Source organism: Dermochelys coriacea, chromosome 1 (assembly GCF_009764565.3).
Source record: "Dermochelys coriacea isolate rDerCor1 chromosome 1, rDerCor1.pri.v4, whole genome shotgun sequence".
NCBI classification, from domain to species: Eukaryota; Metazoa; Chordata; order Testudines; family Dermochelyidae; genus Dermochelys; species Dermochelys coriacea.
The window spans coordinates 247,516,709-247,798,679 of NC_050068.2; the positions used below are offsets into that span (position 1 = coordinate 247,516,709).

Genomic DNA, 281,971 nt, shown 5'->3' on the forward strand with positions numbered 1-281,971 from the left:
CTAGGTCCCAAACATTGGACTGCTCATTTACAAATGTACGTATCATGGCCCCCAAAGTTCCATTAAACTTCTCCACCAGGCCATTTGTTTGATGGTGGTAAGGAGTGGCAACCAAGTGATTTACCCCATGAGTTTCCCAAAGGCTTTCCATAGTTCCTGTCAGGAAATTAGTTCCTGCATCTGTGAGGATGTTGGAGGGCCAACCTACCCTGGCAAAAATGTCTGCTAGTGCCTGGCACACACTTTTAGCCCTGGTGTTGCTTAGAGCTACTGTTTCCGGCCATCAGGTGGCAAAATCCATGAAAGTCAGTATGTACTGCTTTCCTCTGGGTGTCTTTTTCAGAAAAGAACCCAGAATATCCACAGCTACTCACTGAAATGGAACTTCAATGATGGGGAGTGGCTGGAGAGGGGGCTTTGACCTGGTCTTGGGGTTTTCCCACTTTTTGGCATACCTCACAAGACCAGACCATAGGTAGAAACATCATTGCCCTTCCCTCCCAGTGGAGTGACCTCCCCAACCAGTCTTTGGTCCTGTTCACCCCAGCATGGCCACTAGGATGATCGTGGGCTAAGCTCAAGAGCTTGACCCGGTACTTAGTTGGAACTACCAACTGTCTCTGAGGATGCCAGTCTTCCTGTTGTCCACCAGAAAGAGTTTCCTTGTATAAAAGTCCTCTTTCTACAACAAACCTGGATCGATTAGAAGAGATGAAAGGCAATGGGTTGCTCTATGCCGCCATCCAAGCTCTCTAGAGGCTTTCATCTACTTCCTGTTCAGTCTGGAACTGTCCCCTTGATGCTGGAGACATCAGTTCCTCATTGGATTGTGGACCTATGCTTGGTCCCTCTGGAAGCGATGTAGGGGATGGGGCTGTTTCTGTGACTGTGAACCGCTCTCCACTGGTGCACTATGTTGGGGTTCAGTCTCCAGCTGAGCCTCTTGTGTAGGGTTATCGGCTGCTGCTGGTTCAGATTTGGTAGGGCCCTCTGAGGTTGTGGTTGCAAGTACTGGATTCAGTGCTGGCAATGGGTCTGGTGCTGGTTGTTCCACCGGTTCCGGTTTCTGGGACTGGCTCTGTCTGGGTCTCTGGGGCTGGATCCACTACTGCTGTTGCAGACATTGGCCTGGTGTCTGGGTCCATCACCTCTGACTGGGTCCTGGTAGAAGTTTCCGGAACAGAGCTAGGCATGACGACTTGTTTAGCCTGGCTGCAGGTGACCATTCCCACCCTCTTGGCTTGCTTCACATGCTTGGCCAAGTCTTCCCCCAACAGCATGGGGATGGGATAATCTCATAGGCTGCAAAGTCCACGTTCTTGACCAGTCCTTTTGTCTCTACTCTGGCCCCAAAGCAGAGAAAAAAAATCCTGACTGCTTTCAGTTTAACCTGCTTTCAGCAGCCCAAGGGGAAAAAAATTCCCTTTTAAAATTTGTGTTTCTGGTTCAAAAAATCTCAAATTGATCTCAAAATGATTTCAAGTTAATCCCAACCACTCTGCCACCATGTCAAAGTACCTTCCCCACTCTGAACTCTAGGGTACAGATGTGGGGACCTGCATGAAAACCTCCTAAGCTACTTTTACCAGCTTAAGTAAAACTCCCCCAAGGTACAAACTATTTTACCTTTTGCCCTTGGACTTTCGCTACCACCACCAAACGTCTAACTGGGTTTTTTATTAGGAAAGAGCCGTTTGGAAACATCTTTCCCCCCAAAAATCTCACCAAAACCCTGCACCCCCCTTCCTGGGGAAGGTTTGGTAAAAAACCTCACCAATTGCATAGGTGACCATAGACCCAAACCCTTGGATCTTAAGAACATGAAAAAGCATTCAGTTTTCTTAAAAGAAGAATTTTAATAGAAGAAAAGTAAAAAGAATCACCTCTGTAAAATCAGGATGGTAAATACCTTAGAGGGTAATTAGATTCAAAACATAGAGACTCTCTCTAGGTAAAACTTTAAGTTTCAAAAAGACACAAAAACAGGAATATCTATTCTATTCAGCACAGCTTATTTTCTCAGCCATTTAAAGAAATCATAATCTAATGCATATCTCGCTAGATTACTTACTAAGTTCTAAGACTCCATTCCTGTTCTGTCCCTGACAAAAGCATCACCCAGACAGACCCAGACCCTTTGTTTCTCTCCCCCCAGCTTTGAAAGTATCTTGTCTCCTCATTGATCATTGTGGTCAGGTGCCAGCGAGGTTATCCTAGCTTCTTAATTCTTTACAGGTGAAAGGGTTTTTCCTCTGGCCAGAAGGGATTTTAAAGGTGTTTACACTTCCCTTTATATTTATGACACCTTCTCTCAAGCATCAAGTATTGAGTACTGCTGGAGACAGTTCACAAAGTTGATGGCCAAAGGTCAGATTCCATGTGGCACAACATAAAACATAAAAAGTGCAGGGGGAAAGTACTTTTAAATATATCTGCAGTAGAAGAGAGATGCATGGAAATTAATAAAAAGTTGTTTAAATAAAAATTGAAAATCCCTTAAGCAGCGTTCACAACTAATTTTTCATAAGCATTTGTGAAAATGATTTGCTTTGGTTTTTCATTTCACTATATTCCCAGAAAGGGAGAAATTCTCACACATATTTGTGCAAATATGTGTTTGGACAGAGGTTCATGCCGGACATGTTCAGGCAGCTATCCTGAGTTCTCTTTGATTTCTCTTTGCCTCTTGTACAAAAGTTGTGATCATTGGGGGTAGAAAACAGTACTATGTGACTCTGGTGGACCAGTCACAAAGTCATAATCAAACAAACGGTTTGCAATCAACCCACATGCTAACCCTGATCCTCCAAGATGTGGCACATGTGCAGATCCCTGGGCCTACATGGAGCCCCCAACATCGTAATCAATGGACAGGTATAGAGGTCTGTTTGCATGGAACAACTTGCATGTTTAAGGCCAAAATATTCATTAAGGGCCTGATCCTTCTGCCATTTAATGTAGGGTGACCAGATGTCCCGATTTTATAGGGACAGTTCCAATTTTGGGACTTTTTCTTATATAGGCACCTATTACCCCCCACTCCCATCCCATTACACTTGCTGTCTGGTCACCCTATTTAATGGTGACATTTCATTAACTTTTGAGGTCATTGTCAGGCCTCAGAAATGATCAAATTCCTAAAATTGTCTGTTCACAGATAATTTGTGGACAGAGAGAGGCTACATTTTTGGAACAGTTTTTTCTTTTTCATCTAATCTATTTCAGGCAGTGATATAGCACACTGTAACCCTGGCATTTATTCTTTATGCATAGTTCACTTTGCAATACATCGCCTAAGTACTTATCCAAATTTGTGTTAACTGTCCCTAAAATGATGGCTGTGATCACAGTAAGTGAAAAATATTGTTATAAGGAGCAGATCATCAATTTTTGGGCAACAAAAGAATACTAGAGGAAGAAAAGGCTAAAACCACAGAGAAAGAGGTTTGGAGTTTTCATAAAGTATTTTAGCTTTGATCATAGGTATCAGAGTGTTCTACTTGATATCTGGGAAGAGTTTGAAATATGTATTTTAAATTTAATTGCTGTGGGTATTTAATTTGTTGTAACTTGTACTTGCAAGATATTTTGGGGGGAAACATAGTCAATACTAGTTGAAGATATCCCCTTTAATTAAACATGCTATATCTGCTTAGGTACACAGTGGAAGAAAATTAGAACAATTTTAAATATTTAAGAGGGTGGAATATAAATCAGAGAAATTATTATTATGAGCCCAGAAGGGATGCAGAGAGAATAGTTAAACAGAGATTAGCCACACAATATATATATAGAGAGAGATCCAACATGAGTCTCATAATTTCATAAACTATATACAGTGCTTTTGGGGATGGATTCTTTGCTAGCTTCTTGGCATAGTAAATAGGCGGGTCTGCCAAGGTGCTAGTTATGTGTCTCTGATGCTGAGGCCAGGTTTGTGCCAACTCCAGTCCTACCCAGGGTATGACACTATCGGCACTCAGGAAAATCCAACTAGCACAGATCTTTGCAACACGTGTCCTCAGCAACATGGTTATCGGAGCACATCAAACCTGTCCTCTGCATTCTCCAATGGCTTTTGATAGAATGTTGAGTCAAGTTCAAGGGCTTGGTTCTATCATCAAGATGTTCAATGTATTGGACTCAGGATATGTAAATGGCCACTAAAGCAATAGGATGAGGACCATGGGGAACCATTTTGCTCCTGTGGTACAATGGAACATTCTATAACAAGGGTAAAGGTTGCTGGTGCAGGAGACAGCATTCTCAGGGGCCAGTCTCAGATTGTGGAACGAACTGCTACTGGAACGAAGGCCCATTACGAACCTTACTACCTTTCACTCCAAGTACGAAGTGCAATTTTCCAACCTGTCTTCTCTAACACATAGCCACATACACATAAAAACCAAAGATGATGTTGAACATTCTTCTACCAATTGGGGAGAGGATGAAAGGAAAAAAAAACTACTCATGACAGATGTTAGTCACTTAAATTGCTTAATGCACTACTGGAAGGTGCTCTGATACTATGGTGAGAAGGGCAATACAAGGATCTTGCGTAGAATAGAAAAGAAGTTGATGTAAGTTCTGCCAACTAGTAATGCTCTCCAAAGGACCACCTACTTGCTGGGAATAACTGGAGCACAGCACACGCTGGCTATGCTCTGTCCCTGGCCCTCCTATCCTGGAGACACCCATTGCACAGAAGGCTGCAGGGGATGTGGCATAGTAGCAATTACGCTCTCAACACTTGCTGGGAACTCCCATGCACATGGTGGAGTCACCAGCAAGGAGATGAGGTCTGTCTCCATTCTCGTTATGCTGCAGGATCAGGGCAAAAGGAGCAGAGTGGGTGGTGGGTGGCCACCTCCTCTGGCACAGTGAAATCTCAACAGTAAGACTAAAGCTCATCTGTGCAGAGACAAAACTTTCTCTGGGGGCAGTTCAAGACTGTGGAATGAACTCACCCAACAACTAAGGACCATGGCAAAGCTCACCACTTTCTGCTCCAAGTACAATGCACATTTCTTTGACCATCTCTAATATAATCACATAGCCACAGTTATATTTATTTATTTATTTTAAAAAAGACATACCCTACAAAACAAGACACTCCACTGCACACACTTCTCCCTTGGAGAGAGGATGTGAGAACAAATAACATATGACAGATGTGTAGTTACGCTGCTTAATGCATTACTGGAAGGTGTTCTGATATAGAAAACCTGAATAGAATAGAACAGAATAGATTAGAATGAGGAAGAGGTTGTGATGGCAACAGGTAGGGGATAAGGATGAAAACTCTGGAAAGATTATAGTGTTTTCTGTAAATACAGGATGGTTCTGATTTAGTTGGTAGATAATTTACTACCCCTCTCCTGTTCAGATCACCCTAGTCACTGGAGCTATTCAAAAGAAATGTTTAAGTACTAGCAGTAACCTTGTTAGCCAAATGCTTTTATCTTTCCATTTTTATTTAGGGTTACATTGTGCCCTTAGACACAGCCTGGAGTGAGGGTTGATATGCTGGTGCACCAACCCTGGGGAAACATTGTGCCCCTGAGCGGTGTCTGTGAAGCACAATTCATCCCTGAGGATGAAGATGTGCACAGGTCCCACATGCCCACACAAGATGTGAGGAAATCTCACTCCTCCTTACTCCCCTTATGCAATTGTGTTGGAGCACAATCTAGCCATGAGGTAGGCAAAGTAAGGCTGTTGCAGCAGAGCTGCTGTCTTTTTGTTTGTTTCGGAGTATTGCCACAACTAACATGGCAAACAAATGGTGCTGTGTCTCAGTTTAGACTGTAAATCCTTCAAGACAAAGACTGCCTTTGAATATGTGTGTACGGTGCTCAGCACAATACAGGTTTGATCCTGATTGTGGCCCTTGGGTGCTACTGTAATGCAAATAATCAATAATAATAATGCAACCAGAAAAGAGCAGTGGACAGTCAAGTGACCCCAGAACCAACCAAACAGTGACTGTACATGGGCTATTATCATTATTCATTCCTACACAGTGCTCCTTGCTCATGAGACTGCAAAGGAATCCAGACTCTGTTGGAATCCTTTCCTTCTTCCCTGTGACAAAGACTAATGAGAGTGCAGGATCCTATCTCTTGAAGCACAAAGTAAAAGTGAGTCTGTCAAGAAGAGACCAGTAGTTGCATAGGCACAACCCAAAAGAAGTGCAGGTTTAGCCTATCCTGTCTGGAATGAAAGGATGGGGCAACAAAATATACAAGTGGAAGTAAGGAATAATAATACTTTTCCTCTCAGTGAGGCTCTGAGGATTTATTTAATACATGTAAATATCCTTATCTGAAGGCCTATAGAAATGCAGGTATGGGAAGGGGTTGTCTAAGATCCTCCCTCATTTCTCCACACTTAGACCCTGTCTAGATTGAAGACTTGTCCTGATTACAGCCATCAAGGTAGGAGCATCAGTGCAATCGTTAGTACAAACAGGCAAAGCTCCTATTTGCACTGGTTAAATGTTCATTTGTTTCAAGCAGGTGTAAGTTCAACTAGTGCAAATAGCAGCTTTGCCTCATCTGGAAAAGAGAAGACTGAGATGGGACATGATAACAGTTTACAAGTACATAAAAGATTGTTACAAGGAAGAGGGAGAATAACTGTTTTTCTTAACCTCTGAGGATAGGACAAGAAGCAATGGGCTTAAATTGCAGTAAGGTTGGTTTAGGTTGGACATGAGGAAAAACTTTCTAACTGTCAGGGTGGTTAAGCACTGGAATAAATTGCCTAGGGAGGTGTGGAATCTCCATCATGGGAGATTTTTAAGAGCAACTTAGACAAATACCTGTCAGGGATGGTCTAGATCAGTGGTTCCCAAACTTGTTCCTCCCCTTGTGCAGGGAAAGCCCCGGCGGGCCGGGCCGGGCCGATTTGTTTACCTGCTGCTTCTGCAGGTTTGGCTGATCGCGGCTGCAGAACCTGTGGACACAGCAGCTAAGCAAACCGGCCTGCTAGGGGCTTTCCCTGCACAAGCGGCAGAACCAGTTTGAGAACCACTGGTCTAGATGATATTTGGTCCTGCCATGAGTCCCTGGGACTGGGCTAGATGACCTCTCGAGGTCCCTTCCAGTCCTATGATTCTATGCTAGGGGATTAAACTGGTGTAGCTCCACTAGTATAATCAGGGTACATCCCCATTATACACATGGTCTTTTACCACCTTCAAAAGTCCCACATCAGGCTATTGTATCCTTTCTGGCCAAGGAGGACTGAATACTATTCCTTCCCTAAATTGGTCAGACCTAGAAGAAGTAGAGCATCCTGTGAGAAGTGGATGTAAAAGCTACCATTTTGATTTGGGACTTCATGCAAATAGTGGCCTTTTGCCTTTGCCACATCCTTTGGGCCTGATTCTCCACTGCCTTGCCTCTTGGGTTGCCATTTACACCTGTGTATCTGTGAGTGGACAATTCTGATTTGGGCATCCAATCTGCCCATGTGTAAATGGTGACATAAAAGCTCAGGCCTCGTGTGCATAGGATTCAAATCCCTGGCCTCTTCTGAACAACAGAAAGCTCCCACTGCACCCAGTCAAAGGATATGAAGGAAACAGGGTTGAAACCCACAGTTTCCACTCCACACCATGGGGATAATTTCTGCAGGGGCAAACGAGGCCCATAGATTTCACCGTATTCGGTTAATTGCTCTGATAGTTTGAAAGGAGAACCGTGCATACTTTAGATGTGGTCAAACTCTGCTACTTCTTGCTCATTGCTTTCAATGAGCTGCTCATCCCTTGCTTTTGACAGGCACAGGCCTCTTTAAAACTGGTGGGCATTTCTGGTTATTGTAAGGTTGTTAATGTTTCTGCTAATCAGTTAAGAAGCATCCAGCTGTTAAAAGCCTTTAACTGGTGAGTTTGCACTTTTGCAGCCACTGGGAGGTAGATAAAATAAATAATCTCAACTTTCAGAAGTACCAAAAGTGAGACGCTGTAGATCTCATTGAAGTCGAGGGGAAAAATAGATAATGGTGAGTTCTCCCAGTTCAAGGCTGTTCAGACCATGAGCTCTGCAAAGCTACACTGGAACACATGAGATCTTCAATAACGCAGCCAACAGTCAGGCCTATCAATCGCTACTTGGGATTCAGCCATCCATGGCCAGTAACTGCTGTCGCTGCACCAATGCATAGACAAGGAAAACTTTGATTTGTACCCATTGAAACCAGTGTAACCTCCTACAATACATGTCATGACTTTCCTTGTCTACAGTTGAGGTGTGCACCTATGCAGTTAAACTGGTTGCTGGCCACCAATGGCTTCATCTGAGTTAATCCTAAATTTAAACAAGGCTTTAATCCCTCAAATCATTCTCCAGCCGTGACTAATACATAAAGCCTTATGTACTCTGTGGCAAGATAGATCTAAATTCTGTCCCATGGTACCTGGATTTCATAGCACATTGGTGCAACAAACTGGAAATTCTGTAGCAGCTTCATCTGGAATAGACAATGGAGGATTTTATTGTCTTAAATTTGAAAATTAATAATGCAGTCAGCCCAATAGCTCCTGTGTTATTTGGTTTGAATTTAAATCTAATGCTTTTCCATTATCTAACATTTTTACTCTGCTGCAAATGTTTTGATTGACAATACTTAACTGCATTGAGAGGCTGTCTGGGAAAGCCAAATGCTTGGCAGGGAGAAATCGGGGTTTTGTCCTGGGAGAAGATGTGGGAAGCAGTTTGGGATTATGGAATAAGCATGTTAGTTGGATGTTTCTGAAAGATGTGTGACTAAATCCCCTGCACTCCTTTGAAAATGTCAGCCTTAACCTCTGTGCCACATGTTCTCTACCTGTATAATGGAGACACAACCTATCCCAAGGGGTTATTAGAAGGCATAAATGATTCATGTGTGTCAAAATGCTTTGAGATCCTTGAATGAAAGGTGATGTATAAGTGTAATGTATTGTTGTGTTGTTTTTTCTCAATGGCTTTCGTATCAAAATTGTTCAGTTTACAAATCAAAACATAGTTTTATTAACTGCCACTCTGCAAACTGAACCTGGACTTGGAAAATGAAATGTATTTCTTCTACATCACCAGTAACAAAAGTTCAGCATTCAGAACTGAGCTGGCACATTTATTAATGATATGTTAAGCAAAATAGCATCCAGCTCAGTTTTCCATAGCAGTGTTGACTCTGCAGAGCTAACAGTAATAAAAACAGCATTTCATTTTGCCACTAAAGGGAACAGATGTGATTCAAAGATACATAGAGGGAGCCAATATGTTGGCAACGGCACCATTTTTACACAGTTGCTTTTCTTGCTACAATAACATTTTAAGGAACAGTTTGTGCCTGTGTTTAATTGTTTTGTTATTTATGTAGAAATAAAATATAATTTGATCGTGTTGCCTTCCATGAAGTGTGAAGCTGCATTTCTAATAGTCTTAGAAGAAGGAAAAGGCAATCTGAAATGGCTGAACAATAACTATACAGAGTCATACACTGGAAAAGGAATTTAACATGCTGGGAGGAGGGAGAAACTTCTAAATGGTTGATTTTAATCTTGAAAAAGCATTTAGCCACAGGGAAGCTATAAGGTTAAATGAAAAAGGAGGAAGCTCTTTGAGTTGTACTAAGTACAGAGTGGTCTGCACATCCCGGTAATTGGCTGCTGTTCACACATTTGAGCTTGCACTAAAGAACGTGCCACAGAAGAAATGTGCTGCATCCCAGTAAAATTGCAGCCATGTATTATTGTACAATACATGGTGTGTTTGCCCTTCTCTCTTTATGATGGTGGACATGGGACTACATCTGTAAAGGGAAACTTCATGGATTTGTCCTCCACCACTAATCTCCTCAGAGATTTTTATTTGGAAGAGAGAGTTATCTGAACACAGAGGAGTAGAAATTGGGAGGCTGGGGACCTTAATCCTATAAAAGCAGAGCCTAACCTATTTGGCAGTGAGGGAATTGTAGGGAATGATCTAAACTCAAACTTCACCCTGACAGAGAGCAGTATTTTAATTGTTAGATCATCTCTTCCAATCTATGAGAGATTTTTTTGCATTTTGACAGTTTAAGGGGAGCACACTATATAGTATTATTTGGGGCCAAATTCCATCCACAGATAAATGTTAAACCATGGTCTGTTGCACTTATATAGTATTTTCCATCCCAGGATAAAAGCTGAGCAACTTAAATGGTACTCTATGAGTGTATCTGGGGTGAAATTCTGGCCCTACTGAAATCATAGGAGTTTTGCCATTGACATCAGTAGGGCCTGGATTTCATCCCGATGAGAAATGAGAAATTATTAGACAACCCCTTTGTCTATATTTTCTAATATGGCTTTTCCCAACATCATTCCATGTGCTGGAATGGGGTTTCTTTTAACTGTATATACGCTGGAAAGGCTAATGTTTAGGCCCCCAAATCCCAAGCTCTTCTACAGTACTCTCCAAATCTGTCTTTTTATTTATTCATGAATGGGCCAAATTGTGCTCATCATACTTTGGCAAATAGTCCCTTAGTCAGATGACCAGGATTTCACCCAACGAGGACTTCGGAATGGTAAAGGTCTAAGTGCCATTATTGTTCTTTAGTTTCATAATCAATTTTTGTTTATGTTTAATCATCTTTTTGAGCTTAAAGTGGCCGATCTGATGCTTATATTATGGGAGCAGCAGCATGAAGCATCTTGGAAGCAAATACAACTGAAAATCCACCCTATCTTTTAATTAGTTTTTACTGTTATTATTATTATTATTAGTGTAGACTGAGGTAGTAACTATCGTTTCCAAAAGAGGAGGACTGTCCTGCCAAGGACAGGGTATTATATTAAGCATTTGCCAGTGGATGGAGTGTGTGTGGGTGCAGTAGGTTGGGGCAGGTCATGGAGTTTCTAAGGGCTTGTCTACACTGCCCTGCAGTTCAGACTACAGGGGTGTGAACAGCAGTGTGCACCAAAGTGCTGCACTGTAACTCCCCCATGTGGACACAGTGGACAAGAACTAAAAAGTTCCTACTTCGCATTAATGCAGACATGTTTGAAAAGGACTCTGTTAATGCAAACTAGGAACCTTTTACTTCACTCCTGCAGCCTCCTTTCAGGGGAGATACAGTGCAGCACTTTGTTGCGCACTGCTATTCACACACTTCTAGTCTGAATGGCCGGGCAGTGTAAACATACCCTAAATCATTTGCTGCATTTTTATCTAAAGTACTGGAAATGTGCAAAAAAAAATAGCATGTGAACACGCTGTCATCATCAGACTGCTATAGTCTAAGTCAAGTGTCCATTGCTAGTGAAATTCTCTTTACTCTTTGCACAACAACAATAGGAATATGAAGAAACCATATGGGCTCAGCCTGAGAGTCAGGGCGTCATCAAAATCCTGTCTGGCTTCGCTGGAGTTTTGTCAAAATCAACATGGTCCTGTAAATTTTTTCTGTTTTGATGAATTAGTATTTTCTAAAGGAGAAACATTCAATTGAGAAATTTCTATTTAAAAGGTCTAGCTATGTATATACACCAATCCCAAGGAGCAGTGGCCCTATCTAATGGTTTTCTCAGAATATATTCTCTAAGAATTTACGAATTAGTGCAGTGTATGGTTTCACGCGCATGCATGCACAAAAGAGCACTTGAAGGGCAGTGGAAGGAGGAAAGTGATTGGCTTAAAGAATAAAATGAGCTGCTTGGGGATTGCAAATGTCAGGGGATTGGAAATAAGATAAATAGCTTTTCGTTCTAGAGTCCTGGTTCATACCTAAATCCAAGTCCAAAGCTGTTACTTTCTGGCACCTACACTGTGTGAACTTATCTCAGCCCAGTTTCTAGTAAACAAGGGTCCACATCACAAAAGCCATCACATCAACTGGCATTAATTGGCACACTAGCTAGCAATCTCAGCAGACAGGTCAAGGACTGAAAGGCTCAGAAAAGTGTAGGGTTGTCAGCAATCCGCTCTCCAGTTGTTGTATCCGACCCAAGATTTAGACAGATCCTATGTGGTAATTGTGTAACACAAGCAGTGGTCCTTTCTCTGCAAACTGGAGAGCCAGGGAAAGCTGGTGTTTGTGTTTACTGAGCAAACAATGCCCGTAGAGAATCCCCTTCGTGTTTAGTGCACCTGAGTCCTGGCTCGTCTGCTTCATGAGGGACACTATATAAGATTGACTGACCCTTTTCCCCTTCACTACTGCTACATTTTAAACCAACCAACCACAAAATTCTAAAATGTGTAAGCGCTGGGGAGGGTCCCAAAGGGATATGCTGCAAGGACATTGATATAATTAACCTCTCTGGCCACCGAATGCTTCTGATGTCCCCCTGGAATACAGCAGAACTAAATTGTAACAAACTAGCCTCTTGAAGAAGGAAAGAAAGTACAATGATATTCTTTTGGGGGGGGGGAGTAATATCTCATTTAAGGCCAAACAGTCTCCACTGGAGGATGGGACAAAAACTCAGTGGACCTTCGGCTGGGAAGTGAGGAAAGAGAGGGAAGTGCTGCCCCATAATACCATTCTCTCCTTGCTCCAGACCCCACAGAAGTCCCTCAGCAGGGGTATATGGAGAGGTGAGGGCTGGGAAGCGAGCACGCTTTCAGGAGGCTGGGGAAGGAAACGTGTCCTCAATAGCACCACAGGGACTCTGCACAGGTGTTAATATTGGCTGTGTTTGAGCTTAGAGCTAATCAACAACCAGACCTGGGAAAATCCAATAGTTTGACATTTATTTTAGTCTCAAATCACAACAAAAATTAAAATACCAAACTTTTTGAGAATGAAAAGCTGCAAAAAATTGCAATTTGGAAATGTTTAATTTCATTTCAGGCCAGAGGTGAAAGCAAGCCAGTATGGTCCGGTACAGCATACTGGCAAGAGCTGATATGCCGTGCTGGATTGGACCGGCTTCCCCAGGCTGGTGATTTAAAGGGCCCGAGGCGAGCTGCAGCAGCTGGAGCCGCAGGCCCTTTAAATCATCTCCCAAGCCCTGCTGCTGGAGCCCTGGGGTAGCAGCGGCAGGGCTCCATTGGCGATTTAAAGGGCCCGCTCCGCTGCGGTAGTGACGGCCAGAGCCCTGGGGCCTTTAAATCACTCCTGAACCCCGGCGCTCCCAGCAACCTCTGCAGCTGGTAGTTCTGGGGGTGATTTAAAGGCCCCGGGGCTCCTAGCCACAACCAGAGTCCCGGAGCCTTTAAATCTTGATTTAAAGGCCCTGCCTCTTCCGGTTGAGGCCACACCCCTGCTCAGGACTCTGGCATACCGGTAAGTCCTTTACGTTACTTTCACCCCTGTTTCAGGCTGACATTAATCTGTGTCTGCCTGAGACACCACAGTGCCTCATGACGGTCGTAGTTCTGGGTCTTTCATACTTGTATTCTCCTCTATATACCCTTTGCCATGGATGGAATATATCTCCCATGATACACACCAGCCTCTCTATGATGAATCCCACGATGCATCATAGCAGCTCAGCTACAGGATCAACAAAATGTTTCAAGTAGATTTTCTTGATGGAAAATTCAGCCAAAATCAATCTTTTCCCATGAAACATTTTGATGTTGATGAAACCCCATTTTCTGACTGAACAATGTTTCATTAGAAATTTTTCAACCAGTCCTACTTTAAGCCCTTTCATACCCATTCATTCAGATTGAGTAAAATCAGAATCTAGCTTGGAACCATATATGTAGAAGATGGAAATACCTTTAGAAAATATAGTGTTCTTTCTGCATGTAGTATTGCCCCTTAGAATAGGCAGACCCAATAACTGTCTATACCTACAATACAGGAGAGTGTGTAAAGTATACTTTGTAGCTTGGCTCCCAAATGGCAATATATAATTTGTGACCTCCAGTGACACAGTGTTTGGATCAGCAGGGGTTGCTGTTCAATAGTTTGCTCATTCATATGGTATTTAATGTTTATACTTTCTTGTTCATAAAATATATCGCTCCATTTCACTATCATAAACAGTTATGACTTGTGCATCGGTGGCAAAGTTTTACTGACGCACTGATGTTTCTCCAAAACCTGCCTCTTCTTGCCAGTTTCCTGTTCATTCAGGATTATTTTGAAGTGTGCTGATTTGGTGGTGCCAGAAGCTGTATATGAATACCAGACATGGAGAAGCTAGCCAAAAGATCTACTGTTACTGCCAGTAGGCACATGGCTACAACTAATTAAACTTTAGAAAAGTACATACCTGATTTTTCAACTGATATGTGTATGTAATTTTACTCACACAAGTAGCTCCATTGACTTCAATGCAACTACTCTCATAAGGGTCAAGTTACTCATGTACATTAGTCTTTGCAGGACTAGTCCCCATATTAGTCTCTGATTTTGTTTAAGTTGATTGAAGTGTGGGTTGAAAACTGCCATCTAAAGGACTCTGAAGATTTTAGTGCCTGTAATCGTGGGATTTTTAAGGGAGAACCACTGACAATGGTTTCCCCGCACACATGTATATTGAGAGATACAGTCCTGTGTTTTATTTATTTTTACTCCACCTCCTCCTCACAGAGACAAAGAACTGCCCATCCCCAGCAGTCACACCCTGACTTAATATCATTTCACAAACAACCCCAACACCATATAAAAAACAAAAGTATCACAATCAACTTGTCTCCCCAGTCTAAAATAAACAGATACCGGCAGATAACATAACTCCCCAGACAAACCGTAACTTCCCCTCACCCTGCCTAGAAGACAAGCATGAGGGTTAACAGAACTAGGCTCTGGCAAACTGGGTTGCCAGATGGATGGGGAAGAAGAGGGTTTCCAAAGCTGAGGATCCCTTGTGGAGAATATCTTACTGAAAGTCCCTCTCATACCAAATTCACTGCCGTGAAAAACACATCATGAACTGTGAAATCTGCCTATTATAGGGGAGAGGAAGGGCTGCAGGTGCCCCAAAAAGGGGATTTTACTGTGGGCCAGTCTCCAGCTACCAGTCCTGGCTCAGGCTGGGGAGGGATGGGACTTCCTCTTCCCCTGCAGGGGCCATTCCCAGAGAGGGATCTGACCCATCTCCAGGAAGCAACCCCAGCTGCAGAAATCTCTGTGGCTGCTGGATGGGAGGCTGCCAGAAAAACCCAGAGGCATAGTAACTCCCACTCTTCTGCACAGCCCATTTGTGGCACTGGCTTTAGAGCTTTGAAACCTGCTTGGCAGTCAGTGCAGATCCCAGAACATTTATGTATCAATATACTCCTGATGTGAAACTATTTAATAATCAGGCTATCACATTCTGCCCTACCTTTGGTTTCATTGTTAGTCACATCAAGGAAGCACTATGTAAATATAATTTCAAGGCAACAAAGGAATGGATAATTGTGACAAGGTCTCTGCATCAGAGAAAAAAGTTTGCCTTCTCTTCACCATTTTTAGATGGAAAAAGCTATTCACCCAGCTGCTAACTGGGCATCCAGGAATAGCCCAGGAACCAACACCACACTGAAATTGGGCACCTGTGTAACAAATTGTGGTCAGACACCATTAGTTAGGGATATCAATGTAAATTCTTTCATTTCTTCCACCTGCTTCCCACATACCATTAACATTCTCTCTATCTTACCAGGAAAAAGTCTCCTCCGGCCAGCCCTTATGAAAGCTCTAACCTCTTCTAGATCCTGGGGGTATTTATTCCATTGCACTACCGAAGAACAACAGCATGCTTTACTAGGGTGGATAAATATTATCCCTTTTATTTTGCACATGGAGAAACTGAGAAAGTGAATAACAGTCTAGAATATTATATATTGACTGGTTTCAGAGTAGCAGCTGTGTTAGTCTGTATTCACAAAAAGAAAAGGAGTACTTGTGGTACCTTAGAGACTAACAAATTTATTTGAGCAATAGCTTTCGTGAGCTACAGCTCACTTCATCGGATGCATTCGGTGGAAAATACAGTGGGGAGATTTATATATACACACAGAGAACATGAAACAATGGGTTTTATCATACACACTGCAAGGAGAGTGATCATTTAAGATGAGCCATCACCAGCAAGGGGGGGGGGTGGAAGGAGAAAAACCTTTCATGGTGACAAGCAAGGTGGGCCATTTCCAGCAGTTAACAAGAATTTCTGAGGAACAGTGGGGGGTGGAGTGGGGGGAGAAATAACATGGGGAAATAGTTTTACTTTGTGTAATGACTCATCCACTCCCAGTCTCTATTCAAGCTTAAGTTAATTGTATCCAGTTTGCAAATTAATTCCAATTCAGCAGTCTCTCACTGGAGGCTGTTTTTGAAATTTTTTTGTTGAAGGATAGCCACTCTCAGGTCTGTAATCAAGTGACCGGAGAGATTGAAGTGTTCTCTGACTGGTTTTTGAATGTTATAATTCTTGATGTCTGATTTGTGTCCATTTATTCTTTTACGTAGAGACTGTCCAGTTTGACCAATGTACATGGCAGAGGGGCATTGCTGGCACACGATGGCATATATCACATTGGTAGATGTGCAGGTGAACGAGCCTCTGATAGTGTGGCTGATGTGATTAGGCCCTATGATGGTGTCCCCTGAATAGATATGTGGACAGAGTTGTCAACGGGCTTGACACTGTAGTGTCCAGAAAGTGGATCTCTTGTGTTACCCTCTGATCCCACTGAGGGTTACCAAAATAAACTACAGCATTTGCTCAAGAAACTTCCTGAAAAAGCACAAGAACAAATCCACACAGACACACCCCTGGAACTCTGACCTGGGGTATTCTATCTGCTACCCAAGATCCATAAACCTGGAAATCCTGGACGCCCCATCATCTCAGGCATTGGCACCCTGACAGCAGGATTGTCTGGCTATGTAGACTCTCTCTTCAGGCCCTATGTTACCAGCACTCCCAGCTATCTTCAAGACACCACTGACTTCCTGAGGAAACTACAATCTATCGGTGATCTTCCTAAAAACACCATCCTAGCCACTATGGATGTAGAAGCCCTCTACACCAACATTCCACACAAAGATGGACTACAAGCCGTCAGGAACAGTATCCCCGATAATGTCACGGCTAACCTGGTGGCTGAACTTTGTGGAAAGATCCACTTTCTGGACACTACGGTGCTAATAAGCGATGGTCACATAAACACCACCCTATATCGGAAACCTACTGACCGCTATTCCTACCTACATGCCTCTAGCTTTCATCCAGATCACACCACACGATCCATTGTCTACAGCCAAGCTCTACGATATAACCACATTTGCTCCAACCCCTCAAACAGAGACAAACACCTACAAGATCTCTATCATGCATTCTTATAACTACAATACCCACCTGATGAAGTGAAGAAACAGATTGACAGAGCCAGAAGAGTACCAGAAGTCACCTACTACAGGACAGGCCCAACAAAGAAAATAACAGAACGCCACTAGCCATCACCTTCAGCCCCCAACTAAAACCTCTCCAATGCATCATCAAGGATCTACAACCTATCCTGAAGGATGACCCATCACTCTCACAGATCTTGGGAGACGGGCCAGTCCTTGCTTACAGACAGCCCCCCAACCTGAAGCAAATACTCAGCAGGAACCACACACCACACAACAGAACCACAAACCCAGGAACCTATCCTTGCAACAAAGCCCGTTGACAACATATCTATTCAGGGACACCATCATAGGGCCTAATCACATCAGCCACACTATCAGAGGCTCGTTCACCTGCACATCTACCAATGTGATATATGCCATCGTGTGCCAGCAATGCCCCTCTGCCATGTACATTGGTCAAACTGGACAGTCTCTACGTAAAAGAATAAATGGACACAAATCTGACGTCAAGAATTATAACATTCAAAAACCAGTCGGAGAACACTTCAATCTCTCCGGTCACTCGATTACAGACCTGAGAGTGGCTATCCTTCAACAAAAAAATTTCAAAAACAGCCTGCAGTGAGAAACTGCTGAATTGGAATTAATTTGCAAACTGGATACAATTAACTTAGGCTTGAATAGAGACTGGGAGTGGATGAGTCATTACACAAAGTAAAACTATTTCCCCATGTTATTTCTCCCCCCACTCCACCCCCCACTGTTCCTCAGACATTCTTATTAACTGCTGGAAATGGCCCACCTTGCTTGTCACCATGAAAGGTTTTCCTCCTTCCCCACCCCCTGCTGGTGATGGCTCATCTTAAGTGATCACTCTCCTTACAGTGTGTATGATAAAACCCATTGTTTCATGTTCTCTGTGTGTGTATATAAATCTCCCCACTGTATTTTCCACCGAATGCATCCGATGAAGTGAGCTGTAGCTCACGAAAGCTTATGCTCAAATAAATTTGTTAGTCTCTAAGGTGCCACAAGTACTCCTTTTCTTTTTATATATTGACTAAAATAGGTGTGTATTTGGCCTCAGTGAATGATATGGTGATAGCTCTGAAATGAGATAGATTAAAGATAGGCAGGTTGTGGTGAAAAATTATGCCCCATCCCCGAATTAAAGGGCAAGAAATTCTTAAATTGACTTCCTAGGTTTCCCCTTTATGGATTCTGGGCATAGTAGAAGTGTCTTGGATCCACAACCAGCAGGTCTTTAAAGGGAGTGGGGTTGGGCAAAATAATCTGCAGAGCAAAGCGGTAATAGTGAGTTTGTTTTAATGAGAGAGAGAGAGAGAGAGAGAGAGAGTACATGTGTGTGGCATCAGAACAGCCCTGCATGGGGGATTAACTGTGATCTTCCTTTTATATGAATAAATTACATTCATAAGCTTTTATTTTAGATATGCAACAAATCCTAAATCTTTAAATCAAAATTGTTTCATTAGTGTGTACTAAGGCCTAAAGAAATGTGCAGTGATGCACAACTGTTCACTGACATTTTTTCTGCACTCGGTTAAATTATCTACCAACCTACCAGAAGTGATGAAAATATCTAAAGTCTGCTATGAATTCAGCCCTCAGGGCTGTCCAAGGCCTACCCCTTATGGAAAGATATTTTTCTTCTTGTGACCCTACGCACCCTTTTATTCACACCCTATATACTACTGCAATAATAGCTCTACAAAATAGGTCTTGTAAAGTAGCATATGAAAGTTAACAACACACTGGTTATTAATATCATTGTAAAATGCATGTGAGAACATTTTATGTGGAGTTATGATTTCCCGCTGCATGATGTTAGTAGAACATATATAAGATCAGACAGTCTAGCCTAGGAAAAGGTTATAAATAGGTCTGTCATATACAAGGGAATGTGGATTTTCCTCAATTTACATATTAGCAGTAAACAAAACTATTAAGCTAAACTTGTAGGAGTTATCCTCATCTTGAGAGAAAAAATTAACATGGGTCCTGCACCCTAGAGAGACAGAGGAGACTGAATCCCCAGGAGACCTTCCTAACTTGTAAAACAAAGACATCCCTTGGGGGATATAAGGAATAGAGACATTCCATCTTTATCCTTCACCTTAGAAGACAAAGAAACCAAGCCATTTGGTCTCTTTGATGGGTCCTGGCCAGGCTGGACAGTAAAAAGCTGGACAGGAGACTGTAGGTGAGAGAAACCCATCTTGAACAAAGATTGTATGATGCTCGATTCAGTTTTAGTCTTTTTTTTCCTACTTTTTTTCACTGCATGTTTTCACTTTTATTTGCTTGTTACCATCTCTACCTTTCTCTCTTTTACTTGGTATCACTTAATCCATGCTCTTTTCTAATAAACTTGTTTCGCTTTCATTATAAATCATCAGTGCTGTGTAAGTTCAGTGAAGTGTGGGCTTCTAGAAAGCTAACAGGTTGGAGTGTTTAACTGTCTCTAAAGCAAACCCAAAACTTTCTCTGTGAGGGCCCAGTGAGAGGGATTGGTCCCTGCAGCAGGATGATTTGGGGGTTTACTTCAGGCCTGGAAGTGCACTAAGGTCAGCCCACAAGGAATAGCCAGGTTAAGCAAAGCCAGGGTCAGGTTTGTGGGCTGGTGGCAGACTGTTGGGGTCAGAGCTCTGGACTAAAGCTGCACAGCCACAAGTAACCCAGGATAACAAGGCAGACAGTGACCAAAACCCTTACTGACCTGGGTGAACCCCAAAGTCTCACACTTCTTCTTTCATGGATATGTTTCCTAGGTTCTTGTTCCCAATGGAGTATTTCTGCTTACTTTGGGCTATCTCATTATCTCTAGGAGACAGTCCACTCTGGGCATGTGTGACAGAGTGGTCCATTCACTGCTAGGATGGCATCTCCTCCTGATCACTCTGGGGAATAGCTCACCAGGTCAACACCCCTTCCTGCAGTTGCATGCCATGACTTCCTCTCTCTTCTAGTCTGCAGCCCTTTCCATGCTCCACGGCCCGCTGCTGCCTCTTCATGAGTCAACCCTCCAGCTAAGTCACTATTGTGGTTTCCCCTTCCAGAGGTTGGAAAGTCACTTCTCACATACAGGTTCAGGCAATCTTCCCATTCACTTCCCTACTGGTACCACTTCTCCAGTAGCTGGCAGGGGAACCCAGGCCCGCCCTCTACTCCAGGCTCCACCTCAAGGACCCTCTAGTCAGCAGTCAAGGCCTGTTCCACCCTGTACCTTACTGCATTTCCTTGAGCCCTTTCCTAATCTTCTAGCGCTCCCTTCCTTCTCTAGGTCTGTCAGCTTCACCACTCCCTCCTCCCAGGGAGCAACTGCAGGCTGCATGTCTCTGCAGCCTCTATACACTCCTCCCAGGGAGTGACTGAAGCCTTTCCCCATCTCTGTTGTCAGCTTACCTACTTATATAGGCTCTACCTGTTCCTGCAGTTGAGTTTCTTCGAATTAAGGCTTCCCTCTCAGTTTTAATTCTCTCCAACTTTCTGCCTAATAGGTTAATTGCCCCCTTCTTGGACTGCTTTAACCCTGTCAGGGAAAGTGTGGGGACGACACCAGTCTGACACCTGGCGTTTCAGTATAATGACTTTGTGCAGGTAACCGTTTTCATTTGCTTTTCATTTGAAGGTGTATCTTGTATCAAGTAATCTCCTGTGGTATGATGAGTGGAACTGGAGAAAGAGGTTTCGGTTTCAAGAGGGACTGAGACTGGTGAGGGCCGAGGAGCTCAGAATTGTAAGCTTGGGGACTAGCTGCTGGGAACCTCAGCAAGTAATACTGGCCTCTCAACATATTTAATACGTCTCTGATTTCTACAACTTTACTTGCTTGTAGCATCATTTATTGTTAATCAAACAATCCTCCACAAAAAAGGACCTTTCAATTGTGTCCATTTTCAATAATCTCCCCCACCCCTGTGGCTGATGGGAAAGGATTTTGTTATTACTTAGAAATGAATTTTAGCATTTCTACGTGATTATAGATAGACAGGACTGGAGACTGAAATTCTCTGTTTATACTTCCCCGTGGCATTCGGCCCAGCCAATGTCCTTCACTGTGGACAGATTACCACAGAACTTTGTTTTGGAAGAACCACCTCTGGGGATGAGACGAATGGTTCACATTCTATGTCTATGCCATTCAGTGTTTGTTATAGCTTATGAGACTGCCCTCAAAAGAATACATCTGTGATCACCTCTGAACTGACCTGGGAGCAGCAAATCATTTCACACAAACTAACAAACAGCTTTTGGTCAGCCAAAATGTGTAGCTGTTTCCAGTTTGGGCTTGTCAAGGTTCCTTCCCCACTCTGAACTCTAGGATACAGATGTGGGAACCTGCATGAAAGACCCCCTAAGCTTATTCTTACCAGCTTAGGTTAAAAACTTCCCCAAGGTACAAACTTTGCCTTGTCATTGAACCGTATGCTGCCACCACCAAGCGTCTTACACAAAGACCAGGAAAAGAGCCTGCTTGGAGATGTCTTCCCCCAAAATATCCCCCCAAGCCCTACACCCCCTTTCCTGGGGAAGGCTTGATAAAAATCTTCACCAATTTGTACAGGTGAACACAGACCCAAACCCTTGGATATTAAGAACAATGAAAAATCAATCAGGTTCTTAAAAGAAGAATTTTAATTAAAGAAAAGGTAAAAGAATCACTTCTGTAAAATCAGGATGGTAAATACCTTACAGGGTAATCAGATTCAAAATATAGAGAATCCCTCTAGGCAAAACCTTAAGTTACAAAAAGACACAAAATCAGGAATATACATTCCATCCAGCACAGCTTATTTTACCAGCCATTAAACAAAAGGAAATCTAACGCATTTCTAGCTAGGTTACTTACTAACTTAACAGAAGTTCTGAGGCTGCCTTCCTGATCTGTTCCCAGCAAAAGCATCACACAGACAGACAAACCCTTTGTTTCCCCCCCCTCCAGATTTGAAAGAATCTTGTCTCCTCATTGGTCATTTTGGTCAGGTGCCAGCGAGGTTATCTTAGCTTCTTAACCCTTTACAGGTGAAAAGGTTTTGCCTCTGGCCAGGAGGGATTTTATAGCACTGTGTACAGAAAGGTGCTTACCCTTCCCTTTATATTTATGACAAGACTATTGTATACTGAACAGGAGGTAACATGTTCCATATCCCATTAGCCTCTCTTGATATATCCTGTCCTTCTAAAGGACCACTTCTTTTCTGGATCTGTACAAGAAACTAAACTAGATATTGAGATCTTGTGGCTAGAGAGCAAAATCTCCCCCAATCCTCCTCCTGTCATCCCTATATCAAATATAAAACCTACATCTTCTTTCTTTTAGTTTCATGCCTCCCATTGGATTTAATGAGTTTTAGCCATTGAGGGAGAGAGCTAACAACATGCATTGAAACTATCTAATAATTTTTGAACGGATTGTGCAGAAAACATCTGTTTTCTGCCCAGCTTCACTTGTTTGTATACACTCATGGCTTCAAATGATTCAAAGCTGGAGGAAAATACAACAAAAGTCAGCAGATCCGCCTTACTTGTTGGCTTTCTGAGATATGCTCATCCCAATTTGGGCAGTAACTCTCTGTACATCAAAAAGAGACGTCGACCCAGTGAACTAAGCAAAGTAACGGAATTAAGGCTGGTTTTGTACTTTTACCCAAGATTTCTTGCCAATTTCTGCATTCAGATTAGTAAACCTCTTTTGTTTCCAGCCATGCCTGTACAGCTTTACCCTCTTTCATTAATTCCATTATAAGGTTTTGGCAATGCTTTCTTTACTGTGTATCTATCAAAATATAACTATCTAATTAAATAAACATATGTAGTAGATAATAAAAGGAGCAGGACTGGCATTATTGAAATGTATAGTAAGCCTGGAATTTGGAATGTCAAAAGTGTTCATTCCTTTTTACATGGGCTTCTAGTTCTTTTTTCCCCTTTACTATTTCTAATTCCCTCTTCGAAGCATGAAGATAACATTTCTTTGACCAGTGATTTGTCCTTTTCTACTTGGCAATCATGTCACCGTCAAAACAAACCACATAACATTAAATTTCTTTGCTCTTTTCAGTTTGCCTACTTTCCTTCATTATTAGATTCCCTTTCCCCCATTGTAGGACACACACACACCCCTTAGACTGAGAACCTTCCTGGTGATGGTGGGAAAGCTCTCTGGATCTGAAATCCAGGTGCTATGCAATAGCGAATTCAGATTGAATGTATTCTACTTTTTTTCCCCTTTGCATATAACAAATTTATATACAGGACTTATGTGTTGTGACCTCACTATGGGCCAGTTTTTAGTCCCCGTACTTGCACTGAATACTACCATATTCTGTTTGGAGTCCCATTGAGGTTTATGTCACTACTTGTGCAGTAAGGAGCTACTCAACATGACGGTGATTATTATGATGTGCTTTTACAGCAGTACCTAGAGGACCCAACCAAGATCATAGCCCCATGGTGCTAGGCACTGTACAAAACACATAGTAAGCAATAGTCCTGCCTTGAAGCTCTTACAGTCTAAATAGACAAGATGGACAGTGTGAGGCAGGAAAGAAAGGCACAGAGAGGTGCAGAGACTTGTCCAATGGCACACAGAGAGTTAGCGACAGAGCTGGAAATTGAACCGTGCCCTCCTAACTCCCAGCCCAGCACCCTAGCCACAGAAGCATACGTAGGGCTTTATAAATACTCAATCTCTTTTTATAAATATGATTTATAAGTTACTCAAAAATTAACTGGCCCCAAGAGTTAGAAGCTACTGTCATGCATTGAGTACGAGTCCCATAATATGGCCCAATAGCATCTCTCCAAAAGGGCCGAACTCATCTCCCTTAAAACCACCAGTAGAGCTGTGCCTCATCCTCACCATAATGTCCCATTGTTACTAAATCTCCATCACGCTTTCTGTAACGGTGCTGAAAACCATCCTGTGACCTGCCCTCTCAACTAAGCTGTTCAGGGGGATTCGTTATTGACCATTACTGTCAGCAATGGCTCAGTAAACTACTGTGGCTGGCGTTTGTGTCTCTGTTGAGATACATAGCAAGTGTGCTGTCCCTGAATGCTCAAAGGGTGAGAAACCAAGCCTGAGATTCAAGCTTTGTTTACAGCGAATATGACTAAGAGTGCCTCTAAATCAGTGGCTTACAATGTTTTCCATAGTGCAATACCTTCCTGCCCCAACCTCCCTGAATCGCTGTGATCTAGCCAGGAACCTTCTCTCATTTCGCAATATGAGAAGAACAGGGTGCGTGCCACTCTCTGGCACCTGTCAGTGAACCCCAGTTTGAGAACACATGCTCCAGGTTACTGAGTTGGCTCCTCGTTTGAGGCTGATCTCTTTGTCAGGTAAGGCAGCAGGAGAAGCAGCACTCGTACTCCTAGTTATAACTATCCCAGTTCTTTTCATTATGGCCAAATACTTTTTGGTCTCTAAAGTGTGGTTTCTGTGCAGCTCCCCATTGTCTGTTCATTTCTTTGATCTTTTATTTAACTTTCCTTCTTTCCGGCAAACACAGATCTCCAAGCAACACAAATGTATCTAACAATAGGGGCAGAGTGTTGTGTACTCTGGAACACTCCCAGGACCATTCATTGTTCAGCTAATAGGGCTCTGTGCCTAGCTGATCCAAGATTCTCCAACTCAGAAGGAGCTCGTTCCTGATGCTGCCATGCACTTGTCCCTAACGGCCCTATAAGCCCACATTCTGTGCATTTGACTCTGCCCCTGCTCCTATACAGATCACCCTTCCTTCCACTTGCTTCCTGGCCTATTTACTCCCATCTGGACTTTGAGGGGCCAGGCCCCTGGCTGATGTAAATCAGCATAGCTCCACTGACATCAATCAATGCCTCAAGGCCAATGGAGCTGTGTTCACTTACACCCATTAAGGATCTGACCCTGAAAGCAGTTCCTGATTGTGATGTGCTGTTCACATGGAAATGGAGTGTCTAGTGAATCTGATCATTTATGTTGGCAATGTGTTAACCTTAACAGCTCTTCAGTGGATGCACAACAAAGAGCTCCTGGAGCTGGTGCTGTCTTTGTTCACAAAGGAAAGAGTTGCCTGATCCCAGGATGATGACAGTAGGTTGAACCGAAAAGAGAAACAATCTTTCTGAGGAAATTCTCCTCCATTATTTTTCAAAATATTTTTCCTTTTTAAAAGAGTTCTATCATGGTCCCTATGGCTCCTGGAGGGAAGTGATATTAAACAGCATGACTTCTTCTTTGGATCAAATACTAAACAGGAAGGGAAAAGCAGTTTTAAAACTCCAAGAGGAGGAAAAAAAAGATGTCTGATTGCACCATCCTGCAACTCTGGCATCAATGTTCATATCCTATGACTTGTCAGCTGGAGAGGGGGAGTATATTCATGTTCACTGTTGGTTTAGCCAATGTTTGCTTTTATAATATGATCTTTCTTTTTTTCTTTTAACAGTTGTTTCTCCTCCTCAAGTCAAAGGCAGCAGGCCAGCCCCCAGGAGCAACCCTACAATAACAAATAAGCCTGCAGAGTACCGCATTGCTGTGAAACCAAACAGTAACAAACCAGCGTGTGAGCAACACAGGGTAAAAAAAAGGGTTCAGGAAGAAGACTGATTTAACTCTCCTGATTGCACAGCTGTTATAAGCAGTGATGTTTTTCAAACATCATGAAAAACATTATTTAAACTTCAAAGAAAGTGCCACTTAGTTGAGGGGTTCCCTTCTAAGCCACTCATTTCAATTAGTGTTTGGGTTGGACATGCTCTTCTTTTTGTTTGCTTCTGAACTCACTGAATTCATTTTGCCAGTTTTCTTTCTTACATAACTTGCCACCGTTTTCTCTTCCAAAGTATGGACATTACTTCAGAGTACTTGCATCACAACACGGCTTCCGGGCTTTTTTCCTCAAGTAGATCTTCCACTGGTTTGCCTGATTCTGAGATTCTGATGCAACAATTCTTATTCCAGTTGTGTCACAGTGAGGATAATACTATTCTGCCATTGGACAGGGCAGTCATCTACTTTGGTCATGGGCATAAACAATTTGGCTTTGTCAGCTTTTCCATTTAGGAACTGGATTAGTGCCCATAAAATAGTGCCATGTTGGCACTTTCACTTCATTATAACACTCAGCCATTTTCAAAAAGCTGCCACTTTCAGGTAACACTGTAATAATAATCCCTAGTTTTTATATCATACTTATCATCCATAAATCTCAAAGCCCATTACACAAGAGGTAAGCCCCATTATCTCCATTTTACAGATGGTGAAACTGATGCACAGGTCAGTGATGTGGCCTGCACAGCAATCCAGTGGCAGAGTTCAAATAGAAACCAGTTCTTTTGAATCCTAGTTGAGTGCTCTGTCCACTAGGTCATGCTGCTTCCCTGTAGAATTACAGGCTCAAATCTAGAGATCAGTGAACTGAGCTTAAAATAAGAAACAACTAAAACCTTCATCTCTCTATTGAACAAAGCTGTTATGAAGGGTGGGAAAAGTTTTGTTGGGGTCAATCCCTTCTTGTCTCTATCTCTCCCTTTTCCGTGATGGCATTGTGGACCCCAACACTTCATTGTCCCAGCTGCAGTGTAACCAAAATCTCACCTCCTTTGGACATGATGGAACAGGGCTCCAGACTATGCTACATTTGAATTAATCTGCAGTAGGACTCAAGGGGAAGAGCAATTGCTATAGGTGCTTGGCTCTTCTGCAACTGCTGCAAAAGAGGGTAAATCCCCAGAAGAGAGGGAGCCAGGTCTGCTGGTTGGCGGTGGATGGTCACTATGAGGAAGTCATTAAAGGTTTGAATAATATGGGTCAGATTTGGAATGTTTGGGTATTTATCTGAACGGAACCGTTTGAAACTTGACCTTCATGTGTCTGGTCCACAAAGCTCATTTTAGAACACAGCTTATACACAAACCTCTCAGTAAGATCACATAATTTGCATACCAATACTACTACCATGATACAACTGCTGAAATGGAAATGCCTTCTGGGCATTAGCATGCAAATCAGTGACACCAAATGCCCAGCTTCCCTTCAGAGAGTCTTCTACCCACTAGAACCACATAGCTAGATTCACAAAGAAACTGACGTTGACTCTTACGCCTAACTTTTAGGTACTTCAAAAAATCACTGGTATTTGCAAAGCCTGAGTATGGTGCCTTGCCTAAACTAGCCAATGGGACATGCCAAGCTCCTCTCGGAGATAGATGCCCACGTCTGGGATGCAGGACAGTGCCGTCCTCTGCTTGGGATTGTCAGCTGACAAGCCGTTCTCGGTGTCAGGCACCCATGTTGTTTTGGAAAGGAAGAGGAATTCTCTCATAACTTTTAGCCAAGTGTTAGGGTACTCACCTGGGTTGTTGGAGAGTCCCTGGTTCAAGTCCTCCTTCCACCTGAGGGGGAGAAAGGATTGGAATTGGGATCTGCTACCTTTTGGCTTCTCTGAACTGCCACACAGTTTGGATTATAGGAATGTGAATAGTAGTGTGCATCAAAGTGTTGTGCTGTAACTCCTCCATATGGATGCTGCAGATGGGAACTAAAAGGTTCCTAGTTTGCATTAATGTAATCCTGTAGTCCTGCCATCATCATCATGGCAAATCCTAAACAGAGGACATAGCCTCCTTGCAGATCAAGCACAACCTGGTACAATCTCAAGCTAGGTCCTTAAGACCATCTGTCTGGATGTTCACTCTGTGTGACCATATTGCACCACTGAAGCTTTGGCAACAATGGGAGTGTTGGCAGTGTAGTGGCATTCCTTAGTAAACACACTTTGTAGTGTATTGCTCTTCCATCTTAATAATATGCCTGTACCAAGAAAGGTCATTAGTGAATGAACGTTGTTACCTTCAAATATAGGGTAAGGTTTTTCGTAGGGGTGGGTGGGTGAGATTCTGTGGCCTGCGCTGTGCAGGAGGTCGGACTGGATGATCAGAATGGTCCCTTCTGACCTTAGTATCTATGAAATATCTGCACAGTGGCCTAAGGACCTCCTTGGAGACTCAAGCCGGTTCTCAGTGGAAAGGCACAAACTTCAAAACCACCACTGTCACTAACATGCCTAGCAGCTTTGTTAAAGAGTCCAAGGATGGAACTACAATGGAAATTGATCTATCTTTTCACCTCTACAGCTGATCCATCTGGGTCAGGATAAAACAGTGGTCCCCAAACTGTGAGGCATGCTCCCTAGCGGGGTAATGGAGGAACGTTCAGGGGGGCCAGAGGTGGGGCCTGGGCCATTCCCCACAGAGGGCAGGGAGGGAGGGCCATGCTTCCAGCCCTGCTTCACCCCCAGACCAGCTCCATCCCCAGCCTCGCTCCTCCCCCAAGCCTGTTCAGCCTCCAGTCCTGCTCTGTCTCCATGCCCAGGAAAACCTCATGGTGGGCAGGGAGCAAGTGCCATGCTTCCAGCCCCATGCTGCCCTGCCCCCCTGCCCCCAGATGAGCTCCACCCTAAAACCCATTCAGCTCCAAGTCCTACTCTGCCCCCAGGCCCACCTCTGTCCCCAGACCCACTCCACCACCAACTCTGCTCTGCCCCCAGCCAGGTTCTGTCCTCATTCCCTCTCTGCTCCCAGACCAGCTCTGCCTGTAGCCTCAGCTCCACCTTCAGCCCAAGCTCCTCTGCTGAGGAAGCCTTTGTTGTGCAGTAATGAAGGGACGGACGCACACAGATTCCATTAGTGGTAAGGGGGGGGCACGACTGGAAAAGTTTGTGCACCACTGGGGTAGAAAGTGGAATATAGCACCTTTCACAACTTCTGATTTTACATGAAAAATTCAAACAAAACAGATCCTGTGTTCACCCTATTCATGTCTATCATCCTGATGTGGCAATTTAGCCTCGTGTAAGTACAGTATAGACTCATCCTTGGGAACTGGTTTTGTTCACTTGCATTCATTCTATTAAGAACCAAAATGATCTTTCAGTCCTGAGTGTTTCCCATGGGAGCAGAAGCCTTAGGTCAGGCTCAAGTTCCTGGATGTTGTGTAAGCAGATGAATGTGCTTTGGAAAAGGGGACAATGGAAAAGGAAGGTTACTTTTGGGCTTCAGGCATTAGACTGGGACTAAGGAGAGGTGCATTCAATTCCTGGCTCTGCCAAAGATATCCTGAGTGACCTTGGGCAAGGCACCCCAGGCCTCCAAGTCCCTTAGAAAACTGCAGTTTTACTCTCTCCAGGCCTCAGTTCCCCATCTGTAAAACTGGAATAACAATAATCCTTTCTCCAACCTTGTGTCTGCCTTACATTATAAACTGTTTGGGGCAAGGACTGTCTATTACTATATACAATACCTATACAATGGTCCCAACCTTGGATGGCGCCTGTAAGTGCAATCAGGGGCATGCACAGGAGTTTAAATTTCATGGCTTTTGGAGGGGCATGTTCTGTACCCCTGCTGGGACCCTGGGCTGGAGGAGCTGTCAACTCTTGCCGCAGCCTCGGGGCTGGAGGAGCTCGCTCTCCCTGCTGCTGCCCCAGGGCCAGAGGAGTTCTGTGTCCCTGCAGATTATTGGGGGCACCCATGCCCCTGCTTGCCCTCCTTGAGCATGCCCCTGAGTGCAACCATAATACAAATTATAAGAACAAGTTTCCCTACTGGTGTCCTCCCTGTTTTTTTCATGTATCATTCTGCTTCTACTCTTGAGGAAAAGAAAAGAAAAAAATATGCCCAGTTTTTAAATTAAATTCCTTTTTCTTCCCCTCCTCCCCCCAAGCTGGGGAATACAGAATGCGAAGAAATGTTTCCAGCAGGGTAATAGACATTAGATAAGGATCTTTCACTCTGTTTTTTTTTAATTGGCAGATGAGATCTCCTGGTTTGACTCTAATAGTGCGTTTACATCCCAACTACATGATATGTAGAGATGTCAAGTTTAGGATGTCAAGAGGCTTTCCCGTTTAATAGCATGGCAGGGAGAGGAAAAGGATGCACTTGCAGGATGAACGTAATTATTACTCTCAAGATGCTTCAGTTAAAAGCAGCTTGAAGAGTGTCCATCATTATGCATGGAAGAATTACTTGAGGAGAAAAGGGTATCTTCTTAAAACTCTGAGCCTTCAGGTAATGTTTTTCAGGGATCACCAATCAGTTAAAAAGAGTCCAATCCCAGGGAAGCACATGAAATACACTTCTCTATAGTCCACTGAAGCTTTTCATCTGTAGCTATTGACAGCAACACATTTCATCTGAGCTTTCCTTCTGCCCTCACCGCTGAAACACTTGCTTATGCTTTGATTTTCTCTCTCACCTTGACTACTTCTCTCTGGCCTACTAAACTCCCACAAGTGACGGGAAAGATTCACATTTGCAACACATCTAGGTCTCATGAAGTCCTTAGAACACCCTGGGTGTGTTAGAAGGTGGGGTGTGTGTCAGCTCAGCTCTCTATTTCCTTCTTAGCTCTACAGTGGTGTAGAAGCAGACAGGGAATAGTTAAGGGACATAAAACACATCCAGTTGGGCTTGGTAACCTATCAGGGCTCAGGTGCTGGGTATAAAAAGCATAGGAAGCACGCAGTCAGAGTTAGGTGGGGGAGACCAGCCTCCGGAAGGCAGTGCTCTTCTTTTACTCTCTGACTATGAGAACTTTTATTTGAAAGCCCTAGAATGAGCAGGGGATTTGCCTGGATTGTTATTTCCTGTGAAGGAGAAGAACACTCGCCATTGGACTGCTTGTCATGCTGAGAGTTTGTTTGAATGTAGGGAGATCGCAGGCTGTCTAACTGCCCTCTAGTCTATTCAGACAGGGGCCGTTAAAATAATCTTGTTCAAATTATATCCCCCTCCATAAATCCCTTCACTGCTTCCTTCTAGTATTAGTATCTAGAATCAAATTCATTCGTTTTGTCCTCACTTTCAGCTCTCTTCATATAAGCCCTGCTTAAATCTCTACTCTGCTTTTTCATTGTACTGGTTCTTGATCCTTCACTCCTCCAAGGAACCCGGCCTCACTGGCATTCATTCAGTTTCCTTACCCTACTGTAGTTTCTGTGCCTTCCTCCATGTTGTCCCATACACCTTGAACGTTCTCCCTGTCTCTCTACCCCACATATACACCTTCTCCTCATTCAGATCCCTCCTGAAGTCTGACTACTTCTAAGAGGCAGACAAATGCTAAACCTTGTCATTAGGTAAGGTAGAGAGAGGTAGGGGAGTGCATCACAAATTGTTGAATGGCCATTTAGTGACTAGACCTGTACCACTGAAGCCAATGAAAGTTCTGGATATGAATTCAATGGGTGCAGGATTGGAGGTGTCTGCAAGCTCATTGGCATGAGAATTATCTTTTCCTGTAGGTCTTCATGTACAGTCCTGAGCACATAGTTTGCATTTAACACATTTTTAATAATAATTAACAACAAATAAGCCTGCACACACATAAGGTGATAGAGGTATAGACAGAGGCTAAGCAAGGGATGGATTAGGAAAACACAGAATTAGCAAATTGGGAATTGATTGAAGATTGGACTCCAGCGCCTCTGTAGAATCAAACACTTAATTTGTCCATATTTTATTTGAGAAATAGATAAACGCTGAGGAAAATAAACTAATCTGAGAGTGCCATTTATTTTCAGAAACTGCTGATTGAGTGTGAGTCAACATGGATATAAAAATCGCTAATTAAAAAAGATCCAGTTGTAATTTATATTATTTGAGATACTGATGTGATATAAAATCCTAACTTCACCTTTAATGAGCTTTAAGAGATTAACACAATCATATAGTCTTGCACATTATGTTTCTGGTTCATGTTAGCTCACATTCTCTTTCAGAACATGATCCTTTGTATTCTTAGAGTCATAGCTATTAAGTCTGTGCCTTGCTCTATAACAGCCTGGAATGGAATACCTTGGTTTTAACTCTTTATATTTCTCTTCTCTAATACTGTATTATGAAGGAGTGTACTTAGAGCATTCATGGCTGGATGTGTAAAATGTTTGCTGTAAATACAGCTCTTAAAAACTATGTTCTTTAATTGAAAACACAGATTTGATTTGATTAATGGTACAAGTACATGATCAAGGCAAAATAACCAAAAGTCTTTTTGCAGGAGGAAAGTCTGTAGACATCAGGCACCTGTGAGATACAAATTCTATCAAGAAATGATTAACCTAACAGATCCTGACATTAGAACTGGGGTTGATCAGAAATACCAATTTTAATACAGTAAACTGGATACAAAGCAAACTTTACATTTCAAGCCATCAACACTTTTTCCCCACCTTCTCTTTTCAAAACAGCATTATGTTAAAGATACTTTGATATTGTTCTCTTTTGGAAAAATTCTAGACTAAAGGTTCCAATTAAAACATGGCTTAAAGATACAATAAAATGTTTGGGAGGAATCTGTGTATATGATGTGTAACATTTATATGCTGTAGTTAATTTGAATTTATTTGTTGAGGGGCAGAGTCTGTAACTTGGAATGGGTTCAGTGAAGTGTGGGTTTTATGGCATGGTAAAGATAGATCCCTTAATTGAACATTTCCTTATTTTTAAGGGTTTGCATGGATATGATGGATTTGATGTAGTACTTAAATGACCCTAACTGTGTTTCAGTGAAGTACTGATGGTGGGATAGGAAGGTAAATTTAGAGATCATGCAAATGAAAGATTGGATTCATAGATTAAAAACCAGAAAGGACCATTGTGATCATCTCATCTTCCCTCCTGCATAACACAGGTTATACGACTTGCCTCAATTAATTCCTGTTTGAACTAGAGCATTTCTTCTAGAAAAAAGTCTATTTTGATTTTAAAATTTCCAGTGATGGAGAATCCACCACAATCATTAGTAACTTGTTCCAGTTAATTACCCTCCCTGTTAAAAACATAAGCCTTATTTCCAGTCTGAATCTGTCTAGAGGGCTCAAACCAGGAAAAGTTCAGGTAGCCATTGTGCAAACTTCCCTAGCACAACTTTGCAATACACCTAAATCTTGAACAGCCACCAGCCTCTGATACTTAAGGCCTCTGTCCACACAAATCTTCCATTTCTCTGTAATGCTGAACAGAGTCAAATAATCATGAAAAAATGTGCTGGAATGTGTGATGGATTTCTGGTATGAAAAAGTCCACTAGTAACTAGAATAAAACCATCAACCATTTCACTTACTGTCTAAGCCTGAATTTGAACATAGGTTTTCATAGGTGAAATAATTTGATTCACCCAATGCAGCACAAAATCACTTTGCAAAGGTTGAATAATCAGATTGGTATACTATCTGTCTCCTAACACCATACCATCTGAAAATGTGGTAATGGACAATGATTTGGATAAGAAAAAATCAAGTTAAATTTTGTGGGGAAAATCCCTTAGATAATGTGGGGTGGGAGGTTTGCAAAAAAATTATTTTAAAAAATGCTCTTCTGCCAAAATCTTTTCTTGCAAAAAACTTTAACCAGTTCTAAAGAACATGTTGGGCACAGACCTTATTGCTCTCACACTGTCCCTCGCCTTGCACAATTTCCTATTGGTCAGTTCCTCCACCAGAGGGAAACTTTTCTGCATGCTGCTTATTTTTGTATTTCTCTTCTGTTTCCTTCCCTTTCTTGTTCCTGTGGGGAATGTGGTACTGAGCTAGTCAGGGCAGCTGTAAGTCCCCCTGAGGTTTGTAATGATCCGTGTTATCACTAAATAAAGCCTTCTTTTTCCATTGGATTCCTGTAGTGCCTTTCAAGAAGGCTCTAAGGCTGGGAAGCTTAGAATATAACTGTCCTGTAGATTGTAGAATTCCCTGTGAATGTTCTACAAACTGGTAAATTCCCAGCACCTAAATGATACTTTGCATATCACAATATGGAATTTGTTTCTCCCTTCACTTATCTCAATGCACTCAGGATCGTCATTGTGGATTACCTTGAGCATTTGACTTTATAATACATTTCTAGAAACAGCATTGCATACCTGAAGTTTCCATTAATTTTGTGTGGCAGATGCTAGGTGACTTGAGCCGATTACATTTTCGGGGATGAGCTAAGGTCATGCCGTGTTGACTGATCCCTTGTATTTAGTCAGGTAGCAGTCCCCTGCCTACCTTTCCAATGTAAATTTTACAAGCAACGCTAAGTGTAATGGAAAGTCATGGCTGCAAACAGAAACTTACTTAGAGATTTGTGAAATAATAGAGACAGGTAATCTGTTTAGTGAAACCTGCATTGGCCAAGGCTACTCATATGGCTGTAATTTTGAGCCTTCCAAAGGTCACAAGATTAAAATATAATGGGCCAGCTCTTCAGCTGGTGTAAATCGTTTTAAGTGAATAGATCTAAGCCAATTGAAATCAGCTGATGATCTGAGCCATTGTATTTTAATCTTATAAATTGCAGGCACACAGTTTTCATCTCAGATCCAGGGTTCTAAAAATAATGAATCCATCCCCAGTAGAAAGCTTGATCTTTGGAAGACAAAAGTTTACTGTGTAAGTAGCTTCAGTATAAGTAGCCTTTTTTTTAAATCCAAAATTTGGAGTTTCATGTTAGACCCATGAAAACAGGAAACCCAAAGCAAACCTGGCAATAATTTCTACCAGCAGTTGGCAGACAAATGCAATCAGGGCTGGATTAAGGCAGGGGCTTTAGAGGCTGCAGCACAGGGCCCTGGCTCAAAGGGGTCCCTGCAAAAATAAATCACAGGCAGCGATCTCCGGGCTGCTAAAAGGGGTACTCAGGGAGGTTGCCTGCCTCCCAAAAGTGGCTGGCTGCTGGCACGTCTCTGTGGCCCCTGGTGAGAGGTCAGGGAGGCGGCTCTGCATGCTCCCCCCACCCCCAGCACTGTCCCTGGAGCTATGGGGGCAGCTCTTGCGGGCGCAGGCAGTGTATAGGACCTGCTGCCTCTCTCTCCCCAAGGGGCACATAGAGACATGCTAGCAGCCAGCCACTTCTGGGAGAGGTGTGGGGCTACGGCAGACAGGCAGGCAGCCTGAGCCTTGCTGCGCTGCCGGCCGGGAGCCGCTTATAGCAAGCACCTCCCAACCAGAGCCTGCACCTTGCACCCCCTCCTCCATCCCACTCCCCTGCCCCAGATCAGAATCCCCTCCTGCACCCAAATTCTCTCCCAGACCCCACACCACCTCCTGCACCCCAATCTGCTGCCCCAGCCCCCTCCTGCACCAAACTCCCATCCAGGAAAAAGACTTGTATACAGGAGCCCCACAAAATCTAATAGCCCTGGGCTCACAGGAGTGTTAATCCGACCCTGAATGCAATGGACTTGTTAACAAAGTGATTTTTTTAACCCATCTGTTAATTAATCTGGTAGATATTGTAAAATGCTAAAGTGAACCATTTATCTGGCACATAGATGGATACTCAGAGTATGTTGTCTTTGTGTTTTGTGATCATCTTGTGTCTGTACATCATACCAATGTTCGCATGCTGACATTCCAAGAGTCCAGTGCTGTGGGAAGATAGGATAATTGAATGAGCTTCTGCATTATTTGAAACTGATTTGTTTATGATTATCTTTCCACCAATCACTCCACTAGCCTCCACAAAGAATGGTGGTGTTGTTTTTCCCATTCTCTCATTACTGACACTAGTATCTTTTCATGAATTAGCCAGTGGGGGAGGAATCTTTAATAGGAGAAAGACTGTGCTGAAGGCATTGTTTGTCATATGTTTTCTATTCTGTCTCTGTTTGTATGCCCCTGGCCTGAAGCATTGGCATCAGATGACGAAGAAGTGGGATGCTGGCTACTTTGAAGTCTAGCAGTGGTGTAAACAGCAGAGAAGAAAAATCAGAAGTGATGATGATCTTACATTTAGCCGACAGCTCCTTCCATGCAGAAAGATCCCAACATGCTTTAGAGATTGTACTCATGGTTGTGGTCCACTGCATACAGTCTTGAGAACCGCAAGTATAAACCTTGGTCTACTTGGGTGGCTCTTAGACATGAGCTCAGTTCTCCTAAACCTGTATCACCTTGTATCTTCTCCCCTATCACTAACTTGTAGTTCTCCCTTTCTCATTGCCCTTCCTCACTCATCCCCTTCCCAACTCACCAGCTCTTTCCAGTTTCTTGTACTTCACCTGCCCTCTATATTCATCTGTCCCCACATTTTCCCCCCCTTTATTTTATAGTACTCTTCCCCGGCTCCTTTTCCCTTTCTGCTCCCCACAGATACAGGGTCCAATTTAAAGGGCTGGTGTTAATTTCCAAGGCATTCTCTGGAACTGACCCAAGACTCCTCAGAGATTGCTCCTCTCTTCACAACAACTTCCCCTGACCATTTGTAGCTTTGTTTCTCACATACTAGATTGCAGTTATTCAACCAAAAACAAGGTAGTTTTAGATAGAAATGGAAGTATTTACCCCAATAACCTTGCTCATCAGTGAGGGAACACAAATAAAATGACTCATCCAATCAAAATTAACCAGTAAATCTCAAATGTCATCCATTTGCAAACTGCTCATAAGCAATTTCCAGTCTAAGAATTATTCACTGGAAGTATTCAACAACAAATTAAATGGAAAAATCGTAAGCAGCTTGCAGACAATTGGTGAACAGAAAAGAAGTTTAAATTCATTATACCCCTGTATTATGTATTGTAAATTATTCACTCAGCTTTATTTGATATTATGTTCCAGATTGAACACCAAAACAACAGTGTTTACCTAAACTTAATTCCATGAACCAGCAAAAGTGGAGTTCATTTTCCAAAAAATGACATGATAATTATGATTTAAAGAGATGCATTTAAAAATATGCTTTCAAACTGGGGACAGTGGAAGTGGAAGGATCATCTCTGGTTGAAACACCGGACTGGGAAACAAGAAACTGGTCTCATTTTCCAGCTTTGCCACCGACTTTTTATGTAATCTTGGACAAGTCACTCACCATCTCTTTGCCTCAGTTCCTTATCCATTAAATGGTGATAATAAGACTTATTTTACCCACTGTGAGGGGGTGCACAAACCCCACACTGGGCCCAAAGGGATTAAAGGAAAAACTGGCCCTGGTAGCCCCACCCTTCCAGGCCTGTAGATAATGCTCCACCTGGAAAGGAAGCTTAACGTGGCAACTCAGCTCAGAAGGAGAAGGCTGAGGAGGAAGATAGATGTACTCTGAGGGCTCATGAACAAGGGTGCCTGTAGAGCCCAGCTGGGGCTGAAAGTTTAGTTGTCTTTTTTCCCCCTTGCGATCTTATATTGGACTTGGACACGCTGGGGGAGATGGATGATAGGCAGTGATTGTGGGAGGCAGATCTGGGGCACTCCAGAATGCTGGACACTGTTCTCTCATAGGGCCAGTAGTGGGGCGGTCACCCCGCTCTGGCACTGAAGGGGTTAAAACCAGCCCTGGGAAAGGGCTGCCCCGGGGAACCAATAGGAAAAGGCTGGGAGCCAGCCAATCAGGGCCTGGCTGGGCCATATAAAACAGCTCCTGGGCCAGAAGGTAGGGAAGACACGAGAGAGAAGGACCAAGCTGCCTGAAGGAGCAGGGGTACCTGAGGCTAGCAGTACTGGGGAAGGGCAAAGGAGCTGGGGAGTTCCAGCCTGGCAACTCCCCAGGCTGAGGCCTTGGTTAAATCCAGCAATGAGCTGCCAAAATCTTAACAACTGGTTCCCTATAAAAAGTTCTGGTTTAAAGGATGTGCCACAGTATGTATTTTTTGTACCAGTAGGGTTACCATACGTCCGTATTTTCCAGACGGCGATTTAAGAATCAAAAAGCCTGACCTGTCGGGAAAATACGGGTGTGTGTTAATCCTGCCTAAAGTTCTTTTTTAAAAAGATGGGCCTGAACTAGAAATGAGATCCCTTTCACAGGTGTGGGTCCCTGCCACTCCCTGGGGGTGTGCTAGGGTGACCAGATGTCCCGATTTTATAGGGACAGTCCCAATTTTGGGGTCTTTTTCTTATATAGGCTCCTATTACCCCCCACCCCCATCCTGATTTTTCACACTTGCTGTCTGGTCACCCTAAGGGGTGCACATGTGTGGGTCCCAGCTGCTCCCTGCCCCCCTCATTGAAGCAGATGTGCAAGGTTACTGTCCTGGGAACTGCAGGGCACCAGTGGACGTGGGGCCAGCTGCAGACAGGGGCGTGGGGCAGGGCTAGCTGGAGGCAGGTGGTGCGGAGCTGGCTACGGGCAGGGTAGGGGGTGCGGGGTTGGCTGGAGACAGGAGGGTGTGGGCTGGCTGGAGACAGAGCAGGGGGTGTGTACGGCAGGGGCTGGCTGAGGGCAGGGCAGGGCAGGGGGTGCGGCAGGGTCTGGCTGCAGGCAGGGGGTGCAGGGGTGGCTGGAGACAGAGGCTGGTGCAGGCAGGGCAGGGGGTGCGGGGGTGGCTGGAGACAGGGGCTGGCTGCAGGTAGGGGGTGCAGGGGTGGCTGGAGACGGGGCTGGCTGCGGGCAGGGGGTGCAGGGGTGGCTGGAGACAGAGGCTGGTGCAGGCAGGGCAGAGGGTGCGGCAGGGACTGGCTGCGGGCAGGGCAGGGGGTGCGTGCAGCAGGGGCTGGCTGCGGGCAGGGGTTGCGGGGCTGGCTGAAGACAGGGCAGGGGTGCGGTGGGGCTGGCTGCAGGCAGGGGGTGCGGAGGTGGCTGGAGACGGGGGCTGGCTGCGGGCAGGGTGGTGGGTGCTCAGGGAGAACAGCAGGACGCAGCCCAGGCCCAGCAGAGCAGCCGAGGACACACCAGGCAGCATCGGGAGCCCCAGGGCCAGGGGAGGAGCAGCAGCAGGGCTCGTGCCCAGGTCCAGGCGGCAGCCCACATGGCTCCCGCAGCGCAGCGCCCCCGGCGGCCGGAGGGGGAATTACATCACTTCCCAGCTGGAGCCCATCAAAGCCTCAGCTCCCCCTGCAGGGAAACGGGTTAACAACTGGATCTAAAACTGCTTCAAAATTTAACAACCGGTTCGCGATTGTGATAGGCAGAGGCATCTGGTCCAACCCCCTTGCCAGTGATGAGTGGCCATTACGGCCTGCAGTCTGCCCCTTGAGAAAGGGGCTAGATGACGACTGGCAGTAGCCACTGAGGCAAGGTGGGTGTAGAGGGCTGGGGTTTTTTCTGGGAAGGAGACCCAGTGTGTGGCGGTACTGTGGTGGGCACAACCCCAAGGTAAAGGGCACCGGGGTCCAAGAGGGACAAGGGGGCCAGTGGCAGGCGAAACACCGGCCTGCAGAGGGCACTTCGTATGCTGGAGAGCTAATTCCCGAAACGACCAGCAGGAAGTGCCGCACTGGTGAGTCTTTGCTTCGCTACACGAGGTGGAGAATGGAGGCATAAATGGTCACCCAGATACAAGGGGAAGGACAAGGACAGTGGGACTATTGCCTGGATCAAAGAGTTGAGACACTGAAGGTGGAGAAAAATGGCAATGAACTATTATTGGAGAGCCTGTGTGGCCCAGCTTGCCGAGCAGCAGGTGGGACTGCTTCAGCTGCTACGGGGGAGGGCACTTGGACCTCACTGCGGGCCAGGCACCTGGGGCTGGAGGCTGGTGCCGGGGCCTAAAAATTGTTTTGCCTGTGGGCAACCAGGACACTATAAACAGGAGTGCCCCTACCAGCTAATCAGTGCTGGGGAAGGGCAAAAGAGCTGGGGAGCTCCAGCCTGGCAACTTCCCAGGCTGAGGCCTTGGTTATGGGCTAAGGAGGTACTGGGGCTGCAGGCGTGCAGCCTGGTGATAGTCAGAGGCAGCTGGTCCAAGCCCCTTGCCGATGAGTGATGAGTGGCCATTACGGGCTGCAGTCTGCCCCTTGAGAAGGATGACGATTGGCAGTAGCCACTGAAGCAAGGTGGGTGTAGAGGATTGGGGGTTCCCCTGAGAAGGGAGACCCAGTGTGTGGGGGTACTATGGTGGGCAGAACCCTGACGTAAAGGGCACCGGGGTCCAGGAGGGACATGGGGAGCCAGCGGCAGGTCAGACACCGGCCTGCAGAAGGCACTCCGTACGCTAGAGAACTAATTCCCAAGATGACCAGCAGCAGGTGCCGCACCGGTGAGTCTTAGCTTTGCTACAGGGCCTACGTGGAGCCTGGTGGGGTGGGTGGGCCTGGGCTTCCCTAGCAACTGTGCTTGTTGCAGGGCAGGCATAAACCTTGTTCCCACTCCACCCCCTTCTAATAAGGAGAAGATAAGGATTTTGAAAACTCTGAGGTGAAGATAAGCCACATACAAGGATTAGGAAATGGACTGCAGGCCCTTCCCGCTGGGAGGCTGGAGACTGCAAGGTGGGTGTGCTAACCAGTAAGCCACCTGGCTCTCTGAGGACTCTGTTATGTCCACCTTTGTCTGTCTTGTCTAGTTTGACTATAAACTTTTCAGGGCGGGAACTTTCTCTCATTATGTATATGTATAATGCCTAGTACAATTGGGGCCTGAGCTCAGTTGGGGCCTCTAGATGTTACTGTCATACAAATCAGTAATAATAAATAATAATCATAATTAATAATATAATAAGTAATAAATAATAGGATTGCCAACAATTTGGCATACTTTTTATATACCTATATGTTTCCCTTGATGGAAACCTTTCCGAAGAATTATTGCGGGGTGGGTTGAGGTAAGAGGTAATAATTTCCCCACAGAAAGATTATCAGAAGTGTATTTAGGCACAGGCAGTGTTAACTTTTTTTCTTTCTTGTTAGTTCAATTTGCTACCCTTAGGACTCAACATATGCAAAAACATCTATTGAACCCTCCATAGTGAATGTCTACTAATCAATAGATAATTCTGCTCTCGCTGAATCAAAAGGAAAATGATCCAGAAGAAAATAAAACACGATAGGTTAAATCCCAAAGTCCTTAGTAAGTTGTTCTCATCTTTACTGAGACAACTCTAAATAAAGCCAGGAGGGGTTTTGCCAATTCAATGGCTAAGTAAAAATCTGTATCAGAACATCAGGATTTGGCTTACTAAATTTCTATCATTATTCATTTTATCTTGGATACATTGCTCCTCTTTCTTACTTGGGACTGGTGGAAGCTGTTGTTCCCATCTCATGGACCATCTAATTTAAAAAGAGATCAGCAATATGAGAAAGTTTGCAAACCATTGTCCTAAGCCAGCAACATGGGTGAATGGTCTTTGGTGTTCGTAGAATGCAAAAAACAAACAAATGTTCAGCATAACTCTAGCATTTCTGGAATCAAAGCTCCTATATTTTAAATAAAATTACATAGCCAACTGTTAATTTGGGAGGGAAGAGGCAGTATTGAAATGCAGAGGAGTTCTATGCTGACCAGCCAGGAATTTAGAAGGAAGGGTCATACTTTGCTGTACGCCTATCCACCCTGTCCATGAAATCTCAAACTTAGAAGTAGCAAGCCCGTGTTTTTCATAAGCTTCCCTTTTGCTCCTCTTAAACTGAGAAAGCTTTCTACAAAACATGAAGGGTTTGAAAGCCTTTTAGTTGGGGATTGAGTTGACAATAAGAACACTTCTTAAGTCTCTTTGCGCAGAAACTCTACCAGGAAGAACAGTTCTTCAGAGTTTAGAAGTTTTATTGCAGTATTTCTGCTGAGCTCCCTCTGCGGCTGGCTCAAAAGGATTTAAAATCTCTGTCTTTGTTTCCACCAGCAGTAGCCAGCAAGTCCATTAAAGTTTGAGCCACACAGGATTCCTGTCATTTTGTTATGACAGGTGAGGATTTTTGGGGAGACAAAGAGGCGCTTAAAGGAAGACATGGGTAGGATGGACTTCAATTTCACCATGGACTGAGGCCCTGCATGCTGGCACTACTGGCTTAGATGCCAGAGAGAGACATGGATGTTCTTAAGCTATTAAAGGAAAAAATATATGGGAGTTATATGCAAAAGGCCTGTCTGGACCTTTAAGTCTTTGGAGTCATTGCAGAGATGCATCATTCCTATGGAAACTCCAAGACTCCCTGTGCTTCAGGCAGGCAATGTACAAATCCCCCACCCTCTGCCTGCTGTCTACACAATAGAAATATTCTGAAGAAGAGAGGGTGGGGCCATAGCAAAGGCTAGCCCTTTGAATAGGTCAGTGCCACTGTGGGTGCTAGCTTCAAGTCATCCTGTGCTGAGGAGACCACAAAGACTGCTACTATGCCTGGTCCTTACATGTAGGCACAAAGAGAGATGTCTCCTTGATTTCTAACCATTCTTTCCAATCCCACATGCCTGCGCATGGCTGAAATCCAAAATGTTTGACAGCAAAAGGCCCAAATTGCAAATATAGGTATTTAAATAAAACCTCTTAATCTATACTGAAGCTGGCACCTAGGGAAATTATGGTTATAGATTCATCTAAGTGCAGCATATGGATGGATGCCTATTAAAACATCTGTATTTAAAATTAGTAAAATTCTCATTATAATAAGGACAATGAAAATTCAGGCTAGGAGTTGTGTATGTGTTTGTGGTTTCCTATCTATCTGCAAATGTCTTTGTTAATTAACAGTTATAGCAAGGAAAATTGTGACAATTGCAAGCTAGAAACACAGTTCTGTACTTTGATATATTTGTCTCTGTTTTGTATTTCTCAGTGTGAAATTCCTGCTTTATGGGAAGTTTTATAATGCAGCAAAAGCTGTGCTGATCTTCTGTTCTGAATTACTTTCCTTTTACAAAATCATGGAAGTGGTTAGTCAGAGTCCTAATTTCAGAGGGTGAGGACTTTACAGATTCAAAAGATTCCAGCATTACAAAACAACTTACTACATCTTCCTTATAATACATGTTAAATCTTACCATTGCCACATGTAAATCTCTCTATCCCATCCAACAAGCCTTGTAGCTCAAATTTTTCATCCACTTACAAGTTCTTGGGTTAGGCTCTGTAGGCTCAGTATGTATAGCACAGTGACAAATGTAAACACCTCTGAAGAAGTAGCGATCTCTGAATGCTGCTGCTGCATCCTGTAATATTTTGGCAAACTAACTCAACCATTACAGCAATTTTACTCATCCTGTTTTTTATGCACTAACAAACTCTTTAGCCCTTGCTAGTGATTAGGATAATTAACGCAGTTGTATGGGAGGAATCCTATAAATCATGATAAATAAAGTACTTTGTTAGTTTCACTTTTATAGTCCAGTGCAGTCATGGACTTTTTAAGTTCTGTTTTTCTTGCAGAGACATTAACGGGGGGGGAAGGGGGGGAACCCACATGTGGTAATTATGTATTTGCATTCCTCCTACAATTTACATGGGGATTGGTGTATAAGGGTGAAAAAAACCTAAAATACTTTCCCAAATGAAGCAGACCCACCTAGCTCGTATGGTGTGAACAATTTTACCTTGCTAACTAAAGTTTAGGTTTGTCTTAAATAATCATCTCAGTCCCTTACCCAAACCCCTGGCCCTGTAGGGGTGTGATCATGGCAGACAGGGAAATAGTTGCATTTGGTGAGGGGAGTGAGGGGGTGAAACTGTCGTGCAGACTTGGCCTAAAAAATGGTATGGCCGCTCTAAGTCGGCACATATACCAGTGATGAACAATTAGTACAAAATTGAGCTGTTGAGAACAAAATTAATCAAGGAATCAAAGGATATGAAGAGAAGATATTTTTAATTGCCTATACACATATACTAGGAGCCTGGACAACAAATAAGAATTGGAATTGATCATTTATGAGCATACATTCAGTCTAGATTTATTACTAAAACCTGATGGGATAATTTGCACTGTTGGAATGATCAAATCAATGGTTATAACCTATTTAAGGAGGGACTGAGTGGGCAAAAGGGGATGGGGAGTGGCACTCTGTTAAAAAATGGGATTACCTGTTTATGAGTCACTGATGACTCGGAAGAAAATGATATTGAATGCTTATGGGTCAGTGTCCTTATAGATAAACCACAAGATGGGATATAGTTGGTGCCTGCTACAGACTACCAAATCACACTGGGGAACAAGATAACTGCCTCTTTGTGCACCTATCTATAATGTGTAAGGGGCAGGGGAAGCTGTGTCATCCAGGGAGAATTTCAAATTGAATGACACATCCTGGAGATCTCATGCTGCCAGTACTAAATCATCCTTGGTATTTCTAAACATTATAAATGACAATTTCCTAACAAAATGTGTTGCAGCACATTCTGCTTGTATATTGTACAAGTGATCAAGTCATGATCACTTGGACCTAAGCTACCATTAAATTTTAGTTCTGTCATCAGTTCTTCCTTATTTGTTAAGACAAAGTCTAATAAAGTCCAGACAAGTTATATAAATACTTGGTACATTAAAGGGCACAGTTTCACAAAGCTGAAAATAATTGAACTAAATCAGCTGGGAGGAAGAATTTTATAAGAAAAATGTGAATGATAATAAGAAAATTTTTAAGAACACATTATGAGATGACCCAAAGCCACAATTGACGAAGAAGACCATATTGGTTAAAAATACTGACCTAGTTTAGAGAGGAAGTTTATATATATATATAAACACACACACACACAAACAAGTGGAAAAATGGAAGTTAAAAGTAATACAGATAAATCAATACAAAACAGAAGTGGGGAACTGTCAAAAATTGATAAGGGAAGCAAAGGGACACAATGAGAAATCTATGGTCAGCAGAGATAAGGACAATAAGGAGTTTTTAAAATATATTAGGAACAAAAATAATCTAGACAATGGCATTACTTCATTTGGTAGAATTATTAATAATAATGCAGAAAAGGGAGAATGGTTCAATAAATATTTCTTTTCTGTTCAGGAAAAAACAGATGATATAGTCTCATCATATGGTGAAGATAACATTCTTTCCTTTCCACTAGTATCTCTAGAGGATGTTAACCAGCAGCTACTACAGTTAGACATTTAAAATCAGCAGGTCAGGATAATTTGCATCCAAGAGTTTCAAAAAAGCTGGCTCAGGAGTTTGCTGGACCATTAATGTTGATTTTCAATAAGTCTTGAAGCACAGTAGAAGTTACAGAAAACTGGAAGAAAGTTAAAGTTTTGCCAATTTTTAAAAAGGGTAAACAGGATTGTCAAGGTTCCTTCCCCACTCTGAACTCTAGGGTCTTGTCTCCTCATTGGTCATTGTGGTCAGGTGCCAGCGAGGTTATCCTAGCTTCTTAACCCTTTACAGGTGAAAGAGTTTTTCTTCTGGCCAGGAGGGATTTTAAAGGTGTTTACCCTTCCCTTTATATTTATGACAAGGATGATCCACGTAATTATAAGTCTATCAGTCTGACATCTATCCGGGGCAAGTTAATGGAGCAACTGATAAGGGACTTGATTAATAAAGAAAAAGAAGAGTAATGTAATTAATGCAAATAAACATGGGTTTATGGAAAATAGATCATGTCAAGCTAACTTGATATTTTATTACAAGTTTTACAAGATTATAAGTTTGGTGAATACAGGTAATAATGTTGATGTAATACACTTAGATTTTTGTAAGGCATTTAATACTGGATAACATTTCAATTAAAAAAATAGAATGATATAAAATTAACATGGATTAAATGGATTAAAAACTGGCTAACTGATAGGTCTTAAAAGGTAATTGTAAATGGGAAATCATCATAGAATGGGTGTGTGTCCGTAGGATCATGCCGTGTTTGGATCTTGACCCTCTGCTATTTAACATTTTTTAACAATGAGCTGGAAGAAAACATAAAAGCATCATTGATACAGTTTGCAAATGACAAAAATTGTGGGGGGAATGCTAAATAATGAAGAGGACAGGTCACTGATTCAGAGTGATATGGATCACTTGCTAAACTGGATACAAACAAACAATATGCATTTTTAATATGACTAAATGCATACATCTAGGAACAAACTAGATAGGCTATACTTACAGGGTGGGGGATTCTATCCTAGGAAACAGTAACTGAAAAAGATCTGGGGATTATGGTGGATAATCAGCTGAACATGAGCTCCTAGTACGATGCCATGGCCAAAACACCGAATGCGATCCTGGGATGCATAAATGGGTATCTCAAGTAGGGATAGAGAGGTTATTTCACCTCTGTCTTTGTCACTGGTGTGACCATTGATGAAATACTGTACCTGGTGTCAACAATTCATGGAGGATGTCAATAAACTGGAGACAATTCAGAGAAGAGTCACAAGAATGATTAAAGGATTAGAAAACATGTCTTAGAATGATAGACTCAAGGAGCTCAAAGAGTGATTTAATTACAGCCTATGAGTATCTACATGGGGAACAAATATTTAATAATGGTCTCTTCAATCTACAAGAGAAACCTATAACACGGTCTAATGGGTTGAAGTTGCAGATAGACACATTCAGACTGGAAATAAGGAGTACCTTTTTAACAGTAAGACTAATTCACCATTGGAACTTCATCACTGACAATTTTTAAATCAAGATTGGATTTTTTTTTAAGGATCTCCTCTAGGAATTGTTTTGGGGAAGTTGTATGGCCAGTGCTATACAGGAGGTCAGATTAGATGATCAGTATGGTCTTTTTTGGCATTGGAATCTATGATGAGGAACTTCTATAAGGACTCAATCCCTGTTGATTTCATTGTGCATTGGCTTAGACCTTAAATGGCATGAAGTTTTGTTGGAATCCCAGATAATGTATTTGGAGGGTGAAAGGGGTGAGGGGGACAAGATTAGCTAAGTGCAATGTGGCTTTGTAACAGATTTTGGTTATTATAAACCACTATGCTCATTGAGTGACACATTTTCTCTCTACCACTACCCATTTTCTCTCCTGTTTTCATTCCCCACCTTCTTTCCCTGATGTCATCTATTTTTATTTCCCAGGGGAGGTGGTTTTTGATTTTGGTAACATTTTTCACTCTAATTTTCCATTTCCAAAGCGACTTTTGCAAAGAATGCTGTCGGCGAGGTGATATATTTAAAACTAGCTAAACAATGTCCAGGTCTGTCTGGAACTCAATTAATCTGTAAGCCATTAAGTAAATGAAATCTAAAAATGTTTCCTTGTTCCTCTGAAGTATCAATACATTAGTGCAGTCTGCCCAGGCTCCAAGCCATTAAAATAATAGAGTTAGATTGCCCACACAGTCATCATTTTCAGGGAACTCAGCCTCATCCCCTGCCCTTCTCATTAGCAGGAAGGCAGATCATTTTCATCTTTTTTTCTTGTTCCTCTTTCTGGAAGCTTTCCCAGAGCAGATACCATCCTCCACCTGTCCTGCTCAGAAACTGAACCCCACTGTTAAGTTACTTATGTTGGAATTAGAGGAGGTAGAGCTCCAAGGGCAGCCTGGCAGATCCTGAAATGCTGATTTCCCCCATACACCCTCTCAAGCTGGGGATAAAGCTGATCCATTAAAAGTGAATATAAACAACAATCTGTCTCTCTTAATCTGGCAAGGAACAGATAATTAGGTCACATCTGCTTTTAGTTTTGTTTCTTATCAAAAGTAGACGTATAAGGAAATCAGGGGCAATTTTAAGGTTTGGGGAATTTGCCAGTGCAACCCTTGATTTTTGCAAAATCCTTAAATTAAAAAGTTCTGGCTTCATCAGGAACAGAGACATTGGCTTGTCAGGATCTTAGGTATTACACAGCTGCCCTTATCATCAGAGCTGAGTGTCACAATTTTTAATGTATTTATCCCCGCAACACCTCTTAAAATGCATTCAGAAGAGCAGCTGCAAGTACACTTTATTATTACATTTTATAATTATTATTATTATAGTGTATGAATTTTACTGCCATAATACAAATTAGTAATCATCACCATTCTGGAATCAATTTTGATAATCTTATTGTGTCACCTCTTAGAAAAAGATGGAATTCTAGTATTCCCTCTGTCCTACCTGCAGTACGGTTCCTTTTACGTCACTAAAAGATGCTTCTGGTCTGATGGGCTAAAACATGAGGAACATACAGGAAAAAAAAGAGTTTGGAATATTTGGGTTCATTGAATCTGATCCCTTCATATTTCAACTGCAGATCAACACTTAAAGCTAAAATCTGCAATTATCCAGTTCAGACCTAGAGGGGACCTTGCATCTCATTAAAAGAAGCTGTACAACCTCTGGAGATCTAGATTTAAATGGCGACAGCTCTAGGAGCTTGTCACCCACATGTGGCCTTGTGCATGCTTTGCGGTAGGCCAGCTTCTTATCGCCTCTCTTCCAGGTGTTTGTATTCCCTTGTGTAAGCGGGGGAATAGTCCCGCTATTGTGGGGAACTTTCCTGGCTTCTGCACTACCCCAGTGAAGTGGGCTAACGAAAGGATCTGAGTCCTCACTCCCACTTCCTTTACCCAGTGGCTCCCTGCCCTTGAGGACTCCTCTTCCACTCTCCTGTCTGGCAGAGTCCTTGTGACCCCAACAAGGCTGGGCCCAGGATTCCTGGGGGGCTCAACCCCCAACCCTGCTGTGGTAACCTAGGACGGGGGCTAGGGTGTACTCTGGGATGTACTCTCTGCACTGGGCACTTCTCTGACCCATTGACCATTACATACAAGTTAAAGCAAATGCAAGTTATTTAATCAACAATTAAATTTTAAAAAGAATAAGGAAAAATGGGAAAGGTTAAAGGAAACACATCACCCCGCTCTGTGGCAGGGAACATCACAAACAGTGTCTCTTGGATGTCAGGGCAGTTCACAGTCTGCTCCTTGTAAGTCCCAGGCCTTCTTCTCAGGCCCTGGCTGTGCTGCAGGGATGCTGTGGGTTGGACACTTGCTCTGGTGGTGGCCAAACACTCTCAGGCTCTAAGTGGTAGGATCCTTCTTCCCAGTGTCACCCCTGCCCTGTCAGGGTTACAATCCAAGCCTGGCCTGCAGAGTCTCTTGGCTGAGGCGTCTCCCTGTGCTGGGCCTGCTGCCTCACTCTCCCCAGCTGCTCACCGCACCCAGCTCTGGACTGCTCCAGCCCCAGCTGCATCACTCTGTCTCTGCACTGCTGCTGCTCTGCCTCCAGCTCCCTGGGCTGCTTCTTTGACCCCTCTGCCTCTGGTTGCTGCAGCTCTGCTCCCAGGACAGGTCTCCTCTGCAGGCTGCTTCTGTGACTCTGCTCCCAGCACTGACCTGCTTCGTGGGCTGCTTTTCTGCCCCCTCTGGCTCTGGTAGCTGCAGCTCTCCTCTCAGGGCAAGTCAGCTCTCTCTGGGCTGTGCCTCTGGCTTTGGGGCTGCAACTCTCCTCCCAGGACAGGGGCTGCTCTCTCTGGATCTGGCCCAGCTCTGCTCCCCAGCTCAGCTCGGCCCCTGCTTTCTCCCTAGCTCAGCCCCACGCTGTCTGACCCAGGCAATTCCAGCTCACATGGAGGACAAGACCTCCCTGGCCTCCTGACTCCCTGATTAGCCTGCCCTCCCTGCCATTCAGGCTGACCTGGAGCACTGGCCTCTCCCCATTGTTCCTGGGGTTTGTCAGTCTCGGGGTCCTGATTCCCCATCGACCCTACCCTCTTTTTAGTACAGGGAGCTAGCAACTAAAACACTCCTAATGAATGTTAGTAAGGGGGCAACAGTCCCCTTACACGTGTTCCACCTTACAAAAATAATTTACATTATTTACATAATTTACATCCTACAGTAATGACCCAAAGCCCTACATCTTATAGAAGTGAGACTGCAGGGTTTGGGTGACTATTCCTGTAGAATACCATAGCATTTTATTTTATATTCTTTTTAAGGAATGAGGAGCATTACAACTCTATCCCATCTGAAGCCTTTGTGTTCAGGTCTGACTGAATAGTACCTCCCCCACTGGGCCAGATTCTGCTCTCACACCATTGTAAATACAGAGTAATGCCACCCTTGAAGACAATGGAGTTATATCAATGTAAATCAGGAATAAAGGAGAGTAGAATTTGGCTCATTGGTGTTACTTGCTAAATAAAATGCTATTTAATGTGAGTAAATATGGAAAAATTGGCCCAAAAGTGTGTAACGCCCATTGATAACTATGGGAGTTTACCTGTGTAGTCAAGGGAAGTTTTGGTCTAGGCACAATCTTGCCTGTATGGAATATACAGCATATGGGTGAATTGGTGACTTTTTTTTTTTTTAATACTGACACTTACAACTGTTTCACCCAGCCTTGCTTTATAATAAGGCAAAAAGAGGTAAAAACAAGAACTGCGACATCACTACAAAAGTAATCTCTGTCTCTTTTGTTCTTGTTAAGCTGAAGACAAGTTCACATGACAACATCCAGGTTCTGCTGCACAATATGAAACTGCACTGATCTTCCCATTCCTGCCTTTGAAATGAGCAGAAACAGAGCATATGTCAGCAACAGCTAAACAAAGGCTCTGCAAATCCCCTTTTTTTTTCATTTGCTTTCAGTAAAATCCTAGAACCCATTCTTATATCTCATTAGAGTCCTTTAAAGCACATTATACCTACCTTGAGCTTTTCAGTTCATTTCTACAGTTGAAAAGCAAATTGGAACTTTAATTTGCCCTCTCATGTTACCTTAATTTAACGTTAAATTTAAAATTGCTTTGAATTACAAATCAGTTCAGAGATTTCAAGTCAATGAGCTTGCCTTTTTTTCCCCCAGACACTTTGCTTCCTGTAACAGAAGGTGTTTGAAGAATAAGCTTTGGAACACCTTCCCGCCCTCAGATCACATTGGTTCGTTTGTTATCTGTCCTAGGGTGAATTTAGTGCTGGTAAAGGTGGTGATTCACAGCACAGAACACTAAAATTTGCTGTTTATCAATCAAATGCATACAACAATGTGGGCAGTTGCAGCTCAAGTTTCTCCTTGCTATCCCACATCATGTGCATCAAACCTGATTGGTCAGACCATCTCTTGTGTGGTGGGGGAGTCCAGTTTCTATGTCTGTTGAGTCATTACCCTCTCATAAGGATTCCAGGAAAAATACCGTCCATGGTTATATCTCTGTCAGAAGTCGCCAGTTGGAGCTATTTCAGATGATCGGTTAGTTCTGTTTCTCTGACTGTCTGAGGAGTTAGCTCTTTGGAAAATGCTTATTGTGGGAGGGTGTGCAGTCTATATAGAAGCTATGCATATAGGGCCAGATCCAGATCTCACTGAAGTCAATGGAAAGGTTCCCGTTGATTGCAGTGGACTTTCGACTGGATCAAGCCCATAACCTGTAGCGACTTTTTTCCCCTTAATCTCTCTGTGACCAAAATAATTTCCTTAGGGGCAGAGCTGGCTGCTGCTGACAGGTTATACCCATACAAGCAAAACATTACATGGTGCCAAATTATTACTGTGATGTGTTATTCAAAGTGGACACCTGCACACTAGAAACTGGATTGCAACCAATGACTAATTCCTCAATTCAGCTCAATTCAATAAGACTTAATTGGCATGACAAGCTATACAAGTGTAGCCAAAGCATAAAAAAAAGAGACAGCTCCTTCAGGTATCTGTCAGAGGTAATTACAATCCACCTAGGATGGGGCTATACATTCTGACTGGGGTTTGATCCTTTATATCCTTTTGTGATTACTATCCCTGATCTGGTGGCAGGTAATACATAGCTCTCTGTCACCCAGGGCCAGATTAAGACCTTTAGAGGCCCTAAGAACTGGAAAGATTATGGTGCCCCCCATATGTAATTCAAAATAAAAACAATACTATACCGTAAAATAAAATTTTATTTTTCGAAATAATACAAAACGTACATGTATGCTGAAATTAAAATAGCTTCTTTCTAGATTTTCTGATTGCAAAATCCCGGATAAATTCATCGAAGCTGACTCAACGAAGCATGTCCGCTTCCATACACAATAGGGAAAGTGAATCAAGTCTGTCCTGACACATTGTTGTTCTCTGAGGGTTTTTTATTTTTTTCAGCTGAGAAAAAGAGCATTCTGCAGAGCAGTTAGTAATCATCAATGTTAAAAAAATATGTAGTGCGATCTCTACATTTGGAAATACACATTATATTCCATCTTTCAATATTGTGTCATGAAGATCAATGTGACTGAATTTCGTTTTTCCTATTTCATTAAACTTTGCATGCATATAACAGTGGAACTGCCATACTTCTCCACAGAGATTCATGTTCAAGTCAACAGGGTATGAGTCAACTAGCTTTTGGGAACCTTGTGAATATTGTTCGTCAGATAAGACCATATCGTTTAGAAAAGAAAAATGTCCTTGATACTTCTTTGTGCACTTCACCTCTCCTCTTCATATGAGCTTCAAGTGTATCAATTATAGCATAGTAAGTAGATACGCGAAATTTGTCTCTAGGATTCAATGCTGTTTCTGTTGCACTGCTATCATTTGCTTGTTTTTTCCTGATTCACTTGTGGGACTGGGATTCTTTGTAGTTAGTATGAGGCAAGATATCTTTTGATATGTCTTCAGATCTTTTGAAATCATTCCTCAAAGTGTGTAAGTAGTCTGCTAATGATTGACAGAGGTCTGAACATGTTTTCAAATCCAATTCTTTTTCTTGGAGTGCATGACTTGTGTGGTAAAAGTGCTGTAAAATTTCATTCCACATGGTCAACATGAATACAAACTCTAGTTTTTGCATCTTGTTTGCAATATTTTCTGCCTTTCATATAGTTTCTCTCTTTTGTGATTGGTCTTCAGCTATACTTTCTAATGCATCCACAATCTTTGAGTAGGACTCCGGAATTGCACTTGTTGCCACTGCATGTGCCTCTCAGCGAGTATTAGAAAGAGATTTCAACACATGATCATTGTCCAAATGTGTTTTAAGAATTGCCCATCGGTGTGTTGAAGCAGAGAAAAATGTATAAAGTACCTGGACTATTGAGAAAAAACTTACTGCCACCAGACAACAATCAACAGCACTGAGGCCAACAAGACTGAGAGAGTGTGCAGCACATGGTATGAATATGGCATATTTGCTCTGTTCTAAAAAGCTTCTTCTGCATTCCTTGATAATGCCCTGACATGTTGGCAGCGTTGTCATAAGACTAACCTCTGCACTTTGAGAAATCTAGTTTGCAAACTTGGCACAGATAATGCAGTACTTGATATGAAGCAGGAAAGGTGGGCTCTTACTTTAGGTTGCTTTGGAAATCGGAGGAATTTTCAAAACTAGCTGTAGTGTTCTGAAAATCTGGCTGCATCTTTGGGCTCTCAAGATGGCCTGGCACGCTGGCCCCAGTTGAGTGCCCCGTCCTTGGGACTTTCAGAAGGTAACTGTCACATAAATCTATGGTACCCATCCCGTGTTAGCCTTGGAGGGTAGATATCTTCCTCAGATTCCTCATGGGCCCAGTGCTGCAGCACACGCTCCTTCTTCTCATTCCCTGAGGACACAAGGGATGAGATCTCTTTGGGTGAATTTCCACTTATGGAATATTGTGGGCATTTTCAGTTCATTCTGGCCAGCATGATTAAAGGTTGCCTGGACCCAGAAAGTTCCAGTCATCCTGCACCATAACCACTGAACAGCACACTGCCTTCTCTACATCAGGATAGGCAGGGCAACAGAGCCACCCTGGATCTCAGAGGGCCAGTATGCATTGCCATATTATCAGGCATAAGTAGCCTTCTAAGAAGGCACCTGCTGACCTAGCACCAAAGAAGAAGGGGGAAAAGGGAGAGAGAGAAAAGATAATGGCCTGCAGGTGCAGTCATCATCTCATTCCCTCTCTCCTCACATCTTTTTTTGAACACATTTTGTTCATGCACTCAGGCAGGCTAATTTTGCTTTGGCCATAGGCCCCATGCTCTAATAAAAAAGCATGTTCATTAAGTGTGACTATTATTAACTTAAAGGATGCTTCATTTTATACTCACCTTCAAACTGCTGGCAATCAACCTATCCCAGATGTCTGTGGATGGGCCACAGGCCAAACAAATTGCCCCTTTGTATTCCCCAGGATCACCGTCTTTCTCCAGACCTATGACACCTAGCTGATCCTTAGCACCCTCTACTCTCCTTTCATCTTCATCCTCACTGACTTCAGGCATGACTGAGGGAGGATATGCTAACGTTCTGGATATCAAACTTTAGGAAAGAAGTGGACAAATTGGAGAGAGTCCAGAGGAGAGCAACAAAAATGCCCAGTTCTTTTAATCTGAGGGGTAAGCTGATAACAGTTTTCAAATATGTTAAGGGCTGTTCTAAAAAGGACTATGATCAATTGTTCTCCATGTCCATTGATGGTAGGACAAGAAATAAATTGGTTAGTTTCCAGCAAGGGAGATTTAGGTTGGATATTAGGAAAAATGTCCAAACTATAAGGATAGTTCAGCACAGGAACAGGTTACCTAGGGAAGTTGTGGAATCCCCATTACTGAAACAGGGCACAGGAACACCCATCAGGAATGGTTTAGATATACTTAATCCTGCCTCAATGCTGGACTAGATGACCTGTTGAGGACCCTTTATATTTCTATGAGCTGGGATGTATGTGAGCCCCTTATGGCAAAGACATTCAAAATCGAGGCTTGGCAGAGCTTGATTTTTTTTATCATTTCAATGGATAATACGGTTCTTTATTTTACATCTCTTTTTTTTAGATTTTTATTAATTTAAATTTTCACAGTTTCATGAAATTATGGGCAGGAATCAGACAATAATTATTTAATGACAATAGATACTGAGATTCAAAAAGTTAAAGATTTACAACAATTCAAACACAAATTGTCAATAGCACATGTCAAAATATACAAAGTAAATATCCTTAAATCAAACTCTGTATTCTCAAGCAGCATTTTTCTGACTTTACCTCTCTAAATTTTGAGTATTATCAGTGGAAATATTCTTTTCATCAGTTTGTGTGTATAGGGTGAAATCGTTGTTGACCGACATCTACCAATGAAATTCAAATCTTTCCAAGCCTATTCATAGCCAATGACAATGTTGAACAGCAAACAAGATATTTGCAACACCCTGTTTACTTTTCCAGGTACATAAATAATTTATGCAAAGAGTTTCATGCAGGCATCTGAATCTCATTTTGATAAGGTCTAGTGTCTTTTCTGTGGCTATTCTAGTGGATCTAAGGACAGTGCTTTGTTTGCTGTGCCCTTGACTGAGGATTTATAATGGGGGTGAGGAACAGGTTTTCAAAGCGTGTCCTCTGTATTTTAAGAGAAGAAAACACCTAAGATTTATTAGGTGTTTGTTCTGTCTCACTGTGCTGAGTATGACAGCTGTGTTATAAGTTTGTAGGGTGTTGATATAATATATTATTTTCTGCTCATCCAGAAATAATGCATATTTAATGGCTCCACTATCAAATGGTGAAGGGAGGAATGACTTGCTGTGGATGTAGAAGTCACAGGAGGAACTCATTACCATAGCTGTAAACTGCTATTTGGAGTAACAGAAACACATCATGTACATAGAGCAAGTATGCTTCCTGTTCATAGATTCATAGATATTAAGGTCAGAGGGACCATTATGATCATCTAGTCCGACTTCCTTCAAAACGCAGGCCACAGAATCTCACCCACCAACTCCTGCGAAAAACCTCTCATCTATGTCTGAGTATTGAAGTCCTCAAATCGTGGTTTAAAGACTTCAAGGAGCAGAGAAGCCTCCACCAAGTAACCCGTGCCCCATGCTACAGAGGAAGGCAAAAAACCTCCAGGGCCTCTTCCAATCTGCCTGGAGAAAAATTCCTTCCCGACCCCAAATATGGCGGTCAGCTAAACCCTGAGCATATGGGCAAGATTCACCAGCCAGATACCCAGGAAAGAATTTTCTGTAATAACTCAGATCCCACCCCATCTAACATCCCATCACAGGCCATTGGGCCTATTTACCATGAATATTTAAAGATCAATTAATTGCCAAAATCATGTTATCCCATCATACCATCTCCTCCATAAACTTATTGAGTCTAATTCCTACTGCAATATTCATCACTGTTCACTGAAGAATCCTCCAGAGAATGTGTCCCATATCTACCATGCCTAGTACTGAAGGAAAGCAGGCTGAGCACACTGGGCCTCTGAGGGTACGCGGCCCACGGCAGCCAGACTCCCAGCCCTCATAGACAGACTTGGGCTCATGGTACCACACTAAATATAGTTGTGTAGACATTGTATCTTGGGCTAAATCTTGGACTCTGAAGCCTGGAGTGGGGTGGGGTTAGGGGGAGGACGAATGGTGGGCCTCAGAGCCTGAGCTGCAACTTCAAAGTGCTGTCTACACAGCTATTTTTAATGCAGTAGAGCAAGCCCCATAAGCCCAAGTCTATCTGGCTGGGAGGCTCAATTTCGTGGGCTGTGTAGTCATACCCTGAATGTTTTTGAAGAAAACCAGTGGAGTGGCCAGACCCTGCCCTGTCCTCTGAGAGTGCTAATCACATCCCAACTCCCACAGAATGCTGTGGAGACCTGGGTATGACTAACAAACTTCTCTGAGAAACTCATCAGCACTCAAATGCGTACACATCCTCATTTGGATCTCAAGTTACCAGAGAACCTTAAGTGTGTACTAGCAAGGCCTACCAAGGCCGGTTAGTGCACAACACCTTGGAGAGCTTTAGAAGTCACAGCCCTCTAGTGTGCATTGCTGCACCATATAGAGAAACCCAAAGACACAGACAATACAAATAGAGTGAATAATGTGACAGCAACAATGTCATGTTGATTCCATGACTTGTGGGGGGAGGGGTGGGCATAGGATGGTTGCATAATGTATATAGCTAACTGATCAATGCTTCACCGTGGGAGAGAGAGATTTCTTCCTGACCCCATCTAGCGGTTATGTTGTGCCTTAAAATATGAAACTTGATAGACTTTGTCACCTTCTTTCTAGTGACTGTAAATATCTATTCCTTTAAAAAATCTTGCTAAATTCCTTGCCTCTGTAGCCTATGGAAGTGAATGCTACAGTTTAAGTATCTGTTGTGTGAACGTAGTATTTCCATTTACCCATTTTAAATTTGTTGCCTTTTGGTTTAATTGACTTTCCCCTTTGTTTTTATATTATGAGGGAAGATAAATAGGAACCTCCAAATATCTATTTCTATACCACTCATTAATTCATATATTTCTTCAGTCTACTCTTGCTTTTCCCATTACCATATGAAACTATCCTAGTTTTTTCAACCTCCCCTAGTAAGGAGTCCCCTGCAAACATGTCCCCCTTCTTCCCCATTGATCCGTCCCAAGTACTCAATAATTATATTGCTCTCTTGGGTCCTTTTCTATTTTTACTCCATACCACTCTTCTCTGATATGACAATTCCTAAAGGGTGCGTATCCTCCAAAGCCACAAAAAGCCAACTGGAGGAATATTGCAATGGCCATTGGCCTGTCAGACTGAATAACATTTAGGGCTGAATGCATATTTATCGTGATTAATTGCACAATAAAAATAATTAGTTGCAATTAATTCTATTGTTAAACAATAGAATACCATTTATTTTAAAAATATTGTTTTAATCGTGATTAATTTTTTTGAGTTAATCTCATGAGTTAACTGTGATTAATCGAGAGCCCTAATTTTTATTAATCATGGAGGACACATTACAAAATCAAAGCCTCTATTAAAAGCCTATCAAAGCCTGCCCACCTGACCACCCCAACTCAGAAAGGGTCCAAGAATGATCCAACGAAGTCAATGAATCATCTCCAGCTTCTGGAACTCATGACGTCTCAGTGTCGTGGTGGGTCTATGAAAAGCATAGCTTAAGAAGGCAGAAAAAATGTGGTTTCTAATTTTGCAACAATATCCATAAAAAGCAAACATTCAACCATAGCAATGCAATTAAAGGGTAGGAAGAGAGATAAACAAAGGCTGCGTCCTTAACTATCTATAGTCCTTTTTAGCTCTTTGGAGTGATTAGCTCCTATTTACTTCCTCTTCTTGCAGCGAAGTTGCTGTACTATGCCACTAGAAAAATATGTCTCTTAAATGATCACTCCAAGCTTTGTGCTAGCAAAGCCCTGTGTCCTGGATTGAAATCAATGTTAATGGATTTTGAGACTCAAATACTTTTTGAAAAATTGATGTTCACCATCCTCATTTTCAATATATTCACAAACGAATTGATGACCCACAGATCTGATCAATTATTTTGCTCCTTTTGTGATAATTAAATGTAATAGTGCTTTGCTGGCACAGTTTAATTACTGGCACAAATGTCTGAACTTTATGGATAACAGCTGAGCTACCATGCCAGAAAACAGGTGGCCTTGTGGCTGTTAGGATCCAATTGGCATGACAAACTAATGCAACATAAGCTACTGGATGGACTCATTACTACAATTTTGCTGATTCAACCTCTTCCTTATCCATTCAGAGGCCCAGATGGGGCTCAGGTCTCCCTCCTCCCCAAGACGGACCGGACTGAGGGGTCCTGTTACCAGTGCCTACAAGCTCTGTTTTAGACCGTGTTCCTGTTGTCTAATAAACCTTCTGTTTTACTGGCTGGCTGAGAGTCACATCTGACTGCAGAATTGGGGTGCAGGGCCCTCTGGCTTCCCCAGGAGCCCTGCCCGGGCGGACTCGATGGGGGAAGCATACGGTGTGGAAGGGGATGCTGAATGCTCTGAGGTCAGACCAAGGAAGGTGGAAGCTGGGGAAGCTTCTTGCCCTGGAGACAGTCTGCTCACAGAGAGGAGGCTCCCACAGAGTCCTGACTGGCTTCATATGGAGTAGTTCCAGAGCATCGCCCGGTGACTCCGTGACAACCTCACAATATTTTGATTAAAAAACTAGAATGCTATAAAATTAATGTGACACACATTATATGGATTAAAAACTGGATAACTGATAGGTCTCAAAATGTAATTGTAAATGGGAATTGTCATCAAGCAGGTATGTTTCCAGTGGGGTCTCACAAGGATCAGTTCTTGGCCTTGCACTATTTAAAGATCTTCATCAATGAGCTGGAAGAAAAAATAATCACTGATAGTTTGCAGATTATACAAAAATTGAGTGAGTGGTAAATGATGAAGAGTAGTAAATAATTGATTCAGAATGATCTGGGTCGCTTGGTAAATAGGCTGCAAGCAAACAATATGTGTTTTAATATGGCTAAATGTAAGTGTATACATCTAGGAGCAAAAAATGTAGGGCATACTTACAGGATGGGGGACTCTATCCTGGGAAGAAGTGACTATGAAAAAGATTTGGGGGTTGTGGTGAATAATCAGCTGAACATGAGCTCCCAGAATGATGCTGTGGCCAAAAGAGCTAATGCGATCCTGGAATGCATAAATGGGAATCTCAAGTAGGAGTAGAGAAGTTATTTTACCCTTGTATTTGACACTGGTGTGACTACTGCAGGGATACTGTGTCCAGTTCTGATGTCTACAATTATGAAAGGATGTTGATAAATTGGAGAGGTTTTGTAGAAGAGCCACAAGAATGATTAAAGGATTAGAAAACATGTCTTAGATTGATAGATTCAAGGAGCTCAATCTATTTAGTTTAACAAAGAGAAGGTTAAGGGGTGACTTGATTACAGTCTATAAGTACCTATGTGGCAAACAAATTTTTAATAATGGCATCTTCAATCTAGCAAAGAAAGGCATAACATGATCCAATGGCTAAAAGCTGAAGCTAGACAAAATCAGACTGGAAATAAGGTGTACATTTTTAACAATAATTAGTTATGAACAATTTACCAGGGGTTGTTTTGGATCTCCATCACTGACAATTTTTAAATCAAGATTGGATGCTTTTCAAAAATATTTGCTCTAGGAATTATTTTGGGGAAGATCTGTGGCCTGTGCTATTCAGAATGTCAAACTAGATGATCACAATGTTCCCTTCAGGCATTAAAATCTATGAAATGCTTAATAATATGTCTGAAAATAATGTTTGTTTGGCAGCTTGTTCTCAGGCAGTTCCTTGCAAATGTTTGGAATCTGAAATTCAAGGAGGTTTGACTGGACACACAGCTTACATTTCATGTTTCAGTTCTCTGACTGTACAAGTATAACTGAGAATCAGTCTTCTAGTGTGAATCTGAATTCAGAATTCACTCCCTGGAAATATTCTGCAGTATTTGTTTAAACTGCTCTATTTTGGCAAGCATTCCTGCCAATAAACTCATTTTAATTCCATTCATAAAAGTGAGACAAGACGGGTGAGGCAGTATCTTTTATTAGACCAACTTTTTTTGGTGAAAAAGACAAGCTTTCCATCTTACACAGAGCTCTTCTTCAGATTGGTCCAATAAAAGATATGACCTCACCCACCATGTCTTTCCAATATCCTGGGACCAACACAGCTACGACAATCACGTCAAACTTCCATTGATAAAATCAATCTAGCATTTAAAAATTCCTTTTTGCACTTATGTATAATTAGTGGTTCCCCCTGAGCTGTCAATTTGTCTAGAAACTTTCCAGCTTGTAAGGCTTTCTGTCCTATGGATGCTGCTGTGTGTGTTCAGGTCACCAAACGTGTTTTGTTTACTTATCTATTTATTTATTTATTTGTAGCTGAATGTGATGGACCCAAGATGAAAGCTGAGGGCATTATATAGAGCTACCCTAATTACAGCAGACCACAGAACTTATGCACTAGCTGTTGAGAGTTCTGGCACAGAGCTATACACACAAAGTCATAAAGCAGAGAGGAAAAATAGATCTATATGTCTTGACTCCCCTCCACTGCCAGCCCGCTTAAATCCTAAATTTATCCTCATAGTTCATATTGATAGAGACTTGGAAACAAACTTCCAGGTTAGAAGAGAATAACTTAATTCTGGGTCCATTGGGGAAAAACCTAATGTACAAGTTATTGTTTGGGGAATAATATTAGTAATAATAAAAAAATTCAGTTACTGATATGCATTTCATGAAAATTCATCCCATGGGTTAAACAGGGGATGGTGGGTAGGGGGAGTTGAAATTCTAATCTAGTCTAAATTCTTGTACTGTGTATGTCACTGTGGTGTCTGAGGGCCTATATTTCAATGAAAGTATCTTGCCAGTGAAGTAAAAGTAGAACTAGCTGACAAATAGTGCATATTTACTTCCACACACTCACACAGCACACACTCTTTTTTCTAAAATGTTCATGGATTTTTTTTTTCTTGAAAACGATTATGTTTTGGTTTTCAGTTATTTGGATTCCCCCCTTCCCTTTTTCTCCATTTCTTCCCTCAACCACCCTTTTTGTTCCTTTTTATGTTTTGCCACTGGAGAGGGGGAAAAATGGAGGGAAGGGAAAAAAACCAAACTTTTGGTTTTCAAAATATTCCAGATTTTGATTTTACAACAACAACAAAAATTCAACAGCAATGAAAAATTCACTCAAATTTAATTTAGTAAAAAAACCCAATTTTATTGTGGGGAAAAAACTGATGAAAAGTTTTCAACCAGCTCTATCTAAAGGTATGGTTTTGCTTTAAAGGCCTCTAGGATTCTGCACACAGATTAACGTCTCTTCCAACCCTGAAAGGCATCCATTGGCCTGGCTGGCACCCTTCCCTTCATGATGGGTGATGATAGTGTTGCTACTGAGAGCCATGAAAAAGTATTCAACTCAGAGAACTTACACAACAGACCTTGGTTCAAGCTTGACTTGCACTTCACCCCTTAAAATAGTTTGAGAGAGAATTTGTAATGAATAATTTATTCAATTAATTTAGCCACTTTTTTTGGCTAGAGAATTGTCTATGAACCAACTGTGTCTTTTTAAAATATTTTATTTACTATTTATAATTATTCAAAAAATGCTCTGTGCAAACAAATTTGAACTTAGTTTTCTTTCAAAATTTGTTTGCTGCAATTGCTCATTGCCAGCTACACAAAATCTAGCAGAAAGTATTTGGTTGAATTCACTGGTCTCCATTTTATGTCATTCTATCACCCACCATTCACCATAGCCATTAAGAGTATTTATGGTTTATGTGAAGGATGTTTTTGTCTATCTTTTCCCCTCTTTTATCTGATTAATTGCCAGGCCTTAGACCTGAAGGATTTAAGGAACTGTTGAGGATTTTTAAATGTCCCCTCCGTAACCCATACTGTATTCAGCTTTATTTCACAAAGGTGCTAAATCTGTAATTGAATTCCCTGGTTTCCATTATCTACCACGGTACCATCAGTGTCAGTCATACACACAATTTAGTAATAGCATGTTTGTACTTGGTCCCAGCTGCAAAGGGAGTAGGGTTGCCAATTCTGGTTCGACGTATTCCTGGAGGTTTCACTACATGACATACTATCTAATTCAAGATTAATCTTTAATTCCTGGAGACTCCCGGACAATCCTGGAGGGCTGGCAACCCTAAAAGGGAGCAATGTTCCTGTCCATCTCATTTGATTAACTGCATTTGAGATTGGAGCACACAACTCCTGTCAGGGTGATGGACCTGTTTTGGTGGTTCACTCTCATAAACTAAGGGAACTTGAGTGTTTTCAGAGGATTTTTTGCTGGGAGAATACTGACATACACTCAAGTTGATGGTTTAGTCAAATTTCACAATACTCCTTTATCTTCCACCATCCATGACGTAGTCCCAAGGTGCTCTCTTTTCAGGCTCCATGATGGTCACACCTTTGTTTACATGTGACATGACCTAAGAGCCCTTTAATGCCAACTGGCAAGAGTGTGTTATAGGAATGTCCTGATTCTGGTAAGTACATTCTGGTTCACCAAGGAATGTCATGTGAGGTCTTAAATGAAAGCCGGTGTTGAAATATATATGTATGTGTGTGTGTGTGTGTGTATATATGCATATATACACATTGTGATTCATATGTCCATGTAATATGTTATAGGACATTGAGGCCTGGTATGAATGATGCATGCTTGACATCAATGCGTGCATTGCAAGTTAGCAACCGAAGCAAGAACTTAGGGTCAAGGGCTATTAGAACTCTTTGTGCAAAAACAATCTTATGTTCTAAGAAAAATATGGAAAATAATCAGAAAAGGAAATAATACCAGCTGGACTGATATACAGTTGTATAATAATTGGAGGAAATGGCACGCCTTGGATCATGGTGTCCTGCCCAGGATTGTCTCTTTGGAACTGTGTGGGTAAAAGGCCTAGTAAACAACGGCAAAGAACCGATGACGCGATGGACTAATTTGCTCCTTTGTCTAAATTTCTATGAATAATTTTGAGGTGGCTGTTCTCAGAATGTGAAATTTACCCGATATGCAGAGGGCTAGGAAAAGACCTATGTGCCACATAAGTTTTGGTTAAACCCTTTTTGAAGCTTTAAATGGCCACTAAGTGATGCCTAAGGGTTTTCCTGGCCCTTTGCACCGGGATGATTTTAACACAGATGAGAAGTTTTAGCTAAATTGTCTCATCAGAATGCAAAAAATCAGCACAAATCAATTTGATCTTAGCTTCTGATTAACTATGAGATAGTGGACAACGCTTGAATTCCTAATTCCATCAGTTAGCGAAAACCAGCTGTTCTGAAGCACAGAACATGATGTGCGCTATCCTTGAAGACCTCTGGGAAGCTACAGCTGGTGCAGAATGTGACTGCTTGTCTGCTCTGGTGGTATTACGACTGGAAACATATTAGACCTGTTTTCTCACAGCTGCACTGGTTCTCTATTTTCTTGAAGAGTCAGATGTAATTCAAAGTGTTCCTGTAAAGTCCCAAATGATTTCAGGATTTGCTATTGAAGATACATCATATCTCAGTCGCCTTGGCACCTGAGTTCAGATGTGATGCTGGGCTGCCAGTGTATAGATATAACCCCCTTGGAGCTGGCAGCCAAGAATTCTCCGTTGTAGGGGAGGGGTTTTCATCTCTGCAATTTGCTTTGCCCCTCATCCCCTCAGTGTGCCAGAGCCCAAGTTAATTAACATTTAGAACAGTGCAAGAATCATTGTTATTGCCAGGATTTTACCTGGAAGTGTTTATTTCGGAGGGTGTCTTCTCTTCTGATGCATTAATAATGCATTATTGTTATAATGTTAATGTTATGTTAATAATGCATTACATGTATTCATGTCCCCTGAGATCCAGGGCTGGACACATTTTAGAAGTTAAAAAAAAAAAGTGAATGCAATTACCATTATCATCTTACCAGGGAAACATTCCCTGACTCATTCCTGATGCGTGTGTATATGCACATACCTGCAAAAATTTCCCACACATACCTAAACCTGGATCAGAGTCAAGGCCTGAGTATCAGTTTTTCTAACTCTGACAGGCAGTAGCCTAGGCCACCACATTGTTATTCTTAATTCTCTTCATTAATAGGAGATCGACTAGGTTATTACTTAGTCTCATGATTTTTGAGGTCATTTGGTAAAGTTTACACTGGGGGCAAATAATTGCCCCCAAAATAGTGTCCTGTAAATAAATAAATAAATCCATAGACACAGATCGGGAAAGTAGACGTTGCAATCTCTTCAAAAATTCCATTTTACAGGACCCTAACAGAAAACCCACAAAGGCTTTCAGCAAAATCATTTGAAAAATAAACCCCCAGCAATTGCAATTTCACACTCTCAGCATCAAATCTCTTTACACCTAGATTTTCCCACAGAACAGCCTTTGAAAACAAAGATGAATCAGGCAGTAGTACTTCTATGCAGAACACATGCATGCTGGGCACAAAACTAAGTCCAATGCCACTAAAATTCAGTTCCCTAGCCTTTCCTGTATTTTGCTGTAGAGTATATTTATGTGTTTCCTTGATCAATACTTGAATTCATCTTTGCATGGGAGGCAGAGGAGAGACTACAGCTGGAGAAATTTATTGAAAATAATTGGTGTTGGGTTTTTTGTTTTTTTAATGGAAATCAGGGAAATTCAGTGAGTGGTTTTTCAACAAAATTCTTAACTTTTATTAGAAGAAAAAGTTGTCACCATTGATCAAGATCAAAGACTTGATCCAAAGCTCACTGACTTTAGTGGAAAGCCTCCTATTGACTTCACTTGGTTTTGGATGGGGTCCCAAATAAGCAATATGACAAGTTCAAAAGCCAGCCCACTTCAACACTTATCTTCTCAGGCAAATCTGTTCTCTTCTCAGCAGCTCTGAAGTTGATCTTCTGCACAGCTCTGCCTCCAGATTAAACACAGGTGCAAAATAGAATGTTAGGATGTGGGCTAGAATGGTCTGTCATCGGGCTCTTTTAGCAAATAGGACAATAGCAGTTCACATGAACTCAAACTTAGCCTAAATGCACATGCCATGCAATAAATAACACTATAGATACTGAATTAAAATGCTGTTCAATGTTGATATGTAACAATTCCACCAGTATTTAAACAAAAACAAAACAAAGGGGCATGAGCCATATTATTTTTTAAAAAGGGGGGAGGGGAGCCAGGGCAGGCTTGGTGCATGAAAATGCACTTCTGGAGGATATAAACACTCTCAGCTTTCTGAACATGTAAAACCAAGCATTTGTGTGTGTAAATGACACTCCTGCATACCAGTTGGACTGGCACACATTTACATTGACTGCACCAGGTTGCAGATCCGTTTCCTGCTCCTCCAGAACCGTCTCCTCAGGTTCTGGCTGCATTTTTCCCCACACCTCCTGATTTTTGCACATGGTCCCATGAAGGCGCGAGACCGCCTCATCAACCTCCTCCAGACATTGGCCAGTGTGGCCATTCACTATAGCAAGAGAAGGATGCTGTATGGGGAGGTGGGGCCTATTTCTGCTCCTTCCTGAAATCATGTCTCTGGGCAGAGGTCCTCTGGGCCACGTCTATTGGCTACCTGGACATGTTGGAGCAGCAGTGGGCACTGTCTGCGGTTCTCTGCTCAGTGTCCCTCTCTGGATAACTGTTTTTGACCCTGCAACTCCCACTTCTGCTCCTGTTTTTTCATTTGTTGTTCCCTGAACTTACTTGAGCCCTGGGTCCAGTAGCTTCTCCCCCTTAGGCTGGGGGAGGGGCCCTTCGTTGTGGGCTGGCTTGCGCCCACCCATTCCCCCGCAGGAACTCAATCGGTGCACACTAGTTCTATGGCTAGGCATTTATCTGATTTGTGGGTACAAGTGTAATTTGCACATCCAAGTATAGACCTTTGCATGCTAAAATAATTGTGTGCATAAAATTGCCAGTGCAAATTTGGAGGCCATAAAAGAAAAATTTGCCCTGTAGGTCATGGATTCTTCAAGAACCCAAAATGTTTGGTGGAAGCTGTAGACAGTTTAATGCCTGAGGAAGTTGCCAGGCAGCATAGAGTAGAAAGAGGCAGCTTCTGGCAGCCCTAGCAGCAGTGCAAAGTAGCCTTTAATGACTAACAGTGAGAACCGTAGATACATTTGTTTTTCTTTCAGTCCTACCTATCTCAAACAAATAGAAGAACCCACGATAGATGTCACTTAGTACTTGTTTGCAAATATGAAATTCCAGTTAAGGCATCAGGGGAAATTATGTGGTTGCTCTGTTTCTATGGTACTCTAAGTTAGTTTGATTTAAAAATAAGCCTTCCCCTTGCTTCCTATGTTTCTTAGCAGCGTGCAGAATGCTGCTCACCCTCTCATATGTATGGTACTACATCACATCCATTTTCCGAGGAATCCCCTGGCCTCCCAGTCATTTCAGGAGCTAGCTTAGAAATGCCTTCCTTGTTTGTATAACTCCAGACCTGGCACTCACTTCGCTGCCTCTCCCTCCACTCATTTAACACCAGCTTCCTCTCTGTCCCTCTGCATAATCTCTTGCCATCTGGAACAGCCTTCCAGTATCTGTCTACCTCATCAGCACTCCATCTCTTTTCAAATCTCATCTAATAACATCTCTTCATTCCCCTGCCTACACCTCTTAATTTCTTTCTCTCTCTCTCAGGAGCTATCTGGGTTTAATATATTCTACATACAGCATCTTTTTGCCACTGTTTTCTCATAATCTATACAATATAATATCCACTGTCTTGTACTATTTAAATTTGTAAAAGATTTTGGGATGGAGTTAGTATGAAGGAGGCTATGAAAAATAATGCTGCATTGTATTATGGATAGGCTGTTAAGCTGAGCCAGTTCTGTGGCTGTTCTTTTCTTTTTCTTTCTTGGTATCCCCGCTGGAGCTCTGAGAAATCACTTCTCAAAATATAGACATATACATGTAAGTACGTTTTTCTTGATATACAACCAATCCATGAGGGCTTCAAATTGCAGCCATGCTGCTTCCAGCCATGGAAACCTAAGTGAGTCACCTTCTAATATTGCTTTCCCTCTCTTTAGTCCAGCAGAGATCCCGAGTGCCATGGTAGCAATACTCATTTTATCAGAATAGGGAGCAACTGCCTTCTATTATATCAACAGCAGCAATTTCAGACTCTTAAATCAGTGGAGTTAATAGGTTCTGAAAGGAATTCTGGCTAGTCTTCCTCAAAAAGAAGGATGGTGTCTGTGGCACTCAGGGCGGGAGAGAGAGAATGTGGTGTTGGACAGAGTAATGCATTCGGTTCTATTCTCCTGGAAAATCAAACCATATAGTTATGTTGTTCTAAAAGCTACCCAATCTTTATTAATTGGTAGGTGGTACAAGTGCCACAGATGTAATACAAATGAGCAGACAAAGAAGACTGTATAAATATTCTCTCTGATAAGGGAAAAACTTTGTCTTCAATACACAGCAACTTCTTGAGGCTCAGGATTTGGGGTGAGGCAGGGTGGAGGCCCATGTCCCAGGAGGTTGCTGCAGCCATTCTGCTGATTGTAGGTTTAGAACTCTGGCAAATGACTTAGAAACCAAAGCTGTGTTATTCTCTATATGGGAGAGTTGGTGCCAGGCTCCGAATAAGTTGTCAAAAGGACCTTAAGGAAAGAGGTGACAGGTCAAAAGGAATCCCAGCCTTTGGGTAGCATTGAGGAATGGAACTTGTTCTTTTGTTTCAGTTGAACACCACAGAGAGATCATTACAAAGCAGTGGCAAAGGCAGTCAGCCTAGTTTAAACATATATCTTAAATGTATTCCTTTCATTTCCCCTTTCAGTTTCTTTGCCATGAATTGCATAAATATGAATAATAGTCATCAATTAAGGCAAAAGATCTTCAAAGTCTTTCAGCAGTTTCTCATTTATGTCTCTCTCTGTTCGTTTCACCTTTCTGTTTCTCTCACACACACTCGCTCCCTTTCATCTTGCTTTCAATTACCTGCCTGAACCTTATTTATATGTTTAATTCACTTTATGATTACAGGTACATTCTCTCACTCTCTAGTAATTATTGCCAGGGCAGGATGTGATTGGCATGTATAGTGGTGGTTAGTCTCAACAATGGACTCTGCAGTTCCTTCTCTTCCCTGAGAAATAATGTATGGCTTCCTCTCAGTTTCACTGTACAGAGGGAGAAATGTCACCTAAGTCTAAAAGCCAAGTCTTTTGAGTCAAATTCTCAACTAGTGCAAATAAACGCAGCTCTTTGTTTTTTATGGCAATTTATGCCAGCTGAGAATCTGGCCCTTTATTTTTGTGTACCATATTTTATACACGGTAGGTGTTGCAGAATGTTTTACAGCTATATGCTCTGCAGGCAAATGGAAAGGTGGGAGGGCGGGTGAATTGAAAAATAATCTACTATAGAGTTAATGTCTGTGGAAATGGTAGTACACGGAGCAAAAGATATAAAGGCCAAATTACAGCCAGGGAGAGCCTCTGAGCATAAGGGAATCTGGGCAGCTCAGAGAGTGGAATTTATTGTTTTAATGCAGAAAGAGTTAGGAGTCATCCAGATGAGGGAGCACTGGTTGTCAAATTCAAGATGAAGAAAGGCAGGGAGGATGTTATATTTAATGGAGGAAGTGGGGGAGGGAGTAACATGGGAGAAGGATCTACATTAAGGGAAGGGAGAACAGAAAAAAGCCAAATATTTAAAGACCTTAAATCCAAAGGCCTGATCCAAAGTCAACTGAGCTCAATAGGAGCCTTTCCACTGTTTCAGCTGGTATTGGATCAAGACCCACAGTTATGCAATCCTGGATTCCTGCAAACTGCAGGTCCCCTGTTTCCGCACTGCACTGTTCACACAAGAATGAGCCATCTGAATTCTGCTCAGGAAAATTTGCTTCAAACAAAATAGGATGGATTTTCTTTCAAGGTCAGTGCATACATGTTATGAGGAAAAGTAACATTGTGCCTAGATACCAGGTCAACTACCCTTTGCATTTTCCTCACTCATATGTGCACAGTAGATGGTGGCAATGGATTGAAACAGAAGAGAACCCAAAAGTCATTTCAAACCAAAAAAACAAAACTTAGTTTTGATAATATCAAAAAGACATTTTAATAATTTTGAAACTTTTTTCAATTTTGTTTTTTGAAAGGGGAGGTTTGCAAAAGCAACTCTTTCGCACAATCAAAGTTCTGCTTTAGCAAATCAGTATTTTCTGATGAAAAACCTTTTTGTTGAAAAACTCCCAATCAGCTCTAATATTTTGCATTTCTCAGCATTACTATTCTGGGGACATCTCTTAGGCTAAGGTGATTGTATCTGGTTCCCAATGTCTGAAGGAAGTCTGAAGGAAGAATCAGTGGCTGATTGAATCTTTTGTAGTGATAATCAAGGTGGGCCATTTCCAGCAGTTGACAAGAATGTCTGAGGAACAGTGGGGGGAGGGGGGGAAATAAACATGGGGAAATAGTTTTACGTTGTGTAATGACCCATCCACTCCCAGTCTCTATTCAAGCCTAAAGTTAATTGTATCCAGTTTGCAAATTAATTCCAATTTGGCAGTCTCTCGTTGGAGTCTCTTTTTGAAGCTTTTTGTTGAAGTATTGCCACTTTTAGGTCTGTAATTGAGTGACGAGAGAGACTGAAGTTTTCTCCAACTGATTTTTGGATGTTTGATTTGTGTCCATTTATTCTTTTATGTAGAGACCGTCCAGTTTGACCAATGTACATGGCAGAGGGGCATGGCTGGCACATATCACATTGGTAGATGTGCAGGTGAACGAGCCTCTGATATTATGCCTGATGTGATTGGGCCCTATGATGGTGTCCCCTGACTAGATATGTGGGCACAGCTGGCAACGGACTTTGTTGCAAGGATAGGTTCCTGGGTTAGTGGTTCTGTTGTGTGGGGTGTGGTTGCTGCTGAGTATTTGCTTCAGGTTGGGAGGCTGTGTGTAAGCAAGGACTGACCTGTCTCCCAAGATCTGTGAGAGTGATGGGTCGTCCTTCAGGATAGGTTGCAGATCCTTGATGATGCATTGGAGAGGTTTTAGTTGGGGGCTGAAGGTGATGGCTAGTGGCATTCTGTTATTTTCTTTGTTAGGCTTGTCCTGTAGTAGGTGACTTTTGGGTACTCTTCTGGCTCTGTCAATCTGTTTCTTCACTTCAGCAGGTGGGTATCGTAGTTATAAGAATGCATAATAGAGATCTTGTAGGTGTTTGTCTCTGTCTGAGGGGTTGGAGCAAATGAGGTTGTATAGTAGAGCTTGGCTGTAGACAATGGATCATGTGGTGTGGTCTGGATGAAAGCTGGAGGCATGTAGGTAGGAATAGCTATCAGTAGGTTTCCGGTATAGGGTGGTGTTTATGTGACCATCGCTTATTAGCACTGTAGTGTCCAGGAAGTGGATCTCTTGTGTGGACTAGTCCAGGCTGAGGTTGATGGTGGGATGGAAATTGTTGAAATCATGGTGGAGTTCCTCAAGGGCTTCTTTTCCATGGGTCCAGATGATGATGTCATTAATGTAGCGCAAATAGAGTAGGGGCATCAGGGGACGAGAGATGAGGAAGCATTGTCCTAAGTCAGCCATAAAAATGTTGGCATACTGTGGGGCTATGCGGGTACTTATAGCATTGCCGCTGATTTGAAGGTATACGTTGTCCCCAAATGTGAAATAGTTATGGGTGAGGACAAAGTCACAAAGTTCAGCCACCAGGTTTGCCGTGACATTATCGGGGATATAGTTCCTGATGGCTTGTAGTCCATCTTTGTGTGGAATATTGGTGTAGAGGGCTTCTACATCCATAATGGCTAGGATGGTGTTTTTAGGAAGATCACTGATGGATTGGTTTCCTCAGGAAGTCAGTGGTGTCTCGAAGGTAGCTGGGAGTGCTGGTAGCGTAGGGCCTGAGGAGGGAGTCTACATAGCCAGACCATCCTGCTGTCAGGGTACCAATGCCTGAGATGATGGGGTGCCCAGGATTTCCAGGTTTATGGATCTTGGGTAGCAGATAGAATACCCCAGGTCGCGGTTTCAGGGGTGCGTCTGTGCAGATTTGTTCTTGTGCTTTTTCAGGGAGTTTCTTGAGCAAATGCTGTAGTTTCTTTTGGTAACCCTCAGTGGGATCAGAGGGTAATGGCTTGTAGAAAGTGGTGTTGGAGAGCTGCCTAGTAGCCTCTTGTTCATATTCTGATCTATTCATGATGATGACAGCACCTCCTTTGTCAGCTTTTTTGATCATGATGTCAGAGTTGTTTCTGAGGCTGTGGATGGCATTGTGTTCTGTACGGCTGAGGTTATGGGGCAAGTGATGCTGCTTTTCCACAATTTCAACCCGTGCAGGTCGGCAGAAGGAGTCTATATAGAAGTCCAGTCTGTTGTTTCGACCTTCAGGAGGATACAATTAACTTAGGCTTGAATAGAGACTGGGAGTGGATGGGTCATTACACAAAGTAAAACTATTTCCCCATGTTTATCCCCCCACCCCCACCGTTCCTCAGACGTTCTTGTCAACTGCTGGAAATGGCCCACCTTGATTATATCACTACAAAAGATCTTCCCCCACTCTCCTGCTGGTAATAGCTCACCATAAGAGATCACTCTGGCTACAGTGTGTATGGTAACACCCATTGTTTCATGATCTTTATGTATATAAGTCTCCCCACTGTATTTTCCACTGAATACATCCGATGAAGTGAGCTATAGCTCACGAAAGCTTATGCTCAAATAAATTTGTTAATCTCTAAGGTGCCACATGTCCTCCTTTTGATTTATTAGCTCTTTTCATAACATGCCTATGTTTGCAATGGGCACTTTTTTTAAACTTGTCAGAAAGGTGCCAAGTGGGCTTAAAGTGAGTAAATTCTGAAGGTTCACGCAAGTTCTTATTTGCCCCCAAATCATTTATTCAGCCACATTTATTGTTTTGAAAGCACTGTATTCCAGAAAATGTGAATCAAAGCTTGAAATCATATCTTGAACACGGACGATTGTACATGGAGATTTTGGCAAAAAAGATCTGTGTGAATTTTAAGAAAGTCATCCTGGACTGAATACCAGTCTGTGGGATTAGAAACAAAAACGTTATTTCTGTTCTGTTCCAGGTAATATGTCTGTAAAGTGAAAGAGAAAGAGTGCTCCTGACCTGATCAGAGTTTGAATGAGAACTCTTATTTCCAGTGTTTGGAGATAAAAATAAAAAGAATCCTGGCTTTGCCACTGAGTGACACATTAAAAATATAAATGAAAACTTATTTTTCTTGACTATGGATGAAATCCTGACTCTGTTAAAATCATTCAGCATTTTGCCATTGACTTCACTGGGGGGCCAAGATTTCACCCTTTGACTTTAAAGGCACAAAAGTCTTATGGGGTTTGGTTTGGTTTAGTGTCCTCTGTTCACCAACAGTGCAATTATAGGCAGCAGGGAAACCGGGCCGCTGTTCCATGAAAAATTCGGAGATTTTTTCCCTTTTCTCTATGAAATGAAAACAAAACCAAAACATCAAAATCTCTGACTATTTTATGAAATGGAAAATCCCATCCCATTCAGTTCTACTGCTGGGCATATTGTGGTGATTGAGTCAGTGCTCTGCCCCCTCCCTGCCCTTCCTCACCCATGTGCACAGGTTGGGGAAGGTATAGCTCTGTGGAGCCTGCTTCCCCCTGTGCACAGGAAGTGGTGGTAAGAGTTTTCAGCAGAAGGAAAGAAGGGGGACCTTATTCTCCCTCTATTCCCTTCTTCCAGTGCGAAGAATAGGCCATGCGCTGGCTCTTGCTTGCTAGTTGAAATGATTCACACACTTGAGATGAATATATTTTCACCCCTAAATTATTTGCTTCAATTATTTTTCAGAATTGTTGCTATTCTTCCCTAATCTTTTGCAGTGCATGATTGGTCACCTAAAATATATGGTATTTTTTCTTCTTTGTGATTGGAACTTTTATGAAGTGGAGGAAAGTCAAAGAGATTGGCCCAGGTTCCCCTGCCACCCTCTGGGGAAGTGGCTCAGACCCAGTGGTGGAGAGTGGGCTGCCTGGGACAGTTTGCTCCAAAAGACTTTAATACCCTAGAAGGGAAGGACTATAGTGAGCTGGCCAGAGGGTAAAGTCATAAAGAGGAAGCTGAAGCTCCTGGAGCAAGAGGGCAAGAAAGGATGGATGAAGAGACTGTAAGAGAAGGGTAAAGCACCTGGAAAGAGCTAATTCCCAAAGTGACGCAGAAGGAGGCATTACCTGCAGTGAGTGGACCCCATCACAGAGCCATACGAGTACTTCTTGGGTGAACCTATGCACAAACATAAAGTCAGATAACAGTCCATCAGATATTTGCTTCCTGTAAACATATTCTTGCAAACAAACAAACAAACAAAGAACAAGATTGTGGAAAATGGGTAAAAAGAATCAAATTTCATCAAAGTGAGTTACAGGTATTCATCTGAACAATTGCTCGCAAATATATATTTATAGCATGTACCCAGATTTTATTATAATCCTTTGATATAAAACACTGATTCTCCACTTGTTTATACCAGTGTAAATCAGGCATAACTCCACTGACATCCATGAGTTGTACTGGTGTAAAACCAGTGTAAATGAGAGGGAAATAAGGTCCTCCAGATTTATGTTCAATCTGTCTTAATCCAAAACCATCATCTTTTAATTTTTTATTCTGTTCTCAGAACCAGACAGAAAATGACCAAACATCTTTCCCTAGACACACAGCCAAGAGCTTCCTAAATTGATCTGTTGTGATACACATCAGATGTTTATTCTAATACTGACTTCAGAAGTTTTGCCTTCATTCAGCAGAGATTTTTTGAAGACACCGTGAGAGCATTAAATAGCTACCTCAACCAAATTAGTCCTTCAAGAAATAAATATCCAACATTTTAAAAGGAATTACAGGATCCTTTGAAATAGATAGTCTTACTGTCAATTACTCTCCATGTATGGCTATGTTTATTAATCAGGAGCTGCATAAAGGCTACTTTGACATTTCACTATCTTTTTCCCCTTTCAAACGTGTTTTCCAGGATTCCCTGGAAACTTCAGAGTATTTACAGTACTGTTTATTCCAGAGGTTTACAGCACCTAATGCATGTGTTAGTGAGATGAGTAATTAGGCAGACATAGTAGCCATGTAACTCTTTTAACTAACAATTCCTTTCCAAGTTCCCCTCTATTGCTTTCTCAGCATGAAGCAGGGAAGATTCTGCTAACACAATCTAATTAGCTAAAACAAAGATTATTTAAAGAGCATCTAGATCCCTCCAGATCCATTAAACTACAGCACATTCATCCCAGTGAAGAAGCCTCATAAGTTTCTCCTGGATTTAATTGTGATAATCCATTTTATGGCAAATTGCCAGCACTACTTTGATGGGTCTCAAGCTTTCTCTTCTTGGGGAGGGATTAGGGCACTGTTTCTCACCCCCGAACTGGGATATTAACTGCCCCTAGTGTCCTAGAGGAGGGGAATGGAGAGGGAGGGACCAGGCCCAACCTCTACTCCGGGTCCCAGCCCAAGGGCCCTAGGAATAGCAGTAAACCGCTTGAACTAGTGGTTCCTTCCCCTGGGCTACTTCCCTCTCCTGCCCTTCAGCTTGTGGGGCTTCCTGCCCTCCCTTTGCACAAAGCAGGTGTCCCTTTACCTAGGGTCTTGGTCTTCTTAGCCTACCACAGCACTTCTCCAAACCCTCCTCTACTTCCCTCCAAACTGCTCTCTGCTCTAACACCACTCCACTTCAACTCCTCCCCTTGTCTGATTGAAACAGGGAGGTTTTATCAGGTGACTGGCTTCAGGTGCTCTAATTGGCTTCAGGTGCTTTAATTAATCTATAGCAAACTTTCTTCCCTCTACAGGGAATAAGGCTCCCTTCTAACACTCTCCTGCTGCATCTCAATTTCCAGGTCCCAGAACCTGATGGATCTTGTGATGGACTGCACAGGTCAGCTCAAAGTTTGCTATAGTGGTTCAGAAGGTGTTGCTGATATTGTATCCTCAAATTGTGTAATTCAAATGCTCCTGAAGATGGAGGTTTTTGCCACATATATTACTTCATCCTAGCTAGAGCCATTAGTTAGTTGAAATGTGGCTATTTCTAGTTGCTCAATTACTTGTGGTTGCTCTGAAAATTTGAATAAGAGAGAGACAATGTGGGTGTAGTAATGTCTTTTATTGGACCAACTTCTGTTGCTGAGAGAGACAAGCTTTCAACCTTACACAGAGCTCTTCTTCTTAATAGTATTTTTCTCCTGTGAGGCTGCTGGATACATACTCAGCAGAGATTAATGGAGGGTATGCTCCTTGAAGCAGATATGATGAAGTACTTTATGGTCAGGAGGCAGAGCTGAGTTTTGGATTCTGTAGATGTTGATGTTAATGCAGCAGCATTTTAGAAAATCCCTTCTAAAGCAAAGGCTGCTGGAGACCACTGAATGGCAGCACACCCTGAAGCTCTGTATTTAAGGAATATCTTCTTTCCTACCACAGGAAGGAGGATTGAGGCAGAGCACTTTTCATGAGAGTTTCTGTGATGGAGTATATACTCCCAATGGTATTAAAAAGTGTTAACCAGAGCTAGGGAGCTAAATTAAAACATCTGGTGGCACCTGGAGGGTGGGCCAGGCCCAAATGAAGAAGAAGCCCTGCTGGGGGAGGCAATCTTAAAGGGAAGAAGCCCAGATGAGCGGCGGGCTGCAGAGAGAGAGAGAGAGAGAGAGAGAGAGAGAGAGAGAAGAAGTCTGCAGTCCCTCTGTAGTTGCTAGGAAGGGAAGGAAGGGCCTAGAGAGAGGTAGATGTATGGAATGTCCAGGGAGGTGCTGTGGGAAAGGGCCTGAAGGAAGGCCAAGGTCAGAGAAAGTCCAGGGAGGCAGCGAGGGGTCTGCTACAGGGTCCCTGGACTTGAATCCAGAGGAGAGGAAGGGCTTGGGTTCCCCTACTGGCTACAGGAAAAGGTGCAACAGGAACATCCTGACACAAGGGTGAGAAGCACTGTTGAATTTGGATCCAGGCACCTAAGAGAAAGCCCAGCATTGCTCTGCATAAGAGTGGGAGGATAATGCTGTAGAGGCCAGGAAGGGGAGAAGAGACTATGAACGAGTGAGCTTGGGTAGGGAAAAGCGTTATGTTTGTATGAGTTTAGTTTACTGAACTCTCTGTTTACCCCAGAAAGGGTGGAAGTAAACATGACCTGGCCAGAGAGTCGAGTCATAAGTAGAAAGACCACCACAGGATGGGAACAGCTGTCAGCAGGGGGCGATAGATGAGGAAAGAGCTTCTAGGCCATGCCAAGCCATGATGGCCACCCTAGCAGTGAGTCCACCGTTCTACAGGTTCTGAATATTGGAAACCACTTTCCCCCTTGGTCCACCAGAGCCTGGATTTTTTTAACCTTCAGAGCATTATGTAAAGCTTTTCTCTTTGGCTTCTAACGGGGGTGAGATGAGGGGTTTTGGGTTGTTATATATGGGTCAAGTATTATTTAATCTGGATGGCTTGGGATGGGGAGTCTGGAGTGCATTATGTAGAACTGATTTTCTCTCTTTCTCTTGTTCATTAATTGTTCTTCAGTCACCTAATGTCATGGGTGCTCTAAATCAATTGAAATGAATATATCGGTGTTTCTGTGTCTGATGATTGACCACCTCTTGTCAGATGAGTTGTGGGATTTCTTAATGCCAAGCAGCAAAGCCACCTAGAGTGGAGGCACAACAACAAAATCTCAGTGGAAGGAAGCAGCCCTTTCCCAATGGAATTTCTCTGAGAGGCTTCCCCAGTGGTGGATACTCCCCTCCCGACCATGGAGCTGCTTCCAAGGGTGTTTGTGCAGTTTTGTCCACCATTATGAATCTGCCCCTTAGTTTCAATACCAGGAAGTAATGAAATCTAGACTCCCTCAAGTTGGCAGTGGCATGTGGGGAAAGGCACTGATGTTCTGTGACTATGCTGGATGCTGTGGCCTTTCCAGGGACACTAGAGATGCTGTTCATAATTTTGAATGGGGTTGTGTGGGAATGAGTATTGTGCCTTTTAGAAATGGTCAAAAAACCCTATTTTTTTTGTCAAAAAGTTGATTTTTTTTAAATGAAAATTTTCATCCAGATCTAACTTTTTAAAAACGTTTTGTTTTTCACAATATTTTATTAAGATTTTAATTGAAATGGTTGTCAGCATTTTCCTTATACTGAAAATATTTTTTTTGTAAGTACAAACGTTGATTCCCCAATTAGATGATAGTTTAGAATAAAGATTCTATTTACGTACTGATTTAAAAATTCACCAGAAACAATAAAACATAAAAGGATCAACCTTGTGACATGGAAACAACTGTGCCATTTTGAGATTTTTGACATTTTTTTCCACTTTCAGAACATCTCTAATGTACATGGAATTGTGGGAATAAATAATTTTTCAGTTCACTGGCTGAGGTGACAAATAAAAATCAAAATTGATTTCAGATTGCTCTAAAACAAAAAATTGTTTTCTTGGCAAAACAAAAAGCCTTAACAAATAAACGTTTTCAGTTGTCTGAAATGAAATATTTCATTTTCACACATTCACAGAAACAAGGAAGGGGAGAAGTTTGGCACCTCCCTCCTAGTGGTTAGAGCACTCACTTGGGATGTGGAAGATCCAGATTCAAAGAACCCCCCTGCCAACTGATTTGAGGAAAGGATTTGAACCCAGCTCTGGCATATCCCACATGTGTGCTCTAACCACTGAGCTATAGGATATTCTGAGGTGAAGCTTTCAGTCCCTCCTGTTCAAGTTGTACCACTTTGTATTAATACAGTAGATTCCACTTAAGAGCAACCGGAATATTGACATCTACCAGTTAATAGCAATATTTTGCTGGGCACCCATCCCGTCCCATTGACTTTAATGTGAATGGGATTCAGACATTGGCATGATGCTTATTAGCAACATTTTTTGGAAAAAAGGCCCCTGCAAGGTTACAGACGGGGAAGGAAGTGCTGGGATGTGCCTTCCCTGCCTGCAGCCCCACAAACCAGCCGACAGCCAGTGCTCAGCCCATCCCAATGCTTCCATCTGGGGCGGCAGTCCCATGAACCTGCCTGCACACTGGGTCCACACAGGAGATAAGGGGCTGAGAGGGGAGGCTATGGGCAGGGCAGTAGTGCAGGTAGAGGGGAGCTGCAGCCCCGATGTGGGAGCTGCAGGGTACCTCTCCCTATACTCTGCAGTCTGTGCCTGGTGGGGGGGCTGCACCCGAGAAGGCGCTGAGCCCCAGCCCCCAGAGTAGGCAGGGAGAGGTATGGTGCAGCTCCACAGGCCCCTGCTCCCTGTAGAAATCCCCAGCATGAGGGTTGCAGCCCTTCCCACAGGCAGGTTTGTGGGGCTACAATGGGGAAGGCACATCCCAGCACTTTCTTCCATGGCTGCAGCCTTCCAAACCTCACTTTCACTCATGGGTGCTGGAACTGGAGCTATACCTGCCCACCTTGTAACATGGGCAGGGTTTGGAAGGCAGGGGGCCATGTCCGCCCTCCCACCCCCCTGCAAACTTGAACAGGCACAGAGTGATGCAGGCAGAGGCTGTGCTTCACAACTGGGAAGCTGATCAGGTGATCATCTCCCCTACCAGAGGTGTTAGGCTCTTCCCGGGGGGAGGGGGGGGCAAAGTGGGGCTTAGCCCCCAGTCTCCATGGGACCCCATCCGTGGTCCTGCTCTTTCCCCAAAGGCCTCACCTCCTGACTAGGCTGTAAGCCACCTGCCCTGGTATGGAGGCCGGGGAGCCTGAGAGCAGCCCCTGGTTGTTTCCCAAACCCTTGGGTGTGCCACCCAGGGCAGGAGGAGGATCCAGGGCTCCCCACAACAGCCTGGGCGGCTCTGACCATGGCCTGGCTCTGGCTTCAGGGACATCAGGCAGAGGAGGGACTTGATCCCAGGTCTCCCATATCCCAAGCAAGTTCTATAATCACAGGGCTATTAGTTATTGGAAGAAGGGGCACTACCTCCTCTTCAATTTTGTGAATGGCACCTAACTTGCCTTATGACTCTAGCCTGATTTTGTTTTTGTTTTGTGGCCAAAACTATATGGTAAATTTATGTTGAGTTTGCAAATAGTTTGGGGTTGACTGAAATGGCATTTTTTAGGGGAATAAACTCATGGTCTGAAAAATATCACTCAGCTCTAAATGTACATCATTGAAATGGGTATTAAGATCAATAATGGAAACCACAGTGGAAGTGGAAACACTGTTGATGTCAATAGGCTCCAAGGCCAGTCTCCCACCAAAGCTACTACTGAGATCTGTAGAATGAAGAAATGAGATTGACAGATGTGGGCATGGCATGAGGCAAATTAAGCCAGAAAAGAAAGAGCTTCCCAGTGGGCATTCCTTTTATGGAGAGTATCTGGTCCCTGAAGGAGAATCTCCCTCAAGCAAGAGATGCAAGATGAAATTGGCAAGTGAAAATCTGTCATGTTTGTCCCCAGCACTGGGTGGTATGGTGAACTCCCTACTGACTGCAACAAAATTCTGAATAAAGCTGGCCCAAATTTTTCATTTAACTTTTTTTTATGAGGAAAAACTGATGAAATTCTTTTTTGATGAAAATGAATGTTAGCAATGAAAAACTAAAAACCAACAAATTGATTTTCAAAAATAAAAAAAATCAAAACATGAAAAAAGCACTGATTTTTAATTAAAAAAACATAACTTGTTCATAGAACATAGTTACCATTTTCTAACCAGCTCTAGTTCAAAATGGATTCACCTCAAGTTTATATACCTCCAAAATTGAGACAATGTACTCCCTAAACATTCAACGATGCATCAATTTGTTGTACTGTGTATTGTCCCACAAACGGGCCTGGATTTTTTTATCATTTGGTTTGAAATATAAACAATGATCTTTTTAATTTCTGTAGAGTTTTAGTCATATTTAATCTTTTAAAATGCAAACTACTTCCTGGAGAACAAAAACATGGGATGCTTGTTTCTATTTGGGGATATGCTCAAATCAGCACTATAAGCCCTGTATTTTTCATAAAACTATTTCACTTTGGCAATGAGCCAGCTTGAAAGGCTAACTTAATAATTGGACCATTTCCCACTTGCCATTGTCACTGATATCCTGTTACTCTTCAGACCTGCAAATCTGAAATAATGAATTTTTAAAAAGATTATATGCTACATTAGTCAACAAATTTCAATTCCATATCCATTTAGAACAAAATACACATGCTATGGCATGCCCCACTGGACAGACTTTGTTGTTGTTGTTGCTGGAGGGAGAATGACGCTGAGCAGCCCTACCCAGTCCTAGAAGGCAGTCCTGCAAAAGGACCTTCCACTCCCATCCCATGAAGAGCAGCAACCCTTGCAATTTGAGTTACTGAAGATCCTCTGCCTTGAGATACTGAGGCCAATCCCCCACAAAGAGTCAAAGAGCTGCTCTGCACAATTTAAGGAGTACAGTCCCCCTCTGCTAAGGGCATTCAGTGGCTCCTCTTCATCTCAGAACCATCTTCTCCACCCTTGTTAAAGACAGCCTTGCAACTGGAGAAAACAAGGACCCACAAAAAGCAGTTGTTCCTCCCCCAGTATCTCCCTTTTTAACATCCCAAACTTCATCTCAAGAGGTACAACATGCTGTCGTTTAAGAGATGTGCCCTCCCACCCTTACCTCATATCACCCCTGTACTATCTCCCTTATCAACCCCTAAGGCCTGTCAGGTCATACAGTACCGAATTATTTATCAATATAGAGCTCCAGAATATGCTAGATTCTGCACAGAAGACAGAGATCTCAGGAACTTGCAGTCTAGATGTCAGGCTTTCTGGTAACCAGCAGAGAGAAGGGAACAGGGCAGGAAAAGTTGAGGGTTAAGGTGGTAAAATCCTGTACTTGCTCAAATTAGGGATGTACTCATCTCTTTAAGTGTTTTATATTATTTCTCTTGTCTTAAAAATCAAAATAAAGGAGTTATTATTGCAGGATAAATATTAGTGACTCACACATTGTGGCTGTCATGGAAGAACCTTTATTTTCTCCACTGTAAGGTGAGCCTTTCGTCCAGTAAGCAACTGTGCCGCCTCTTGAACTGAAATAAATTAGTCTGAATTAAATTAGATTTTAAATTGCTTCAGACAAGGATGGTCTTATTATTCTGTGTTGTACAGCACCTAGCACAATGAGGACCTGATCCCTAATTGTCACTCCTGGGCATTACTGCAATACTAATCAACAATAACAGTTAGTAGTAGTATGTATTTGGTAGGAACCTGCTCTACAAGATTCTGGTTCTGTTTCCTGTTTATAACACTGAAAGTTTAAATAAGGCTGGAAAATACCATGGCACAATAACATGCTAATTCTATTTTTGTAATGACTATCTGCTTTGGCTCAATATAATTTACTCACTTAGTTAGTCAGTGTGTAACCCTAGGCTACAAGAACAAATATGTCAATCTTTGGGGTTCATAGGTTGTTCCCATCCACATCCCCCAGGATGATAGGTGTGCTGTACTTCTGAAATTATACCAGGGCACTTGGGCAATCAATGTTATTGTTGTAGTTTTTTTATTTTAGAATATATCTGAAATGCAGAATTTCCAGGATCGATGAGTAGAATAACATCAAATCAGTAAAAAGTGCTCCATGTCAAAGTGTATAAACAGATCTAGCTGAGAACATAGCAATAGCTCTGTTGCTACTGCTATCTCAGAACTGAGCTGATCCTAATAAACACAATGGGTGATTGTTTCTTGCTGTCTTTCCCTGTGTTGTGAGGGAATGATTGTAATGATACCATATACTAAAATGGATGAAACTCAAGGAGGTAAACAGTAATCTTACGGTAGGAAGTACACTCAGGGTAGTTTGAACATATTCACAGGCTGGTTCTCTCTGTTGTGAATGAGATCTAAAACTTCCCCCTTTACACACATGCAGTGTATCTTAGGAGATTGCTGTATCATTGCATACACCCATTGATCTGTGCTGTGAAGTCATTCCCAGCACTGCCACCTTCCCTGGCCGGTAATTCTGAGAATAGTGCCCTGGCTTGGTTCAGCAGATATTGCATGTTTTTATTTTGGATTGTCTCAGGGCTGCTTCCTACGATATGCTGGTTGCCTAGTACAGGTGGCCTGTAACTAGAGATTAATGTTACCCTCAGGTTTCCAGTACAGTTTTATTTAAAGTGGTTAGTTAAGATAGAAGTTTGTCTATTGAATTGGTTACTAGTGCAGGTATCATTATCAAGAGGAAGTGTGGTCTAATGAACTAGAATGAGGATCAAGGATCCCTTATCTCCTCTTTGTCTATGTTCCCCCATCTGTAAAATGGGGATAATAATACTAACTTGTTGGCACTTAACTTGCAAGGAGGATTAATTAGTTAATATTTGCACAGTGCTTTAAAAATGAAAAATACTGATTTAAATCTTTTACCTGTGGGTACATGAATCCAAGGTCAAAACTTGCACAGAACTTCCTAGAACCAGAGAAAGAAAAGTGGTAGAATCCAAGAATGTCATTAGTGACCTCCCCATACCAATCTAATTAACCTGGGAAGTGTTCAAATACTATGGTAATAGGTACCCACACAAAACACTGAGTAGATATTAGTTATAAAAGAAAAATGCCAAAATATAATTCTCTTAGAAAAGGAAGAGAGGGAGTAATTGTTTGACTAAAAGCCTAATAATTTTTCAAACCACAGACAAAGATAGATCAAAGACAGTATCCCACAAGCTCCTTATTCCAAGTAGTAGAAATGGGGGAATCAGAATAGTGCAGTGTTTTAGCTAATTCTCTCTGTGTGACCATGAATTGAGGAAGCTCAATAGATGCCAATAATTGCTGACGGCTCTGAAATTAAAGATGCCAAGCAGACCAATATTAAACATTTAGTTTAAGTTAATGAACATTTTCTTTCTTCTAGTAATCAATGCTATAAAAATAGCAACAATTCTTTGTTTTTTTCCCCTTGGAATGAATTGAATAATCCTGGGAGCAATTAAGCAAAGACAATGAGTTCTCATTCTACAGTAATGACTCTGAATTCTCTGTGAAGCCAATAAGGGAACCATGTAACTGCTAGTAGTATTGGAATGGTTTAGTAGAGAAAATTATTAATCTTCCATAGAGGCTGTGGTCTGGAGACCAGGCACTGGCCTGATACTAAGACAGCTGGATTCTCTTCCCAGTTCTGCTACTTTACAGGCTCTATGAACTTGGGCAAGTCAGCTCTTTGCCTCAGTTTCCAAACCAGTAAAATGGGAAAATGGTACTTAAATTCCTAAAGTGTTTTGAGTGTATCTATGGCTGTAAAAAGCAAATGATTGTTTGTCATAGATTCTGAGGCCAGAAGAGATCATTGTGATCTAGTGTGACCTCCTGTATAACACAGGCCATAGCATTTCCCCAAAATAATTCCTAGGGCAGATCTTTTAGAAAAAACATCCAGTCTTGTTTTAAAAATTGTCAGTGATGAAGAATCTAACATGATCCTTGGTAAATTGTTCCAAGGCTTAATTACTCTCGCCATTAAAAATGTACACTTTATTTCCAGTCTGATTTTTCTAGTTTCAATTTCCAGCTATTGGATCGTGTTTGTTATACCTTTCTCTGCTATATTGAAGAGCCCATTATTAAATATTTGTTCCCCATATAGATACCTAAAGACTGTAATCAAGTCACCCATTAACCTTTTTTGTTACTAAAATAGATTGAGCTCTTTGAGTCTATCACTATAAAATGTGTTTTTTAATCCTGTAATCATTCTAGTGGCTCTTCTCTGAACCCTTTCCAATTTATCAACATCCTTCTTGAACTGTGGACACCGGAACTGCACACAGTATTCCAGCAGCAGTCACACCAGTGCCAAATAAAGAGGTAAATAACCCCTCTACTCCTATTTGAGATTCCCCTGTTTATGCATCCCAGGATCACATTAGGTCTTTTTGGTATGATCTCATACTAGGAGATCATATTCAGCTGATTATCCACCACAGTCCCCAGATCTTTTTCACAGTTACTGCTTCTCAGAATAGTCCCCCATCCTGTAAGTATGGCCTACAATCTTTGTTCCTAGATGTATACATTTACATTTAGCCATATTAAAACACATATTGTTTGCCTGTACCCAGTTTACCAAGCGATCCAGGTCATTCTGAATCAATGACCTGTCCTTTCCATTACTTACCTCTCTCCCAATTTTTGTGTCATCTGCAAACTTTGAGTGATTATTTTATTTTTTCTTTCATCTCATTAAAAAAATGTTAAATGGTGTAAAATGTTAAATAGTGTAAGAAACAAACCCTGTAGGACCCACTGGAAAACACCCACTTAATGATGATTTCCCATTTACAATTGCATTTTTATACCTATTACTTAGCCAATTTTTAATCCATTTAATATGTGCCATGTTAAATTTATATCACTCTAGTTTTTTAATCAAAATTGTGTGTGGTACTAAATCAAATGCCTTACAGAAATCTAAGTATAGTATGTCAATACTATTACCTTTATCAACCAAACGTAATCTCATCAATAATGATATCAAGTTAATTTGACAGGATCTGTTTTCCATAAAACCATGTTGATTTGCATTACTTATATTACTCTCCTTTAATTCTTTATTAATCAAGGCTCTTATCAGCTGCTCCATTATCTTGCCCAAGATTGGTGTCAGGTTGACAGGCCTGTATTTACCCAGGTAATTCCATTTACCCTTTATGAACATTGCCAAAGCAGTTACTTTCTTCCAGTTTTGGGGAACTTCACAATTGCTCCAAGACACATTGAAAATCAGCATTAACATTCCTTCAAGATCCTGAGCCAGCTCTCTTGGATGCAAGTTGTTGCTCGTTAACATCCTATAGAGGTTCTAGTGGAATGGAAAGTATGATATCACCATATGATGAGACTATATAATCTGTTTTTCCCCAAATAGAGAACAGAAATATTTATTCAACTTCTGCTTTTTCTACATTATTATTGGCAATTCTATCATTTCCATCTAGTAATGGACCAATATCGTTTTTGACATTGAGTGCCTCCCCCACACCCCTCTTCCCACTCAGCCCTTCCTAAATAGGTTATAACCATTGAGTTTAACATGTTAATAGTGTGAATCATCTCACCAGGTTTCAGTAATACCAACTAAATTGAATATGTGCTTATAAATGAGCAATTCCCATTCCTCTTGTTTGTTACCTAGGCTCCTACCATTGGTCTATAGCAGGGGTGGGCAGTTTTTGGCCCCGAGGGCCACATCGGCATTGCGAGACTGTATGGAGGGCTGGGTAGGGAAGACTGTGCCTCCCCAAAGAACCTGGCTCCCACCCCCTCCGACTTCCCACCCCCCTCAGAACCCTTGACCCATCCAACACTCCTTGTCCCCTGACCACCCCCTTCCAGGACCCTGACCCCTAACCACCTCCAGGACCCCACCCCCTATTCAACCCCCCCATACTCCATCCCCTGACTGCCCCGACCCCTATCCACAGCCCCACCCCCGTTCCTGAGCCAGCCACGCCACCGCCATGCTGCCCGGTAAGACCGGCGGGCCAGAGCATTGGCGGTGCATCGCGCTGAGGCTGCAGGGGAGGGGAGACAGTGCGGGAGGGGCCGGGGGTTAGCCTCCCTGGCCAGGAGGTCAGGGGCCAGGCAGGATGGTCCCGCAGGCCAGATGGGGCGCACAGGCTGTAGTTTGCCCACCTCTGGCCTATAGGCAATTCAATATTTCTTTCTTATCATGTTCTTTGGTTCCTTGATTAATTTTGTTCTCAACATCTCAATTTTGTGCATCTGCTTGTATCTTCCCTCCCTTTCCTTCCCCATTTGATATTCGTTTAATGCTCCCTGACTAGTCTAGCCATCCTGTCTCCAAGAAGGATGGTTTCCATTGTAAGTACTTGTACTGGGGTGGAGGCCATGCAAACTATAAAGTCCCCCTCTCCACAAAAGATGGACCAATGTTCCACAAAACCAAAACCCTACACCACTTATCTAGCCAGCAGGCCTCTTCCAGTATCTTCTGCCTTCTTTCATTCATGGGACAGAAAAGATATCTGAGAAGATCGCTTGAACATTCTTCATCAGCACACTTCTGAGTCCACCGCCCTCCCCACAACACCTCCAACTCTTCTGTTTCTCCCCCATCTTCTTCTTAGTGCACCTCCCCTGATTCCTAATGATGAGTGTTGTATTTCCAATAAAATTGGACAGAACATTTTTGACAAAACATATTTTCAATGAGATATACTGTTTTGTTAAAACCAAAACATGTCATGGAGTTGTATTGATTCTAAAGAATGTTGTGATGGGGAGGTTTCTGAGGTCCACAGCTGTATGGATGCTTCTGACCAGAGAGTGCTAGAGAGACCTAAATCAAAAACCTGACCTTTCTGATGTGAAATGGATGTTTTGATGCAATTCCATTTTGTGAAAATGTTCAAAATTTTTGTTTTCATTCCAGTGCAGAATGAAAACAATTTTTGAAACCTAGAAAGCTGTGAAACAGAACTGTTGTTGTCCATCCAGTTCTAATTTCCAAGCAATGTTACATGTAGGTTTTTTGCCTTACCATTGTGAGGTCATATAAGTGTGACTCTCCATTCTCTTTACACGTTGTTCCATGGGCTGTCAATGAACTGCATATCTCCAAATGATTTGCAGTGCTATTTACCTGCAGAAATGTCTGTCCAGGGAAAAGATAACAACAACAGGCATTTTAACTATTTTTAAATGACAAAAGTATTATAATTGAAAGAAAGGGAGCATAATCCAGTTTTCATTTTTCTATTTTAAACTCTAGCAAGTAGATATCAGGAGAAGGGAAACACAGAATCCAGCCACTGTCCCACTCCATTTAGTGCTCACTAAAACTAGAAGAACTAGTCACAGCAAAAATATATGTGATTAGATTAGGCTCACAAACTTAGATTTTTCTATTAAATGATTTAATAAATCATTTATTATTTGTATTATTCCAGTGCTGAGGAGCCCCAGTCATGGACCAGGACCCCATTGTGCTAGGCACTGTACAAACACAGCTAATTTAGAGTTCATAAAGATTCCTACCTTAGTTAGCATAGTTTGGAAGGTACCTTACTGAAAGGTTTAACAGTGTTAGCTCAAAATGCTTGAGCATCATGCAAAGTGTTTCCTTCTACTCAGGGCTTGGGCATGAACTGCTCAAGTGCTTATGCCAGTTAATCCTGCACTGCTGTATGTCATTTCCCACCAGCAAAGGCTGCTTCAACATGTTAATGATTGTCTGAGTAATAAGGCACCATGGGCTGTGTGATAGCACTGATTAATTCACAGCTCAGCTTCCGTGCACCCGAGGTGTACATTGATCAGCATGGCTGTGAGGTCTGAAGTGTCTTGTGATTATTAAATGAGCTTTTACATTTGAAATAAATCATATTTTTGATGGTTAAAATGCTTTGTAAGAAATTTTCAAGTCAGCTAAAATCTGATAAAGCCATAATTAGACAGATTCCTGGAGGAAAATATTTTAACCATTACAGGATTTATAATTTGGGGATGGGGGGAATGCTCATTAACTGACTCTTTTCTTTTCTTTATTCCATAGAATTTTTCTTCCCTTCTTAGTACGTTTAAATATTTCTCCCTTATCTTATGCATCATTAGGTCTTTTAATTCATTTAGTTCATTTAATTTCCTATTGATCAAACATAATTGAGAGGCATAATTTGGTCCCACCTATTATTTTTATCAGAAACTGAAAGTAAATCAACTGCATAAGCCTCGTGAGGCACATTTGAGGAGAAGGATTGAAGAAGTCATTATCCCATTTCACCCCTGGATGCTGCTTTGATTGGACACATAGGTTGCTAAATATTGATTCTGTTTCCTGATTGCATGAGTATAACTCTTAGAATGAAGTTTCTGGTGCAAATACTTGCAGTTTTGAATTCAAAATTCATTTTGGGGGAATATTTGCTTTTCATGAACATTTGAGAAAACAAGTTTATTTGCAGAAATATTCAACAAAATAGTTCATTTTTCATTAACACAAAATGTGTACAAACACAGCCAAAGCAAACTTGTTGAAAAATTCAAACACATACTACTTTACCAATTCTACCACTGTATCTGTAAATACACACACAAATTATTGTATAGAGCTGTCGTCACCTGTTACTGAGATATAGACACCACTGATGTGAAACTTGTGGTATTATATAGGCACACAGAATAGTGGGCAGTAGTTTATGGTAAGAAGTGAAGAACACTGTGGCCAGCTGAAATTTAAGAGGAAATTTAAAGAAGACACGGTATTACTCAAACAGGAATTTGGCCAGGGCACTGACTAACTTCCCTACTTTTGCAAAAAGTGTTGTTAAACGTTAATGATTATAAGTAGCCAAATTAATGGGAGTCTTTCATTAACTTCACAGGTTGTTAGATTGGGGCTCAGTAAATTGGGTTTACATCTCTCTATTCAGAATGGTCCCTAATGATATGCTGTGTCACTGGTTCACTGTAGACTAAGTGGAAAAGGTAACAGTTAGAGGATCACCAACAATACTTCCTGCAGCAGCTTGAACATCTTCTTGGTGGAGTGTGCAGCAAGCTGGGGATTCCTCTTACCACACTTCTAATAGAATTGAAATGACATTGTAGTTACTGTTTGAAAGGAAGGGGTTGGGATGCCTTTCTTGATATGAGTACTATGGAGCGAGATCTATTCGAGGATCTGAGTAGTACAGGTCACTGAAAAAGAATTTCTAGAGGATGTGGGCTTTTTTTCCAAAATATGATCTGTAATTTAAGTAGCCCACTTGCAAATCAGTGCTGGTGAGAGGTGCTTTGAGGCCACAGAGCTCGGGTCCGAAGACTCCCTGTTCATTATGATGTCACAGCCAATTAGTGGCAACTTTGCTTTGTCATGTGGAAACATGTTCACTCAGAACTGGACTGAAGCCACTAACTTCTTTCACATGGGCTACCAAACAGTCACCAGATCATAATTACTTTGGGCCACTAACAGCTGGAGGCAGATTAGAAACAATGGCAACTTTGAGACCACATCTGTAATCAAAACTATTTAAGAACAGCACTTTTTCAGAGTATGGTTTGGTTGGGGGTTAGCTTGAATTCTTCAACCCTTGGGAAAACATTATTCTTCTTCAAGACACTGATCCTGCACCTTCTGAAGTCAGTGGGGAGGGGGATGTTGCCATTGACTTCCTGTGTACAAGCTCAGACCCTAAAACCTCTTCCCGATTCACCTGCATAGTTGGCAAAAGCAAAATTGGAGATAAGCCCCTCTGTTATCCAGTGGTTCATCTTTCGCATAGGCTACAATAAAGGGTATAAGGTTAAGTGCATTTCCTTCAAAGTCTCAGAGAACAGTTCAGTATGATCTGAAGAATGATTCCTCTCCTCACCCCTCTCTTTCCACTTTAATGGGATATCCTGCTCCCCTTATTAAATGTGTTGTCAAAAGCAAACAGGTTTTGGCCTTTGCATTGCTGATTTTTTTAATTTATTCAACTAAAACAACAGCTTGCATAATAAGATGGAACTGGTAATTGGATTGTCTCCTGGGGCTATTTCTTATTGCTCAGGGGCTTTTCAGTTCTTAGACTCACTCAATCCAAATTAGAAGATGAAGTGTCTGTCAACAATGAAGATTTGAAAACAATATAAAGTTTGTGAAATATGCTAAAGCTCAGGAACATCTTATTAGAGTGAAGGCTTTGCATAAAAAATATGCATAAAAAAGGAGTATGGAAAAATTCCAGTAAATAACTTCTGATGCTGTAAGAACAAAGGAAACTGCTGGTATTTCTGTATACCTGATCCATGCTCCCATTAATTGCTACAATACAGTTCCATGATATAAGCCCTGATTCAACAAAACACCACAGCACAAGTGTACCTGCAAGTGTCCATCCCTGTTCAGCATCACACTTAAACATATGTTTAACTTAAACTTGAAGCAAATACTTATACCTGACAAGTTGTAGAGGTGAAAAAACAGTGCCTGAAATTAAACAGCTGTGTTCATGTATGCTGCTGCTGCTATTTGAACTAATATGCAGTAGCAGTTTTCCTCCATGTATCTAAACTGCTTATCAAACATTAATTAACAAAGCTACGCAACTCTGATCTGTGTTGGGTAAATATTGCAGCCATTTTGCAGATAGGAAAACCAAGCCACAGAGAGGTTATGCCCTCCCTTTTCTTAAGTGCCTCGAGAAAAGAACAGGAGGACTTGTGGCGCCTTAGAGACTAACACATTTATCTGAGCATAAGCTTTCATGGGCTACAGCTCACTTCATCGGATACATGGAATGGAACATATAGAATGGAACCCTAAGTGTCTCGCTTTTTGAGCAACTAACCCAAGATACCTAGGTCCTGATTTTCAATTATGCTGAGGGTGCACAGCTCATATTGACTTCAGCTGGATTTGTCAGTGTTCTGAACCTCTGAAAACCAGGCAGTCACTGGGGGGCTTAAGTTGAGAACACAAAAACTATGGCACCCAAAAGTAGTGGGCTCTTTTATGAAAATTTGGGCTTAAAATGAATCACCTAAATGAGACCTAGGAAAAGAATCCAGGAATCCTGATTCCCTGGCCTGTACTAAAAATACTAAGACCCAATTTGGGAAAGTTTCCCTATTCAGGAAGGCATTTAGGCACAGGCTTACCTTTAAGCATGTAAACACATGCTTAAAATTTAGCTATTGCTTAAGTCCTTTCCTGAGTTGGTGCCTACACCACTAGAGACAGATTTCATGGAATACTACTGTATCTTATAAATCCAATTAATGTTTACATTTCTTGTATCTGTCTTTTAATATGGAACAAAATATGTGGATAAAATATCCCCCAGTGGTTCAGAAAAGTAGCTCTTTTCCTTGGATCAGTCACTGTGAAAAGATTCTAAGTTAATATTCACCATAATCTTTCAAAGGAAGTCATGGAAAATTAAATAGATACAATCAACTGGAATAATACACGACAGCTATGCAGTTCATGAAGTTAATTCAGGTTGTTTCCTGAAGATGCAAATCAAGAGCAGAATGTTAGCAGGCTTCATAATCAATTAAGTTTACACCACAGAGTGACTTTTTCAAAATGGTGTGGAAATGCACAGACATCATAATACTCCCAATGCCTCACAACAAACATAACTACTGTATATGTATTTCAATCTCCGTCCGGTATTAATGCAGGAATGTACTTCTGCATTGGCTCGGTACTGATTTTTAGGGAGACAGGTGTGATTTCATCATAGACCCTTCCTGATGGATTTATACCATGTCCCATTTCATCATCCTCATCTGTTTATGGGACGGATGCAAGAATGAATTGTTCTTATCAGCATTAATAACGGTATATAAAATGTATGTGGTAAGATTAGAATGTTTAATAGTAGAAATTATGGTTTAATGAAAAGACAGAAAGTTGGCCCACCCATGGATCACAGTGGTGACTTGTCAAGAGGCTAAAGGCCATATAGAAAGTGGAAGTTTTCACTTATCTTCATCTTTAATGTAGAGGTGTGACTTGTCCAGACTACAGACCCCAACATTCAATCTTCAGTTTTTATGCAGGATTACATGCTGGGATCTGTAGTCACCACAGGCCACGTTAAAGAAGACAGTGCATGCAAGACACTTAATAGAACCCCCTGGGTCTCATTTGGCCTCTTGGCTGAACTCTGGCTACTCAGGATTTATTGCTATTAATAATTAGCACAGTCGTCATTGCTGCAACTTAATACTTCAGTTGGGACCTTCCTTTTTTCCCTCCTTATAAATAACAAAGCATATTAGAGAGGCTGTTTCAACAAGATATAATTCAATTTTGAGCTAATAAGCTATTATCACATGTCCTCAAGGAAGTCTCTCAGTTCCTTGTAAAGTAACCCAGTTGATATATTGCTGCAGGGACCTATACAATTCAGGTAACACTTATAGGAAGCATATCTGAATAGTGCCAGAGAGGTTGCACTTATTCTGTGCCTGGGCTACTTGCATAAGCAATCAGGGTTATCTATTTTATTATTTTGATGTAAGTTAATTAAATAAAGCCATGATGGGATGGGGAGCAACGTTTTGCTTACTACTGTCATGTTCTGTAAACACATTTCAGTCTTGCTGTAGAAATAGTAGCTAGATCTGCAGTAATGATGGTACACCAGTAAGTCTAACAGATTTCTTAGGACAACTTTAAAATCCTTTGTATAGCAGTAATAATAATAACAACAATAAAATAATAATGAAAAGAGGGTTATGAGCTTCCATGAAGATAAACAAAGGTTGTGCAATTTCCAAGATTGAAGAAAGGGGGATTTTAGAGTTAAGAAGTGGGTGCTGGAATATATGGCAGTAGCTGATATTTCGTTTTTCTTGGATATTGTATATACACGTACTGCCATGAAGCTACACTGATTTCCGTTAATGTGAATTACATTTACACCAGCTGAGGAGCTGGCCCTGTGTCTGTATTTTTATATAGTGCCCTTGACACAAAGCTCCCAAAAAAACTTTGCAGTGAGAAGCACAATAAAGTGAACATTTTAAAAGAGTTCACACAGAAAATAGGGAAACTACCTATAGAGCTGGAGTAGGACTAAAGTAAAGGAAAAAAGAGCTGGAATTTAGCAGTAATAAAGATGAAAGTATGTTTGCAGACTTGTTATGCTGAGGGGTAACTAGTGGCAGTGAGGAAGAGCAAGGACACTCAGAAGGATTATTAGTGTAAGAGATGAATAGGAGGCAGTTGTGGGAGTGCAGAAAGATGAATGAGTTTAACTAAGCAAGGTGAAGAATGGGCAACACCATGGCAAATGTAGTTCAATGTTGATAAATGCTAAGTGTTACACACTGGGGGGGGGGCAAAATCAGCTATTCATATACCTTGCTGGGGTCTACATTAACTGTATCAACTCAGGAAAGGGACCTAGGCATTACTGCAGCTGAGCTCAATGCACAGCTGTGGTTAAAAAAGCAAACAAGATGTTAGGTTGAATAACAAACAGTATTGAGAATAATATGGAAAATATCATGCCATTATATAAATCAATGGTGCAGCCTCAGCTGGAATAGTGTGTGCAGCATCGGCCACCCCATGTAAGGGTAATGGGTTCCCAGGCAGTTCTCACAACCGGGCCTCTATTGGGCAGCTCACCCAGCACTACTGGAAGTGAGGGGCTGGCAGAACTCTCTGACCCCTCCCCCAGATGGACCACCCATAAGGATCTTGCTATGGATGATGATCATCCCCATCAGTTGGCCTGACCACAGTATTTAAGTGTGAAGGAGGCAAAGGAAATTGACAGAGACTTCCTGACTGACTACTGGAGCTGACTCTTGCTTGATCCCTGGAGTCTAACTATGGCTCTGCTCCTGGCTTGGTTTCTGGATCCTGATTCTGGCTCTGATCCCTGGCTTCATTTCTGTAAGGGACCAGGGTGTAGGCAGTCTGGTCTAGCAGTCTCAGCTGGGTTGAGGTCCACCACCAGGGACAGTAGTCACCAGGCAGGAGTTGGAGGAATCACAAGAGCCAGGTTCCATAAGCAAGCATCAGTGTCAGAGCTCAGGCTGGGGTCAAAGACTGGATATCAGAGGCTGTACCAGTCCAAAATTGAGAGGCAGGAATCAGGGTCAGAGTCAGGCTTGAGTCTGAGATCATGAGATCAAGCAAAGTCTGGCACTGCAGCAGGCCAAAGTCTGTGTGGCTGCCCAGATAACTTCCTGGAGCAAGCTCTGAGGTTAAACACAGTGCATAGCCACTCAGAGGGCCACAGGGAACCATCACTCTGGGTCTCTTGAGTGGGTAATTCCTGTAGCACCTACTCTCCATAATGTTCCCTGGGTCTGCCTCTGCATGGCCTCCTGGTGGCACTGAGGGGATATCAGCTATTCCAGGATCTGCAGAACTGGGTGCTAGTCCCTGGGTCCTTATAGTTCCTGATTTTGGCTCTGACTCTTGGCTGGATTCCTGGACTCTGATTTTGGCTCTGACCCTTGACGCTTGGACTCTGTCTCTGACAGCTAGGTTAGAATGGCCACATCTGGGTCCTAACACCCCTTCTCAGACAGGATATTGCAGACTTAGAGAGGTTTTAAAGAAGGGTGACAAGATTGATTAGGGGCCTAGAAAAACACTCAAATGAAAAGTGATTTAAAAGATTGTGATTGTTCATCATAGAAAGGAGATGAATAAGAGGACATGATAAAAGTATAGAAAATAATGAATAGTCTGGAGAAGGCAGACTGAGGGAACAGAAACTCCCAGTTTTATAACACAAGAATGTGGTGGGGGACACTCAATGAAATTAAAAGGGGTCAAATTGAAACTGATTAAAGGAAATATGTTTACAGACAACATGTAATTAAACAGTAAAACTCATTGTCCAGGATGACCTTGTGGTCCAAAACTTAGCAAGGTACCAAAAGTATTGGATATCAATATGGATAGCAAGAACATCTAGAGTTATAATGGATAATACTAGCATAAATTTTGAAAGAACTATTAAACTACATGCTTTGGAATTTAAAACAAGTAAAACAATCTCAGATGATTAGAGATTAGGAGGCAATTTAATATAGATGCAGATTGCCTCCTGTCTGTCTGTGAGGTTACTTGAATCTTCCTCTGAAGCATCTGGATGCTGACCACTGCTGGAGACAAAATTCTGCACTCACTGGTCCATGGATTTGATCCAGTCTGGTGATTCCTCTGTTTCCTAAGGCATTAGCCTGAAACTAACAAGAAGGTTTAAATGACTCATTGGCTCTGAGAAAGGAAGTGAGAGTTGTAGACAGATTCAATAAACAGTGAATCCCAACTAAAAGATTGACCTGTCAGAACTTAGCCCTCACAAAAAACACAAAGAGTTGTGGATAGAAGAGATACAAGACAGATACATAATCCTAAATTACTGAGCCTGTGACAGTCTGAGTTTGTTAATAGAAAATGGATTAGACTGTCAGGTCTTGCATTGAGCCACCTTTATTCATGAATAACACCCAATTTAGCTAGAGATCCAGTTGATTCCAATGGGACTATTCTCCAAGGGCCTGATCCAAAACCCATTCATATTAGTGAAAATACTCCCATTGACTTCAATAGGTTCAGGATCAGGTCCCAAGTAGGGTGCTAATCATCATAAGCAAGGGTGATAGAATATGATCTTTAGATTATGAGCACTACAGAGCAGGAACCATGTCTTCTTGAGCATTTGCACAGCATCTAGCATAATGACCACCTGATTCCTATTAGGGTCTGTGGGTGTTACTATAATATGCATGTTCAATAACAATAGCATTAATGTTGTGCCAAATTTAAATAAGTGCACTAAGACACATTCAGCAAACTAAACACATGCTTAAATCCCATTGACCCACGTTGAGATGTTTTGCTGAGTCTGGATTTTATATATATATATAATGCTTCAAGTGAAGCATGAGCTTAAATGCTTTGACAGATTGGAGCCCAAATACTGGATCCTGCAAGCCCCACATGAGATGAGGATGCACTGAACACTGCAGGATCAAAATCTAAGAAATCTTGCAAGCTGTAATATGTAACTGAATTAATAATAAAACCAAAATATGGGATTAATTCACAAAGACACTCATTCTACATTAGAGCTTTATCCTCACAGAGTGACTAAAATTATTGTTGTACTTGGATCCATAGGTGGAGGTCTGAGTGGATGGGGAATGGAGCTATGGAGGTCACGCACTCTGTGACATTGTCCCCAGAACACAGAGCTGTTTTGGGTCAGGCATCCATGCATGGAAAGGAGTGGACCTTGAAAAAGGCCAGGGTGGAGCTGTGTGACTGCACATGCTATGTGCATATTCTTTTAATGTTCTCCATCCCTTTTTACCACCTTTGTTGTCCTCACCACTACCACACACAGAGTCTTAAAATTACCCCCCTCCTATATCTCTCAAGCTGTACACCAGTTCCTAAGAAGAAGGTTGAGGTTCCTGGTCAGCAGGGTAGATTTCTATTTACTGAACACCTGAAGCATGACAGGAAAGAACCCTGAAATTTTATTCTAGGGCAGGATCTTATCAGAATGATTTTCCTTTGTCATCAAGTACCAATAAATCACCAAGTTAATGCCTAATGGAGAACACCGTGTTATTTTTCTGTCACTCTCAGGCCAAGTTACAGAACATTTTCTGGCAGAAGAAAACAATTTCCACGGATGTGTGACCCTCTCTCATTTCGGAAGCAGAACCTCTGCAAATCCATTCGCCAATCTTCCGTTGGTGTAAATCAACCGTGTTCCACTGAAGTCCCTGGAGCTCTGTCTACTTACAGCAGTGGAGTGTTTGGCATCTCTTATGACCTATTGAATTTTGAAACCATCTTCCTCTTTATCCAATTAATTAAAATAAAGAAAAAACATGGTACGATTTACACTAGTGTTTCTATACGCACACACCGCGTCTGTGTCTAGAAGGAGGAAAATGGGTACTTATAAATAAAGCAGGGCAGGCTTTTATTGATTGAAATCTCATTATAGGGAGATTCCACTGACGCCTTTGCAATGTGGCTACTAATTAGCTACTTTAGAGACTGGTCTGAAGAGAGCAATTGCTATTACCGAGCCTGGGGTTACTGAGTTCTGCGCGGGAGGGGGTGGACAACTTCACCAACGCATTAGAGGGCTCCCTCATTTGTAGCTGCAAACTCTTCAGATGAAGGTATCCATTTAAACTAAAGAGAGTCCTCTCCCGCGAGCTGACAGAAGTCTTCTTCAAAGGCAAGCAAGCAACCCTAAAAATAACTGATGTAACAACCATAAATACCCCTGTGACAGATGTGTAATATTTGTTTTGCTGTATTAGAGGAAATAATGAAGAATACACAGATAGGCCACAGATAGGTCGGCGGGAAGCATTGCAGCTGATAAGCAAAAGGAGAATAAGTAGTGCCTGGGGATTGCACAGATCATATTGTGAGCTTCAAAGAGTAAGGGGGAATAGCCAAAAAGACCACCACCCTCATTCCAGCCCCAGATGTGATCAGTGACTGCGCTTTGAGTTCCTTCGGGTCATTTGGGAATACAGCATTAAGAAGCAAGGGGGAGGGGGGGAAGGAATAATGGCCAGGACGTTAATTAGCGGAGCAGGGAGGGTTACATTACACAGGGAGTGCCATTCCTTAGCACGGTTTCGCCCCTCTGCCCTGTAAAGGGAAGAGGGGCTTTGGGAAGTGGGCTTTTAGAACGTTTCCCAATGCTGATGTGCGGGGAAGTTTGCGTGTCCAGGTTTCCAGATGAAAAGACAAAGAACAAGCTAACGTTAAACATCAGTAGGAATGGCAGACTCCGGCTTACCATTGCCAGGAGGACGGGAGTCCGTCCCTCTCCAAGGGCTTGAGCTGAGACTGAACTGTCCAGGGTGCTGAAAAAGGTTAGGAAAGTGGCGATCATCCCCCGGGCTTTCATCGAGACGCTCAAGTTTCTTCGGTTGATCTGGCCCTCAGCCTCACTTAGTTTCTTTCTGACTTGACGCTTGGCTTGACACAATTTAAAAAGCACTCGGTCAGCTGGGGTTTTAGGTCTAGTGGGTTTGTGCTTCTACGTGCAATAACTAAGAAAACATGATGCGGGAGGTAACTCGGTTTCTTGTTTTTACTTCCTTCTTCAGGGAGAACTGCATTAACGCTATCGGCCTCTGCCATACACTTGGTATGTTGCACCTGCAAGACCTGGGTCATTATAACCCCAGCTGGCCGGCTGCACTTTGAAATCATACACACTCTAAATGCAGCCCATATACCTTCAGTGTGCTTACTTGTTCTTTGCTTTTAAAGCAAGGTTCACAAATATTTCTGACGGCGGTGTTCTGACCAATCATTTTCAATCATGTGCATAAACTCATGCAAAGTTCCATGTATTTTACGATATTATATTGGTGGCTCAATAAATACATATTATTTTGAAGATTGCTCTAAAATAGTCTTGAGATCAGTCCACATATCTGCATAGAACCTACATAGGACCTTATGGGTTCGCGTAGGATCCTGTGGTGTTTGCCAAGATCAGGCAATGTCGTCTATACCTAGACGGCCTAAGAGACGTCTGCAATTTGAAGGGTTTATTGACAGACAAACTCATTGCGCGTTCATCTTGCAATGCTTCCGACGTGTTAGCTTCTTATCGTTACTGTGCCTGTAGGTTTGGTCTCCCAGACACGATTTATACCCTTAATAATACAGTAGATGTAATGTGTCCAGCGAGCCACCACTCCCTTTGGAACGAGAGTGGATCAGTTTGGCTTTGAAAAATCAACCTGATCCCTGACTCTTGTCCCAGATCTCTGCGAATTTCAAATTAATCTGTACGGTCTGTTCCTGATAATCTGTTCCTGATAATCATTCCCATTATCTCTGGCTTTGAGCTTCCAAAGGTCTAGGAAACAACTGTCATCGCGCAGGGAAGGAAGAAAAATAGCGATTGTCTATTACCGATTCAGTAGCTAATTCCTTTAGCCGGGGTGGGGGGGAGAAGGGGGACAAGGCATCTATCTCCTTGCGTCTGTGTTCCAGTGCTTTCAGGCGGGAAGAAGGAGCTATGTGGCTCGTAGTTCCCTGGCTAGCTAGCTCCTGAGTTGCCATATTACAATGATTTATTGCCTTCTCCCGGCAGATCTAACTTTACTTTACCCATATGAACAGACTGATCTGGACTTAGGCAGCTGACTATATGCCCTTATCTGTTAAAGGTAAGAACGTCAGTTCAGCTAGAGCATTGAATTTCGGTTTGGTAAGTGCCTTTTAATCATTTCTTTGCATGGAGGCTGACTTTGTTGTTTTGTTTTGTTTCCTTTCCTCTGTCTCTTTTTCACTTTCAGTTGTTTGAACCTTGCTTGTTTATAGTTTCCCATTTTTGTTGTTGCACTGGACTCTCCCAAACGCCTGCACCCCTACCCAGCTCCTTTACATCAGCCATCTGCAGGCTCCCCTACGGTGATGAAGTTAAATGGGTGTAGCGGCACACAGAAAGCTAAACAGCAGAAAACTAATGTCACGAAACTTATTTAGATCAACACGGTAGCCCTAGAATATCCCGCTCCAGAAATAAGCCGGTGTGTAGCCTATCCTCGGTGCTTTAGTGGAAGATCCTGCAGAAGTCTTCCAGCAGTGCGGCTGGGGAGGTCAGAAGCTACAATAGTTTTCGGAAAGGTTGGGAACACAGTGCCACAGGTACTACTCGGAGACCTCTGTTCACCATCTCTGCCATGGGGTGTTATGGTTTAGCTCCGGCTAGATTAGTTTAATGGTTCTCCTTTCATTGCCTGGCAGCCAACTTGACAGTCATACAATGAACAGCGTGCGGTAGAAGCGTTTAGACCAAATGTCCATATCCCGGCTTTTATTTCTCCAAAGAAAGGCTAACGCTTTTTTATTAACTATTATTATTATTATGGGAAACCTGTAGCCTAAAATCGCCTTCTTCCGCAGTGATTGGACTGCTGAAGCTACAAGGAAGCATATGGCCCAGGATACATTTGCGGTTGGCTGGCTGCTTTCCTAAAGAAAAAGGAAGCAATCCGTGGGTATTCCTGTCCCAATTTGGAATGACCGTTTCCTGTCATGGTGCCTCTTTTTCCCCACGGAGGGGCGATCTGATTCCAACAGCCCCAAGGGACAGGGAGCTGAACCGCAGACGGGGAAGCAAGTGTTCCAGTCTCCCCCTCTTCGGTAGCACAGGTGGGTGTCCTCTCTTGCGCGCCCCGGGACTGATGAGCCATCAGTCGGAACGCGAGCTGGTTCCAGCTCTGTCTTGTTAGAGGCGAGCCTGCTTTTCATGGACCAGGAATGACTGAGTGGGTGTTTACACGAATACATGACGAGTAGCAGTGGCAGTGCCAACTCTTTGCCCCGGGGGTTAAGACTTATGTGTTGCTGTCCTCGGTGCTGTGAAGATGCGCCGCTTTTACCGCCCAAACTCTTTCTAGGGAAACTTTGCTAACACTTAAACATGCATCAGTTACGTGCAGTACCGCTCTACGTGTGATTTGACCAGTGCACTGATAGCCTGTGTTCATGAGTTTAGTACCATGCACAGAGAGAATAGTGATTACCTGAAAACGGGATGGACAGGATGATCAAACTTTAGGACAGGTTCCTTCGTATCGCAAAAACAGTGAGGAGCAAATCCTGCCCTCTAGTAGACTGCAATGGGACCCCTAGCGAGAATGAGGCCAGCAGAACGTAGTTCCCCTTTCCCCCAGGAGAAACTCTGATACCATGAGTGGAGCTCCCTGGATTCGTCTGGGTTTGGATGCTCTAATGGTATTAATACCTCTGGGAAAGCAAGATGAGAAATGTGCAGCGTTCCCCTCTAGTTACTTCATTTCCCAGAAGACGGGGATTTCTCATAGGTCCTTGAAGTGACACCTTACGTTACACCTAGAGCCAGGTCGTGCTGTTGGTTGGGTAATTGTGCGCACTCACGGTAATAGATGAGCGGTTTACTCTGCAAAACTGAGGAGACGCCGGTTTCCCTTCAGGCTTGAAAGGTTTTGAAGCCTTATTTGATCTTCTCAGTGCGCACTGAGGCGCTGAATCAGGGAATTGCTGCAATGCCCTGTAGAGCAGAGTTTCATCAAACCACTTCGTTCTGATCTTGCAAGAACTACCCCCGCAGAGAGGCCTGTGCAAGATACCCCCCGCTTCCCGCAGGATATACAATCAAAACGGCCATAGGGAGGTCTGCGAAAATGTCTTCATGGTGAATACATCCAATTGCATCCTTCCATCCCTCGCCGCATGGCATTTATCCAGATTGCAAACTCTTGTCTTTTCCCGCTCTCAACATAACCGGGGGCTTCTCTCCTGCCTTGGGGTTCTGCTATTATATAGTTATAGGATAATAAGGTGAATCACATTATTAACAATACAGCCACTGAAACTTTCCCAACTTTATTTCCTCCTCCAGAAGCACTCCTAAGCTCATGGGTGGGATGGGGGAAAGAGATAAGTCTGGCGTTAGTAAAATCTGCTTCTTGTTACACTGCTCCCCCCCCCCCGCCCCTTCTTAACATCAGTTTCCTTCTACAGCTGTTTAACAGGTTGCAGGCGATTAGGCTTGTTGTTCGCCCTTGCTTGTTTGAGAAAGGGTTCTGCATTTCAAATATTTTAGACTTGAGAGCATCAAATGTGTTGTAGCTGGTTTGTGAAACAGATTTACCGCTCCGAAGAAAGGAGTTTGCAAAAATAGATGCTCTGTCAAAGTTTAAAGGCATTGTTTACCAAAGAGTCTTTGGGTGTCATCGAGATATATTTGATAAAACTGGTTATGAATACAGTTTAGAGAGAGAGGCGGGAAACCTTTCTAATTTCCCTAGGACAGAAATACTGTGTACTATAAATTTCAGAGACAAGAAGTCTTAATAGGCCCTAGGCACGGCATGCGAGGAAAGAAGGAAAAAAGAAGACGTGCATTTGTATATACTACAATTTACAGCAACGTCTCTTTATTTTTCTGGGGAAGGAGGGTTGGACTGAACTGAAACGAGCCAGGTTTGGGGGTCATTTGGTTACATTTTCATCACTTAGGGCTCTAATCCAATGCGATCCCGATGCGCGTCTATATCTTAGCTTTGGGCTGGAGCTGTGATAGGGTCTATAGGAACCCGCTTAAATCAGTATGGAGCCCCCTGTAGCTGGTGAGAGCCACTAACGTCCTATCCTGAAGGCTACTTACTGCCCTCGAAGTCTCCCTATGAAGTAATATACTTCGGAGGGGCTGATAGTGGGACAAGGGCAGTGTCCCTCCCCTCCAAAAAAAGAAGTATTTTTCCCCTTCTCATTAAATGAAGGAAGCAACATTTTCAGACACCTGTGCTAGTGAAATACCTGAGAAGGAAGAATAGTTCAACTGGGCCATAGTTGTCACACCTCTTAATCCGCCTCGCCCTAGGCAAGGCTGATTTGTGTATATGATAATTGAACTCTAATTAATTCCACAGGAATCAACGTGCACAATCAAACATTAAAAACGCACCTGGGGGTGGGGGGAGGCAAGAGGCGTGTACTCTCCCATTTTCCCCTAATGAGGATCTTGATTAATGCATTTTAAAATATGTTAAGCGACAAGGTCTCGGAGTCTGCTAATGTGACTTTAAGAGTTTGGTGTACCTGTTTCCTCTTACACCAGCAAGACTGTTGCAAGAAGTGTAGGTGGGTGAGTACTTTCAGAGCCTGACTTTCCGCTCGCTTTTGCTGGGCAAAAAAAATCAAGAGTATCTCCATGGAGTTACATGATAGTAGCACCGGTGCCTGGATCGAAGCCAAAGGGACGACTGATGTTGTTGATTGAAATGACTTTTGGATTAAGGTTTATGCGAGAAGAAAATCAACCCCATTCGTTCAGAATTATTTTACATTCCTGTGGGGGCCAGAGGAAATCTAAAGTGGTATAAGAACATAAGCAGGAGGAGATTTGAATATATGCACCAGTTGCTTTAACACGCTTTATATTTTACACCTAAAGAATTGCGCATCAGCCAGCAGTTAACCCCCCCGACAGCGTGTCCAGGACAGGAGTGAAAACTGTATTATACCCACAGCCAAATGAATCCAAAGTTCACTAACTTCCTAGGCACGGTGGGCTCAACAGTCTATAACCTTGTTTGAACCAAGAACTGGCCAATGAAAATGATTCCAGAGGTGAACATTCTCCTGTCCCTAAGATAAAAACTTCAGGTGCCTTTACTCGTCCTTGGTCCCTTTAGACATTTTAAGCTCTGTTCGTAGTGCTGCTGTATTCAGTATAGTTCCAGGAAAAGGGGCACCAGCCGAATTCAGCAGTGTGGGGCCTAGTGAAGCAGGTGGCTTAGCAGAACGGGCAAGCACCCCGTGAGAACCACATCCATTAAAGTGTGTGGCTTCTGTGGAACGGAGGATAAGGGAAACAGGGCCACCAGTTTCAATTCTGGTTTAGATCATTTATCTACAGGCCTAGGCAATAGGACTAATGGTAGCCAGTTCAGGTTGTGCTGTATCGCCTTTACACCGCCTGGTATCGTGTTCTAAAAGCAACAGGCCCTTCTAACTGCGGGTTAGCTATTTGATATAAAACATGGGGATTATTGGCTAGACTCTCAAAATGCGGGGCACATAACACCAAGCCATAAACCGATGTCACCTTCACAATCTCTCTCTCTCTCTTCAGATCTGTCCTACCAGATATGTTTCTTTGGATAACAGAACCGATTACGTCCCCTCTTCTAGTTCCTCACACTCAGTATTCCCCCCCCCCCCAAGGGAAAAATCATCACCCCATAGCACAAATCTGTACAAATCAATATCGAGGTACCAAAAAGGCAAACATTTTTTTAAAGGATGGTTTTAGCCAGATTATTTCCCCCAAATTGGCAAATTGCCTAAAGCAAAGTAAATACTTCTCAGCCTAATGATTATTAATTAAAAGAGAATGCTTTACACCCAAGAAGAATTAACTGTTGTTCGCAGAATGTATCTCCTTCCTCTAATTCGTTTGTCATTGTGCCAAGGAAACAACATCCCATGAATATTTCAGCACAATAATCTGTTTAAAAAACTAAACTGGATTTAGTGTAATAACATTTCCCCCACCTCCCCCCAGTGCACAGAGACTCATATGATTGCAATAATCTAAAAGCAAGATCTGCTTTTCCGCTATACATTGGTTGAGAGTTACAGCTATCAGGGGATTGCAAGAGCAACCAGAAATAAAGGAGGGAATGTTGCGGGAGGGGGAAAGGTAATTGAAAAAAAAATCGGTTCTGACGTGCAAATTGTAGATAAAGACTTCTGATGAGGGAGAGGGGAAGAGGGAGATAACAAGAAGCAGTCATTTCTATTCAGTGAAGCCGCCAAATCAGAAAGCAGTGCTGATCTTATTGGAGGAGAGCCTTCAACAGCGACTAATCCTGTCGTATTGAAAGAAAATTGTAAATGTTCTCTGCAGAAATTGCCTGCCCGTTGCAGCTAATCGAACACGCACAGAGCAGAAGGGGGAGCAGCCTGGAGAGTCGAACTCCCCTGCTAACAAGGGAATGTAACAGAGAAGTTCACCTAGGCGCTTCTTCCCCGCTGGTCCTTGTGTCTCCAGGAGCGTTGGTGGGGTGGGGGAAGACTGAATGATTCCCGACTCACTTAAGAGCCCCAGCCTCTGCTATGCTGGAGTCTCCGAGTCTTGTCTAAAGCGTTGAGCCCGGTCTCATAGCACTGTTGCTTTACATTTAAAAAACTAAAGCAATTCAACTTGAGCTGAGGCAGAGGCTCCAAAGTGCCAGAAGCCGCTGAGTGGGTCTGGGTGTGTGACAAACTCGATCAGCGCGGACACCACCACCTTGACTTGCCCAAAGCTTTCAAACGGGTGTTCTTCCCCCCCCCCCCCCCCAGCCCCATCACAGCTCCGACTAATCTGTCCCTCTTCCCCCCCTCCCTCCGCCGACCCACCCCCTGTCGAAGATATGGAAGGGAAAGATAAAGAGGCTGCCGCTGGACTCTGACTGTGTGCAGTCTGCTCTTTGCTTCCAGGGCTGGGTGGACTTCCCAATCGCCCTTCCCAGCAAATCGCCGGCGGCGGGGGAGGATGCACCTTCTCGTGACTGCATTACAGGTAAGGATACCTTTGCCTTGGCTGTCACTTGGTCTTTTCTTTATTTCCTATAGCCTCGCTGGGCTGACTTGGAATCCAGCTGCGGCTGTTATAAGAAAGTCTGCGCGAGGATCTTTTTTTTTTTAAATAATAATAATTAATAATCGAGCCTTGCATTTTGTTTTCCAGTAGAAAATCTGTCCTGGCAAAAGGAAACTTTTGCTAAATGGATCGGGCGTGGGGAGGGCGACAAGGGGGTAGTAGCTAGAGGGAGGACGGAAAGCAATTGCATCAACCAGACAGCAGTCTGTTCTGAATGACCATTATAGTAATAACCCTAGAAACAAGGTTACAATGGTATAGGGGTGAAAGAGAGGCGCGGGACCCTGGTTGCAGACTCCCTCGCATGTTTTAGGAAGTATCCACGGCGTTTTTATGTAACTGCTGCATTCCAACGGAGCGAGGCATTTTCTGGGCTCTGTGTCACTCCTGCCTATAAACGTGGCATGTTTATTTCGCCACTTCTGAGAGATGTTACCTGCTAGCGAACGATCCTGCCTGCCCTCGCCCATCAAAGAGATTTTGCTTTAATACCGCAGGATACTGTATTTACCGATGCTGGTTAAAAGAAGGTAGCAAATATTTGTCAGGCACGGGGAGGGGAGCGGGTGGGGAGAAGAGGTGATCCCCCGAAAGGCCCTTGCCTCAAACCGGGGTTCGGAAAATGAGGGGGTACAAACCGTGATAAGCCTTAGAGACCGTCTGTTACCTCGCGGGCTCACCTACAGCTGTGATCACCGTAAGGCTCAGGACGGGAGGACTTTTAAAACCGCACGCGTTGGGGATGGGGAGACGATGGTCCAGTTAATTTATGACCCAGCCTTGGCGATTGCTGATGCTGCCGCCCTTAGTTTCCCTTTGTTGTGCCCGAACTCGTGATTTGCGCCTACAGCTCTGTCTAAATGCCCCCAAAGAGCGGGCCCGGGGGAGAGGAAGAGTCGGGCGCTTGGAGCTGTTGACACGTAGGCTGTTTGAGGCAGATGTTATCTTTGAAACTTTCATATCAATGGGAAGACCGAAGGGCTCAAGTAACTGTTGTGAAAGTGAAAAGGAGAGAGTGAGATTGGGGGGGGGGGGAGGCAGGTCCGAGAGGCGAAGTTGTGATTGCGGGAAACGGTATGTGGGATCCCAAACCACAGGGGCGACCCGCCAGAAATAATCAGTATTGCAGCTCCTCAGCTGGTGTAAATCGAGGGCCATCCATTGAAGTCAATGGGGTGAGGATGATTGATCTCAGCTGAGGATCAGGCCCAGAATGTAGACATGCGGAGTCTGAAGTCACACCAATCATAATATTGTCATTCATAGGCACTTTCCATTCCCATCTGAACATTACCTAGTTGCATTTCACTGCTCCACTCACAAGCATATGCACCCTTCGGATTGTTTTTTGTATGAGGAGAGTTAGAGGCCACCAAAATGGTGAGGATGAATGCTCTGGGACCGGATCCTGCTCTCTCAACCGTAGGGGACTGATCCCATTGATTTCAATGGGTTAGAGTTTGGTTAGCAAGATTTCTCCCCTATGTTCCAAATAGGCTGTCTCTTACCTTGCCATGCTGTGTTTCAGAGTAGCAGCCGTGTTAGTCTGTATTAGCAAAAAGAAAAGGACTACTTGTGGCACCTTAGAGATTAACAAATTTATTTGAGCATAAGCTTTCCTGAGCTACAGCTCACTTCTTGTGACTAAAACAGTATCTGGAGAGAGATGCGTATCACAAGGGAGTAAGGTCTCAGACCCGGAATTTTGGGGGAAAATAACAGCTTTTGGTTCCCGAGGTTCTGTTCGTCTCTCTGGCTCATCAATCAGGTAGTTGCCCATTCCTTCCCCAGCCCAGAGAGAGAGACACTCTCTCTCACTCTCTCTCCTGCCATTAGGCCCATCACCACCTGTTTAAATGTAAACATGGATACGCCACTGTTGTAAAGATTCCTCGGTTTCTCCTTTTATGCCCGTCATCAAGTCCCCTGGCTCATCTTCGTCATAAAGCCCAGTTGGGCAAATGTTGTAGCAGCCCTAAGATGAGGCTGCTGCACTGGGGGTGTGTCTGTGTGCCCGGGCTGCCGCAATAAGAAATCCCTGCTACATGAAAACAGCTCTATTTATATATTTGCCTGCTGCACCACCCATGCTTTTCTGCAGGCACCGAAAAGTCAGTTCCCTCCGAGATACTTCCCATAAAGAAAACTACACCAAGGGGATAGGGGTGTTGTTGCCACTAGAGGTATGATGGGGCAACCCTGAAAAAGAAATCAAATGGTAGAGCTCACACTTTACAAGTTTAAAGGGGAACTAGCCGAATATGGCTCCTGTAAATCAGACACACAGATTCAAAACCAATTTAAACAGTATTCCACTGTAGTCGAATTGCTTCCCCCCTCCTCTCCCAGAGCCTGTGGGACTATTGCACAGGTCTCAAGGAGGTGCAAAAGAGGCGTGCTAAAATTCTTAGTTTTGGAGCACATTTTCCTGACCTATATTGCTCGTCCTCCTACAGCCACCACACAACTCTCTCTCTCTCTCTCCGGCCTCCCTTCCTCCTCCCTTTGCTGTTCAAGCAAATTAAAGACTTCAAAAGAGCCTGATATTAATGGGACAGCTATTATGTAACTGACAAGGTCCGACTTCCCTGTATATCTGAATTCTTACAGAAGACCAAAGAGCAAGTTCCATCGGGATATAGTGTTCTTTTGACAGATTGCTAGATGCTTTCTGTCTTGCAAGGGAGGGGTTGTGTCCCTGACATATCACAGTACACCAATTTATTGTGGCATGAGAGCCAGCACCAGGGGGATTAAAGTGTCTCACCTAGAGAGGTCGGCAGGATTATTTTATAAGGGTCTGATCCAACACTCATTGAAGCCAGTGGGAGTTTTTCCATTTATTTCAGTGGGCTTTGGATCAGGCCCTAATTCAGCAAATTATATAGAGGAATAAGATCATGAATAATATATCTCCCCTTCCGGCTCTCTCTAAGTAGGTTTCCTCCCCTCCCACCCTTCCTCTATGACTTCCTCTCATCAGGTTCGATTCTGGGAATGGAGTTCTCTTTCTCGACTGGGGGAGTATTTCCCTGTCGGCAATCTCTTCGCACTAGGACTCCCTCCTTGCTATGGCTTGCCAGTGAGGAGTGGTTTTGCAGAGAGAAGCAGAAAACATGTCCCTATTTCAGCCTCCTCCCTCGGAAGCTGTTCCCCATCTCTGCTCTGAAATGCAGAGGCCAGGGGGCTGCCCCTTTGACTGACATTCTGTACTTGCAGCGGGAGGGGGAGGGGGAGGTTAACATTTGATCTCAAAAGTAGGCAAGCCGTACGCTTTTATGGCATTACAAAGCCTGTAATTTTAGCTGAGTGTTCCCTGCCTAAACGCACGCCAGCCCTCAGTCTTGTGGTTTGTCACACAAACCACTCCGATGACACATGTATAAACCTTATAATGCTGATCAAAGAATGCTTTCCACTCTTATTTAGACAACTCTTTGTTATGTTTGGCTCAGCTCCCCCCCGCACCATCTCTTAACACTCTTGTTTGCAGTTTGCTTTAACAGCAGTATGTACTTTCACGTTGGATCACGAAAACATGCTCTGGGCTGGGCCAAGGGCAATCTCAGGTGCAGGAAAGCTGGCCCCTGCACCCTGCCGGAGACATACCTGTAAGTTCTGCATTGCAGTCAGCAGCCAGGCTGCTCTATTAGTACCCAAAATAGGTTCGATTTCAGTTTGGGTTGCCCCGTTTCCTGTTTATTCCATTACTTTGGAGAAAGGTGGGAGGGGCTCAAACACCCGTCGGTTCGCCGCTTCGGCCGGGTCAATGGCACAGTCATAATCAAAGGCTATTTTCCCCAAAAAGAAAAGGAGTACTTGTGGCACCTTAGAGACTAACAAATTTATTAGAGCATAAGCTTTCGTGAGCTACAGCTCACTTCATCGGATGCATAATGACGCATAATGCATCCGATGAAGTGAGCTGTAGCTCACGAAAGCTTATGCTCTAATAAATTTGTTAGTCTCTAAGGTGCCACAAGTCCTCCTTTTCTTTTTGCGAATACAGACTAACACGGCTGCTACTCTGAAACCTATTTTCCCCAAGACATTTTACCTTCGCTGCTCTGCACAGGTTGACAGCTACCTTCCTAAACCAAAAGTGTTGCCTGTAGGAGAGTCCAGCTTAGGTACCAGTGCGTGTGTGGCACCAATATACGTGCAGGGAGATAAGCGAAGGCGTCTTATTGTGTAACGACGAATCTCTAAGAACTATGGACATTTTTTAGCCGCTGCTGTTCATCCCCCCCCCCCCTTTTTTTTTCCCCCACTCTGGTCTGGATCTCCATGTGCCCTTTGTGGGTCTCTATTTGCTCAATGTGTCTGAATCATTCCGCCTGGTTCAAGCTTGCCGCTTATATTCTCTTTAAACAGGTGTCTGATAGAATCCCAGACAGTTACCCCAACCCGCCCCAACTTTCTCATCTTCATCGATATTATGACCTACATACATCCTGCGCTTTCTTGGTGCTGTTTCCATAGCAATACGGCACAGGAAACACGGCAAACTCCCTCGCAATGCAACCGATCCTCTTCCCCCCCCCCCCCCAAATCAAGACCTCTCTGCGAGCGAGTTCAAGTTAGGTGAAACCGACTCCGAAGGGAGCTTGCTCTCAATCGCAGAATCCCAACTGGCAGCGCCCTCTAGTGGCCGAGAAGGGCCAGGGGAACCCCGCTGGGGAAGGGGAAGCGGGCTGTGGCCAAATCCGCCCCGGGAGCTGACCTCCCGAAGTAGGTGGTAGGCGAGGCGGGCACCTAGCGGTGCGTTCAGAGCTAAGCTACCGCGGGCATTTTAAGTTCCCAGCGTGCCTGGTTCCTCGCCTCGGAAGGGCCGCGCAAATTGGGTGGGTGAGAGGAATGCACGGGTGAAACTGAACTCCGGTGCTCGGCGAAAGGAAGGAGGTGTCTACTCAATCTCTATGGGATGTGTAGCCATGTAAACCAACAGCTCCCCCCCCCCCCATGTCTGCCTTTGGTGGACATTTGGCAGAGTATGGTTATGTCTTGGGGAAAATGGGAGAGGATGGGTGGGGGGAAAAAAGTGAATTTCCCCTCCTCCCTTAGAAGGGGCTGGTCCCCACAAGGGAAGGGGAAAGTCATATCTGGGTTCTCCAGCTAACTGCATGTGTTGAACCTGATCCGGAAAGAAACCAAAACCTTTAAATACCTAGTTCTGTGGATTTATCAACAGTAAGAGCTTCGGAGCATTCTCTACTGAGTCTTTTCTGTTCAGCCTCACAGCTGTTCCTTCAGCTGTTGCTCATGCTGCAGGGTTTCTTGCACTTGTCTTACTTCCAGGGCTAGGCCTTTGACTGTCCTCCCCCCCCCTTCAGGTCTTCCCACCCACCCCCCACAGGATTCTGTAGACCACTTTAATATTTGTATCTGCCATTGCAGTATAGCAGCGGATGCAGCAGTCACGTGGGCTGAGTACAGGAGGGCAAGCCAGTTCCAGTCCTGGCTCTGATACAGACTCACATGGTACACTTAGCTTCTTTGCCTCAGTTTCCTCAGCTAAAGTGGAGTTAATAATACAGAAACACATACCTAGTGGGATGGGTGCATTATAACGATTGATTGATGTTTGTAAAGTGATTTGAAGAGGAAAACCATATCAAGCACTAAGTGTTCTTAGAATCCCACTCAATACCTATCCCTTCATTATCAATGAATCCCTTCCCAATCAATATCTATCCCTTCTCATTTACATCTTGCCCACTCTGCCCCAGCTCTGTACTTCATAGTCTGCCCAGGCTCAAATATGTTAGAACACTCAAAGCATGCCAGACCAAAAACATGAGTGTAGAGAACTGCAAGATTTATTTGGTCATCTTTTGTAAAGTTTTCTATAACCCCAGTTTTCTGATTCAAAACTTCTGCTATGCATTATTCACCATGACAAAAAGGGAGAGCATTGAATCTGTGTGGCATGAAGATAAGCCAGGAGACATTTGAGACCGTTGCCTGATACCTCTATAGTCCAGGGGGAAAGGGGCAAGCAAACAGAACAAGGTAGGTTTGTCTCCATCTGTTGTCTGTTTCCAATTAGTTCTTTCCTCTTCAGTGAATACTCTAAAAACCTAGCTGATCTCACTTTATGGTCTTGGAGGTTAAGGCATCAAATTCTAAACAGACTGTACAACTCCCGAGGAGCAGGTGGAGGGGGGGTCTATATTAGCCTTGTATTCACTAACCTTAAAAGCTTCATTGTTTTCTTCCCAACTTGATACTATGGGCCTAATTCTCAAAGGTGCTGAGGCACATACAATTACTGAAGGCTTTTGAAAACATTGGCCTTATCATGTATGCTTTGTAGATGGTGCATGTGTGTCAGCATTGGTGGGTAACAGTAATCAGGCTAAGGAAGGTCAAAAGACATCATTCAAGCCTAGATCCACCTACTGAAGAGCAAAGGTGTTGTTTTTCAAATGCTTGTAGTATTAAATACTAAAATCAGATGGTGGTGTTTTCAAACCCTAGTGAAAAATAAGAGAAGAGGCAGATTCACTCCCTTGGGCACAAAGTTGCAAATTTCCTCATCTCCTCTACACCTATGGAAAAGCTGTACCTAAGGGGAATTAAATTGCTGAGTATTTCTCCATCCTCCCCAAGAAATCCTGTCTGTCTGGTAAAGGTAATTTACAGTTCTGCCTAGGCCTCCATACCATTTCCCAGATGGGAGGTGCCCAGGAGATGTAATTAATCAGCTACCTGGCTGTCCTAACCCCACCATTTCCCAGACAAACCATGTGTGCTTTTGGGCTGCATCATTTAGCTCTGGATTACCAGCAGAATGAAGGTGATAGATGGTTTGTGTCACTGTACTCCTGCTTTCCAGTATCAGTTCCACTGACACAAGCCATCAAAATTAAGAGATGGCTTAGCCTAGCCTGAAGAGTTGGATTAAAAGACTAAGACATTTTCCCAGGGTATCTGCCATCTATTCTCCTTTGTCAGGTTTAAAGATCTTATTTAGTGGGTGTAGAAGTTGTTGCTGGCAGACAAGTTTTGCCGTATTGCCTTCAGTGCTGTATCTTTGTTTGTGCCTAACACTGCTTGTGTCCATGCAGACAATACTGCAGATCAGCATTGGCTCCAAACAGATGCTTCTCCCCACATCACTATCACCGTTATCTCCATCAGTAGCATGATTTTAAGACCAGAGAGGGCGGGGTCAAGGTTCACTAAATTTCATCTTGTTTCTATCAAGCACTTTATAGAGTTTGCTGGCTAATAAAACATATCTACCCAGTGGTACCAATAGTGCATGTGCTGCCATATGTTCATTTTCAAGAATATGATGAGGGTAAAATAAACCAAATCATCACTCGGGGCAAGATCTTCAGCAAGGTAATAGTTACATTGACTCATACCAGCTGAGGATCTGTCCCTCTGTCTTTCTTTTGACTAGATGCTGTCCTGAATCCTTGCTACCTAGCAACTCATTTGGATCTGTGGGCTAGATTCTGATCTTAATTACACTCCACTCCTGCAAATAGGAGAAACTCCACTGATTTTAATGGAGTTACTCCTGATTTATGCCAATGGATTTTTGCTCAGAATTTGCCTTTAATTGTAACATTTTCTTGAAGAAAATTCATCAGGATATGCTGAGATTTTGACAACTACTTACTAAATAGCTCTTGGGAGCTTGCTTCCACTAAAGGGAAAACTCAATGTGATAATGGACATGATTAGTGGGATGGAAAACCTCTAATAATGACAGCAATTAGACATCTTTAATAGTGACTAAAGCACAAAAGGTGATGAGCAATTGAGACTCCTAGCACCTCTCAGAGTTTGCACCAAACTTTTTGAAAAGCAGTGGAAAAATTGCAGATGGATAAAATTTCTGCACAGACAGGGAGTTAGATACAATGCCCTAATTATCTAGCTAGTCTTGCACTATTGTGAAAAGCACTCTGTAACACAAAGAAAAAATAAAATGATTTGTTAAAAACAAATTGGAAAAAAAGACCACCCCATTCTCTAATTTCTTTGGGTTTGAGCTTCAGCAGCCTTGAATGTGTATAACTCCCTTGACTTCAATGAAGCTATGCTGACTTACATCATCTTAGGTTATGGCCCTTCATCTTTGTGAATCTATTTCAGCTTGTGAAGAATGAAAAACAACACATCTTGAAAGTAATAAAGCTCTGCCCAGTCAAAAGCTGTGTATTCCTCAGATCTAGATACTAATGAATTTTCCCCTCAAGCTCAACAATAGGTTTTCTAATGTTCCTTTTTCCCAACCCATCTAACTTATATTTAGCCAGTTAAATTCCCTGGGAACATAATACAGAGAATAGGTGCTGATTCCTTTCATTAGGCCAACCTAACACTTACAATGAGAACTGGTCATGTATTAAAGACATTTCACAAATATTTTAAAGAATAAATACGGCAAGTTCATTCCACTGTTTGCAAAGTTATGTTATTCACTGCTTGTGAGTATTGGGTGACCAAAGATTTATTCATAAAAATGTGCATTCATCTCAAATGTTTCGTGAATTTGTAGCATGGAAAATTAACTGGAAGTGCATTATTTATAATTCATGACTCATTAGTCTCTTCATCAAAAGTCTTCAGTCATCCAGTCAGGGAACATAGGAATTACAGCAGTAGATCAGACTGCTGATTGATCTTGTCTGTGACAGTGACTAATACCGGATACTTCAGAGGGAGGTGCAAGAAACACCACCGTAGCCAATTATGCAGTAACTTGCCCAAAAGGGAAATGTCTTCTTAATACCCACCAGTTACTGGCTGATTTATCCCTTAGGAACATGAGGGTTCATATCCCTTCTAAAAAAAACCCAAACCAAACAAAAACCCTTATCCATTGTAATGTTACTTTGGACATTCTCATTATCCATATTAGCAGTTAATCCTGTTTTGACTCCCATTAAGATCTTGGCCTTAGTGATATCATGTGATGATGAGTTCAGCAGGTCAATAATGTGTTCTGTAAAAAAAAAAAAAAATACAACAAAAACCCACCAAAACACCCAAAGCAAAACTTTTAATCCATTTTAAATGTGTTGCTTCTGGATGTTGTTACATTCTCATGTGTTATGAGAAAGGGCAAATGGGAGTCTGACTGATCTTAGATGTACCATTGATTGTTTAGTTTATCTCTATCGTGTCTCCTTTTCTTTTTCTCCTTTATCAACTAAACTGTCCCAGTCTTTCCAGTTGCTCTTCAGATGGAAGTTTTTCCAGGTTTCTAATCACTTCTCTCTATTTCTTCTATACCCTTTTTTTTGGAGATATGGTGACCACCGTGCTGCAGGTGAGGGAGTAACATTGATTTATTTAATGACATCATATTTTCAGTTTAATCTCCATTCCATTCATTAAATATCCTAACATTTATTTTCTTTTGCTTTTTTGACCATTGTTGTACCTCTAGCAGAGTTTTTAAATGAATTGTCAACAATAATGCCCAGGTCTTCTTTTTTTTTTTTGAGTAGTTCCAAGTAATTTAGAATGCAGTAAGATATGAAATATTTCATATTATTCCTTCCAATATGCATTAACTTGTACCAGTCCACATGGCATTTAATTTGCTATTGTAATTGCCCATTCACCTAGCTTGTTTAGTTCCCTCCAAAATTCCTCAGTCTGTTCTATTCTTGTTTAACTCAAATAATTGTATCTGCAAATTTTGGAACCGTACTGTTTTCCCACTTTTCCAGATGATTAATCAACAAACAGTATTGTTTCTAGTAAAGAACCTTGGGACACTCTATTGTTAATCTTCTACACTATTGAAAATATACCATTCGTGTGTAGTCTTTGTTTTCATCTCTTAACCAATTTCTAATTCATGATGATACTTTACCTCTCATCCCATGACTTCTTAGTTTCCTTAACACCTTCTGGGAGGGACTTTATCAAAGATTTTTGAAAGTTCAGACAAATTACATCAACCAGTTCTCCTTTATCTGTGATCTTGTTGATGTGTTCAAACGATTCTAACATATACGAGAGACATATTTTTCTTTTATAAAAGCTGTGCTGGCTTCTCTCTCATTTGGTTTTCATGTAGATGTTTTATCATTCTATTTTTCACTATTGTTTCAATCAATTTAGCTGGTAGTGAAGTTAGGTTCTCTGATCTATAATTCCTAGAATTAGCCTTTCCTATACACACATACAATGGTTGCCGCCCTGCAGTCCTGACAATAAAAAGAAATATCTGATTTTTCCAGTTCAAAATGACTCTTCATTTTAAAATTTAAGCTAAGTAGGCTGGACCTAAATATTAAACAAAGAAAAAGATGCAAATCAAAGTGAAACAGTTCAAAATTATTGAAAAAATCCTGTTTTTATTGACCCAAAATGAAAAAATCTTTTTTTTTTTGGTTCACAAATATTTTTCCGATTTTGACTTTCATCCCAATGTGGGTTGAGAAAAAATTCAAAAACATTAACAGGACAGGAAAACCATTTCCTGTCCAATTCTAATATGACAATTTATGTTTCCTTTGTTTCTCTGAAAAGAATAGGCCCGGTGTAGACATCACTGTAACATCTTGTGGTAAAGACAGATTCAAATAAATCAGTCAGCATCTCTGCAAGTTCTCTTGTAGGCTTCCTGATTTTAATATTCTTACAGAATATCTTTCTGTATTTGCTCATCAACTGCTTTCTTTGCCATCTTAATTTCCATCCGACACATTTCTTACCATAATTTATGTTCCTTATTTTTGGCTTCACTAGGAGGGATTTTCATTCCATGGAAGTTACTCCTTTGGCTCGAATAAGCTCTTGAACATTGCCATTTAACTAAGCACTTTTTTTTTCTTCTTGCTTTTATCATTCCTTTCTGTTTGGTGCATTCATGCCTTCTGAATCAAAAATGGTATGCTTAAGTAGCTCCATTTTGAGTCTAAAGATTTTTTCTTATTTTTTCTTGTTTTGACTCGAGGATCTTTAACTAGCTTACTCTTTTTTATTATTTTTTAACCCCCACTCTTTAAATGTAATGTCACTGAGCTAATTTTTGAAATGACTCCTGCCCTCAGGATGAGAAACTCCATTTATATTGTGGTCTTTACTCAGTTGTGGCTCAACTACAGTTATTTCTCTAGCCAATTCTTGAACAGCCTCTCCTCTTGTTGTTCCAACAAAGAACCAGCTAAGGCACTGTGATGGGATGTCCACCCCACACAAGCCCTAAATGGATTAATGTGTTCAAGGTGGGGCCAGAGGGGAACCACACATTGATGGGACCTTATGGCAGATGAAGCCCAGTTTAGGGAGAAACTGGGCTAAGATTATTAAGCCAGGAAGTGAGAGCAGGAAGGGGTTGCAGGGAGGAGATCTGCAGTTACTCCACAGAGGGAAAGGGAGTTGGCCAGGGAAAAGTAGGAGATCAAGGGTCAGAATAAAGCCTGATCTTGCCCTGAATGAGGCAGTCTTACAAGAGGTCAAGAAGGGGGAAATAGTTAATGGGAGCAGAGGAAGCTCCAGAAGTAAACCTAGAGGTAGGAAAATGAGATGGTGTAAGAAGGAGCCCAGGGAAACAGCACTAGAGTCTGAGGCTGAGCAGAATTAGGTTGCTAAGTGTTGGAACAGAAGACTGCCTGAGACGGCATTCAAACAGCTGGCTGGGTGGGACTTTGTTATCCCAGAAGTAGGGGGAACTATATAGTGACCTGGCTGGAGGCTGAGTCATGAAGAAGGAGCACTGTGAGTCACTGAGAGAGGGACCAGCATGAGCAATCAAGAGAAGGGGGGCGCCAGATGGGGCAAGAGAATTCCTAAACTCAGCCATAAGGAGGTGCACTTGCAGTGAATGAAACCCTTTCAAAGACACCAAGAAATTACTTTTTGAATCCTGATGCTATGGATGGGGTGGGGACAGGTATGGGGTACAGGCATGTCAAAGTGCAGCTGTGCCACTGCTATCCTCTACTGATGGAAAGGTATTTAAAGTCACTTGGTAACCTTGCATCATTGGGGTAAGTTAGAATAGCTCCTCACCTTCTCTAATTTGTGCCAAGACCAAATGGCACAGGCTGGGGGAACCACAACCAACTTCCTGACAGCCTCATCTTCTTGCAGGTCTCTGCTGTGAGGGAGAATTCAGCCCATAGTCATACTTGCTTTCATGCTACACAAGGTGCAAGGCAATAGTTACTGAGGCCCTGCTTTGGCAGTCTCCTCGCTGTGGCTGAGGATAGAATGAGTGCACAGACAGTGAACTTAAAAATGATCACTCCAGGTGATGGTTAAGGGAAGAAAAGCTTTAGGGGAAGGGGACAGGCATGGGAGAAGCTTGCCCTGTTGTTTCCCATTCTGTGCTGTGGCTAAATTGAAGGCTTTGGTCTCCAGATCTGTCACGCTGGCATCTTTCACCAGCACTAAGTTCACTTTTCTATTTCTAACCATGAATTCTGGGCTGGTAAAAGCCGATAGAACATGAGTGACGTGAAAGAGAGGGCCACCACCAGGCTATGTTTTATATTTAGCCTGACAATTTCACACCTTCTCAGTCAGCTGAGGGCAGGTGCTTAAGCCCCAGCAGGGAGGATATAAATGGGGTATCTCACTTGTGATAGCTTTTCCTTCCACCCAAACATGTACCTCATGGGAGTGAGCTGTATAGTGATAGGACAGGAGGAAGTTAGAGCAGGTTACCACTTTGTTTCTGACATCTGTGATAACAAACACTCTTCTTTCATTAGAGGGAAAGAACATATGAAGGGCTCACTGTTACATCCTCATTAAAATGAGGGTTTGATATCTGCAAGTAATTTTCCCAATTTATACACTAGGAGGGAATTTAGGGGACTTTACCAAGAGGTTTTGACATCAGGAGAAGCTCCTTAAAAGGAACATTCTACCTATTATTTCTTTCATAATTGTGAAGCAATAAATATAAGGAAATAAGACTATAAAAGTGGAAGGAAGGAAGCAAGAAATAAAATGAAATAAAACAATGCTTTGATGTATCCTTCTTGGAGAAAATGAGTGAATTTCTCACCTCAGGAAAGAGTCAGCGAACATGTTTTCAGTGATGAAGCACAGGTGGATGTAAACTATCTGGCCTAAGAAAATCCACAAACAAACAGTGTCACTCTTTGGCACCATGACTTTGGCAACTGAAGTACCAGATAGTTTTCTTTAAAGGTTCTTAACAATTTAATAAGTGGGAAAATGGAAAGAGGGCAAGTTAAAATGACTGAGGATGGTTTTGTGGTTAAGGCACTTCATTAAGACTTTGGAGATATGGATTCAATTCCTAGCTCTATCACAAATTTCCTATGCCACCCTGGGCTAGTCATGTGATCACCCTATGCCTCAGTTTTCCCAATCGTAAATTGTGAATAATGACATTTCCTTTCTTACATACTATGTCTGTGTTGCCTATTTAGATTGTAATCTCCTTGGGGCAGGAAATGTCTCATGCAGTGCACTATGCAATGGGGCTCTGAGCTTGGTTTGGACTCCTATAAATGAACAATAAAACAACTTTTAAAACATTTCTCATTTTTTCCTTATAAAAACCATAGTTGTACACTATAGGCCTGCTCCAAGTCTCACTGGAGACAGTGAGAATCTTTCTATTCACTTCTAGGGGTACTGTCTCAGGCCCTGTGCTTGAAAGGATATATACATTTGTGTGGGTGACTGTGTGCTCCTCTGACAGTGCTCTTCAGTGGCATTAGCTTTAATCTGGCAGCAAGTCAGATACTTGCTGTCATCCTTGGCTTGGAGGTCACCAAAAGAAGTACAAGAAATTTTGAAAACAATTTAATTAACCTTTTGCCCCTCAATTAAATAAAAAAAGAATGATTTTATATTTATTTAGAACCTGCTCACTTGGAACAGAGGGAAAAGCATAACACACTTGTGGGTTCCAGGAAGATCAGTGCAGTACCCCACTGCCAACTCCAGTATGTGTTCTGGCCTTTCACTGTCTATAGGCCTGATACAGCAATCTGATCTATGCAGCTGCACCCCCACATGCCACAGAGCCCTACAAGTTGATCCTCTTGTCTTGGAATATCCATGGATCAGTGTAAAGAGAGAGAGAGAGAGAGGGGGGGGCCAGAGGCTTGCCTCCTCTCTGCCCTCCTTTTAGCATCCTGATACTTGTGTGAAGCATGATTGAGCAGTCTCCACACCCCAGAAATGCAAGGAGTGCATGGATTGCTATTGTGAGAGGCCTTAGCACATCAGCAAAAGCGGCAGGTGGTTGCTCAGGGAGTTATATTCATTTGCGTAAGATCCTCCCCTCCCAGCTGCAGAAGGAGCAATGGTCCCTTGTGTAGCAAGTCAATGCAGCTGTTGGGGGTCATGCACCCCATATTGCTATGTAAGCTGGCATCAGGATTTGGGCTATTGTTTGTAATTAGCAGGGTTTGTTTGTTTGTTTGTTTTTAAAGGCTCAAACTTATTAAATAAAAAGCAAAGCTGAAAACATGATGGATGATGATTTTTTTAAAAGGATCACTGCATTGCTGATGCATTTAATGTCTCCAGGCAGTGGGACAGGAGGTCATTAAGAAGCTATCTAGGCTAGCATCCTGCCAAATTGGCCATCATTGGTCCTGTGTGAATCACAGTCATTCATGGGCTCATTCAGGAGCGTTCTGTACAGTATATTCATATCAATTTAAAGCTGTGAATAAACATGAATGTAAAAAGGAACTGAAAAGCCTTGATATAAACTGAGGCCAAGTTTTTAAAAAAATGGTGCCTACAGTTAGACTTCGCTAAGTTCATATTTAGGGGCCTAAATCAATGGCCTGACTTTCCAAAGGGCTGAGCCTCTAGCCACTCCTACTGGTTTGAAAGGAGACCTCGGGGTGCTCAGCATTTTTGAAAATCAGGCCACTTTTTAGTTACTTAAATATGGTTGTAGATGTGTAACTTTAGGCACAAGTTTTTAAAAATTTTGGCTACAACCTTTTGTGCATAGATTAGCAGGGCATTCTGTTCTGGGGGCAATGCTGATTTTTGTGGGTTTCAGAAGCTAGGGGAAACTTTGCAGGCAGGTGATAAAATGTTATTACAGGCTACTGTGAGTTGGAACAGGAACACTATGTTCTTCTGACAGATGGTTGAATGACATCCTCTTCTGAGAGATGGAGATGGGGAAGGGGGAAGGACAGGACATTTCAATATACCATTTTTTAAGTTTTTTGCTGAGTAATGTGAACTGAAAAGCATTAAAATCAGTATATAAAATTACTAAACATCCATTTTTGTGAGATACTGAGCAGTGGATAGTTCTGAGTGTTCTCAGCTTCCATCTGGTCAGATCCTGCTCTGTTGAAATCAGCAGGAAAGCTCTCATTGACTTAAAGAGAGCAAGATAGGCCCATAGGCTTCAGTGGGAGCTGAGCATGCTCAACACCACCTAGCAGGATTCAACTCTAACACAGACACACAAAATATAGATGTAAACAATTACAGAGAAATATATGATAAGAAGAACCAGCCTCAACAAGACAAAATTCTGAGCTTCAAAACCTTTGGTGGTGTTTTTGTAAGCTACTGCACAATGTGTTATACATGCAGTGGAGTTTTGCTATTGACGTCATTGGGGCAAAGATTTCATCCTTTGCTCAAGTGCTAGAGTGCTGCTGATCAGTTGTAGGTTCAAATCTGCTGTTGTCCTGTGATGAGGAGTTGGTTTGACTGTTATAAAGATAAAGGTTATTGTGGATCAAGGGTTCAGTTTTTCAAAACTCTTTTGCATTGGGGGTGTTCAGGGCTTTGATTTAGCTCATCAGAAGTCTCTGAAGGATTTACAAAACGTGGACCCAGGTTCAGATAGTTTAACACCCCACCTCCATCCGAAGTTTAGATGTTTTCACGTCTGGGCTTTGGATAGGGACTCACTTTTATTTTGAAAGGATGGTTGAAATATCAGTTCCTCCTCCACTTGCCAGCAACCAGGACCCAAGTTCAGAATGCTGTGTTTCCTCACTACAGATGATGGCATCGTAAGCATCTACAGTTCGTCAGCATAGCCGAGCTGCATTGCCTTCGTTCCTCGCGCTGCTTTAGATGCCAATATTGTCTTTGACAGTTGCAGCAGGAGCCCAGGCCCCTGAACCCACCTCCGGGTAGGTAAAAAGTTTTTTGGTTCAATTTTAATTCCAACTAGGTTGGTGGGTGGGATGAAGGAAGAGCTCAACCCCCCTTTCCCCCAAGCATTTCTTTGTGGACTTGTTTCCTCGCACATTGTTAGTTTTGAATATGAGACAGCAAGGAGAGTGAGGAAGAAATTTGAGGAGCCTACTTCCAGCTTTTTTATTTATTATTATTTATTATTATTATTATTTTTTATTATTTAGTACATAGCTGGAGCTCACTACCAGTGTTTTATTTCTCTCTCCTGGCTTCGCTAAACCAAGCAGGAGAAATAAACACATGAAAGACAGGGCGGAAGGAATATATGCAGTTTATCTCCAAGCCAAGGAAGAGAAAAAATGAGTAAATTATGAGGAATCAGTTATTTATTTTGAAGGTACACTCAGGCCTGTTCTGTGGGGAATCACACCGTGTTGTTTTTGTCGTTGCAGTAATTAGCTTTCCATCTCTTTAGCCCATTGTGCGCTGCTGTGAAGCTGGATTCCTGCACTGCAGTGTTAAGAAATGATGATTACCCTTTATTGTGCAATGATTAGTTATTTCACAGGCTATATGACCCACTCTGCAGTTGTCACACTAACTCTCTCTTGTGTATTGTTTTAATCCTCTGCTCCCTTCTGCAGAGCTCAGTTCTGCCACAGGGCAGTTAGTGAGTGTGTGTGTGTGTGTGTGTGTGTGTGTGTGTGTGTGTCCTACTCTGACTTCACTACTCTTTGAGCTCCGACTGGGGGACACCAATCTCCCTAAACAACAATAGGGACTATAGTCCTGTTTGGACCATAAAAGGCACATGTTTTAGAGACTGTTATCTCTTGGTCTGCCATAGCTTTTCTCAAAAAAGAAAAGGAGTACTTGTGGCACCTTAGCGACTAACAAATTTATTTGAGCATAAGCTTTCGTGAGCTACAGCTCACTTCATCAGATGCATTCTGCATAGCTTTTCTGTCATCATGATCTGAGATGAGGCCTCAAGCTGCTCAACAGTAAACTCCTCTGGCTAGTTCAAGGACAGCATCAGTGAGTTTCAGATGGAGTCTAATCCATTCCTCCACAGCTGGCAGTATGATTACTATATATGAGACCTTGGAGGTAGTGAGGCCTCAAGGGAATTGGGGAGGGACATGGGATGTGGGGAGGGTAGAAGAATCCTCAGGATGAGGTGGCAACCTACAGAGAGAGCCTCTTTCTCAGCCGGGAGGCATTCGTGTTATGCTTTGTAAACCTCTTAAGCAGAAGGAGAGGTAGTCACATTGGTGTTTATACTGCAGGCCCACCTGGGCTCTCAAGTCATTGTGTTAACAACACTCCTCCCACCTGGGAGGAGCCAGTCAGCAGTTTTCATTTCCATGCTGCTACCTGTATGTAATGCAACCCCCCTTTTTTATGGAGGAAATGTTTATCTAGGGTGAATGATCTCACCACGTTCTCTTTTAGGGGTGTGTGTGTGTGTGTGTGTGTGTGTGTGTGTGTGTGTGTGTGTGTGTGTAGGTGAGCTGGAAGAGGAAAGGTTTGCTTTTCAATCAGCTTTTTGCAGTTTGATATGAATTGTGCAGCATCTAATAAATGGCTGGTCTTCATTAAAAATAAATTTAGAAATTAGTGGCATGACTGTTTGGGCATCTGATGATATAACTATCAGCTCAGCTTTGGGTTTGGTCCTGCAGTCTTTTCATTGGCAAAGCCCTCCCTGGCTTCCTGCATGCAAGTGTTAAGATCAGGCTCTTTGTAGCTAACTCAGCTCATGAGTTGCTGGACACTTGCATTGAAAGGAAACATCTGCTGCCCTGTTCTTACCTACAGCCTTCCATGAGGGCAAAAAACAAACCTTCTCAAAGGCACAGTGGTTCATGTCATACAGCTGCTGTTGGTACCTAGATTGCTGTGATGTCTGCCACATGGCTGGAAAGGAAGGGCTTAGTTGGAGAAATAATCGAAAAAGCCTAGTTTATCATTTTCTGGGTAGTTCTTAAAATTGGACTTTGCCAACTTTGTAACAAATTTATGAACATTTTATGTCATGTAGCGATTGCATAATTTATTGACTAAATGACTTACAGAAGGCAGAGGGGTTTTACTGGAAACAAGTGAAGGATTTGTCATTTTCATAGAGCAGTGCTATGATCACCAGCATAGATTAGAGCCAGTCTTAAAATAATGGGGAGTGCAGTTTCCCCCTCTTCTCATTGAGCAAGTAATGCCCCATTGGACCCCTCTTCTATTTCAGTCCACTTTCTTTAGAGCTAAACAGGACCTGCATCCATCCAAACTTTGAGGGTCTCCTATTCAGGTTCTTCCTCACACTAAGATAGATTCTTTCCCTTTCTGCCTGGCTCCTACTAATAAATGCTCCTGATTGTCTTCCCCTTAAATGAGGCAGCCTAGCTAGTAACCCAGATTACACTGGGACACCATCTGCTGCCCAGTCTCTGATTCACTCATTATGTGTTACAGTCGCAACTAAAGGCCACAGTTATGATTGGGGATCCTATTGTGTTAGGCTCTCTACACAATTCAGATCATCCTGCTCTGGAGAGTTCAGTCTATTTTATTTGGTGTTTAACATCATGATAACTGAGCACCTAATCTAACTAGATGGGAGGAGAACCAGAAGCACAGGGGAATGAAGTGACTTGCCCAGGACTACAGAGTAGTTCAGTGACAGAGCCAGGACTAGAACCCAAGTCTCCTGAGTTCCAGTGTGCTGGCCTGGAACCACAGAGTATGCACAATCCCCACCCTGCAAAAAACCTAGGGGACAGCCCTGGGAGGTCCCATGGGTGGGATGAAGGATGGAGAGAGTGTGGCTGGGGTGTTCTTATTCCCAGCAACTTTATGCCTTTCCAGTGAGCCATAGTGCCGTTACAGTAAGGGTGCAGTTTAGGTTAGCCCTCAGAGCTGAGCTAACCTCGAATAGAGAGCACACAGCAGCTCCACCATTCCAGTAGCAGCCCAAGGATGAATCTCCAGGCATGAGACCTTTCTACTGTTTGAGCATCACCCCTCCCCTTTGGTCACATCAGACTCTGGTTTGATAGAGCGACTTGCAGAGCAAGGTAGTATTCACGGTGAGCAAGGGTGCCCAAATCTCTCTTTCATCAGCTTTCTCACTCGTCCTGCCTCCTGGCAGCCTCACTCCCACACGTACACGGCCAGTTTATACACTTGCTGAAAATACAGGGCAGCAAACCTGAAACTGACCAAAAGAAATATTTTACTCTGTGACTTTTAATTTAATTCAATGGAATTATAGACCATGGACAGTCACTGAAATAAATAGGCATTTTTAAAAAGCATTTTTGTGTTCCTTTGGAGCATGAAATAGAGGCTGTTTCTGAATGTCAGGTCATTTGACCAGAGGGACAAATGGTCGTTTCCAGTGTGGTAATTCCTATTAGGCTAGAAGAAGTACTAGTATTAGTACTAGAAGAAGAAAAGGAGATTTAGCTTACATAGGAGTGAACTAAAGAGAGCCCAGTGAGGATGATCCTTTTGCGTCTATGGTGATTTCCCTCTGACTGTATCAGAGTGCTTTAAAAACTTTCATTCAATACCCCATGAGATAAGGGACTTCAGTATCCCCATCATTACTGATGGGGGGGCAGAGGGAACTGAACCACAGCAAAAAATAAGATACTTATGTTAAGTCATGAATGGCAGCACCAGGACTAGAATCTAGATCTCCTGTCCCCCACTCTAATGCCTTGATTTCCTTGTAGAACTTTATTTATATTCGCCAGTATCAGCTGGAATGGAAGGAGAACTAAATGGGAGGAGTGTATCTACCTGAAAACAGATTAGCCAAACTAAATACCACACATTTGAGTGGTCTGATCCAACTTGGGATCGACCTTTAACCCCCACTTCCTATCTTAGAATTCCTCTCCCTCTATGTGAGCCCCTTTATCCTTGACTCCTCCCTCCTTTGACAGGACATGCACTAGCCAGGGTTATATAAATCAAAGCCTGGAATTAGGAGAGGTATAATAGATGAGAAGTGCCAGTTTCTCAGGAAAGAAACAAGATCACATGGAGATCGCAAGAGTGATTGCAGCTTCATTACAGGGGCCGTTTTGCCATTGAAACAGGTTATTGCCTGTCACAAAATGTTTTTATTTTCCAACTCCCAGCAGATGCAGGGGTTGGCCTGACATGCAAGCGATCTATCCATGTTTTGTACATCTCATACCTCTTCCTCTATTCAGTGCTTATAGATACTTACAGGTGCAAAATGCTATTTCATCTGGAAAATGTGTCTCAATTATAAGGGAGGATGAGAGTGAGAGGATGAAGATTCTCTCAGTGGCCCACACCACTGTGAAACTGTAACAGGACTAACTTAGTCACATAAAAGTCTAAAGCCAGGCACTAACTCAGACCATGAAGAAAGGCTCCTGCAGTATACTCTTAGTGGAAATGTGCCCCTTTATTTGGACCACATTTGGATTCAGCCACCAAATCATAGAGCTGGTCAAAATATCTGAATGTTGAGCTTCCAATTAAAGTTTTCATTGAAAATTCAATTCGTGATGAGAAAAGTCAGCCCAAAATTTTCAGTTTTTTGACAATCAAAAAACTTGAATTTATGGTTTTTTGATGTTCCAAAATTTCAATAAACCAATAGAAAATTTCAAAAAGCAACTGATCCCTCCATTGAATCCCAGAGCAAAAGGGGAGCAGAGAAGGAATTATAACTCCCTGGCTCACAGTTCTCCCAGGGCAACATACACCCCTACATGCTGCCCATAATCTGAGCTAGAAGAAAAAGAACAATGTAGTTCTAGGGAATCTTTTTGGGGCAGGAGCCTCATTCTGTCTTTATGTTGTCTGTAAGGCACGTGCCACACTGTTGCTCCTATATTAATACCTGTTGGACCTGTTACTGGTAGAGTGAGTACAGCTTACATGTGTATGATTTGATGAATGCTATGTAACAACAGCGTGCAGTTCCGATCAGCCTCTGCAGACTCCTTTGAATCACATTTGGTCATAAAGTCTAGCAATACTTTCCATGTAACTTGCACTTTGGTTCAGAAGCATATACTGTGTGCACTTTGTTAGCAACACAAAAAAATATAACTTGACATTATTATTTACAGTCTTTGATGCTACCTCAGTGCCCTTAGTCCTAATTCCAGTGGGTAGATTTCCCTTATAGCCAGAATCTGCATGATCACGCACGAAGGTAGGCCCATTGACACCGGTGGGATTACTCACACGAGTAAAGGCTACTAGTTAAAGTAAAGGTTGCAGAATTGGATTCCTTAACTGGACATAACATATCAAGGAGTTTTCTGCCAAATAATAGGAGCTATCTCCAACCACTGGCAAGATGGTGAAGTTCTAATTTTCATTTTGTATTTTAGAGTGATGTAGAAGAAACTTGCAAATGACAAGGCAGTTGAAGTTGCCATAACTCTTTTAAAAAGAAAATGTGTTCGTAATGTGTGTACAGAAATCTCTAATCGGTTCCCTGGCATTCGGGAACAAATCACTATACAAATCAACAATGAAGAGTATGGGCCAGATTTTCAATTGTGTGCATCAGGGTAGCTGTATCTAAGTTAATGGAGCTCAGCTGATTTTACACTAGCTCAGCTTTTGCCACCCCACCCCCCATCCCTATTTAACTACAGCAGTTTTTTCAGCCCAGCTCGCGCTGAGTATGCTGCTAGTCTTTCAGAGGAAAACATTTCTGTGTACACACTGTCTGGGAACAGCTCATTCAGGAAAATTGACTCATTTTGCTTCTGATATCCATCAGCATGTTATTGTCTTAGTAGAATGTAGCAGTGAATGGATTAATTAGCTTGAATGCATAGGTCTACATCTAAAAAAATCCAGGGAATGTACTGGGGTTGTTTACACAGAACAGTTTCCGAGTTGCGGTTTTGCTTTCTCCACATACTTGGGAAGTGAAGTAGCACTTGTGATCAAACTTACATTTATTAAATGGGACAGCATTCATAAAATCTTGATTTTTTCAAGACATAGTCTAGGACTAGCATGTACTATTGTTTCAGTCTGTCTTCCTGTTCCTTTGTCATCTTTCTTCCACTCCCTAATTCACTTATAAGAGTAGGAGTTACTATATCGCTTACAAAGATCTTCTTCTAATTTCAATTTCAGGTCTAAGTTCACGTCTTTAAATTATATGGCTCTTTCTTCCCTATTTTAATTCATTACAATGATTATGTATCACAGCTATTGAATATTCATCATCATCATGACTCCCATAACCACATTGGTCATTGGGGCACCATCATTGATGAGCAATCAATCAATTGTCTCCACCCCGATGATTGTGTGTCAGTGCCTGAGTCTCCGTGAAGTCCATTCCTGTCCACTCTTTTATGTTGTCAATCCATCTCTTCTGTCTACCTCTTCCTCTGTACTGTCCCTTGGAAGATGATTTTGGATAGGCCAGATGATCTTGTTACATGGCTGTACCACTTCAGCTTGCACTTTTTCACGTTCATCAGGAGATCTTCATATGACCCAGCACATTGGGTGATAATGTTGCAGACTTCTTCATTAGTGACGTGATCGAAGTAAGAGATGCCCAGGATTTTACGGAAGTATCTCATGTCTACTTCCTGTATCTTCCATTCAAGTTCTGCCATAAGGGTTCATGTCTTGCACAGATACAGAAAAATGAAGGTGACCAGTGCATGCAGCAGTTTCAGGATTGGATTCCAGGGAGATGTTCTTGTTCCTCCAAATTGGCTTTAGCTTTGCCACTGTTGCTGTTGTTTGTGCAGTTCTTGCCAGAATTTCTGCCTTTGATCCTTCATCAGTGATGATTGCCCCCAAATATTTGAACTGTTTCACTTTCTCCGGCTCTTGTCCACTGACAGTGATATGTGAGCTGATCCTGTCACTATTGAATATTATGTACATTTTATTAAACTATTGCACATAACAATAAGAATTAATTAAAATACTATAGAGCAATATGATTATAGCTTCTTCCAGATAAACTCGCTTAAGGTTAATGACAGATAATACATAACATCAGAGAGAGGGATAAATTAAATACCCTGGACTGTGGAAAAATTATATATTTTCAGCTGTATTCTGAAAAGTGATGAATGCTAAATGAATTACAGAGATGTAGGCAGGTTGTTATTTTATCTTGTCAAAAAAATTCCATCAAAACTCTTTCAATGAAAAATTGAGTTTTCTATTAAATGAAACTTTTCACAGAAAGTATCTGCTTTCCGTGGGGAAAAAAAATTATTTATTTCTTAACCAGAAAATCAAAAATCTCAAAAATCAAAACTTTTTGGCCAAACCCCCCAAATGTTGGGATTTTCAAGTTTTCCTTTTTTTCCCCAACAAAAAGTCGATTTTCTGGGGACAGAAGTAAAGACAGATAAGGTTTGTGAGATAGTGGTTGGGGGAGGATATGCATTTATTATTACTGAAATATGTCCTGAAAAAAGACTTTGGGCCAAAATGTTGACATTTTGGTGAATAAAATTTAAAGTTTAATAATCCTGAATGGCTTAGTCTACATTTGGAGTGCCTTAGGGCTTGTCTGCCCTGGCAACTAACAGCGCTGCCATTTTCTCGCTCAGGGGTGTAGTAAAAACACCCCCCTCAGCACAGCAAGTTGCAGAGCTGTAAAGCGCCAGTGTAAACAGTGCCCCAGCACTGGGAGCCGTGCCCCTCGTTGAGGTGGTTTTTTAGAGCACTGGGAGAGCTCTGGACCACAACCACACAAGGCATGTTAAAGTGCTGCCAGTGTAGACTAGCCCTTATACTGTACCATATGGTAGGTAACTTTCAGTATTGATATGGCCAATAGGAAATTCCTCAAGTAGACTAGAATTATTCATTACAAATTGAGGCTTTGATTCTGTGAACATTTAAGCATATGTTTAACTTTAAAACATGAGTATCCACCTTGGCTTCAGTGGGACTAGTCACATGTTCCAGTTAAGTGTGTGTGTGTGTGTGTGTGTGTGTGTGTGTGTGTGTGTGTGTGTGTGTGTGTGTGTGTGTGTGTGTGTAAAAATTGGGGACTTCACTTCTTTTTTGCGGTTGAATCACTTGCAATCTGATCTCATTTTCTTTGAATTTTATTCATAAAACATAAATACTAGCTGAATAATTTGGATCAATAAGTTTCACATTAGGGGCTGTTCACTGTATGTTTTCTTTGACTAGTTGTGATTCCTGTTGTGTGGTTGATCCACTTCCATAGGTTACTTGATCCAACTAAAGTATCCCTATTCAGGACAAGGTAAATCTCACTAAAGTCAAAGCATGTGCTTAAGTACTGTCCTGAATTGGGGCCTGACTGAGTGAAATATTTTGAACTTGGGAATAATGAGGAACAAATAGCAAATCATGGAGTTCAGGTTTGAATTTTCAGTCAAGTAATCACCTGTGCTAAAATTAGTGAAAATCTTGGGATTTGCAAGCATTTATGCAAATACCTGGCATGTATTCAAATAATTGCAAATGATTAATAATATGACACCATAAATCAGCATGAACTGAGTGGAGTCTGCACATCTGCTTGTAAAAATATTAATGGGTCTTGGTTTTATTGTGTTTTGAGTGCTTTATTTGTACCGGGGCTTGCCAGTCCTGAGTCCCAACACTTGTCGGCTTGTCAGTTCATAGCCCCAGCACCTCTGGGCTCCCAGCCAACAGCCACTGCTCTCTGGCTGCCCAACTCTGCAGGCAGCACTATTAGCAGCAGCAACAGTGCGGAAGTAAGGGTAGCAATACCATACCATTATTATCCTTGATCATGACCATAATATCATCGCACATTCAAAGTCATAACAAGTTTAAAATTTAAAATTAAATCATTGCTTGAGCCCCAGCACCTCTTTCATTACAAATTAAGCACCAGTGTTTAACTATTCTACCAGCTCTAGAACAAACCCATAATGTAGAGGGACCAGATGGGGGCAGGAGGGAAGAAAGAGTCTAAAAATATCATCTACCTTCCTGAAGAAATAACTCAATCCAAGGTCTATTTCTCTGGCTGCAGCTGAAAGAAAATCATTACAGGGTCCTGGGGAGGTCATACATATAATATATAATCTTACGCCCACACAAAAGCAATCCAACTTGCTCTGTTTTTCATCTTGGCTTTAGGCCAGCAAAATATTCCTGTATTAAACTGACAAGATCTAGTCTTTGTGCCCACTCACTCAGAGCCAAAATGAGTGAGTGACACCTCCTCTTTGTTGTTTTGTATGTATCATCTTGAGGGGGAAGGGGAGGAAAGGTGTTTCCTGATATCCTGAATGTATTGAGTCTAATCTAATGAAAATGGAAAGAAGGAATTAAGAAGCTGAAGCAACGCTGCCAGTGCATCCGTGAGTCTGGTGATGGCAACACACATGACTCCGGCAGGCTGCACAAATTTTCTTAGAGGAATAAATTAGCAGTGACACCACTTCTGTTTCTGTTTCTGGTTCAGACTCTCTTTCCCTTTCCCTTTTCAGTCCAGTTTCGTTCTGAAGTCTTTCTCATCAGCTCTACATTTTGGTTTTTTTTTAAGCTGTCCTGTATTTTTAGCAGTGCCAGAGGTTAACTTTGTTCCAATTTACTATTATTTGTCCATCTTCTGTTGCTTTTATATTTATTGTTGTTTTTCCTTACCTCTTTTATTTTCTAGAAGCTTTGTCTTTTTATAGATTTCTCTTCTCTCTCTTTTCTCTCTTCCCTCCTCCCCCCCCCTCCCCACTTCTCCATTTTGCTGCCCAGTTTTTTGTTTCCCGTAGATACGGATCACCAGCTGTGGTACTGGTAAACTCATCACCAGTTGGGGTGAGTTCATATGCGATGCAGCTGAAGAGAGTGGAATGAGGGGCAGAAGGTGGCTCTGTGCCAATTTTCTGCCCTGCCAATTCTAGGCCAGCCAAAGGCCATAATGGACCCCGGGGTAATGCACAGCAGCTGCAGGCTTGCACAAAGTAGCTGGAGATAGGGCCGCAAACCTGGCCCTTGATTTTTATTTCACTCATTTTCTTTTTGTTTCTTTATAGTTAAAAATAATTCTGAAATTTGCCTTCATTTCCTGTCTTTCCATTAATGTCCCTCACCAATCTGCTGCAGTCCCTCTGCGCTTGCTACCTGTGATGCTGAGGCAAAGCCACGCTGGCTGAGACAGATTCTTGCTACTTGGGAGGCCCTGGCACTGCACCCTCACTCCTCACATAGTATTTCCTGGTATAATTTGCACAAAGATGCTGATCCAAAGCCCATTAAAGTCAGTAGAAAATATCGCATTGACCTGAATGGGCTTTGAATCGGGCTCAGAGTGCACATGTGCAGTGGTGGTTCTGCCATTTGGGCCCCCTCACTGGGAACGCTGAAATTTGTACTGGCTCATTCAGAAACATGTGGACGTAGATTTATCTTTGATTTAGTCACTCTTCAGCCCACTTTCATGCACTGCTCACGGCCGTTGATTTAACATCTCTGCAAGCTCAGCTTCTGGAGGAGATATGATTTCCAGGCATCTGCTCCATTTCCCTCCAGCCTGTTGTGCATACTCCACAAGGTGTGTCCAAACCTGCAGCAATATCAGGATTTCTTCGTGGCCACCTGCATTCCATTGGACAGCCTGGCAGCCATTGCAGAGGACTAAGGAGCTTTTTCAAAGGTATCCTAAATTAATCGGCACATGATCAGGCAAGAAGGGTCAGAGTGCCCCTCCGAGAAATGCTATTGCTTTCTCTATCACATACCATATTATTGCAGAGAATTCCTTTTCTTCTAAAATGTTTGAGTCCAGTGTATTTCCATGACAGATGAAGGCATGTTCCCTCTTGCCTCTAAACTGCCTGTATTTATTACTTTCATATGTTGGTGTCTAGAGGAGTAACGCTGGGCTAGCTGCTCTGGACCAATGAATGGAGAGCTTTTTTGGCTTGGATGGCACAGAGTTTGCAGTCTCCTGACACTAAGGAAGCTAATGGACAATAATCTCCCACAGGAGTAGTTCCATGAGCAGACAGTGAAATCTTTGCCAGGCTGCAGCAGTGGGGGACACTTTTCTCAAAGGCAAGGCTGCTCTGGAAATAGGGCACACTTCAGTTCCAACCTGCAGAGTTATCTGCTGTATTATTAATGCTTTATGTCAGCAGAAGGACACCCTTTTATCCAAACACAGTTGGGTCAGAGGTAGTCTTCCAAGATATCCTGAAATATGTCACTAGTACAGTTGGGTGTGAACTGGATTTTCAGTTTGTGGGAAATTTTACAATTTCAATTTTTTCCATGCCGAAATGGAATGGGAAAAAAATGAAATTACCTGTGAAATTAAATTTAAAAAAATCATTTTGGGTTGATCAAAACATTTTGTTTAAATAAACTCAAAACATTTATTCCAAATCTGACATTTTAAATCTTAAAGAAAGAATTTCATTTGAAAAAGTCATTTAGAAACCAAAAAGTCAAAACGATCCATTCTGAAAATGTCCAACTGAGATACTTTGACATTATTGAAATATTTAGTGTTTCAAATAATTCAAAAGTTAACTGTGGTGCAGAGGGCCATACAAGCACCTGAACGGGTATATTCGGCTAGGCCATCACTCAGTAGAATTACTTTGTGATGTGACATGATATTGCATTGTGCATGCTATGCGGAATTATTGTGTGACATATCATGTTCTTGATTATCATATCAACAAGCCTGTTATTCCAGAGAGTGAATAGTCATCCCACAATTGTTTGGATTACGAGGTAGCCCTTTTCTTTGAAGAGCCTGCTAACCCAGGCTATTACTTTGTTTGTTTTGCGATCCAGGACTTACTTGCTCTCTGACCTGATGCTAAGTTTCTCGTATTGTCTTAAATCTCTGCAATGTGGTATTTGTAGGAATTGGTATTACGACAGACACATTGAAACACTGCTTTGTGCATTATGATGTTGCACAACAAGTTGAATTCCCTTCCGAGACACTCAGTGATCTCCCACACAATGTCATGACATGTCCCACAGCAATCCTATTGAACAGTATTGGCGGTGACCATGTGATATACAATGCCATGGTGTAAAAACTTAGCTCAAAACACCCATGTCCTGAGTGACCTTGAAGTAGCCAGAAAGAAACCAGAATTTCTGTTTGCTTGGTTGGGAAAAAAAAGTCAGCTTAATAATGTTTTAGCACAACCACTGTTTTCTGAGGGCTAAAATAAATAGAAATAAATTTCTCCTGCTGTTGGTTTTTATTTCTTAGTTCCTTTTGCTTTTGTCGAGCAACATTGAATGTTATTTTACAAATAACCCTATACACTCTTTTTAATGTCTGCATATCCTCTATCCATCTGTCTGTTGATCTTTCCCTCAGGTTTTTAGGGAAGGTCATTACAAAGTAGATAAACAGATTTGAAATCAATATCCAATCAGTATTGCATTGCAGTATCCAAAATGTGAATACATGGCTGGAGCATTTCTTTTAACACAATTTGTCTTTTATGTAAATTTTATCTTTGCCTCCTAGTTCTGTTGCTGTCACTTATGGTATAATTAATGGGTAAAGGATTTTGTCATTCTACACATCCACGTTTAACTAACAGTAATGTTTGTGCCTCTGTTGGATAGTGTATTGTTCCCTCACTTTCTTCCCATCTTCACTTTTGCTTTAGTGAGTTTGCTTTACTGATTTTGCTTGAGGTTTTCCCTACTTCCTAGGTGTTCTTCCTCTCTCTGCCATCTCTCAGGAATTGCACCTAGCAGCTTTACAGAGATAACTGAGCATTGAAACAAATTTATGCAACAAGGCACCATGCCACTGCAGAACTGGGCATGGCCTTTAACTTCTGGGCCTAACATTTTAGAAGAATCACAAGACTGAGTGTGACACATGTAAGCCAGGTCTCCACTATTACCTGTTCTCCTGACAGCCACCATCACAGATCCTGTCAGGAAGTATATCCTGTCCTCCTTGTAAAACAAAATCTGAGACCAGAATTTTAATGCCACCTGCATTCTCTAAAGGATCAAATTTTTCATATTTTTTTAAAAAGGTAGTTTAATGATCAGCGGGTGTGGAGCATTTTGAAGCCCATGGCTGCACTGAAACCATGGTTGTGATAGCATGAGAAGTCACCCTCTATCTTTTGAGGATTTATGTACTATCTCAAACATAGCTATGAAATGTGCTGTTTCCCACAAAGCATTTTTTAAAAAGGGCTGTTCCTGCCAAGCTAAAATTTCTGATGGCATAGTGTGTGAAGTGACATTTTTCAAAGTGTCATGTGGCTATCATGAATCTAAAGCCCAGCTATTAGATGAATGAATTGACTTGTGCTGTCTCGACGATCCTTCCATACAAGGATTCAGATGTCTGGTTCATTTTGCTAAACAGGGTAGCATTCCATGTGCAGAGTGTTGCAGGAGTAGATTGGCATCTCACACGACAATGATAATACTGACCTCCTTTATTAAGTACTTTGAGATCTACAGATGAAAAGTGCCATATAAGAGTTAGGCATTTATTTATTTATTTATATTTATTAAGGAGCAGGTGGAGACAGCAGAGCTGCACCTCTAACATGTTATGCCTTTTTCTTTTGAAAATGTCATGGCCACATGTTCCTCCCACCCCTGTTCAGCCTAAACATGCCGTAATTGTCAGAGCCCAGACATGTCACAGGAGGGAGTTATCAAGAGCGACCTCCTCACCAAATGATCTATTTTTATACATATTGGTTTGTTGGTAGATGCCATTTTCAAAAGGTGTTCTTATATAAGCTTACAAAGGAAATGATCAAATTTGGATCTAGGGCAAGACTGTATCCCAGCTATGGCCAGGTAGTCTCCTCTCTGTAATTCAACTGCCCCAGTCGATAAAGTCTCAGAGCTCCCCTGTAGAAGAATATCACCCTAGTACCATCTAAAAATATTGCTCCAGACAGAAGAAATCTAGATCTGAAGTCGGTCCTTTGATTGTTTTTTACAGTACCTATTGCATAGCTATATGCAATTATTATCATGCAATTATGTGATAAGCAATTATTAGACATTCTGATGTCCTTAGCCAATCATTCCAGTGCTAATCAGTTCATTTCATCCTTGGCTTTTTCTCGGATTTCTTTCCTGAGGCGAGCTGTATGGCTTATAAGGTGATTATAACAATAAGGGGGAAATTTCTTTTGTTTTCAGTTTTGGTTTTAAGTGTTTGACTGAGCAGGATATTTTGCAACATGGAATTTGCATGGTGACATTATTGGGTAATGCCAGCATCAGCCCTGAAAGGAGTAATTCCATCATTTTCTCTGTCCCTTTTAAGGCTTTAGATTAATGTTGGCCCTTACCTTGCCCTTCAGGCAAGTTCTGGCCCTTCTAGAAAACATTTCATTCTTTGACAGACTGCAAAAACGATGTGATTCAACACAGTGAAAAGCCTTCCAGTTAGAGCACCCAACAGCGAGTACTCGTTAGCTCAATAGTAGAAAGGGTGTTGAGATGTACAATAGGTTTTGGCTGGTCACAGAAATCTTACATCAAAAGTACCCATCGGGGGGAAATCCTGGCACAAATTGAAGTCATGGGAGATTTGCCTTTGACTTTGTGAGGCCAGGATTTCACCCCACAAGCTTGCGGACGCCAAGTATTTGACAATAGCTTTCTTCAGACTAAAAAAGGATGAACCACTGCAGGAAATCAGATTCCTTTTCCCCTTAAAAGACTAAGCAGGCTGCATAGCCAAAAGGATTTGACTGTCTTAGGGTGAAATCCTGGCCTCACTAAAGTCAGTGAAAGTCTTGCCACAGAGTTCAGTGAAGCCAGGATTTCACCCCGGTGTTCCAGATTTAAAAATGCTCATCTCTCCTCCGTCTTATCCTTTGATTTACTACCTTTAACAAACATGAAATTCCTCCGACTTGGCAGAACCTACTTTTACAAATAACTTTCATGCTAAGTTCCACTGCTGTCAGTGCTGTGAAAATTAAATTACACTTTCAACACAACTCCCATCTTGCACGTGTGGAAATCCCTCCTATAACTAGGAAAAACTAAAATTGAATTCTTCAGACGAGTACCATAGGGAAATGCATGGTTTTCTTCAGAGCTTCTGGGAAACACCACTACCCACCCACGCTCCCATACACTTCAATTGAAGCAGATGGTGCTCAACTTTTGAAGATCAGGCCTATTAGGCACACGTGCACACACACACACAAATCAGACATCAGGAATGTTTAATACAAGTGCTGGGCTGGTAGTGATAACGGTCTTGCATTTACATGTAACCTTTCATCTACATGCAATCATAAAATACAGTAATAATTGATTGTACAATCTTGTGCTTTACCCAGCACTGAAATACAGCTACTTCTGGAGTGAAACATGTCAGAAAGCACAACAACACTGCATATCAGCTGAGGGCAGGAATGAAGAATACTGTATCTAATTGTAACTGCAGGAGAAATCTAGGACTGAAGAATGGAATTACCCAACTTGTAGAATAGTAGCAGCATATCTGATCTCCCAAGGCCATCATGTTCCCCTCCTAGAAAAGAGGTCCTTTGAGTCATCGTATTTCTTCACAGTATCATTCGTGGGCTATGGAGGCAGCTTTCTCTGGCCCTTACTAGTTGAAGTGAGAGATACCATAACAGTGGTTTTTAAGGGAACCAGAAGGGAAGAAAAGAGAAGATACTTTGATAAAAGTAATTTTTTTCACACAATTAGCCTGTGGAACTCATTGCCACAAAATATCATTGAGGCTAAAAACTCTGCAGGATTCCAAAAAGGATTGGACATTTATATAAACAATGAAAACATGCAGTTATTTTTTTTGCAGTTATAACAGTAAATATTAACTCCCTCCCCCAAGTTAAATAAACCAAACAAACTCACTTCAAGGGTTTTGCAAGGGATATGAATTCTTCTAGTTCAGGGGATAATCCAACCTCTGTCTGTTGGGCAGGGGGGGTGGAGGAACTTTTCTTAGGGGCAAACTATCCCATGACTCCCTGCAGAGAGTTTTTGACCCCTCCTCTGAAATAGCTGGTGGTGCCCAGTGTTGGAGGCAGGGGGTGTATGTCTCATCCTGTGCAATGGGGAAGCCTGGAGAAATCCACCTCCACCCCCCCCAAGATGTTTAATATTAGTTGAAAGAAAGTTAAATTCAGAGCTTTCCATCTATATCCCATCTCTGAAGAAGTGATCGTTCTAGGCTTTCATTGGGGAGTCTATCTCTTTGTGCTGTCGTCACCAGTCAGAAAATTCTGAACAAACTTTTTCTGATGCTGCATTTGAGGCTAATCTACTATAGTGGTGACAAGACTATAAGTGAAAGTAACTGAATGCAACATAAATGACCGTTTTTCAGTGATACGGTATCTTACTGCCAATCTCACTACAGCATATTTGAAGCATTTGTTTACAGTTCCTCAGGGGCTGGGGAGGAGGCAGAAGAGACACTTGAAAAAGGGGCGAGGGCAGGGAGAACATACATTAAGATTAAAATTCATCGTCCACCTGAACTACTACTTTATGGATGCAGCTACCAGTTTCTTCCAGGCTTTCTGATGCTGACTGCTCTAGTAAAACTTTCACAGGCCAGATTGATGCCAGTTGAAAATGAAATCAAAACCAATAAATCTACACTATCTGTTATCTGATAAATTAATCAAGGGACTGCTGACACTTAGTAGAAAACTTTCAAAAACATGCAGCTTAGTAGCAATTTAGATCTATCAGGTACTGTGTCTATTTTTCTTCCTTATTCTTCCCCTGTTCCTGATTCTGCCACACTTTCTCAGCACAGTACCCTTCTCCCCTAATACAGTGGCTCTCTACCTTTCCAGTCCCCTTTCAGGACTCTGATTTGTCTTGTGTACCCCCAAGTTTTGCCTCACTTTAAAAACTACTTGCTTACAAAATCAGACATAAAAATACAAAAGGGTCACAGCCCACTATTAGTGACAAATTTTTCTTTCTCATTTTTATCAAAAAATAAATCAATTGGAATATACATATTGTACTTACATTTCAGCATATAGTATATAGAGCAGTATAAACAAGTCAAATGAAATTTTAATTTGTACTGACTTTGCTAGTGCTTTTTATGTAGCCTGTTGTAAAACTAGGCAAATGTCTAGATGAGTTGATGTACCCCCTGGAAGACATCTGCATATCCCCAGGGATATGCGTACCACTGGTTGAGAACCATTGTCCTAATAGTCCTGTACATTTTAGTGGGGTTACTGCAGGATTAAGATATTACTCAGCTGCAACCTTGTGTATTTCCAAAGGGCTACTCAAGTATTAACATGCTACTCGGTAATAGTCCTATGTATTTAAATAGGGCTACTCTAGGAGTAATATGCTAGCCACTAGTAGTTCCCTATACTTCAAATGGCTTATTCAGGGAGTAAATTGCTACTCACAGCAGTCGCACATATTTCATAGGGCTTTCCAAGGAATAAGATACTACTCAGTAAGGATGACAGGATTCAGCCTAGTCCATGTGGTCCAGATTCTCAAAGGTATTTGGGCTCCTAACTTTCATTGATATCAGTGGAAGTTAGGAGCCTAAGTATCTTTGTGGGTCAGTGTGTTTGCTTTAAACTACCATGAGCCTGTGCATGAAAGCCAGGTTCTTTGTTGCTTAGGAGTTCATTTGATCCTGCTGTTTATATTCATTAGTTGCCTCTTCTCTGCCATCATAATCATCTCCACTGCAACAAATGATAAGGTCATAAACTGGGCAGTTGTAAGTTCAGGTTGAGGAATAAGCAGCAGGAGCAGCTGAATGTTTAGCACATATATGCCTCTCCCCCCTCTGATCCCACAAATCTCCACAACTACACTAACCTTTAGCATTTTGTTTTTGGGCAACTACCCACAACAATACAATGCAAGAAAAGAGAAATAGCAAAGCTGTTTAATTTAGAAATGAGAATTTTCTCCAGATAGTCTATTTGGAAGAACTTTGTGAGGTGTCTCCAGGAGAGAATACTCTAAAATGCAGAAACAGTTATTTATTGGCATGGATTAGCCAGCTCACCTTAATTTTTATATTTTCAGCTTCTGGAAATGATCTTGTCATGATCATCTCTGAACAAATCTCTGCAATGCAAAATGAGTATAACGGAGAGTAACTAACTGGTAGGCTCACACCTCTCCACGGGTGGAGAGTGTAGGTACACCTCTGCACTGACCTGGAAAAAGACAGTGCTTGAGTGGGACTTGGACTATATGTCCACACATGAACATAAGGGGGAGCGGGTACCTCCTTATGTTTCTATGTGAGCTATCTGGGAGTCAACTGGTGGTGTGAGTTCACTACAGCTGGACAGGAATCTTCTGACAAAACTTTTTCTCACTGGAAGTCAATATGTTGCAACCCAAACTACCTATAAGAGAGAGAGAGAGTTGCTTTAGCTGAGTCGTACAATACAAAACATTTGATTTTTTCCCCCACAATTGTCAAAGTTGTTTCAGCATTTTTGAAACAGTTTCTAGTTTCAATTCAAAATGACTTTGTTTCAACATTTTTATTTAACTTATACAAAGGAAGGTGAAAATTGGAATGAAACATTTTGATAAATTTCAGAGTAGCAGCCGTGTTAGTCTGTATTCGCAAAAAGAAAAGGAGTACTTGTGGCACCTTAGAGACTAACAAATTTATTAGAGCATAAGCTTTCGTGAGCTACAGCTCACTTCATCGGATGCATCCGATGAAGTGAGCTGTAGCTCACGAAAGCTTATGCTCTAATAAATTTGTTAGTCTCTAAGGTGCCACAAGTACTCCTTTTCATTTTGATAAATGTGACCCAAAATTTATTGTTAGTTGGTCATGTTAGATGCTCACCTTCTTGCAAAAAAATAACCCCCCCTACACCATATAGAGCAGCTTACAACACAAAAAGGGAGAAGAGCCAGGGATCCCATGAAGTCCACTAGGAGCCTCATTATTACAAGTCCAAGGGGATGGGGGGCAGTAGAAGCCTAAAACAGACAGGTAGGTACTACTTCTAGTCATACATATGCATTAAGTTGTGGAATGATGTAGGAAAAAACATGGCAGAAAACAAGTAGTAAAAGAGACAAAAGAATGTGTGTAGAATGGAACCAATGGCAAAGAAACTGGCAAGTAATGGACTATTCTACATGCTGGGGGTGAAGAGGAGTTCTCCCACTTCTTGGAGGTAGCGCATAAGTTCATGGTTCGACACCATGGATCTCCAGGTGGGTCAAGATTATAGAGATACACCAACCTGGAGGACTCCATGCTGTTGAGCTGTTCACAACCAGCGGAAACCAATGACTCCTTCTCAGCTACCTGGTCATTTTCTCTGTCCCCCCCTGAAGCTCTTCTGATTAAGTCATTTCCATCCAAGTTGGTGGGTGTCATCCAGCTGTGAAATCAAAAACCCACCTCTGCAGACAAGAAGCAGCAAATCATACACAACCTGAGGATACCTATGATATTAGTATAAGGAGAAAATCATGTTATTAGCAGAAGAAGATCTGAGCACTGTGGAATTTCTTATACTTCCTCTGAATCATGTGGCTCTGGCCATTATCAGAGAGAGACTCTAGATAGGCCAGTGGCCTGATCTGATATGACAGTTCTTATGTTCCTATGAGGATAATGATGATAGCAAGAATAAGGTAATGCCCTTTGCAGTGTTATTGAAATATGAGATGGATGTGTCCTTCCAGGAATTAAACCAAACCTGGTCTACAAATAGGGTCATACCTTGTGCATGAAAACAAACATTTATATAAACTAGATTCATACTGATTCCTGAGCAATTCACCTGGGCCTAACATCTCTACGTGAGCAAAGACATTGTGTACTACATATGGCTGGAAGGTAAGAATAACTGTGGGGATGAAAACACTTGCTTAGTCCAGCAAGCCATGGGGCTGCAGTCTGCAGACTCATCAGTTTGTTGTGCCTGTTAGCACCTAGGCCCTCCAGGGAGGGTGAAGCAGGATCAGAGAGTATTGGTTTGAAGAATTGCCAATGGCAGAAGTGAGTTCATTGCTTAAAAGATGTGTGTCCATTTACATTTCTGTTCTCCCTTACAGGAGGATTTCTATTTTGGGGGATGGGGAGGGAGGAAGAGAAAATGGGAAGGGAAATAAACAAGAGCAAGAATCAAATGAAACAAGACATCCTTGGGCATGCTGCATCGAACCGTCATTTAAATATGGCTGGGCTGCCACTGACAAGCAATTTAAAGTGATGGATTTTTCACAGACTTCTGACTTTTTTAAAAAGGCTTTTCTACCTTCTCTTTTCTTTGGGGGAGAGAGAGAAATCTTTGTGTGTGGGGGCGGGGGAATGATTCCCAAGACAAACAAGGTATCTGTATTATACTGTATTGATTGTGAGTGGCCCTGCAATTACATAGAATTACAAGCTCTCTTGCTCTCCACTTTGCTTGGGATGTTTTATGTGCTTTGAATTTGTAAAGAGCCTATAGCTCAATGGCCGTTTATTTTATTCTTTCTCCCGGGCCCTTAAAACGGCTTGTAATGACTGGGGAGAGGAGTGGGTTGATGATCACAGAGAGTGGAGTCAGTGCATTACTCACTTTCGAGTGTGCCATTAGCATACTGCTGAGCTGACACAAGAGTAAGGAGAGCCCTCTCCAAAGCACTCTTCGGTAGCTGCACACACCAGACAGAGAGCGAGAATGTGCACAGGGTGGTGTTTCTTGCCAATGACCATACGTGACAAAGGACATTTTTGGATTCCAAAGTGGCTAAAAGTCACCGAGACATTCAAAAGGCTTATTCCACTCATGCTAATCAGGAACTGGCATTTCCAGCATATATTCTACACTACAAATATTGAAAAGGGCTTTGCAATGCAATGAGTTGGATGCTGCAGTGCAGTGGCTGCGAGGGCTGAGGCCGGAGGGTGGAGGTAGTTGTGTTTTTTTTTTTGCAGTGCTCCATTTTTATTTCACAGTTGGTAAACAGTATTTCTTAATACTCATGCTTACGTATCAAATGTAGTTTACTTTTGTACAATAGTTAGCCATTTTGTTAGGACTGGCAGAGCACTCAGTTGCTGGGCATTTTCAAGAACAGTGATCACACGGCATAGGCTAATCACACTGCTTCACTGAAAGGGAGAACATTGGCCAGGACTCTAGGGTTGTCTTTGGAGGAGGGTTGTTTGTTTCCTCCCCCCCTCCAAAAATGGATTCTTACTCCCTCAGGCTGCTTTGAAAAATCTCAGTTCTCCTGTAACTTGTTTTTCTTATTTTTAGGTTTTATTTTTAGATTGCATTCAACATTGTATTACAATCCAACAAGACAGTAGATTAGTCAGTATGTTGTATCTGTAGATTTAACTACAGCTGCTCTGTCTTGTTGCAGAGGGCTTTTTTTTTAAATTAAAATTAAAAAATACATTTTGAACCAACAAAAGGCTATTTTCATTGTTTATGGAATTTTACAGCATATGGATATTTGTTAGCAGGCTGAGTCATCCCAGCTGGTGCATTTAGCTTGTGCAATGTTCAGCACATGCTGCAACCAGCTAATGAAGTTGCTCATTTCAACCTGCCAATTTAATAAGGGCTGTAAATTCATCCTTTTGGTATTGGGTAGGGCTGGGCAATCCGTTTAACAAACCGCACTGAAAGTGGTCCATATAAAGGGTCAGAGTTTGGCCCAGCTTAACGCAGAGAGTTAGACACCCTTCTGCTCCTTCATGTTAGTGCTCCCCCACTTTCACAGAATGGGAATGGGGGCATTGTGAAAATGTCAACGTGTCTCACCCCTTTGGAGGTGGGCAGGCAGGGGGCAGAGAAGATTGGAGGGAGACGTGGCTCTGCCTTTCACTATGCAGGCTAGCAGAGTGAAGGACTTCATTAAGTTACATCGCCCTGCAGAAAGGGGGTAAGGAATTGTGACTTTGAGTGCTTCTCCTGTGGTGATACAACTACCACTCTTTTCCCAGGGCACCAAGCAAAGGCTACATCTAGTCCTGAATGACTCCTTTTATACTGAGTTTAGTTTTAGCCATGTCGGTCCCAGGACATGAGAGAGACAAGGTGGGTGAGGTAATATCTTTTTTTATTTGACCAACTTCTGTTGGTGAGAGAGCTCACTCACCTTCTCTCTCTATCTCTCTTCTTTTATTTTTATAATACAATCAGCCATGTGGTCAAGTCCCAGCCCTGGTTCTGGGGATTATCCTGGCTCTGTCTTGTTAGAGATTCCCCCCACAGCATGCTGCTGTAGACCATTTCAACAGAGTGTGACGTTAACAGTGGCTAACAACGACTGAGAGGATTTAAAATGGAGGAGAGGCATGCAGTACTGCCAACTCCAAACGTTCAAAAATAAGTCAGGCCCCTGAAAAACACAAGATTGGTTTAAAAATCATGAGATTTTTTTTAAATAATGATCTTGGGGTTCTTCTTATTTACTCCCTGGTGTTTGAGCCTTGAAAGCTGAAACTTTGAAAATGTGAACTCTAATTTTATTTTAAGACTGCAGAGGAGACTGTCAGAATCACCTGATTCCAGGAGTTGGGGCTTTTAGAACAACACCCAGTATTACAAGACTTGTAATAAAATCATCAGAGTTGTCAGCGCTGGATTTGGCTTTCCTTGATCTGTAGATCCTCTCTCTGATAGGTTATTGGTTTTGTTTTTAGAAAAACATAAATAATGGGGTGTTTTTAGTGGTCTGTCCTCCATATCCTGAGCACTGAGTGTTCATATGTTCTCAAAGGAACTAGAGCTGTTGTGAAGTTGAAAATTCTGCTTGTAATTGAATATTATATTACCAGATAGGGAAGTTAATAAAGACAGACACAATAAATAATGGGACAGCTTTAGAAGGGTTTACAGAACCCATTCCTTGGCTAGATTGTTACTCTCCCTTGCCTTGAAAAGGTGCATGGAGAGAAGTAGCCTATCTTTTCTTTTGGCCCCTGCACAAAGACCAACCACAATTCTAGTTCCTGTTTCCTTCCACAAGGGCTGCTCCATGCTAGTGCCTCTATGTATACGTTACTCCAAAGAGGGACAGGTAGGAAGAGGGAGGGGTTGTGACTGACTTCCCCCTCTGCATGAGCCAGCACATCTGCCCAGTTGTGCTCAAGGTATGTGCTGTACGCCTGAAGGACTGTCCACAATGACTGTCATGCTCCTGTTTGGTTAGGGTGGAACCACACTGTTGCCCAATGCCAGGATGTAGCTAAATATGAAAGATGAGCACTTAAAATATAGATGAAGTCTATGAAGTGTCCGTGAGAAAGCAGCACTTCTTTCTCTACAGTATACATGTGTCCTTGAGAGATTTCTGCTTCATTTACTGACCAAACAAAGTTTGTCTATTATTAGCAATGCAGAATTATTACAATCTACAAGAATGTACTGCTTTCTATTCTGACCATAAGCATATATGCACCATAAGCAAAATTGTCAGCAAAGTCCTAATCACTGCATTATTATTACTGGGGGTGATGTAAAAGCCTGGAGGAACATAACTCAGGTTTAGACACCAGGCTGGACCAGTAGGTAGCGAGATCATCTTTTGGCTTTCACATTGAGCAAATATGATATAGAAATCAATGCAAGATAGCAAACTTGGAACGAAATCCCAGTTAGGTCACTTTTACAGTCACTTTTGTGGTTACCACCTCGCTCTAAGTTAGGCAACAAACTGGTATTAAACTACTTTGTTTCCAGAAGAAACTTACCCGTATCTCATTTCTGCTCATTTTGAGTTCTGCCCTGCATACATAATGGAGGGGGGAGAAAAAACACCTTTGGGCTAAATCTTCACTAATCACAGAGGACTGAGGATTTGTGTCTAAAAATTGTCCAAACAGTCCCATGTACTTCAGCAACAATTGCTAATGCCAAAAGAAAATAATCATAATAAATACTGACATATTTCCAGCAAAAAGGTGTGATGGTGTCTCCCACTTGTGGCTGAAACCTTCACAGCTGGAATCCTGTTCATAGTAGCTCACTCCAATTAAGCAGCAGGTGTGGGAAGGTAATGTCTGAAGAGCATCTTGGCCATATCTTGTACCTCCCCCCTCTCAAAACACAGTGGATGTTTTATTTTAACTTGAAAGTGTTGCCTCCCCATAATACTCAATATAATTTTTATGATGAAATATGAAGCAAGAGGGGGCTTCACAGTGACTCAGTGACAGAGATCTATTAATGTATTGCCACTGGACAGACAGCTGTTGCTAATGACCCAACTGAGCTGCCAACAGCCCAGGCTGGGAAGTCCATCATGATGTTGCACCTGACCATTCCAAGGGTGGGATAAAGCTGATGACACCCTCCTCATTGTGTTGCCCTTGCTCTCAGCCTTCCTGTAAAACTTCAGAAGCCCACAGAGCATGCCAGTTTACTAGCCCTCTGTGTGCCCAGATCATTGCTCTGCAGCCTGGAGCACTGTGATGTGAGGGAATGGCAGCAAGTTGGTGAAAAGAGGCATGAATCTGCTTTCATGCCTCTTTCTTAGGCTGTCATTTCTAATGAATTTTCTCTACAAGCCGCACCAGGGCTCCTGGCTCCAGAAAGTGATGGATTTTGATATGAGTGGAGAAGAAAGTGATCCAGGCTTTCCCAAAGGTGCGCCTAGTTCCTGCAGTATACAGAGGTGTGCTTATTGACTGACAAGATGTATGAAGCTGCCCTGTTGGGCTTTGTATAAAGGGAGCTCTGTGTGAGTATGTATGATTGTCATGGGGAGAGATGCTCTGTTGGATGTGAGTACCTGCAGGTGGTGGCCTATTTGGTGACTGGATGATTGATTGGTGTGGCAGGGGAGGAGGCACTTGATTGGCATGTTAGTAAGAGGCAGAGGTGCTATCTTTACTGCATTGATGTGGGGAAGGTGTTCTGTTAGCATATAGCCACGGAGAGGGGTTGCTCTCTTGGTGTACAGGATGCATGTGTCAGCATGTACTCTTGGTAGATGGGGTTGGAAGTGGTTACTCTGCTGAGGCTCCATCTTGCCCCACCAAAGCCAATAAAAGTTTTGCTGCTAATGGGAGCTTTTTCATACCCTTGGTGAGCAGTGTGTGTCTGTGTAGACAGCACCTTGTTAAAATATTGGCAAACATTGCAAACAATCTCTCCTATTGAAAGAGAGAATGGCATGATAAGATCTGAGGTCTGGAACCTGTAATGCATGCTAGGTCCTAGAATGGCATTTGCTAAAGCACTTAGTGGCATCAGATGGAACAAAATTGTTTCTCTGGGTTACTTTTTAGCAGACAAAGACATTCTGTAGACTACCAGTTCACTTCTTTCCTATTTATGTGCACAGCAGTGGAACCCAAAGGGGCCAATCAGAGCTCCATCATGCTGGGTGCTGTACAAACATACAGGGAGTCTCAGTGCCAGCCCCAAAGAACTTAATTCAGTTGACTTTAAATCTCCAGAAAAAAAATGATTTCCAGAAATAAGCATGTACCTTATGTTACACTCCTAGGGCCAGCCCATAATAATCTCAACCACCCCCATAACTTAATGAGCCCATTAACTGTGAGTGCCTTATCTGTGGGCTAGAGCTCTTGGTAGACTTTTTTGTTTCTAATCACTTATGCTTGCTCCAGGAGATACGGTTAAAGGACCAGCTTCCTCCAACATAATGTAATTTGATTTTTACATACTAACAGCTACATTTATATACAAATAATAACTTCCCTTGAACCAAACAATGTTTTCTAACAGTAGAAAACATCTTCCTTCATTAAAGAAGGTCTCATGAACATTTTATTTTGGCAGCATATTTGATTTTCAGTATATTCACCCATGGACAGGACTCCTGAGAATGGGGTTCTGATTTACAACTTTTTCCTGATGATCACAGGCAAGAACTTTGCTCCCCTTGAAAGCCATGGATTTAATAGAGTGCAATGTAAATGGGCCAACTGGCTTTACAGTTGTACTTCTATTTATCCTTAATTACTCCTAAATCACGTGAAACTTGCCTCAGATGCAAATACCCCAAACGGTGTTTTAGTTATGTGATGTTTAGATTTGCTACAGTTTAAAATATTATAGAAATTTTACATATCGTGAACATGCTTTCTCTTGAGAGCTCTAGCATAGTCGAGTTTTCCACGTTAACAAACCAGATAGATTTAAATCTACAGTGTAGTTAGACCTTCCTGTTAGAGAGAGAGATATCTATCTATCTATCTATATATATCTGCAAAGGTTACAGTTAGCAGTGGAAATTCAAAGTAGTAATTAATAGCAGGGGAAAAGCTAAAACTTTTTGGGCGGGGGGAAGAGGGGAGAGAGAGAGAGTGTGTGTGTGTGTGTGTGTGTTTTCTCTCTCTGTATCTATACACCAAATTACCACACAGCTTTTCCCCTGCTATTAATGACTATTTTGAAGTTCTAATGTTAACTGTAACCTTTGCAAAATAAACATATATATGAATTTTATGCCCATTTGAATATAATTTTAGAAGCTCTGCAACTAAAGTATTGAACCTTAATGAGAAAACTACTGAAGGATTTTGCTTTTCTTTGAGGATACCCCTTTGTAATATCTTTACAAATGTTTGGACTTGGATTCTATAATGCCATACAATTATTTCTTTTTAATCTTTGATTTGCTTAATTTTTCATATGTCACCATGTAGTCATGATAAAAATGTTAAGTATAACCCAGTAAAACCCAAGAAAATTGTGTATGCAATGACGCATTTGTATTTTATCCTAATAAGGACATTTTCAAGCTTTGGTTTTTAGTTCAATGTGACCTGGTTTCAAAAACTTCAATAGAAAAAGTTTAATACATAGATGCCTGTGTTTTTATTTTTAGGTAGTACCTAATGATAGATGACATTAAGAGTGAGAGTACATTATGCCAAAATACATTATGCCTTTAAAAGACGTAGGACCAGATTCTTGGCCGTTATAAATTGGTGTAGCTCCTTTGAAGACAATGGAACAGTGCTAATTCAGACTAGTGGAGAAGCTTCCCCATAATATTTCCTGGGCACTAGGGGTGGAGGAAGCACTGTGCAGAGTGGCTCTTTCTACATCTATAAAAGTGATTTACCAGTCACTTTTAAAAAAGTTTAACATCTATGCTAACATGCATTGACATGGGGCCACAGCTCTCCCATGCCCAACACAGAAACACCTAGTCTAGTCTTATAGCACGCCTATCACCATGGTATCAGAGTGCCTTAGTGCTACTAAGGACTTCACATACCACTAGCAGGTTACTCCTTCTGGGCCCTCTCCAGCACTAGGAAGCAGGTTATACATGCTCTCGGCACAGGTGTACTAGAGTGCTACCTTTAGTGTGCGCCCATGGAAACACGATGTGTTTTAGCCCCATACGTACTATGGAATAGTATTGCTGTTTTATGCACTGATATCCTTTTGATGTATCAAGACTTTGTGTTAATTTGCTAGCCATACTTAAGAAAGCTAGATAAATACAATGAAATGGATTATGGAATTATAGAGATCAGAGATAGAAAAAGACTTATTAGGCCACCTAGTATTACACTGTTCTTCTACCCCCTCATTGTTCACCATAATATGTTTCTTAGTCCTTCTCCAGCTTGACTTTAAATGTCTATGATCATTGTGTCTCCACCTCTTCCCTTAGAGAAGGCAACTTCACTGTGATTTCCTGATATTCAATTTCGTTTTTCCTTTTTCTTAATTGCATCCCATTCTCCCTTCTGGTTATACCACCTTGTGCCATGCTGTAAAGTTCCTTTCTTCCAGGATGTTGACATGAATCAAATGTTATATCCTTCCATCCCTTCCCTTTTGTCATTGTCATATCTAGCTCTTTTTATCCTCTTCTTTGAACCTTCTGTAATTTGTCTACATCTTTCTGGTAATGAGGTGCCCAGAACTGAATTCAGTAATCCATGTGCATACTCTGCAGAATTGTTATAGAGTGACTAGTACCTCTCTCCACCAAGACACAGTGCTTCTCACTATGCAGTCCAAAATCATATTGCTCTTTTACATAGCTATATAGCACTGCAAAAGCACATGTAATTAATGTCTACTATAACCCCAAGTATGTTTCCACATTATTTTTTCCTCCCTCCTATTGAATATTTGTTTCTGACTATTCTCCCAAACCTGCTAATTGAAATATTTTATTTTCTGTTCATGTTTCAAACCTTTCTAAGGACCTGATTCATGAAAGCATCTCTTCTCAAGAAAGCTCTTAAGTACATGCTTAACCATAGGCATATGCCTATGATCCATTGAAATCAATAGGGATTTAAGTAGATACTTAAAGTTAAGCATTTGCTTAAATGCTCCCCTGAATAGGGATGACTTAAATACATACTTAAGTGCTTTCCTGAATCAGTGTCCATGTCCATATGTATTATTTCTCCATCTTCTTGGTTGGTTGTATTAATTCCAAATTTAGTATAATTTGTAAATTTCATTTATATGCTGAATGTTTTTTCCAGGCCTTTAATGAATATGTTGTATAAAACCAAACCTTCACAGCTCCCAGTGACACATTACTAGATGTCTCCCTCCAGATCTGGTAGATTGCAGTTTTCAATCCATGGCTTTTTTCAATCCATGCGACAGACAATGCTCATATCCAAGCATTAATTGTGAGAGTACCATTTCTTCAAACATCATATTAAATGCTTGAATAATACATATCTTAATTACGGAAAATCATTTGATAGTGTCTCATGGTATGTTACTTGCAAAGTTAATTACAGTAGGTGTGGATATGGCACATGGTATGAATATGAAATGAATAAAATCTATCTTTTATTCATTTATTCTTTACAGCCCATGAATTTTGGAATGAGCCTCTTCTGTTTGTTATACATCTGATGATATGTTTCATAAAATTAGGTATGTTCATCTAAGACTCTTGGCTGAACTCCAGTTCAGGAATTTATAGTTAAAGCAGCACAGCCACCTAGTTTCGGCAATGTCTTACACAGAATCCAAACAGATAAAAATTCAGCGCACCACAAAATGTGCAAAAATATCAAAATGTTTCCAATTGTGTGGTGCTTTTGCAATGTGTTCTAATATCGTCTCATTTCATTTTGAACAACCCTAAGCTATCTCTGAACCAAAGCTATGATGGTGATAAGCCAGTGCTCTCGGTCTGATTACAGTTGTCACCTTTAAAACCTTGATTTTCATAGCCAAGTACAACAACACAATGTTGCTATAATGGTGCATCAGTGTGACGATGGTGTAATATGTTTCAACAGTGTCATGTCACAATGAATGTCCTCATGTCTCATATCAGAGATAGAAAAACAATCTATTAGTAAGTCCTTCAAGGGCAGGATACTGTCTCCTGATAAAGTAAATATCTGATATTAAAATGATTTAGAAATTTTATTAAAGCTAAGGTTAACATTATATAATACACAGTTTGAGGAAAGAGTGTCCGTACATCTGGGTATAGTGCTTAGATTATCCACAAATACAAAGTTTGGTTTAAAAATCATAATCTGAAATAACCCAAATGTAGGTGAATAAATTTAACCATATAGTTTAGATATTAGCATCCAAATATTTGGGTACATCACTCATGAAAAGTTATTCAGAGAGTTGGTTGTAGAAAGCAAATATAGGAATGAATATAGATTGTACCAATCCATCAGGGAAGCATGTCTGTTACTTTTCCAACTTTGCTTCTCAACTTGATCTTAGTCAAAAGGCTGAGAAGTGCTCCTAGACCTCATGCACTGAGTCATCTTTACACTCAGTAAGCAAGCTTTTTATGGTATTATCTCTATGTGCATAGCTCCTGGATTTTTGTGCATGCCGTTCAAGATACAGAATCTACGGTGATTTGGTGAAAACAGAGGCAGATGACAGCCCTGTGTTATTCACTTGGGCCCCTGCAACAGCAATTTTTCCCCTTTCTTTTTAACTAACAAAAAATTAAGGCAAAGAAAAAAAATCATTAGATCCTCTCCAACAGATTCAAACAGGCCAACCCTTTCTTCCTGCACATGAAAAGAACAAAGAACTGCACTCATCCCAGACTGCTTCCGCTATTGTGTAACTAGAAAGTGGACTGGTTTCAGAGTAGCAGCCGTGTCAGTCTGTATTCGCAAAAAGAAAAGGAGGATTTGTGGCACCTTAGAGACTAACAAATTTATTTGAGCATAAGCTTTCGTGAGCTACAGCTCACTTCATCGGATACATTCAGTGGATTCAAAAGCCTTAAATACTGGGTAACTTGCGATCTACAATCACTGACAAGTTCTCCAGGGAAAAACCTTACTGTCTCTGAAAAGGCAGGAAAATATCTCCTTTTCCTTTCTAGTGCTTTCCCTTCCTTTCTCTCCTTCTTTTCTTGCGTCTCATCCTTCTATTTCTCTCTTCCTGTTACTATGTTGCATATGTTGCCAGGTTGTTTTAGCTCTCATATGCCATTGCTGTGGCTTCAGACTCTTGACAGGCAGCAGTACAAGTAGGGTGGTACCCTTCAGTACTCAGTAGTGGCAAGATATTTTTAGCGAGTACAGGGTACCGGAAAGACTTGAGGCTAGCCCCCCCACCTCCGGAGGGAGGGTGGGACTGCGCTCTACTCCTTAAAGGATCAGCACATGGCTAGAGGGGGCATTCATTCTTTAAATGACTTTAACAGCACAATACATATGCTTTGTTTAAGTTTGTTAGCATATGTGTTGTGCTGTTACATTGGTCAGGAGTCCTCAAGAGGGGAGGGGTGGGGGATGGAAGGTGTTTAAACAGTGTTTTTGATTCTGTTTCTCCCCATTGGTCTGGAGTATCCATGACATCCATACTGCCTCACATCATGTCCAAATCATTAGAGGAATGCGTCTGCTTGCACTGACCAGAGGATGTTTGGATTCTGATGTCAGCCCAGTTCTGCAGCCTGACAGGAATTAGGTGTTGTCCACAGTGTACCTAGAATTCTTCTTTGCAGGCAATCTAGTCTAACATGAATTTTGTTAACTGGAACTGGAGCAGCAAAACAAAGAAAACAAATGCCTCATTTTCCAGCTTTGTGGATGAGAGAACTATAAGTGAAGATTGTAATGCTGGACATTGACGGCCTTAAACCAGCTGCTCGGGAATCTGTCAAGAACTTTGCTAAGAAGAGGAACATATTTTCAGCAATGGCGCTAAGACTTATCACACATCTGCCCACCTTTATTCGAATGATGCTCCTTCTGATCTGACAGCTCAGGCATTGTCAGTTTCATCCAGAACAATTTACAAACTTGGAACCTAATCCTGTAAATCCTTAATCATTTGATCAATCCCACTGAAGACAATGGGACTCTTTGCATGACTATGGACCACTTTTGTGGACTGGTAAGAGTTTCAGGAGTCTGTTCCTATAAAGGAAGTTGAATCCCCCATTGAAATCCAATGTTTGGGTACAATACCATAAATCAGTTTAGGGTACAGTTCTAATTTTTAATAGGTCATACATATGCTGAAATGGCTCCTCACTCAACTCCCATATTCCATAAAAACAGACTGAATACTACATATTTGGGGGGAAAGTGAATAGTTAAGCATATTTGTTTGTATATACAAAGGGGAGTGTCCGAGGGGATGGGGAGAGCATGGGGGCTGGGAGTTGGGTGGGGAGGAGTCACATGGAGGGTAATGTGGGGAGATCACTTGACCCCCCCTTGTGTCCCTCCCATGAGTGCAGTACCGGCAAGAAATGATTTCTACTTGCATCACTGTTGACAGGGATGGAGTGGATGCTCCCAGTGAATATACTTGAAATAGCTAATGGTGGATAATTTAAAGTTTCTCTATCTGTAACAGGGGATAACAACACTAAAATTCCACTCCTGCAAGCTGCTGCATGCAGGTGAACCCATACGCTCTTTCAAAGTAGTTGACAGGATAGGATTAGCTACCTCATTGGAACGTGATGAGGTTTAATTAGTATATTACAGTCCTCTGAAGATGTAAAGTGTTGTATGACTGCTGAATACAGTAACACCCCTAACTAGAAAGCCTTTATTAGAACCTGCCTTGTTTTTTTTTTTTGAAGGCTTTCCAAGGAGAATGCTATTGTGCTGTAAGTGGGTTTGTATTCATTAGATAGATAGCAGGACCATTGGTCCACTATAATAAGTACTGTGGTAAAGGAGTTCAAGTCCCTGAAGAATGCCTGATCAGGACATGTCATTTATCTCTGTGAAAGATGATTATATCAGACAGGCATTGTCTGTCTTCTAACACGTAAGATAATCGATTTTTTAAAAAATGTTTCCTTTTAAAATGTAAAGGTCATTCAGTGCTGGTAGAAAAGTATCAGGCTTACAGACGGGGAGAATGAGGGTCTGTGTTTGCCCCCACACTATGGACACTGAGCAGACAACATCCAGGCCATGGTTAGTAGCAGTGAAAGCTTCCCCAGATTGCAGCACTCACGTGCTTCAGATCTGAATTTGAAGACCCGCCACTCAGCACAATGGGGTAATTCAGCCTCTATACCCATTCAAGTAATCTATTGCACCTGTCACAAGGAGGCCAGCTGTTCTGGGGCTGCTTACCTACTAGACCCATGCTTCCCTGACAGCCCTGGGATGGATCATTATACTGCTCCTCTTTCATTCACTCTCTCCCTTCAGATCTCTTTGTCCAAGAGGATGCAAGTATATTCATTAGTTACGCTGAATGTCCTCCCCATCGGAACCCAGACAACCTGTCTTTCAGCACAGGCTGAAGGACAGCCTTCCTAGGAGTCCTAATCACATATGCATTTATCAGGGAAAGAGGCTTTAAACTGAATTGCCACCTAGATGAGAAACTTCTTTATGGTTTCAGAGAGGACCACTGGAAACTTACTGCAACAAGTTCAAAAGGAGACTCTAATTTTGGATGCCTGAGCATTTAGGTGATCAACAAATGGCATCTAATTGTCTCAAATTAGGCATCCCAAATCAGAGGCCCCTTTTAAACAAATTGGCCTTACTGCATGACACTGTTTGGGGGAAGGGGAGTACTCTCGAGGGGAAGGGGGATTAGAGGACAGACTTCACCTGAATGGTTGGTGTCTGTAACCTGTCTCTCCTAGGTTTTGAACTGTCTGGTAGCAAAAGTGTATTTATTATTAACACAAGCATATTGGTCAAGTTTTCAAAAATACCTAAGTAACTAAAAAGCCCAAATCCCATTAATTTTTATTTGGATTTAGGCTCTTAAGTAACTCAGGTGCGTTTGAAAATGTTGCCCATTGTTCCTAAAGGATGCTGAAGCCAAGCCTTAAACTTGAACTTTATGAATGGGTATAGAGCTGAAAATACAATATATGTATATAGTGTATGTTAAAGTTGCTTGGCCAAATTCGGTGATGACTCTTCATGGAATAGTACTCAGTTTAATAGATCACATCAGCTGTAAATAAACCCAGAACTCATTCAAAAAAGTTCCCCTTTAAAATAGTTCACTAGGGGATAAATTGAGTCTTATGCAGGTCTCTTAAACTTCTCTGGTTAACACATAAGCATTGCCAGCAATACCAGTCTCTCTGAGTCTCAAATCTTAAAGGATAAATTCTTAATTCTCTGAAGCCACATCAGTACAAAACATAGCTCATTTTGGTCAAATTCCCAACTTCGGAAGAGTTTCCGCAGTTCCCTATCCTCAGCAGACAGTCTTTTCTGCGCTCCTTCTCAAGGCTGCACTGAGGATAAATTCATTAATCGTTGTGAGGTGCTCAGATACTAGTTTAATGGAGGCCACATAAAAGCATAACTAGATATAGTCCTGGTCTGTGTTTTGCATCTTCCAATTCTCCATTTCTTCAAGTTGCTGAATCTTGCTGTCCTAGAATCCCCCGGTTTCAAAATCCTAAAATTCTAGAATCCTTCACTTCTAGAATTCTGTTTTAGACTCTTGCAATATCTCTGTTCCAAACCCTAATCACTTTAAGCCAATTCCATCAGGATGAAAATAAAGGGAAACAAAATTGATTATTCTAATCGGCTATGGAACAGTCCTCTTTCTAGTCTGCTTCTTGGGTCACACTGTTTTTTCCCCTGGCACTTGAGTCCATATTATCTTACCAGTTTGTCGATAGGCAGCATGTAGAGATTCACTAGGACTGTGAAGAAAATTGCTTCTACAGTACAATCTTTAAAACTGAAAGAGAGAGAACAAAAAAAGCAAGCCTTTTAAAGCTAATATAACCATATACAATTGCTAAACCATGGTATAATTACCATCACAAAAATTACATTTTCTCTGCACTAAAGCAAAAGTAGGGTAACATTTTTTTAAAGCACCTAAATTATTTAGGAGCCTAAGCCCCATTTACAAAGGTAACTTAGCACTTAGGAACCTAAATCCCATTAACTTTCAATGAGACTTAGGCTCCTAAGTGCATAAACCACTTTTGAAAATGGGACGTAACCTTACAAGTCACATAGATGCTTTTGAAAATTTGACCTCATATCCCTGATGCTCATGGCAAAATGAAACCCAAATCCTACTTTCAGTGGCTTACCTAATCTGCAACTTGCAATAGGAAACTGGAGTTGATGGGCCACATTCTGCCCATGGTCTGTGTTACTGAGGAGGGTGGCAATGTTGCACGGTGCAGTATCATTTAGCGTAATTGAAAGGTGTACATTTGCACCCCAACTTCCAGAACTTTCATGGTATCTTTGTTACAAACCTCCAACTTCAGTTCCAGAACCCTAAAGACAGACCTGGGTTCTGCATTTGCAGTAACAAAAGAACAACAACACATACTTTGTTGCTTCAACCTCCTTCTTTCCAGATATAGGACACTGGAACAGCAGGTGGGGTACATGAAAGAAAAAATGCTCTTTTGATTGGTTGTTTTTTTATAGACAACCCACATCTCTTCTGAATTTTAATATTGCAAAAAAGCCATATAGCTAAATGATATATTCCTATATTATTTAATAGGATTTAGTTGTACAGCAGAAAATATTAATGGCATTCCATCTTAAATTATCATAAGCTTTTTTCCTTGTACTGTAACTTTTGAAATTACCTTTCTGTCACAGACATGCCAGATCCCCATGTTTAAGAGGAGTTGTCCCTATTCTCTTCCAACAAGCTGGTGCACAGGGGCTTTTGTAAGTTCCATTAAAAATGGCAGCATTACTACAGAGTATCCCAATAGTGCTGCACTTTCACAGGTTGCTACTGACTATGTGCCTCAGAAAAACTACAGTTACATGCCTACACAATTGAGGATGAAGGGCCAGATCCATTGATTTCCCTGTTTGTAATGGGAATTTCTCAGTGGAGTTATGCCAACAGAGAATTTGGCCCCAAATCAGGCCAGAGGGACTAGGAAAAGATCCAAGTGGAAAATACCTGACTTTTTTTGCATTTACTGCAGGACTGGAAAAAGAGGAGGCTAGCAGACATTAGCAGACCTGATCTTATCATTTACCCATAGTCAGTCACATAGAGATCTAACCATTTAAAAAAATAATTTATTTCCCCAGCAAAGGTCAGTTTATATTCTTCATGTGCATCTTTCAATGGCCTTTTTTCCCCCCTTTGCATTTTATATAGTCTTGCAGCTGAGCTTGCCTGAGGCACATGAGAGGTGTGACATTGCTGGTTACTTCCATGTCATTTTGCCCTTTAAGTCCATATTGTACCTGTAAGTGACACCTCATCTGAGTCAAAAACCCAGCCTCATTCTTAATTCACAAGCAGCAACCAGGTTGTCACTCACATCACATTTACTTGCCTCCAGCTGAAGAAAAAAGTAATGTTCTCTTCTGAAAGAATCCTACAGTACCTTCGCCAAATATAAATTAGGCAATCATCTTTGGTTTCCTTAAACAAATAAGACTCCTAATATCAGGTTAGGGTATACAGAGTAAATACAGGGAAAATAAACTTAATTAGGTCTTTAATCACACAACTTTTCCTGTAAAAAGGGTCCGTGACCTGGAACATTGAGCTCCATTACGATACAGTAAAATGCATATTGACTCTTGGAGCAAGGCTGAAAGCTGCCTTCTCTCAAACCACGTGGAAGTGTTTTGTAATTCACTGGGGAGGAAATGTCTCACTGTGCCCAGAGCTTGGGTTAGCTACAGCCACATTTTCTTTGAAGTTTTTTGGAAATACGCAAAGGGGCAAAGCGATATTTGGATTGTCGCTTTGTTAAAATGCAATCTGTCCTGATACGGTTGTTTCTTTAGCAATGTGGTCTCCATTTTTACACAGACACTACTCTGTCATGTAAGAAGTGTAAAGGCCTCTTCTGCACAGGGGTGAATTTCACCCTAAAATAGGTTCATTTCATACAAAGGCCACATTCTGAAACCTGGTTACAGCCCCTTGTACCATGCAGATGACATAAAGGAGAATCATCCAGCTGTAAATCACCAGCAAAGAATTCCCATCTTAGGGCAACTCTCAGCTGGCACACCTGTGACTGGGCCAGACCGTGGGCCTCTGCCACCACCCTTGATATTGGGGACAAGTTGGAGCAAAAGTGAGTGAGGCAAAGTTATGCTATGTTGTGCCAGTTCTCTACTAGCATATGCTTCATTAAGCAGAGTTCTGCTTCAGTAGAGAATCTACACTAGGGTCTTTGACTGTCAGACATTTCTTTTTCCTCTAGTGGTAGATCAACTAGTTCCTGGATTCTTTCTTTCTTTTAATAATTCTCCTGGGTGATCATTGTGAGAGTTTTTAAGACATGGCCCTTAGGAATTGTTTTGTCAATTTGGGGCAAACAGGTCTTTTAAACTGCCCTGTCTGAATTATCATTAGCTTTTTCTTCCAAGCCTCTGTGTTATGTATGTGGCAGGTTTGGTCACAGAAATCCCCTTGGGACTGCCCCTGATGTGCTGAGACTACCTCTGAGCCCATTTTCCCTGCCAGCTTGGGACTTCAGTACCGTCTTGTTGAGCCAGACATGCTAGCCTGCTGCAAACATAGACCCAGGTCTGAATCATGTCCCCCAAAAGCTGCAGACTTAACTGAAAAACAGCTTAGAAAGTGCTCTTGTCCCAATGGGATCCAAACCACAAATAAATCAATTTTACTCTGTATAAAGTTTATATAGAGTAAACTCATAAATTGTCCACCCTCTATAACACTGATAGAGAGCTATGCACAGCTGTTTGCTCCCCCAGGTATTAGTCACTAATTCTGCGTTCAATAATAAGCAAGAAGTGATTTTATTAAGTATAAAAAGTAGGATTTAAGTGGTTCCAAGTGATAACAGACAGAACAAAGTAAGTTACCAAGCAAAATAAAACAAAACCACACAAGTCTAAGCCCAATACAGTAGGAAACTGAATGCAGGTAAATCTCACCCTCAGAGATGTTCCAATAAGCTTTTTTCACAGACTAGACTCCTTCGTAGTCTGGGTCCAGCAATCACTTACACCCCTTAGTTACTGTCCTTTGTTCCAGTTTCTTTCAGGCATCTCTTTGGGGTGGAGAGGCCATCTCTTAAGCCAGCTGAAGACAAAATGGAGGGGTTTCCTGGGCCTTTTATATTCTTTCTCTTGTGGGCAAAACCCCCTTTGTTCTCCTGTGCAAAGTCACAGCAACACGATGGAGTTTGTAGCCACCTGGGCAAGTTGCATGTCTATGAATGATTCAGCAGGCCGACACTATCGTTTACATGTTAGTTTGAACGTTCCCAGGAAAGCTCAGATGTGGAGTGGTGTCTCCCAAAGTTCATTGTCAGTTAAGTGTTTCTTGATTGGGCACTTATTGAGAATAGTCCTTTCTCAAGAAGCTGACCAAATGCTTCACTGAGGCTACTTAGAATCAAACACATTGAGATACAAGTACATAGCCAATATTCATAACTTCAAATACAAAAATGATACACACATACAGACAGCATAATCATAACCAGCAAACTACAACTTTTCTATAGACACCCCACTTGACCATCTCTGTACAAAACCTGGTGCAACCATAGGACCCTGGTTGCAACAATGATCTATTCGGTCACAGTTCATGTCAATAACGTCACAATGTACCTTATGTATAATGGTGCTCAACAATATCAAGACATTAATCTTCATGTTACAAATATAAATCCAGGAGCATAGACAGAGAATCTCATTTAAGACATTAGTTATAACAGAAAGGGAAGGGCTTGGTCATGGTTTTATACACCAAATCCATGTGGATTTTTCTTCTAGAAGTTCTTTGTATTTTGGAAATAATATTTTAAAGTATTTTTGAAAAAATTGCACATGGGTTTCAAAAAATCATTTTTCCCCAGAATTGATCAGCATTTTCCTGGAACCCTCCAAATTTTGTTTTAAAACAAAACAATTTAAAAAAAAAAACCCTCTCAATGATCTCTAAAGGGAAGTGTCTCAGAAACGGTCTGTGAATTGGGTGGCATGTGCCTGAGGTGTAGCAATGCTCTGGGTCATCTTTTCCCCCTTCCCACTTCCTCATGTCCCTGTGCCCTTCATCTGTCACCAACATTCTGAACAGTCTCATTTACTGGGATTGCATTGCTTCCTGATTCATTAGAGGAGCTACTGTATCTGTCAGATACACAGAAACATAATTAATGAAAATCTATTTATTAAACAGGATAAGCTCAGAAAACAAGGACATGCTGCCCAATGACACAGATCTAAATAATTCCTTATTGTGTCTCCTACCACCAAAACCCTGGCGAGCCGGATCTGAGTGTGAGAGCAAACTACTGTCTCAAAATTAAGTTCCAGATTTGCTGTCGATGATGGGGGTGGAGTGGAGGTTTCATTTGAAATGGGCTGCCTAGAACTTCTGAACCATTCTGATGTCTTTAAAAAAAAATGATACCTCCAATATTTCAACTTCATGACCTGCCTCTCAACCAGTGTTTGGCACCATATTGAACTTTGTCACCCTAAGGAGTCCTGTCAGCTTCTCCACTCGTAGCAACATTATACTTCTGAGAGTGATGTGACACCATCTAGTAATCTGGTTAGCTGTATACAGTGACAGCATTAGACTAGTTTCACAAAAGGATTTAGGCACTTAGCTGCCACTTTAGGCACCTAAATCCGAGAATTAGGCCCCATCGGGATTCACAAAATGCCCACTCAGCTGCCGCAGAACCCTACAGGCAAATAAATTCGGTTGGTACCTATTTTTTTGCAGTAAAATGTCCCTAGGCACCTATGTTTCCGCCTCCGTGATGCTCGCTGCTGCTTGGCTGTAGACATCTGGATGCGTAAGCCTCAGTGTGATGCATGAACCCAGGAAGATAGGTACTCCTTTGCCTAACTCACCTTCAGGCCCCAATTTGGGAAGCATGCTCAGAGCTCACCTACTGGATTGGGCCCAAAGGTGACTGAGAGGTGCGAGGAAGGAGGAGGAGGACCTAACATCCAAAGGGGGTTTGCAGTTGAGAATCCTAAGAGGCAAGAGGTACCTCCCTGCAGCCTGGTCTTAAGCACTTAATTCATTGAGAAGAGAGGAGTTTAGCACACACCCCTCTCCTGGGCATCCCTAATTCACTCGCTACCTTAGAAGAGGAGCCACCTAGCATGCTGGCCTTTGGGAATCCCATTCTGAGGTGCCTATCTCTCCCCTTCATTGTATGGAGAGCCTACGTGCCTAGCTTAGGCTTTGCAAATCCCAATGATTTTCTAGGTGCCTACGTTTCTTTGTGACTCTTGCCCATTTGGTCCTAAGAAATGCTACGGACCCCACTGAGTAGCTCAACACTTAGCTTCCCTGATGGTCAGTGTCATAAGTGAAAAGTATTATTGTCGTATTATCTAGCACCTTTTAACTGGATACCTCAAAGCCTTTTGCCAATAAAGTAATTGTACAAATATCCTTTGGAATTAATACTTTACACAAGAGATGCTATGCTGTGATCACACACCTCAATTCCTTTCATGCTAAATTAATCATCATGCTTTCCACTATTTAAAATTTTAATCTTCTGATTGGAATATGAAGAGACCCCGGCTCCCAATCTCCTGCTCTGATTTCAGCATTGTTATTTTTCAAGGAGTTGGGGACAGAGGTAAATGTCTGTGCAATGCATGCCTGCTATAGTAGATCTATTCATCTGGACTGTTGAAATTTGTCCTTGACCCATGCCTCTTATTGTGGCATATGCAATGAGCAAGTTCCATACAAACCACAGTAACCCACAGCACAGCTGCACCCTCCATTCCACCTCACCTAATTAATATGAGCTGCTGTTGCATTGCCCTCTTTGCTGCTGGACGCCTCCACTCTGTTACTTTTCGCAACCTCTCTGCTTCTTACCAAGGGCCAAGAACTCGGCAGGCATACCCCAGTGAATAAGGCAGATAGCTGGTACAAATGTTTGACAGATCACTCAGCTACAGAGCACATCCACAAGGGGACCACTGCAGAAAGTGACACCTTCTTCACAGGACGAATCTATCATCTACCCCTCTTTGCCTGGAGGACTGTTGAGGGTGGTTTGTTCCTTACAGATGTGAATGACCGTGTTGGCCAGAGGTGTCAGTGCATTATTTCTGTGTGTGTGGGTAATACTTTCTGGGAGACGAGAATACGCTAGACAGTCTTTCCAAGGACCAGTACTGCCTGGGGAAATGACAATAGCCTTTAATGACTGAGTTTGAACTGCTTGAGCATTTGGAATGAAAGCCACTTGGTTCTGCTGATGGATATGCTGAGCCCTCAAAGAGCCAAGCAGCAAGACCTCTTGACAGCTGGCAGAAGGCACAGCAGGGAATCTGTAGGTTATGCTGGCAGGCAGCCTTTCCTGATGAATCCATTGGGCTTTCATTTTGCAACTGAAGAATTGTGACAAAAAAAGTTAGGGGGATGTTGTAGCATCCCAAATTTGAAACCAGCACATTTTCATTGGCATTTTTCTTTCCCTTCCTGAAATGGGAACCAGTGCCTATCAAAAAGAAAAGGAGTACCGGTGGCACCTTAGAGACTAACAAATTTATTAGAGCATAAGCTTTCGTGAGCTACAGCTCACTTCATCGAATGCATCCAATGAAGTGAGCTGTAGCTCACGAAAGCTTATGCTCTAATAAATTTGTTAGTCTCTAAGGTGCCACCGGTACTCCTTTTCTTTTTGCGAATACAGACTAACACGGCTGCTACTCTGAAACCAGTGCCTATCAAGCAACAGTTGTTTTGCTTTATTTATTTTCTGTTCATACTAAAAGATAAAGGTGACCTCAGATTCCTCCATCTAAACTCTGGTCTGGCCCACTATGCCCCTGTGTGTCACTGGAAGAGGAATATTAGCATTTAGCTTTTGCTGTTCACTTGCTGCTGTTTTTGTTGAAGATTCTCTCCTTCTCTCCTGCCCACATTGTTTTTATTGTTTAACCAATTGGCAGCTGCTCCCTCATAGGCAACAGGGCCTAGGCAATGCCAGCCACGTCATGCTGAATGTTTCCTTCTCCCTTTACCCCACTTCAGAGAACCAGTGACTTGTTCACCGCATAAATTCCCTGAAAAAGGCATGATTCAAAGCCCATTGAAGTCAATGGGAGGGTTTCCATTGTTGCAAGGTGCAGTACCATTTGGGCATCAGGACCAAAGGCATCACAGTATATTTCAAAGGATAACTATTGGAGAGGCTGTAGTGTGTACCAATGAGTAGCTCTATGTCTGGAGGCCATGTGGCATCACATTCATAATGTTCCTGAAGCCTTCTGGGGAGTGCAGGTTCTGAGGTCTTTCCTGAACCACACAGCTCTCCTTGCACAACAATGCATCTGACTGACTCCCCTGCAGCTGTACCTGATAGTGGGTTTCATTCAAACAGCTTGTACATGATGCACGTACATCAATTTTCCCCTCTTCCCCACATGAGTCATTTTTTCTCACAAACACTGTCAGACTTGAACACTCCTGTTAGGCTGCTGACTTGCTCTGTTCAAAGACTGGCCCTGCCCTCTACTTAAGTCCATCTCACAGGCTCATTTTCAAAACAGCCAGCTAAATCTCTGCTCTGAAGTCTCTGAAACAGTATTCCTCTTATGTGGGCCACCTGTCTTCTGGGCCAAGTCTTCTACCACAAATAGCTCTCCTCTAGGCCTGGACAACACCGGTTGTTGGGGCAGGCTGTCCTACTGCTCTCTGCACTGCAGCACCTTCAAGGAACACAAACCCTTACACAACTGCAGGCTGCATTTAGTTGGAAGGTTATCCTATCTAGCAACATTGCTATAGAAAGTAGGAAGAATTTGGCTTCTGCTATTCTTGTGGGAGTAGTGAATTTGCTGCTGCTTTGGCACTAAGAAAGGGGGAAGGAGTTTGATAGCCTGAGCCCTCCTTTTGTTTATAAGAAATATGGTAGTAGTAATCTCCTCAGCCATTGCAAGATAACATGCTTTCCATTTGCATTTTTGTGATCTCACAGGCCACACACTGTTGGTTGCTCATAAACCACAATGCTTGGTTCAAGTGGGGTAATACAATATGGCAGTGGCTCTCAAACTTTTTCATAGTGTGGAAGAGAGGTATTGTTTTGTGGACTGCCACTCTTTATATCTGTGGCTGCCCAGATTATCTTCCCTCATATTCACGATCACATAATAGCCCAATGGCAATTACAGAAATTATAATTACATAGAATAATATTATTTAGGGTTGCCAACCCTCCAGGATTGACCTGGAGTATCCAGGAATTAAGGATTAATCTTTACTTACAGATTATGTCGTGATGAAACCTCCAAGAATACATCCAACCAAAATTGGGAACACTAGTAATATTAGAAAAATATGGAATACATTTAAAGGTAGCCTAATGATACTTAGCTACCTCACCTTATGATACTAGCTTTTCTCCTGGTTTCCTGGTGCTATCAATGCACCAGTGGCATGTTCTTCATGGACCAGCGGTGGTCCACAGACCACAATGTGAGAAACTGCTGCAATATGACTTCCAACAAGGGGTTGCCAAACATTTTCCATCAAAACCTTTTTTTTCCTCCAGAAAATTGGGTTTGGGACTAAATGAAAATGTTTAGGGAAAGTGTCTGCTTTCCTTGCAGATTTTTGATTTTTTACCAGAAAACCTGAAAGTGAGATTTGTGTATTTGTGTGTGTGTGTGTGTGTGTGTGTGTGTGTGCATCAATTTTGACAACTGAAGATTTTTTTTTAAAAGTCAAAGACTCCTGAAAATTGAAAAATGTTCAGGTTTGGGGTTTTTGGTCAGTTAGGAGCTGGCATATTTCACTGAAAAGAATAATTTGTGCTCTAAATTACATCTTGGTTGAGGTTGGTCCTGTGTTGTAACCAGCTCCCTGATGCACCTCCAACTCTGGTGCAGAAGAAAATCTAGCCTTCAGTCACGCTATGGGTATGTCTACACTTTTGAGCTCGGGGTGTGATTCCCAGCTTGAGGAGACATACCTGCACTAGATCTGATTGAGCTAGCATGCTAAAAATAGAGTGTAGCTGTGAAGTCACAATGGAGCTACATCAATTTACATCAGCTGAGTATGTTGCCCTTGGAATCTTGAAACCCTCCCTTCCCATTTCCTATTCCTTCTGGGTCTCTGATCTGAAAAGCAGAGAGGTATGAGGTCCCCAAACAGAGAAGGCTATAGAATCATTGTGATGGATTCAAGCAGACAGAATGAGTGTTCATATTTCCATACAATGTCAGATCCGGACTCTCCAGGTTTATGGTGTGTTTAATATCACCTTCCACACTCCCCCGCATGTCCTCACCTTGTTGCTTCCCATTAGATAGAGAAAAGTTAATGGCATTGCCAAGACAGTCTGTGGTTTCTTTTGCCTTACTCCCTGCTTTATTTTCAACAGACATTTGCTATCCAAGTTTCACATACCTTTGAGCCCAAGATTAAACTCTCTCCATTAAAATCACTGTGTGGCCATGAACTGAGTTACTTGAAAGTAATTGAAACTTTGAGGACATTGGGTTTGTATATGCAGGGGAATTCTAATGAGCTGCAGCAACTTTCCTTTCCACAACAAACAATTTCAAATAGATAGTGCAGAAGGAATCCAGCAGAAGTTCTTCCTAATGGGGGGAAAGTTATATTTTGGATCAGTTTCAGGGTGGTAATTAATTAATAGACAATCCAATTTAGATAAAATTAGAAATTGCCTGAAAATTTACCTGAACCTAAACCTATTTTCTATTATAAGAATATCTAGTTCATATTTATATATGTATATTTAACATTTCTATGTGCATCCATGTATAGATATACCAAAATAGCACAAGAAAAAAACTATTCTCATCAGACTGTATCTCAGGCCATGCTGAAAGCAAATAGCCTCTCTCTGCTTCTGATATTTCCAGTATTATGTCTACACTACCCCCTGGATCAACACTCCAGGGATTGATGCACCCGGGGTGATTTAGAGGGTCTAGTGAAGACTTGCTAAATAGACCACAGATCGCTCTCCAGTCAACCCTGGTATTCTATCCCAAAGGAGAAGAATAAGGTAAGTCGATGGGAGAGTGTCTCCTGTCGACCCAGCATAGTGTGGACCCCGTGGTAAATTGACCTAAGCTACATCGACTCAAGCTACGTTATTTGTGTAGCTGGAGTTGTGTAGCTTAAGTCGACTTACCGCAGTAACGTACACATAGTCATAGTCAAAAGTTCAGTGAAAACTGCCATCAAAATTCCTAATTTCACCAAAAATCAGAGGAAATATTTTAAAGAAAATCTTTGCAAAAACTTCTCACACTGTTGATCAACTATGGAGCTAGTCATTTTTTTCAAAAGTGATGAAATGTCAAATTTTCTTCTTTCAATAAAAACAAGATGTTTGGTCTTATGGGATTTCCAGGGGGTTTCTAGAGCAAAGAGGTTCAAATAAGTTTGCTTAAGCTTCAATCAGGAATCTGAATTTTTGGTTGCTTACCTAAACTCAGCTAAACATTCTGATGTTCACCCATTGCTAGTTAGATCCAGAACCACCCAACCTCATCAATTCACAAGTCAGAACAATATTTTCTAACTATCAGCACTGCAAGCTCAACCTCTTCTCCTGGGGGAATTCTGTGCCACTGCGCACTGCAGAATTTTGCAGAAATTAACGTTGTGCATGCAGAATTTCCTTTCCCCCAGAGAAATGGGCTACAGTGCTGCTAGCCACCACTAGGAGCCACTGGACCTGGCAGAGCCCAGCTCACATATAGAAGACACTTCTGGGGAGGAACGGGAGGGAGCTAGAGGGTTCCCAGCAGCTGCAGTTTCCTGCGCGCCATGAGGGAAGGAGACAGCGGTGTGCAGGAATCTCCACACAAGCTCGGGACTCAGCATCAGGATGTTTCTCCCTCTGGATCACTAGGCTCTGGAGGGGAAGGGGGTGTGTGTCTGGGCAAGGAAAGGCCATGCATCTGGGTTCTAAGGGGAGGGGGTGCGGGTGTCTGGGCCAGAGGGGCCCCATGACTGGGCTCTGGGAGGGAGAAGGCCTGGCCCTCCATCTGGACACTGTAGGGAAGGGTGGCAGAGAAACAGGAACTGGGTTGTCATAGTAGTTTCTTTAACTGTCTATTTCTGGGGGAAATTTTGTGTGTCTGTGGTGTTACAGACGTACTTGCTGACAGGTATTTTGAAAAAAATTACCAAAATAATTGAAACTTGCATGATTATGTAGTGTTATTTTGACAAATAAAATTTGCAGAATTTTGCAGAATTTTAAAATATTGTGCACAGAATTTTTATTTTTTTGGCACAGAATGCCCCCAGGAGTAAACCTCATCCCTGGAAACATACTGTGTTTTCTTTTTCCTTCAGACATAGTCACCAAAAATGAAAGATTCCTTAATCAATTTATGTGGCAATTTTACTGATGATACATGAATTGGAACAGAATATAAATTGATCTCTTTTTGTTAGGAAATCCTGCATGTGTATCTTCAGAAATGGGATGCTTTAATTAATTCTGTATATTGCTTTGGGTTTGTGTATAGTTTTCAAGGACCTTTTATAAAAGGGTTAAATGAATGACACTGTGCCTGGCCAAATTTCTAAAGTTGAGCGTGTACATATATTTGCATGCAAAAACTCAGTGTGCATTTGCAAAACAGGTATACACATGTGTGTACTTGCCAGTTACCAATCTAATTTTACATTGCCAGTTACACACATCGGGTGTTTGCACACATATATGTTAGGTATGTGCATTTACATGTAAGTAACTTACAATAATATAGCCTTGTGTCCCTGATCCTCGAGTATATTGGGACTGCTTTCTGGTGCTCCTAGAATGCAAAGCTGGTGGATCTGGCTATCAAGGATTCCCTGTTTGTATGAGAATCCCCAGGTACTGATGAACCTTCAGAAGCTCCAGTGTCACCCTTTTCCCAGCTATTGGTGCAGATGGTGTGGCCATCCAAAAAGTGTGTGGCCAGGTATCCCTGTGCCCTGGAAATCAAGGCTATGCATCTCTTGGGGGAGTTGGCAGCTGGCAGCAATTAGAACAGCACACAGACCCCAGACCAGCCTTTGGATGGCTCCAAGATAGGGAAACATAAAAGCATAAAAACTCTTTTGCACCCATCTCCTGAGCTGTCCTGAGTTCTCTCTGATTGCAACCCAAGATCTGTCCCTATATCTCTAAAGTCCTGTGACCCCGGGGTCATCTTGTGACCTATACAAGCCATCTCAGGATGTATCAATTCCTCTTGTGTTTTCCTACATACAACAAGGGTCTAAACAGCTTGTATGAGAACAATACAAACTGCAAGCATATCTAAACTATATGAACACAATACACAGTTAAAGATCTGTCAGCATGGGCTAAATTGCAATAACAATGCAGAAACAAATACAGTATATGGAGAGATTTCAATAGTCTAACTGTCTGACAGCGATATGCTAGCACCCATCATGGTAACTCATTTACAGAGTGATGGTGGATTCCATAAATTAGTTAATCTATCACCCATGTCTAATTTTATACATTTTCGGAAGAGATTCACACCTGAGAAATGCATTACATATGACAATGTCGAGCTCTTATCTGTTTCAGTCTAGTGGTAAACTCCTGTTTTATTAGTAGCTCTAGTACAGTATACGAGATTTTCTCTTTCTCCAACCATACTTACGAACAAAACCTCCAAATGAGCGGTGGGAAAGGTTATGAATTCCACTGAAGTAAATCTATTCAAATGAATGTTCACAAATATTTGGTTTTTTGCAATATTCTCCCAACTCTAGTCTCAATATATTTTCCTGCTAAAATATAGCCATATATACAGTGTGTGTGTGTGTGTGTGTGTGTGTGTGTGTGTGTGTATTATAAAGAGAGAGTGAGACTAGGGCATGGAAAGTATACAGTATGTGGATCTGACTCACCTATACTTTATTTCAGCGTTACACTGGTAAAACATCACTGATTTCAGTGTAGCTAGACCTACATAAAACTGTAGTAATGCATGGTGAATCAGGCCCTATATGTATATACTGTAGTCTCTGTGTGCATGTATTATAGCAGTCACAGCTGCATGGTGAAGGTTGTATACACAGACACACGCACATTATATCTATCTTAAGTTTTCTGAAGGTATCTATAATTGTGGTACCAAAGTGATGCATACATGGTGTATATTATCACACACACACATGTACAGTATTGCAGAGTTGTGGCAAATCCCAGTTAACTCCGTTTGACAGGTGGCACTGCATGCAATATTGTCCTGAACCAGTTAGAACCCATTGCCCACCACAACCCTGAGCACTCATTTCCACTTCTTCTTTTCAAGAACACAGTACAGGTGTTGAACTGTTTTGGCAAGGAAAGATCATGTGCATTGCCCCTCTAAATAACAGCCAGGTTGAAGCAGGGGGCCCTTGTTTTGAACCTATTGTTCCCATCATCTTTATATCCCTGCTTTCTATGTGACTGGCAATTCAGCAGCTAAATGGCAGAAAGTACTAATCAAACTGAGTCAGTGTGTTCTCTGTTTAATCCAAACAACTGCTCAAGAAAAACTGTGTTAATAGGGTCAGAGATTAGAATAGGTGCTCCAAAAATGAACAGTTTTTAAAGGAACAACACATGAGATGGTTCTGAGGGTTGGCTGAAGGGTGATTAGGTACATTGACTAAGCCTCCCAGGTGGGATTTTAGGAATTCAATTAGAAGTCTGTATAGGTTTACGAACTCTTTGTTGAAAATCCACCTCCCTCCTCTAATTTTTGCTGTTGGCACATAACAGCTGGTTCTGTATAATCAGGATTTTTTCAGTGACTCAAAAGGCAAATGAGCCCAAGGCTTTCTCAAACGTTGGAGAGTAGTTGAAGTTTTAAACTGGAGCAAAGAGAATGTGCAGAGAGAGATGATGAATACCAGCATCCACTCCTTGGGGCCAGGGAAGCACATGCACACATACAGCGGAATCGAAGAGGCTCGTCTCCAAAACTGACGTTATCCCTGCAGGGTATGTAATTCCGTTTAAATGAAGGAAAAAGTTGCACTGTTGTTGGCTTTCTTTTCCCATTTTGAAATTTGACATGCACCTGTACAATGAGGAGCGGGAGAAGGAGCAAATGGCGGAGGCAGTGGTCTGGGAATGAAATAGTTGTGTATCCAGACAGATGGCCAAATTAGAAAGTTCTTACTCAGGCAAACTCCCATTAAGACCATGGGAATTTACCTCAGTGAGAACTGAACAAAAACAGTAAGGGATTTGGTTCTGGATTTGTATGGAAGGGGATATTTTATTCAATAGCTGGTGAAGTAAAGTGGGTCTCGCTCCCCTGTGTCAGTTCAAGTGCATCCCAGATTGGCCTGATTAAGACAGTGGGGCTGTATCTGAGGCTGATAAAATTAGAGGAAGACAGCTTTTATTAGAAAGGAGGTCGCTGGTGGGGGGAAGGACATTGCCTGGGAAGACTGAGGGCAGGAGACCAGCAGAAGGGCTAGTTTGTGACCTTCCTGAGCTGGAAAGCCAGGAAGAAGCCTGGGAAGGACTCAGCTGGAAGGACTGGGAGGTTGCTTTGATGAAAGAACAGTTGGGGACTGAAGGAAAGTCCAGATGTGGCAGCAAATACTGATGCTGGTATGTGGTTGGACTATGTTTTTGGACTTTTAGGGACTATGTGCACTGTGTAGGATAAATGGGCTGTTTTGTGGTTTTCAAGAACTATTTTTGCACTTTGTGGGATAACAAATTGGCTCCAGGTAAGGGTAATGTATCCAGAGAATCTGTGATTGAGTCTTCAAGGAACCTGAGATGGGGAACTGAGGCGGTCACTCTGGCATTATTGTGCCCAGCTGCAAGAGGGTCTTTGGGAGCAAAGGGGAAACACGGCAGGGTGAAATTGACCTATTGAATAACTGGGGCATCCTAGTCTTTGAAGACCATCTGCTGAAAAAAAAAAGACATTTTTCCAGCTTAGAACAATGCGGGGAATTTATCTCTTAGTTACACTAAACGTCTCGGTGTCAGAGCTAGAGGTGTGTGGAACTAGATGGATTTGGTTGGTAGGAGTTCATGCCAACCTTCTCTTTGGTTTCTGTTTGTTATGGGCTCACATTAACTTTGAATGTTGTTTTTGAATGACCCAAAACATCAAGGTGAAACCTCTAAGTTTCACCTAGTTTTGTACAAATGAGCCCTGGTTTGTTTGAAAGTGGCTCTACATTTGTTTGGAAAGGATGTGACAGCTGGTGAATCAGGCACAAGCTTTGCGTTTGTAATGAAACATGAAGCCAGGGGAATGCCGTGTGGTTTGGGGTTTTGAAGTGGATGGTTCACACAGCTCTTGTCACAATTCCTGTGTTCCACTCCTGGGTCTGCCATTGACTTCCTGTGTAACCTTGACCAAATCATTTAACCTGGCCAATTTCTTCATCTGTAAAATGTGTATGCTTAAACGTAACTGGCTCAGAGGATTATTGCATGGCTTATAGAACTTATGTCCATAAAGGGTATTAAGATCTTTGGATAAAAGCAATTACATAAGTACAAAGCAAAAGTATTATTCCACATATGTAGCAAAAGAAGCAACTAAGATTGAACCACAAAAGTGCAGTTGCAATGAGTCTCAAATTACACAAACAATAATAAAGGTGGATAGAGGCAAGGCAGACAAATACGTCTAATACACTGCTGGATGACCTGTGGGGACCTAACTGGTGATTGAAAGGCCAGTAGTAATTTAGAAAATGAAATGTCTCCTTGCAGTTATTTCTCTGTGTGGTTTGCTAACATCTAAAAGTACAATGACTAAAGCCTGCAGCTACAAATCCTCTGATTATAGCTTATTCTGCTCTCTGGCCAAATACTTCTATCACTTTCAATCTGGATTTCCCAGGCCTGACATCTTCATGTTTCATCATTGCCAAGCGAAAAATCCCATTCCACCTTTTCATATGTCTCAACTGCAGAACAATGGCGTTCGACCAACCCAGTGCCTCAGATGGAGCTGTTAATTTGCCACAGTGTTAACAATCAGCATAAATATGCCATTTCCAGGATAGGTGTGAAATCCCTTAGCAGCTTGGAACACCTGAGAGGGTTACTGAGGACAGATTTAGAGAGAAGAGACTGTCTGAAAAGAATTTTTTTCTTAATAAATAAAATACTTGTCTTGTGGAAGGCCCAGACAGAATATATACAGACATTAATATGCAGAGGGCCAAAAATGGACACTTCTATTAAACATGCATTTAAGGCCAGATCACCAGCTGGTGTAATACACTGATTTATACCCGCTAAGGACAAAGCCTGTAATTTCTAGACAGTTATGAAGTGATATATGACAATATATTTAAAATATCCCATTTGTCAGTTTCCATTTTATGTAAGATACAGTGTGGCACATTGCACCCATGATTTACATTTTGTTCAGATATGTTCTGAAGTAGAAAACTTTTGAATCACAATGTTGCCCACCCACGTCTGTCTGCCTGCCTGTCCTCCTACCACTATGGTTTCTAAATTGGACTTCTACCTATCCACTTTACATAGGATACCAATGTACAACAAATCTTAGAGGCTAAGATGAAGCTCCTTTGAAATTTGAAAAGCAATGTGAAACTTGCCACTAGAGTCTCTCATCCTAACAGGAAATATAATTGCCATATGTCAAATTTGTCAGCATTCTGTAAAAATTGCTCCAATTTCACAGATGTTTGTTAGGACTCAAAACGAAGGCAATTTTGATGAAAAAGAGATTCATAACACATATTTGAGTAATTATTTTTTATGTTTGTTTCTGTTCCTAGTATTTTCCTTTTGTCACTTTTAAAACCTCTTTATCCACAATTCTTTCCGAGGTTATTACATTAACAAAATGGATAATAAGTGGGGGAGGCAATGCATATAATTAATTTATATTTTCAAATGTGTTTTAATACATTCAGTCAGTAGAGGCCATTAAGGAAACTTGGTAATCATAGGCTCAGAGGAAAACACTTGCACTATATTATTTTTATTTCCATTTATAATGTTAAATGCACCCATGTGAGTCTCTCAGTGGATGTGCAATTACTTTAGAAAGAAACAATGCACATTTCAAAATGGATAATGCCCCAAAATGCTCTCCATCCCCATTAATAATAGACAGGTTTCAGAGTAGCAGCCATGTTAGTCTGTATTCGCAAAAAGAAAAGGAGGACTAAACAAATTTATTTGAGCATAAGCTTTCGTGAGCTTCACGAAAGCTTATGCTCAAATAAATTTGTTAGTCTCTAAGGTGCCACAAGTACTCCTTTTCTATTAACAATAGAGAATGTGATCCTCAGCTAGCATTATAAATCATAGAGTTAAAAGTCAGAAGGGGTCACCAGATCAACTAATCTGACCTCCAGTATATCACAGGCTACCAGCACTCACACACTAAACCTAGCAACCAAAATGTGACCAAAGTATTACAGCGCACAGGAGACTAGATTATAATGTGCCACAAAGAGGGAATAGCAGGGACTGATGTGCACTAATTCCCAAGGCCACTGCAATGGCAGGGAACTGATTAAATGAGATGTACCCACATAATCCTAGCAAGTGACCCATAAGTCACATGCTTCAGAGGAAAGCGGACCCCCGCCCCCCGAGGTCACTGCTAATCTGACCTGGGTGAAAATTCCTTCCCACCCCATGTATGGTGATCAGTTAGACTCTCAGCATGTGAACAAAAACCAGCCAGCCAAGCACCTGAGAGAGAGAGAATGCTTGGTGCTACCTCAGAGCCCTGGCCCACCCCATCCAGTGTCCCATCTCCAGTAGTGGCCAGGACTGAGGAAGGAGACAAGATAACCAAGCAAATCAGAATATGCTTGGGGGAAAGAGGAACCCTTCCTGACCTCTGCAAGTGGCTTGCTGAAGCCTTGAAGCATGAGCTTTTGGGAACATATCATCTGACAAATACTGGAAGTGAGGCCAGGGCTGTGACTCCTACCCCCATGTTACACAATCACACTTGTAAATCTTGTTATTTGCGTCCACAACTCCTAATGTACAAAAACTTCACTCCTCTGATGATTAGAAACTTTCCTCTAATTTCCAGCCTGAATTTATTCATAGCCAGCTTATAGCCATTTTTTCTTGTGCCAGCATTTTCTTTTAGTTTAAATAGCTCTACACCCTACCTGGTGTTTATCCCTCTGATGTATTCATGGAGAGCAATCACATACCCTCTCAGCCTTTGTTTTTACTGGGACAAACAAGCCAAGCTCTTCCAGTCTTGTCTCATAACATAGACCCTCCATTCCCCTGATCATCCTAGGTTTCAGAGTAGCAGCCATGTTAGTCTGTATCCACAAAAAGAAAAGGAGGACTTGTGGCACCTTAAAGACTCTCTAAGGTGCCATAAGTCCTCCTTTTCTTTTAGCTGATCATCCTAGTCGCTCTTCTCTGCACCTGTTCCAATTTGAATTATTCTTTCTTGAACATGGATGACTAGATCCGTTCAAAAACAACAAGGAGTCCGGTGTCACCTTAAAAACTAACAGATTTATTACCCATGAAAACTTATGCTCAAATAAATCTGTAAGTCTTTAAGGTGCCACCGGACTCCTTGTTGTTTTTGTGGATACAGACTAACACGGCTACCCCCTGATACAGATCTGTTCACAGTATTCCAATGGAGGTCTCACCAGTGTCTTGTACAATGGCATTAATACTTCTCTGTGTCTACTAGAAATGCCTCACCCTGATACAACCTAGGATCACATGTGCCTTTTTCACAGCCGCATCACACTGATGGCTCATAGCCATCCTGTGATCAACCTACAAACCCAGGTCTCTCTTCCCTGTTTCTTTCAACTTCCAAGCCCCCAGCTTGTAGCAGAAACTCTTATTACTAGACCTTAAGGGCATGACCTTGCACTGTGTACTATTGAATTGCATTTCATTCTTGTCACTCCCATCTTCAGGGCCATCTGGATTTTCCTGTGTAATATTCTGATCCTCCTCTGCACTTGACAATGCCTCCCAACTTTGTATCAACAAATATCATTAGCACGCTCCTGCTTTTTGTGCCAAGCTCATTAATACAAATATTGAATCCATGAGGAACTCCATAAGTTCCACTTTCTCCAGTCTGATAGTTCATCTTTCAGCACAACCCGTTGCCTTCTCCCCTTTAGCCAGTTCCTTTCAATTCTTGTTATCTAATCCCCACCTTCTCTAATTTAACTAATAATTTCCCATATGGTACTAAGTCAAGTGCTTTACTGAAGTCCAAATATATTAGAACTCCCGCACTTCCCTTAACTAAAAAATCAGTTCTTTTCTCAAAGAAGGAAATCAAGTTAGTCTGGCATGATCTAACTTTGCTAAACCCATGTTGCATTTCATCATCTTTACCATTTACCTCCATCCATTTAATTATTCTTTCCTCCACAGTTTGTTCTAAAGCCTAGGATACTACTGAAGTCAAACTAACAGGTTCCTGTAATTGCCTAGATGACTTTGTTTCCCCTTTCTTAGATATAGGTATAACACTAGCTATTCTCCAATCATACAGTACTACTCCAGAGTAAATAGATTTATTACAAATTCTTGCTACTGGACTAACAGTCTCATGTGCCAGTTCTTTCAGTATGCTGAGATGGGTATTATCCGGTTTTGCAGATTTCAGCACATTAAACTCTTTAAGCTTTTCTTCCGCCTCAGATGTGGTAATTTCCATTTCTACATACTCATTTTCATCATGACAGGTTTCAGAGTAGCAGTCTGTATTCGCAAAAAGAAAAGCAGTACTTGTGGCACCTTAGAGACTAACAAATTTATTAGAGCATAAGCTTTCGTGAGCTACAGCTCACTTCATCGGATGTATTTGGTGGAAAAAACAGAGGAGAGATTTATATACACACACAGAGAACATGAAACAGTGGGTTTATCATACACACTGTAAGGAGAGTGATCACTTAAGATAAGCCATCACCAGCAGCAGGGGGGGGAAGTGTATGATAAACCCATTGTTTCATGTTCTCTGTGTGTGTATATAAATCTCTCCTCTGTTTTTTCCACCAAATGCATCCGATGAAGTGAGCTGTAGCTCACGAAAGCTTATGCTCTAATAAATTTGTTAGTCTCTAAGGTGCCACAAGTACTGCTTTTCATTTTCATCAGCAATCCTGTCTTCATGCCCATGTTCCATACTCTCATCCTTATTGAAAATGGAGACCAAGTATTAATTTACCTTTGGGGCCACACCTAGATTATCTTTAATCTCTTTGCCATCACACTGCAGCCTCATCCTTTCTTATTCTCTTTTTATTTATATAACTAAAAAACTGCTTATTATTTATTTCAATTTTCTTGACAAGGGCTAATTCATCTTGATATCTAGTAATTTTCACCTTATTCCTATATTTTCCAGCCTCCAAGATATAGCTTTCTTTTCCCATTACCTACAGGCTCTCTGCTTTTCGAAGTGGTTATTCATCCAGCTGAGTCTGGAACCTTTCCTTACAAGTTTTTCGTCTTTGCTCAGAATGTAAATGGCAGGTAGTTTCTGTAGAGTTGATTTGGAAGGAAATCTTAAGCCTCCTTTACATTTAAGTCCTTGAGCTCTTTCATCTAGTTGACTTATTTAATTCTCTTAAGTAATTTCAATGCACTTATACCAACTGAGAAACTGGAACCAAAACTCTCCTTCTCAAGTCATTTTCCTTTAGCTGAAAACTTGATAAAAGATCTAGTTAAAATTTTTAATCAAAACATTTTCCTGGCAAATTGTGCAGATTCATCAGAATAGAAAATTCCCATGAGAAAATTTGACTTTTGACTTTTTTTCTGATTTTTCAATGGGAAAATTGTAAATGAAACTTTTGCTTCCAATTGACATTTCACCATTTCCACTTGTGAAAAAAATCACTATTTTGAAATGTCAAGCATCAATATTTTGAAACAACATTTTGTGTTTCAATATTTCTGAACTGAATTTTTTTTGCAACTTTTTGTTGCATGAAAATTTTTGATAATTTACATTTTTATTAATTTCAGTATGAAAACACATATTGAGATTTCAAAATTTCTCCTGGGACAAAAATATAATTTTCCAACAGCTTACATGAGAGAGGCTTTGTAGAATGCTCTAAAGATCAAATAAGTCAGGATCTTGTGAACATGAGGGTAGTCAATTCTAGAACTGAGGATGCCTCACTGAGACTGCCAAGTTACCACTCTCCCTCAATTTAAATCTGGAGACTATTATCCTGAATGTCTCAGTTGAGTTGAACTGTCACAATAGCACACAATGAGAAATGCCTGTAGACACAGGAAGTCAAGAAGTAGTGATAAATTATTAAATCTCACCATCAGAACAGGTTAATAAATGGGGGTGCCCAAGGAACCAGTACTGGGAGCCTGGTGGTTTATTATATTTATTAATTGCCTGGAAAAGGGGGTGAATAGTGAGCTGGCAACATTTGCTGATGGCAGTTTTTTAGGTTAGCCAGGAAAGGCAAGGAAGGATTTGAGGAACTCCAGAAGGACCTAATTAGGCAAGATAGTGGGGAAAACCATTCAGAAGGAAGGAACAATTTAGATGACCCCTACACACTGATAGGTTCTGAACCAAACCTTTCAGAGGAAAGAAAATTGTTGTTGAGAGATTCTATTCACTACTCTAATATTGGTCAAAAAATAGACAAGATGTTAAGGAGGGAAAAGCGAATACAATGGAAAACATCATGCCATTATATTAATTAATGCCTCCACTTCACCTTCACTGCTGCATTCACTTTAGATCAAAAAATCTGGAAAAAAGAAAGAGAAGAAGTAGAAAAGGTCCAAAGGTACTGAAGGAGTGCATCAGTGTGAGGAGTGACTAAAAAGAGTAAGACAGTTTAGTTTGAAAAGAGAGAGGTAAGAAAACTAATAAACTGCATGGAGAAGGCCAACTGGACACTTCTGTTTCATAATATAAGACACGTTAGTAGGCAATGGATATAAAAAGATGAGAAGAAATACAATTTTATGCAACATTTAATTAAATGGTTTGTCTTCACTGCAGTAAAATATTACCGAGACTAATAGCTTAGTAAGATTTGGAAAAGGGTTACGCTTAAATGAATTGCAAGGGGTGTCAGTCCTTGTGCATTTGGGCATTAGCCAATCAACAAGGAGAGTCAGGAAAAAGTTTCCCCACATGATACATTATTTCACAAATAGGTGCATTATTGGAGTTCTAGGGTCTGAGGATGGGAATTCAAAAGCACTCAGCACTGGCTTAACTCTGCCTCCACTGAAAAGTCAATGAGAGTTTTACCATTGACTTCAGTTGGAGCAGGGGTAAGCCAATGCTGGGAGCTTTTGGAAAGTCCACTTTTAATTCTTATTCTGAAATATCCAGCACTGCCCAGTGCTGGAGACAGAATAGCTGATGAGACAGGTTATTTTGGCCTTTTCTAGCATTCTCTGTTCCTGTGCCAAGAGCCAGATAACATAAGTAAAACATTTCTGCTACATATTTCTTTTATGTAGCCCATTTTATCCATTGGAGTAATCTGCAATGTGTTACATGAATTGCCAAGAAAGAGAAAGCAAAATTATTTTTAGTTTTTGCCCTAGTTTATTATGGCAGCATTGATACATTTCTTTGGTGCTATCATTTACCATGGCACACTGTAAGCAGATTAGTTACCTGTAACAGGTATTCACACAAAAATGTATTCACAGATCACTTGAGCGTTAGAGATGGGTAATTTTGAGACTCTTATCAAATGTTCTGCACAACATAAAAATATTAGATAATGTATAAGATGAAGAGAAGGATGAATAGGCCCAATGTACTGTAAGTGTAATTTGCAATGCTGCCTACTATACCAGATCTAATACAGCTTGCAAAGGCCTGATCCAAAGCCATCGAAGTCAATGGAAAGTCTCCCATTGACTTCAATGGACTTTGGATTAGGATCCAAAAATGGATTTAATTTCTGACATGCCTGTTTCCCTGCTATTTCAATTGAGCCTCACCTGAATAGAGAATGAAATTGTGTGGTGATTTTGTAATTATCTAAATATCTTTAAAAATCTGGCCCTCCGTGGCTAGGCAGAATGTTTGAACAACCATCAAAGGAATGCTTCTTGTAAGCTCCAGTGAGGTATCTCCTCTGAAATGTCTTGTGTCCAGTGAGGGCAAAGACCTCTGTGGTGTCTATCAAGAAGGGCGGTCCTTCCCAAAGTCAAACAAAGAGTTGATCAAATATGTCTAGTGTCCAGTGATAGGACATTTCAGTGCATTGGTCAGGCTTTCCTGTAAGGAAATGGAGGAGTTGCTCCCATGAGTGCTTGCTGGTGTCCACTGAAGGTGCATCCTTCTATTTGTTCCAGAGGCTTCTCTTTTTTCAGCTTCCAGAAACTCCCTCTTTAGACCCAAGAGCCATTTTTGTCAATCATTTGTATGCCTCAAATAAATTCCCCCCAAGGAAAGTGACGAAAGAAGAAACGTGTGCCTTCTTTCATCTCCTGTGATATCTCTCTGGTGAAGTATAATTAAGGTATTTTCATGCTGGCTGGCCTGCACTGTCTGCCCTTCATGAGAGATGAAGTCTATTGAGCTGTTATTTGGTTTTTGCACATTGTGTGAGGAAGGTTTAAGCCACTGCAGTGTTTAATACCAGTAAATGATCTGGAACTCTATAAAAACATCAGTTATGTTACAGTTAAAGGTGTCTCAGAGCTCTCCTGGAGAGCTGGGGCTCTGTCTTCATTCCTCTCATGACAGAGCCTGTGGGCAATTGTCTCTGGAGATTATGAGCGACTTTTAAGTGAAGAAATCAGCTGAGGGATTACTAAGAACAGAAGGGATTTTCTCCGTTATCATTTCAAACATCTTTAAAAAAAGATACAGGAGGATTGTGCTGGCAAAAGGTGCAATACTCACAGCTCTGAAAGGAGGGAAGTCCTTACCTCAGTACCTCAGCCCTGACATGCAGGGAGGATAGTTAATCTTCAGGACCATTTGGTCCTTGACGTTTCTACTAAGGCTGTCAGCAGTGATGGTAATTAGTGCTGATTGTGATACTGTGTGGGGAGGATTAGGAAGGAGGGGAAGAGAGTGAAAACCTGGGTATTAGGGAATGGACTGAGCCCAGCAATTCATTTTGCCATAGGCTACTAAATAGTCATCAGATGGCAACAATTTTCAGTCACTATCAACCTGAAATGGGTAGTGTCCTAGATGTAAAAGCCTCTATGGACCTTCATCCAATCCTCTGAGCCAGCCAGTCATCCCCATAATCTATCACTGCCTTTTACAAACAAAATATAATACATATGTGAATTGTTGTGCTTGTGGGTGAGAGACTGATAGTTCTGGTTAAAACCAGACATAGTGCCAGACACTCGGCGGGTGCAAGTTGGTGTAACTCTATTGGCTTCAATGGAGTTATGCTGCTTTATAACCAGGGGAGGGTCTGGAGCATAGCATAGACAGTTGTAGGGTAAACTTCCCTTCACACAGCCCTGCTAATGTAGCTGACCAGCAACTTCCTCTGATATTTCAATTCTAGGACTCCACACAGATTTAACAATGTGTTTCACTCTTTCCTGAACAGCAACACCCTCAGTCCTGGCACTCCACCCAGATCTGCCAACATACATTAGTCCTGACCTTTGGGATCCCCTGCTATTACAGCAGCAACAATGGCATTAGCTACTGATACAGAGTAAAATAGGTACCTGTAATTTATCTGTATTTTCTGGGAATTACCTAAGTACATATTCTTGGAAACTTCTTAATGCCCTTAAGTCACAAAACAAAATAACAAGGGACACTCCTAAATACCACATGCAAAGTAATTAAATGCATTACTCAGTTAATGAATGAATTGTGTAATTACTAAACATTGCTACAAATTGCTAAACATTGCTGTAAATTGTAGAATGGGTACATTTGCTTACTACTATCAATAGATTCAATTATGCCATTGTAAGTACATTTTAGCCAGAAATAAAACCCCTCTACCCTTACAGTGAGTCCCTGTGAGATCCCCAGAGCACACTGAGGTGGGGAAGAAGGGGGATGTCTGATTTTCTGGTGACAGGCAAATAAGAGAGAGCCAATGTTCTAAGCAGGGCTGAAGAACCATGTATGGTCTTCCTAGATCCCAAAACACCCTTTACTAGATAACTCATGGTAGAACATGGAAACAGAGGACACACTGGAAAAACCCAATGGTCCATGTAGTCCATTGCCTTGTCTTTCACAGTGTCCAGCAGCCCTGCAGAAAGCAATTATGGGATAACCTGTCCTTATGGAAAGTTTCTTCCTAAACCTGAATAGTTAGAGGTTGGCCTAAAACCTGAAGCCCCCAAGTGGAAGAGTTAATATTTGTATCCAAACTCCATTTTTTCCCCTAAATATGTATTAAAATAACTCTAGATATTCTTGTTAGCCATATCAATGTCCAATACATTTTTAAACGTGCTAAGCTCTTGCCTTCAGTGATACTGTGTGGCAAGGAGTTCTGTAGGTGAATTGTGCATTATGTAAAAAAGAATTTCCTTTTACTGGGAAAAAGGAACTACAGCTAACTTTGCTGATGTTCTGTTTCAAATGTCTCCCGGTTCTTGAATTCTGAAAGGGGCTGAACAGAAGTGCACTATCTACCTTCTGTATGACATTCATTATTTTATGCAGTGTAGTTGTAGCTGTGTCGGTCCCAGGATATTAGAGATGCAAGATAGGTGAGGTAACATTGCTGGTCCAATAAAAGATATTACCACACCCACCTGATCTCTCATTCATTATTTTGTGTATTTTTATCAGGTCTCCTCCTAACTGGCTCATCTCTAAGGTAAACATTACCTATCTTTTCAATCTCTCAGTGGGAACAGGATCAGCTAAATAAACCTTACTGTAGGCTGAAGAACAGAAGGAGATGGTATTGATCTGAAGTATGTAGAGAGAAAAATCTTGAGTCTCAAAGTGCCAGGCCTATTCAGTTGCAGGGCTTGGGAGCAGAGCAGCTTGGAATAAGTTGCTGTGAGTAATATTCCTGGCCAACATTGCTATTTTTCTTCCTTCAAATAATTATTCACATTATTTTCCTTTATTGGACCACAGTGAGTTCAAAGTGCAAGAGTTAGCTCTTGAAGCAACAAGAACAATCTGATCAAATCATGGTGTGGATTAGGTGGATGGAAGTGAAGATTTTGTTTTGTTTTTTTCCACTGGAGAGGTTTGCAAAGCTTAACACATGCATTGCACTGGGACCAGGAGCAGGGACATTTGTAGTGGGGAGGAAGAGGTCTTTGACTATTGTAGCTGTTTTTGATGGAGGGGACTGGTCTTCCAGAAGATGTAAATATGGTGAGGGTTTTAGATGTGCCTGCCTTGGGATTGCAGATTAGCTGGATGGTTTAGTGTGGGTTTTTGAATTGTTCTCTCCTTAATGGAGAGATGGGCAGAGATTAGTTTTATTCAATACTGCAAATCTAGTTGCATGGTCTTTATGGCACTGGCATGAAAAGATCAAGCTCACTTCACTGGTGATTGAAATGGGGCTGAACCCAGATCACCTTTAGTAACCCAGTATGCCCCTGACCCTTTGTCTCTGCCTCTCCCACCCAGTTCGTCCAATCCTGGGTGGGTGCTTAAGCGATTGCTTTCAGAATACTATACTATCTTCACTGTCCCAAACAAATTACCACCCGAGGAGTAGATTTGTAATTTTATTTTGTTCTTGTTTATTTGCTCTCCTCAGTCACCCATAACGAGGCATCATCCACTCCCTGATTGAAGACTCCACTTCATGTATGTAGGATAGGGCATGCCCTTCAAGCATCACCTGAAGCTCTCTCCTATTTCTCTGGCATGTGCAATTGTCAAAGCAAACAAACAACACAGCACGTGAAGGAAACAGATCAGGCAAGGCAGTCAAAGAATGCACATTTGCAGTCATCTGCTGTCCCCCTCCTCCCTCATAACAACAAAACAAAAGCCAGGAGAATAAATTAAGAGGGAACCCTTGCAGTTTTATGACGCACTTTATATGCCATGAGCCGGCTACTGCCGTGCCTCTCCACTGCCAGAGAAAGCAAGGGTGAATACAGATTTGATTTGTCACCCAGCACAAGATGTATGGGCAGCATTAGGGAAATGACACTTGGAGCAGAACGTAATAAAAAGTGTCTCACTTGGGAGGCTGGCTGGCTGGCTGGCCAGCTTTTTGAAATGTTATTACCATGTTGTTTACTTCACTCATTGCAAGGTATTTATAACATACTCAATAGACTGTCATTTTTCTCCTACTTACTCTGCACAAAGGGGGGGGGGAACAAATGGAAAACAGGAATAGAGATGAGGTCCAGGCACTCCCTAAGATAGAAACAGAGGGTGAGGGAAGGCCAGAAAGTGCACTGTGCACAATTAATTAACTCAATGCATTATGGAGCAATTTCCTCTAAAATATTAGGTATTGACACAGAACTACCTTCCTCAACAGACAAATCCAGAGACTGAAAATTACACTGTCACAATGCACACTCACAAGGAGGCCTTAATTCTGCCTCTTCCTAACTTGAATATGCTTGACTTTGTAATCTTAATAATGTTCTTTTGATGTAGGGTGTGTGTGTGTGAGAGAGAGATCTATAGACCCATATTTCCTAGCACACGCTGATAGAAAGCAGCCATAAACTGTAAACATAGTTTAAACGTCTAGTTTATGGTTATGTTGCATGAATGGAATGGTAAAAAAAAAACAGCCAATGTAGCAGTGAATCTGGCCCATGTTCTCTCTGATCCTTTCTCTCTTTTACTCACATGTAGTGATTTCTCTTTGCAGTTATTGTGCCATTTAGACATAAATGATCTTGGGATTCCACTAGGAGGAAAATTTTAATATTCTCTGAAGCTTCATTCATCAAACCCCAAATCCTTTTGCCATGTCAACAATCATCGCCTTTTCTTTCTTCTTTCTCTGTCTCATTGTTATTTTTCTTTTCAACTTCCTCTTGTCCTCCTTCTGCCCTTCTCACCCCCCTGCTGTCCCTTTCAGAACCCTCTCATGTTTTCCCCTTCTTCTATCCCTTTGTCTCTCACTCTATTCCCATCCCTTTCCTCTTAGCCCTGCCCCCAATCACTTTCTTGGTTTTCCTCAATTCCTCCTCCCTGAGGAATCAACAGAGAGCCATAAACATGCTCCATAAATGCCCCTTATGGTGTGTGGAGGCATATGTCACGATTCCCTTATAGCATGGGAATTCTCAGGAGGTCTCTCTTAAAAGTTGCTTTCCATCCCTGGAATGATGTTGCCGAGTGGTTTCCAACCATTTTTCATTTACAAACCCCTAAATAATTTCAAATGGAGGTGTTAACCTTGGTGGAAATCTTAGACATAGTCTGAGAACTCCCATGGGTCCTCAGACCACAGGTTGAAAACCACTGTTCTATGGTAATGACAACCTTTTGCGGACCCCTTAGACATAATCTGCGGAACACAGGTTGAAAACCTCTGCTGTTGCCTTCTCAGGGGCAATGAACTGGCTTTTAGGTCCTTACTTTCTATTAAGATTTGGACAGAAAAACACATTTTAAATAAAACATCTAATTGGCAACATCTGTCAGTTTGAAAAAAAAAAAAAGTTTCAGGCATTGACATTTTCCTCAGCTTCTGGAAAAGACACCCACCAACTGGCTCTTCACTTTCTTCCTTTCCCATCACATGAATATTTCAGGCAGTTTGGAGACTCTGTAATGAGAAATAAGATTAAGCTAAAGGCACATTAGTAATTTTGACAAGGGCTGAAAGTGCAATGAAAAGAATTAAGAACAGACTGTATTTTTATACACCTGTATTCTGAGCAGAATCACCTGAGAATATATAATCACAGAAAAATAATATAAGCCCTTGTTTGCATCAAGGCTGTCTTATTTAGCGCTCATGAAACACGTATCAGGAGGGCCCAGACGGATTAATGAGGTAAAATGTATCCTGTATGACTCATGAACTGACCTCTTAAAACAGTATATAAGATATTTTGTCTTCCAGCAGAAAAATCATCTCTCTTTTGGAGCGTGTGTGTGTGTGAATATAATATAAATCAAATGAAGCACTGAAATATAATACTAGTAACTAGCTGCAATATATCTCCTAACAGAGAGAACCGATCCTCACTGAGGGTTCTGATGGAGAAGAGTGCATTGTGTTAGATCTGCAGTTAAAAGGTGAACTAAAAAAACGCACTAAGCTAAGCACAGATTTGTGTGGAGAAACTCTTCACTATGCAGGTTTGGGATATGAGGTGGGAATCCAGCCAAGAAATACATTTGTTAACATAACTTTTAAAAATGACCACTCCCTCTGTGGATTCCTTCATCACTTTCTCTGATTTACCGAAAATATCCCACATTGCATCAATTTTATATTGCTGATGAGTTGTTTTGCTTACAATGAAACGCCTTGTGTCAGTGGGCCACATTCCAATACCTCTACTGATTCATAAGCAGTGATTCACTCCACACGTAGTTCCGCTGAAATCAGTTAGATTCCTTGCAGAGTAAAGGCCAGAGTTATTTAGGTGCCTAAAGAGGCAGATAGAAGTCTAATGGGATTGAGGTGCCTAACTCCCAGAGAAAGTCAATTAGTTTTGGATCAGGCCTAAAGTAGAATCTGGCCCTGGAACATGACTGTAGCTTTGCTGTTCACCTTTAAAGCCAGGACCAGTTGTGGCTACATGATTTCAATGATGTAATAAAATACTTTGTGACACTGACATAATTTCACCACTGGGAAGGGAGGAAATAGCCCCCCTAGAGTCCTGTTCTGTGGGAGGCAGAGTGATATTTGTTGTGATTCACTGAGGAGCAATTGCTGCAGGAAGTTACAAAATTGCATTTCGGCCAAGGATACACAGGCACTTTAAGAAGCCACAGTGAATCTAGACAACTTTACAATCCGTTTATCAAAGTGCCTGCAGTTCCCAATTCAAGGCAGGTGAAGCAATAACATAGAAGGAGCAAAGAAAGTAAATTTGTAGCCAGAGAATTTTAATAAATAAAAAAGTAAAAAAAGAACAAACAAAAAACAGTGAAGACCCATTGGACTCTTGCCAGCTCTTGTTATTACATCTGGAGCTTGGCATTTGCTTATTTACTGTTTCATTGAAAAGAGATATATCGAATAAAGGGTCTCTTACTGTTCAGCCCATAGAGATGAAAGAGAAGGGGAGCAATAAGAATGAATCATGTATTATTTAATGGGCTTTCTTAGACCAGTTCTGCAGGACTCACGCTGACTTTGCTGTATAACTTCTAGGCTTTCATCCAGGGGTTAGCCTAGCACTGCTGCATTAAATGAATCTTCTTATTGTTCTTTACTCCTGTCTCAGCCCCTGCTTTTTTCATTATCTTTGAGCATTCTCCTGGGCCTTCCTTAGGAAAGGTGTCTCATGAGTGAATGGCCGCCACCAATGACTTGCAGAGAAATTCCACGAATTCCTACCAATTTATTGTGTACAAGTTACTGCAGGTATCACACAGTTAAAAACAAAAGACATATAGTTTATTTAGCATTGAGGGTTCAGCACCTTTTACTGTTTATCCTCCGGGGGTGGGGGGAATAACACACATCACAGAATTGTGACACATATTTTATTATTATTTATTATTTATTAGTGGTGCCCAGAGATTCCACTCTGCAAAGCACTGTGTAAACACATAGTGAGAACCAGTTCCCTGCCATGTAGAGATTACAGTCCAAATAGCAAGACAGACAAAAACTGGGAAAAACTTCCAAGGGGAAAATTGGGAACTAAAGCCCAGATTTTAAAGATGTTTCGTTTCCTTCTCAAGGTAAATATAACTGCATTATATAATACAATGTCATCATGCAAGGATACAACACTTTGCCCTTGCACAGCTTTTGGGACCCTTTTTATACCTTCCAAATTAGGCTTCCAGGATATAGGAATGGCCCAGTAAAATCAGGACAGCCCTGGAAAAAAATGGCATGTGTGCCAACCCTTATCTATCTGCATTGTGATTAGAGCTGGGCAAATAATGAAAAAAAATATTGAAAAAATGTCATAGAATTCCTCAAATCTATTGTTTTACAATTGTAGGAACAGATCCTCCACTGGTGTGAACTGGCATAGTGCCATACCGATTTACACTAACTGAGGACATGGCCCATCATCATGGCCCAGCTCAAACTGTGATATAATAACCCTTAAGTATTTTCCTGGGTGCCTTTATGAGTGAGCTATGGGTAGCTGACCTCACTCATGCTTCTGTTGTGAGTGTTTGCATAGAGAGAAATCTAAAAGAATCAAAGCAGAATGATCAGTGAAGACTGTGTTAGTGTCATGGTTACTGTAGTGAGGGAGAAAATACCTGGCCCCTCAAGTCATGTGTGGTTGGGACCAGAAGCTGAGGTTGGCAGGTGGCTGCTGGTAAAGTGAGTGGAGGGGTGGGGGAAGGAGAGAATGCAGAGCCTTTGATAAAGCTGGAGCAATGAGAAAGCTTCCCTGTGAGCAAAGCTGTAGTACCTGTATCCTGTGAGTCTGTTTGGGACTGGAAGGCTGGAGAAACAATAGGGTTTTTTTGTTTGTTTTTTAGATTGCATGGTCAGAACCTACCCACTGATCTTTGTACTGGAAAACTATCTCTACATTCCCATTTGCAAAGATGCTGCCATTGTGTTATCACCGGATGAGACAGGAATGAAAAATGGGGGTGAATGGAGGCACAGGGCCGGATTCATCCCTGCCCAAGGGTGGCTTTACCTTTTGCTCCAGATGTACATTCAAAGAGCCAATGCACTGATGCAAGCAGGTTTGCCACAGCCACACCTCCTCTTACTCTAAGCCATAAAACTGGGGCCCCTGTGGAAGTGGTACAGCTTTGGCGGCGCTGTATCTATACTTGTCATAGCAGCCCTTTGTGCTGAGAGCAAGCCCCAGAGAGGTCCTACCCCTGCCCTATGGCTTCTTTGCATCACACTGGCTGCTATAAAGGGGTTCTAGGGCAATTATTAATTCAGCCCAGAGCCTGGGAAGTCAGGAGACCTCAGCCCAACTCTTGGGAATTGGCATACATCCTGAGTAGCAGACTGTGAGTCGGTGATCTCCCCAAGGGCTTGGAGGAGGAATCTTTAACTCCCATATCTGGCCAGGGAGCAACTGCCACTGCAGCCCTGCCACTGCAATCACCTTGATCCTGTCTGTGCCTGCCTCTCTCTGAATATTTACAAAGCAATCCACTGGCTCTGTCCCCCACCAGCTTCTGCCATGCCTTCAGCCCCCTCTCTCCCGGGGTTTTATGGAACACTCCGTGCAAAGTGCGGGAGGGGGGAAGCACATGGCCTGCAGCCCTCTCCTCAGCACAAACCTTGGACAGTGGAACCGCATCCATTTAGCAAAAAGAAAAGGAGTACCCGTGGCACCTTAGAGACTAACAAATTTATTAGAGCATAAGCTTTCGTGAGCTACAGCTCACTTCATCGGATGCATTTGGTGGAAAAAGTAGAGGAGAGATTTATATACACACACACACACACACAGAGAACATGAAACAATGGGTTTATCATACACACTGTAAGGAGAGTGATCACTTAAGATAAGCCATCACCAGCAGCGGGGGGGCGGGGAAAGGAGGAAAACCTTTCATGGTGACAAGCAAGGTAGGCTAATTCCAGCAGTTAACAAGAATATCAGAGGAACAGTGGGGGGTGGGGTGGGAGGGAGAAATACCATGGGGAAATAGGTTTCAGAGTAGCAGCCGTGTTAGTCTGTATTCGCAAAAAGAAAAGGAGTACTTGTGGCACCTTAGAGACTAACAAATTTATTAGATAATAAATAATAAATTAATAAATAAATAATAATAATAAATTTGTTAGTCTCTAAGGTGCCACAAGTACTCCTTTTCTTCATGGGGAAATAGTTTTACTTTGTGTAATGACTCATCCATTCCCAGTCTCTATTCAAGCCTAAGTTAATTGTATCCAGTTTGCAAATTAATTCCAATTCAGCAGTCTCTCGTTGGAGTCTGTTTTTGAAGCTTTTTTGTTGAAGTATAGCCACTCTTAGGTCTGTGATCGAGTGACCAGAGAGATTGAAGTGTTCTCCAACTGGTTTTTGAATGTTATAATTCTTGACGTCTGATTTGTGTCCATTCATTCTTTTACGTAGAGACTGTCCAGTTTGGCCAATGTACATGGCAAAGGGGCATTGCTGGCACATGATGGCATATATCACATTGGTAGATGCGCAGGTGAATGAGCCTCTGATAGTGTGGCTGATGTGATTAGGCCCTATGATGGTATCCCCTGAATAGATATGTGGACAGAGTTGGCAACGGGCTTTGTTGCAAGGATAGGTTCCTGGGTTAGTGGTTCTGTTGTGTGGTGTGTGGTTGCTGGTGAGTATTTGCTTCAGATTGGGGGGCTGTCTGTAAGCAAGGACTGGTCTGTCTCCCAAGATCTGTGAGAGTGATGGGTCGTCCTTCAGGATAGGTTGTAGATCCTTGATGATGCGTTGGAGAGGTTTTAGTTGGGGGCTGAAGGTGATGGCTAGTGGCGTTCTGTTGTTTTCTTTGTTGGGCCTGTCCTGTAGTAGGTGACTTCTGGGTACTCTTCTGGCTCTGTCAATCTGTTTCTTCACTTCAGCAGGTGGGTATTGTAGCTGTAGGAATGCATGATAGAGATCTTGTAGGTGTTTGTCTCTGTCTGAGGGGTTGGAGCAAATGCGGTTATATCGTAGCGCTTGGCTGTAGACAATGGATCGAGTGGTATGATCTGGATGAAAGCTAGAGGCATGTAGGTAGGAATAGTGGTCAGTAGGTTTCCGATATAGGGTGGTGTTTATGTGACCATCGCTTATTAGCACCGTAGTGTCCATATAACCGCATTTGCTCCAACCCCTCAGACAGAGACAAACACCTACAAGATCTCTATCATGCATTCCTACAACTACAATACCCACCTGCTGAAGTGAAGAAACAGATTGACAGAGCCAGAAGAGTACCCAGAAGTCACCTACTACAGGACAGGCCCAACAAAGAAAACAACAGAACGCCACTAGCCATCACCTTCAGCCCCCAACTAAAACCTCTCCAACGCATCATCAAGGATCTACAACCTATCCTGAAGGACGACCCATCACTCTCACAGATCTTGGGAGACAGACCAGTCCTTGCTTACAGACAGCCCCCCAATCTGAAGCAAATACTCACCAGCAACCACACACCACACAACAGAACCACTAACCCAGGAACCTATCCTTGCAACAAAGCCCGTTGCCAACTCTGTCCACATATCTATTCAGGGGATACCATCATAGGGCTTAATCACATCAGCCACACTATCAGAGGCTCGTTCACCTGCGCATCTACCAATGTGATATATGCCATCATGTGCCAGCAATGCCCCTCTGCCATGTACATTGGCCAAACTGGATAGTCTCTACGTAAAAGAATGAATGGACACAAATCAGACGTCAAGAATTATAACATTCAAAAACCAGTTGGAGAACACTTCAATCTCTCTGGTCACTCGATCACAGACCTAAGAGTGGCTATACTTCAACAAAAAAGCTTCAAAAACAGACTCCAACGAGAGACTGCTGAATTGGAATTAATTTGCAAACTGGATACAATTAACTTAGGCTTGAATAGAGACTGGGAATGGATGAGTCATTACACAAAGTAAAACTATTTCCCCATGAAGAAAAGGAGTACTTGTGGCACCTTAGAGACTAACAAATTTATTATTATTATTTATTTATTAATTTATTATTTATTATCTAATAAATTTGTTAGTCTCTAAGGTGCCACAAGTACTCCTTTTCTTTTTGCGAATACAGACTAACACGGCTGCTACTCTGAAACCTATTTCCCCATGGTATTTCTCCCTCCCACCCCACCCCCCACTGTTCCTCGATATTCTTGTTAACTGCTGGAATTAGCCTACCTTGCTTGTCACCATGAAAGGTTTTCCTCCTTTCCCCGCCCCGCCGCTGCTGGTGATGGCTTATCTTAAGTGATCACTCTCCTTACAGTGTGTATGATAAACCCATTGTTTCATGTTCTCTGTGTGTGTGTGTGTGTGTGTGTATATAAATCTCTCCTCTACTTTTTCCACCAAATGCATCCGATGAAGTGAGCTGTAGCTCACGAAAGCTTATGCTCTAATAAATTTGTTAGTCTCTAAGGTGCCACGGGTACTCCTTTTCTTTTTGCGAATACAGACTAACACGGCTGCTACTCTGCATCCATTTAGGAGACCTTTACACAGAGATGTTGCTCCTAAATCTCTTTGGATTTCAGTTTCTTCCACTGTAACAGGGATGATGCCACTTTGGACAGGTCTACACTGCACACTCCTTACGGCAGTGTGTAGAGTACATACATTGCATGCCTTCCTAGCATGGGTATAAATCACAGTGTAGACAGTGAGGCACTGCTTAGGCAAGGAAAAACATGCCTGAACCCTGTGGGTATTTACCCTACTTGGCTCTCTACATGCCCAAGTAATGCCACTCCCACGTACACTGCTAATTTTAGCAGTGCAGTGTCCCACTTCCTCCTCATTGCTGGAGTCTTTTCCTGCCACAGACAAAGGCTCTGTCATGGGGGAGGTAGCAGGGAAAGGCTCCAGCAACTCTTCACTGGCACAGCCTTTCCCCACTGCCCCACACCCCTCTGCCAGAGACTTTCACTGCCACCTGTAGCTACACACCACAGTGTGGAGGCAGCTTGATTTTCACTGCAGCATGTAGCTACACTTACCCTTCATGGCACTGCCAGTGGTGTGTAGTGTAGACATACCATTAAAGAGCTTTGTAGTCCATTGATGAGAGGTGCAGCATAAATGCAAAATATTACTATTAATTGCTAACACCATTGCCCATTCCTGCAGATTACCATGAAGAATGATCCCATTACTGATGTCACATCTGTGATTCGATCACACACTACTTTTCAAGATATGGCCGTTGTAAGGCAAATTAACTGTTGTATTACAGATATCTGGCCTTGTAAACTGTCGCTGTGACTGGATGTATTTGCCATCTGTCAGCTGAGTGCTGGCTGACATGAAAAGAGCTAGTGGTCGGCGTGCAGTTCCTGGTGGGCAGATGTCAGCCTGAACAACCATCACCACTGCCGCTGATAATCAGCTCTATTTTTAGTTGTCTCAGCAAAGTCAAATCAAAGTCTGAAAGGGCCTGGAGTATAAAATACCTCTAGTGTGGTGATTCTTTCCTCCTATTCAGGGCAAGGCTTGAACAGCTTCTTGGGAATGAAGGAAGCGTGCACTGCCACTACCCTTCTGTACAGATTCCTGGGTAAATTGAAAGCTGTGGTCTTCAAGGCTAATGGTGCTGATGTGCTGTATGACTTTTCTATAGTCGTCATTGATTTTTGGAATGAGAAATTTCCAAATGTACCACAGGAGTCCCCTATACCATCACTTCTAAACAGAAATGGCTTTAATTAGTGTCCTGTGTATTAAAGTCTCCAACATGCCCACCTGTGGTATCTTCTAGTTAGTCACATTTGAAAGTGTTTTAAAATGTCAGCTCTGCACCACCCAGGGATTTCCCTAGAACAAGAGAACACTCACTAATCTATCTGACTAGCTTAGCTTTATGGTCCCTTTACACAATCAGAGCAGCACAAAGGGCCTGTGTCACAGCCAGAATCTGTATCTGTTTTATAATTAGGCAGGTCAAAAAAATTTGAAGAGCAACTAGTGGAAGACAGAAATTAACAACAAGGTTTTTTTAAAAAAGTACATCAGAAGCAGGAAGCCTGTCAAATAATCAGTGGGACCACTGGATAAGCAAGGTGCTAAAGGAGCACTCAAAGAAGACAAGGTTGTTGTGGAGAAGTTAAATGGATTCTTTGCATTGGTCTTCACTGCAGAGAATGTGAGGGAGATTCCCACACCTGAGCCATTCTTTTTAGAGACTGTTCCAGATTGAGGTATCAATAGAGGAGGTTTTGGAACAAATAGATAAATTAAACACTAATATATCACCGGTACCAGATGGTATTCACCCAAGAATTCAAATATAAAATTGCAGAGCTACTAATTGTGGTATCTAATCTGTTGCTTAAATCAGTCTCTGTATCAGATGACTGGAGGACAGCTAATGTGATACCATTTTTTTAAAAAGGCAATAGATGTGATCCTGGCAATTACAGGCTGGTAAGCCCAACTTCAGTACCAGACAAATTGGTTAAAACTATAGTAAAGAACAAACTTATCAGACACATAGATAAACATGATATGTTGGGGAAGAGTCAACACAGCTTTGTAAAGAGAAATCATGCCTCACAATCTATTAGAATTTTTTTTAGGGTGTCAAAAAGCATGTGGACAAGTGTGAGCCATTTGGTATAGCATACTTAGACTTTCAGAAAGCCTTTGACAAGGTCCTTCACCTAAAGTTCTTAAACAAAGTAAGGATCAATAACTGGTAAAAAGATAGGAAACAAATGTTAGGAATAAATGGTCAGTTTTCACAATGGAGAGAAGTATATAGCTAGGTCCCCAAGGATCTGTACTTGGCCAGTTTGTTCAACATATTTATAAACGATCTGGATAAAGGGATAAATAGTGAGGTGGCAAACTTTGCAGACAATCGAAAACTACTCAAGGTAGGTAAGTCCAAAGCGACTGCAAAGAGTTACAAATGGATCTTGCAAAACTGGGTGACTGGGCAACAAAATGGCAGATGAAATTCAATGTTGATAAATGCAAAGTAATGCACATTGGAAAACATAATCCGTACTATTCATACAAAATGATGGGGTCTAAATTAGCTGTTACCACTCAAGAAAGAGATTTAGGAGTTAACATGGATAGTTCTCTGAAATCATCTGCTCAATGTGCAGCAGCAGTCACAAAAGCAAACAGAATGTTAGGAACTATTAGGAAAGGTATAAATAAGAAAATAGAAAATATCATAATGCCACTATATAAATCCATGGCATGCTCAAACCTTGAATACTTTGTGCAGTTCTGGTTGTCCTGTCTCAAAAAAGATATATTAGAATTGGAAAAAGTACAGAGAAGGGCAACAAAAATTATTATGGGTATGGACCCAGCTTCCATATGAGGAGATATTAAAAAGACTTGCACTGTTCTGCTTGGAAAAGAGACAACTGAGGGGGAATATGAATCATGAGTGGTCTGGAGAAAGCGAATTAGGAAATGTTATTTACCCTTCACATAACACAAGAATCAGGGATCACCCAATGAAATTAATAGGCACACAAGTTTAAAACAAACATAAAGAAGTACTTCTTCGCACAGCCAATCTGTGGACCTTGTTGCAAGGAGAAGTTGTAAAGGTCAAAAGTATAAGTGGGCTAAGAAAGAATCAGATACATTCATAAAGGATAGGTCCATCAATGGCTATTAACCAGGAGTGAAAGCCCATGCTCTGGTTGTCCCTGTACCTCTGACTGCTAGAAGCTGGGACTGAACAACAGCAGATGGATCCCTTGATGAATTGCCCTGTTCTGTTCACTCCCTCTGAAACATCTGGCAGCAGCCACTGTTGGAAGACAAGATACTGGGCTAGCTGGACCACTGGTCTGACCCAGTATGGCCGTTCTTATACAGTGGAAAGTTGGTTTGTTTGTTTGTGTGTGTGTGTGTAGCATTTTAATATTTCCTTTGTCTTAACCACTTGGTTACAAGGTTTGGTTCCACCTAACACTGCTGATGATTTAGATTTATTACGAGTTTGATCTTATTTGTAAAAATAGTAGCCCATGGCATTCACATAACTTCTTTCCCTCCTTCTGTTAGCAATATGATGGTCCAATCTTTGCCAGGAACTCTTCAGTTCCATTCCAGTAACTCTTTCCCTTGCAGCTATTTCCTTGGTTTTAATTTCCCGTTGGTTTTTTTTTAAGTATGTTATCCATGGCTCCTTCACAGAATAAGTTAAGCCCAAAGACTGAATTGTATTCCTTTGATCTGCTTTTCCTTCGTAAATGTAGTATTAATATTATTATTTACCATTATTACCATGCTTTTTTTTATTTACCATGCTTTTTATTATTTACTATACTCTTTCATCCATAAAGTGCCTTTTATTCCTTTAGTAAGGACCCCAAATTACTTTACAAGCCTAAAGTATTATACAACTTATATACCTAGGGATCCCTTCATCCATTACCAAAGTGCAAGTGCCTGTTGGGTGAATTACAACAGCTGTTTACTGGCAGACAACACTGCTCAGCAGATCAGGATGGAAAGTGAGAAATACTGTAGCTACGACCCTGTGATACTGTGCACCACATTAGATCTGAATTATGTGGGCAGGCCCCACTATTTATGTGGCAGAGCTGCCCTGAGTTCTGCGCCAACTTGGCAATTATTTGTTAACCAAGCTTGAGAGCTTTGTGTGGCTTGTAAGAAGGGGAAATGGGGAGAAAGCACCATCTTGTGAGACGCAGGGGTGGATGGTTGGATAATATGGATGCCATTGAGATGTCTAAGTTACACAGGAATGGGGCTGTGCTCCTGAGTGGTTCAGAAGCTCTGAATGGCAGGTGCTTTCTCAGGGCCACTGAAAACAAGAAAGATGGGAGAACAGTCGTAGGCCCAATCAAAACAATGAAAAGGGAATAGCTGGATAGCTGCTCAGCTCTTTCTTTCCTTCTATCCTTCCGTCTTCCTTTCCATTAGCAATTTCAGTATTCAGGAAGGAGGCAGGCTGGTTGGAGAAAAAATGGAGCATTTTTTTTTCAACTATACAGGCAATCTGCTCAATCTGAATTTTCTCTGGCCTCTAGAAACATCTAGTTCACACTGGGCATGCTCAAAGGTTGAAGATAGACATAAGCAAGAAAGCAAAGCCCTTCTCCATGCTTTGTATGTATTCAGTGTTTACTTGCAATCTTCTGACTCTGCATATATTTCTGCTAGTAACTTCTTTGCAAGTGCTGAGATTGTCAAAGGAGTTCAAATGAGATAGGTGCTTAAATCCCATTGAAATTCATTGAGTCAGGTGCCTAACTCCCTTAGGCACCTCCAAAAATCCCAGCCTACAATATTAGCCAAAAGAAAATGCAAATGGGTCTGAACACAGCTAAAGCCATGTGTTTACAAATCTGAATGAAGAGCAGCTGGGAAATGTTTTGCTGCTTTCTTCCAGCTCTGTTTGCAATGGAGTTGGAAGAACAGAAGCACAATAACTGCTAAATTTTATTTATTTAGGAGATTTCCAAAGGTGCCAAATGGCAGTTCAGTGCCCAATTCCTATTGACTTTTAATAGGATTTAGGCCCCTAGACACCATTTGTGTCTTTGAAAGTCTCTTCCTGTCAGGAACTGTCTAGTAAGCTCCAGCCTGCCACCCAGTGACCTGCTAACACTTCCTAGGACAGAAGTTGAACCCTGACAGAGGACTCCAGTCCTGGATCCTGACTGGCAGAATGCTGGGGATCCTGACTGGTCCACAGCTTCTATATAAACCCAGCACAAGAACAGGAAATTGTCCGTGCAACTGGGCTCCAACCTGCTCTGGACTGTGTGGCTCCTGTACTCCCGGCTTGACTTCCTTGCATCCAGACTTCTTGGCTTGACTCCCGGCATCTGATTGTAATTCCAGACTCCAGTTTGTCTCCTGCTTCTCACCTCTTGGTATCCTGACCCATCCTGACTCTGACTCCTGACCCATGGTTCTCATCTTCAGTTTGTCTCCTGCCTCGGACCCCCAGTATCGTGACCTGTCCTGATTCATGGTTGTGCTCTCAAGTTTGTCTCCTGCTTCTGATCTCCCAGTATCCTGACCCAGCTGACTCTTGGCTCCCATCCCATGACTGTGGATCCTGACTCTGACCAGTAGGTCTGGCTGCCCATGACCCAGCCATGACATTTATGAATTGAGGCAAAATGTAATTACCAAAATTGAGATTTGCCAAGACAGCAGATCCCTAGTCCTGAGGAAAGAGCCAGCGGATCTTGAATGACTGAATAATCTGGTCTTCTGTTTTATCTCCATCTGAATGAGAGCAGCCATTCTGGCCTGTTTAATATCTCTTCAACACTAGAAGGGAGACGTCCAGTTGCACACACACACGTGATCATTAACATAGATACTGTCAGGCTGGTATGCCCTAAATATAACCTAAAAACACAAGATAAAAATAAAACCTCCTGCCTGATCATGATGTATCTGTCAGTCCCACAATGTGAGGTCTACAGCACTGACAGCAACTTGGAGAACTTCTCTTCTTGGAAATCTGTCAAGAACAAACCCAGGACTGTATGTTTGTTTCTTTTTTTTTCATGACTGCATTTCTCTGGCTGTCCATCTCTGCCACATTCTGGTGAGCAAGGCGAGTATCAAAACAGCACAAGAAGCCTGGGTCCCAGTAGACTCAGGGTGAGAGGTTTTCCTTTCACTTCAGTGAGGCCCTTGGCGTGTACATTATTTGTGAGCAGTTTGTTGTGGCTATTTGAAATTCAAACAGTGATAGATAGCCTGGACTGGGAACACAGGCAGTCAGGCTTCCATTGTGAAATACTGACATGTATGAATTCAAAATTTGCTTTCCATGGCTATTCTCTAATATCCACTTAAAATTCACTGTTTTATGAACATCCCCACTGCTAAATTTATTCTCTAGAGTATTCATAGAAGACAAACACAAAAGTGGCATGAGCAAACAGCAGAAAAAGTGAATTCAGCTTTTATTCCAGCAAATATTCTCTTTATTTTAGATAAACCCCTAGCTCTGTTGTGAAATCAGAAAAAAAATGGTAAATCCTTAAACCAAAAAAGAGTTTGAGAGGTTCAAGATACCTCCGATTCAGTGCGCTTTCACTTTCCTAACGGAAATGCCAGTTAATTTAAATAGCTCACATAATGAGGGGTATACTGGATTTATTGTTTTCCATCCCATATCCATAACTAAGTCCAGAACCCTTGTAAGAGATATTGAGATGAGAGAAAGAAAGCAAGAAAATTAAATAGGACAAAAAGAAAGAAAAGGAGGGCAAAGGAAAGAATATAAATACATATAGCGAGAGATAGGTGTTTGCTTCTCTCTCTATGTATATACACGATTATATTTCGCAGGCATTGCATTTATTTCTGGTGTTCCATCTATTGCGCATCAGCCTTTTTTAAAGGAGGCAAGCAAAAGAATAGCCTGAATCATGATGAGCCTTGCCTACATTTTACATTGTCTGCAGTGGAGGCTGCTGCTGTTACAGAAGCTTCTTGAATAAAAATAGGGGGATAATAGGAGATATCTGAGACGTCACAGTAGGAACAAAGGAGAAATACCTGGGCTATTTATAAAAAAGAAAGGAAAAAAGGAAATATTCAATTCTGAATTCAAACAGTATGAGGAGAGCTGAGAAGAATTAAATATACACTGCACAAGTGGGTCTTATCTTGCCCTTGTGTGAGAAGACAGACACAGGAGATTATAATATGGCACTTGGATGTTCTTGCTCTTCATTCAGCCACTTATTATAGGTCTCCAGTGATGAGAAACAGATTCCAAGGTATCTTTTGAATGTTTTTAATGTGACAGGAGATGTGTTGCATTACTCCAGCAGGCTGTGTCCTCTTATGGTACAGCACTGTACAGTACATGCAAATTGCCCACAGCCACTCTGCTTAAAACTGCTTCTTACATCTATCTACTATTTTTACCAGAAGGAAAGAGCAAGAGGGAATTTTCAGATAGTAAATGTTTTATGCTATCTTGGTAAAAATGTAGTAAAATTGCATAAATAAGGCAGATCTATATGACCAAATCATCAACAGACGAACAGTGGATGCTTTTATCAAGTGTCATTAACAAACTTTTCCTTTGTGAAGGATGTCCCCAGAGCCCTTCTGGAGACCTGAAGATCTCCTCACTTACCACTGGTATTATGAATTACTATTATGTATTTGTTAGTTTGTAATGCCATAGCACTTAGAGGCTCCAACTGAGATCAGGGCCCCACTGCACTAAGTGCTGTACATACACACAGTAAGGGGCAGTCCCTGCTCAAAAAGGTATATAGGCTAAATGGAATTTTATAATTCACTGCCTTGCTTGCCAGCTAAGGAGAACAGGATAGGATTCCCTTTGGAGCCCCTAAATACTGTACCTTATTTGTCCAGAATGGTCACCACTGAGTCATGGGGCTACTGTCTCCCCTCTTTGAGGTTGAATAAGCTGCCTCTGTAGCACTCCCAGTCCATGCAAGTTGGGAGAGGCAGACATCTGGAATGGGAATCAAAACCAGACCCCCAGCATAGTACAGCTAAACTGGCCCATAATCTTGTTTGATAACTAGCATGCATTTCACTGCTGCTCCTTCAGTTCATTTGCTATGCTGCTGTCCTATTAATACTCACCTTAGATCTGTAGGATGCTGGCATACACCTGGAATTGTTGGTGATACCACACGTGCTCTCTTCCTGGCTGTGCCAAGCATGTAGTCCCCAATGCCTAATACTTTTCCAAATCATGCCTTGATTAGGGATCATTCCTAAAATTGCAAAAATAACCCGTGCTGTCCTGTTCATTTCACTACAGTTCCACCACCATCCTGGCAGCAGCAGCCATAAGATACTGAAAACCTATGCAGGGAAGTCCTTTTTCCAGTCAGGCCCTGAGGTGCACTACCAGAGCCTCTCCAGCATGGGGGAAGTACGTCACAGAAGTCAGTGCAGCTTTAATTTTGTGTGGATTTACTCAGGATGTTCAAAAGAGGAGATAAAAAAGAGTCCTTTCTGTCCATGAATGATGCCCATATGCAGCAAGTAGCCAACTCTCTATGGGCTCAGTTCTGAGGTGATGTCAATGGAAATGTAAGCCTCACCTCAGCAAGTGCATGTTACATGCCAAGGAAGTGTGAGGCAAAATGGTATCAAGAAAAACATATAACAGCAGACTGTAAAATGAAGGAATCTTACAATATCACACATCCCCCTTTTGATTGCCATTCTTTCTATAATGCTGCCATTTTGCACCTCCTCAGACTGTTGTTGTACACATATATTGAGGGTGTAGTTGACACCACCATTTATGTCACCCCTGTGTTTGGTCACTGTGTGAGTTATTAGGACATGTTATGCTGAAAGGTGCTAATGGCTGCCAGGAGCAGAGTCTTGGTTCCAAAGACAACCACAAAACTCATTAAAGCCAATGGGTGTGCCAAAAACTCTTCTTCAAGCTCCTCAGAAAGAGCAATCAAACCCCATTAAGTAGTAAAAACTGGTGAGGACTGTGGGGCTACCACCCAAGTCACCAGGTCACTTGGCAGGTCAGCCCTATGGTGTGTGGACTGATAGGTTTTCAGGTTTCAAACAGAGAGGCTAGTATATTGGTAGTAGGCTGTGTGTGGGTTGGAGGCATAAAAGCCAAAAGGAATCATGAGCACTGCTCTGAGAGGAAGCAGAGGCCAGGGCTTCTTGGGCATGGAGCTCACTTGCGTGGCAGACCTTCGGGTTTCTGACAAGGAAACTTCCTGCTGTTGTTTGTGTCTGTGTTCAGGGAAACAGGGCTTTGTGTACATTCTGTGTAAATAAGCAAGATAAGACCAAGAATATTCCTGACTCATAGCATCAATTTCTAATTCTAATGGAAACAATCCTGTCAGGCTCTGAATACTGACTAATCACTCAGGCCAAAGAAGCAACACTGTATACAGGCTGACATTTCCAAAGCCGAGTAGGGGACTCAGACACACGTTGGCTTTGAAAATTTCAACCATGATCATCCAACCTAGCTGGTTATAACCAGGGACAGATGTATCTCCTCATCACTGCCCAAAACTCAATCTGCTACTTTGGAGTTTTGATAAAATGTTCACTTAACTTTTCTTCAAAGAGATTTTTCCATCTCCTATGCTCCTATCCTCTAATCTTCCAGGTTCCGATTAGATCCAGCCGTGGAAGTTACAAATCACCCATAGTTTACCTAGCCTGACTGGAAATAAGAAGCACCAGAAACCTGGTGAATGAGCCAGTTCTCCCAAATTTGCAGATTCAAGAGGCTCACATACAGGCATACAGCCTATGGATTGTTTATCTAAGTGAACCACTAAAGCCTTCTGCAGTTTGCTCATCAATAACACTGGCTCTCACTCACCGTTTGCATAGAAGTCTCAAAAGCAACTTAGGATCCCACCTTTTCAGAAATTGGCAAAGCGAAAGGCAGTACTCTTCAAACAGAAAATGCTTTACTGACTCTTTCAGAGACCCTTAGAGACAGCTGTGCTTTCTGGGCCTGATCCAAACCCCATTCAAGTTAATGGGAGTCTTTCCTTTGACTTCAACAGACTTTAAATCAGGCCTTCGGTCCTCCTATTTGGGAGTGATGGTGCCATACTGGTAAGTAGAACCCTGCAAATCAGAGTATGTGGCTATCTGTGGCCCACATTTGCAGATTGCAGATGAATGCAGATCCAAATTTTATTTCGAGAGCCCTGCAAATCTATGGATATCCACAGATCATATGTGTGGATCACTGATTGGATGCGGATACAAATTTTGTATCTGTGCTGGGCTCAACTGGTAAGGGCTTCCACAAAGATCTCCTTTTGAGTCTTGTCCAGGGCACAAATGTTCACAGAAAGATGGGTTTGAGAGAATGAGGAATCCATTCATTTATTTTGCCATTCAAATACAAATGCTTTCTCATAGCCACAAGCAAACAAGATAGCATCAGTAGGCAAATACATTTATATGAAGGGTGATTTCTGAGAATGGTTATGCTTTGCTCTCGAAAATGTACTACAAACATTGACTGCATAGCAAAGTGTTCAACTTGTATAGCTTGAGTTGGAGGTGGGGACTTTCTAGGGGATCTGGAGGCTCCTTCCATGTGTTAAAAATATCTGATATTTTGGAGCAATTTGGTACATCTCAAAGTGTTTTTAAAGAGCTCTTCATGACCATTTGTATAAGCTGCAGGGATGCCCTGCTTGGCAGGGATGCCAGAGTAGTAGCCAGGGAGATGGTGAACTCCATCCAAGGCAGAGAAATCAGTCCAACGCACCTGTCAGTTTCATAGCAGAGTTTTAACAAGGGGCTTCCTGGAGCCCCAATAGCACATCACTGTTAAAGTAAGGAGCAGGCGGGTAGGCATTTTAAGGGGAAGAAAATCTCTATAGTGCATGTGAGAGATGAGACCCCACACCTCAGGCTATCTACTCGAATGGATTTTGCATCAAAAGTGACGTTATTTATAGAAACATATGCTTTATCTTAACACTAATAGTAGCCAACACAAAATAACTTGGTCACTTAATGATCCACCTAGTGGAAGTCTACTCATTATTCCCCACCCCAGCCCACCCACACATATGCACAGAGTTGACAAACATTTTTTTCCATTTAATTAAACTGTCATTGTCTCTAATCAAGCATCAGTACATTTTCTGCAGCAAGAAACATTGCATCACTTACTGAATGCCAAAAGAGCACTGTGCCTCCTTTCTAGTATTGGAATGGCAAAAGGTATTGCAGGGCACAAATGAGGTGCACTGGCAGAGTTATGTAGAAACCCAGAACTGTAATAACTGGGGCTTGTTATAGATTACTGTTGAGGTACGTTTTCACAGTAGTTTAGGACTCACAGATTCTGCCTAGTTCTAGATAGTTGTATCAGCCTCTCATGTTCAGAAGCACTAAATACACCAACAAAGGGAAGCAAATTGAAGAAGAATAGGCTATCTTTCTTCATGCAGAATACAGAATGGGGGGAAAGCTCGTCATCAAAAGAACCTGGATACTTTTCCAATCTCCTTCCCAAACCTTTAGCCAGATTTAGGCATGGACTTGTTTCTGACCTCTGATATGAATGTTTGTAGAGACAAAGAAAGTATAAATAAAGTAAATTCCAGTGGCCAGCAGGAGTAGTCAGGAATTCCATCTGTCACGCTATCGGATGTACCAATGTTATTTGGGAAAGTTCTATTCCTAATGCTTAATCTTATTTGCATCCATACTACAATCCAAGTTGCCTGTGTGTGATTTAAACTGGTACTTACTGGTAACATCTGCTTTGAAAAAATAATGAAAGAGTTTTTTGTAAATATTTGCTTCAGCTGAAAATAAGAAAAATCCTATTTTTCACACTGCTGCCATTTGTTGTAACCCTTTTTCCAGCTTCCCCCACTGCTTGTCTGTTGAACTCTGATGAGTGACACATGCCTTGGAGCTGGCCGTTGGAAGCATAAAAGTGTGGCTGACAATAATAGGCCAGACTAATTCCTTATGTAAATAATGAATCTGATCCAATGAGGGTTACGGGATTGCTTGATCCTCTTCCCACTAACACTCAGACGGCCCCACATGCTTATGTGACATGTACACATACATACATTCACACATTCTTGCATAGATGCACATGCTCACACAGGGAGACAGATGGTCACAAAATCAAAAGACACACACAGAGTTGCCCACAAACAAGCACACAAACACAGACACTTGCAACCTCACATGTACACAGCTAAACTGTTGCTTGGAAAATAAATGTTGTGTCATAGAAACCATGAAGCTAAAGAGATTTGTGATTGGCAACTACTTAATTGGTAGTCACTGAAATCAGTGTAGCCATTGGTCCTGTACAGCAGCTACAACCATCATCATTTCATGACAGAGCAAGGAAAACAGCTGGGATTCCACCGGCAGTGCCTTCTCCAGCCTATTGCCTCTGAGAGAGAACTGGCTAGGATTTCATTCCTAGTGCATGAGCATGTGAAGTGGGACAGCAGAGCTATATTTCTTTTCATTTGTAAATCATACTGTATATTCTTCCATTGACCACATAGCCCAGGATGACAGTCAGCTTGGATCTCATTAATTGATAACACCCAGGTGGGTCACTGTGCCTTGAACACTATCAGAAGCTCTGGCGATTAACATCTCCCTGTCATCCTATTGCTTCCTGACTCTGTCCATCCTTATCATATAATTAGATCAATGCTTCTTTCCATCCCTGTCTCAACTCAAAGTCAGAATGGTGAATGTTTTCAAGACCCCCTCTCCCCCCGGGACACACACCCAAAAACAGGCCATTCCCTGATCTTCCATGCATGTGAGGGACTGAAATCAGAAGGAATTTTTTGGTTGTTCTGTGAGCTGGTTCCCTAAAAACGCAGACCACGCACTATGCAGTGTCCAAACTAAGCCTCTTCCTGAGGTTTGGCTTTATTCATCAAGTCAACTTGTACATAACACAAAGTTTAGCCCATGTCTTCTTCCCCCAGTGGGCTACTCCTAAGGGTTCCTTCTTCAGAACAGCTCAGCCCATACCCCTACCACTGTTACTAATGGAACCCTCAGTTTTAAAGGTGTAATAATGATCATCTGTTAAGATTTTGGAGTGTTATGAATATGCACATCATCAGGCATAAAGCAATTGGGAAATATAGAAGGGCAACAGTCCTCTTGAGTGTTGTGGACCAGGGTATAAAGAATTAAGCCAAATCATGTATACAGAGAGAATATATAATGGTCTGGATGTACAGAGGTTTTATTGGCATTTGTTTAGGATGACAGCATTACTTATGAGTGGAAGCAGATTCATTTTGGGTCTCTAAAAAGGGCAACTACTGACATTTTCAAATGCTCATTTGCAAAGTAGTAAATGTAAAGATATAGATCATTAAAAATATAAAGCACATTCCACCACCATGGCATGCAACTAATTAACCAGTCAAGCATGTACCCCACTCGATCATTCATCTTACAACAGGCGTTTCCAAACTTTAATCAATCAAGAACGACACTGAAGTTCAAAAATCAAAATAAGCAAAAAGATCCTCCGCCAATATTAATTAATAAGTCAGTCAGAGAAATGAAAACACAACTGAACCTTAGGTAGAATTTTATACACTATATAAAATTGCATTGAGTTATAGTTAATTATATCTTTTATACTCCATGTATAACCCTACCCCCAAGCAGAATCGCTTTGTACTCTTTTCCTTTTTTCTATCCTAAAAAGAAGTCCCAGAAGTTCCATAAAATCCATTAGCCACTTAACTGTTGCTATTGATTTTATGTGAAAAGTGCTCAAATACTATGGAGATGGGCAGCAATATCACCCCCTAAGTTAGATAATATCTACCCTCATACCTTAGTTACATAAAAACAGAACACTGAATCTAACACCACCTTAGAGGTATGGCCTATAGCGTGGTTATTGAAACCTGTGGGGTGGGGGGGCACAAGCCCCAGGATCATCACAAACAGATCTCGGGTTCCTGAGCCCCTGCCCTTTCTTTATAGCTAAATGCATTGTGGAAGTCCATTATGTGACTCTACACTGTAACATACAGTCAAAATATGGAAAAGGTTGAAAACTACTAGCCTATGAGAACTACAGTTCCCAGCATGCATTGCTCCATCTGGACCTGAAAGGCATGCGTCAGGCTAGAGAGTAGAATGGGAGCTGGAGACTGTTACTTTAATATGATAGCATATTCTTTTCCACTGCCAAGCTCTTTTTGTTTTCTTTGTAAAATAAGAAAAATCCCACTGAGAAGCAGTTATACCAAAATATTCTAAAGCTGGTTATATCCTGGAAGGGGAAAAAATGACTTGACGGAAACCTCTCTTGTTTTCAAACATTCCCTTTCAGATACCTCTTTGAAGTCACAGGCTGGTAGTGTGAGTGACTGAGAGCAGGGAGCTATGAAATGTGCCTCGAAGTCGTAGATTTCTTCAACAGCATCACAAGGCATGGCTGACTGGGGGACATGACATCTGCACATCAGCATGGCATCACTGATGCTTTGTTCAGTTTGAAATGTGGGGATTTGAGGAGCACAGAGGAGTTCAGTGGTGAAAAAATATTTAGACAGTTCCCCCTCCCTTCTAGTCCCAGCTCTCCCACCACACACAAAACTAGTGTTGGTGAATTTTGCTGGTGAGGGAGGGGCCAAGCATAATGCAGGTAGGTGCCATTATAAGCTTCCTCTTCCTTTCTCCCACAGCTCTGTCACTTTACTGTGGTCTGGGCCCCTATACAATGCTAGAAATCCACCTGTAGCAACCCTACTATTCCAGTTTTGATCCCCAAAGCAATTCTGCCACTGTACCATCCATTGTATTGACCCAAAGTGCCCCCACCTAAGCCAGGCCTGTGATTCTCATAAGCAAATTCCTAATGCTGCCAGTGCGCCTCAATCCTGACTGACAGTGTCCCCTGCTGTCCCACATGGGTCTCCTTCATGTCTCAGCCAAGGCAGCTTCTTGCCATGGTTTCCAATGAAAAACATTATACAAAGTATAGTGTGACCTCCAGGCCAACTCTAGCATAGGGTGCAATGTCAGCTTCATGTGACTCTGGAACAAACATACTGAAGTATATCAGCTCCATAAAACTCTGGAGGAAAACTGAGCATGATGACCATTTTCATGTAAACTGTATAGTGGAATAGATGGGCACTCCCACACAGTGTTCAATTTGGGCTAGAGGGAACCAATGTGGTGTGCCAATAATTATTTTTACAGTAGAGCTGTGCTCCTCATTGGAGTCCTCATGGTTTGAAGTTCTTGCTTTCCTCCAGGCACCTACTTTCGTCTCTGTATTTCAAAGCATTCAAAGCACTGCTTCAGCAGTGATGGCAAGGGATGTTGGGACACTTCAGCGTACAAAGAAACGAGAACTGCAACTATAAGGACTCCAGAAAACGCCGGAGTGAAGAAAGCAAAGCGGATGGACCTATAGGAGAGCCCTATAACACAATGTGTGACAAAAAGGAAAGGAGCATGAAAGGAAGACTGATTTGGAGAATAAAGGTGACAAATTCTTCTCTCAGACCAACAGAATGCATTTTGACTCCAATACTCTGCTATATGAGTCCCAGCGTGCAGCTCTGAGAGAAGAATGTTAAATAGGGGAAAAGATCTAGAGAGAAAGAGGGATTGGTAATAAAGTAAAAGGGAAAAATATATCAAGGCAACTCAAATCCCCAGAACACAAATCAGTGGCAGCTCCAGGTAGCTAAAATGTGGGCCTGCCAATATAATTGGGAAACAGGAGACATGGTGTTCTGGACACTAAGCTCATGGGGTTCAAAAAGTTTCTCTTTCTTAGTTTATTTATTTATTTATTTATTTTAATTGTCATGCACAACCTGGTTTCATCTGGGACCAGAAACAGGAATACACAAATGCCATGAGAAGTGCGATTTTTATAGTATTTCCAGCCCCCTTGAAACCAGCCTCACCAAGTGTCATCATGCCTCAGTGGGTCAGATAAGGATGCCAAGTGCAGGACAAACTATTGAGAAGTAGGGCAGACTTACCCCAGATTGGTGGATATGCTATCCTTAGATTATACGAAAGCAGTAACAAAAGTATACTTCTGTATCACCGCACTGATTAACAAGAAGCCAAAAATGCCATCTCCTTAGGCATTCCAGCCAGGTTTCACCATCCAGACACTCAACTCTAGGATGAATGGTTACTGGAAACCAATTTAATCAACTATAGGTCTTTCTAATCCCAAGAGATCAGCCACTTAGCCAGATCAATATATAAATTGGATCTTACCCAATAATCACACTGATGCTAATACTTAGTAACTAAACACTAAAGGTTTAATAATAAAAAAGAGACTTAATAATGGTTAATAGATCATATACAAACAAATAATTGCAAAGTCCTTATATCAGGTTTGTAGCAGTGATGGAATAGACTGCTTATAAAATCTCTCTGGTAACTTCCAAAACATTGGCATGTTGTCAGTCCATAGTTAAAAATGTTCCTTTTAGTGGTAAAGCCACAGTCCAGAAAATCAGGGCAGGAAAGAGACAAAATGCCTCAGGGATCTTTTATATCCTCTGCCATGTGCCTGGAAATGTACTGTCTCAAGATGGAGTGCAGGGTCACATGATTATATCACATGTCCTTACATGCTTTGTTGACTCATGGGGGGCAGCCATTGCCCATATTCTTGCTGAGGCATCCACAGGAAGGCTTACTGGGTGGGATGAGTTTCTTGTATGGCCTATTGTCAGAGTGAAATGTCCTTAATGGGTCATCCACAAATAGTGGTGTGGCTCTAATGTAAAGTCTACCTGGTGGGTGTTACCCAGGACTACAACACACGTGTATGATGTCAGTACATAGCCAATATTCATAACTTCAGATACAAAGATTTCACATGCATATAAACAGGGTAATCACACTTAGCAAATCATATCTTTTCCATTGACACCTTCCATGACATACTTTGTACAAGATTTGTTGCAATTGTATAACAATGTCAATGTCAATGATATAAATGGTCGTATTCAATCACACCAAGGGATAAACGTCTGAGCTTATGGATGTTTATCTGAATCTCTAAACCTTTTGAGACTGGCCAATCAATGCAATGGATTGTAATGGTCCTAAACATAAAATCATGGCTTAGTGGCCAGATTCAGCAAGAAGAGACTGAGTTGACTGTAAGAGAATGAGCTCTTATTCACAGATAAATAATAGCAAGAAAAATACAGAAAACAATTGGCCAAAGGAATAAACCCATACCCTCTTCATACCTCCCTCAGGGAGTGGAACTGTCCGTGATGGACTTCCCAATTATCAGAAGAAGGGCAACATTTTAAAAAGGTTTAAGTCCCATTTTCAAATGAGACTTAGTGTGACCCTCTGGACTTCAACCAGGCCAGTAAGGAGTTCAGTGAACACCTGCCTTGCAACTCTTAAAGGCTATGCTTCCGTGGCTCACAGTCTTGGTACCAACAGCCAATATACAAGCTTGCAGGTCACCCTTCCACCGCCCAGTTAGTCTTTGAGGAGGACATTTACAACCCTTCCAGTCCTGAGTCGTCCCACAAAAAAATGTCTTTCTCTGCTATGCTCAGCCCCTCTTACTGTGGCACCGTGAAAACCTTATCAAGTTCACTGCTCCTTTAAAGAGACAGTACACAGCAGCTCTTTAACCTAGCTGGGATTGACAAACCCTCCAATCAAAGCACTGAGTTAGTTTATGGTAAAAAATAAAGCAAGTTTATTAACAAAAGGGCAGAGGTTTAAGTGATACCAAGTTTAAGGAATGAGGCTAGAAAGGGTTACCACAAACAAAAGTAAAAATACACTACTAAGACCAAAACTTAATTTCAGCAAGTTACAATCTTTGCCTAAGCAGGTTTCTCACCTGTTCTCAGATCCCAGAGACTTCACCCTCTCGCCTCTTGGCTGAAGGATCCACTATTTTATGATTTCAGGAGTGCTGGCCTCTTTAGCTCTAGTGATGGATAACTATGGGATTCTCTCCCCTTCTTTTTACAGTCCAGCAAACCTTTGCTATGTATTCTTTGAAACATAAGCTTAGATAAAGTTTTTCTCTCCTTCTGGGGTATGGATGCCATGCTGTCTTCTCCCTTGCTTGTTAGCTTTGTTTATCCTCAAACATATTTTCACTGTCTCTGCCTGATGATTCAGCTGGTCAGACAAGCAAATGCACATTTCTTTATCCAGAGTAGTCTGGATTTATGCACCTCTTGCCAAACACATTTTAAGAACATAATTCTAGCACATATTTATAACTCTTTGTACACACCCTGTACATACACCACACAGTGATTTTCAGGATCAGCATGTTACCAGTTTGTAGCTGATACCTTACATGACATCTTTTAGATACTGATTGTGACAACAGTGAGTTAGGTGTAATGAGTATGTCAGGCCTGACAAGAGTTGCTGACACAGCATTGTGAACTATCATTGTGCCTCTGTGTCACACTTAGGAACCTAAGTCTCAGTGAAAATCAATAGGATCTAGGTTTCAAGTGCCTAAATTACTTTCAAAAATGAGACTTAGCACCTAAAAGACTTTAGGAGCCTTTTGAAAATTTAACTCATGGTGCAAGACAGGCTTGAGGGGGGTGCCAAATTTCCTCTACTGAACAGAACCAATCATTGATCTTCCTGCAGTTAGGCATGGCCCCCCACACAGCCAACACATACGTTACAAAATGGCGAAGTTAAGTAAGGGTTATGACATACTGTGAATATTAGGAATGGTTTTTCAAGCCAACCATTTTTAATGGTTTTTTGAGCTATGAAGAAATGGTTGCAAATAATTATTCCCTATTGTCTGACATTTTGCAAGTTTTCCATTAAAAGATCCAAAACAAAATATTTTCATTTTGATTCAAATAAAATTGATATTGTAAGTTTTCAGGTTTGGGAGGATTTGGTCACTTTCCACTGAGGAAAAAGTAAAGGGAAGGGAAAAAAAGGAATGGGGGGGAGGACTGAAAAAAATATGAATTTAGCTTCCCTTAGATGATAATAGAAATGGGAACATTGTTTAAAATAATTTAATCAGAAATCAGACAATTTCAGGAAAAATTTCAAACTATTTTTTTCATTTTGTTCAAAAAAATTCTATTTTTCACCAAACCTAGTAAATACTTACACTCCCTCTCCTCTCCTCTCCTGATCCCTCACTTCCATCTCATTCAGTCCCTCTTGCCTTCTGTTCATCCGCTCTCTTTCCTCTTCCACTCCTCTCTTCACTCCAGCGCCCTTTTGCAATCAACTCTCTCCTCTCTTCCTCTCCTCATTCACTCTCTTCTCTCTCTCCTCATCCCTCTGTCTGTCTTTCTACAAGCACACAGTGTTGCCCACCACTGATTCTTGTGTCACTTGTAGCCAGGGCTACTTTCGCCTTGTGGTGGCAGTAATGGCTGAAAAGTGGTTGTGTTGTTGTGTGGCATGATGGGATGGATTTATTCACAGACATGCCACCCCTAAAAAAGCTCAAGTGCCAACACTGGCTAAGTCAAGCTTAGTGCAAGGTGTGTGGATGTGGTGGGGGACATGAAGGTGGAGGGAGGCTGTATTAATGTAGATGGAATAAAGGGAGCCCAGGAGTCAAAAATGTTAACATGAACCTGAAACTGTTCAACATTAAACAGTTTTAAACAAAGTTCGTGGTTCCATATACAGAGAAGTCAGCCTGCTCAGGACCATAACAACATTATTAAAAATCCTTTAAACCCTCCGTTAAAGGTCCAGAGAAGAAGGAAAATCAGTTAAAGCGTTTGAAATGTAAAGTATGAAGGCTTTTATTTTAACAACATTCCTTGTTTCCTTTCCCTATGGCTGTAGTGAGTCTTTAAAGAAAAAAACCCCAACCCTTGTTCTGTTTCAGAGTAGCAGCCGTGTTAGTCTGTATTCGCAAAAAGAAAAGGAGTACTTGTGGCACCTTAGAGACTAACAAATTTATTAGAGCATAAGCTTTCATGAGCTACAGCTCACTTCATCGGATGCATTTGGTGGAAAATGCATCCGATGAAGTGAGCTGTAGCTCACGAAAGCTTATGCTCTAATAAATTTGTTAGTCTCTAAGGTGCCACAAGTACTCCTTTTCTTTTTGCGAACCCTTATTCTATAATCTTTTCAGTGACAATAACTGTTCTTTTTGGGAAAGGAGAAGAAGTTAGTTGAGATGGTGGGGAGCTATTGTTGCTACTGCTGTTGTTAAAGTCCAGTCCCAATTTCTAGAAAACAAAACAAGCCAAACACACATAAAGGGAAAAGAAAAGAACAGCAAAGACAGAAAATGCAGCTTTTCTCTCAGGTATTGACTCACTTGCAAGCTCACTGCCAGAAAAACACAGGCACAGCACATGGTCTTATCAGCCACTCTGAGACCTGGCACCAGGCTGTTTGGAAGATTTGTTTTTAGCTGCCTGTTTTTGGTCAGAGGCTCATGGCAGTGTTGCAAAATATACCATCTTGGCCAGCTTAACCAGACTCCAATTAGACAGAAGGCAAAAGGAGAAGTATAGGAAAGAGAAGACATAAGGTAGGGAATGAAAAGGACACATGGTGACAGGGTGGGGAAGGAGAGACACAAAGGGTAGATTTACACTACCGCTTGAGTTGAATTAACTTATGTTGCTCGTGGGTGTAGCACTTCTAGTGTAGACCTGCCCAAAATCTCAAATACCAGGTGGTATTTGGGAGTTCGTTGGAGCCAGTGGAGGTGGCAATGTCATCTGGGACCCTCTCTCTGGCCCAGTCTGGTGAGGATATTTCTCAGGGTGAGGATGAAGAAGGTCTGGAGTCTCAGGAAACAGTGGGGGTGGCCGCCATGATGCTGAAGCTCGCGCCTTCTCCATTTTTTGTTTTTTCATCAGCCACTGTCACTGTAGCCAGCTTTTCCCCCACATAGTTATTTCTTTTTAAGAACCCCAAAAGGGAGTATTGGGAGGAATAGTCCATTCTCTGATTATTTTATGCACCAATAGGCCTAATTTCCAATACACCAATATTGGTTCTTTGATTTCCGGTTCTCTATTCCTCTTGTTTACCAGTCATAATCTTGACATAGTCCTTGATTGGTATTAGTCAATCCCTTTCTGTTTACATTAATTCAGCCTCTCTGTCTCCTTATTTTAAAAAAATAGATAGATAGATAGATAGATAGATAGATAGATAGATAGATAGATAGATAGATAGATAGATATAAAAAACAGGTCATTGTGACAATTTATGAACTTTCACTCACTTTTTACAGTTGAGCTTAAAATTAGGATAAATTTGTAGGCACAGTTACCGCAACAGGGATTTATCCCCAAGTAAATTACTTTTCCAGACCGGATTTGATTTCGCATAAATTTGCTCCAGTGTGGAAGAACCTCTTTAATGAGTTGTTCGGTAAATATGGAACTAGACTGAGAGAATTAGGTCATGCTGGTGACATTCCATATAATGAGAGTAAAGTGAAAACTCAGATAGCATAACTTATAGCTTAGCAGTATTCTACACCTCAGAAATGTTTGCAGGGGAGAGGGGACCTGAACCAAGGGACTAAAAATGGCACATAAGCAGAGACACGAGAGACACGTGTCTCAGAGACACGAGCCAAAGGAAGGGAGCAAGGACTAAAAGACACCCAAATAGAATTATAGCATATTAATAAAAACAACTCTGATGACATTAGTGCAAGAGATGAGAAGGCAATCTTTCCTTGTATGGGCCAATGTCCAGCAATGAGGCTGACATAGCAAAGCCAACCACAGCGCAGTGGCGTATTATATGCCAACCACTGTCAACTTTAAATCATCCTTTCAAGGTATTTTTTTTCTTTTGGTAAATTCTTTTTAAAAAACTCAGTTTGGACTAGACTGGGATTTCCAGGCAACCCACCATAAGGGGCATTGCAGAGGTGCACCATCACCCCACCAGGAGACATTCTGTCTCAGAGCTGCCACTGTTGAACTGGGTGATAGTAATCTGAAAAAAATATTTTTATGGAATACAGCATAAACTCCACCAACCTACATGCATCCAACCAGTGCCAGTGGCCAGTAAGTGGTGACATGAAGGAGGGCTCTACATAATCACAGATCACTGTCTCACATGATGGAGGAGCTGGAATGCAGCCCCTGGACACGAAGGGCTGCAATCTAGGTAGCCTTAACATGGGTCACAATATAGCTCTTTCTTTGTAGCAATCTAATCTGCTCTTCCCTGTCCATCTATATTGTGTCACTCAGAACCAAATCTAAGACTCTTCAAAGTTGGAATTGGAAATAACCCCACTGGAAGCCTGACATGTATTTTCCTTTACTCTTTCACATTCATGTGAGTGTGGGGTCATAAAGTTTTTCATGGATGCAAGGCTGCACATGTTGATTGTTGCTGTAGACAAACTAGGTAGGTCAAATATTGATCTGAGCAATCTTTACAGTGTCTCTCAACAAAAATGAGGAATCAGCCCTGGGCTATTTCCTTGAGTATTGTAGTCCTGAGTACAAAGATGCTGTATATGTCTTTAACATGGATGTACAAGGTCAGAGACAGTCCCCAAATCATCTGTTATTAAGCTGTTCCTGTAAAGTATTATATTTCTGGTGACCATAGAATAAGGAGCTTGGTCTTCTCCCTTTAGTAAATGATTCATATTCAGAGCTAAGGTATGGTACTTTGTTAACCAAAACCTCAATGTGTTATGACCAATATTGGTAGCTCTGCGTCAGAGCCAGAATTACCCTTGCAAGAATATTTTAAATCTGTAGTGGAGAAAAATTCAATTTGACTGCAACCATAATCTATGTAATTAAAAGCAAATCAGGTACCTGTTGTTTACTGAGATGTAACACAGCCAGAGAGTTATAGGGCTTATTAAAAATGTAAAAACTGTGAATGAAAAAGGCTACATCTACAAACTGCTAACTGAATTTTCGCTCCTCAAAGAAACTACAAACATTCAGGTTCTCGTCTCACAAAAATGGGAGATAATTGTGCAGGCTCATAACAAAGAATTACAAAGCAATAGTAACAAGAACACCTTATCTGCTATATCACATCTTCCATTTGAAAAATGCAAAGCACTTTACAAAAAGGGGTAGTATCCCCATTTCACAGATGAAGGAACATAAGCTGTAGGATGCTGCTCTCCCATCCTTCCCCAAATTATTTAAACCTTTTGAACTGCAACACCTGCCTGGAAATCTTTCAAGAACAGATTTTGTCATGAGGATTCTGGTATCTCCTATTTCTAGTAGGATAGGAAATACAGTACCATTAAACAATGGTCACAACTGGGAACATGACCTGCAGAGGTGCTCAAACATAAAAAGTTATTAAGTTGTGCAAACTTTTTTTTAGTTTCAGAAATGGGTTTGAGTTTGGTTCAACTTCCTGGTGAAGATTAGGGTCAGTTCTTTTATCTGAGCCAGTTTTCTCCATAGTTCTAAACTGAATCTGCACAGATTTTTGGAAAGGAAGGTAAGTAACATCCAAAATGAATGGATATGGTAGATGTAGAAATGGATGCCATTTCCAGGTTCTCCAGAATTCAGTGAAAAAGTGACTAAAGTACATTGTGGAACAACAGAATGTCTTCATATAACATTCTACAGAAAATTGTTCCAGAAGTAGAACCTAGATATAGTATTATAGCTGATACCTAAATAACACATTGATTGGTGAAAGACAAAACAAAAGAGAGAGAGAGAGAGAGAGAGAAAGCACGTTCAATTTATAGATTCCCAAACAGGAGACCAACATGTATAGACTTCCAAACTATAATAACATTATAAGATATTATTTAGCAAGCTCCAGCTAATTATTTTCAAAACACAGAGCAAAATCCACCTTTTCGCAGCCTACCTGTAAGAAGAGATACAGATAAGCAAAGATGAGGGTGGGTAAAGAAAGGAAGGAACAGGAGTGGGCAGAATTCCAAATTTAAATAAGTGTCCAAATGATTTAAAATCCACCTCAAATAAAATATTGTGTTTTTCTTCTTATTGTGGTTGTTATATGGTGACAATATTGACTGGTGTTCTATAAATACAATAGATGGATAGATTAGATGATATCCTGAAGAATAGATATTCAAAAGCACCGCCTCCCATCAGTGGGCATAATATGCACCTGCACAAGTTGCAGATGCTTTCCATCCTCCTTCCCACACACACCCAGAATGAGTGCCAGTTTTAGCAGTTGGACCGCTACCTATCTAATTTGCATCTGCCTGTCTATAAAATGTTAACCTGCTAAGGTCTGGAATGTAACAGATTGGGACCTCTACTTACTGTAAACTCAGAAGTGGAGCAAAATCAGATCCATGTGCAGTAGCTGTCAAGTTTAATCTGATATTGTCATGGCAAACCTGGTGGCTGAACTTTGTGACTTTGTCCTCACCCATAACTATTTCACATTTGGGGACAATGTATACGTTCAAATCAGCGGCACTGCTATGGGTACCCGCATGGCCCCACAGTATGCCAACATTTTTATGGCTGACTTAGAACAACGCTTCCTCTGCTCTTGTCCTCTAATGCCCCTACTCTACTTGTGCTACATTGATGACATCTTCATCATCTGGACCCATGGAAAAGAAGCCCTTGAGGAATTCCACCATGATTTCAACAATTTCCACCCTACCATCAACCTCAGCCTGGACCAGTCCACATAAGAGATCCACTTCCTGGACACTATGATGCTAATAAGCGATGGTCACATAAACACCACCCTATACCGGAAACCTACTGACCGCTATTCCTACCTACATGCCTCCAGCTTTCATCCAGACCACACCACACGATCCATTGTCTACAGCCAAGCTCTACGATACAACCGCATTTGTTCCAACCCCTCAGACAGAGACAAACACCTACAAGATCTCTATCAAGTATTCTTACAACTATAATACCCACCTGCTGAAGTGAAGAAACAGATTGACAGAGCCAGAAGTCACCTACTACAGGACAGGCCCAACAAAGAAAATAACAGAACGCCACTAGCCATCACCTTCAGCCCCCAACTAAAACCTCTCCAACGCATCATCAAGGATCTACAACCTATCCTGAAGGACGACCCATCATTCTCACAGATCTTGGAAGACAGGCCAGTCCTTGCTTACAGACAGCCCCCCCAACCTAAAGCAAATACTCACCAGCAACCACACACCACACAACAGAACCACTAACCCAGGAACCTCTCCTTGCAACAAAGCCCGTTGCCAACTCTGTCCACATATCTATTCAGGGGATACCATCATAGGGCCTAATCACATCATCCATACTATCAGAGGCTCATTCACCTGCACATCTACCAATGTAATATATGCCATCACGTGCCAGCAATGCCCCTCTGCCATGTACATTGGTCAAACTGGACAGTCTCTACGTAAAAGAATAAATGGACACAAATCAGATGTCAAGAATTATAACATTCAAAAACCAGTAGGAGAACACTTCAATCTCTTTGGTCACTTGATTACAGACCTAAAAGTTGCAATTCTTCAACAAAAAAAACTTCAAAAACAGACTCCAACGAGAGACTGCTGAATTGGAATTAATTTGCAAACTGGATACAATTGATTTAGGCTTGAATAGAGACTGTGAGTGGATGGGTCATTACACAAAGTAAACTATTTCCTCTTGTTTATTCTCCACCACTACCCCCCCCTGTTCCTCAGACGTTCTTGTCAACTTCTGGAAATGGCCCACCTTGATTATATCACTACAAAAGGTCTTTTCCCTCCTACTCTCCTGCTGGAAATAGCTCATCTTAAGTGATCACTCGCCTTACAGTGTGTATGATAACACCCATTGTCTCATGTTCTCTGTGTATATAAATCTCCCCACTGTCTTTTCCACTGCATGCATCCAATGAATTGAGCTGTAGCTCATGAAAGCTTATGCTCAAATAAATTTGTTAGTCTCTAGGGTGTCACAAGTACTCCTTTTCTTTTTAAGTTTAATCTGCACATTCTCCTATGGTTCAGAGGATTAGACACTGGCCTCGGTAAATTCTGCACCAGAGGAACATATTGCAGCTTTTGACCATCTGCAGCTATTTCACTCTATTGCCCATTAGCTTTCTGATCACTGTGTTTATTTCTTAGTATTTGTCTTTTCTGTTCAGTGTTCTTTCACAGTATCTTTAGTTTCTAGGTGTAGGGTTGTTTCTCAGATTTGATTCATGCACAAACCCTTTTTCCTGCCCTTCTTCTGGAGTGGAAGACCAAAGGGATTTTACCTCATAATTGGAGAGATTCAGTTGCTACCATATGACCACTAGCATGAGCAACCACCATCTGTTCAGTGGAGCTATTGAGATGAATGTCTAGAATAGTGCCAGAGTCGAGTGGTTCTGATAATCAGAATCAAAACTGTTCACAGTAGAGGGTCAGTTTCATCAAATTTCCTATTTTGAAAAAATTTTGAGAAAAAAAATTGAAATTGTAGAAATGCCGAGGTTTGACATTTTTGAAACAAAAAAGTTCAGTTTTTCAGGTCAAAATGACTTTTTTTTTCAAAATGTAAATTAGTTTATAATAAAAATATCAAATAAAATACATAAGGTTGATATAGAAATGAAACATTTCAAAATTATTGAAACAAAATATTTCTATTTTGTTGTTGCTGTTGTTGTTTAGCAAAACTTTTCAAGATTTTGACTTTTTGTTCCAGTTTGAGACTGAGGGAAAAAAAGAACTCTCAAAAATTCCTGTGGGATAGGAAAACAATTTCCAGCCCAGTTCTAGCTGTAGCTGAGTGAACTCTATAAGAAACTTTGCAGCCAGGAAGCCAACAGAATCAAGCACCTCTCTGAACTGATGAGAATATGTAGCTGTTGATGTAGCAGTTTCTTGGCACAATTCTATTTAAAATTATTGAGATCCTGGTGAAAGCAGGGGCTGAGAGCAAAATCCTCTTTCAGGATTCAATGAGTTAGTTGGCTTCTGGGGCATAGGACAGCTGGATGCTTTCTGTAGCTGGTGAGAAAAGCATCTAGGGAATTTCAGCTATTTGCTATCAGTAAAGCTGGTGTATGTGAAGAGACTTTGAGCTTGGCTAGATGACAGATCAGTGCTGTGCTGTGTTGTGAATAGGGAAATCACTGATAACAGTTAAATGCTAGAACCAGTTCCCATTAGTGTAAATGGAAAGACTCCCATTGATTTCACTGGGAGTTGGTTTGAAACAGCTATCAGTAATATTGTCGTGGTCTGTAGAATCACTGTGGGATTTTGTGGGTTTCTGCAAAATTCCATGGGACTCTGTGGGAACTCCGTGTGATTTCAAGAGATCTGGAGTGATTCTCTGGCACAGCATAGGACCATTCAGGCCTTTGCCTGACTTTTTGGCACGCTGTGTGATGTTACAGGCAATCCCCTGGAGAAACTCTATATACTGCTTGAAACCTTAAAGTGTTTTTGTTTGCAATCATTATTTCACATCCAATAGTCCTGCAACCTTCGAAGTGAGCTGTAGTTCATGAAAGCTTATGCTCTAATAAATTTGTTAGTCTCTAAGGTGCCACAAGTACTCCTTTTTTTTCTTCGAGGTACTGTAATCTTTGAAACCAATTTAAAAAGTCTTTTGTTGTTTGTTTAGCTCCATCTATGGAAGTTTTTAGTAACATCTTCAGTTATGTCGTGAATTAGCTCCAAGTATTGTGAGCAAATTGGGTATCAGCTTGAGTCAGCTTTCTGAATCCCCCCCTCCACCTGTGGCTTTTTTAACCTGCCAGCCAGGAACTTTGAGTAGTTCTAAGAAGATTTCTCTGTTTGATATCACAAACATGATACACGGCTTGAGGGTAATGAAGTGCTTTAAATCCAAATTCCTACTTGGCTGCTGAGGGAGTGATTACCTGTCATGGCACAAATTATTCAAGGAATATCTCCTTGGAATCTGGTATTGTTCCATCTAATCTTAAAAGAAGCTGAAATACCTTCTTCACTGAGGAGAATTTTCCTTGGCAGCTGAGGATATGACTAATTTTCATCAGGTTTCTAATTTAAGTATTCTGTCTACAGTGCTCGAAGAAATCATTTATATTCGGATACAAACTCATTTCGTTCAGCTTAGTGTATAGGAAGAATTCCATAGAGATGGCAGGGCAGCACAGAGCTTGCTCTGGTGAAGTGGGTGGAATGACCTGAGGGGCCTGGTATAAATCAAGGTAGCTTAGGGTTCTCACCCGTCCAGGTTTTACCCAGACAGTCCAGTTTTTGGCTTCCGTATATGGGTACCATTTGGGATTGCCAGGGGCCCAGTTTTCAATTGGAAAGTCCAGTCGAAAAGGGGACCTGGCAGTGTCCAGTCAGATGTACTGACCAGACACCAGAAGTCTGGTTACTGCAGGGAGAGGGGAGTTGCCGGGTCATTAACCGGTGTCAGCCCCTGTTCAGCCAGGGCCACCTCCTACCAGCTGGCAGGCTCCTTGTCAGGCTGCAACAGCTCCCATCCCAGCCCCAGAGCAGAGGGAGCCCACCTGGGAAGGGGGGCATGGGAGGAAAGTGAAGATGATCCAGCAAGTGACAGGGGGCAAGGAGCAAGCGATGGGGGTGAGGGCCTTGAGGAAAGAGTCTAGGAAAGGGGGCGGGGCCTCGAGGGAAGAGGCAGAGCAGGGGCAAGGTCTTGGGGGGATGAGGCAGCGCAGGGGCGAAGCTTTGGGGGGGGCGGGGCCTCAGGGATCCAGTTACCAACAATTTTTAGAAAGGTGGCAAGCCTAACGTAGCTCCAGTGAAGGAACTGAAGGGGTAGGCCTTAGTTTTATTAGCATTTGCTGCAATTGACAATGACATTCTTCTGAGACATTTACCATCTGTTGTCAGGTGCCACTTTGATTTGGTTTAAGTCCTATCTGCAGCATCAAACAATGATGGTTATCATGGGTCAAATTAAGCCCAGGCCTACTCCTTTGTGCATTGATGTACCTCAAGGATCAGTATTAGGATCACTTCTTTTCTGTAGCCACATGTTGTTATAGTTAGGATAGGGGTTGTTTTCATGTACTTCAATTCTTTATTTTCATTGCTTCACAGATGTGACTCAAATCCACTGATACCTCAGGATTCCATCAGCTTGCCAGGCTGAGCTTTCTTTCAGCATATCCCACTGGAGAGAATGCATAATTTCATTAAAATTTGAAGCAAAATAAAGATTTTTCTAGCTGGTTCCAAGCATATGTTGTGTGGTGCATTCAGCCTGGTGATATATTTATTTGAGCCCAGCTCCTGTTACAAAGAGCTTGGGCACAGATAGGATATGTCAATACATTTTGTAAATCCTGTACCGTGTACCAGGCCTAAGTAACCAGGGTGGCCCCAAAGACACTGGAGAACAAGGGAATTCTCCACCACAGGCTGCAGACCAACAGCAGAGCTGCTGCATGGTTTTGCCTGCACTGGCGTCCGCCACTCTGGTATCACTGCTTTGCTTTGTGTTCTTCTGAATGCAGGATCCATAACCTTGCTCCTCCCTTTGCCATTGTCTGCCCCGGCCTCCAGACCCTAACGCATGGAAATGCATAGAGAGCCCTCACAAAGCTGGCTTGCCTGGATAGAATTCATGAAAGGAGATCCCCAGCTGAGGCAAATTGTCTTAGTTCCATTGAAGGATTTGCCTCATGGTGTGTAAACCATCTGCATGGGTAACTCAAATCTTGCTTCATCAAACTGCAATTGAACCATATCATTCCAGGATGTCTGAGGCCCTCTGATGTCAAGGAGAGCGGGGCAGGATTCAAGCTTTTGAAATGAGAACATTTCTTATCAGAATATTGCCATGCGGAGACCTTCACTTAATTACTGTACAATACTTTCAACTCGTCAAGATCTGACTACTGCAATTCTTTTGTCTGCTGTGCTCCCATTTACATTTTTGTCCAGAATGCAGCAAGCACAGGATGCAGCAGCCAGTAGTTTTACAGATGCTCTCACGGTTGAACGTCACCAGGACGAATAATGTGTTTTAAGACCTGAATATTGTTTCAACTTCTGCATTCGTTGAAATGTCTACGGTTTTCTAAGCCACTTCAGTGACAGATGCACAATTCCCCATTAATTTCAGTGGGAGTTGTGCATCTAAATCCCCTAGACAGTTTTGAAAATCTCAGCCTTACTATTTACCTTTCAGATTTGTGGCACTTAATGAGCGTGGCTCTTTACAGCTGCAGAGATACTTTTGAATATCGCAGACTCTTTTTTAAAAATAGGGAACTCTGAAACAGACGCATGCTGGTGCTATAATTTAATTGATCTGACGTGTGCTCAGATTGCTCTAGAGAATGTATTTTTGGGGAACAAGCATTGAGTCTGTCCCTTGGCTTCCCTGTGCAAGTTAAAATGTGCACTATTTTTCTCAAAGTGGAGAATCCCACATCTCTGCCACCTGGCTGTTGTTGATTTTCTAAAAATGGCATTTCCTCTTGATTCCCACTGTGGGCATGAGTATTCGAAAGTAAGGATTATACTGGTCAGGAAAAACTTCTTTCTATTCAAAAGGTAAAAGGTAACCAATTGTCACAGAAATCACTCTGTCACATGCATGCTTTGCTGTTTGGCTGATTCCTATCAACCATGCTGATTAGGATATTTCAGTGACTTAAGTATTTGACTATGTACCTTAGTGACCCATTGAATTATACTCAAGATCATTCTCTTTTCCCTGACTGTGACATCCATGTAGAACCATCATTTTCATTGTTATTTGATTGTAAGCAATATTTTATCAGTATTCAGAGATGGCGGCTATATTATTCTATACGCTCTTTCTTTCTTATTTGTGGCTCTGTAAAATAAAGCATAACAAAAAGGAAATGTGTTCCGGGGCATTTGCACTAACAGAAATGAGTTACTTGAATGTCTCAGGAAGTAGTGGACCCACTACAGAGCACAAAAATGGTTGAAGTAAGTTTGTTTAAAAGTTCAAAGACCAGGTTTTCAAAAATGGGTGAAGCACCATTTGAAATCCAGAAAGGTGGTGGGAGCTGCTGGATGGAAATAAGGCCATCTATTTAGGTGACAAAATATGGGCTTAGTGGCCTAACTTTATGTTCCTGTTTTGGAACACCTCAGTCCAAATTAATATTTGCAGAGCAATTTTTGTGATCACTCATTTGAATGTTGAGCTCCTCGGATTCACCCGGATCTTATTTCACCATCAGTTCAAAAGGGCTAGAGATAAAGATCAAACTATAGTGTCAATGAGAGCATTATAGAGCTGGACAGAAACCAGATTTTCTGTCTGATGGGAAATTCCATGATTTTGACTTTATTTTTCCATTCTGCAACACAGTGAAAACAAAAAAATTGAAATTACCCTGGAAATGAAATTCCAGGGGAAAAAATTCATTTTGGGTCAGTCAAAACATTTAGTTTCAGTAAAATCAAATGTTCCATTGCAATTTTGACTTTTAAAAAATGATATGCTGTACTATAAATATATATATATGAAATAAAAAGTAGTTTCAAAATGGAAAATTGAAGCATTCCATTCCAAAAATGTTTCAATATTTCATTTCAGCCTTATTGGAATGCTCTGTTCCATTCCTCCTTCCAAAATAAATATTCACCACAAAATGTTTCACTTTCAACTAATCAGCATTTTCTGACAGAAAAACATTCTGCTGAAAAATTTCCGATCAGCAGTATTTTTCCTTTTTCATTGTTGGCATTCTATGTCCTTTTTTTGCCCAGGCTCCTCATTAAAGGCTTTTATAATTGCACAGTTCTCCATCCCACTGTAACTATTCCCATTCCCAAGCTGACATGATTTTTGGCAGCACCCCAAGGGCTGTCATCTCCTAAGCCTACCCCCAAAAGGATCCCAGCAAATAAAATAGAATGTTTGCTCATTCTTTCCTTCCCTTTCCTTCTCCATCCCTCTTTGAGATGCAAAAGGGAAATGAACAGGAGTCCATATGGAAGGCAGTGAGGTTGCAGTCTTGTTTTTCAGAGCCTTGTGCTTATAACTGAACTAAATGTCAGGTGAAATGCCACAGAACCAATCAATGTTGAAGGCATGAGGCAAACAACAATAGCTTCTTCCCCTCTCCTTAAAGTCACAGCTCACGTTTGCCTCTCAATCCCTAAATACAAATCCGCAATAACACTTTCTCCTTTCTATTGCTTCCTGGGCATTTGGTGTCCCATAATTGCAGCCACCTAGATTTCCAGAGTCCTCTTCCAACCTTACATGACATAGGAAAAATAACCAACCATTTCTTTTTTCAGATTTCCACAGCCAAAGTGTTCTGAATAATTTATTTTCATTGAAGTCAACGAAATTACACCAGTATACAACTAAAGTAATCCAGTGGTAAATCAGACCTTAAATTTTTAATTTCCTTTCTCCAAATCCCCTCTACCTGTAAACATCTATCAGGTGCCTAAAGCTGCACACAGTAGTCAAGGTACAATCTCACCCCCCCCCCCGGATGGGATCTGACAATCTTCTCACTACTCTATGGAAGAAGGATTCTTTGTATACAGGGAGAAGGACACCTCTGAATCATGATGTATGTTTTGCTCTAGGAGGTAAAGTCCAGTTTTACAGACCAAAATGATTAGATGAGGTTTGCAAGTTTACCTTGTATTTTTCAGGTTTGCCCAGTGTAGTAAACAAGCAAAAGCAAACTGGAAGTGATGTTCGCAGGTCAAAAAGGGAATGCAAATGCTTTCATGATCATACAGATGGTCAAATACTCCACCACAAAGTAACAGCTTCTGGAGAAACTTTTAAAGAACAGATACTAAATAGGGTATCCTGATCCTGACAGGGGCCTCTGGGCACAATAATAATAATAATAATAATAATGAAGAAATAACTCATTAATATTCAGAGCCTTATGGAAATACTAGCTTCTTTTCTGGAACTTCCCACAACTAGAGAGACTGTATGTTGCCAAGACTAGGCTTTCCCTTGTGCAATTTTAAGTTCAGATCATTGTGCTAAAGTCAGTAAATTAACCAGTTTTAGATTATTGGCACAGAAGTGAGCAAGATGTAATTAAATGCTGTGCAAATCCCCAAGCCCAAAAAAGGGAATTAAGGTAGTAATATCAATGCAGGCATTGCCATCTATTCATGTACCACTCCCCACTGTTCCTAAGGGAGTATTTTTATTTTTACTTTATTTCTGCTGTAGCCAGAGACAGAATATGCTTTTGTTCTGTTAGCTTTATGGGACTGTGCTCTATTTACAGTTTAAAGACATGCAGCGATTTCTTGGTATATCCTTAACTCCCTCTCTGGGGGAGCCAGGGAAAACCAGGGTCAGGAGACCTCCTGGAACACAGTCCTCGAAGAAAATGTGCTGTTCAGGGGCCACAGGGAGACAGAAGTGAGGAGGATGGGCCAGAATGCAGAGGCAATAGCACTCCATACAGATGCCTCTGGTCCTGACTCTGGCAGATTCCCTGAGATAACTCGTACAGGGAAGACTTTGTCCTTTTGTTGTTTTGGAATGTTCCACAAACTTTTTACCAAAAGCAAAAGTGAAATTTGTAACATCTCTTAAATTCTGCAATGAAGTCTACCAAATGTGGCTAGTTGACTGGCAAAATATTTTCACTACTGGCACCTGCTGGAAGACAGGATATGGGAATAGATGACCATTGATGTGACTCAGTATGACCATTCTTATGTCCTAACTGGTGCATGGAATGAAATGAGACCCAGTAATGATGCAAACTGGAGATTAGTGCAAACACACCAAGACCGATTCTGACTGACAGAACAAATCAAATCTCTTCTTCATGAGTTTGTGGGGAAAAATATGAATTTTTTTCTGTTTGTGTTTTGAGGACTGAATCCTGAAAGATGCTCCATACATTGGCCCCAAATCAGTAATACATTTAAACTCCTGTGGGTAGTTCCATTCCAGTCTTTCAGACATGGAAGGTCTGTTTCCTTTTGGGTCTCCTTGCCTTTGTATACTGTCCTAAGCACCAGAGAAGCCTTTCAGATTCACCATATTAAATCTGGGGACTTAAAAAGAAAAAAAAAGGAATTACGTGCCTAATAAACCCTGGCGGGCCTGTCACATCAGACATATTTTTGAGCATACACAAAATTAATGTTATCAGCTTTGTGTAGGATGTTGAATATATCTTCTAAATTAAGACTTTAGAATTGCACCTGTGCTAAAGGATTAAGCTGTACCCTAGTGGTTTCACACCATCAGGGTCTAGGGCACTGGGTTTTTGACCTGTGGTCTGCAGACTCCCACGGTCCGCAGGCTATGTTTAAGATTTCCAAAGGGGTCCACACCTCTAGTCAAAAATTTTTAGGGGTCCTCAAATAAGAAAAAGCTGAAAACCACTGGTCTAGGGCAAAGCACATCATGGGAATGTGATTCACAAGTATGTTTCATTTGCTAATAGTAATACTGGGAAGGAGATGCACTTCAGATACTAGTCTTTTCTCTGTGTATTCAGATTTTCAGGGTCTGTATTGTACTAGAATGAACATACTGAATTTCACCAGTTTGCTTCATTGTGCAAACTGCAGTTCCCATTCATAGTGAACCTCAGTTTATATGTACAAATACACTCCTCAGAACCCTGACAGAATATCTCAGCTAGATGCAAGGAGAGTCAGTAGGACAGTAGGAAAAATCTTTCCTCCCAAGAACTGTGCTGTAGCTATGGAGGTGCTCTGTGGAGGCTATTCCAACATCTGCCAAGCAAGAAGGCCTGGAGAGTTTATGTAGTAGGGGAAGTTCTGACTTTATCCCCATTACTTCAGCAGCCTGACCCTACTCTGCCTCCACCAACCACAACTACCTTTTCCCACTCAGGGATCTGGGATTTGTGTCACGCCAGGAGTACACACCCACTGCAGCCTCACTAAATCCATCAATTCTGCCCCCAACCCATGTACAACAACTAGTGTCAAAGGGAAGGGATGGGAATGATTTACTCCATATTGAAGTTATTCAGCAGAGATGGGGGAAGTGGAGGGAAGATTTCACTACTAAAACTTTCCAATTAACTCATTAACATATGCATTTTTACATGTGGATTTTCATAGCACTGGACATTTTCACATAGTGATTATGGTATTTACAAACCATAAAGCCATATGTTTAAAAATCATAATCCTGAGACTTTATCCAATTACCTTTCAGGTTAAAAAGTGAAATGGATTTCTTTTCTTTACTGTTCTTACTCTCCTTAGCAATCATGAAGTTACTATCCACGGACATGCCGTGATAGCCAGTAGAGTCAGTGTCTCCCTTTGCAACTCACACAAATACCAGTGGACTGCAGGGGTGAGCTCTGGTTGTTCAAGAAGAAGGTCTGATACTTCTCATGATAACAGGTCAGACTAAATTAAAGTGCTTCCACCTCCATTTCTGTCTGCTGAACTCCAACACCGTGCCTGAAGCAAAAGTAGTCTAAAAGCAACATGCAATCTGTTATTTCAGTGAGAAAGTAGTCATCGATATCTGTACCAGATTCCTCACTGTGGGTCTGATCCAAAGCCCATTGAAGTCACTGGAAGAGTCTAGGTGACTTCACTGGGCTTTGCAGCATGATGTAGACACAGAGCAGAGAGTGTGTTTGTATATGCATCATCTACAGCACAGTGGACACTGTCAGTGCTCAATAGCTATCAAATAACAACAAAAATAATAAAAATAAATCAGATATTTGTAATAAAATTTTTCTTCAGCCCTAGTCTCTTCCTTAGTTCCTATTAACACACACAGTCATTAATTATAGGAATGGCCTCCTCTTATTTACATTGATGCAAATCAAAGGAATTTGTAATTAATAGAAGAATTTGGCCCTATAGCTCTTTGTGCCTAAAAGAAGAAGTATCTATTTTAACAGTAGCAGAATTGTTTTCAGTGCACAGCTAGTACTGACTTTCTCACTGTAGGCGACATTAGTGCAAAGAGGAAGTGCTGGAGGAGAAAACTCCCTCGTCTGCCTGTTTTTGAAAGGGCTAAGCAACCTCCTGCTTCTGGCCGGTAGAATTAACCTGGATTTCTCTGCAACATGTGGATCAGGTGAACTATTTCTGAATTCCCCAAATTCCCCAAGGAAGAAGAACGTGAGTTGAAAGTGCAGCTAGGAAAGGTTGGTAATAGAGTGGCAGCAATTCTGTACGCCAACTTTTGAGGTTTCAAAACTTGCTTTCATTCCTCATGGGAACAAGGACAAAACTTTCAAATGTTTTCCACAAAATGGAATTGTGTCAAAATATCCATTTTTGGATTGGAAAGGTCCAGTTTTCAATTCAGCTCTTCTCTTTCTGCCTCTTGCAGAAGTGACCACAGAGCCCTGGAACTCAGAAATCTTCCCATTGAAAACTTTGTTGAAATCCATAAACCTCCACAAAATGTTTTGACTTTGACAAAACATCATATTTTGACTAAAATAGACTCCATTGAAAATGTTCTGACCAACACTACTTGGGCAGAATAGAGCTGAAAGAAGCTCCACATGGCCCCATCCAGGTTAAATCCTGGGAGCTGCAGAATGCTGACCAGTCAGCACCCCTCGCCCCCAGCTGGCCAGTGGGTTCCAGAGACTCCCAGGGGGAGGGGAAGAGCTACCTGGTGTCCCTCAGTAAGTTTTTCCCTCTCTTGCCGCTGGGACTCTCCCCCCCCTCACCACCAGTCCATCAGGTTCCCCCACCCATTGAGGCAGGTGGGTGGCATTTCTAATACATACAGTAAACTGCTAAACCTATAGCATTTTTAATAAATAACATCTAAGTTCTTATTCTTTTGTGACTCTTCTGTTGTATTCCCTTTAACCTATTCATACTATAACAAGCACACAATTAAAATGATCTCACCCTTCTTTTCTACCTCTTTCTCTCACTCTCTCTGAAATACCCTTCTTCTGTCCAACCCCACCCTAATGCTCACTGATTGATCAATAGAAAAAAAATGTCTGTCCATCCAGGGTTTTTTGCCACCCTCATCACAACAGAGTCTGAAAATCTTTTTCCCAGCTCTGTTTTCTTATAAACTCAACCTTTGCCAAACAAAAATCTCAGATAATAGTAATGTTAGAGACAAATACATAAGCTCCATTTTTAGTCAGTTGTTCTGCATCGGATATAAATTAAAATGGTGTAAACTGACCTCAGGCAAAGAACCCTTAAACTTGGTGCAGTCTTCCAACATCTCCAAAGGCTCAAGTTTGTTTGTTTTTCTTTATGTTTACAAGTTATTTACTGTGCTGACAGCTCCCATCATCTTCATCTTTTCTAGCCCCAAAGAAAAAGTGCAGTAATTTAATTCTAGTGAAAATGGATCATCCTGGTTATGATATATGGATAATATGTGCATATATGGCACCTGGTTAGTAGCAAGTACCACAGAACGAAACTCTTGATCTCCTAAGGCAGTATACGTGCGTTATGTAAGTTGAGTGGATTTTTTTCTTCCTTTAGTCACTCACCCAAACTTAAAAGCTACATCTTAAAGATCTGATGCCTTGGGAAAACTTTGGAAAACATTCCAATTAGAAACAATCTAACTTCTTTGTCACATCTGGCCTTCATGCTGTAATAATCCCTTGAATACAACACATAAATAATGTACACTCAGAGACTGCATTGACAATTCCATTGCATCGTATTGATTTCAGAGGGTGACACAGAAAAGGATGCTGTATGACCAAAAACACTTGTTCATCTATCACATGTATATTACTAAAAAGAAAAGGAGTACTTGTGGCACCTTAGAGACTAACAAATTTATTAGAGCATAAGCTTTCGTGAGCTACAGCTCACTTGATGAAGTGAGCTGTAGCTCACGAAAGCTTATGCTCTAATAAATTTGTTAGTCTCTAAGATGCCACAAGTACTCCTTTTCTTTTTGCGAATACAGACTAACACGGCTGCTACTCTGAAACATGTATATTACTAGTATTTTACTTTTATTTATTGAGTGCTGACAGTGTGTTTTATAAGGCAGAAAACAGGTTGGTAAATATGAACAAAACTAGATTTTGGGGGGGGGTTTATGGTTCACCTGTAATCATTTCATGCTTTATATCTCAGTTCTCTGTGACATCAATGATTTCAACCACTTATTATGTTACAAAACAGGATTGTGACAAATAAAGGATAAGCATTAGACAATTAACTCTTCATGTTAAAAAAGCATTTTTTTCATGTACAAACAGGAAAGAGATTATACAGAACTACTTTAAAAAGTTTGGTGAAATCTGGGGGGGGGAACTTTATAGAAACAAATCAGTATGTATGCTAATTAGATGAACAGATCCTCAGCTGGTAGAAATTGCTTAACTCTATTGACTTCAATGGAGCTATGCATATTTATATCAGCAGGGCATCTGGGCAGCAGGGAAAATTTTCAGTTTCCCATGCAGTGCCAGCCTTTTTTCAAACTCTGAAAAGAAGTAACTGGTATATAATATTAGCAAATTATTGGGAGAAATTATACCCGTTTTTTCTATGGACCTCACAGAAGCCTTCCTCGTCGCACCTTACAAGACAGAGAGAAACTTATTACCCTTTACCATCCAATTCCAAATAAAATTCATCTTCATTCAAGATTTTAACAATTCTTTGATGAAATTCCCAAGAGAGATTTAATTTAGATATGATCTTGAACCTTAACCCTGGATCAGAACATGCCTAAACTTTGGAGGTGTGGGGAGGGACTTGAAACAGATTCAGTTCCAAATGTGATTAGTTCTCAGTTTTATAATGGGTCACAAGAAAAAAACTTGGATCTGAACAAATATGCATATTAGTGTGTCCAAAATCTAGATCTGGATCCAAATTTTGCATCCTTGTTCAAGCTTTAATTTAATCACCTCTATATATTATTCCCAATAGAAAATTACAATCAGCAGAATGTTTTAGATAAACCATGCCCGTGTGGTTCTGCCAAACCACAATCTGCTACACTGAAGTTTTTTCCATACACATTTTTTCAGGGCTCCATTTGCCAGAATAAAATGGCTAATTTAATAATGATATTTCTTTTGTTTTCTTTCCTCTGCAGGTTTAAGTGATAATTGGTCATCAGGTTTCTTGTTAGAGACACAGACATGAATAACTCAACTTACATAAACTCCTCCGCCGAGGATGTTATGGCACTGGGAAGCCCCTATAAAACTGTTGAGGTTGTCTTCATAGTCCTGGTAGCAGGATCTCTCAGTCTAGTGACCATCATTGGGAACATCCTGGTCATGGTATCCATCAAAGTCAACAGGCACCTGCAGACTGTCAACAACTACTTCCTGTTCAGCTTGGCATGTGCCGACTTGATTATTGGTGTCTTTTCCATGAACCTGTACACACTTTACACTGTGATTGGCTACTGGCCCTTGGGGCCCGTAGTATGTGACCTGTGGCTGGCTCTTGATTATGTGGTCAGCAATGCCTCTGTCATGAACCTTCTCATCATCAGCTTTGACAGATATTTTTGTGTCACCAAGCCTCTGTCGTACCCTGTAAAGAGGACCACTAAGATGGCAGGGATGATGATTGCAGCCGCTTGGGTGCTGTCCTTCATCTTGTGGGCACCTGCAATTCTATTCTGGCAGTTCATTGTTGGGGGAAGAACTGTTCCTGACGGGGAGTGCTACATCCAATTTTTTTCCAATGCTGCTGTCACCTTTGGCACTGCTATTGCAGCCTTCTACCTGCCCGTTATCATCATGACCATCCTCTACTGGCAGATATCTCGTGCCAGCAAGAGCAGGATAAAAAAGGGGAAAAAGGAAGCAGCACAAACCCAGGATCCAGTTTCTCCCAGTTTGGTCCAAAGTAAAATAGTGAAACCAAACAATAACAACATCCCAACGAGTGAGGATGGGTTGGAGCACAGCAAAATTCAGAATGGTAAAGCCACAGGAGAGGTTGTGACAGAGAACTGCGTTCCAGGGGAGGAGAAGGAGAGCTCTAATGACTCCACTTCCATCAGCGTGGTTGCTTCCAATGTGAAGGAGGATGAAGCTACCAAAGAGACCACCAAGGCTTTTGTCTCCCAAGTCCACTCAAAAGGGGAGAATTCCAAGCTGACATGCATCAGGATAGTTACTAAGTCCCAAAAGGGTGACTGCTGTGCCCCAACCAACACCACCGTGGAGATTGTAGGTACTAATGGCCAAAATGGGGATGAGAAGCAGAACAACGTGGCCCGTAAAATTGTCAAGATGACCAAGCAGCCAGCCAAAAAGAAACCACCCCCTTCTCGAGAAAAAAAAGTGACCAGGACTATCTTGGCTATTCTCTTGGCCTTCATCATTACCTGGACACCATACAATGTGATGGTGCTCATCAACAGCTTCTGCGTCTCCTGCATTCCCAACACTGTATGGACTATTGGTTACTGGCTCTGTTATATCAACAGCACCATCAACCCTGCCTGCTACGCGCTTTGCAATGCTACCTTTAAGAAAACCTTTAAGCACCTTCTTATGTGTCATTACAAGAACATAGGAGCCACAAGATAAAAAATGAAAATCGTGGAAAGAGGGGAAAAGTTCCAAGTTTTAAAAAACAATGCCATAGCACTTTATGCTCTAGTGTGGAACATGCAATCAAGGAACCTAGTGGAGTCACTGACCTGGGGTGTCAGCTCTGTCTTTGAGAACTGCACTTAAAATCTTTTTTAAATTATTATTATTATCAGTGGATCTTGGGGAAGTGGTGATTGAATGAGTGGTCAGTAGGTAATGTGGACTTGAGGCATAGTTCCTTGTTTCTGTTGGTATCATGCAGAAGGGCTTTTTGAGTCTATGATTTTTGTCCATTCTTATAGAATAACAATAATCTTTGTGTATGTATCTGTCTGTCTGAAGGAAAAAATGTAAGGACACTTTGACAATAAATAAAACATAACTAACTGGAGAGGGAAGGGTAGATGAGATAGAGGGACACTGAACAATTCAAACTCACCTTGCAAAGATTATTTCCAAAGTTAAAAGCTGACAATTATTTTTGTCAGGGTCTCATGTTGAGAATCTTAAAGGTAGGCTAGCTATGACAGCTAATATATTATCTTTACCTCTCTCCCATCACCAAAAATATATCAGACAAAAATATTCTTTATCTCACCATGAGTCCCATGATTCACTATCCATTGTTCCAAGCATATCAGCTTTCTTCTACTGGAGGGGTTGGTCCCATGGTGCCAATGAAAATAAAAGGGAAAAAAGGAGGTCCTTTCCAGCTTGCTGTAGCACAGAGAGTGTCTTGAGGCCCTTATAAGCCAAAGTCTTTGAGAATTTAGCTCACTTAAGCTCTTTTATGTACTATCCCCCAGGAAGTTGTATTTTTCTTCAATCAGCCTTTTCTTCTTTTTTGCACCTCCCTGCCCAGGGCATAAGGATTGAAAATCAAAGCCTGCTGTGAATTAGAAGTTTTCATCAAATTAACAACCATGTGGCCCAAATCAAGGAAGTAAGTTGAGACCAGCAAGAGCAGTTGTTAATAGGTAACGAGAGAGTTATATCCATTTCCGATGGGCACAGACTTTATGTCCAGGATTTGCTTGTGACTCCCAGAGGTGAAAGGTTAACATAAGAAAGTCCATCTTAATGTCCAACAAAGAGAAGGTTCCTACTAATGTATTTGTTCTAAGGAAGAGAATAACCGCATGCAGATTACTGTGCCCATTTGAAGTGACTCTGGGTATGTTCCTGGAATGAAGAAGCCAAAGTCCTTCTTAGACATATGGTGGGGACTATGTATACTTTATGGAAAAGATACAGTGCTGGCCATGTTTCCTTTTGTATCAGCATGGAGCAATATTATCTCTACCTATCAGGGGATAACAGTAGTAAAGGGGCAGGGAGGAAAACAGTGGTTATACAGATATAGGCCCTGCAATATCATTATTTTAAAATATTCCAAAATTATCAGTTACTCCAGAGAGTTGACTCCTCCTGCCTGTAGCATAGCTACTTTTGCAGTATTTGATATATATTGTGGCAAAATTGAGCACTGTGTGAATTTGGCAGAGTGCATCAGATTAAAGTAGACAGCTATTCCCTGCAAGATTTGCATCTGTCAATATTCCTCCTCTCATTGACACTTCCAGACACTTTCAAAGGTATGCCCGTGGATTTTGCTATCCAAAGAGTAGCCTTCTACAGTAACATTTCCATGGGGTTCCTTCATTGTAATCCAAAAATATTTACCATCATCTGGAATGATGTTCACCCAACAAGTAGACTACTAAATCATCTAGGTACATTATCCTACTATATTACAGTCTTCCAAAGTGAACTTCAAAATAGCAGCCTTTTGGATTACAGGGAAATTAACCTTGATGACTTAACATTTAACCTTTTCAGATGCTCAACTGAAGTGTGGATTGGGGGACTATGGAAAGACTTCCATGGACTTCAAACAGGACAAAGCATTAGGTTAACAGAACAAATGCTTGCTCACTAAGGGTCTGATTCTGCAACCCTTACAATGATCAGCATTAACTCCCATGAGTCCAGCTTTACTGTGATTACTCACTTAAGTAAGCGCTGCTCAGGGTAAGGGTTGCAAAATTGATCCCTGAATATCTGTCAAAGCTATTTTCACCTGATGTGTCTTGAAGGCCTAAAGGAAGTTATCTAGCCATGTTTCAGCAGTCTGTGTTGTTTATTCTCTTCCAAATGGTGAAAAATGCAGAGACAAAAATCATAGAGAGTGAAATATGTTCAATTTCTATACCTTTCTTCAGGAAAGAACATCTTTCCAAGAGACCACGGCAGCTCCTCCCTCCCAGCAATAACACATTCCCAAAGGGGGAAAGTAGGGGCAGTATATTCTGCCCTGAAACCACTAACAGTTCAACTTGTAACTTTGGACCTCTGACATGTGTCCAGGCTCCATTCTGAACTCTCAAGTCATCACCAGGACACGAATTACAAATCCAGTTAGCACCATGAGGCACATCCAAAGGTTAAAAAGTACACAGATACATTGCATGACATTCTGCTGCATCTCATGATGTGATGAGACACAGTGTGATGCAAAGAGAAATGGAAATTGTGCCAAAGACCCACCAAGAGATGAAACACAACATACAGCTTTCTAATGCTTCTTCCTAACACACATCACTATCTTTGAGCCTGTGAAAAGAGAGACTTTATTTCAAATTGTATTAGCAGATAGTACATTTGAAAGGACACAGTAACTGCATAGTGTACTATACTTTACCCTTAGTGTATGTTTCCTAGTTGTATGTAAAATGTCTCCCCGATACACATACACACACATTCTTCAAAACTTTAGAGTTCCAAACATGAAATAATGTGTCTGCAAACACACAAGCATACAGCATACCTGTGCAATATAAATTTTTCAATATTCAATGTGATGCATGGGAATGATAGCCGTGCTGCTCTCTTAACATCTAATGTGAGGTGGAAGACAAATTCCTATTCATCATGCTGTGTATACCCTCCTTGTGACACTGAGGCTCAGAAAGCCTCACACAATCTGTAAGGTTTAAATTCAGTTTGGGGGGTGGATTAGTGAGATGCCATAGGAATAATCTCTCATGACTACACAGTAATTTGTTCTTTCAAACAAAGAGGCACTGGTTAAAAAAACCTATATGGGTTTTATAATCCCTCTCCCCATGCCTTTCCTTGTTCTTCCAAATCTACAGGATACTTCACATTCACTTCATTCACCTTTGGATTATAGTTCTGCAGGCTGTAAATGTGCTTCTTAAGAAAATGGTGCCTTCCACCTACCCATTTTAGCTCCTCATTTGTCATCTGAATCGGTCAGGTTCATTGACTGACAAAAACCACTGTTGTTGGTGCTGATGAATCCATGAAACAGTGGAAATAAGAGCTGCATTCTGTTCTAGTCCATGCATCATCAACAATAGCGCCAGCTCTCTTTGTAATACTAGCACCATTATCTTTGTAATAGCAGGTGGCAGAAGAAGCACAGCTGGATTTTTCACATTCCATGCTGAGCTTTACATGTAATGTTAGCAAACTGTGTATGTAACTCATTAAGAAAAAGAAATATGGAAGACAATTTGCACTACTTGTCCCCCCTTATTGGCAGACTCCAGACAGAGGACAAGACATGACTAGGCACTGAGTTTGAACCACTCTTTCTTCCCCATAAAGGTAGTGCCTTTAGGTCAGGATTCAGTCACATTTTTCAGTCCAGTGTAGGAAGACTTGCAATTGTCACTGTCCAGTCTATAGCGGCTTTCTGAGGAGAGGACAACAGCCTGAAGGCATATCAATATGGCCCCTTTTGTGAGCATTAACATCACTTTAGAGGGAAAAAATGGTAAGCTATCTCAACTGTCAGCCAAAGTAACATTGAGAAATCTGCTTTCAGCTGTGTGCAAAAACCTAAGGAACATTCTGGTCAGCCATCTGTTTGGAATTTTTACTTGATTTATTAGGAATCACAGGGGTCCATTTCGACATAGAAATGCTTTTGATTGTTGCCTTGTGAAAAATGGGCCATGCAAAACAAAAGCAAGTCAATATATGTAAGACTTTTTTCTTTCAAATGCCAGTAAAGACTGGTGCCGAAGGGTCAGATCCTGGACACTGGTTGTTTTAGACCCAGCATAGCATGGAGAGGAAAATGCATCTGTAAATGACTTTTGCATTTCCCTAATCCTGAAGTCAGCAGACATCTGGTCTGGAGGAGCAATTTAGAGTACTCCTGGTGTGTACAAAAGTACACCAGCTGCAACATCCCCCAGCAGTCTCTTTGCCTTGCCATGGTCCCAATTCAGCCAGCATACCAAGGCCAGGAAAGTAGGCTATGAACATCCAGACATGCTGGCTGAAATTCCGCTCCAAATTCCCTTACACTGAGGAAAGCGGCAGATGGCCAGTGAAGCAAATTTTTCAGCTGTTTCTGTGCTGCCGGAGAGGTGCAAAGCAGATGAAATAGGGGTCATAAACTAGCCCTCTGTTGATTTATTATGGAAAGGGGACTCTAAGATAACTTCTCACTCACTCAGACTGCTTCAAAAAATGATGACCACATAGAAATGTTTTGGGACTATCCCATGCATCTCCTTTATAATATAATTCATATTCCTATTCCTCCCATCTCACTTCCTGATGAGTGGTCCTCTTTTATAGCATCAGAAGCAGTTGCCAAATCAGTAAAAAATGGTTTTTGAAGTAAAAGTCCCAGATTCACCTCTGTGCTTTAGTTGCTTTATGATGCTGGGACAATATTAAGGCAAGCTGGCCTACTCAGCCAGTGTGGGTGTGTGGGAAGAGGCTGAAAGAGAAGGCCGGCTACTCTGTGACACCAGTCAGCCAATGAAGGAGATTTTAGTGATGTTTGCAGCAGGCTCCTGGATTGTCTGGCTGAGGTACAGGACAGTTAATAAAAGGGCCAGGGCAGGCAAAGAGAGCCCCTTCCTTGCTCTACCTCACCTCACAGCTGGATGTGCACTTGTTGCTGCTCTGCAATTCAGGGTGGCAAAGCTGCTGCATTCCCCCCTTCCACCACTGCTTAGCTTTGATTTTGAGTATCTGGGGCAAATTAAAGACTCTCCCATTCCCAGGGCTTTGTGGCTGCCCTAGGCTCCATTTGCTGATGGATTTTACTCTTTTATACTGCCACAAATGTTCAAGCCTTTCCCCTCTGGCAGAACCACCAGCCACTCTGGAGGACCCACCAGCCACTCTGACAGCCTTTCCAACCCACAGCAGCCATTCACCTAGCTTTAACCGGCCCGCTAAACCACCTTTGTGGCGCTGGTATATGCTGCCAATTCTGGTCACAATTTTTATTTTAAAACCCCATACCAATAACTCAGAAAGTCACAAGTCAATGCTTTTATTGATCGAGAAGCCAAATTCATACCAAGCAACAGATTGCAGGACAATAAACGGTCTGCCTTAAGGGAGTAGATTTTCAAAGGCACAAAGAAGAGTTGGGCAACCAAAGTCAGTGAGAGTTAGGTGCCTAAATGCCCTTTGTGCCTTTGAAAATCTCCCCCTAAATATTAATGTAGACCGAGCTGGTGGAAGAGTAAACACTTGAAATTAGGATGATAAAAGTGGGTGTGATTTTTTTCATCCAACCCTTTTGTGCCCCATGTATAATACCCCTGGCTGTGAACAAAACTTCTGCCCATGTATCCTCTGTCCATGTTGTTGCACTTCACTGTAGACTTTAAAAAGAAACATTTTTTTTAATTTAAAAAACCCTGCCCCAGTGCCATACACTGGTAGAGGTCCCCAACTTTATTTTTTTCCCCTTCTTTTCCCACTTCTCGCCCTCTATCATGTTCTTTGAAATAAAGCCATGTTTCCTCTCACTTTGCTGCTTTAATTAATGTCTCCCAGGCATTTCAGCAACAGATCTACAGTTTCTCTCATCTTTCAGACATACGGAGTGCTAATATACTGATACTTCTGCCCTGCTGGATTCATGCCATTTTGTAGCATGCAAGCCAGCCTGATTCACTTCCATGTTCTTAGATGTACTACTGGAGATAGTAACCTCAAATCAGAATCCCTTTTACATGTTTTACTTTTAGAAAAAACAACACAAAAGCAAGACAATCCTCTCCTTTCCCATTTGTAAAAGTATATCAGCTCCAAACCAGAAAAAACGTAGGTAATAACGGAGACTACATATTGTTATGATGAAATATTACATGACAAAACACCGTGCAGTGGTCTGTGCATCATAAAATGACAAACTGGGGACCCTGTCATCCATCCTGAGCTACCAAAGTACTGTTAAAATATTCTAAGTGCTCTCTGACTTCCACTGCCTTTATCACTAGGGAATCCCAACATTTGGACTGTAACCAGAGCCAGTCTGATTTTGATCAGTACCACACACTGCAACCAATGTCTTGCAAATATTTTCTTTCATATTTTTACTTCCCTCAATTTTCTATAATCTCCTTTTCTTCACTATGGAAGGGGGAAAGAAGTAGCACTGCTGCATACCTATCAGTGTTCCCTGTGCTTAAATTAGAGAGGTGGCTGGTGGATTTGGCACACACACATTAATCTGCTGCTGCTTGAAGAAAGAAAAACAAAGTGGACCACCCTCTGCGCCATATCTCTGTCTAGTCTTTCATCTGATGTATGGAGACTGCCATTTCCCTTCTTTGATATGGTGGGCAAAATTCACCCCTGAATTGTATTTATGAAGGAGCATGCATGAAAAGCTTTTCCTGTAAGATATCCCCAACCGCACTGACTCTCTGGGAGACTTTGGTATCTGGCGGTATCAGATGCAGTATCACTGTAGTAGTAATTAAAATGGAAGGTCCTGTTTCTGCTGCCCTTCATGACAAAGGGTATGTTTCCATGTGTTTAACATGTACATTGTTTCACCCTCTGGCACAGAAAAAAGCACAGTAGGCAGGGAAACAAGACAAACTTTCTGTTCCCAAAGCTCCAGATGGACAGGCAGATTGAAGGCATTCTGGCATTACCGCTTTTCATCTGCTCTGGGGAGACTCAGAGGTTTTGGTTCCACAGATGATTCCATCTTTAAAGTTTTATCCCAAAGATATCCATCCTTTTCTGAAGCACATAATAGTGATAATAATAATGATAAAAATATAATAAGTGAGAATGTGTCATGGTCAGTAATAAACTGACATTTTTATGACTTATCCCTTAACTTCTGGTGCCATTTTGAGGAGGTCGTTGGTGAGCTTGAGTCTAATATTCAAATTGTAAATACCTTTAAGCAGTGTGTTTTAACATGACCAACAGCATACCTTGGCTATGTACAGAAATAATACAATATGTGTAATATTATCAAGATAAGGTTGCAATGTAAATATATCTACAATGAATGTTCAATTACTCTTCAAACTGTGTGTACAAGGAGGGACCTCGTCTCCACTTGAAATCTAATTTTTTATTATTATTTTTTATCTCAAGAGTATGAAAAATCCTATTGTTAATTTGCAAAATTCAGTATTCTTGTCTTAAAAGGAATATACTGTATGAAAAAAGTGCATTAAATGTAAATGGTGTCCAAAATCATATGGCAAGATTGAGAAATGAGAAGCATACAAACCAGGGTTGCTGGAATTTGGTCGTATTCTTGATGCCATACATTTGATCTCATATAAATAAGATAAGCACAAGTTTTATGGTTGGCTATGTAAGGCTAACCCACGTTATTATACATACCATATATATATATATATATATATATATATATATTTATATATATATATATACTGTATAGATATATACATATTATATACAGCATTCACGCAGTGAAAGAAGCACTTGGTAAAGAGACATTTCTGGGAATTTGTGCTTAATGTTTCAGTTCAGAGGGAACAAAGACTGCTATACAATGACATTAGGGCATGTTATGCATGCTGAGGAGCGTCATAGCCAGCTAGGAAGGAGAGGCTCCAACATAACAATTAATGAAGATGATGAGGGTTTGAAATGTTTTGAAGACAAAATGAAAATTACATGCAATATATGTGTATGTACCTCTGCTGAGTTGTATTCCTAGTTGAAGCATTGCATTAAACATCAAAATATAATAATAATAATAACAATAATAATAAAACTGGTTTTGTATGTGGTACCTCTGATTTTTTGTTTTTCCTTATTGAGCAAACTACATTGTTTGCTGACCTGGGATAATGGGAAGCGTCAGGTAACTAAAATCCCTCAGGATGAGTTACATGGGTGTTCAGTATTTCTCTTTTTTAGTGGCTAGTGATAGTCAAACCTTGTTTTTCAAGGCCTTCCTCGTGAATGGAAAGTAGTCCAGCTTTACAAACTAGGGATCAAATATCTTAGTCCTCCTTTCACTTTTCCCATTCTCCACTTCCCCGCTGTATCTTTATGCATCTTTTCCTCGACCTCTTTCAGTGTCCCTGTTTTCCCTCAGAAGAACTTAAGTGCACGGTCCTGTCCATATTTTAACAAGGGGCTCCTACAAAATATCCCTCCTCCTTCCACTTAGCTTGGGGTATAGTCACATGTCCTTGGGGCACAATCCCTACAAGAGAGGAGCAATGAAGGGACTGGGATAGCTATTCATTGCTTCTCCTGGTTAAACAAAGGCATGTGTTCACAGTTTACCAGGAGCAAGGCAGCATCACTGGCAAACAAACTTATAGCAATTGCCCTTTGCTTGAAATGTCTATAATTTGTTCCTAAAGTGTATAGAGGACTGGATCGTCCAAGATGTTGAGCCACCTTCAACTCCCATTGAAGTCAGTGAGAACTGAGGGTACTCAGCACATCATGGGATACTCACCACCTTGCAACATCATGACCACATTGCATACAGACACCATCGGGGAAGCCCGGAGATATCATCCTTGGAACCATCCCTGCCAACTGATGGAATCTGCTATATTCAAAAGGCAAAAATATGTGCCAGTATCGTGGTACCCAAATACTGACACTGGAACTTTAACCATTGACTTCAATGGAATCAGGAACAGGACCTTCATGAGCACCGTGGATATATTATCTCTGGTAGGGATGTATAGCAGTATCGAGAGACAGGATAACTCTGTAAGAGGCAGGGACATCACCCTGACCCTTCCTACCAGGTGGATCCAGCTGTTCCTTCCAGCACATCACGGTTTAAATGCTTGCTTTCATTTTTTCTCTAAAGCCCTCTCCTTTCTTCAAGATCTTTTTGTTTCTCTGATTTGGCTCTTCTCCTTCTAGCAGCATTGACATCCATGCTTGCCTCTCTCTCTCAATCTCTTCTCACTGTTATCTCTCCTCCCTCCATTTCTCCAACCCTTCATCCATATCTCCACCTCAACATCCTTGATTTTGGAATAATACAGATTGTATATACAGATTGTATTAGATAGCCTGCAATTCACCATCTTTGTGAAACATTCAATTAAATTTTCATGACAGGCAGTTCTATGGATGGTGCTTATATGGCCCCCAGAATCACAGTATCAGCATCCCTTACAATATTCTAAGTATTTATCCTCCCAGTAGCCCATCAGGGTGGGAAATACTATCATCCCCATTATACAGATAGAGAACTAAGGCACAGAGAGACTAAATGACTTGTCCACAGTTACATAGGATGCCTGTGGCAGAATAGGTAATTGAAATCTGATCTTGCAAGTCCCTGGCTAGTGTCCCAAACACGGGACCATCTTTTCCCTCCAAAGGAAATGTAGATCCAACCAAGAGATGAACTCAGATCACTGCATTTAGAGTCCACAGTGTTAACCATTACACCATGGAACCATTTTATTAGCATACTGGTACAATCCATCCAATATGTACTTCCTCTTTGCAATACCTGAGAATTGCTACTGTGTGGCTCCAGTACACTCTCAAAATGCAGGTGATGAGTGTTTTGGTAGATGAGTGACAGGGAAAGTACGAGGGCCAACTTCTGGATGTGTGATAGTTGACAATCCTAAGACTAACTAGATCCTTCTCCATACATTTTGAGAAGCAAAGACAAAATGCTTTTCTTTTCAGAACGTACTTTAACATTATTTGGGTTTGGGTTCAGTATTAATTTCATAAAAATTCAAGGGGGGTGATGGGAACCAAATTTAAGTCTATCAGTATGTAGACCTGCAAATGCAAAGCATCAGAAAGGGATGTACTAGTCTAGACTGTGCACACACAACACTGAGTTAAAGACTAATTTCCTCTTCTGCATCTAACCAGAATGCACACAGTAGCATTTCACTGAGTAGGTGGCTTGTCATACAGTGAGCAGGTGGGTTGTCAGAATTCTTTAGTCTGAGCTTGTGGAGAGAAGGCAGGGGGAAAAGATGGAATGTGTGGCTAGGTACCAAAGCAAACAAACAAACAAAAAGGAATATGTACTCTTCCCTAATCATCTTGCCATCTGGACTTTCACAAAATTACCCCTCTCTTTAATGGTACAGGAGCATGTCCAAGCTATGGCAATACCTAATGCCACCCATGCCTCCCTACCAAACCAGTAGCATTTCCTCCTGTCCAGTGTTTTGTGAGTGTTTGGAGGCTCCTTGTTTCCTGGTGCTCCCAATCAGGTGTGTTACATCCTGGAGGAGAATGCTTCAGATAAAGTTACCCACTCCAGCAGACTCTCCATGAGCAATTTCCCTAGTGAGCCAGCTATTCATCAGAGACTCAGACTGTGCATTGTAACTGCCTACTATTTGCAGTGTTCAGAAAATGTCCTGGGAAAATCAATACAAAGAAAACACTGATCATTTGTAAATCTATTAACTCTCTTCTGGCCCCTTGCCAGCCATTTTATTCACCGTCTAGATATGGAAACCCACTTGTGGAAGGAAATGGACTTTGCTGCTTTGTTCTCTCAGGGCCTTGCCAACTTCCTTTTCCACACTTCACAGATCCAGAGGGAATAATAAAAATGGTAACAATGATTTCAAAGATGGGGGGAGAAAAAGAGAGAAGCATTTTCCCCCATACAAAGATTCTTCTCTTTGTGTTTCTCCCAGCTCTTTCAAGGGGCTCTCCAGCTTTCACTCTTCTTAGAGGCACAGAGTAAATCATGGTAAGAGCTGGGTCTTTGGCCTGAAAAATGAGGCATGGGATAGGAGGGAAAGAAGCTACTGTTGGAACATTTCAAAGGCTATTAAATTTGAGCTGATTGTTAAGTTTATAGACACATAGATTTTACTTGACGCCTACCATAATCACTAAATATGACCTTGGATGCCATTGCAAAATGTTTGGAAATAGGACCAAAGCAAGGAATCCAGATGGCATAACAGCAACAAATGGGAGTGTTACAGGTGACAGCCTCCTTGAATCATTTTTTCGGAATATGGGCACAACCTGGCCTCATAAAAGTCTCCTGGGCCCTGCAGAAAACCATGATTAAAATAAATAGCATGCCAGGGGAAAGTAATTGAACCATCACCCAGTCAAGATACGGGAAAGTCACATCTCCCCTGGATAACAGACAGCAAAAGACACATTAAATATGGAAACTTTGGTACCCTCAGAGGAATGACAGCAACACAGAGGAACAGGTATTTCCTTTGGTGAACACCTACAGTTCATACCACAAATAATTAAGAAATTCCTGAACCATTTAACTGGATTGTCCTTTTGGTGCAAAGGTACAAGTTACATTCACCCTCTCAACAGTCAATTTATACCCTAAATTCTCAACAAGAGCAAGGGGGTGAGGAGAGGATCACAATGCAGTATGCATGGATTCCTCGTACTTAGGATAGTCTGTAGAAAGAATGGGCCCAGCATTCCAGGGGCCCTAGGTCAAATCCTATACTTGTTGTACAGTGTACTCCTAAAGTAGCATAAACAGAAGGGAGCAACAGCTTTAACTGGCACACATGACAAATGATAATATTACCAGTGTGGGAGACTTCAGGTAGCTGAAAGAAAGACATTTCCCAATTGTAATATATGTCATTTTTGTTGGAAGCTGGAGAGGATTTGCCAGTACACTGTGCTGAGTGGAAAGGAAAGTACTGCAGGTATCAGAGAGGAAACCCAGCTGGGGAGGAGAACCACTGAGAGTAGGAGGTGCTAGGAAGGAGGTGCTAATGCCAGGTGCTAGGGAGAAGGTGCTTATGTCAGGGAGGAGGAGGGAAGTTCACATATTGGAAAAAATCCAGTCACATGCTTTTGGCTGGGAAGCCAAGGACAATGGAGAAAGCTGCTGGCAAAGGCTCAGGCCCAGACTCTGCCAGTGGGCATGGCCCTATGCCACCAATGGGAGAGAGTGAGTGTGCAAAGGGAAAACAGAGCAGAGGAGACGATCTTTACCTGGGTGGGGATGGTCTTTTTTTGAGCTTGTCCAATGGCCCGTTATATAACCAAAGATGAGGTTTATGTTTCCTCCTTTGGAATAACTTTTGGAGTGTCTCTTTTCAACCCCCAGGTGCTTATTTTATAGTCCAGGGCAGATGCACAGGGCTCCTTATATTTTGCTGAAAACACATTTAACTACTGTACGTATACAGAAGCTGCAGATGGGAGCTATTTATAACAACAAAATCAATAACTAAATAGCTAGTAGTTAAAGAATATGATCATTCCTGGACATATCCAGTTTAGCTGCCATGAAACAGTTTTGAGGAGAAAAGATCAAGGGCCATTTGTGTGGAACTATGAGGTTAACTGTTAGAAATTAAAAAGGCCTTTGAGCTAAGCAATTACAACTTACCTTTTCATCAGTAACCAGTGATTTTGGGTACCATATATCCGGGTGCCCAGCGTGACAAAATTTACAGGGTACAGGTTGTATAGGGTTGCCAGGCATCCAGTTTTCAACTGGAATGCCTGGTCAAAAAGAGACCCTGGCTGCTCTGGTCAGCATCATTGACCAGGCCATTAAAAGTCTGGTTGGCGGTGCAGTGGGGCTCTGTGTGGCTCCCAGAAGCAGCTGGTATGTCCCTGCAACCCCTAGGTGGAAGGGGGCCAGGGAGGCTCCACGCACTGCCCCCTCCCTGAGCAATGGCTTCACAGCTCCCATTGGCCTAGAACTGTGGCCAATGGGAGCTGCGGGGATGGCGCCTGCAGATGGGGGCAGCGCACAGAGGCCCCTGGTCACCCCTGTGCCTAGGGGCCACAGGTACATACCGGCCACTTCTGGGAGCCACCTGAGGTAAGTGCCGCCTGGAGCCCGCACCCCAACCCTCTTCCCCACCCTGGAGCCCCCTGTAGTACCCCAAACCCCTCATCCCCAGCCCCACACCCCCAGCCAAAGCCCTCAGCCCATCCCGCACCTCAACCCCCTTCCCCAGCCCGGTGAAAACGAGTGAGTGGTGCAGGAGAGTTAGCAACAGAGTGAGGCGGGAGAGTGGGGCCTCAGAGAAGGGGCAGGGCAATCTTCTGCAATCAGAAAGTTGGCCACTCTACCCAGCCAGAGCCTTCACCCCCTCCCTCTCCTGCACCCCAACCCTCTGTCCCAGCCCAGAGCCCCCTTCTGCACCCTGAACCCTCATTTCTGGCCCCACCCCAGAGCCCGCACCTCCAGCTGTAGCCCTCAGCTCCTCCCACACCCAAACTCCCTCCCAGAGTCTGCATCCTGCACCCTCTCTCACACACCAAATCAGCCCAGAGTCCCCTCCTGCACCATAAATCCCTCATCCCAGAGCCTGCACCTCCAGCCAGAGCCCTCACTCCTCCCACTCCCATACCCAACCTCCTGCCCCATTCTGGAGCCCCCTGCAGCACTCCAAACCCCTCATCCCCAGTCCCACCTCAGAGCCTACACCTCCAGCCAGAGCCCTCACCACCCCCCCACACACACCCCAAACCCATGCCCCAGCCCAGAGCCCCCTCCCATGCTCCAAACCCCTCGCCCCCACTCCCCAGCCCAGAGCTCCCTCCTGCACTCCAAACCCCTCATTCCTTGCCCCACCCCAGAGCCTGCACCCCGCAGCCCAAGCCCTCAACCCCTCCTGCACCTCAACCCCCTATGAAAATGAGTGAGTGAGCGAGGGTGGGAAGAGCAAGCAATGGAGGGAGGAGGGGGCCTCAGAGAAGGGGCAGGGCAGGGCGGGGCCCTGGGGAAGAGGCAGGGTTGGGGGTAGGCAAGGGTGTTCTTTTTTTATAATCAGAAAGTTAGCAACCCTAGGCAGGTACTCAGCACTGTCAGAAAATCAGGTCCCTTTAAAGTGTCCCAAAGTTGGGCACCCAAAATCAGTAGTCATATTTGAAAATTTAGGCCTAAAATCCCAACACACAGGATCCCAGTTTGATTGTGGCCTATATATGAAACTGTAATAAAATAATAATAGTACATTGGTTTACACAAGAAAATACAAGCCCATTTTAATTACTGATTACTTTCCTCTTGGATACAGCCGAAGCTACACTAGCAGACTTGTGCTAGTCCTAGGAATAAAGTGTGTGAGGTGGGGATAAAGGCAAGGATGCATTATGCAGTGTTTTATAATGTACAGAGTACTGATTTTGAGGAGAAAAATACTCTTCTTTTACACCATCATCTAAGGTCAAATTCTGGCCCCTACCCCTCCCAGGAGTATCTTGAGTACATATCCATGTTTGGAAAAGCAAATCCCTGGTGGGGGTGCTACATGGCTCTTCTAAATGCTGTTAGTCTTGTGACATCTGGATTCAGATACACTGGAATACAATAAGATGACAACTGAGAGATATATCCAAAGGAATGTAGGACTGGAGAAAGATCATTTCCTTCCACTCTTCTGATCTCAATAAGAATCACTGGAGTGGAACTGACCTCCCCACCCCATACACAGTCATTTCAGGGAAAATGCACTGAGAAATATGCTCAGGTCCTTGATACTCAGACAGTCTAAAGTGAGCTGGAAATGGCAGGAGCGGCATTCCAGTATTAACACAGTATGACAGCCCTATCACATTAGCTCCGCTCCATCACTCGATATTAATATTAATCTTAGCTAATATACTATGAATGTCACTTTCCAATATTACTGCACATGAATATTAACCTGAACTGATATGAGCCATACAAAGGAGACTACTAATCTGATTGCAAGAGGATAATATAACAGAGTCTTTAAGGATGAATAACTGACAGGTAGGTTTCACTGGTAGCCATGTTAGTCTGTATCAGAAAAAAAACAAGGAGTCCTTGTGGTACCTTAGAGACTAACAAATTTATTTGGGCATAAGCTTTCGTGGGATAGAACCCACTTTATCAGATGTATGAAGTAAAAGATACTGGAGCAGATATAAATACATGAAAGGATGTGGGTTGCTTTACCAAGTGTGAGGTCAGTCTAACGAGATAAATCAATTAACAGCAGGATACCAAGGGAGGAGAAATAACTTTTGAAGTGGTAAGAGAGTGGCTCATTACAGACAGTTGACAAGAAGGTGTGAGTAACAATAGGGAGAAATTAGTATTGGGGAAATTAAATTTAGGTTTTGTAATGATCCAACCACTCCCAGTCTTTATTCAGGCTTAATCTGATGGTTTCTAGTTTGCAAATTAATTCCAGTTCTGCAGCTTCACGTTGGAGTCTGTTTTTGAAGTTTTTTTCTTGAAGAATTGCCCCTCAATTTGCCAACATTTTTATGGCTGAATTAGAACAACTCTTCCTCAGCTCTCATCCCCTTACGCCCCTACTCTACTTGTGCTACATTGATGACATCATCATCTGGACCCATGGGAAGGAGGCCCTTGAGGAATTCCACCAAGATTTCAACAATTTCCACCCTACCATCAACCTCAACCTGGACCAGTCCACACAAGATATCCACTTCCTAGACACTACAGTGCTAATAAACAATGGTCACATAAAAGGTCACCACCCTATACCAGAAACCTACTGACTGCTATACTTACCTACATGCCTCCAGCTTTCATCCAGACCACATCACATGATCCATTGTCTACAGCCAAGCTCTCCGACACAACCACATTTGCTCCAACCCCTCAGACAGACACGAACACCTACAAGATCTCTATCAAGCATTCTTACAACTATAATACCACCTGCTGAAGTGAAGAAACAGAATGACAGAGCCAGAAGAGTACCCAGAAGTCACCTACTACAGGACAGGCCCAACAAAGAAAATAACAGAACGCCACTAGCTGTCACCTACAGCCCTCAATTAAAACCTCTCCAACGCATCATCAAGGATCTACAACCTACCCTGAAGGACGACCCCTCACTCTTACAGACCTTGGGAGACAGGCCAGTCCTCACTTACAGACAGCCCCCCAACCTGAAGCAAATACTCACCAGCAACTACATACCACACAACAAAAACACCAACCCAGGGACCAAACTCTGCTACAAACCCCGGTGCCAACTTTGTCCACATATCTATTCAAGGGACACCATCATAGGACCTAACCACATCAGCCACACCATCTGGGGCTTGTTCACCTTCACATCTACCAATATGATATATGCCATCACGGGCCAGCAATGCCCCTCTGCCATGTACATTGGCCAAACCAGACAGTCTCTACGCAAAAGAATAAAAGGACACAATTCTGACATCAGGAATCATAACATTCAAAAACCAGTAGGAGAACACTTCAACCTCTCTGGTCACTCAATAACAGACCTAAAAGTGGCAATTCTTCAAGAAAAAAACTTCAAAAACACACTCCAACATGAAGCTGCAGAACTGGAATTAATTTGCAAACTGGATACCATCACATTAGGCCTGAATAAAGACTGGGAGTGGTTGGATCATTACAAAACCTAAATTTAATTTCCCCAATACTAATTTCTCCCTATTGTCACTCACACCTTCTTGTCAACTGTCTGTAATGAGCCACTCTCTTACCACTTCAAAAGTTATTTCTCCTCCCTTGGTATCCTGCTGTTAATTGATTTATCTCGTTAGACTGACCTCACACTTGGTAAAGCAACCCACATCCTTTCATGTATTTATACCTGCTCCAGTATCTTTTACTTCATACATCTGATGAAGTGGGTTCTATCCCACGAAAGCTTATGCCCAAATAAATTTGTTATTACCTAAGGTGCCACAAGGATTCCTCATTATTTTAACTGACAGGCAGTGGTTTCCGTGTACTTTCCTCTTTAGCCCTCCTCCCTTTTTTCATATCGCTGACATGGGACAGAGAATAATCAATTATTAATCCATACCAGATTCTGTTGTTCCTGTTACTTTGGATACTCATGTTGTATCTGTGATGGATAAGTGATGAAGGCACTGATACAAAATCAGCCTTTGATTTATTCATATGGAAAAAAGAAAACCCACAAAGCTTCTGGTTTAAGTAATTTTGGTTGCTCAAGTTCTCTCTCATTGCATTTGCTTTTCCCCTGTATTCAAAATTACCTCTACTATGGTTCTTATTTTTCATTCAGTTATTGGCCTATGCATGAAACAATAATTCCTTGGAGCCCTAGATAGCTCTGATTTAACTGGTAATGAAATACAGAATTTCTCCTCTCAAGGCTGTTGGCTTGACATCATTGCTTAGTCTTTACTGACTAAAAGTCATTACCACCTATTGGCAACAAAATATCTTTAATTTGGTGGCTCTGTTGCCTCAAAGTGAGGCTTTAAAAGGAGCTCTAAGAAAATGCAGATTTCATGTGGGCAGAGCTATAAATCTCTTGTCCACTATCCATCACCTTGTCAATAGCCCACTTGAAATGAACTGATGGCTGCTTTTCACTTCCTAGCAAACAGGAGACCACATCACACAAACACACCCATGACTGGCTGTGTTGCCAGAAGATTTCAGATGTAAGTTCTGTGCGTTTTGCAGATTTCACCAGCATGTATTACTATTATTAATTAATGAATTAATAATTAATTATAATTATAATTATAATTCCTAGCTCATATAACACTTTTTATTAGCAGATCTCAAACTACCAGTGGTATTTAAGCACCTAAATATCTTTGTAAATCTGGATCCTTGAAACCACTTGAAATCTTCCCATTGATTTCAATGAGCTTTGGATCAGGCCCATACTCCTCCTTCATGAATGGCATCCTTTAAGTAATCCAGGTTATTTCAGTTTTCCTTTCCCTCATGGAGACTCACATTTCCTTCTCCAGATGACCCACAGGCTGTTCTGGTTCACACTGGGAGGAGGGAATTGCTTCTGAAGTGGAGTTATTCCTGATTTAGTGTAAATGAGAGCAGAATCAAGAACCAGGCTTCTAGCCCTTTTGGTTGTGAAGACCATTTTAAAGACACAAACTGAGTGTAACTAATGCAGTAATGTCTTCCTGAGTCTGCAGGCAGCTCATGTGAGTTGCATTGTTCATTTCAATGGAGTGTTGATTCTGCAACCTAATCATGACACTGCAAATGGCAATATTGTTAACCATTTCACTGATGATCACTTTAGCAGAAACATTCTGCCAATGAGCTTAACTCAAATTGCCCTTATATCTTCCGAGGTGACAAAAGCCCCAGCTGGCTCCTGCCAAGCTGCCAAAACCTCCAAGTTCCTCTGACAGCATCTGCACTGCAGTCATTCCCCACCGATTCAAAAATCTGCAAGCAATGAAATCTGAGAGTTTGGGTCCGAGTGAAGCAAGTGTAATTTAACTTGAATGTAGATAATAGATTTCAGAGTAGCAGCCGTGTTAGTCTGTATTCGCAAAAAGAAAAGGAGTACTTGTGGCACCTTAGAGACTAACAAATTTATTAGAGCATAATGCATCCGATGAAGTGAGCTGTAGCTCACGAAAGCTTATGCTCTAATAAATTTGTTAGTCTCTAAGGTGCCACAAGTACTCCTTTTCTTTTTGTAGATAATAGAGGGGCTGCTGTGCTGACTAGTTTTTATGTTCATATCTAATCATTAAACACTTCTTTCTTCAATTGGCTTGAAGCTGCTGCAGAATTTCCAGCCCACTGCACAACTCAGCAGATATAGAAGTTTGACCATTGGGCCCACTAGCAAAGCGTCAATATGATGTTCCAGAAAGCACCTTGCCTATGGCTGGCTAGAGGAGCATTGTTCAGCACTGACACACAAAGCAGAGCCAGCTTCATCCTCAATACTCTAAGTCCCTGCCAGCCCAGAGAGCAAGGGGCCAAGCTTGGCTTTATACTCCAATACCCGCTGTGGTATGGTACCCAGAGTTTGTGACAATAGCCTCACAAGAAAAAGGGGTTATTCAGATGGAAGTCTCAAGTGTACTAGTAAAAAACAGCAGTGTTTCCTGTACCACTGATTCCCAACCACTCCCTGCATCCATCCCCAAGGGTGCTATTCTGTGTATTGATCTGTCACAATGCAGCCATCCTCCCACATGGTTATTAATAGATCCTAAACAGCTAAATATACACACACACAAACAATATTTTTCTTCATAAGCACCAGCCTGGAATCAATTCCAGAAGAGTGCTAAGAAGTGTTATCAATTGTAACACGTATTGAACTCACAGAATCTTTCAGTGAAACCTCCCACACCAGGCAATCAGAAGTCTGGTGCTGCTGGTCTTAACTAGGAGTCTTCAGCAGGGCCATAAAACACTTTCTGTTAGGAGTGCTTAATGCAGACTGAGTCATTCACATGCCAGACACCCACGTGTCCTTGCCTATTTGGCAGCTTGGTTTGGTTACTAAGCTGACTTCAAGGAGCAGAAAGGATACTAGAAGAGTCCACTGGTGGGGAGAGGGTAAATATATAATGAGTTTAAACATGAAACTCTGCAGTTGAATACAAGGCCAGTCAGTCACTGGCTCAATATCCATCCTGCTAGATAAACTACAAGAACTTTGTCCCCAGGCATCTCACCTGGAGTAAGTGGTTGGGTTGCAGACAAATATAATAATGGACTATAGAATCACTGGCAGCTTTTGTCCTGTACAGGCTTTGGTTGCAAAGACTATTTGGCTAGATAAGCTAAATAATGTTACATACACCAGAACCTAAATAACTTGCTTTTAACATATTCTAAGTCAAGCTCTCAAAAGTTCAGAATGTCAAGTTTACAACTGGCCATGATTCCATAATTCCACCCGCTACTGCAACCTGTGCACTGAATGAGGTAGGGGAGCCTATGGAAAAAAAGTATGTGATCATGTCATTAAAGATTCTATATCACAATACATATGCACAGAAGGTTCGAATTATGGTTGCATAGTACGCCATAAACCTGGCATTTCCTAATTTTCAAATTGACTTTGCAACTAAATAATGTTCTTTAAACATTTTTTTTATGTAGAAAACTTTTTTTAAAAGCAAAAATCTGTTACATTACATGCAATGTGTTGGTTAGGGTGACCAGATAGCATATGTGAAACATCGAGACGGGGGTGGAGGGTAATAGGAGCCTATATAAGACAAAGACCAAAAATCGGGATTGTCCCTATAAAATCGGAACATCTGATCACCCTAGTTGGTGTCCTCTAAGAATATAGGGTTTGACTCATATACAGGATGTGGGAGCTCTGTCTGAGTATGAGGATATGCACCTGAACACTAGGGTAAGGCACAACCAATGGCTGAGCATGTGTAGAAATCGCAGCAATGTCTGGCAATAGGAGAAGAAGGCAACATCACCCAGGGGCAGAAGATGACACCAGTACAGGTTGGTGACAAAGGAAGGAATCTGGCTTCTATAGCAGCTAAGCCTGGCCCATTTCTTGAGTTAATTATAAGTAAACCTTACTCACTGGCAAGGCAACCATTGACCCCCTGTGTCATTTTAGAGGGAGGCTTAAAGGAAACGAAGAGTGTGGAGTCCCATTGTCACAGACCCATATGCCGGCTTGTGTGTCATTATCCACAGCTATGCAAAAAAATGTTACCAAACCATACAGCAAACTCTCTTGGTTTGGGGGCTCTGTAGGGAGAGAGCCAGATGCCTAAAGCACACTCATACAAAAGGGGAAGAATCCAGCCGGCATTTCCCTTCCTTATGCCTTTAAATAATAAGTTTCTTTGAGTTCTCCTAGTTACATTTTGTAGCCTAAGACCAATTCCCACACTGGCTGTTTCACTGGTCAGGAAGTGAGTCTGCAATGACATAGGACGGAAAGGGAGATGACCTGAGCTCGTTAAACCACAGCATGGTTACAAGCCACCAGCATTTTAGCAAAAGCTCAACATATTAAACAGCTCCCTCCTCCCCGTCTCCACAGTGTCCATTTTTCTGCCAGATACTATTTGGAGATAGAAAAGGAGTACTTGTGGCACCTTAGAGACTAACAAATTTATTAGAGCATAAGCTTTCGTGAGCTACAGCTCACTTCATCGGATGCAAATGCATCCAATGAAGTGAGCTGTAGCTCACGAAAGCTTATGCTCTAATAAATTTGTTCGTCTCTAAGGTGCCACAAGTACTCCTTTTCTTTTTGCGAATACAGACTAACACAGCTGCTACTCTGAAACCTGTCCTTATTTGGAGATAGGTATCTCTGAGTGAAATAAATCATATGAAACACATCTATATATTTTATTGTGTATATGGGAAGGCAGACAGACACAAGGATGGACAGAGAGACAAACCTGCTTACAAAGTTCCTACTAATAATACATTAGGATACCAGAGGAGATCTGCATCTGACCAGTCCCAGAAGATACTTTCATACCTATCACATTCATGGGAAGCATGCAGAAGTCCAATATGATATTCATAATATTAAAACAGTCATGCTTACTTCCAGTAATGTGGTAGAGAAGTGTATTCATGATTTGCTCATTATTATAAATGTGTCTGTGTCTGCAGATGTTCGCTGCCTGATGTTTAATCAGAAGCAAATGTAGTGCAATGATAAAGTATTCCGGTGAGGGACGTTTACATGCGCAGCGGCTGACTCCAGATTGCTAGCAAGGGTGCTCTACCACCTGTCCAGCACTATCAGGCATCAGTTTGTTCAAATCAGATTCTGCGTGCTTTGTCTCCAGCACTGTAAATGGGATGTTTGTATATAAAGTATCATATCCTGCCTGCCGATCAACTGAAAGTGAAACAGACAGACAGATAAGGATAGTATGCAGAAACAGAGCTGTTAACTGAGATCATGGTTCACCTGAGGTTACACTGCTCTGTGCAGTGTGTTGAATGAAAATTAGGTTTCAAAGTCGCCCAAATTCCCCCTACCCTCCTCTTCATAGAAGGAATTAGTGCATATTTCACTGACTGTACTGAACAGCAGACTCCATTTGTGTCACAGCACTGTGGAATTCACTGGACTCAGTGATTATTGTGGCCCCTTCTAGCTTTAAACTCTATGAATCTGTGGAAATCTAGGGTCTAAACAAAGCTAATTATCTTAGCAATAAGAGAACCAGTTCAGATACATAGGAAAAGGCTTGACTCATCACCCACTCCTCATACTGAACCTTCTCTGAGATTTGAAATTGGTGGGTTCATTCATCTTCATGCTCTTTGTGCCTTGCACCATAAGTGGGAGTATGCCCAAGAAAGATTCTTTGTACAGCATACTTGACCCTGCCAACATAGTGAAATATTAGGAATCCTGCTTGAGAAAGAAACCTTTGGATCTTTATCTAAACTGAACTGAGGGTCATTCATTTATCCCTAACTTCCTGAATTCTCCCCTGCACATGGCAGGTTTATCAAGAAACAATGCATGAGAAAATGTCTGTCTTGCAGTTAAAGTAGTTAAATGTTGCATTTTTTAAATAAGACTTTTTGGTTTTCCTCCTTTTCATTCCCTCTATCCCTTCCTTTTTTTCTTCTCCTCCCCTCTTTTCTCTCTCTTTCTCTTCTCACGCAGGTGATCTGCATTTTATGGGTAATATTTTTAATTGGAAAACTGAAGCTGAAGTTCTTGTATTTCCCAAGCCCCATGATTCACATAAGACTCTCCATGAATATTTTTTTTAAAGTGAAGGGACATCTTCTATACAAAACAGACCACCTCTCTGTAGCTGATACATCAGAGATCTATCCAGTGGTAGATTTATCTATTTATCTTTGGTAAGAGTTGTATGCGTAATTGTCTGCTTATGTTTAAAAAGTGGTTACAAAACTCAGTGGAAAAAGAATGAAATTGTCTAAGTAAATGAGTTGTTTTAGCACAGAGAGGGCAAACTTTCTGGCCCAAGGGCCACATCAGGGTGCGAAACTCTATGGAGGGCCGGGTAGGGAAGACTGTGCCCACCAAACAGCCTGGCCCCTGCCCTCTATCTGCCCCCTCCCACTTCCCACCCCTTGACTGCCCCACTCAGACCCCCGACCCATCCAACCCCCCCCTGCTCCTTGTCCCCTGACCGCCCCCTCCCAGGACCCTCCGCCCCAAACCGTCCCTCCACCCTGGGACTCCCACGCCCTATCCAACTCCTCCCTGTTCCCCGACCCCTGACTGCCCCAGAACCTCCGCCCCAACCAACCGCCCCCTGCTCGTTGTCCCCTGACTGCCCCCTGGGATTCCCCACCCCTAACCGTTCCCTCTCCCCTGACTGCCCCCTGGGACTCCACCACTGCCGTGCACATGCCACCATCACCCCCTTACCATGCCACTCGAAGCAGCAGGAGCATGCAGCCCCACTGCCCAAGCGGCGGCATGACTGCAGGGGATGGGAGACAATTGGGGAGAGGTCGGGAACTAGCCTCCCCATCCAGGAGCTCAGGGGCCAGGCAGGATGGTCCCATGGGCCGGATGTGGCCTGCAGGCCGTAGTTTGCCCACCTTTACTTTAGCAGAATGATTATACTAACACCAATATGGCACCAGTGAGGGCCAACAGAAGAGATTCAGGAATGGTATAACCTCCCTCCCACTTTATCCTTGTCCAACTATGGCCAGATTGCCTTCTGTCTGTTCATAGTCACATGTTTATCCGTCTTTACCTTGGCAGTTTTGTAAAGGCTATTTTGGGCCATCAGTAAGACACTAATATAAAATACTTCTGCTGCAGGATTACATAACCAGTCACCCCTCCATCTCCTTACTTGGGGTGGGCAGAGTCCCAGATAGTAGATAATCCACATACAGAGGTGAGTGATGATCAATCTGCTTTTGTCTCATTGCAATCCCATTTGCACAATGTATGTTCAAAACCATAACTCAAATACAAATGTTATTGAGTTTCCATTTTGCTTCCAAGAGATTATTACCAAAAGGAGTAATGATGGGTTCAACAGGGGGAAAATGAGTAAAATAAACTCAGTATATACACCAGAGATAGGGCACCCACTTGTTACAAGGTTACAAGGTTTCCTCAATCCCCAATAGATAGCACTAGTTCCTCTTAGAACATTATAAAACAAACAAACGACCCTCTGAATCTCCATTTAGTAGTGTCACAGCTCCTAGCAAGCACCCTTGCCTGATCACCCACAAGAACTACTGTGAAGGGCATCCAAGCCTCTGCTCTCTTGGGAATAGTTCTCTGGAGAAGTGAAAGCTACCACTTAACACCACTTCCAGGGAGAAAGTTTGAGAAGAGGTGTGAGATTATAACATCAACATTTGGAGGTCTATCAGCACAAGAGAGGCAAGTCAGGGAGAATCTTCAAAGTCCCTTAATCTGAGTCCAGGAAAATAAAAGTGCATTCATTCTACTTCCAGATGAAGCAGCAGGGGAAATTACAGGATTTTTATTTAATTCATAGATTTTAAGGCCACAAGGAACCATTATGATTAGCTACTCTGATCTCCTGAATAACACAGGCCATGGACTATCATCAAGAAATTCCTGAATCAAGCCCATAGCTTCTGGTTGAGCTAGAGCATATTTTTAGAAAGATATCTTGCTGAGTCCTGACATTGTCTTGAAATAATCTTGTTTTAAATATTTCAAGTAATGGAGACTCCATCACATCTGCCTCTAAATTCTTCCAGTGGTTAATCATCCTTACAATTCAAAATTTGCCCCTTATTTGTAGTTGTCTAGCTTCACCTTACAGTCATTTGATTTTGTTGTGGCTTGTGATGGCTTTAGAAGGTTAAAGGCTATTGGAAACTTCTCCCCATATAGGTATGTATATAATGTGAATAAATCAACTCTTGATCTGTTAAGGTTAATCAGCAGGCTTGTTTTCCAGTAGCGCCTTCCAAACCTTTTCCAATGTGTTGACTTTTTTTTAAATGTGGACACCAAACTGGACACAATTTTTCAGTAGTGGTCTCCCTCATGCTATATACACTAGTACGAACACTTCCATACTTCTGATTGATAGGTTCCCAGCTTATACCTCCAAGAACTGCATTTAGTCTCTTCACTACCATATCACACTGGGAGCTCACATTCATTTGGTTAGCCAACATGACCCTTAAGTCCTGTTCTGAGTCACTGCTTTCCAAAACACAGTCCCCCATCCTATAAGGGAAACGTACATTTTTGATTCTTAGATATATGACTTTGCATTTAGCAGTATTAAAAAGTATTAAAAAGATTATCGTTGTTCAAATGAGCCCATCCAACCATGCTCTTGCCATCACTCACAAACAGTTTTTGGAAAGGTTCCACATTTCTCATCCTCCCAGCTGGAGCACAGATTTTACTGCAGAGATACAGCCAAGATGGCTGAATTGAAGGGGAAAGGTTCAAAATGAATGGAAAGGAGACACTAGCCAGCATCTCAGGCACATACGGACCATCCAGAAAAGAGAACTGAAAAAAAAATCCATTCTATAACCACCTACCATCCATTTTTCCTCTGTTTTACTGTTAGTTTATCTGGACACAGGGCATTATGTAAGCAGGGGAATAGTCCCACTATTGTGGGGAACTTTCCTGGCTTCTGCACTACCCCAGTGAAGTGGGCTAGCGAAAGGATCTGAGTCCTTGCTCCCACTTCCTTTACTCAGTGGCCTCCCTGCGCTTGAGGACTCCCCTTCCACTCTCCTGTCTGGCAGAGTCCTCGTAACCCCAACAAGGCTGGGCCCAGGATTTCTGGGGGGCTCGACCTCCAACCCTTCTGTGGTCACCTAGGACGGGGGCTAGGGTGTACTCTGGGGTGTACTCTCTGCACTGGGCACTTCTCTGACCCACTAACCATTACATACAAGTTAAAGCAAATGCAAGTTATTTAATCAACAATTAAATTTTAAAAAGAATAAGGAAAAATGGGAAAGGTTAAAGGAAACACATCACCCCGCTCTGTGGCAGGGAACATCACAAACAGTGTCTCTGGGATGTCAGGGCAGTTCACAGTCTGCTCCTTGTAAGTCCCAGGCCTTCTTCTCAGGCCCTGGCTGTGCTGCAGGGATGCTGTGGGTTGGACACTTGCTTTGGTGGTGGCCACACGCTCTCAGGCTCTAAGTGTAGGACCCTTCTTCCCAGTGTCGCCCGCGCTCTGTTGGGGTTATGATCCAAGCCTGGCCTGCAGAGCCTCTTGGCTGAGGCGTCTCCCTGTGCTGGGTCCTCTGCCCAGGGTCCCCCTCACTCTCCCCAGCTGCTCACCGCACCCAGCTCCAGCCCCAGCTGCACCACTCTGTCTCTGCACTGCTGCTGCTCTGCCTCCAGCTCCCTGGGCTGCTTCTCTGGCCCCCTTGGCTCTGGTTGCTGCAGCTCTGCTCCCAGGGCAAGTCTGCTCTCTCTGGGCTGTGCCTCTGGCTTTGGGGCTGCAGCTCTGCTCCCAGGACAGGGTCTGCTTTCTCTGGGCTGCTTTTCTGGTCCCTCTAGATCTGGCCCAGCTCTGCTTCCCAGCTCAGCTCGGGCACCTGCTTTCTGCTTAGCTCAGCCCCACTCTGTCTGACCCAGGCAAATCCAGCTCACACGGAGGACAAGACCTCCCTGGCCTCCTAACTCCCTGATTAGCCTGCCTGCCATGTCATTCAGGCTGACCTAGAGCATTGGCCTCTCCCCATTGTTCCTGGGGGCTGTCAGTCTCAGGGTCCTGATTCCGCAGCGACCCTTCCCCCTTTTTAGTACTGGGAGCTAGCAACTAAAACACCGCCACCGAATGTTAGTAAGGGGGCAACAGTCGCCTTACATTTGGGAAATGCAGAACAATCCACACCCTCTTAAGTCCCCTGACATGCTGCAAGCTGGCAGTTGATACAAGTCAGCCCCCTCTGCTTTCCTCTCTTAAAGAACCAACTTTGAAAACTAGTCATGCCACATTTCTCCCTTGCCATCTCAGGAAATAGAAAGTGCCTGAGCCAGAAGGATTTGTGTGTCTATGTGTTTTTCCCAACTACTGGGCCTCAGACAAAGAGAAAGAGACAGAACGTGCCTGAAGGCAACACAAATTCATAGCACTGCTCAGTCCTTAAAATAGCTCTTACAGGTAATTACACCATTTGGGTCTGAATTGCTTGCATGTCCAAGAACACAGAAGAGCTCAGCTTTGCTATTTTTAACCTCAAGGTAGGATTCTTTAGTCTTTTAACTATTTGTCCAACTTCCGTTGTGCATTCTGAATGCTGGAAGGCCTCCTGCTGCAGAGCACCTCATACAATAGCAGTAAGAGCTGCTGACCCAGCCCAAAAGGTAGAGTTTGGCTAGGATTCTTTATTGTTAGTTTTTAATACTACACTATTCCTAACTTCTTTCACAACAGCCTCTGCAAAAACTGAGGAGTAGGATGACCAGATGTCCTGTTTTTATAGGGACAGTCCTGTATTTAAGCCCTCTCGCAGATGTCCCGACTTTTTCTTAAAAATGGGCAAATTGTCCCATATTTTCTGTCTCCCCCCATCAGTACTGGCGGGTCCTGCTGCTGGCCAGATCCTACTTGCCCGCCACCCGCCCACCAGTGGTGAGTGGTGGTGTCCAGTGGCTGACAACGGGGATGGGTGTGTAAGGCCGGTGGTGGAGTGAAGATACAGCACACGGGGCTTACGACTTCCCCTGCTGGTCCATCAGCGCAGCCTCCGCTGCATGCCGTCTGGCCGGCGCTAGCTGCGTGTTGTGAGCTGCAGTGGCTGATTGCAGGCAGGCGCCAGGCGGCGGCCGGTTACATGTTGCCTTTGCTGTCCACCCATTGGCCCTCTACGTGCTCCCCCTCTCACTGTCCTCTCCCTGCTTTGCCCCTTCATCCCCCCAACCCTGCTGCTTCTCCATAACCACCCTGGTGGGACATGTCCCACTCCCACACTGAGTGGAGAACCAGCCCCTGGTCGGAGCGCTCAGCTCACCAACAGCCTGCCTGTCAGGCTCCTTCCTTCCCCCACTGCCTCTGGCTGGGCTGGCGCCCCGGAAAAGCCCAAGACCTTCTGGACTGGGGTGCTGGCCAGGAGAAGCTGAGCCCTGCATGTGCCAAAGTTCCACACAGCGCTGGCACGGGGAAGCTTCTCTGCCACTCAACTAAGCTCTGGAGTGGGAGGGGGGGAAGTGATTTCCAGCCTGTTCATGCCCCAAACCTGCAAGCAGAGCCATGCCTTGGGTAGTGCGAATTGAGACAACCGCTCCGGGCCCTGCGCTTTGGGGGGGCCTCGCGGGCCTGTGCGATTGGGCAGCGTGGTTGGTCCCGGAAGAGACGAATCCATCACTTCCGCTCTGGACCCTGCACCCCACGAGGGACGTCCCTGCCTGTAGGCTCCACAGCAGCCCCCAGGGCAGGGGCTTAGCAACCCTCTTTACCCCTCAATGCCCCACTCTGAGTCCTGTCCCCCAGGGAGTGTGGTGCTGCTCTGTCTCCTAGGCACCCTCCTCTGCTGAGCCATCTCTCTGGCCGGGTTTTCTAAAGCCCCTGCAGTCAGGTTCCCTGGGCCCTGGTGCACAAAGCATCCTTAGGCCTTAACCTCTTCCTGCCTGTCCTGTAGCCGGAGGCCAGCTGTGGCCAGCAGCAGCCTGGAGGTGTTAACTGCCTTTCGATACTGTGTGGGCAGGAAGGGACAAGCTGCTTCCAGTCACGCTGCAGGGGTGGGGAAGAGATGAGTTCTCCAAAGACACGGGCCAGGTCATCCCTTCCCTGCCCTCCTCCTCCCATCGCTTCCCTCCCGCACAGTGCTGAAAGGCTGTCGCTGGCCACATTCTGAACCCTGGCAGAAATGTGATCCTGCATGCCCTCCCTCCCCAGGTATTGCCTTGGAAGATGCGGTGCCAGGCACCAGGAGAGACGGGTCCGTCCCAGGGGCCCAGCCAGGCATGGAGGGTGGAGAGTGCCGGGCAGGGAGGGTTGGGTCGGTCAGTCAACAACCCCTCCCATCCCCCCCCACCCATGTGAGAGAGGTGTAGGGGAGTGTGTGTATGTGTGTCACCCCTCCCTGTGTGAGCCCTACAGCCTTAAAGATAAGAAGGTAGATAAAAAGAATCCAACTACACAGTATTTATGTTTAACTGGGGCTCAGTCAACTTGATGTTAATTTGAATATTTGTACTGCATAGTTTTGATTGATTGCCATTGAACTCATTTGAATAGGAATAATTTTACCAGGTGTCCCATATTCAGCATAGGGAAATATGGTCATCATATTGAGGCGAAGCCTTTTAATGATGTATGAGAGCATGTCTGTGAGACTACTATTGCCCATGATTAATTTACGTATGCAATTAATCCCTATGAGTGGTTTCCTTTGCAACATATCCACCTGCACAAAGGGGATTCTCCTTGCAATTTATACTTCTGCCTAGTTTCCCTTTTGAATGCATTTACAACAATGATTCCCCCCCCCCGCTTGTAAATTACTCAGATGTATGGACTCCCCTTGTATTGTATGCACCTGTAGGGATTCTTTCTTCCTGTTGATCACTGAGATGCACATGTGCCCCTGGCATCTTCCACAGGAGGGCAAACCCCAGCTTCCTGATGGAAGAACTCCTAAGGAAACTCCCAGAGTTTCCTTTCTCCTGCATAGCAGAGAATGGGGCTTATAATTATAATTATAACATATTTGAATTCACTAATAGAATGATGAGTAATGGGAGAAGGGAAATGCTGATGATTGGATCAAGTGTACAGCCTGGGGCCTGAGTGGAAGAGAAAACAGAGTCAAAGGTGAACAAGATAGTAGAGGGCAAAGGTCAATGGAGTTATCAGCATGTGTGATACACAATGAAATCTTCCATTGCAGAGGACTGAACAAAACTTCTACTGGCTCCCTTTGCAAAGGCAAAGCATTCTATGTACCGCTGAGTTCAAAAATGAGGGCATCTTCATGAAAGATTTTGACTTTCTATTGAAAACCCCACAACCGAAAATGTGTAGTCAAAAACTGCCAAAATAAAACATTTTTGGTCTTTGGCCAAACAATTTTGTTTTTCTGACAAACTAAATCAATAATTTCCAAGGCAACAGAGACAATGTGCGTGAGGTAATATCTTTTATTGGACCCACTTCTGCTGATGAGAGAAAAGCTTTTGAGCCTATATGGAGCTCTGATTAAGTACAAGGTGGAACAGATTGTATAGCATAAGTAATTAACACATATTTCAAGGGACCATTCAAAGAAAGCAGACATTTTCCAAGAACATTTTTATTTAGTTAAAAAATCCCTTAAAAATAAATATGGACAAAACATTTTTGACCAGCCCTAATTCCATGCTTTAAAATCTCATCATGAGTGTGGAAGGCTGGTACTATAAATCAATGTATGAGCCTCAGGAAACCACAGAATGGCAAGCAGCTGCTAAAGATGACTCTATGGGGAAAAGGAATGTCCTTTAATACTGTTAAAGACACCTTGACAGCTAAAATAAGGAGATAATAGCTCCCTGTTATCCCTCACACAAATCCATTCCCAAGTCTCCAGGTTTGGCGAGGAGGTGACACAGTGTGTAGCTGCTGTCACACAGCTACACAGAAGATCCATCATTTCACACTGGGAAAACAATCAGTGTCGCAACAGATTAACATAAACCCCCTTTCATTTCCAGAGAAGGGAATTTCTTGATTACCATACGCTTCAAGCTCATTAAAATATCACAAGGAAGAGTGTATTTCTGACATTTCTAAGTATTTCTTTTTTTTGTTCACTCATCCTCACCAGAAGTAGTTATCAAGGGTGTGGGAGGACAACTCCTGTTAATCAGAAGCAGCCTTCAAGGGCTAACAAGTCTGATCTAGGCTCTTGAAGAAGACAGAGAGAAAATCCTCCAAAAGGAGCATATCTTCAAAGGGAGGGATGGAGAACATTCTGAACAGGAGCAGGCTGCCCCCGCCTCTCCAAAAAAGAGTTGAATATCAGATTTTCAGCTTCCAAATTAGTTAGGAATAAAGGTTGATATTTTTACCTTTTATTAATATTGTTAGTTCCAATTGAGTTCATAGTGTGTAAGGATCCCCTTGCACCAGACTCTGTACAAATAAATAACACAAACATAGGCCTTGCTATAGAAAATTCAGCATCCAGGGATTAGACAATATGTAAAAGGTGGATAAAGAGACCCATAGGTAGGTGAGTGGTAGGAAAAAAGGAAACAGAGATGGGTCTGTTTCCTTAAGTTCATAGTCACAGTGGTCGTGGAAGTCACAGATAGGTGTGGCCAGTCTGTCTGCTTTTATCTTGTAGTGAGTTGTAGACCTCACAGCAAAGGTAGGTTTTAAGGAGGAATTAAGAGTCTGAGCCAAAGCCTATTGAAGTGAATGGACCAACTCTCATTTAGGTCAAAGTATTTGGATCAGACCCTAACAGAACATAAGCTGGTGGCTTTGTGGGGAGTGTGATCAGTTTTAACAGGAAGTATGAATGTGGGACTTCCTCTCCATACATTTCTGGCAAGTTCTTTCCTGTGGATCTTAAATATGGATCTTAACTACTCAATATTATAGGCAGGGCTGAGTTGGGGGAGGGGTTGGGATTTACGGCATGGAAGGCTCCTCCAACACAAGTTTTTTTCCTTACCAAAGTGATATAGCTCCCTGGATAGACATATCATCTTTCAAAACCAACAAACTTTATTAGTCCTGCAAAATGGATCCTGAATTATTCTTAAAGCTTAAATATATATATATTCTATTACTGAAATACAGGATGGTCTTGAGTAACTTTTGCTTTCTGGAAATTTACAAATTATTAAAATGTATTTCCATTTCCAGTCCTAATGGAGCCTTGAATTTTTAAGTAAAAAAGAAAGAAACAGCACAGGATTTATATCAAATGACCAATTTAATGAATGCTTATAAACTGGTAATTATCCTAGAAATGCACACTTGAACTCTCTCTGTTTGACTTTGAATGACTGAGATATCTAAAAGGACCTGTGACACATCTCCTCAAGGATCCTTTGGGATTTGTATTGCCTTAAGCAGACAGTCGAACACAACAGGGTGCCACTAACTCATCTGAAAATCTTTTACTGAAGAACCTGTGATTCTCTCCTCATCCTGAGTGTCCTGCTGAATTAATTATGAATAGAAATTTTTGCATATTCAAATCCCAAATAGCTGATGGGCTTTGGATGGCTTTTCTTTGGTCCCTTCCATTAAGCAATCATGAAAACTTTTAACAGTTCAGTTTTGCCTAAGAAATGAGCTCTTTGCTGTTTAATGAACTGACAGAAAGTGCCCCATGGTGGATATTTCATCCTTCCAAGGAGGCCATGCTCTTACATCATCATAGACTAATCTCATCAGTTCAGTAAGTGCAAGGAGAATGAAGGAGCCAACATTTTCTAACTCCGTAGCACTCAGACTAAGCAACCTGAATATAGATAAATTCTCCGCTGCCCTGCATCTTGTCTTCTTATTTACACCCATGTAAACAGTTTGTGTAAAATGCTACTACATATATCAGAATAGTGACATTTCGTACTCACTTTTCACAGGTATATATAAATGATGACACAAGGTGGAAGACAATGGAGAATCAGCCTGAAAGAGACAAATTTTGCTCCAATTTACACCCATGTATTTCAAACCTAGGCTTCACTGGAGCATAAGCTGTCACTAATCTAATACTGGCCTACACAATACTGTAATTTACACCAATACAGAAGTTTGAAACCCCAGCCACCCCTTATTGCCTGACTTTTTTTTCACTTGTGCCTTCAGAAAGAATCTGAAGTTAAAGGCACTAATCACCTGCATTAACAAGTTCTTCCCTCTGTGTATGACTTGAGACTTTTTCTACTGGTGCTGGTCAGATGTCTCAAACAACAGATAATACCAGCAGACCAAAACAGAGTGTAATAGCGCTTGCCACTTGTAGGGAATACAGTACTAATTAGAAACAAGGACACAATAAGTACACTTAGATTGATGGGCTATTAAGGGCTTCTCTCATCCAGGCTCAGTTCCAGCAAAGTAAAATTTAGATGGACTTTCAGGAACATTTTTCACCAGAGTAAGGTCTATGAGGGCACACAATGATCTTGTGCACTTGAGGGCCAATTGAAACTGTTCTTTGAAAAAATGGGAAGTGTTCCTCAAACTGACCAAATGGAGGAATATTGGGGCTAGGTGGCATGATATAAAACAGCCATATACAGAGAGGGGTAGAGGGGGTAGGAAAGTGCATTACTCAGGGTGACACAATCCCACATCCAACAGAGTCCTTGAGCAAGGGTGACTATGTAGGCTACACCTCCCTAGAGGATGTTGCATCCTTTTTCCTTGCCACAGTGCATCTGGCTTCCTCTGGACTAGTGCATAAGAAGTGGGATGGGGCTAAAACCCACATCATCCCTTCCTCTGCTGGTCCTCTCTGGAGCACTGTGAGCCTCTGGCATCCCACAGAGGAAGGCACATAGGCAGGAATTAATTGTGGGAAACCCTTGCTAAGTTCATGTGAGAGTGAGCTCCCTTCCCTTCCCACCCTCTTAAGGGACTGGCACAATCAGCCCATAGAACATAGCATTCTCTCTTTCTTTTCCCTCTGTCGATGGTTTAGAGATACTCCCTATTACTGACATGGCAAAAAGAAAAACATACTTGCTAACCACTTCTGGCTCTGTGGACTGCTATGATTGGATGACATGACATTACTGTGGAATAGAGACAATTGAACATATAAGAATAGAAATGGATCAGAAAAGCTTTCCTTTTACTCGGGTGGGTGTGTTTGCTCTCTTTTCTATCAGATCAAATGCATGTGACTGATTGTGCCTCTTTATTTTTTATGCATTAAACTTTCAGCAATATAAAATTCACAAGAGACTCCCTTAGCCCTGTCTGTTGTTTTGCCCACAGGAATGCTGGCAGGGGAAGGGAGATCTAGTTGCTACTAAAAGAAAAGGAGTACTTGTGGCACCTTAGAGACTAACAAATTTTTCAGAGTAGCAGCCGTGTTAGTCTGTATTCGCAAAAAGAAAAGGAGTACTTGTGGCACCTTAGAGACTAACAAATTTAATGCAAATGCAAGGCACTGAATTTAGCCGTATAGAGTGGAAATCTGTCAACTAGTTGCTATTGTTAGTCTAAAGCCAGAACCATTTATGTCGCCCTATTGGAGAAATTGGGCATCTGTAGTTGACCTACAGGTTATTTTGAAATAAATCGGTGACATGGTGCCAAATGGACTTCATTCATTCTTGGCTCTGGCACCTTAGAGGTCCAGAGTTATTTCAATATCGCCCAGCAAAAATCCATAATATGCCTGAGATTCCATTTCACTATGGCTCTTGACTGGCTATGTGCACACAGCTGCCTTCAGAACCTCCATATGTCACCTCTAAATTATGCCAATTTCATGACAGCTTCAAGAAGAATTATCGCAGATGTTATACCACAACTAGAGACATTTGGTTGATAACACTCCATCAGGTTATCGAGAGGATGAAGTTGTGAATCACCTTACGACTTGTTATGAAATCTTGTCATACATCATAAATGCTACTTAGAAAAGGCTATTGCAAGCTGCAGTCCATTTGTTACAGGAAGGAGATTTCCAAATACAGAGACAAATACCTCTTAAGACTTTGTGACATATCCCTCAATAATTCTATTAAGTATATTGGTTATGTTGTGACATGACATGGTATCTTGTGACATATAATGATAATGACAGCAATTATGCTAAGACTAAGTAAGTGGATTTATGGAATCAGAAGTGAAATCTAATGAACAGATTAGTTTTCACTGGAAGAGTTAGCTAAAAACTAGTTAGATGACTGATAGATAAATTCCTATGTACCTTGAAAAAAGTTTGCCTCAAATCACTGAGAAGGATGGTCATTCAATTGAGTCATCAGATTACTCAATTAAATAGCTAAGTACCTGAAACAATACCTTTGGCAAAAGTGGGATGGAGAAGCAGGGCGGTTATACTAAAACAAGTGCTAATTTCATATAACTATTAATTTACTGAGGCAGCATATCAGAACTAGAGATATTTACTGTGAATTAATTTTCGCTTATATCCACAACCTTGTAAAAAGTCAGCAAAAATAATCGACAGCAATTATTTCTAGCAATGGCAAATTGCATTGCTCCCCCTCAAATGGCCGTCTCAGAGTGTGAAAATGATTTAATATGACTAGGTGGCCTGCTTCTTCTTCACTAAAATAGACAGTTCCACAGTGTATTTCATATTTAAACTACATTGTGCCATCCATATGCCTCACATAATATACCATCAACATTGGCCTCATCTGTAATATATTTCACTTACAATTTTCAAAGTAGTGACAATATTTATTTTTTCACAGGACTCACCGTAGTGTTCTTACTGGATGGTCTCTTAAAAATATGCACCCATATATTCACTTTTAACAACAGCAAAAGCTCCCTTTCATGTAATTGAAAGAGCAACAAGTGCTCTATAAATCAACAGCAACAAATCACTTAATTTTTTATTGCCATTGTGTTTACCCAAAGAACTCCCTTGCCCATCCAAAGGACATGGGACATGAGGACGAGCGAAATAGAAAGAAGTTGGTTTCACAGCTCTATCTAAGCTTTGATACACTAAGAGCCAGATTCTAGCCCAGTCCTGATGACATCACAGAAGCATAAGAGGGAGTAAGACCAGCCCACTTGTCCCTATGCAGGTTACCCAGACCTTGGGTCTGGGCATACATGGATAAAGGTCACTATGACCCTACTTACAGGCCAGCAGTGAAGGAAGAGGAGAATGTGCAGAGGCTTAGTTTCCCCCCTCACCCACACACTACAATCCATCACTCAGTGGAGCTGAGCCAAAGCACAGCAGGGATGCAGAGAAGCAATTTGTTGCTGGTGAAAGCCAGCAGCAAATTACTACCTCCTTTGGCAAAAGGAGGGTATTGTGATCCTGAGCTGCAATTCCGTATGGCCCAGGTATGCTCCTTACTATTGACTGTATCCTTGGAATGTGCTCTAGCCCTTACTTTTCTGAATGATCGCTTTCTCTGAAGAAGTGAGGAATGCTTCACATCCATGAAGCAGATAGAGCAACAAGAGAAATTTTGCCGTCATTTGAAAGCCTTGTGTGTGTTGCTGCTGCTGCTGCTGCTATCTGTCTGGGATTGTCTCAGCTGCCAGGCTTCCAGCAGGATGATTGTCAGGAGGCATCCATCTCTTGCAATGCCTAATAGGCTGGGGTAGCACTTGCCTACAACTTTCTCATACACATTCCTAACTGGCAGCTACACCGGCAGCATCAGGAACCAATTCCAAAGATATAGCAATTTTTTCTGCACCACAGATTTGGCAATTGTCCTTTCTCTTTAGTGCATGCTATCAAAATGGCTGAGAAAAATTTGATAAAAACAACAACAGCAAGGAAATGTTATTAATTATTTATTATTATTGTTATTATTATTATTATTATTAGCGAGAACCAACAGAACATTTCTCACTGACACTCCAATGAGCAATGTCTTACTAACAGATTCAGAGATTGTAAAATCAGAAGGAACCACTGTGATCATCAAGTCTGAACTCCTGCATAACACAGGCTATAGGATGTCCCTGAATTAATTCCTTTTTGAACGAGAGCATATATTTTAGCAAAAACATCCAGAATTGACTTAAAAGTTCCCAGTGATGGGACTCCACCTCAAGCCTTGGTACATTGTGCCAATTGCTCTCACCATTAGAAGCGTATGCCTTATTTCAAGGAGAGGCCTGTCACAAACATCTTTTGAGATGTTTGAAACCTCCCTGTTCATCATGAGTTCAGAACAAGTTCTGATTCAAGCAAACCTTTTGTGGCACCAGTTGTTTCAGTTCTACTATTCAAAAGGGGAACTGCTGTTCAGCAAACATGAAGGACCTAAACACCTTTTCTGTTTGTTACCAGTAATCTGGCTGGCTGGCTGGCCACCGTCACTGCTGTGTCTGAGTCCTTTGCCATTATTTTAAATAAGTGTATTTGGTAAACACTTGAAGTTGATGGGCCTGCTCAGTAAAGCAAGTGCTCACAATATGGACAAGGTCCCTATAAGAACTTGTTTTTGTCGCAGTCTGGCATCACCTTCTGCTTCACCATGCACTTATTTCAGAATAACATTCTGTGACATCATACTCTGTTGCTATGCATATCACACATTCACCATTAAGGTGCCTTCACTGGAACATCAAATACTGAAGAGGAGATGGGCTGAGAAAGAACAAGACCTAATTGAATAGCATATATCTATGAAAATCAGTGAACAGTAAATTGGTTTATGTTCTAGATTTATGAATAAAGAAAAGGGCAGGGATTTTAGTTTCTAGAGCAGTGGTTTTCAACCTGTGGTCCACAGACTCCTGGGGGTCTACAGACTATGTCTAAGATTTCCAAAGGGGTCTGCACCTACATTCCAAATTTGTAAGGTGTCCGCAAATGAAAAAAGGTTGAAAACCACTGTTCTATAGCAACCCCTCTTCCCTTCTGCCCGCATCCAGACACATATCTTTGCAGACCTTACACACACAGTAAGAAGCTAATGCCATGTATGCAATACTAGCTCTATCCATCCCTTTCATAAGGAGCCACTCCATTTGCATTTCCTGTAACGGGTACATTAGATAGAATTGGTGGGAATTTTTTCACTGGAATTTTTTTTAATAAAATACACGTTTTCAACAACAACTAAAACTTTCCATAACACAGTTTCATAGATTCCTGATGAAATTTCAAAACAAAAAAAATAAACTTTTTTTTTTAATTTTATTTATTTTGAAAATGTGGGAGAAATGACACTTCTTCCTAACTTCCTTCCCTTTTTCCCCACTGGAGAATGGGTTTCTTCCACTTTACCTCATGTTTTTACTTCCTTGTGCCCATTTTTGTATTTTTAAAAGAGTGGGATTTTTGTCATCAAAGAGAAAAATATGAACTGAGATGTGCCAAAATGAAACACTGAAATTTTGAAACATTTTTTCCTTAAAAGTGAAAAAAAAAACAAATTAAAAAGATGGCATCTTCCACTGTTTCCAAAAATGTTCACCTTTCTCTAACCAGTTCTTACGTTAAATAAATACCCTATGCTAAATAATCAAATCCTATGGTAATGGGAGGATATAAGGAGAAATAACTAGCTTTTGCAGAGCTATCTGTCAGAAGTAAAGCAACTCATGAGGGGGCCTCTCCAGCTCAAGCCTCACTGTCCAAAACCAAAGTGAAAACCAAAGAGGTGTGCATGTTTAGTGGGGGCATCAAAGATCCAGGGCTACTGGCTTTCTACAGAAGAAATAACAAGTGATGCCTCTACGAATTCTGGCCCACGTCTGTGAGTGTGCGACAGCACAGGACCTGCAGACCAGAAGCTGTCACTTTGCCTTTCTCTACTGAAGAGGAAGAGAGGTTGTCTGAGATGTCCCAGTGGAATGACAACAAATGGTGGGAAACCCTTTAAGAGAGGAGATGGGGTTTCTCTTTATGGAGAGAAGCCAATTAAATTCAAGACGATCATCAGCCTCTGTGTGTCATCATTAAGACATTGAAATAAGTGATCTTAGATATTGTCTTTGTTTAAATCTTCAGAGATGTAAAACTACACATCTTCATTTCTAATGATTTGTGGAGGTATTAAAAAATGCACATACAGCACTGAGATGAAAAAGTGGGATTAGAACATTGTGGGCCTAATTTTCCACTGCCTTGGTGGCCTGTATAGCCATTCACACCTGGGCAAAATGAGTGTAAAATGCTACCAAATCTGAGTGGCTTTGTAAACATCCACTTTGAAGCCTGCCTTGCACCATGTATAGTCAAAGTTCTGGTTCTCCACTGATAATCACAAGGCCTCTCTAGAGGTAATCTAACAGTTCCACTTGCTTTGAGCCCTGTATATCTGCTGAGGATTGATGGCGCTCAGGGATGTCACAGGCACATCTATCTTAACTCTTCCCTCTATACCAGCCTCAAAGAGGAGTATAGTGTAGGTGATGCTATGGTACCTTTGTGATGCCAGATGATCCCCCTAAGCATGGATGCCCCTCCAACGGCTGGCTGGCTATGCTGCCTTGATGGCTGCATTTCGATGGTGGAACTGTGTAAAGCAATCCTAATAGAACCCAGGATTGGGGCCAGATTGTTTCCTCACAATGTGAAGAGACCTGGCCTTTTGGAAAGGTATGTTTTCTCCCCACTAAAAATAGCTGGCTAGAAACACTGTCTCTTTCTCTTTCCAAAATAAGATATTTTCTCCTAATCGTCCACTTCAGTATGTCAAAGTTAATCAGATCTTTCTTTTTTTCTTTCTTTCTTTCTTTCTGTAAATTTTTGAGTCAGAGACAAATTTCATTGAGTGATTAAGCCTGAACAGTTTTAGGATGAAACAGAACAGGAATATGACCTTGAAAGTATGAAAGGCTTATTGGTATACTACTATATGCCTCAAAGTGCTAAGAAAGCACAAATGCCCAAGATTGTAATAGTTTACAATGTGCACAGGATCATTCATAATAAATTACAGCCTGTTTCTAATTATGAGATTCTTTAGTAGGAGCTCTGACTCTGTTGTTCAAGTGTTTAAAAAACAATTATAAATAAAAAATAAACTGACATACTGTACAACCAGAGGAGAAATCAAGGGGAAAAAAAAGAATTGCACCAACATAAATACGATACAAGAGTCTGCAAATGGTTAAAGATAAAGCATGATACATTTTTCTTAGGTTGAGTTTGGTTTTGCAAGCTATATATAGCTGTTTGAAGGTAATAGCATACAGCAGACACTGTTATAGGTGAAACTGGTAGCACTACCTACTATTAAGGTTATCCAACATTTCCCATTCATGCATCCGATGAAGTGAGCTGTAGCTCACGAAAGCTTATGCTCAAATAAATTTGTTAGTCTCTAAGGTGCCACAAGTCCTCCTTTTCATTATAAGAAGTAATCTCATGAGACCCAAAATTTGGACTTTTCAAAATTTGTTTTCAGTTGCTTATAATTTTACCAACTTTAATCATTTGGACTAAAAATATCCATGCTAGGTGTCTGCCTCAATCTGAATTATTAATTATTAATTATTATTATTATTATTATTGAAAATTTCAGGTAAATGGTTTAACCATTTCCAAGAATGAGATTAAGGAAAAATAAATTGTTTGCCCATTTTTTAAAAAAATCTTGAGACCTTTTCTTTGAAATGCTCTAGTGCCCCCCATGCTTTGGAGCCGGGACTTGAAATTTGGCAGGGGGATGGCCTTTTATCAGAAATATGCCTTTGGCCATCTCAATGACAATCTGACCAAATGTAGCCAAGTTATAAAGCTTTGAAAAAAATCTCAGTTCACCCATGCTCAATAGAGACTTACTAGAGTTTCACAGTTAAAAGCTCTGAAGATTCTATCCTCACTGAGCATTCTCCAGGCTCTCACAGGTCCGAGTGCTGACCATACCATGCATGCACCACCCCCAGAGAGCAACTGAGCATTTTCTATCCCTTCACAGCTCCTACATCTAACTAGAATGCACATGTACTATCCCCACAGAGCAAGCCAGACAGTTGCACAGGCAACCTTAATTCTAGTATTTCCTAACTGTTCAGTGCTTGACTTTACAACCTTAATAATGATCTTTGATTCAAATTTTTTGGCTTTGGGTCAATTATTTGCCCAGCTGTACTAATAACGACTTGCCAGACTTCAGCTCTTTAATGGTCTTGCAAACCACATATAACTAGTATCTAGTATCTTCCTTGCATAACTGTCAGAGCTGGGGTAGGAAGTAATCTCATGAGACCCAAAATTTGGCCTTTTCAAAATGTCATGCTTGTCAAAAGCTGATAACAGAAGATGAATTATCAATGCAAACACAGGGAAATCAACAACTTTGTTACCCACTGCTGCTATACTGGCATGTGAATGCCTCAGACTTACTCAGAAATACAGACATAAAGTGTCAGCAGGCATCAGAAGTAGAATGATCCATCACTGGCAGTGACCCTTCTCATTACTGTCCAAAGTGGACTCATCATCACCAGACTCATTATCCTTGAATTCAACCTCTCACTTCACTGTGCAAGTCAGGCAGACAGTAAAGTAGCTCCATCCATAATGCTTCTCGCTCCCCTGCAATTAGGTTTCCTTGTAAGAGGCTGCTACAGGCCATATTCACTGTGGGAGAGAACTGAGAATTGTGCAAGAAACCCATTTTCCCTTTGGGAGAGACTGTGCCATAATTTTCTTCCTCAACAATATAAAGTATGCTATTCTTTGCTGGAGAGGTTAGGAAACATAGTGAAGATTAATCACATCAGTGTTATTAATTATCACCAAGCAAAAATACAGAGTACTCTACAATGGGGAAGAAGTATTCCCAACAGGACATTCTTCTGCTGGCAGAGAGAAACACCCTAGAAAAAGCCACACATAAGTCCACTGACAAGGCAATTAGAGTTTCTCTGCCTCACTTAGAAAACAGACACTGGTACAATTGATTATTGCACATTTTGAAATAAACCAGCCAATGCACTGAAAACATAATCATCACATTCACGGCAAAATGGAATTACAAATCCGGCAGAGTGCAAGGGATGGCTGAGAAATACAGTGAGAATAAGATGATACTCGCTCTGCTGACATGAGATTAGAGAGATGGATAGATTACTTGCAAATAATGAAGCTACAATACATCTATACCAAACATATGCTAATGAGAATATTATATTGTAACAGCACACACGAAGTAGTAGTCATACATACAGATGAATAAATAAGTGAAGAAAGAGATGAAGAAATATTTATGAACAAACTATAGACCCAACCCTGCCCAGGTTAGAAGTAACACCCATTAAAGTATAGTGAGATACAATTTTCAAAAGCGCTTAAGTGACTTAGGTTCCTAAGCACCTAAGCCACTTTTGAAAATGGGACGAAGGTTCCTAAGTCACACTGAAAGACAAATCAAAGTCCCAGCAAACCAGCATCACTTCCATTTTGCCCGGAGTAAACCTCTTCAATTTACCCTCATCCAAGTCCATATCATGGCCAGGCACTGAGGAAGCTTAGACATTACACCATCTGGGTAGGGCAAAATAATTCAATGCTGCATCATCAGCATAGAGAGGCTCTGCAGCACAAACCTCTTACCATTTTCCAACCAAAGCCATATATACACATAGAACATAAGGGATGACAGAACAGAACTCTGCAGAACCCCACAAGATAGAATTGTTTGGGCAGAATAACCATTTTTGAGCTTTCTGAGAAGAAAGACAGAAAGGAACCATTTAAGAGCAATGCCATTGACTCATGCAAGGATTTGCAGTCAAGTCAACTCACAGTCCATAGTATCAATCTCAATTTTAAATTTTAGAGCCTTCCAAAAATTGCCTGTCACAACCTTCTCCACAACTTTTCCCTAAAAGGGAAATCTAGAGACACGACACTAGCTAGATCACAAATGTCAACAGACAGTTTCTTGGGCAAGGGCAAGACAACCACTCATGTGAGGAATGCTAACTCTCTGGTTTCCCTTAGAAAGCATTAATGATCATCATGAACAATGGGACTGGATGACAGCAAATGCTATAATGGAGGAGAAAAAACACTTTATTTTCCTCCACATCAGGTATGGGATAGAATAAATATCCCCTTCATTACACCTCAGTTGACCTCTGAATCTGTCAGCCACAATCAGTGCTTTAACCTCTAACCCCATATATTTAATCTCTCACAGGTCATCTACTCACCAATTAGGTCGGTTCATGAAGACAAGTTGTTTAGGAGCCATTAGGAGTACTCATGGACAAGCAATAATCATAATATCAAACCGTCAGTAGAATTCTCCACTGCTGTACAGCATTATGCTTAACTGACATTAAAACCAATTTTGGTCCATCAGATTCCATCAGCAGACCAATAAATCAAGACCACTTGCCCTGATGAGAACTAAAGTGAGCCCTGACTTCAGATTGGAGATGGCAATGGTCAGACCAGGATCCTCACCTCCTGCTGACCATCCACGCTAATCCACAACAAGATCCTACAAATATGCAGTGATTCTAAATTACCTGGACTAGTCCATGGTTTTCATGACAGTTAGCCAAGCTTTAACACCTTTGGTGCCTTCTTGCATTGGTTCTTTTCAATAACCAAACAGTTAAATAAAACTTTTAATAAAAATTGAAGAGCAGCCCTTTACTTTACACTTTCTATAAAGCGTGGAGTAACAAGATTTGTTGCATCCATTGTTTCTGCCTGCAATAAGTATCATTAAGTACTATCTGGAGCTCGAGATGAGTGATTTTCAGTTAACGTGAACTGGGAAACTGCTTAATATCAATTGTTATTAAATGGGCATATTAGCAATAAATGCTAAATGGTATAGATAAACTTTTCCATTAAGCAAATTGATATTAAGTGGATTCAAAAAGTAGTAAGCTTTACACAATTTGAGAGTTCCTTTGCTAAAACATAACCCTGGATAAAACTTTTCTGCCCTCTGGCTTCCAGCTCCATCTGCTATCAATTATAAATATCCATTGGGTAACACAATCTTCTGTATATTATTGTACTTTAATCCTCTACTGACGCCAACATTAGAAGTTAATCACTGCCTATATTCTTGAGTAGGTTCTTACTTTCTTTTAATCCAGACACTGATTTAAACTGCATATTTCACTAATGGTCATTATTTATATTACCAGGGATGAATTTAAAGGGCCTGATTCCCTTCTTCCTTGCACCAATGTAAATCAGGAGTAACTCTGCTGAAATCAATAGTTACACTCTGCATAAGTGAAAGGAGAATCAGGCCAAAAAAGGTTCTACTCATTTGAGAGATATCACCAGTTCTACAAGTGTAGAGGTTCTCTCTCAAAAGACTTTCAAGCAAAGTAAGCAGTCATGGGATAAGAGGAAAGGGTCTCTCATGGATCAGTAGCTGGTTAAAAGATAAGAAACAAAGGGTCAGAATAAATGGTCAGTTTTCACTGTGGAGAGAGGTAAATAGCAAGTCCCCCAGGGATCTGTACTGGGAGGAGTGCTGTTCAACATATTCATAAGTGATTTGGGAAAAGGGGTAGACAGTGAGATGGTAAAGGTTTCAGAGGATCCAAAATTATTCAAGATAGTTAAATCCACAGCAAACTGTGAAGAGCTACAAAGGGATCTCACAAAACTGGATGACTGGGCAACAAAATGGCTGATGAAATTCAATGTTGATAAATGCCAAATAATGCACTTTCAAAAACATAATCCCAAGCAATCCCCATAAAAATGTTGGGGTCTAATTTAGCTGTTACCATTCAAGAAAGAGCTCCTGGAATCATCATGGATAGTTCTCTGATAACATCTGCTCAATGTGCAGCGGCAGTCAAAAAAGCCAACAGAATGTTAGGAACCATTAGGAAAGGGCTAGATAATAAGACAGAAAATATCATAATGCCACAATATAAATGCATTGTGCACCACAGCTTAAATACCACATGCAGTTCTGGTTGCCCCATCTCAAAAAAGCTATATTAGAATTGGAAAAGGTACCGAGAAGGGCAAAAGGTACCGAGGCATGGAAAACCTTCCATATGAGAAGAGATTAAAAAGACTGGGACTGTTCAGTTTAGAAAAGACATGACTGTGGGGACAGGATAGACGTCTATAAAATCACAGATGGCCTGGAGAAATGTTATTTACCCCTTCACAGAACACATGAACCAGGGGTCACCAATGAAATTAATAGGAAACAGATTTAAAACACATGCAAGGGGGAGGGATAGCTCAGTGGTTTGAGCATTGGCCTAGGGTTGAGAGTTCAATCCTTGAGAGGGCCATTTAGGGATCTGGAGTATAAATTGGGGGATTGGTCCTGTTTTGAGCAGGGGGTTGGATTAGATGACCTCCTGAGGTACCTTCCAACCCTGATATTCTATTATTCTAAATACTTCTTCCTACAATGCACAGTCAACCTGTGGAACTCATTGCCAGGTGACACTGTGAAGGCCAAAATATAACTGGGTTCAAAAAAGAATTAGATATGTTCATGGATTGTAGGTCCATCAATGGCTATTAGCCATGATGGTCTGTGATGCAAACCAATGCTCTGGGTGCCTAAACCTCTGACTGGATGACAGCAGATGGATCACTTGATAAATTGCCCTGTTCTGTTCACATCTTCTGAAGCATCTGGAACCAGCCACTGCTGGAAGACAGGATACTGAGCTAGATGGACCATTGGTCTGATTAATATGGCCATTCTTAAGTTCTTAAACTGGTGGAAACTTTCAAAATGGAAGAAATTTTTAAGAGCCATCACTGTATTAATCCAAAACTTGATTGTGTCAAGATGTTTATGGTTGTTCACTGTCATCACTTGGCTGGAGTAGATTTTGAGCTCTGACTTGGAGCAGATTTTTGAAACCTGACTATTCCTGAAATGAAGAATCTCCATGAGGAGAAGCTAGGTTTCTCAGACTGGGCCAGAATTCACAAGTCTCCACAAGAAAAGAACCAGGTTTGTTCCTTTTGCTTAGCTGATATTCTGGAGCCCCCTGAAGGAGTCGGTGGACACCTTAGGCTGAGGGTTGAATTCTGAACTGTCCATAAACAGGAGGAGCCATGTTTCTTAGACTGGTATTGGAATTAGAGTCTCTTGATGGAGACAGTCATGTCCCTCATCTTGGATTTGGAATTCATATATTTACTCTGAAGGGGTGACAGGTTCTCAGAGAGACTGTGTACCAATGAAATCAGGGTGCAAACATTAATAATCTGAGACGGGGCTTTCCATTTTTCCCATCTCTAGGTTGGTTTCAATTGTTTAAAATTTATTTTTGAGTGACTTTATGAAAGCCTCCATTTTTATAAAGACTCTGATTTATACAAACTGCTTTGCTGGAATAAGAAGTAATTCTTCCATTCTTCAGACACTGTCTTTCCTGAATTGTCTTCGGAGGAAAGAGAAAATAATATTATAAGAAAATTTTGTGTGAAACAGCCTGTGTTTGTGAAGTGGCAGCATGTTAGAAAACTAGTGCAACAGCTTGATGGGTTTCCATGGAAACTGCTAGACTTGAATGCATGGGTGCACGAGTCTCTTGGGTTGGAGGAGGGAAAATTACATTTCCATGACAGTTACAGATTAGCTGAGCAAGTAGCTTTCTAAAGTGATGTACTTGCAAAAATAGATAAGCACCATCCAGAATAAAAATGACAATTTTCTACAGCAAGCTGGGTAATTTGATACCCCATCCCCTTGCAAATTACCAGATTGCGTTTCTGCCCACTGACTTTACCCAAGATACCAGGGTCTTCTGCTGAGGAGTAATCTTCTGGGAAAACTTATAAACATAGCATGCAGTATGAAGAAACCAAAATAGAAATGGGAGAGTTATTCCCTCCAAAGAGATCCACATAGTCATTTTGGACATGAGTAAGCTACATAATAGAAGGAATGACAAGAAGGGCTCATTGTAAGGTCCTTTAAATTCAGACTCACTATACTGGTTTCTGCAACTATTTTTGAAGATCTAAACATAGCCACATCCTCAGCTAGTGTAAATCAAGATAGCACCATTGAAGTCAACGTTTCTGCCAATATACACAAGCTGTGGAGCAAGCCTACTATTCTTCAAGGGGCACACACAGAATAGGGACTAGGCAGGCAGTGCATTTTCAGGGTTGTATTCTCCCTTCAGTGTGTGCACACTGCAGCCCTCTGTGTTAACACTGTGGTGAGACTAGATGTCTAAGTAAGCAGTGTGTACACAAGAATGTCATACTCAAAATCAAATAACAGAGGGAGTGAATGGTTCAGGAGACTGGTAATGGAATACTGCAGCTTTTGTTTCTTGATCGCCAGCTTACATTTGCCCTGGATCAGTGGTACCAGCACTTTTGTGGACAGCAGGGTAGCTTGCAACTTCTCTCTCCTGTAGTACAGTGCAGATTACAGAATAGTTATGTTCACATCTGCAAAGTAGACTGCAGAAGGCTTTCGCACACACCATTGTAAAAATATAGTAATTGCCTGATCCAGCACCCACGGAAGTCAACCCACGGATTTCAGTGGGCTTTGGATCAGGCCTTATGTTATGATGGTATAGGGGGAACTGCTCACACCTGCAGAAAAACCCACAGAAGGGGTCCCTGAGGTCACACAGTTTTCCCCCAAATCATTCCGTGAGGAGGATTGTGCCACTACCAAACCCTGCATATAACTCAAGATCCTCCACAGGTTTCCATGCACAGAGAAAATTAGGCTTCGGTTCCAGACGTAACACTCATGACTAGGGACCAGATGATGTGCCCCCCATGACACACCCTACCCCAAGTCCTGCCCCTCCTAGCCATTCCCCAAGCATGATTTCCAGATTTGTAGACCTGCCCTAGAACAAGGAGAAGTGCATCTCAGAGGCTGTCAAGTAACCCTTCCTCAGGGGAAGATAGAGCTCCATGTGCATTAATGATTCTTTCTCCCCCTCCCCCAGCCACTTGTTTAAAGAGTTAAAGTTATAAGACAAAAGTTTCATTTAAAGCATTGGCCATTTCATTGCACAGAAAAGAACACGTGCCAAGATACCTCAAGAAAGGTTGGTAAGGGATGATTTCTAGCCCCATTTGGCAAACCTAGGTTTTTGGATAAGTCAGGTTATTAAATAAAGTCTATAAACAGATTCCACTAAATAAGATACACCAGCTGCAGGTCAGCAAAAAACTTTTATGAGTATTTACATTTACATTTATTTAAGATGGCTTGTCCCATCTCATAAAATTAAAGTAGACTATTAATCCTATGCAAAGCCCAAAGAATAGCAACACATAACAGATAAGCTTTGTGGATGTTTGGTGTACATTAAGCTGAAGTACATTCAGCTTAAGCTATGGGCCTAATCCTGTATAGCAATGCTACACAAATATGTATATACTGGCACATAGCATTACTGTATCAGCTGCATGCAAGAAGTAGCATTTTACACTGAACTGTATAGAATAAAAGTTATTTTAAAAAATTACTGCATGTAATATAGTCTGTTCTCCCATGTACACATGCAAATATGTTCTATTAATATGGACGCATACCCTCTTAGGAAGTAATCCAGCTCCCACTGAAATTAATGGAAATGCTCCCATACACATGAATAGGAGTCAGACCAAGTTCTTGGCCCATGAATTTTCAAAGCAGTTTGCATACTGCTAGATGCATGATTCCCATACAGGATACACTTTGAAAATGTACCCCTTAAAGAAGTGGCTAGATTGATTTTGAACTTTAATTTAGATCTCTCTTCGGGAACAGCCATGAGTTTTATGAAAAGTGGCTGATGAGCTGCACAATGCTGCAGGTGTTACTGCTTTTTAATATTCCTTTTATCACAGATAGGCCATCTGCATTATTATGGAGGAGGGGATGGCAGCAGAGCTGACTGCACAGACGTACAAAATGGGCTCAGAGCTCACTAGCTTGTCTAGCTAGTAGGCTGAAACTGGAACAATGTAATAGTCTCAGGAAAGACACAGGTCCATTTCAGCATGTGGTATTTTTCTACTCGTCTTTTACTAAACCACAGTTAAAGGATAAAATGATGAGACAAGAAGAACCTTGTACAAATGTATTTAACATTTTAAAAGAAGTGGAATATTGGACAAATGACCAGGGAAGAGTATAAAAATATTGCTCGGGCATGCAGGAGTGAAATCAGGAAGGCCAAATCACACCTGGAGTTGCAGCTAGCAAAAGATGTTAAGAGTAACAAGAAGGGTTTCTTCAGATACATTAGCAACAAGAAGAAAGTCAAGGAAAGTGTGGGCCCCTTACTGAATGAGGGAGGCAACCTAGTGACAGAGGATGTGGAAAAAGCTAATGTACTCAATGCTTTTTTTGCCTGTCTTCACAAACAAGGTCAGCTCCCAGATTACTGCACTGGGCAGCACAGCATGGGGAGGAGGTGACCAGCCTCTGTGGAGAAAGAAGTAGTTCGGGACTATTTAGAAAAGCTGGACGAGCACAAGTCCATGGGGCCGGATGCACTGCATCCGAGAGTGCTAAAGGAGTTGGCAGATGTGATTGCAGAGCCATTGGCCATTATCTTTGAAAACTCATGGCGATTGGGGGAAGTCCCAGACAACTGGAAAAAGGCTAATGTAGTGCCCATCTTTAAAAAAGGGAAGAAGGAGGATCTTGGGAACTACAAGCCAGTCAGCCTCACCTCAGTCCCTGGAAAAATCATGGAGCAGGTCCTCAAGGAATCAATTATGAAGCACTTAGAGGATAAGAAAGTGATTAGGAACAGTCAGCATGGATTCACCAAGGGCAAGTCATGCCTGACTAATCTAATTGCCTTCTATGATGAGATAACTGGCTCTGTGGATGAGGGGAAAGCAGTGGACCTATTGTTCCTTGACTTTAGCAAAGCTTTTGACACGGTCTCCAAGAGTATTCTTGCCAGCAAGTTAAAGAAGTATGGGCAGGATGAATGGACTAGAAGGTGGATAGAAAGCTGGCTAGATTGTTGGGCTCAAAGCGTAGTGATCAATGGCTCCATGTCTAGTTGGCAGCCGGTATCAAGTGGAGTGCCCCAAGGGTCGGTCCTGGGGCCGGTTTTGTTCAATATCTTCATAAATGATCTGGAGGATGGTGTGGATTGCACCCTCAGCAAGTTTGCAGATGACACTAAACTGGGAGGAGTGGTAGATATGCTGGAGGGTAGGGTTAGGATACAGAGGGCCCTAGACAAATTAGAGGATTGGGTCAAAAGAAATCTGATGAGGTTCAACAAGGCAAGTGCAGAGTCCTGCACTTAGGATGGAAGAATCTCATGCACTGCTACAGACTAGGGACTGAGTGGCTAGGCAGCAGTTCTGCAGAAAAGGACCTAGGGGTTACAGTGGACGAGAAGCTGGATCTGAGTCAACAGCTTGCCCTTGTTGCCAAGAAAGCCAATGGCATTTTGGGATGTATAAGTAAGGGCATTTCCAACAGATCGAGGGACATGATCGTTTCCCTCTATTCGACATTGGTGAGGCCTCATCTGGAGTACTGTGTCCAGTTTTGGGCCCCACACTACAAGAAGGATGTGGAAAAATTGGAAAGAGTCCAGCGGAGGGCAACAAAAATGATTAGGGGACTGGAAGACATGACTTATGAGGAGAGGCTGAGGGAACTGGGATTATTTAGTCTGTGGAAGAGAAGAATGAGGGGGGATTTGATAGCTGCTTTCAACTACCTGAAAGGGGGTTCCAAAGGGGATGGATCTAGACTGTTCTCAGTGGTAGCAGATGACAGAACAAGGAGTAATGGTCTCAAGTTGCAGTGGGGGAGGTTTAGGTTGGATGTTAGGAAAAACTTTTTCACTAGGAGGGTGGTGAAACACTGGAATGCGTTACCTAGGGAGGTGGTGGAATCTCCTTCCTTAGAAGTGTTTAAGATCAGGCTTGACAAAGCCCTGGCTGGGATGATTTAGTTTGGGATTGGTCCTGCTTTGAGCAGGGGGTTGGACTAGATGACCTCCTGAGGTCCCTTCCAATCCTGAGATTCTATGATTCTAACATAATGGCAGAATGAGTTGGCTCAGGAGAATCCTGCATGTTCAAACAATTTCTTTTCTGTTTTTCCTTACACTAATTCTACTTCTGGCTTCCTGTAATACATAATTGATATGGAGATTAAAATATGAGTGGGAGATCCAAAAAAAAGGTCAAAGTCCTTGAACTCAATTATTCTTCCTTGCCTGGACCAAGTCATTAATGTTATAGTAAAGCGAAGTTGGTTACACTAAGCAAATACAACTAGAGTCTAAAGCCAAAGACAAAAATCTTGTGTTGCTCAAGTTAACCTGCTTGATGACCAGATACAATAGCACCCTTAGGAACTGGGGGAGTCTCCCAACATGTATATACATTTATACATTGGCAAAGTTAGAGTTCAAATTGTGACCCTGCTTGCCGGCAGGCTGCAGTTCTTTCAGATGAGCTCCACAGCTACACACACACACACACACACACACACACACATCAAAAAAATAAAATAAAAGCCACCAGTGGAACGCTGCAAA

At 42.0% G+C, this 281,971-nt stretch overlaps 1 protein-coding gene and 2 long non-coding RNA genes across 6 annotated transcripts; 2 read left to right on the plus strand and 1 right to left on the minus strand.

Moving 5' to 3' along the window:
• Positions 1–67,470: 67,470 nt before the first annotated feature.
• Positions 67,471–74,849, minus strand: LOC119850087. The gene is made up of 3 exons (XR_005290700.2): positions 74,789–74,849; positions 73,371–73,422; positions 67,471–67,778 (listed from the first exon to the last, which is right to left on the minus strand). It is a non-coding gene; the product is annotated as an uncharacterized LOC119850087 (long non-coding RNA).
• A 136-nt stretch (positions 74,850–74,985) lies between these two features.
• Positions 74,986–96,538, plus strand: LOC119850088. Its single transcript, XR_005290701.2, has 2 exons — positions 74,986–75,085; positions 96,290–96,538. It is a non-coding gene; the product is annotated as an uncharacterized LOC119850088 (long non-coding RNA).
• A 3,063-nt stretch (positions 96,539–99,601) lies between these two features.
• CHRM2 (cholinergic receptor muscarinic 2) lies at positions 99,602–238,677 on the plus strand. Of its 4 annotated transcripts, XR_006282658.1 has the most exons (5): positions 102,193–102,329; positions 104,603–104,753; positions 120,789–120,922; positions 138,966–139,046; positions 140,979–142,279. XR_006282658.1 is itself a non-coding variant. In XM_038387721.2 (4 exons), exon 4 carries the CDS (start codon positions 229,523–229,525, stop codon positions 230,930–230,932), a length of 1,410 nt encoding a protein of 469 aa, XP_038243649.1. In that variant the 5' UTR covers positions 99,602–99,850; positions 104,603–104,753; positions 120,789–120,922; positions 229,477–229,522; the 3' UTR covers positions 230,933–238,677. The 4 variants fall into 4 exon arrangements, 2 of the variants coding, with proteins under 2 accessions (XP_038243649.1, XP_038243650.1); XM_038387721.2 differs by lacking the exons at positions 102,193–102,329; positions 138,966–139,046; positions 140,979–142,279 and adding exons at positions 99,602–99,850; positions 229,477–238,677; XR_006282657.1 differs by lacking the exon at positions 140,979–142,279 and having other exon boundaries at positions 138,966–139,483.
• Positions 238,678–281,971: the final 43,294 nt, after the last annotated feature.

Excerpts from the sequence above, each read along its gene's own strand:
- CHRM2 (XM_038387721.2), top strand. The coding sequence starts at position 229,523 with ATGAATAACTCAACTTACATAAACTCCTCCGCCGAGGATGTTATGGCA.